The sequence below is a fragment of the Stenella coeruleoalba genome, assembly GCF_951394435.1.
Source record: "Stenella coeruleoalba genome assembly, chromosome: 4".
Classification (NCBI taxonomy): Eukaryota; Metazoa; Chordata; class Mammalia; order Artiodactyla; family Delphinidae; genus Stenella; species Stenella coeruleoalba.
The window spans coordinates 118,962,841-119,251,198 of record NC_137149.1 but is presented as its reverse complement, the minus strand read 5'-3'; the positions used below and the strand labels follow the sequence as shown (position 1 = coordinate 119,251,198).

At 37.8% G+C, this 288,358-nt stretch overlaps 2 protein-coding genes across 15 annotated transcripts; one reads left to right on the top strand and one right to left on the bottom strand.

Moving 5' to 3' along the window:
• Positions 1-60,908: 60,908 nt before the first annotated feature.
• On the bottom strand, positions 60,909-267,728 carry FBXW7 (F-box and WD repeat domain containing 7; the record flags this gene model as incomplete). Of its 14 annotated transcripts, XM_079920973.1 has the most annotated exons (17): positions 60,909-62,796; positions 63,579-63,789; positions 65,989-66,214; positions 68,231-68,412; positions 69,672-69,785; positions 70,731-70,867; positions 72,621-72,744; positions 77,930-78,064; positions 87,597-87,738; positions 90,727-90,809; positions 152,652-153,221; positions 153,870-153,919; positions 180,082-180,180; positions 180,792-180,926; positions 200,908-201,010; positions 208,094-208,133; positions 267,595-267,728. In XM_079920973.1, the coding sequence occupies 11 exons, from the start codon at positions 153,150-153,152 to the stop codon at positions 62,528-62,530; spliced, it is 2,124 nt and encodes a 707-aa protein (XP_079777099.1). In that variant the 3' UTR covers positions 60,909-62,527. The 14 variants fall into 14 exon arrangements, with proteins under 14 accessions (XP_079777099.1, XP_079777103.1, XP_079777100.1 ...); XM_079920977.1 differs by lacking the exons at positions 180,082-180,180; positions 180,792-180,926; positions 200,908-201,010 and adding exons at positions 208,964-209,087; positions 212,525-212,619 and having other exon boundaries at positions 267,595-267,722; XM_079920974.1 differs by lacking the exons at positions 180,082-180,180; positions 180,792-180,926.
• Positions 157,515-159,061, top strand: LOC307185802 (oxysterol-binding protein-related protein 9-like; the record flags this gene model as incomplete). The annotated part of the gene is given in 3 exon segments (XM_079920337.1): positions 157,515-158,466; positions 158,469-158,979; positions 158,982-159,061. Coding segments are annotated over 3 exon segments (1,341 nt in total). The 5' UTR covers positions 157,515-157,716.
• Positions 267,729-288,358: the final 20,630 nt, after the last annotated feature.

Below are 288,358 nucleotides of genomic sequence, written 5' to 3'. Positions count from 1 at the left end.
GGGAGATATAAGAGGAAACCAATAACATCCATGGGTTTCCTAGAAGCAAATTTCAAGTGGAAATGTAAGGACAATAGCCACCAAAGTTTCCTTAGAACTGCAGTGACAGAACAATTTGATACAATTAGCAATGGTAGTAAAGTTGATTGTAAAGAGCTAAGCAAAGTATGTTTGTTTTGATTTTATTTTATTTTGATGTTGATGTATCATTATTTTTTAAAAAGCATTATCAGATTCTACAGTTGAATCAGAATAGATTCAATCTCTAATCCATTTCTTTTCATCTTTCCAGGTTGCCTTAGATGACCAGTTTTTGTCAAGTAAATTGTGTTCTCTATATCTCTCCAACAGTTGTCTAAACCCCATGTTGGAAAGGTGTCCCTAATCTTGTTTTCTCTGCTATCAAAGACTGGTCCTCATTTCTCAAATGCGGATTTTAAGGCAGCCTAAATCCCAGCATTTGTTTGTTCTGAAACATAATACTTGCTGTACTGTATTTATTAGATGTTCTCATTATGCAGGACATTTTAATTACAGCACTATATAGATTACATTAGATATGACTCCTCTTCTTATAGTTAAAAATAGTGAGCATGATACAACTGACTTTATAGATGCTGTATCTGGGCGGATAACATTGAGTGTGTCACTGTAAATGCAATCCAGGAAAGATAAATTCTGCTGCTAATCGTTGGAGCCGGCTGTGTAGCTATTATAGTTTGACTGTTCAAGTTAAAACAGTGACTATGAGTCAGACTGTTCCTCCCTCAGGCTTTAGAAAACTGGTGTCTTTAACCAAGATGGGTTTACACAGGAGCTTGTGCATAACAAGTTTGCTCCAAATGCCTGATCAGGGCCCAGGTTCCAAGACAGGGGACAGGCAAGCAGGAGGATATAAGAAAAAGTAGGGTCCACAGTTCTCCTCTTCATAAACCTCCTCTCCCCAAAAGCTTTTCTGCTATTGACTATATGAGATTCCACAGGTTGGTCTTCATTCCTGGGCAGACGTAATAGATGACCGGCCTTGAGCAATACACAGTTTATGGATATGGAAAACACACGTGCTGCCTACACATGCCGGTTCTTTATAGACAGGCTTTAGGGCAAGTGAGAGATGCCTGGATAATGTACAAACCAGCATTAATAAATATCTGCAGAGAAGACACCCCCTACCTCTTCCTTTTGAGATTAAATTAAAAGCAACCTTTTAAATGCCTACTTTAAAGACCATGACTGTACACTTCCTCTTTTCCCTTTGTTCATCTCTATTAGCAGATGGCCTGAGCTAGTCTTTAATATAAACTTCAGATACAAAACCCCACCTGGAAACAACCAAAGGGACTATTCTTCAAAATAGCATACTTTTTTAGATACAAAAGTAATAAATGTTCATTTTAGAAATCTTGTTAAAAACAGAAAAGTCATCACTCATGATCTTCCCATTGAGAAATTACTCACTGTATATTTTCAGTCTTTTTTTCCTAGGCATGCACAGTTTTTTATAAGATTAGATCATATGTTTGTGTATGTATGTGTACGATCTGCAGGTTTTCACTTAATATATCATATCCACTTTCTCATATTATTAACTATTATCCTGAAATACACTCTTGATAGCTATAGAGTATTGTATCATATGAACATATGATAATTTTCTAGACAAGGCCCCTATTGTTGAACATATAGGTTGTTTTCAAGTCTTCACGATTATAAATTCTTTTCTTAACTTTATTCTTTATTGAAGTAGAGTCGATCTACAATGTTTCAGGTGTAGAGAAAAGTGATTCAGTTATACATATAGATGTGTATATATATATTCTTTTTCAGATATTTTTTCATTATAGGTTATTACAAGATATTGAGTATAGTTCCCTATGCTATAAGTAGGTCCTTGTTATTTACCTATTATATATATATTAGTGTGTATCCCAAAATCCTAATTGATCCCTCCCCACCCCCTTTCCCCTTCGGTACCATAAGATTGTTTTCTATGTCTGTGAGTCTATTTCTGTTTTGTAAATAAGTTCATTTGTATCATTTTTTTAGATTCCTCATATGAGTGATATCATATGGTATTTGTCTTTCTCTGTCTGACTTACTTCACTTACTGTGATAATCTCTAGGTCCATCCATGTTGCTGCAAATGGCATTATTTCATTCTTTTTTATAGCTGAGTAATATTCCATTGTATAAATACACCACATCTTCCTTATCCATTCATCTGTTGGTGGACACTTAGGTTGCTTCCCTATCTTGGCTATTGTAAATAGTGCTGCTATGAACATTGGGGTGCATGTGTCTTTTCAAATTAGAGTTTTTTCTAGATGTATGTCCAGGAGTGGGATTGCAAGATCACATAATAACTCTATTTTTAGTTTTTTAAGGAACCTCCATACTGTTTTCCATAGTGTCTGCACCAATTTACATTCACACGAACAGTGCAGAAGGGTTCCCTTTTCTCCACACCCTCTCCAGCATTTATTATTTGTAGATTTTTTGATGACGACCATTCTGCCTGATGTGAGGTGATACCTCATTGTAGTTTTGATTTGCATTTCTCTAATGATTAGTGATATTGAGCATTTTTCATGTGCCGGTTGGCCATCTGTATGTCTTCTTTGGAGAAATACCTATTTAGGTCTTCTGCGCATTTTTTGATTGAGTTGTTTGTTTGTTTGTTTGTTTTGACATGGAGCTGTTTGTATATTTTGTATATTTGATATGGAGCTGTTTGTATATTTGTTTTGTATGAGCTGTTTGTATATTTTGGAGATTAATCACTTGTCAGTTCCAACGTTTGCAAATATTTTCTACTATTCTGTAGGTTGTCTTTTCATTTTGTTTATGGTTTCCTTTGCTGTGTAATAGTATAAATTCTAAAATCCTGAATATTCTTGTACATAAGAACCATCTTTGCATTCTTGGCTATGTGTATTAATTATTTAATACACTATTAAATAATATGTTTTCCAGCACTGTATTTTATAAAGTTTTGCATCTATGAATAGACTGTTCCTGAAACCTGTGGAATGCATGCAAACAATGTCACTGTGTCCCATGTTTCAAAGAGAATTGTTTTGGGGAAGAGGGTCAGAATGGGTGGCAGCTGATGCTATATAGGAACCGTCCTGGTCCCACAGCTATTTAACACTGTGCTTGCTACAGGTCCTCCAAAGAATGCAAAGCCAAAGTAATTCAATTGGCATTGGAATTAGAGCAACTGTTCTATTATTGTTAGCAAACTCCTGCTATAAATAACCTGACAGTATCCATCTGCATGGGATGCAGAAAAACAAGAAACATGCAAAGAAAAGACCAAAATAGACCTCAAGTCCATCTGGTACACCCTCTCCATGGGGCCCCAAACAGATGGTGCAAATTCCCAAGGTACACCTGCCTAATGGCATTGTCCTATATTGGGGAGGAGGGGGGATTCCTTCCAGCAAATGGCAAGGGAAATGAGCCACTGAGATTTATCCCTGGATTCAACAAATAATTTTTTGTATGCCTGATATGTTCCAGGTATTGTTCTTGACCCTAGGAATACAACAATGAACAACAGAGCCAAGTTCTCTGAACTCATGGTCCAGTGGTGGTTACTATTTTCCAACCTTATTTTGCCAGATTTTCCTCCTCTCTCCCCAGTTCTCCCAGTTGGATGACCCGGGCTGAGTGTCCACTTTCTACTGAGTCTTTTCTCTAGACCAGTTTGCGACAGCTGGTACCGACTCAGTCATTTGCAATGTTTTCAGCTTGATTCCTCATCCACTAGACTTATTGGCCAGTCCTGGAGGTCAGAGGCTATGGCCTGTTCATCTCTGAACCTCTGGCCCATTACAGTGCCCGTCACCTAAGCAGTGCTCAGTAAGTAATGAACTTCAGAAGAGTTTTAGCCTTTCAGAAGAAGATGCTCTCCAGAAATGGGCATCGTCTTCTCCTCCTGCTCTCCTCTCAAGCACTACAAAAGATAATAATCCTCTCCCGAGGAGGTGTGATGGAGGATCCAGTGTGGGTTCAGGTCTACACTGAAGTGTATTTGCTGTACATTAAACTGGGAGGGGCTCTTTCATTATGGGTCTTGCTGGCATTTGTCAACTCTGAGCATAGAGATGGAGAGAGAGAGAGAGAGAGAGAGAGAGAGAGAGAGAGACAGGTAGATATATATAACCAGGCCAGTAGATAGAGATAGATGGATGAGAGAGGAAGTGGGAGCTGGCAGGGAACACCATGTGTCACAGACAGGAAAGACATGAAAGGTGAAGAATAAGACTGATTATAGCCCAAAGCACCAAAGCTCAGAGTGATCCACAGAGAGGCAAGAATCATCCGGACACTCAGGAATTAGCACTTTCCTGTAGACAGTGGCAGGGCTTTAAAGGTTTTTAAATAGCAAGGACTCCTCACTTTTACTGCTTGCAGCCAGAGAGAATAAAGAAAAGAGGACAGTCTGTGAATGCATTCAGCAGAGGGAAACAAAGACACGCACACACATACCCAGGCATTTGAGTCACACGTACTAAAACGTAAAGGGATGACTTCAGGTCATCCATTTCCAAACAAATCCAAGCCCTGGATGTGTGTCAGAATATGTTTCTTGCAGCAAAGTTGCCTCACTTCCTGTGGGAGAAAGAGAACAGAGAGAGCAGACCTGCAATCCTTCCAAAGGCTGGGTGCTGGGGTTCCACAAGGCAAGTTCAGAGAATGATGACTTTGAAAACAGGGGCCCTGGTTCCACCCCTACTTATTCACTGCCTGAGCCCCGCATAGCATTTTCCCACAGTGAAGGGAGGCTACCAGTGGTGGTGAAGCTACTACGTGACTTCCAAAGAGGTAAGCTAATGAGAAATGGAGGGCAGATCCAACAGGCCATGTGCTTGGCCCAGCATCTCAGAGCTTCCTGGCAAGCCATGACTCATGAGAAATCAAGCCGAGTAACTGAGAATGAACTCAAGTCCAAATGTGGTCCTAAATCCAACCCAACCATCAGTGCCAAGAGTGACAAAATCAAGTAGGAAAACTTCCCGCCTGCCAGGGGGGAAAAAAATGGCGAGAGATGTCCAGTTTGTCCTCTTGTAAAGCAGCTTCACGTGGGCTCTCAGCTAGGCTACTTCTGTGGCCCCACCCTCCTTTTATGAAGTCCACATTCGAATATTCTGGGCTGCACGTAGTGGGATTGAGAGTCTGGAGCATGTGGAATTGATTCCGTTCCAAACACCCACCTACTCATTTTTATTCCTAGGAAACTCTCCGGCCAACCACTGGGTCCATGGAAATCTCAAGCCTAAGTGAAAGCCTCCCTTGGGAGGCTGGTTCCCTCTAGTTCCCCCCTTGCTCTCTCTGAGATTAATAGGAGCCATATCCTGCTATTGAGAGGAGGATAAGCCACTCAACAGGTCCAGAGAGGCAGGCACAAAATGCTTATTAAATATGATCCTTCGCCACCATGTTCAGAAGACATCAGAACCATTTCCATCCACCCCTCCACCAACACCGTTTCAATGGCCTTACTGTGGGGAATCACCGTAACTGTCACTCCTGCTATTTCACCTCTGAAGTTAACCAGGCTTTCTGGAGGCTGCCTCACCTCACCTGTCAAAACCATAACTCGGCCAAGCATGGAGCCCACAGGTGCTGTGAAGGACGAGCCCTTCTCGGGTGGGAAAGCGATGGTATCAGACCTAGACCCCTTCTCGGCAAATACTGGGACTTGCTGTCAGGTCTAAATATATCCCTTTGAGAAAATATCTTAGTCCTTTCCTTGGCAAGTAGATATTGGCCTATATTTTTAATCTACAGGGGTGTGTGTAGATCATATTTATGCAGTCGCTTTCTGGCTGCCGGTTAAGCCTGCTGGCAGTGTGACCGTGTGTGCACAAGTGTGAACACAGAATCCGCTGAGTCCCTTGGCCGTTCCCCACGGGTATCTGAGGGAGCTCTCACGTGGGCAGCATGGCTGGGCTGTCTTGGAACATGTGGTCCCAGGATAGGAATCTTTGAGATTGACTTTGTGGGTTTCATTCAGTCTCTGCCAGCAAGGAGCTCACCTATTGATGAAGAATGGGACAAAGTGATACAGTCCCTACCACAGGGTTAAACTAGGATGACTTTTCCGGAGGGAATGATAAACTGTACCCTGTCCTACAAGATTCATGAATGTGATTAAAGATGTACTGATTGAGTGCTAGGTGTATTCATGTACAGCCTCTCATTTATAACTCACATGTCAACCCCAGAGGAGGTACAACTTACTAGTTCCATCTTTGTGGATGGGAGAACTCAAGCTTCGAAAGGCTACATGCCTTTGCTCAAAGTGACCCAGAGAGTAGATGGCATAGTTGAGACTTCAATCCAGCATTCTAGAGCTCCTAATCCCATTCTTATCACTACTGGTCGTTGATTTATGCACGGTCCTAGCCACAGAGTGTTCTGAGAGCTTCAGCTGGTGCAATGGAAGCAAGTTGAGGTCAAGCATGTGGCTAGCACGGGGCAGTGGTTGGAGGAAATGGACTAGGGCAGCTGGTCAGTCCTCTAAGGAAGGAACCGATAGTCCCCTACCATGAGTACAGTTCGAGGACCTACAACACCCAAGGTTGACAGCAGAGCCCAGAGGACTTCTAGACAGTGTGGTTCTCCATGAACAATGGGATCCTGGGTCATCTGCAGGGTGGAGTCTGTTCAAGCCGCACGCAAAGATAGCAGATGTCAGGGCCGGCTCTGGCTGGGGCTCACGCTGGCTCAGCTCCCCAAGGGAAGACGGAGAGAGACGAGGCTCCGTGGAATGAAGCCCTGGGGTCCTGTTTATTCCTCCCCACGTGCACCCAAGCCCACCTGTGACTGGTACCTGGAGTATCAGCAGTACAATACCGGCTCCAGAATTGCTCTTGATGGCTTCCCAGGAGTTCCCCACCTCCCACCCCCACCCCCATGCTCCCTGCATTTTTGTCCTGAATTCCCCACCCCAGCGGCATTCTTGGGTCCCTTGGCCTCAGAACCCACTAGATCCCTCTTCTGCTTCTTAGACCTTAAATTCCCCCACCTGCTTTCTTGCTCTCTGCAACTCCTGACTTCAATCTCCCGTTGTAATCATTTCGAGCTGGAGCCATTTAGAAGCAAAAATGGGAAAGAGAAATTATTTTCCCAGCCTGGTGCAAAGATATCAATATTACTAAAACTGCAGCCAATGGGAATATTTGTGATCCCATGTCCTGTGGGAAATTCACTGCAATTGGAATTGTGGGACTTGGTAATAATGATAAGAGTTCTTCTCGTGGGTTTAAATGTTTGAGAGGATGGGGTTGGATGTTATAACTTACAATGTATGTTCCAATTTCAGGGACACAGTAAAGTGACACGGTGGGTATATTTTTATAGGACGTTAAATCGAAGTTGATTGAATGAGGTTTGAGGTGAGGGAGCATGGTGTCAAACACTGCTTGATTGGTTCAAGAATGAGGTATTTAAACGCTTGATTGCCTAAGGCTTCACATTGTTCTTTTTGACTCTGTATTGAGAACTATAGCTAAGTCAACTGAGCCAGACGTGTCAAAGGGAGATGGGGGCGTCCCCATTCAGAGTGAGGTGGTCTTGATTTACAGACACTCCTGGGCAAGAAGCCTAGAAGAGCCTCTGCAGTCGGCGAGACCCTCCTGGAGACAACCGGAGAACGAGACACAGAATCCTCTCTTCCTGGGAGATGCTGCTCCAGCTACTTCTCTAAGGAGCAATGATCAGGCAAACAGTGCACAGAGGCGGGACAATAGGGGCACTGATACAGTCAGAGGAGCATTTGGAGAGGGGCCTTTTCGGGGAAGGGCCCTGGGAGGGGACATAACTGCTTGCACAGAGCCTTGTGAGCTCTAGCTGCATCTGGTCCAGTCCCAGACTGTCAATATCAGTGCTAAATTCCAGACGAGCATTCATGAACTGGTCTTGTCCCTGTCTGCCCTGAGCTCCCATTGCTTTCTGGGGTGAAAGACCGGAGCCTGGGGACTTGCTGCCTGGGTATTTCTACTGTCTTGGAGAGCCTGCCCCTCCCCGCCCCTCCGACAGAACACATCGGGGGGTTTCTGTGCTGTGCTGTGAGTGAAAGACTACTTGGAGACAAAGGGGAGAGATAACAGGATGCTATACACAGGAAGCTCATAGATTAGTTTTCCAGAACTTTCTTTTATGGTCATTTTCTTCCAGAATAATTTTATAATAATTTTCCCAATAATTCTGTGAGGACTTTACTTGATGTTACATTAAGTCAATACTGTACATTATTCTGAGCAGAAGGGACAACTGTATGTTGTCCAGTTGTCCCTCCAAAAGCAAGGCACCTGGTCACTCCTTTTCAAGTTTTCTTTGATCTTTTGTAAAGTGTGTCATTTTTCTTCATATAGGGCACACACATTTCTCTACAGAGAGATGTTTCCAAGGAATGTTCTGTCTTGTTAATTTTTTAATTCATTCAAGAATATTGTGCAAAGCTCTAGGAATTAAGCAGTAAGCAAGACCCCTCTGTCCTACCCTCAGGATACAGTCTAGTGGAGAAGCTTACAGTCTAGAAGGAAAGAGACACTTAAGCAATAGTTGGTAATTCCAATGAACAAGATAAGTATGGGGTGCCCAGAAAGCACACTACAGGGGGACCTAGCCAGTGTAAGGATCTGGGAAGCCCTTTCTGAGGGCATAACATCTACGATTCTATCTGATTAATAGGTAGGCGGTAGCGGGACAAAACCCCACAGAGAAGGAACGGGCCAAACACTTTTTGCTTGTTTGTCCTTTGTATTTTTCTGACTGCGTATTCCAAGTACACAGGAGTGTTATTGGATATCATTGATTTTTGTATCCTCTTCTTTTACCCAACATTTATACAAAATTATTTTATTAATCCTAACATCTTTTTAGTTAATTTCTTTGGCTTGCCCTGGTAAATAAGCATACTATGTGAAAACCTAATCTTTTAAAGGCTATTTATAACTTTAATTTTTCCACCACTTGGGGCAAGAAGTTTGAAACGTTTGTTTTCTGGTGAGCAATATGGCATTTCCTCCTTTTGTCCTAATGTACAAACTTTACAGGTTACCTACCTACCTGCCGTTCCAGAATATGACGAATAGGCCCATGGTCACCCCACTTCTACCTTTCACGGAAGGAACAATGCGTTCACAGACTAAAAGGGAAAATGCACGGAGTGAAATAAACTGGAAGCCCTCCCCCTCTTCTTTCATCCAAGATGTCATCCAAGCGGGTGCCATCCCTCCTGGGTACCACAGACAGAGCCATTTTACTGTCAAAGCGAGGCTCTTGTAATGTAATACAATAGCAGATTCAAGAAAAACCCAAATGCTTCCTAGTACAATAAGGGCAAGGGCTAATGTTACGGAAAGGACAAGAAGAAAGCTCTTCTAATAGGAGCAATGCAATTGCCTTCACACACGTTAAGATTGGGTAGGCTCCAAGACAAGTTAAACCTTGCCTAGGTGAGGCATGCTTACCTCTTTGATGAACCGCTGAGGAAGCGGACACTGCAGACTGAATTAGCATCAACACACCCTCCATCACTCTCGCTGGTGCTTCTGGAATCTATTGTCTCCCCAGGGTCGGTCAGTGAGACTTGGGAAGGGATGGGGGAGGAAATTCTTGCTCCTGTGAGGAGGCATGGGGTCTCCCAAGGAAGAGGATGAAGATGGAAGACCAAGCGACTTGAAAGAGGGGACCTCATGGGCAAGGGGGTAACAAAGGGAGTGTTGGATGGGAAGGAACATCCATGGTAGATACCGTTTTCCATGATTCAGGTCTGGCTCCCTTACGTTGGGCAAAGGGTGTTGGTTGAGTTGATGAAGTTTCCAACTTCTGGTCCCCCATACTGCTTACTCATCTGAGAACTCTCCTGATGGTTCAGGAGAGAACTTCTTTTATCTCCCTGGTGTTCCTGCCTGTCTGGTCTGGAGGATGAGGAGCTGCAGTGGCTCCAAGATGGCCTGGGCTTCACCTCCATCTCTTCCTAAGGATCATAAAGCAGACTCAACACTGGAATCGGAGATGAGCCCAGATTGCACCGTTTGCTGGCTGGAGACACCTGTTGAGTCAGAAAACAAGGGGCCCTTCCATATTCCAGTTACCTGATTCACGAACACATTAGAAAAAGTAAAAGGCCGACCACAGGAGGCAAGTCTCCAGGCCACCTGGAGGACCCACCAAGGCCAGCCACGCATGTGGTGGGAGCATTCAGCACAAAGTTCCATCATTAGTAGAAGCCTGATTCTCTGGCCCTCTTGGGACTGAATAAGACGCAAACCCATGTCTACCAATGAGCCTTTTCGGGAGAAGATGGCTAACCCCAAATCAGCTCTCTATCCTGCTCACACTCTGTGTATGACAGAAGAGTCTGATATATTATTCATCTCTTTGAATCCCCACAACAGGATTTTTAAGGTAAGTATTTATGATCCTAGTTTTACAGACGAAGAAACAGACTCAAACAGGTTGTGGCAGATACCATCAGTTGCCCACCCAGCAACGTTGCACCTCTCATCTTTCTTCCTAATAGAACCCTGGTTTTACTTAAGTATCCTGTCTTTTCTGCGTGGCAGGCATTTCAGGGGTCCCATCCCCAGCCTGGCTGGGAGGAGGAGGAAACTCTGATTCATGCGAGCCAATCATAATGATCCCCTTTCTCCCCTTTGCCAGTGATTGGTTTAGAAGTGGCATGAGACACACTTCTGGCCAATAGGATGTGAGGCTGTGTCTCCTAGAGAGCTTCCAGGAAATGCTTTCTTGCTGATGAAAGAGGCCCTCTGCTGCTGCTGCACACTGTTGGGTCTGCGTGGGATTCCTGGAAATGAGGCAGCCATCTTGCAATCATAGGGCGAGGTTAGGAGCCCAAGCCAATCCCTGAAGGAGGGCAGAGGAAAATGTTGGAAAGGATCTGGGCTCTTCACTTACATTGATAAGCTGCTGAATTCAACATCCCTGGAGTTACCTCAAATCAGAATTTCTTATTATAGGATCGTAAACATTTTCTTTAATGATTTGGTCATTCTGGAAAGGGATTTTTCTTATTTGCAGCCACAAGCACCCTGACAGATACAGAAGTGAGTGACTGACCTGAGGTCCTACAGCTAAGCCACTGAGCTTAGATACAATTCCGGGTCTGTAGGATTACAAATACCATACACTTTCTACTCTGCCGGGGTGGACAACAAAGTGAAGAGCAATTTCACAGGATTCTCTAGAATCCTTCCCCCACACAAGGATCTCGCTGTTAGTCAGGCATCTGTCAGCTCGTCAGTCCTAAAAAAAGACTCCATGAAAATGATTTTTTAAAAAATACAAAACAAATCTCCTTCTCTCTCTTCCCACAGTGTCTTTTCCTCTCTGAAACATCACAACTGCTTCTTATTCTGCCCATTGTGTCAAGATAACAGGATTTAATTACCAGATTTATACACCACCAGCGTGGCATAAATGCATTGGCCTGAGCTAAAATGAATGCAGTTATTAAAAAAGGAAAAGAGTTGCCGCATCACACAGTGACAGCAGACACAGAGACGACAGTTTTATTTACTTTATCTCCATGCAGGAAGCAGTTAAGCCATTTCAAAGCGATTATTGGGTTTTAATGATCCAGGACATTAAAACACATTTCTCCTGGCGACAGTGACACAGGTAAAGGAGGTGATAAATTCAAGAAATAATGGCCTGGTTTGGACAACCCCTCCCCACTCATTTGCGATGGGCCCCACGGTAGCCGTTCTCCAGGTAGTGTGGACCGCTGGCTGGGGTCCTGGGAGAACGCTGGTAAATCTTCTCGGTAGGACTGGGAGATCTTTCCAGATTAAGATTTAGCAGCGGGCTTCCCTGGTGGCGCAGTGATTGAGAGTCCGCCTGCCGATGCAGGGGACACGGGTTCGTGCCCCGGTCTGGGAGGATCCCACATGTCGCGGAGTGGCTGGGCCCGTGAGCCATGGCCGCTGAGCCTGCGCGTCCGGAGCCTGTGCTCTGCAGCGGGTGACGCCACAGCAGTGAGAGGCCCGCGTACCAAAAAAAAAAAAAAAAGATTTAGCAGCAGCTTTTAAGCTCCACAATGCAAACCACAGCTGGTGCTGAGCCCTGCCTCCAGGTGCCCGAGGGAGAAGGAAAAGAACTGGGAAAGTGGGAGAAAAGGTGAAAGGAAAGAAAGGGAAAAGACCACCAAACGTCATGCCGTAAAATTCTATCCACAGTGCACTCCAGCTGCTTCGCCCATCCAAGGTCAAGGCCAAGTTCCCTGGGCTAAGTCCAAGTTCCAGGAACCAGAGTCTCCTTTGTTTTCCCTGGAGCTGATGGGCACCTAGAGCTCAGGTAGGGAGAGGTTCCCAGACTGACCTGTCAGATTTCCCAGGGCCCTGAGGGAACCATCCCCAGAAAACTCAGCCAAAGCTGCTGCTCTTTGATCTGTCATATACTTTGGACTTTCACAAGAGATTTTTTTTTTTAAAGAGAAGCCACTGCTGTTTTAAAAGTTTGGAAACTGAAGATATAGGCGTACCTCTTTATTTTGCAGAGACTGAGGACCAGAGAGGGGAAGCTGAAGACAGAGAGGGAGCTGGAAGCAGTCCATCGTTCCCAGACTGCTCCTGGAATTCTCCAGACAGAATACGGATGGCACTCGAATGGGCGATTTTCGAACTTCTAACCTCCCCAATCATCAGCCTTGCTGACCAGTAGCTATGCCCTGTCCAGGTAAATAAGACTATGAATATGCGGCCTCCTCTTCCCAGGTGCTGTCTCTTGGATTTTCAAAGAAAAATTCAGCCATTCCTTGGGTCCTCACAATACAGTCAGAATCAACCCATCCTCCTCACATGTCACAAGCTCCTGACGTTTTGGGTAAGAGCCCTACTCTAGAGCTGTTTCCTTGGAGATATGAGGAAAATAACAACTTTGTTCGCCGTTTTCCTAACGATGTCCCCCCACTCCCCAAGCATGGCTGAAGTTTTGCAGAAATTTCTGGACCTTTCTTCTGAGCTTAGTGGGAACACCACATTTGGATGCAGTTCTAATAAGGTCATGGTCATCAGAGGTGATTTTATGACTTAAGTGGGGCCTTGATTCTTCACCCCCGGGGAGAAAAAGCTCACAGACTGCCGAGCCCAGAGTGCTCTCCGGAAGTTGCATTTTTCTGGGAGGCCAGGGCCCCAGCATCGGGGCTGGTGAAAGGGGGCCTGGGGTGGAGCCTGTGTGAGCAGGTTTTATGATGGTAACATGGAAGGAGGAGGAGAAATCTGGGTTGGAGCTTATGAGAGGGGAATCGTTGTGCCCTTGGCTCAGAGGTGCTGAGATGCCTGGTGGGAGGGGGGTGTTGTGTAGCCACCCCTCTAGATAAGGGCGCCCCAGGGTCAACTCAAGACCTCAGATCTATAAGCGAAGCCAAAAGAAATAAAGACCATTGCTCGCTACATACCCAAATCGTGCTTACAACACAGATATGGAGACAGGCAGATTCTAGAAGGATTCACCTCTTGAGCCAGTCACCTCTTACAGAAGAAAAAGAGAAGAAAACCCAGTTGTGAGAAAAATGCCTTTAGAGAAGTAGTCCTGCAGCTGGTAGCAGCCAGTGTCTGGAGCCAGCCTGTCTGCATCACCACCAGGCTCCCCAGCGTAGAAGCCGAGCCATTCGGGGCAAATTCCTTAGCTTTTCTAAGCCTCGCTTCCCACAGCCGTGAAATGGGAATAATAATAGCACTTACCCCTTCGAGCACGTGTATTTAGAGCCCGCAGCATGTTGCCTGGCGCACTGAGCAGTGGCCGCCATCCTCAGCCAACCTCAGGCTGCTCGTCACGCTTCCCAGGAGGACTCTACGGACCCCGTCAGGCGCTGGAGGAGAAAAGCTCAAAGAGGCCTGTGTCAGTGTCTCGGAGTCACCCTGGTGCCCCACCTTGTTCTGGGGCAAGAGCAAGGTGCTCGGTCTAAGCAGCTTGGGTTGAGAAGGCGCAAGAAGGGAGCACATCCTGCAATTTTTCCTGGGCTCTCGGAGAGAAGGGGAGCTGCGGGCTGCAGGACCCCAGACACCAGACTCGAGTCGACTTGCAGGGAGCCGAGGGGCCGCCCAAGGAAGTCCTTTCTCCGGATGAGAGCCGGGCACAGAGCCCAGCTCCTGGAAGAGCTCTGAGCTCCCTTCTAAGGGTCCTTTAACGGGGTTATCGTGTGTGTGCTGGGAACAGCCCTCAGGAGAACAGGAGTGAGCCTCCGTCTCAGGGGACGTTGGTGCCAAAGCCAAATGATGCCGTGCTGGCATGGGATGTCCCGCACTGGGCAAGGCTGGGACCAGGTGACCCACAGCTGGGGTGGGATGTCTGCAGCTCAGCGGCAGGGAGCACAGTCTGTGTACCAGGGAGGCCCAGGGCCAGGGGCTCCACACGCAGTTGCTGGCCTCGTCCCCACCTCACAATGAGGCAGGCACTCTGGGTCACTCTGTTTTACAGAAGAGGACCCTGGGGCGCGAGGGTGGTCAGTCAGTTGCCCAGAGTTGCAAGGTTACTTAGGATACAGAGCCAAGATCCAGATGCAGCACAGTCGGCCTCAGAGCCTGTGAGCTAAACGCTGCTCTGCACAGCCTCACCTTTCCCTGTCTCCGTGCCGCGTGTGGCTGGGCCTCTGGTGACAGAGCGGGCAGGAGCTGGCAGATCTGGGGGGCGGGCGAGGGCTGGGGCGGGCAGGCTGGCAGGCAGTTGCTGAGTCTGGTACTGCGCCGCAGCCGGGGCTGGGGGCCACACGTCCCACATCACCACCAGGGAGGAGAGCCTGCTGGGCCCGGGAGGAATCCGGAAGTTTCTTTAGCATCATTGGCTGGTTTGTTGCTTTGCGGGGCTACTGCTTTCTGCACCGAGTAGACACCTGATCCTCCACACCTGGGCTGCTTCCCCGCTCCCACACACACACACACACACACACACACACACACACACACACACAGATCGGAGTCACTGACAGCAAGTGGGTGAGAAGAAACAGAGAAAACAGAACCAACCAATGAAAACCCTAAGGGCAGCAACAATTAATATTTAAGTTGAAAAGTGCCTGGGAACCCAAAGCGCAGGCTATTCATGTGCAAATCATATGCAAACAGGCTCCACACCTCCACACCAGGGCCCCTGTAATTATTCCGTAAACCTGTCGGGCCAGCTCTAAGGGCAGCTCCCTGTCCTGCCCTGGCTAGAGGAGGGCTCCCATGCCAGGAATGAGTGAGGCTTCTGGATGGCACGCTTGGGTGAGCGTGGTGGCCCTGGGTTTCCTCTGGTCAAAGCCCCTTCTGATTCTGCGGTCTCCCTCCCACCTGCGAGAGTTCCTGACCGTGCATCCCGGCTCCCCTCACCCACCCCAGAAGGCATTCCTGAAGGTCTCCCTAGGCGTCAAATCTTGATGCCTCTGCGACACTGCCCGCCTCCGCCCCTGCTCCCTCCTCTCCGGCACCTGCTCTGGCCCTGTTGATACTAATTCCAGGGTCAGCAGCAGCCCCCCATGAGCCTCCCTTTTATATGGGCTGGGTGGGCCATGGGGCTCCCCTGACGACGCAAGCAGGGCCTTCCTGAACTTTGCATTGTTCTGCCATGGCAGGGAAACCGTTCAGGTCACCCAGCGCCAGCCCCAAACTGGAGAACCAGGAGTCTAGAGCTCACCTGCATGGTTGGGTGACCTGGACCTTCCAGGCCTCAGACCACAGACTTGGAGTGAGGGGCAGGAAGTAGCCGCCTCAGGCCGGTGCTCGTCACTGCCCCCAGCCCCGCAGCCGTGACAAGAGAGGAGAAGCGCCTCAGACAAAGGCCCAGGAGCGGTTCCCAGCCAGCTGGTCCTGCAGCAGAACACTTTAGAGCATGAACTTGCCTCTCTCTCTGCCTGTATCCTTCACTCTGACTCTTCAAGTTCCAGGAGGGCAGGGACCGATCTTATCGATTCTAACCCTCAGCCTCCAGCACGGCAGACCACGACCCGCACAGATGGAGAGAAGAGCCTCGGAAGAGTCCCGCCCACGTGCGGCACCTCATCAGTGGTAACTGCCCTTGAGGATAAATGTTGACATGTCTTGTCCGCCGCTGGGTTCCCAGAGCCTGGAGCAGTGTGTTGGGAGGGAGAGGCCACTCTGGGCCAGCATCACACCATCACCGTGCCTAGAGCCGGATGCGACAGGCTGGTGGTAAGGGAGGAGCCGGCGTGTGTGCCCTGCTGGACAGCCAAGACAAGTTCTTTTTATTTTAATTGAAATATAGTTGATTTACAAAGTCTTGTTAATTTCTGCTGTACAGCAAAGTGATTCAGTTATATATATATATATATATATATATATACACATATATACACACATTCTCTTTTATAATATCCTTGTCAATTATGGTTTATCACAGAGTGTTGAATATAGTTCCCTGTGCTGTAGAGTAGGACCTTGTTGTTTATCCATTCTATATATAATAGTTTGCATCTGCTAATCCCAAACTCCCACTCCCTCCCTCTCCTACCCCACCCCCCTTGGCAACCGTAAGTCTGTTCTCTGTTTGTGAATCTGTTTCTGTTTCATAAAAGTTAATTTGTGTTGTATTTTAGAGTCCACATATAAGTGATGTCATATGGTATTTGTCTTTCTCTTTCTGATTTACCTCAGAAAGTAAGTCAGAAGGACTTAGCATGTCTTTAGTAGTAGGATAGTATGAAAATCTCTAGGTCCATCCATGTTGCTGCAAATGGCATTATTTTGTTCTTTTTTATGGCTGAGTAACATTCCATTATATATATGTACCACATTTTCTTTATCCATTTATCTGTTGATAGACATTTAGGTCATTTCCGTGTCTTGGCTATTGTAAATAGTGCTGCTATGAACATTGGTGTGCATGTATCTTTTCGAATTAGAGTTTTCTCCAGATATAAGCCCAGGAGTGGGTTGCTGGGTCATATGGTAGTTTCATTTTTAGTTTTTTAAGGAACCTCCATACTGTTCTCCAAAGTGGCTGCACCAACTTACATTCCCACCAACAGTGTAGGACTGTCCCTTTTCTCCACACCCTCTCCAGCATTTGTTATTTGTAGACTTTTTCTTCTTCTTTTTTTTTTTTTTTTGCGGTATGCGGGCCTCTCACTGTTGTGGCCTCTCCTGTTGCGGGGCACAGGCTCCGGACGCGTGGGCTCAGCAGCCATGGCTCACGGGCCCAGCCGTTCCGCGGCATGTGGGATCTTCCCGGACCAGGGCACGAACCCACGTCCCCTGCATTGGCAGGCGGAGTCTCAACCACTGCGCCACCAGGGAAGCCCTGTAGACTTTTTAATGATGGCCATTCTGACCACTGTGAGGTGATACCTTATTGTAGTTCTGATTTGCATTTCTCTAATAATTAGCGATGTTGAGCATCTTTTCATGTGCCTGTTGGCCATCTCTATGCCAAGATCGGTTCTGATCCTGCCCCCAAAGGGACTGATGATCCACCTGGTGAAGTACACAAGGACCGGCCTTTCCTGGCCAGTGGTGGTGATAGGGTGACCTCAGGGTGAGGGCAGCAGTATTGTTAATGCACTGAGGGGTAGGTTTCTCTAAGAAAGCCCCCAGAGGAGGGCGAGCAGAGCAGAGATTTAAATGTTGGAGTGAGACTTTAAAATAAAGGAAGAGAGAAGAAAGAACATGCTCAGGGTTTGGAAAGAGCTTGGGCCAAAATACCGACATGGCAGTAGAAAGAGCAAGGGGAGGGGAGTGAGCTGGGGCTCGGGAGTGAGTCCTGGCAGCTCCCCCCATGGCTCCTACGTAATCATTTATTGATTCAGCGACACCCAGGACTAACTGGGTCCCTTGCTCCACTGGACATTTACTGAGCATCTGTGTGCCCAGCACTGTGCTGGCCCCAAAACAAAGCCCTACCTTGGGCAGCTTCTGTACCAATAGAAGAGGTGGTCACCAGACAAAGCCGTGATGGACCACCTGCTTTGAGAGGGAAAAATATAAAACATCTACCGTACCAGACATAAATAATTAGGTAAAAAGTGAGATTAAAGTGCATACCATTTTCAGAAATATTAAATTGCTGGGGGGAGATGTGCATCTGAGATCTGAAGAACTATAATAATATAATTTATAGTAATATAATAATAGTAATATAAAGTAATAGATACAGTAATATAATAATAAAGGGCACTGTATTTTAATTACAACTCACCTGGTTGCAAAGAAGAGAAACTCAGTCATAGTAGTGAAAGGACACAGGACAATTTTATGACATCGAACAGCAGGATACATCCGGAGCTCTGCAGGAACTGTGCCTGGGACTGGGGTGCGGGGACTGGGGTGCCATTGAGAGGGGCAGCAGCCCCCTCCCTACCTTGTTTCTTCTCCGCTCTTTTCTCACTACACCTCTCTTCATGCTCCTCTCTCTGGCTTCCTCTGCTTATCCAGGGTCTCTGTTTAGGCTGGCCATGGCTCCGACTGTGGCCATGACCTTTGGACCCCCTGACAGCTAATTCCCAGGGTATCCATTCCAAATTCCTGGGAAAGACCCTTAGTGGGTTCAGTGCATTTGTTTGGGTGTCAGCTGAACCACTGCAGCGAGGAGACCGCAAATCACAGTTAAACAAGAGCATCTGTTTTCTCTCCTGAGAGTCTGCCACGGCAGCCCTTCTCTGCAAAGTTCTCCGAGATCCAGGCTCCTTGCATTTTGTTATTCCATCATCCTAGGGTGGCGACTTTGCCTAAATGGTCCAAGATTGCTCACCACCACACCCATACCGCAGGAGCCCTGGAATGGCATGAGTCACCTCCACTCCCAGGGCCCGAATTTATCCACATGACTAAGCCTGGCCTCAAAGTTGCCCAGGAAATGCCTCTTTGCTAGGCTGTCAACGCGTGGCAAGCAGCCGTCTCGGGTACACGGTACATGCAGGTGCCTTAGTCATGGTGGCGGGACGGAGGGAGAGCCTAGGAGGGCCGCGTGGTGGAAACAGGGCAGCCTGGGCACTCCCTGCAGCAGAGGCCAGTGAAGAGAGCTGAGACCCAGTGCTCAGCCAGGACAAGTCCACCCCCTGCTGAATCCATACCTGGCCCTACTCTACACATGGTGCAGTTATGCAGCCAGACCTCCCACCTGCTGAAGCACTGAGGATAAACCTTTAGGGAAGGGACCAGGAGAGAGGACAGCCATGGGGCCAGTGGTGTGGGAGAGTCTTTGGAATTTCATCTCAAAGGAAACACTTTATGTGCGCCAAGGTTTGAGAAGGAGAAGAGAAAACAGAAGATAGACAATGGACAGTTTACAGGGGTCAAGTTCAAATAAAAGGACTTCTAGGTGAGTTCCAGTGAACCCTCTTACTCCGTTTCCTCATCGAGATAAAAAGTGCCCTGGAAGGGTGGTAGAGAAGATTATTTGAGGTAATGAATATACAGCACCAGGAGTATTCCTAGCACACAGTAGGCACTCAATGAATGGCCGTTGTTTTAGATTGGAGTGCACAAAGATGGGGCGCCCAGTTCAGGGGATGTGTCCCTCTGTACTTCTTAGTCCAGACCCTTGGGCATTTTTCTTCCCCGCTTCCAGTTCTTGGGGAGGCAGTTCTCCTATTCTAGGGCGCATAGAATTACTCCTGACTCCCAGAGATTCTGATTGTGGTAGGTCTGGGGTGGACCCAGGAATGTGCATGTTCTAGCCAGGAAATTGGGGTCAGGTGGTTGAAGGGCTGAACTTTAAGAAATCCTGCAGAAAAGGAATGTCCATCTCTTAGGCTGACTTTGCTCATCAGCACCATCATAGTCTTATTGTACATGATGGTCCACGTTGCGGTCCTAGGGATACAGCTTCTCTGATTACCTTTTATGTGGGGCTCCTGGGTCCCAGGGGATGGAAAAGGCATTGTGGGAGAGAGGGCGAGGTGATGGGTGGCTTATTTGGTCATAAAACTTCATGTGACGCGTCCACAAGCCCCATAAAGCCCCCCAACACACACCCACAAACTTCCATGAGAAAACTGTCTCCCGTTTGGGCACATCTGCCATCGTCGCAGGGACCAGAATGTGCAGACCAGTCACAGACACTGAAACACTCTTAATAGTGGGGCTGGGTGAAGCCAAGCTCAAGTGTGAAAGGCTTCCTCAGGGAGCTGACAGATCCTTTGAGAGCCCAGGTCATTTCAGACTTGAACCTAAGTCAGCTCGGCTGACACCTCAGCCGTGACCTCTGGTGCCCTGAGTGAGGTGAGGGTCTGGCCACAGATGACCCAACTGCAGCACCCCCCCCCCGAAGTTCTTCCTTCTCATGCCTCAGACACAGAGCAGGCCCTTGGTTCTCTGTATATGATATTCATTGGATTTTTTTCCCTGATTACAGAAGAAATATGAAATCATCATAAAAAGTGTTTTTTGAGAAAATGGCACAAAGACAACAAAAAGCCACCTGTACTCCTATTATCCCAAAATAAACATTAACATTTTAGAGTAACACACTGCTAGTTTTTCCTATGCATATATTTGCATAAAATTGCATACATCGAATTCGGATTTCACCAAATCCTTGCTCTGTAACCTGCTTGTTTCACTTAACAATGTATAATAATTTTCCACATCATCAAATGGTCTTTGACCATCTCATTTTTAATAGTTCATCATATTCTAACATAAGGATGCACAACAATTTCATTTAGACATTTAGCTTAGTTCTATTGTTTTTGTTTTCATTTATTTTATTTTGCTATTATAAATCTGATTGCATGTCAGTTATGGTTTTTCTCAGGACTGATTATGGGAAATTAAATTCTTAGATCAAAGTTTTTTGTTTTGTTTTGTTTTAAGTTTTAGATACACATCACCAAATTGTGAATATTCAAGTAATGCTTACAGAAGGGACCATGAGGACCAGGGATTCACATTAGGCAGTAGGGGACGAAGGAGGCAGTGTCACCCGAGGGCTGTCTCACCCTCGCTTCTGACACCACAAAGGGGACTTTTGTCAAGCTTGGAACGTTAGGTGGACCCCATCCCCCTCAACCCCCCCTCCCCCCCCAGATCCGGAGCCCCTTAACGATCTATAGATGCTTTCTCTTCTGTGATTATACCCAACCCATCTTAGGGATTCTATGCAAATCTTTATCTGGCCTACAGCAATTATTTCTGAAAACCAGACTTTTGACAGAAGTGCCTTTAACTTTTTTAAAAATAGCATTTTTAGTGCATGCTGTTATCATTGTTACTTATTCAAATGTGTTGACGGGGGAGTGGGTGGAAGGTTTGCATTGGCATGGCAACCAGCGACTAACTGAACTCCCTCCACAGCCCATGATGGCTTCCCTGACTTACCAGGGCCAGAGATGGATGTGTTTTCCCTGTGTGTCCTTGGCTCAGGGTAGAGAAAATGTTATCCACCCCTGAGCTAACCTTTTTCTATTTCATTTATATTTTCCGTTTGTGCCGTCTTTGGGGCTGATAGGTTTAGCAAGTTTACTTCCCACCTGGGAAGTAAGCTTTGTTTTCATCTACAGTTACCTCGTTTAGACTGTACAACATGTTCCCAGATTAAAATAGCTAATACCGTGGTACTGTGGTACCAGGCCTTCTGCAAGGTGCTTTATATATGTCATACATATGTCACATATATGCTTCATATATGTCACTTCTTCTAATCCTTAAAGAAACTCTGTGATGTGGATACTATCATTACCACCCTTTCTTAAACAGATGAGGAAACTGAGGTGGAGATCAAAGGGCTTGCTGAAGGGTACAGAGTTCACAAGATGAGGATTTGAACCTGAGCAGTTGGAGTCCCAAGGCTGAGGGTCCATCCCCTCCCTCACCCTGGTATCTTCCCTCTGTTGTGGGGAACTGGGATTGAGTGGACCAGTCCATGGTCAAGCACAAGCTTCTGTTTCATGTTCTAGTCCTTGAACACACTCTTTCTCAGAGTTTCTAGGCTGGAGAGTGTGAGCACATCATTCTGTCTTCATGTAGACGTTCATTCTCTTATTTGCCTGGTTTAACAATCCCTGGAAATTAAACAAGATATCCCTCTCCTTTCTTTTAGTCACACAAATAGTACCCAAACCTCATTGACTCTCAGTTCCTTCAACTATAAAACGTAAAACCTAAAAGCTGTCTCACATGAGGACCAAGAAGATGACATGGGAAGGTCCCAGCACATAGTAGGTGCTCAATAAAGCTTACTTCCTTCCCTCCCTTGTCAGACTTCCAGTGGTAACCTGACTCCATTGCTGAGCTTCTGGTCTACGGGAATCGCTGACATCTCTGTGCTCCTCCTGAAGGCAGGGGGCAGATCTGACATTCTCCTTTGGAGGGCTCTGCCCAGGCCCCATCAGGACCCATGGTGGTGTGGATCCCGACCTGGTTCTCCCATGAGCCATGAGGCCCAAAGTTGCCGGGTGCAGAGCAGGGAGCTCAGGCCTAGGAGAGAAGTGGACGTGGGTTCACACCAGCATGGGGAGCCCTTCAGGGGTTACTGAAAGAGCAACTCTAACTCCTGGGCAATGGCCTGTTAGTCACTTGCTGGCTTCATAGTATCAAAACAAAGAACACTAGTGACCAATGCCTGATGAAACCCTTGGGGAGAACTGTAAAAACACAAAGGAGGAAACGATTGGACAAGAACAGTTCTGAGTAAAGGGAAGTAAGAAGTCTGAATGAACAATGACGTGAACCTGGGCTGGTACTCTGTGCAACTCCGCTGAAACTGTGGGCAACACAAAACAGAAGGATATGTACCAAAATTTGACAGTATCTTCCTCTGGGTGATTCAGCTGTGGGTTGTTTTCTACTTTTGTGTTTGACACAAAATTTTCTCCAATGAACATTTTCTTATTGTGTAATCAGGGAAAAAAATTAACATACTTTTTAAAGATCACAATCATTTTACTGGGATTATAAGGCTAGGAAGATCATTTTTCCACTTGAGCTGGTAGATTAGGTTCTGTCAAGAACACTGGACCATATATTCATTCAGCAGAACCATTGAAAACATGTCAAGCACTGTCCCAGGCCAAGCTCTGGATTCTGTGATAGGAGGGACGTGAACAAGTTGGGAAAGTTTGAGAGAAGGGTCACTGGAGAATTAAAGTTTTATCAGTTAAGATAAGCCAGGTCAGTGCTACTCACACTCCTAGATGAGCCCCATCAGCATAAGCTATTAGAAATGCAAATTCTCGGGCTTCCCTGGTGGTGCAGTGGTTGAGAGTCCGCCTGCCGATGCAGGGGACACGGGTTTGTGCCCCGGTCCGGGAGGATCCCACATGCCACGGAGCGTCTGGGCCTGTGAGCCATGGCCGCTGAGCCTGCACGTCCGGAGCCTGTGATCCGCAAGGGGAGAGGCCACAGCAGTGAGGGGCCCGCGTAACGCAAAAAAAAAAGAAAAAAGAAATGCAAATTCTCAACCCACACCCCCCAAAAGCACTGAATCAGAATCTCTGGGGCAGGGCTCTGAAATCTGTGTTTTAACAAGCTCTCTAGATGGTTCCGGAGCAAGCTACAGAATCGGAGGAGCACTGGGCTAGGATGTGCCGCAGTAACAAATAACCCTCACATCTCAATGGCTCATGGTGACAAAGATTGCTTTCTTGCTCACAAAACTTGTCCACCGTGGGCCGGTTGTGCTCTTCTCCAAGACCCGGGCTGGCGCAGCCGGCACCCTCTGTCTGAACATTGCCAGTCCTCATGGCAGAGGGAGACGAGAACATGGCAAGCAGTGATCTCACTCTTGAAGCTTCAGCTAAGCACTGTCTTTGCTCACACTTCATTGGCCGAAACAAGACGTGACCAAGTCTGCCATCAACGGAGTTGGCATCAATAGGAATTTTTCCCAGGAAAGGGCAAGGAACTTCTTTAAAAGCTTTTTATTTTGAGATAATTGTAGATGCACATGCATTGTAAGAAATAATACAAAAGAGAGCCTGTGCACCCTTCCTGCAGTTTCCCTCCATGGTAACATCCTGCGCGACCATCCGAACCACAACCAGGAAATTGACGTTGAGACCACCCACCAGCCTTATTCAGGTGTCACCAATTTTACATGCTCTCATGTGTGTTTATGTGTGTGTTTACTTCTATGCAATTTTATCACACAGCAGATCTTTTTGAAGATTAAACTCCACCAGGTAGAGTTAGGACAGTTTAACTAGGAAGGTAAGGCAGACATCTCTCTGCTTAATAGGATTCCTATCTGTGAAAAAGTAGTTTATGGAGAATAATGGGACTAACCCAGAGAAAACAAGAGGTTTTTAACCTGTCCTGAGGAGTCTGTAAATGCAGCAGACATCTGTGGATTTGGCCTCCCAGCAGCCGTGCCCCCTTCCGGTGAACTTGTATTTCGCTTTGGGAAACCATCCCTCCCCCGGGGACCACACGTGCAGGTGGTTGAGCCCATCCTGAGCTCTGAGGGCGGGTACCTGGCTCAGCCCTGGCCTTGCCACATGTTCTAGCCCCCTATCTATCCATTGCTGATTCAGGGACGGACACTGTATGGTCAGGCCACTCAAGACAGCTGTTCTCTTGCTGTCCAACCAGTGCATCGTCTGCCCAGCCAGTGCCTGCTTCACCTACACCCCACTCACCTGACTGACCTTCCAATACTTGCCCCAGGCCCCAGCTAGTGATTGTTCTTATCAAAGGGGTAGTGCGGGGCATGCCCCTCTGCTGGTTTCCCTGGTAACTAATGAGCCCACCTGACGTCAGTTCCCCCCGTAACTGGTCACCTCCCCTTCTCCCTGGGAGCAAAGCTTGCCTGCCATGTCCTGCCCGCCGTCCACCACACATGGTAGGGTGTCACACCAGAACCTTGCTCCACACAGGTAAGCTCCAGCTTCCATGAAACCACTGATGTCTCTGTTCCTGACTCCGGGCTCTTTCTTCAGTCTTGAAGCTGGGCAAGCACAGGTACTGTAGGCCTGTGGGGTGTAGCCCAACAGACACATAAACCAAGCTGACTGCTGACCCAGGACTTTTTACTAAATCTATTGATGAGGACCACCAGATAAAGAATGTCTGGCTGGGGATGAAATCAACACTAAAAGACCAAGAAAGGAGACCAGTTCCTGGGGCATTGTATGATTATGACCCCTTGGATCTAGCCATGCCTGAAGCTTCACTACTTGTAGACTCTCCTGCTAAACGAGCTAAAGAAATCTAACTTTTTCTTTACATTGTTGTTTAAACTGGCTTGAATTGGGTTTCCTGACACACGTTCCTAAAGTCTTTGAGTCCTGACTTACCTATTCCCAATGCTAGACATGGTAGCCAAAGGAGGGTGGGGGTAGTTCTCCTCTTCCGGAGGGTTTCAATGAAATAGGTACATGGAGAGGGGCACACACACACATACATACGCGTGTGTGTACATCTGTATTTTCCCCATCTACCTAAGCCCTGTTCAGAAACTACCTAAAAAAGTCAGACCACAAACCCAAGAAAATGGAAGAAACCCTCTTCTCATGCTTTTCTTTCTTGGGTTTCCCCTTACCTGTAAGAGAACTTTCAGATCTGAAAAAAATTGTGTAGAGGGACTCTACATTACTGAATGTTTATGATGGTAAGACTGATTTTACTGGGCAAATTTTGAGTCTAGTAACTGAGAAGGCTCTGAGATGAACGCCATCCTCAGGGTTTTGCGATGTTATTTTGCCTCCCAGGGGTTTCCAAACCAGTCTAAGTGTTCACATGATGATGCAGGTAAAGGCCGCCAGATTGACGCTTTTTCCTTCTTGAAAGAAAGGTGCGTGGGGTCAATAAAATATGCAGATGAAGCCTCAAACTTTGGATCATGTATGATGCAGGTGTTTTAAGTTTCCTTGATGCGGACAAATGCAGCTCTGAGAGTTGCTTTGGGAGTTTTGTCTTGGGTCGTTTGCAGAAGGCGGAAAGTTGGGCAGGAAATCGTCAAGGAGGGGGAAGTATTAGCCACCAGCCCGCGAAGACCTCTTCTCAGAGTTCAGGGAGGCTGTAAAGTGCCAGGACGTGTCAGCACCAGCCAGCCCCAAAATGCAAGATCCTCCCAGAAAGCTACTTGAAAAAGTGTAAAAAGTGAGCCCTAAATTGTGAAGTTACACTTAGTTCTTCCGCTTACTCTGAAGAGCGGCCATTTGGCTGCCGTTGTGTTTCTGAAACTCACTGTAAGGAAGGTTGATGCCGATGGAAACTTAATTGTGGCCTGTTTTGAAGCCTTATCCTTTTGTGGGAAGTTACAGGTGAGCTTTCTGAGTCCTGTGTTCGATGGTCTGTCACTTCAGCAGGGCCTTTCTCCTCAACTGAGCTGTCAGAGCAGAGGCAGCGGTGCGGGGAAGCCTGTGGTCCGAGGACGCCCGCGCCCAGCTCAGCTTTGCCACTTCACAGCTGTGTGAGCGCGGCATGTTGCCTATCCTTTTTGAGCCTTGGCTTTCTTATGTGTGGAATATAATGCTAATACCTATCTCACAGCTTTGTGGTGAGATTACAAGTAGATAATGGATTCATGATCCCTTTGTAAACAAAAAAGCACCATAGACACATGAGATGTTATTTTCCAGACCCCTAAGGTCATGTTTCAGAAGGTGCATAGTAGGTTCTCATGCACACACACACACACAACCATGAAAGCAGCCCTTTGTGGGGAGAATGTGATTCTCTATTATGGAATAAGTTTATTAAAAATATGACGGGTAGGTTTTTATACCTAAGGGCTTACCTATTGAAAATAATCTGAAGGGACCCAATTTTGAAGGAGGGTAAGAATGCAAAATCTCTTGAGTCCCTCCAAATGCTGAAAAGGACAAGAGGAAGTTTTGGAACTGACTCTTGTGTTCCTTGTTGTTGGCTAGCTGTAGCGTAGTTGTGAGTACACAGTTTTTGGAGCCAGAACAACCAGAGCTTGAATCCTTGCCTATATGGTCTTAGGCACGTTTCCTTCTTTATGGCCTCTGAGCTGTTTTCTCATCTGTAACACTGGAATTCAAATACATACCAGGGAGGGTCAGTATGAGGATTAAATGAGATAATGCAGGGGAAGCTTTTAGCCCAGTGTTTGGCCAGAAGTAAATGCCAAGAATGGCTATTATGTGAGGAAATTTGGGATTCCAGGAGAGTTAAAGAAAAGTAGTTTTTTCAAGGCAATGCAGAAAATAGAGACACATAAAATCTATCCAAGGGTTGTCAACAGATTAGGCTCTATCTTTTCAGTAGCTTTCAAGCCACTGATTATTTTCTCTCTCCTTCATTGTCACCTCAACTGTGTGTTGCTCTGATTTCCTATAAACCCTGGACCCCAACAGGGAAACCCTGTGGAAATGAAACACTTAATGATATTCCAACTCTCAGAAAGATTCAGTAAGGGCAGCTCTGCTCTGGGTGATGCTCTGCGTTAAACCGCCCGATGAAGAGTCTATTCCTAGCATTGAGACCGTTAGAGGAGAGGTTTGAACAGAGGGGCAGGCTAGGGAAACTGGATGGATTCCCAGATCCAACCGAGTCAAGTTTTTCCAGTTCTGCTTCATCGTGCTGCTTGAAATAAATTCCCAGAACATAAGATTCTGCCATCATTTTTTTAAAAAAAGTCCCAAAGCCCCATATAAATGTTATTTGATTGATCAGCTTCTTGAAGATAGTCAAAGCTGTTTCCCTTGCCATCAGGAAGGAAATAATCAAGAGCTGATGCTGGTTAAATGGGGAATATTTTAGAAATTCCATAAACAGTATTTTTAGTGTTCAATCATACCTCATCTTAGGATAGGAAAATAGCATCTCACTTGCTTTCTTTCTCACTCCAAGCATGAGCTACAAATCACATTTATATAGTAAAATGACAGATCTCCCCAATGGTTTGAGGGAGGAATGAAGACTGTATCTTATTCAACATTATATGCATAGCCCAACACAGCTGCTGGAATAGATAATAATCTGGATAAGCATATAAATATAAGATTTCTCAAAAGAATAGTTTTGCCTTCAACAAAAATACTAACTAGGGCTTCCCTGATGGTGCAGTGGTTGAGAGTCCACCTGCCAACGCAGGAGACACGGGTTCATGCCCCCGTCCGGGAAGATCCCACATGCTGCGGAGCGGCTGGGCCCGTGAGCCATGGGCGCTGAGCCTGCGCATCCGGAGCCTGTGCTCCACGATGGGAGAGGCCACAACAGTGAGAGGCCCGCGTACCACAAAAAAACAAAACAAAAAAAATACTAACTAGTTAGAAAGAGTTGTACACAGGTAAGCCTGTATAGATGACTAAAGCACTTCCATAAACATTTATTGAAACCCTACTCTGTGCCACAAATGTGCTGTGCTAAGGATACAAAAACAAACATGACTTGGTTCCTGCCTTCGTAAGGTTCAGTCTAATAGGAAAAAAGTCAAGGTTCTTGGTTGCAGACAATATGATCCATTCTAGCTAGTTTAAGCTGAAAGGGGTTAATTAAGGTTTATAAATATCTCACAAAATCATTGGGAAGAAACAAGCTCCAGGCTGGGTTTCCAAGACTCCACCAAAATAGCTTTTGCCAAAAGACAAGCTATCCTTGCCACAGACAAGAACCTCTGAAATGGAAAGCCATCGCCACCACGGCTGGCTCTGTAACCACATCATGTCTGCCATTACCGGAGCCAGCAGAAAGAATGGTCCATGTCCTGCTTCTTTTCCCATGAAAGTTAGATCTGAATCCAAGTCTTGCATGAGTGTATCTGACTGGCAGATCATAAATCAGTATCTGTACTCTAGCGCAAGAGTCTGGGAAACATAAGGCATTCTTTGATGGGAATGTGAGATTTATACCATGGGGAACCAGCAGAATATGGAGAAGCAGTTCAAAAGATTTGAGGTCTCTGTGAATGACAGTTGTTCACTACGATAAAATAAACCACTACAGTATAAGGTGCGAACATGAGACTGACGCATACCCAGAATGCTTCATGATTCCAGAGAAGTTGAAATAACCAAGTATGATGGAGGCAGCATGGAAGTTAATCTGCTGAATTGGGCCTCAACTGAGTAGGACTTAGCCAAGCAAAGAAGTGCAGAAAAAAACCTTTCAGTGACACCCAACATTCCAAAAAATATTCTGATAAATGTGAACCAACTTTATGCTATAAACTGAGGAGCAGCTGAGAGCTGGAGGACACCTCAGTCCAGGATGGCAGGAGAAAGGCTAGGAGCATCTCGCTAGAAGCCCAAGTGTTCCTGACATGGACTTGCCATCATGGTGCTGGGTTTAGGGAGATGCCAAAGATGGTCTTATTGTCTTCCGTCCTGGCTGTGGCGTGGGCACTGACCTGAGGACAGCTAATCCATATGTTGTCTTGTGACCTGCGAGCTGGCCCAGAGCAGCGCGTGTCCCAGGCCGAGACAATGGTGATCAGCTGCTGAAATCTGAGTCTCTCTTTCTAAGGATCCAACTGGGGGAAAAATGAGATAATTCATCAGTGGAGTAATGGAACTGATGCCGAATCCAGGCTCTGTACCCCGACACTGAATTAAATCTAATCTCAGAGACAGAGTTTTGGGTGAAGTAGAAAAGAATAGCTTTATTGCTTTGCCAGGCAAACAGGGCCACGGCAGGCTAATGCCCTCAAAACTGCATGTTCCAACCTGGAGCGGGTAGTGAGGAGTTTTATAGTAATGGTTCAAAGGGACGTGGTCAGCTCGTGGACATTATTCTGACCGGTTGGTGGGGAGGTAAGCAGGAGTCAGCGTCATCAGCCTTCTGGTTCCAACCAGTCTGGGGTCTACGTGCTTGTGGGCAGCATACAGTTAACTTCTCCCACCTGGGGGGGGGTGTCAGTATCTGCAGAACAGCTCAAAAGTATTGTTATGTGTATCCCTTGAGGGGGAACCAGGACCCTGCCCCAAGGCTGCACTGTTGTTTCTTGACTTCTCCTCCCTTGTCTCTGTATCCCCTCCCTTCCCTGATTAGCATCTGTTTGAACCTGCCTTGTTGGAACTCAGGGAAGGTCGTGGAGGCTGAATGAAGCCTATTTCCTGTAATCAAGAAATGAGGGACACAGAAAGGCTTCTGTGCCCAGGAGCCCCACAGGGTACTCCTGCTCAGTTTCAGAACCAGAAGCAGAAAAGATTCATATGCACATCAAAGAGCAGGGGCTAAGAGAGGCCCAGGGAAGACCCGAGATAGCATAAAGAAAATGTACAGAATCTATGAGGTATAGGCCCTCCTGGTCACAGGCTGTGGGAGTTCATGGTAAAGACAGGAATGATAGAAACCAAGGCAGAGTGGGGATGCCAGTAAGGGCAAAGGATCAAGAAACTCCCAAGGAAGCAGCGAGAGAACCCAGTCTGAAGAGCTGTGCTGGATCCTTCCACGTCCTGTGTTGTCTTCCAATCTCTTCAAGCCCTGGCTGTGTGGCTGGGCCTGTGCTCCTGGGAGGTCCTGTCTTTTTAATTCCCACAAGCATCCTTCCTTGGCCATCCTGGGAGGTCACTTTTCGGCATCTCTGTTCCTTGCATCAACGAACACAGTGGAACTGTGGAAGTTGAAAGGTCTGGAACTTGGTCCAACACACGTGAAAGGGTGAAAAGATGTTTGTTCAAATGAAAAAGGAAATCAGAGTTAAATATTAATTGACAACAACTTACATTTAGTTTAAACTATATTGAATTGGTACCTCTATGTTTATTTTGTACCAAAATGCTATATCATGTTTATTGACTTGAGTTGATATGAAAATGTTATTAACAGGAGTCAAATCCTGGGCTGTGATCACACTTTCCCACTCCAATATCCTTTGACCCCCTGGTTTCCTTCCTAGAGGTGAAGTTTGAGCGTATAAGGGAGATGGGGCTGGGGTCACCAGTAAAGCAGAGATCAGAAAGGCATGTTTTATTCTAAAACTGTAAGGGAAACTTTCTTGATATTCACAACAATACAGTTTGTCTTTCTTGCTCTCTGCATGAAATGCCAAACACGTATCTGGTGCTTTTAAATGCACATTGATTGATAATGTTTAAAATTGAAGGGCCTTCAAATAGAAGTTCTTCCTTCTGTGTGAAGTTAGATTGGGGAAGGACAGGGTCCGGGTTACTGTCCTAAACAGCACAGCCTTATCCCATCACTGGCTCTTTTTCCTTGGCAGAGGGCGTGCCTGGATCCTCCGCCACCGCTGAGCTCAGCCTGGCTACATCACCCCTAGTGTTCCCGAGAAGGGAGAGCATGCAGGTCCAGGCGGAAAGGGGAGAGGTGTGCATGGGCAAGGGGAGAGGAGACAGCCCCCTCCCTGGAGGAACCAGAGCCCAAGGGACAGGGGCGAGCAGAGCAAGGGGTGACCCAGGAGGAGTTAGAGAGGATGTGGAGCTGGGCAGGGTCGCTTTTGTATTCATTCATTCATTCATTCAGCAAGAACTAAACAGCATCGTCTCTGTTCTCGAGTTGTTAAAAGCCAGGTGACAGAGGGGAAGAGTCTGGCTTCACAAAATGAACTGAGGATTGTGTGATGTGATGAACCTCCCTCCCCACAGCGGGCTTGCTGTTTTCATGCACGGGCTTCAGCTTCTCTGACAGGAGCAGGTTAGAGAGAGGTGACTGGCAAACAACAACAACAAATAGGTACCAGGGATCCTGGGCAGAATGTCAGTTACCATTAGAATTATTAGCTAACAGCTATCTTTTATTGAGTGCTTACTATGTGCTAGCCACTGTGCCAGTCCTCATAACCACCCTTTGAGGCAGGGATTTTACAGGAGAGGCACCCTGAGCTGCGGGAGGTGAAGCTACAAGTCAGTGGCACACAGCCTGCAAATGCTCGGGCAGGAGCCAACCAGGTCAGGCAGGCTCCCGTGGATCTCCAGGGTCCACAGGCAACCAGAAGCACAGCTGGTTCTGGTCCCCACTTGTCTGGTGGTAACAACTACAATTTGAATGTGCTATTTTCACAGAGCCTGGGATCAAGGGCAGTTGCAATTGGACTGGACGGGAAGGATGGGACAGTTCTCTGAGGTCTCGCCTCCCACCAACAGTCTGTGTGAGATGTTTTGGATGTGCTGGTGTTGAACTAAGTTCAGCGATCAACGCAAAACAGGGGGAATGGGGCTTCCCTGGTGGCACAGTGGTTGAGGGTCCGCCTGCCGATGCAGGGGACGTGGGTTCGTGCCCCGGTCCGGGAGGATCCCACGTGCCGCGGAGTGGCTGGGCCCATGAGCCATGGCCGCTGAGCCTGCACGTCCAGAGCCTGTGATCCACGATGGGAGAGGCCACAGCAGTGAGAGGCCCGCGTACTGCAAAAAAAAAAAAAAAAAAAAAAAAAAAAAAAACAGGGGGAATGAGGTGGAGCCTAAAACAAGGAAGGCTGTTCTAGCTTTGTGGGATTCAGAGGCTGCCTTTCAATAGTTACATTCCTGAAATGAAAGGTCAAAGTGACAGAAAAGGCTGGGGAAATAAGGACGCACCTTACTGAATGGTGCACGGTCAAGTGGCCGAAAATTAAAGGGCTCACTGTTAATCACACAAGGGAGCAACCTGCACTGGTAGCAGAAATAAGCAGGGGGATGACGCCCTTGGAGACGAGGGACACGAGTCTTAGAGAGAGATTTGTACGGATGCAGCTGGTTTTCCCTTTAGTGATGCCCATCTTCACTGAGCCTTTCTTCTTTTCTCCTATATTCTGTTCCATGGGGATACTTTATTGAATGCCCACTGTGAAGAAATAGGCTCATTTAAATAAAATTTAACATTAATGTGATAATCGATCTTTAAACTGAAAACTAAGGGGCCCATTTGTCTTGGTCTTCGTTTCAGCATTCAGATGTTAACTTATTTCTGCACCTTTTCATTCTCCTTCCCTCAAAGTCCTCCACAACCCTCTGTGCTACGATTTCTTATTTGCTGTTCCTGCCTCTGAGGTGTGTTCATCCTTTCTGTGGCAGGCTCCACTGAGGGTGCGGCAAAGTGACTCCAGCTCAGATCTCCTTTCCTGGTGGTCCGAGAGCTTAGATCAGGATTCAGACAGAATGTCGTGGGAGTTGAGCAAAGGGAGCAGGCCTTCCCACTGGGGAGAGTCAGAGAGGGCTTCCTGGAGGGGGAGCTGGTCATGAAGTCATGAAGGGGATTCTCCAGGGCAAGGAAAGAAAATGTAAGGGCGGGAGGAGAGGGATGGAAGAAGAGTGGGGAACTGGGAGGGAGGGAGACGGGAGCAAGAGTCCAGGGAAGGATGAGTTCGTTTTGCAAAGATGAGCCTATTAAAGGAGCCATTTGCTCTGGCCATTGTATTCTGACTATGCACTTGGGCCCCTGGGGACAGAGGGGTCAGCAAGGTCTTTCTACCAAGTCTTCCCCAAGTGGAGCTCCAACGGAATGCTTTTTGCTTTCAGTCACTCCTAGTCACATCCACGTGTGTGTCTTCTAAGCAATGGCTCTCAAAACTTAGCAGACACCAGAATCGCAGACTGCTGAGACAGGACGTCTGATTTTCAGACTCAGTAGGTCTGGGGGAGCCGTGATTTCCACTTCTGGCAAGTTGATGGTGCTAGTCTGGGACCACACTTTGAGAAACACTGCTCTAAAGTCTTCTTAAAGAGCTTAAAGGACCAATAAAGCATCTGAGTAAAAACTACCTTTGTTTTATCAGGATAACAACTTTATTATTCTTTTTTTTAATTCTTTTTTTTTTTTTTAATTTTTTGGCTGCGCTGCACGGCGTGGGGGATCTTAGTTCTCCAACCAGGGGGCTCGAACCTGCACCCCCTGCAGTGGAAGCGTGGAGTCTTAACCACTGGACCACCAGGGAAGTCCCTAACAACTTTATTATTCTTTTTAAAGAAATCTCATCAAATTGGATGAGCCAACTGAAGTTCCAGAAGTCCCCCCTTCCAAAATTCTCTGGCTTCAAATGACCAAGTTGGACCCAGAGCTCATCTACCAAGTAGAGAAAACCTATTGGCAGGAGCCTTTGAGCCACAGGGGTCAGGAGGTGGGGTGCCCTGGGATACAGCAGTTCTCAGCAGCTGCTATAGCTGGGACATCCCCATCCGTCCTCAGGGCATCATCAGTAAACTTGCACTTAAACACCTCCAGCACCCAGGAGGCCAGAACAAGGGGCACCAAAGAAGATACCAGAACCAGTGTTGCATCTGGGCTGCCAGGCTGCACTGGGTCCTGAGTGAGGCCAGTGGAGGCCCCCTAAGCTTGTCTGAAAACCGCCCTGCCTGCTGCCGGCCAAGGGGGGACCCCTCCTCTCGGCTACCCTGCTCTCTGCTCCTGTCAGCACCTCATTCTCCCAGGGATCGCTCAGCCTCGGGGACTACCCAGCTTGGAACTGATTTTCCATTTATGATTGTTAAAGAAAATAAAGAATCTCTTTCACAATAACCTTCTGGAAGCTTAGAAAGCAGGGGACATCTGACAGGTCATATGTGTACAACAGAAAATCTCTGAAATGTATGTTAGGTGGTCATCTCTTTCATGTTTATCACAGAGAATGTTCTCTAAAGAGTCATGTTCTCTCTTTCTCCAATAAGCTCATGAGTCTGCTGCACACATTTTATTCAGAGCAAATGGGTAAAGGATGGGGAGGCGAGGACTCGGGAAGAAATTTCCTTTAGAAAAAATGACACTTTGAAAAGATGATACGTATATGCCAAGGAAAGCCACTAAGTATGTGGATTTTCATATTAGTCGGCGTTATCTCTGGTGGTGGAATTATGTGCGGTTTATATTTATTTATGGCTCTTGTGCTTGTGTGTATTTTGCAGTCAGTTTAAAAAAAAAAAAAAAGCATGTGTTTTTAAAATCAATCTTAGGTCCCAATGCCTTTGGGGTGTGGTGTGTGTAATAGCCCAAACCCACAGGCAAATGGTGATGAGGAAAAAGGTTCAAATAGGAAAAGCGGGGCTGCCGGCCAGGGCAGAGCTGGCCAGGAGAAATGAGTGTCGGTACGTTCCTCAGATGAACGACAAAATGTATACAATTTTACTTCTGAAGTGAGAACTGGCCTCTAGTCCAGGAAAGGCAGGCGCAGAGTGTGAAGTTTGAGGGGGCCAGGTGCAGTAGGCCAGAGACGCCCTCTGACCCACAGGCTGCCCTTTCCTCCTCTGGAAAGGACTGAGTATTTTTTTTCCTTTTCTTTCTCTCTTTCTCTTCTTCTGTCCTCTCCAGATCTCCCTGGAGGAACTGCACCTGATGCTGATACATCCTGTAAAGTCTCCCCTCCTTCGTGTCCTGCCCTTTCCTCTTGGGCTCTTCCGTTGCATGTCCCAGGCCTGGCTCCAGACCCCTGGGAGACGATGCTCTTACCTGACTCACCTTCTCAGCCCACAGGTGCCCCTCACCACGGGCTCCAGGGTAGGGCTCATCTTCCTCTGTGTATTTGTAGTCCGCGTCCTTTGGGGACCTTTCTTAATTCTTGGACTAGAGATAACCTATACAAGTCCATGATGGCCAATTAACAGTAAAATGAAGGCACATTAGAACAATGAGATCCTATCTCCTACTTATCAACTGGCAAAGATTTTTTTAAATTTTATTTTATTGAGGTATAGTTGATTGGCAAAATTTTTTAAATGACCACGTGTGGACTCATGGGCATCCATCCTCTCGTGTGTGTGTATTGGGCATGTAAATTGATGCAATGTTCCTGGAAGGCAATCGGCAATGGTATATAAAGATTTAAGACCACATCGTACCACCTGACCTAGCAATTCCACTTCTGGTAATTAATCAAAAGAAAATAATCAGAGATAGACATGAACAATTATGCACAAGATGTTCATCATAGCATTATTTATAATTATTTTTAAAAGGGACAAATATAGGGGGCTGGTTAATTAAACGGATAACAAATGCATACAATGGAATACTATGCAGCGATCATAAATCATGTTGCAGAAGTATGTTTGATGACATAGGAAATAGTTCGTGGTAAATTGTCAAAATACTGAGGAGTACAGCCAGCCTGCCATGACCACAGCCCTCTCCTGAATAAGTTGTCATCAGCCATCAGCAGCCACATGCGTTTGTGATATGTGACACTTCCTCCCTCCTCCACTACCCTGGCCCAGAGGTCTGTGGTCTAGAAAACTAAGACAAAAATCAGCTTTCTCCTAGTTGGCTTTTTAAAAAAAAAATGTTGGTGAAAGAAAACCCAAACCAAACAGGCCTAGGAACAAAAGATATTTAATCGGCAAATAACACAAGTCAGGGCTGGATTCAGCTGAGAAACCATCAGTGGTTCAACAATGTCACCTGGTTTCTTTCTAGGGAAGTTATTTTCTCTCCCCCCATTTTTCCTTATGAATGGCCTCTGAGGTGATCGTTGATGGGGATAATTGCCATTTTTTAATCTCTGCTGGGAGGTTGCTGAGTCATCCCTTATTTCATTACCCCTTAGATGGAGCAGGACGCGGATGCTTTCTTCTCTGCCCTTTGCGGGAGCTGATGGTGTTGTTAAGCTTATTTTCACTTTATGGCTGCAGTAATTTTGTCTTTACCTCATCTCTTCCAGAGGAGGAGAGAGAAAATCTTTGGTAGCTTTTGTGCAAGTTCTGGGATCAATCCCCTCATTTGCCCCAGTTCTATCACATGACTATCCCTGACCCAATCACTGAGTTCAAGGGGATGGGAAGGGATGCCCCAGTTGGCTGGAGCCAGGTTGCCAGGGGTAAAAGGAAGAATCCATGTGGAAAAGGAGTCCACCAAACACATATTACATAAAGAAAAAATAGTCAAATGAATATGGAAAATGTTAAATAAAGTTACTCAGGTTTCTTCTCAGCCTTTAATAGGCTAATGTGCTCTGTAAACCACCAAGAAAGAGGTAGGAAGAGGGAGTATATAATAGGTAGTGTTTCACACACAGCACATTTGGAAAATGTTAGAGTAGGGTGACCATGCAGCTCAGTCTGCCCAGCGTAGTCTCGGTTTATACCTGTTACTCCAGCTCAATTACAATCAGCCCTCATGTTCACTCTCAAAGGTGTCCCAACTCGAATGACAAATCATATGGTCACCTCCAGTGACCTGGATGGAGGATTCCATGTTGTTTCATGTTGAATTATGAAACACCAGTCAGATCTTCTCTTGGAGGCTTGTGAATTTGTGACTTAGGAAAAGAGAGACATTAGGAAGAAATCCAAACAGAAGAAGAAGCAGAATCAGAAGCAGTAATGGCAGAAACAGAGGGAGGCTGAATCCTGAGTCTGGTGGGTCACAAGAGGAGAAGTAGCATGGGTGTGCTTTTCTAAGAAGGACAAGAGCAGGAGGGTGGGGACATGTGAGGGAGACCAGCACTTCACATGCCCTGACTCCCCTGACAGTTGGGCTCCTGGGATGCCGTCCTGGGCCACTTACTCTCTGGGATGCTTGCACAGCTCTCATCCACAGAGCTTATCTGAGCACATCTGCACAGCCCATGATGGCCTTTCTTGGTGTGGTTCTCAACTCTGGCTACACATCAGAACCACCCTCTACCCCCACCCACAAGGTTTTTGATTTACAAGAAAAAATGCTTCAAATTTCAAAAATTTTGAAATCAGGTTTTGAAAATCTGGTTTGCTCTAGAGGATGAGATTATAGCATGTTTTAATGTATTCCCTTTTGTCGTTGTTGTATTTTCCAAAACTTCTGCAATGAACAAATATTGTTTTTTGTATCAAGAAAATAATAGTTATTAAAAAACAAGGAAGTAGAAATAAACCCTTACATTTATGGTCAGTTGATCATCAGTAAGAGTGGCAAGATAATTCCATAGGGGAAAGAAGAATCCTTTCAATGAAGGATGCTGGGGCAACTGGATATCCACATGCAAAAGAATGAAGTTAGATCCCTACCTCACACCATACACAAAAATGCATTTAACTTAAAATGGATCATAGACCTAAATATAAGACATAAAACTATAAAACTTTTAGTAGAGCACATAAGCATAACAATTCATGACCTTGGGTTAAGCAATGATTTCTTAGATACAACACATACAGCACAAGAGATTAAATAACTAAATAAATAAATAGGACTTCATCAACATTAAAAACTTTTGTGCTTTAAAGGACACCATTAAAAAAGTGAAAAGACAATCCATGGTATTGGAGAAAACATTTGCAAATTGTATGTCTGATAAGGGACTCATATCCAGAATATATAAAGAACTCATCACTCATCAATAAAAAGACAATACAATTTTTAATGGGTAAAGGATTTGAATAGACATTTCTATAAAGAAGATGAACAAATATCTAATAAGCACATGAAAAGGTGCTCAACATCTGGTATGATGGATGTGTAATTAGCTTGACCATGTTCATTATTTTACCATGTATACATAAATTAAAACATCAAATTGTACATGTTACCTATATATAATTTTTATTTGTCAATTATACCATGATAAAGCTGGGGAAAAAAGGTGTTCAACATTCATAGTTACTAAAGAAATGCAAATCAGAATCACAATATGATTCATACCCACTAGGATGGGTAAAATAAAAAAAGACAGACAATAACAAGTGTTGGTGAGGAGAAATTGGGACCGTAATACATTCCTGGTGGGATGAGAAAACAACGAAGCCACTTTAGAAAACAGTTTGGTAGTTTCTCAGAAAGTTAAACATAGACTTACCACATGACCAAGTAATTCCATTCTTAGGTATATACACAAGAGAAATGAAAACATATGTTCACACATAACTTGCAAATGAATGCTCATAGTGACATTATTCACAATAGCCCCAAAGTGGGAACTACCCAAACATCCATCAACTGATGGATGGATACACAAAATATGGTATATCCCCATACGATGAGATAATATTCAGCCATAAAAAAGAATGGAGGGGACTTCCATGGTGGTGCACTGGGTAAGACACCATGCTCCCAATGCAGGGGGTCCTGGTTTGATCCCTGGTCAGGGAACTAGATCCCATATGCATGCCTCAACTAAGAGTTCACATGCCACAACTAAAGCGCCCACGTGCTGCAACTAAAAAGTCGGCGAGCCACAACTAAGGAGCCCACCTGCTGCAACTAAGACCCGGTGCACAAAAAAATAAATAAATAAATAAATAATTAATTTAAAAAAATTTCACATTAATAGGTTATTAATTTACTTTTATTAAATTGACTTTAAACCTCTGTCTAATGTGTGGCTCTACCTTCAACACCACACAAGATTACCAACACCATTTCTCAAATAAACTAAATTTACAGCGTCCTACATTTAGAGGTAAAGGTATACACATTTCCAGTTAGTCTGATAGGGTTTACATGTGTTACTCTGTAAGTAATGACATTTTCTATTGAAATTTTTTTTGAATTTTATTTTATTTATCTTTTATACAGCAGGTTGTTATCAGTTATCTATTTTATACATATTAGTGTATATATGTCAATCCCAATCTCCCAATTCATCATACCACCACCCCCCAGCCCCTGCCGTTTCCCCCCTTAGTATCCATATGTTTGTGCTCTGCATCTGTGTCTCAATTTCTGCCCTGAAAACCAGTTCATCTGTACATTTTTCTAGGTTCCACATATATGCGTTAATATGTGATATTCGTTTTTCTCTTTCTGACTTACTTCACTCTGTATGACAGTCTCTAGATCCATCCACATCTCTACAAATGACCAAATTTCATTCCTTTTTATGTCTGAGTAATATTCCATTGCATATATGTACTACATCTTCTTTATCCATTCATCTGTCGATGGGCATTTAGGTTGCTTCCATGACCTGGCTATTGTAAATAGTGCTGCCATGAACCAATGTACAACTGAATTGTACATTTTAAAACAGTGAACTTTGGATTACATGAATTATATGACAATAAAGCTGTTACTAAGAAACAAACCATCCATCAAAGAAGTTTATATATATGAACATATATATATATATATATATATATATATATATATATGTATATATATATATTCATTCTGTTTCAGATTATTTTCCCATATAGGTCACCACAAAACACTGAGTAGAGTTCCCTGTGCTATACAGTGGGTATGTATAGTAGTGTGTATATGTTATATACTCTTATATATAAGTAGTGTGTATATGTTAATCTCAATCTCCCAGTCCATTTCTTCTCCCCATGTTTCCCCTTTGGTAACCATAAATTTGATTTTGAGATCTGTGAGACTGTTTCTGCTGTGAAAAAAGTTCATTTGAATCATTTTTGTTTTATTAGATTCCACATATAAGTGATATCATATGATATTTATCTTTTTCTGTCTGACTTACTTCACTTAGTATGATAATCTCTAGGTCCATCCATGTTGCTGCAAATGGCATTATTTTTTATGGCTGAATAATATTCCATTGTATATATGTACCATATCTTCTTTATCCATTCCTCTGTCTGTGGGCATTTAGGTTGCTTCCATATCTTGGCTATTGTAAATAGTGCTGCAATGAACATTGGGTGCTCCTAGTTTTTAAAAATAAACTATTTATTTTTTTTAAGTTTTAGATTTACAGAAAAACTGTGAAGATGGTACAGAGAGTTCGCATCTACCCTGCACATCTTAGTAACACCTTAGATTAGTGTGGTACATTTGTCACAATTAATGAGCCAATATTGATACACTACTATTATCTCAAGTCTGTACTTTATTCAGGTTTCCTTACCTGATGTCCTTTTTCCATTCCACGATCCCACACAGGATCCCACAGTTCATTTAGCCATCAACTCTCTTAGGCTCAGTTTCTCAGACTTTCCTTGTTTTTGATGACCTGGACAGTTTTAAAGAGCACTGGTCAGTTGTTTTGTAGACTGTTCCTCCATTGGGATTTGTCCAATGTTTTTCTCATAATTAGACAGTGGTTATAGGATTTTTGAGGCAGATCACAGAGGTGAAGTGCTGTTTTTTATCATATATCAAGGGTACACAATATCGGCATGATTTCTCACAGTTGATGTTGACCTTGATCGCCACCAGGCTGAGGTATTACCTATTGGGTTTCTCCCCTTGCAAAGTACTCCTCTCCCCCTTTCCATACGTACGGTACTCATTGGAAGGTAGTCACTCTGGCAGCTCTCACTAAGGAGGAGGGTTATGCTCCACTCGTGGAGGACAGAGTAGACATTAACACGTGAATTACTTGGAATTCTTTTGCACAGAAGATTTGTCTCTTCTCTCCCATTTATTTATTTATTCGATCATTTTTTAATATCAGTATGGACTTAGAGATATTTATTTTATACTTTCGGTTATAATCTAGTGCTACTTTTTTTTTTCTTTGCTCAAATTGTTCCAACTTTGGCTACTGGGAGCTCTTTCAGTTGGCCTGCTCCCATAATTGATGGTGTTTTGTTTTTCTGAGCCCTTCCTTACTTTCTGGCAGTACAAGATGAGATCCTATTTATTTTTTATTACAAAAAAGTCTCAAACAGAAAAGTGAATAGTATAAAGAAACTTCAGATACTCACCTTTCAGACTTAACAACTGTTAACATTTTTTGTGACATAACTACCCCATCTGTTTTTTTCTTTCTTTTTAATGTAATATTTATTTTTTAAATTAATTTATTTATTTATTTTTGGCTGCATTGTGTCTTCGTTGCTGTGTACAGGCTTTCTCTAGTTGTGGCGAGTGGGGGCTACTCTTTGTTGTGGTGCACGGGCTTCTCCTTGCAGTGGCTTCTCTTGTTGCAGAGCACGGGCTCTAGGCTTGTGAGCTTCAGTAGTTGTGGCTCGCGGGCTCTAGAGTGCAGGCTCAGTAGTTGTGGCGTAAGGGTTTAGTTGCTCCATGGCATGTGGAATCTTCCCAGACCAGGGCTCAAACCTGTGTCCCCTGAATTGGCAGGCGGATTCTTAACCACTGTGCCACCAGGGAAGTCCCCCCATCTGTTTTTCTATTTTTACGTCTAATAGATAAAGATTGAAAAAACATAACCACAAAATCACTATCACACCAAACAAAAGTGAATACTAATGCTGAATATCACCTATTACAAGTCAGTGTTTATTTTTCTCTGTTAAAAAAAAAGCATTTTTACAGTTAGTTTGTTCAAACCAGGTTTACAGTGGATTTAGCTAGTTCTATCTTCATGTATTTAAGATGATCGATAAATCCATCTTCAGTGTTTCTTATAGAGTTAGATCTAGGAGTTTGATTATATTTCCCCCAAAGATGAAAACATTATTAAGGATGCCTTCACCCTGACTCAGACTTTTCATTTCGCTGACACTTATCTCCAGTGGAAGTGAACACCCTCCAGGACCCGGGTTTAGAAGAAGGACGTGAAAGCCCCGGGGAAAGGCTGCAAGGCATCACAGCCAGTGACGCTGTGCAAATGCCAGGGACATGTAGCTGGGCTCGTATTTCATGAGAGTTGTGATTGTTTTTGCTAGTGTTCTGGTTACCAAGTTCCATAGATTTTTACAGACTGCCCCAACTCTATTTTTCCCATAAGACCTATCATTTTTTTAGCGTGCCACTTTGTAGAACTCAGGGTTTTAGCAATGTATATACGACGATAGAGCAGAAATGCCAGCACATCTTTACTGAAAAGCATATAATAGGGAATCAAGACAGTCCTGGGAATCTCAGAACGCTTGGCATCCATGTGACTAAGGTGCCTCCTCTTTCGTTTCCACCTCTGCAGCTCCTAACTGTCCTCTCGAGGGGACTCCTGGGCCAGTGGCTTCCCTCCTGGTCCCCAGGGAGGGGTCCAGGCTGGTGAACTTCCTTGGGTCCTTCTTGGGGCCCCTATCCCTAGCTTCCCTGGCCTCTCCTCGTTCTGCATCGTGTATGCCCATAGATCCCCGCTTCTCCACCAGAGCTGCAGGACTGGTTTCTTTTACAAAATATGATGGATCAGCTGCCTGACGGATACACAGGACAGCAAACTGAGCACCCTCACTGGGGCATTGAAGGGCTTTTCAGAAATGTTAGTTGATGTGATGAGGCCAGGCACTGACAGACCCAGCCCGGGAAGCAGCTTGTGCGTGTTAGGTGCACTCTTCCCAGGCCAAATGGCTGATCTATTGCTGCTTGGGGAATTTTTTTAATGATTCATTTATAGAGCTGGGAGAAAGGACTATTCTTTTCGTCTCCTCTCTCTCTGCTTCATTCCCCCCCCCCCACCCCATCAATGTTTCAATGAGTGGTTCCAAAGTCTTGGTGAAAGGATCTTAAGAGCCACTGAGAAGATGAAATTTAAAATAAACACTTTATAAAACAAACAACAAAAAAAACACTTTATGGTACTCTTAGGAAGACGAGCATTGGGTGGAATCAAACCAACATTAACGGACAGAGCTCCAGAAAAAAACTCCTTTCTGTGATCTGGTCCTGGCATTACACACACTCTCCCACCCCAGCTCCCCTCTGTTACAAAGGCCAGTGTGGCCCCACCCCAGGGCCTCCTTTAGAGCAGGGAGTCAACAGGGACTGGTGTCGGGACCACTTCCTGCCGCTGTGGGAGAGTGTCGCTAGGGAGTGCTCTCCTGTCCTCTGGGCAAGAGAAATTCTGGGGAGGGGTCTCGGGCTCCAGCTGAGGTTGTTGCCAGGACATTGGCCGCCCTACTGCCCCATATTCCATGATGGAGGAATTTCTGGTGTGGTTTGTGTCATGTCCCTCCAGATTCCATCCTGGCCACTGTCCCCACACTCAAGGCTCCAGGAAGTTTCTGAGGTTCTTGACTCAAGCAAGATGAGGAACAGAATTGGAAAGCCTCACTCCTCACTGCCCAGAACTTGGGACCATGAATTTCCTTCCATTCCTAACACCCTGCTCTCTCCTTCTTGGGATCCCTCTTTCTTTTTATTCCTTCCCTGCTTTCCTGAATCTCCACTTCCTCCATTTTTCTGGACATTCTACTCCCTCCCTCAGAAATCATGTCCCCAGGACTTCCCTGGTGGCTCAGTGGCTAAGAATCCATCTGCCAAGGCAGGGGACACAGGTTCGAGCCCTGGTCCGGGAAGATCCCACATGCTACGGAGCAACTAAGCCTGTGCGTCACAACTACCGAGCCTGCGCTCTAGAGCCCGCGAGCCACAAATACTGAGCCCATGTCCTGCAACTACTGAAGCCCACGCACCTGGAGCCCGTGCTCTGCAACAAGAGAAGCCACTGCAATGAGAAGCCTGCGCACCAAAATGAAGAGTAGCCCCTGCTCGCCGCAACTAGAGGGAAAAGCCCGCGCACAGAAACAAAGACCCAACACAGCCAAAAATAAATTAATTAATTTTTAAAAAAGACATTGAGTCTTTAGAAAAGGAAACGTAGAAATCATGTTCCAAGTTTCTTCTTTTGTCTTACACATTTCCCAGATTTCAGAACTTTCTGGAACTGGGCAGAGGGGGGGCCAGCTTTAGTTTCCTAGGTGGAGGCTACTCTTCAATCTCTCCCATCCTCTGTTTGGGTGACTTTAGGCAAATGGCAGGTGTGCACTTCGCTTCTCTTCCCTTATTGGTGAAACACAGGTAAAACCAATCTACTTCTCAGACTCACTATAAAAAGGGGCTCTCGGAGAGGTGTCTATGACGACTGACATTATTCTAGTTTCCAAAGCAGTGTTCCCGTTCCCAGCCCATTCAGTCACAGCAGCATCTTTCCTACCAAGTCAGACCTGGAGGCTGCTGGTCAGGGATGATCTAGATGCAGCACACCTGCTGAGCGAGCCCAAACTCCCCAGCCCGCTCAGGTTCCCCTCTCAGCCCCTGCAGGGAGCCGCCATGTTGCTGTTCCTCTTTCAAGGATGCATTTGGCTGCCGTTGCATCCACGGCTTTCCCTTTCAGTCCAGACCCAGGCGTGTCGTTCCCCGCCCTGCAGACCCAGGGAATTGGGGTCCCAGTCCATGGCCTGCCCACCTGCCCTTGCTGATCTATGATTACCTTCCAGATCCAAGGGAGGGCCTTTCCCGAGCTCTTTCAACTCCCAGTACCTGGGGAGGGATGGTGGGAGGGAGTGTGGAGTGGGGCATGTTCTACAGACTCAAATGTGACTCCCAGGGCTTCCCTGGTGGCGCAGTGGTTGGGAGTCCGCCTGCCGATGCAGGGCACACGGGTTCGTGCCCCAGTCCGGGAGGATCCCACATACCGCGGAGCGGCTGGGCCCGTGAGCCACGGCCACTGAGCCCGCACGTCCGGAGCCTGTGCTCCGCAACGGGAAAAGTGTTTCAGGGTGGGGCGAGGGAGAACTGGGTATTTCATTCCTTACAAAACACCTCATGGAGCCACAGACTTGTTGCTACACTATGTCTGATGAGATTTATTTTCCTCTGGGAGTTCAGTTCCTTTGTCTGTTTCCCTCAAGTTGTGCCTGGAACCTAGGCCTGGTAGGGTAGCCCCCAGGGTGTGTCAGGAGTCCTTGAGAACCACATTACTTCAGGGTGGCCAGGTTTCGGGGGACAGGGAGCAATGCTTTTTTCCCCAAATCGATTTTGCTGAAGGGTGGCATGCCTTCCCATCCTCTGACTCCCAGGAAGCTTCTGTCCTGTGCTGTAGCCATTCAGCGTCCACTTGGTAAAAATAGCTGTTTTATTTATTGACTGGCAAAATACTCTATGTATCAACCCATTCCTGTTTCCTCTAAAGATAAAATGGAGGTAAAACGCAAAAGAAAAATTAAAGCTTTAATGCCGTCTTGCTGGCTTCCGCTTCATTTCATTGTAAATTGAGTGCGATGAAACAGCATCAGCAGCCCGCATAAAAGCAGCTGTATGATTTTCTCTTGTGCAAGGAACTAATTCCGAAGTATAAGATTCTCACCTAAGAGAAGTCAAACGATGGTGGCTGGCTCCAGTACACTCATTATGTCTTCCTTTATACCTTTGGCTTGAACTCTAATTTGCTTACAGTTTAATGAACATCAGTTTCCCGCAGGGAAATCTCTAAGTCCCTGGGAGATTGACTACTTGGGCAGTCAGACGCTCTCACTGCCAACACCAATCTTCAAACCCTCTGCATTCTCAACAGACTTCTAAAGGAGAGTGGCTCTTCAAAGGCCGGCGACTCACTTTTGAGCAGCAACTGTACACTTAAATTAAAAGCCACGATCGGGCAGGAAACGGGCTGTGCTGAAAAAAAAATAATAATAATTGTTACAAACGGCTTTCTTAGTTTAGGTGCTGGCAAGGGCTGCCAGCTGCCGTCATTGCCGGTGCGAAAGCTGCACGTTTTATGGCTGTTTCCCCGACTTTGGCTTTTCCCAGAAAGTCTCCATTACTTTCTTCAGAGGTTTTCTTTTCATCGCTGAGAATTTAGAAAATGAGGAACAGTTGAGGCAGGGGAGGGGATTTGCAACCTGGGCCTTGTGGCCCATTCCCGAGGTCCCGCCTAACACTTTCTTCCTGGGAGGGTGACGCTGAAGCCACTTGGATGGCAGATGATCTGACTTTATATAATTACAACTAATAGCGATCGTTGTGTTTCACTTCACTGATCAGTCTTTAGTATTTGAGATGAAGGGCCCACCATTCAGGTGAATGGTCTGGGATAGGGCCTGAGAGCCTGCATCTCTGAGAAGCTCACCGGTGATGCTGTTGCTGCTGGTCTGAGGACCCCATTTTGAGTCTCTTTACCATGTTTATCAGATTTCATCTTCACGACAACCTATGAGGTAGACACTCTTTTACAGATGAGGTCGCTGAGGTGCAAGATTAAGGAACACACCCCAAGTCACCTGGCTGTAAATGGCAGAGACCGGGTTTGATTTAGTTCAGTCTGGCCCTGCAGCCCGAACTCACAGCTGCTATACATACCTCCTCTCTTTTTTAGTGAAAAGAAAAACAGAAAGTGAATTTGGTACCTTGATCTTCATCCAGAGAATTCTGTGGTGAGCCCTTGTTAAATTAGCCAATAAGTCCTTTCTTCATCATCCACACCGTTGATCAGGGTTTGCATCCATGCAGCCCTGGCTCTGCTGCCCTGAGGACATGGGCCAGTCCAGGGCTCCAGGAAAGGCAGGAAGAGTCAGCCAGACATCAGCTAGCTCTGGTCGTATCTTGGTAATACTTTTGGCAGCCCCCAAAGAAACCAATGATCTTTTTGATTACTTTGGGTCAGATTACTCCAAAGTGATGGCATGCAGAAGAGGTTAACTTTTGCACCTCAATTTAAAGTTTACAAACGACACGATATACCTTCTAGGTGTTGCTTCTCCATTTTGTTGAAATAACCCACTATCCTCTAATACTGCAAACCAGAGTCGGGGCCCAAAGGGAGAAACAATAGCACATGGTAGTTAAGTGTGGAGGCTCTGGAGCCAGATTGCCTGGGTTCAAATCCCGACTTAACTAGCCGCTAGGGTCTTGGCCAGTTTGCATAATCTCTCAATGCCTCCGTTTTCTCACCTGCAGAGGAGAGATGATGGAAATGATAGTATCTACTGTCTGGGAGAAGACGTATTCCTCTACCCTTCTAGCATCTTCTGGCTGGTCTAAGAATTAAATTGACATGAGACAGATGAACAGGAGAAAATCACACCAAAGTTTAATAACATGTGTACATGGGAGAGACCCAGGAAAACCTGAGGCACTCGCCAAAATGGCCGAAGCCCTCGTCTCAAATACCATCTTCAGCTAAAGACAAAAGAGAATGCTGGGGCTACAGGTTTGAGACTTCAAAGGGGGGGAAGGCAATTCACATGGAGATAGAAAAGCAAATATTTGGTAAATAAATGTTGGCTGGGCCCTGCAGAGACTGGGACACAAAGTGGACTCTGATTTCTAGGTCATGCCCAAGTTTTCCCACCATACCTCGGCCATATTCCTAGCAGATCTCTCTGGAGATAGCTCTATTCCGGGAACTGGCCCTCTGTGTAAATTCTTTTAGGCAGTTAGGGGAAAGGTCAGAGTGTCTTCCTCTCTTGGACGTTGATTGTTTTTAACTCGAAATAATCAAGGTCCAAAGAGACATTTTGGGGTGGCAGCTTTGGCTCCCCTGCACTACCTCATAGGCTTATTGTAAAAACTACACAAATTAATTCATGTGAGTTGCCTGTCATGGGCCAATCTCTCAAAAAATGTAAGCTGCCACTATTCATAGGGACCTAGAACAGGCTTGCTAAGATTGTCCCCTGAAAATGTAGGTGACGTTTCTTTTTTCTGTACATATATTGAAGGCCAAGTAGCTAATTTTACTGATTCTTCCCAATAGGGAATAATGAGAAAAGACCTGCACTCTCCAATCTACAACATCTGGAAAGAATGGACAATACAAATAGTCTAAAGCAGAGAGAGGGGAAAAATGTATAGGTGGATGTTAGTACTTCTACGAATTATGTTTCTGTTTACACATCGAGTCTTGAGGCTAAGACCCTGTTAAAAAACAAAATTCAACTGAGTAAATTTTAAAGATCTTGTTGGCTTTTGGATTTATTCAACAATTCATGAATTGGGCAGTACCCCATCTAGCAAATAGAAAGGAGCTCTGAAGAGCTGCAAAAATGAGACTTTTATAGGCAGAAGGAGGTGGGCGAGGAAGTTATTCTAGCAAAGAGTGGATTGTTCCAGGCAGGGTCTCCTTCCTCTGGGGGACAGCCAGGGTCTATCAGTTGAATTACCTCTCTAGGGCTGACCAGGAAATTCCAGACTGACTGGTTAAGATTACTTTGCTGGGAGAGGCTGAAACTGCAATTAGGTTGGCTATTAAGTCTCAGTTTGGTGACGTGGGCTTAGCACAAGTGACTCCATTTAGGGCCTGTTGTCTCTTTTTTTTTTTGGCGGTACGCGGGCCTCTCACTGTTGTGGCCTCTCCCGTTGCGGAGCACAGGCTCCAGACGCGCAGGCTCAGCGGCCGTGGCTCACGGGCCCAGACACTCTGCGGCATGGGGGATCTTCCCACACTGGGGCACGAACCCGTGTCCCCTGCATCGGCAGGCGGACTCTCAACCACTGCGCCACCAGGGAAGCCCTGTTGTCTCTTTTTTTAACAACCCTCTCCTTTGACTACAGTGGTGTGTACAGGTGATACTTACTAAGCTCAGTTCCTGTGCTTTCAATGCAGGACTGAAATGCAAACATACTTGTAAAGTGGAAACACACTTTTATTTCCTAAGGGCCCTGTAATCAAGGCAACAGCTATTACTTGATCGCATAATTAACTTTAGGACAAGAAGTGTAAACAACACAATTCATGAATTTGTTAATTGGTCTTCACTGCTACTGATATTAGGCCAAGTTGATCTGTTGTTCTCCTCTGTTGATTATCTTAAATAGGAAGTTTTCTAATTTGGATTTCTCCAAATTAGGGTAAGCAAGGGAAGAGAGTGAAGTAAGAGCTTTTCAACAATTTGAGTATATTCTGTAGGTAAGTGATTTTTCTTTTTCTTAGAGATGGATACAACTTGAATTGCTGTATGCCAGTCTCCAGCTTAACAGATTTGGACCTCTCTCCAGATTTCTATTCTGTGCACTGATTAGCCAGATTGCCCGTTACTGATGTGGGAAGCCACCCCACCCCCACCCCCCAGGCAGTGGAGACATAAAACAACCAGTAATGCTCATAGGCAGTCATGCTTCCAGGACTCTGAATGTCCGTCTAATTGAGTTCTAATTTATTTTCCCCATTGCAATGACTCCTTAGCTCAGTGGAAATAAACAGAAACACCAGGGTGTGTGTAGGCTCAGGCCCTGCGGATGGGGTGTGTTTGTGTGATCAAGGTAGCGAGGCTTTTGCAAGCAAAGTACCAGAATCCCTCTCCTAGGAGTTTTAAAGAATTGTATTCACCAAAGCAAAGGACTTGGGTTCTGAGAGAAGAGGAAATGTCACAGCATTTCTCTCCTTGGTATTTCTTCTCCAACTAGAACTAGGTGTTCTCAACACCTGTGTGGGAACTTGGGCCAACTTCCAGAAGCAGCAAATCAATTCTGAAGACTCTTTCATTGGAGCCCTGGTCATGAAGCCGAGTTGCTTAATTAAATTAGACCCTGGGCCTCTGATGGCTGCTTTAAATTAAAAACAAAAACAAAAACGAAACCACAACACAGAACCTTCACTGAGGGTAATGATACTAGGCCTGATCTGTTCACACATCCTTAACATTCGAGGATACAACTTATGAAGTCACTGATGACTTCAGAAAATGAAGACACCGCCCACTTCAACCAACAGCTGATTTCAGTTGTCAAGTGATGGTTATACAGTCCTCAAAAAAGACAGGCTTGCTATCGGTCCCTCTAGTTGCCTTGAAACCTACAGGAATCTTGTTGGGTGAGAGTCTAGATCACCAACCAGAAAGCCACAGGGAAATGTACACGAATGACCAGCCTGGCGCTCAGGACCCAGGCGCCACAAGGAAGGTCTGTGGTTGGGGGGCTTTCTGGCCATCTGGGATGTGTTCAAAGGGATCAGGTGGCTGCAGCCGGTCACGTGGTTCTTAGAACTCAGCCTGGAGAGCTGAGCTGACAGCAGCAAGCCCACACCGACCCCCAGCCCCAGTCCCCAAACCCTGTGCACCTCTGAGGCTTCCACTGGTTCTAGAGCCTTTAGACAGAGCAGCCAGGGCAGATGAAGAACTCACGGCACTGCTGCTGTCTGTTTTAGGCAGGCTTGGAAGGTCAGGAGTAACTCACAGGGACAGCACACCTGTCACAGCTCTGCTGTGCTGGGGACCAATACGCACCCAGACTAATTCATGCTGCACACTTCCCGGGTAGGAAAAAGCCTTTTGGCTTGGGAGGAATTGTGCACTCACCCTCAGTGCTCCATTTAGCAGGACCTAATGCAGACACAATGGAAGTCCTTCCAATTCATCGCTTCTGCTCTTCTACTCACCCCTCTCTGGCCTTTTTGAAATTTTGATCTAGAATTTTAAGGGAAAGACAGAGTGTCCAAAAGAGATACTCTGGATTTCACATTACAAAAAGTTTAGTCATTTTCATTTGAGAAGTATTTCCAAGTAGAGAAAAAGCTTAAGATACCTGGTGGGAGAATTTGGAAGTAAAACCCAAAGCTAGTTAAAAAGAGATGATTGAATGGCCATCATCAAAAAGTCTACAAATAATAAATGCTGGAGAGGGCCTGGGGAAAAGGAAACCCTCCTACACTGTTGGTGGGAATGTAAATTGGTGCAACCACTGTGGAGAACAGTATGGAGGTTCCTTAAAAGACTAAAAATAGAGCTACCATATGATCCAGCAACCCAACTCTTGGACATATATCCAGAGTAAACCATAATTCAAAAAAGATACATGCACCCCAATGTTCACTGCAGCACTATTTACAATAGCCAAGACATAGAAACAACCCAAATGTCCATTGACAGATGAATGGACAAAGAAGATGTGGTACATATATACAATGGAATATTATTCAACCATAAAAAAGAATGAAATAATGCCATTTGCAGCAACATGGATGGACCTAGAGATTATCATACTACGTGAAGTCAGACAGAGACAGACAAATATCATATGATATCCCTTATATATGGAATCTAAAAAAATGATACAAATGAACTTATTTACAAAACAGAAACAGACCCACAGACTTTAAAAACAAACTTATGGTTACCAAAGTGTAAAGTGGCGGGGGAGGGATAAATTAGGAGTTTGGGATTGTCATAGACATACTACTATATACAAAATAGATAACTAGCAAGGACCTACTGTATAGCACAGGGAACTCTACTTAATACTCTGTAATAACCTATATGGAAAAAGAATCTGAAAAAGAATATATATATGTATATGTATAACTGAATCACTTTGCTGTACATCTGAATCTAACAAAACATTGTAAATCAACTATACTCCAATATAAAATAAAAATTAAGTTTAAAAAAAAGAGATGATGGCAAACAGGTTGGGGAGGGGATGAGGTCTATATCCTTGGGTCTCCACAAGTGTCTAATCCTCCTGATATAAGATACACGGGGTTATAACTCAGGTTACCCATCTCTTCCTGCTCATATTAGAACCTGAAGTCAAAAGTACTGGATGCTACTAGTTCCAGATCTTAATGTAAGTTAGCTTTCACCCTGAGACTGAGGGGTGGTGGTAAAAATAAAGCTCCCTTTATTAAAAACTCGTGAGCCAGAGACTATGCTGAGCACATCACATGCATCGTGTATTAAGGAGGGGGCTTATCATTGGGCCCATTTTACAGATGAAAAATGGGGACAAAGAGAACCTAGGTCATTTGTGCCCACACGGCTCTCACCCTGTGGAACTCCTCCAGAGGAGCGCCCCCATGCCCCTCTTTTTTGCCATTAGACTAGTAACTCATGGTGACTAGCTTGATCAGTGCCTTGTTAATGGATGCCGGCTGGCATGGGTAAAGAAGTACCTTTGGTTCTGAAATTTGCCCTACTAATTTTTTGGGGGGGCTCTGTTGGTTCTTCGTTGCTGCGCATGGGCTTTTCTTTCTAGTTGGGGCGAGCAGGGGCTACTCTTCACTGCGGTACGTGGGCTTCTCCTTGCGGTGGTTTCTCTTGTTGTGGAACATGGGCTCTAGGATTGCGGGCTCTGTAGTTGTGGCACACGGGCTTAGCTGCTCCACGGCATGTGGGATCCTCCCGGACCAGGGATCGAACCCACGTCACCTGCATTGGCAGGTGGATTCTTAAGCACTGCGCCACCAGGGAAGTCCTGCCCTACTAATTTTTATTTGGCCTTCCTTTAAAATACATATTTTTAGCAAAGGAATGCAAAAAAAGTAAAGCATATCAAAATGCTGCACCCCTCTCCTGTCTCCTCAAGCACAAAGCAAACATTTCTAACTCTTTTAGCTAATTCTACGATGCTATCTCCAATCTTTTCATAATGTGCTCATCCTCTTATTTTTAGCTTTTTTTTCATATTAAACATTAATAACTTCTAATTATGGTAGAGGAGGATTTAACTCTCCCACCATCCCACATCCCTCCCCTCCCTCACATATGTTTTAGCACAGTCTCTAATCAGTATTCACATTTTTATAGCTGCATGAATATGGTTTGCTGCAGGGCTACACAGTGTACCAACTATGCTTAAGTTTTTTCACATACTATTTTGAATTAATAATTGCCTCGGGCTTCCCTGGTGGCACAGTGGTTGAGAGTCCGCCTGCCGATGCAGGGGACATGGGTTCCTGCCCCGGTCCAGGAGGATCCCACATGCCACGGAGCGGCTGGGCCCATGAGCCATGGCCGCTGAGCCTGCGCATCCGGAGCCTGTGCTCCGCAATGGGAGAGGCCACAATAGTGAGACGGCCGCGTACCGCAAAAAAAAAAAAAAAAAAAAAAAAAAAAATTGCCTCATTTTGATGTGTTGCATAGCTTTTAATACATTGAACCTTTTAAAATTTTTCTGAATTTATCATCTGATGTCCTGAATTCTGAGAAATGTTTTTCTCTAAATGCTGTAGATTGTGAGATGAATTATCACTTCCTTTGTATTCTTAGGGCCTTCCTCCTAAGGCCCTCCCTGCTCACACCTCGACTGGTAGTTCTTGAGTCCAAATGCCCGTCTATCACCCTAGAACTCCCTCTCCTGTATTGAAATCCCAAATTTCTGTGTACTATGTTTTCCTCTTCCATGGTTTATTTCATTGTTCTGTTGGACCATATTGTCCACAGCCACTTAAGAAAGAGTTTGTGAGAGGTAGTGTTTGGAGTCCTTTGTCTGGGAATGTTTTTAATTCTCCCTCTCACTTGGTCAATAATTTGGCTGGGTGTACAATTATAAATTAAAAATAATTTGCCTGTAGAATTTCAAAGACTTTCGTCTTCTAGCATCTGATGTTGCTATTGAGAAGTCCAGAATTCCATTTCTCATTTTTTTAATCCTGATTTTTCCCTCCACAAATTTTTAGGGACTTCTTTATAGCCCAGGTGTTCCAAACTTTCATAATAATAAATCATGGTATGGATTTTTTTCATCCATTTATTCAAAGGACACTGAGTGGCCCTTTCAATCTAGAGGTTTTCTGTCCTTCAATTCTGCTAATTTTTCTTATATTAATTTTTGAATAATTTATTCTGTGCTATTTTCTTTTTTGACACTTATTAGTTGTAAGATGTCTCAGACTGATCTTCTAAGTCTTTTATGTTTTCGCTGCTAATTTCCATCTCTTTTTAAAATTTCTGTTTGATTTGCTAAATTTTTATTTTCTATTGAAGGTTTTTCTTTTTGAATTTCTACCACATTTTAGTTTCCACGAGGCCTTTAAAATATTACATCCTGTTCCTGTATTATAAGATAGTATTTTACCTTTCTACTGTTCTTTTTCCAAGTTTATTTCATACGTTTTTGGCTTAGTCTTTCAAATTGGAGGTCTTTCTCAGATGTTTGGTGATTCTTGACTATCTGTTCATATTTAAGAGACAGACACTAAAAATCAGAGAGAAGGCTCTCTGTATTGGTTGGGGTTCTCTGGAAGAGGAGTTTCTCCTTTGGTTGGGAGGGGAGTCAGTTTTCATTGGAGGAACTCTCGCCTCTCCCACCAACACCAGTACATGGAAACTTTTTTCCCTGTTGTTCGCTTCTCTGGGGAAGAATCCTCTGGTATATGCCAGACTGTTGGCCTTCTGGAACAGAGTGGGGGAGAACTGCAGACTGTAACTTAATCTCCATTTTCACTTCTGAACCCACTCCCTGCTGCCTCTACCTAAGCCTGGGTATGCAGTTTGGGTCACACCCCTTCATAGTTCTTGTAAATGGCGGGTGTGTTGGGCCTGGAGAGGGGTGGGTTCAACACAGATGGTCCCCTGGCTGTAAGAAGATGAGAAAGAGAGGTAGGTCCCACTCACCCCTGCTCTTACTTACAATCAGTCCCCAGTTCTGAGCCCTGTGTCTGGCCTCGCCGTCCACATAGAGGGGTCAGCTCACTTCCCATTAGTGCCCCCCTCTTCGTGGGCACTTTAGGTTGTAGTTTCTCTAACCTACTCGTCTAAAGACCACCACTCCATCTGTTTTCCTTCATCCAAAGTTGGTGAAATCTTTGGTCTACTTGGCTCTCCTCTCCTGCTCCCCTTTTGGGATTATGCCTGTTTAATTTCTCTCCTATTATTTAAATAAGTCTTTGGAAAGAAATAGAATTGTCACTTTAAACTGGATTACTTTCTAACAGGGGAGACTGCTCTCTGGCATATCTGTTCCTGGCATATTTTGGAAGGTAGTTGGGGCACGGTGTTCTAGAAGTCTTACAGGTCTGCTGTTCCAGATTTAGCTTGAAATGACGCCCTGAAACGCAGTCACCACTATCTCTGTTGTTAGTGGTGGTGATGATACTAAAGATAACTACCATTCATTGAGTATATAATTAGCCAAGATGGTACCAGGTGCTTTATGAGTTATCTCATGTAACATTCACAACTTTCTCCTCTACAGATGATGACAGAGGTTCAGAAAGATTAAAAAAAAAAAAAGTCTTCCAGAGTCACACAAGTGGCTGAGATGGAATTTGACTACAGCTGTATTCCTTGATAATAATAACAACAACAAAGGCTGCTAACATTTATTGAGGATTCACCATGTATCAATCCTGAGAATGCAAAAGCTTGCTCCTCATTTGCCTAGTTGTTTGGGGGCACAAATGCATCAATCGTGATTTATAAAAAAAAAAAAATTCTCGTATAACTGAAGTGTCCATCTTTTGTAGGAATAGCATATATTTTTCCCGAAATGATCTGGAAGCAAACTTTCTTTTAATAATACACTATTTTACCCATTATTCCTATATTTTCATTGCTATGCCTTTCTTTTCAGGCAACTCACTCTCTTTTGACTCTGCAACTGGAAAAAGTGATTCCAATTTTCCAACAAAAGGGGATTCATTACAGCCAAACCATAGCAGGAATCTACTACCCACTGTTCTTCAGGGCTCCCTCGTTGAAATCCAGGCCCATGCCTGCTTCTGTGGCTTTGTCAGCTCCCAGGTCGGCAGGTTGGGACTGAGACCGTGTCATTTTCTGGTATGATCTACAACATACTACATGTTCCTATATTTGCAAGGCAGTTGTGAATCAATGCATAATAAAGTGGGTAAGAGCTTGGGCTCTGGGGCCACAAGCCCAGGTTTGAATCCCAGTTTCTACAAGTTTTTTTCTTTTTTTCTTCTTAACTGCGTGGCCTTGAGCAAGTGCCTTGACATCTCTGTACCTGTTTCCTCATCTGTAAAATAGGGCTAATAATAATATATCATGGGACAGCTGAGAAGATTAATGAGTAATAAATGATTTTAAAGTACTTGTCACCGTGCTAAGTTATAATAAGTGTATGATAGCAGCTAGCTACCATTATTACTGTTGATATCTACAACCCATTAATGAATACTTACTGCATACCAGGCACATTGCTAAATGCTCAACATACAATGTCTCATGACATGTAATCCCCATGACATGTTACCCCATTTACAGATGAGTGGATTAGAGTTGGGAGAACAGAGGAGGATTTTCCCTGAAACTGATGAAGCTGAGCTTCAGGGCGCCTCCTTTAACAGATCCCTGTGAGAGCTGGGGGTGCTAGGAGGTGCAGCGGGGAGGAGAAGCCAGCCTGCAGTCAGAAGCACTTCTACTAAGCAACTCTAGCAATTGCCTGAAGAGATCTCAGAGAAAGGGATCTGAATTACCAAGGCCTCAGTAAGTTGTCATAATCTTTATCGTTCTAAATGTTCACTTTGGGATCTAATTTTGTAAGTTTTTTCTTTTCTTTAAGAGGGTCCTTAAGCTTATGAGCTTCAGGTCTCCCAAACTCAAATCTGACTCTTAACAGAGGTGCATCTGGTCTTACTTTTAATCTCTACACCGTATTATGTCCTTGCTAGATTGATTTAAGATCATAAAGTCACTTTATAGGAATGGAGAGAATCCTCAAACGGAAAGGCTCATGGTAGCAGGGGACTAGACTGTCTTGCTGCCTGCGTTTAGTAAGGCATAATGGTTTGGTGAAGTATTAATGGGCTTCATTAATATAGGTTTAAAAAGTCTTGCAAGTAACCTTCCTTCCTCTTATTGGGAATAGTGGTTTGATGTCTCTTTTATAATCTATGAATCTCCTAGAAAAGCAGTAAACTGGCAATATATTTCTGTGCTCTATTATGTTTGAACCTTTGATTTGCAAGAGTGATTTCAACATAATTTTCCTTTTGCAGAGCATGACTGCTGAAGCAAAGCAAAACCCAAAGATAAACAGCCTTCGTAAGTTTGGCCACGATAGATTTTCCAAAGCAAAGAATAAAACATCAAAATGTCCGCTCAGTGGTTCCTTGTCCTTAAGAATCCTGGGGAGAATCAGATCATCTGAAATAGAAACTCTGCTATTTTTATACCCAATTGCAAACTGGGAAGTTGCCAGGCTTTCATCTCAGCAATGAGTCTTCCTAGGAACTGGGTCTAGAATTTATTTACACTTTGGGAGGAAGGTGCATTCTGAGTCATTTCAGCTTTTGGTGCTTTTCCTTTTTTTGAAGAACCTTTGAAATTACCTTTTAATATTTCTGATCTCCTCCACCTAGAAAGAGAAGGTGGTAGAGGAACGAAGTTGGCAAGAACCTCCCACCTTTGGGCATCACTAGTATTAATCAAATGGACAATGAGACGTGTTGGCTAGTGAACTATGCCACGCTATGTTTGTTTGCAATTCAAATAGACGCCTGGCACTCCCCAAAATGGGGAGCTGGGTGCAGCCACTTTGGACCAATTTAAAATCCATCTCCTTGGCAGGCAATGCCAAAATAAAAAACCGTGCACCCACTTTTCAAGTTACCATATGGTAATTACCATTTGTTTAATGCAGAACATTGTGTGAAAACACACCCTCTTCACACAGAGGCCATTGATCTATCACAGAAAAGACTTGGGAAGTCTCTTGGCCACCAACAACCTTCCCTTCGTATGGCCCATTCTTTTTTTTCACGGATGATGAGGGGAAAGGCTTAATGGAAATGTTATATAAACAGGTTCCAATATATTCTTGTAGATGCACGTTGTGTACACATGCACACACATAACCTATCTCCAAAACGCAGTGAGTCAGGGAACGTGAAAACAACCTGTGTCAGAAGCATTTATTCAAATTCATTCACCAGCAACACTAAACCACTTTGACTATCGGTAGAATTCCAAATGGCTTTACAAACTAGGAGTTTCTCCTAGAATTGCTGCAAGGGACGACAAGGTTGAATCCTCTGTTGCCGATGAATCTGATAGAGTAGAGGTTACAACACTGACTCGTTTATTGGGGGTGAATGAATAAAAGTTGTATCTGAGGGAAGGAATCAGAATCAATGTGATATGAATCTAATCTACTCGTGCCAAGCAAGCCGCTTGTTTCTGGTTTCTATTAATATGGGATGCTAGGAGTTATAGGAGACAGGATAGAGCTGGGCAGGCTCCGCCAGGTAGTTTCTCTGTCCACCTTGGTGTCTTTGTTTCACAGAGTGCAGTCAGTGCATCCGGGAAAAGTGTGCAGAAAACAAGGCACAGCCTGGGTCTGGGGAAGCTGCCCTCTATCCTGTTTCACTTCAGGGAAGAGAAAGGCACAGAGCTCTTTGTTGTTGGTGGTGTTTTTTTTTTGCGGTACGCGGGCCTCTCACTGTTGTGGCCTCTCCCGTTGTGGAGCACAGGCTCTGGACGTGCAGGCTCAGCGGCCAGGGCTCACAGGCCCAGCCGCTCTGCGGCATGTAGGATCCTCCTGGACCGGGGCACGAACCCGTGTCCCCTGCATCGGCAGGCTGACTCTCAACCACTGCACCACCAGGGAAGCCCTGTTGTTATTTGATTGTAGCCGCCAATCAATTCGGAGAAGTAGAAAGGAGACTTTGTAACAGGCTAGCCCAAAAGGCATAGAGAAAATGGCTTAAAAACAGTTAATACACTTAACTAAATGTCAACTACCTTTTGAAATTAAACAAATAGGTAGGTTGAAACATTTACTTAACTTAACCATTTGGCATGTACTAGCTGTTACAAATTAATGAAATAGCTTTGCTTCTTAAACAGCAAGGAGTTTCCAAGTGGCAAAATTATAAACAATTCCAATTAAGAAAAAAGAGAGAGAGATAGTAAACTCTCTTTGCTCAGTTCAACAGGTATTTACTGAGCTTTTATGGGTTACTCTGTGTCCTAATTTTAGTTTCAGGCAATGTTTGATCTTTGGGAAATTGTAACATCTAAATGTGGGGACTGCCTTTACTCCAGTATAAAGAGTTGAAAATTCACAGTTATATAAGGTGGTGAATTTCTTCATTAAGGAGGCCACAAAGCAGGGGTCCCTTTGTGACCTTTCTTCCTTCAATGACAATACTTTAATTCCTTTAGGATGAGGGTAATATTTTCCCTTTCAGGAACAGATCCACTGTAATAAAGATTATCCATTTATTCATAAATAATACTTAATGAACATATATAAAATCACTCCTAGGTGCTCCTTATCTGTCTTTTACAAGGTTTCTGTAAGACTCAAATGAGAAATCTATGTGACTCTACTTAAAAAATGTAAATTGCTCTATAGAAATACTATTTTTATTTCATACCTGAGTGAGTCACAAATACATTCAATTGCTCCCAAATCTAGCAAGTTACAATTATCTGGGTCTACTTTCTTAAAGTTGTAATAGCAGCTACCACTGAATTGAGCTACAAGTGCCAACAGCGTGCTATGTGCTTTAAAACATTGCGTTTAATCCCTACGATAACCTTAGGAGGTAGGTATTCTCTGCCTCCTAGAAGATGAGGTCAAGTAATCTGATGAAGGTCCCGTAAACAGACAGAACTGGGATTTGGATTCAGGCGTCTCTGTCTGTGAACTCATTCTATTCTGTTCTGCACACTTATTTTTATTGATGATGTTCTTCAATTGTATTAGAGTCAAGCCACACTTACGTTATGAAAAATCAAGCAGTTTCAAGACTACCAAGTAGGATTACAGCTTCTTCTTGATCACCGAGTTGTCCGTGTGAACAGCAGTCATGGCTCTGGGCTTCGCCCCGGTTCTCCCTAAAGCAGGCCGGGCCGCTCACCCGCACTTCATTGCCTAATACGACTTTTGTCTTTAACCATGTGGCTTTCTGTCTTTTCCCTTAACCTGTCACTTCTTTCTGATGTTCTTGTGCCTGTAACGTGCTGTGGACTAAAAAACCAAATAACCAAACGTACTGGAAGGTCTCTAGGGCAGTGGTTCTTAAAGTCGTGTCCATACCCCACCTGGTGAGCTAGTTTAAATGCAGATTCTTGGGTCCCACCCCCAGATGTTCTCATTCAGCAGTTGTGGGAGAGCGAGGCCCAAGAATTGCTGCCTTAGGAGTAAAGAACACATGCTTTGTGACTGTGAGAAATTTATTCTCTAAGTAGCATCAATATTTGTTAACTTTCCAATGTTCACCTTGGGCCTGGATAGTTGAGATTCCTGGAGATACACACATGGCAGAAACCTGCTTCTTGAGAGGTTACCTAATTTGAGTAACTGAACTTCATTTTTTTCCCTTACTTTATAAAATGCTAGATTTATTCAATAAAACAGAGACAAAAGAGCCTGAAATTACCACAAAAATGATCCTCCCCGCCACAAATCTTGCTTTAGTCTGTCAAAATTCTAGGTTTCTTTCTCCTTAAAGGGCATGAGTGTGAATCCTGGTGCTTGGCCAGGTACCTGACTCCTGACAAACACCTAACCCGTGTGAGCCGCAGTCCTGCCCTCATCTTTAAAGTGGAGAGAACGGTGTCTCCATCTCAGGATGGTGGGAGCTTCAGAACGAACGCGTAGAAAGTTCCTGGTAAGTAGTCGACATGTGGTCACGTTTTAAAAATGAACTTCCTACAGGAATTCTAGTTGTAACTACCATAAAAGTCTGGTGGCTCTTTGAGGGACCAGATTTCATACATATATACCCCAATGTAATAGAGATGAGCACAGCACCACATCCTCCTGCACAGTCTAAATAAATGTAATTGGCATCTTGCAGCCCACTGTTCCTACTTTGGCTGTGGACAACAGGCCTGGAAGCATCAATTTCCATGCCGCACTACAGGGGATGCGAAGATTAAAATATCAGAGACAAACCCTAAATACTGATAATGAAGTGTTATTACCTCAGTGGAAGAAACAGGCATACTAACATGAAAAAACACATTTTATTGCACTTAAGTTATAAGAAAATAAAATTTCTAAGTGAATCAAACCATAGACACAATCCCTTTAAAGGTTGTTTTCCTCCATCATGTCAGGTTGTTACATAACTAAAATTAACCAACTTGAATCTGATTGTTTTAAATCAGACTATAAATAAAACAAACAAAAAAAATAAACAGGAGGAGGAAAAAAAGATCACCTAGGATACAGTGTTAAACCACTTTCACAGTTCAGCTTGAGTTGTGGCTCTTGGAGAATGAGGCAAACCATTTGACTTTTTCATTCATTTTGCTTGTTTGCATGTGACGCCTTTACTACAAAAACTGGATAGTTTTTGCTTTGTCAGTTACTCAGAGCAATAAAACTGTAACAGTTGTTTTCCCAAATACTGTAAAACACTAAGACTGACCAGCAACTTTATTTTAATTTTGTGTTTTATATATTTTTAAAATATTTTGTCAGTTTTATTATGTATGTTCATCCATTCACCACAGCCCTCAAAAAGAAAAGTTTCTCCACAGAACAGGCGGCAACAGCTCTGTTCCAAGGAATGTGTTTTAATTTTTGCCCAGATAAAAGAAAATAAGCTTTGCACACACTCTCAATTCTTTACTTGCAGGCAAACTTCACTCTTTATTTTCTGAAACTCGCCCATTCTCAGCCTCTTAGAGGCACAGATGGTTCAAGTTTCAGTGGCAAAAAGTCTTTTTTTTTCCGTAACCAAACTAGAGCAAATTTGGAATTCAGTCTGGGACTAAAACGTCACAGCAGAAAAAAAATAAAAAAAAATAATTTGCTTTTTTTTTTCTTTCTTTCATTTAGCAGCATAAATAAGTTTGGCCACTGGGAGTACAGTACAGGGGTGGGACACAATCCCATATTTGAAGACCTACTTCTAGCACCAGCATCAAGAATTAAATCCATCTCGGGACTCACAGAACCCAGGACAACTTGCCACCTTTGAGCAACACAGGCATTGCAGAGTGTATGTGGAAGCGACAGGAATAGATTAACAGAGGCTAATACTGTGATTGATTGACATTGGCAATGGTTGGCAAAAAAAAAAAAAAAAAAAAAAAGCTTTTCATGATAACTGTACAAAAACAATTCACAGTAATTTTTTTCCTTTTTAGCTTTTCCGCTCCAGAAAAATGACTTTTTGTTGCAGATGCTCTCTGGTGAGAAAGTCCACCGGTACTGTGTGGATGTTACTGCAGCTTCTTTCTAGGTCTCAGTGGTGAAAGAACAGGCTAGCAGAATCTGTAACGACATCTCTGCAGTAACACTGCCCAGCGACCACTGGAGAAGAAAATAAAGAAATAATTGCACCTGGTTTGATTTCGAAAGTCTCGTTTTGCAAAGCTGCCCTCAGTCCAAAGTGAAGCTTTTTCCGGGACGAGCCGGCAGGCGCCTCTCTTGTCAGTTGCGGTTTGTCATCGCTTCCTCTTTTCCTTCTGAGTCTGTAGGTCTTTTCGCTCTGTTGCCCCAAGCCAACATCCTGCACCACTGAGAACAAGGGATTTTTTTTCTTTTTCTTTTCTTTTTTCTTTTTTTCTCTTTTTTTCTTTTGCAGGGGGAAGGGCAGGGAGTATGTCGTCTACACGTTGGGACGATGCCACCTTTCCTGCTCCTCACTTCATGTCCACATCAAAGTCCAGCACCAGCAGCTTGGTTTCCTCCGTCCCGTTGCGACTCCCTACTGCACACACCAGCTTTGTGTTTGAGGCTCTGATCCGCCACACGACTCCCCCGCTCCCCCCACTCTCCAATGTGACTAGGTTGCGAATAAATTCACCCGTTTTCAAGTCCCATAGTTTTACAGTTCCATCATCTGAGCTGGTAATTACAAAGTTCTTGTTGAACTGTAAACAGGTCACAGCACTCTGATGCTTGTTGGGACCTAGGCAAAACCAAAGGAATTTCGTTACTGGTTAGAAATCATGACTAAGGGTCAGCTATACTGTAATTTGTGGAATCTATATTGGAACACACAATAAATGAAATATTTAAACCGCTGCACATTTAGAAACTGTGTTCTGAGTATTTTAGGATCGGCAGGGATGTAAGAAAATCTGGTAGCTATTTGTAACTGAAACGTTAATCTCTGAGGGTTCTGTGTTCCAGGAAGCGTGGTTAGCTACCAGGCATACATTTTGTGTCCTGGTTGCATGAATGAGCACTTCTCTCGGTGGTGATGTAGATAGTACCAGCATCACGTATTCTGCTCATGGACAATCTATTACCCTACCACTCTGAACGAACCAGTCAAAGGCAAAGGCTGAATGGACACTATTCCAAAACTCTGCGGAAGAGACAAAATCAATGAGTAAAAAAGCTGCAGTATAGCCCACCAGATGGCCTCAATGAAAAAAACACTTTCTAAGGGCTATGACTAATAAAAAGAAGTTAATCAAGATATAAGAAGTTAACACTGCTCTGCCTCATTTAGTATTAGCGGCTTTCACATGTTTCTTCCTCTAGTTCAGTGGGCACTGTGAATCCTTCCCATCCTACTTCCACTCCTACTCAAGTCAGAGTGGAAAGGCTCATAAACTTATCCAAAATAAGTTTTCATTTTGTATGAGGTTACTTCCTTCTGTGACACAAAAGCTCCACATTTCTCTTCTGACCAACAATCTCATTTTTAAGGAACGCAACTAAAGGTGGGTAGCCAATATTTACCTTGCAATGTTTGTAAACACTGTCCTGTTTTGATATCCCAGATTTTAACTGTAGAATCTGCATTCCCAGAGACAAGAATGTTGTCTTTGAGTTCCATGCCGCTTGTTAATGACTGGTGTCCTGTTAACGTGTGAATGCAATTCCCTGTCTCCACATCCCAAACTCGGATTGATGTATCAAGAGATCCACTCACCACATGGATGCCATCAAACTACAACAGACACAGTTTATTAGACTAGAAGTGTACACATTCTTGATATTACTTATTGACCTTAATCCTAAAAGGGGACGCGAGTAAAGCATGAGAACAAAATGCCAGGAACAAAATGGGGTACAAGACAAAGTGCATGCAATCAAGCAACTCTACAGGGCATGTTCTCAGAAGCTTCTACCAGAAATGCTAATTTTTTATGGCCAGTGGCTTCAAACTAGATGCAGAAACAATTTTCAAAAAACCACCTAAAATGAACATATTATTTTCAGATCATCTGGCCACACTTACTAGCTACCTATCATGAATGATTCAATATGGATTGCCATTTGAGTTTTACTTCCCAATAGGAAGCTAAAACTGCTGACGTGGTTTATGAATAAAGGGTGTGCTTATCAACACCTATGGCAAGAAAAGGGCTGGAGATAGCTTTCATGATACTTCAAAGTAAGTTCCATTAAAAATTGTATGTAAAATAAAAATTTCATTTACAAGAACCTAATGCTATTTAGGAAATGTGCCAACAGACAATTATATCTGGAATTAGAAGTGGTGGCATTTTGAGAACAAAAGCAAACCATATACAGCATCTCTTCTCCAGCTTCCCAGCTATACCCAAAGTCAACAAATATCTACCAATTCCCAGATCTATAATAATGTTACCACCTCTTTCTTCAATCTAATGGCTTATTTAAATAAGATTATTATATTCATTAAGGTTCGAACATATCACAAAACATACAAACAATTGCAGCCAATTCCCTCTCCTCCAAATTCATAACCTTTCCTAAGTTAACAGACATCTTTATTATATGTCAATATTTCATGACATGGAGAGTATTCCATCAGTTAAGATACAAATACCCCAACGACAGAACTGTGAGCCCTGGGACTACATACTAATTTGCTGATTACTAACGGGCAGTAACTGGTAAACAAGCTATGTAAGTAATAAGAAATACAGCTGACCCTTGAACAACATGGGTTTGAACCGGGAGGGTCCACACCTATACTCGAATTTCTTTTGCTAAATACCTACTACACAATCCCAGGTTGGTTGGATTCTTGGATGTGGAACTGCAAATACTGAGGGCCAACTGTAAAGTTATTCAAGGATTTTCGACTGGAGTTGGGGGTGGGGAGGGGGTGGTTGGTGCCCCTGACTCCTAAGTTGTTCAAGGGTCAACTGTAGTTTTGAATTGAAAATGTTGTCTTTCACGAAACGAAACAAGATCTATTTTCTAAACTTGCTATTAATCTAGTCATTTATGTCAAAATATGGCAATCTATTCTAGGATATCAGGTTCAAATGAAAACAAACCAAAAATCAGTTTAAGTCAAATTTACTTCTTCATGACTACAAACCAGCAGCCCTGTGACGGCAGAGCAGCTTTGTGCGAAGTTCACTTCCACTTTGAATGGGGACGGAATCACAATTACGTGGTCCATCAACTTCCAGCTATCAAGGCAAAGGGGCAGCTTCGGGCCAAATTAATCCTCTAAGGAGTTTATTAAAATCCAGGTTATTCTCCTAGGAGACGATCTACCCATTAATTAACACAGCAAAATTTAAGGCCCCGAAGTCTCAGGTTCCAAGACAAATATTTGTATTTTAGAGGGAATTCAATCACAGAAAAACTGAAAGAAATCATTTAAATAATTTCAAAATTTATGCTTTCTTCATGCCAGTTTTAAAGTACATGTAGGGACTTCCCTGGTGGCACAGTGGTTATGAATCCACCTGCCAGTGCAGGGGACACGGGTTCGAGCCCGGGTCTGGGAAGATCCCACATGCCACGGAGCAACTAAGCCCATGTGCCACAAGTACTGAGCCTGCACTCTAGAGCCCGCAAGCCACAACTACTGAGCCTGCACTCTAGAGCCCGCGAGCCACAACTACTGAAGCCTGCGCCTAGAGCCCATGCTCCGCAACAGGAGAAGCCTGCGCACCGCAACGAAAGAGTAGCCCCCGCTCGCTGCAACTAGAGGAAGCACGCGCACAGCAATGAAGACCCAGTGCAGCCAATAAATAAATAAAGTTTATTTAAAAAATAAATAAAGTATATGTAAACGGCAGAATAATTTGATTCATCTTTTTTTGGACTGTATTGGATCAGCAATCTGACAGTGATTATGAGTAAGGCAACCTTATGACTCAAAAATATAGCATCTCAAGAGCAGGAGAGATAGGTCTCTTACCTGTAACGAGTAGACCCTGTTGGTGTGCCCCTGCAACGTGTGCAGACAGGTCTCTGTCTCTGGGTCCCACACCTTCACCATAAAGTCATACGCTCCACTCACAACCCTTCTGCCATCATATTGAACACAGCGGACCGCTGCTACATGACCCATCAAAACATGTAAACACTGGCCTGTCTCAATATCCCAAACCCTAAGGGTGGCATCTCGAGAACCACTAACAACTCTGTAGGGGGGGAAAACAGAAAAAAGAATGTATTGGAATTTTGATATTGTGAGAAAACATGATACATAAAAAGTCTGTGGTTATTAAAACTTTTTTACCTTTTCTTAAGCAGAAATACCTGTTTTCAAAATAAATACATACTATGTAAAACCTTGATATATAAACATGCAAAAGTTGAGTTACTCTGATTGGGATGGGAAGTTGGAAAGCCTAGAATTCTGCCTGTTTGATTCCTCCACCTATGAGGGACCCAGGAGCACCTTGGGGTCCTGTGGAACAGTTTTAAGACTACTGTACTGTAATTAGAAATGACAAAGAGGAAGGAGAGGAAGACCAAGTCAAAGAAGATAAAGAAGCAGCAGCGGAAGCAGCCAGCTCTAAACACATACAATAAGATCTTGATTTTAGAAATAAAATGTTAGTGTGGGCAATATGTGTAAAATGCTAATGGATGGTAGTATTTTGAAAAACTTAAATTTTCTTCTTTATTCTTTGTCATTTCCCCCTATTTTAATTATGAGCACAAAGTCCCTTCGTGACTAGGGAAAAAATTCAATAAAGGTTTTTCAACAAAACAAATCAGAATCTGGAATTTAAACAGCTAAACATATGTGCTTTACACCATATACTCTGGTTAAATTAACCAGTTTTAAACATGTCCTCAAACAAAGGCTGCTTATGCTTATATTTAAAAATATTCTGTAGGCTACCGGGGCATTAAGACATACAGATTTTTAGAACATACGCATGTAGGGGCAATGGAAATCCCTTGAAACTCTGACCCAACATTATTCTCTTCCGAAGACCAGAGTGATACAAATATGGCAATCACCTTTGGATTACAAAGGAGAGCTGAAAACTCAGATGTCTTTAATGTCATTCCTAAGAGATTAAGAAAGGCCAGAGTTTCCACCTTTGGGACAGTAGATAATGGAAGCATTGAGAGATTTAAGTCAGAATATAATGGAAACTGAAATGCAAGGTCTCTTGATACCAATCCCCCCCAATTTTAATAGTACAGCACACTGTTCAAAGTAGATTCAAATTACAAGTGAGAAGGTACTTTTCTGCACATATTACAAATCTAAAGTGAAATCTGCTAAATGTAATGGTTCTTGATAAAGAAGATGCTATGGACAGAATGAATGAACGGTAAAAACTGGAGTGGATTCACTGTAAGGACCCTTCAGAGAGACCTTTTCTGACAAAGGAGGTAGAAATCACATCTGTTTAACAGGGGTACTGTGAAGACACGCCAATGGAAGATAGAAAGGACTTTAATAGGAGGGCTCTGTAGGAGGAGATAAAAGCAACAGCAAAGATGCTGAGAAGAAAAAGTCAAGCAGTCTGGTTTGGCTTAAACTATTTTGAAAACTGGATTGAGGGTTTCTTCCTTAATTCGGTAGGTAACAGTAGGCTCCCAAAGGGCAGTGGTACTACCGTAATTAGAGGAGGTTCTCTGCAGCTGTGTAAAAGGTGACCAAGTTTGAAAGCTCTGTCAGTAGTTCAGGTGATAGGTAATGAGAGAATAAGTTAAAACCCACAGGCCTCAGCTTTTGCCCAGACACAGGGGATATGATGGAGTGGGGGAAGGGTGGTGGGTAATTAAAAAGACTCAGAGACTTGAAGCCTGAATTACTGAATTTGTCCCACTACTGGAAATATATGCCCCTCCCCATTTTTTTTTGAAGATGATGAGTCATCAAAGATTTAGAACAATCAAGTAAGGTGTTAGTCAAGATCAGAGAACAGAGTTTCAAGGTGGAAGCCAACAACACATTAAATGAGGACGGAAATTTAAAGGCAATACCCTACTGCCCAATCTTAAGGCAATACACTACTGCTTTCCTTAGCAGAGAAATATCTGAAGTTGAATGATGAGTCTAGTTTAGGAGCATATTATCTCTATCTCTCTGTTAGACATAGTAAGTACTGTACAACTGAACTCTATACAAAAGGCCCCAAGTTCACAAGTAACAGAGAAAGAATTCCCAACCCCTACAGGGTTTCCCCTACCTTTTTTCATGGAGATGCATACAACGTACAGTGGAAGTATGCCCATATAAGGTGTGTATACATTCTCCCGTCTCCGCATTCCACACTTTGAGAGTCCGATCTGTAGATCCACTAATAATGATATTGTCTCTCATCTGTGATGACCATACTCCACCTGTGTGTCCCACTAATGTCCTCAGACACTGCAAAAACACTTAAGATGATTACTTTTGGGTAGAAAGAAAAACAATGTAAATAAGATTTTAGCAGTTCATTAAAATCTGAAGTAAAGTTATTTACTCAGTTGGAATGTTTGGCATATTAGAAAATAATTTTTCACATCAATATAACATGATCCCATCACTGTGTATTTCTTTGTTTATTCAGCAGCACTGCATATTACACACACACACACAGTCGGGGAACAAGTATGCAGACAGTAAACCTTTCTCACTAAAGTATGACAACTCTGGCCTGGCCTCTTTGATAAAATAATACTAAAATTGCAACTTGGTTTCTTCCACGGCAATGGATTCAGTGAAAGAATGCCAACAGAGTTGGGTGTGGCTACATTCCACATTTCATCTGAATCTGCCCCAAGGCAGGAGTGAGGGTACTTCTATGGCAAGGTACTTCTAGACAAGTAAAGACAGACACTAAAACCCTGAAATAAATCCAAAACTAATATTACACTACGGAAATACGAAGCAGTTTTAAAAAAACTTTTACATCTGACTTGGAATATTTAGAAGATTCTTGCCCAAGAATCAACATGTTATAAGACATTTTAAAAGACAGATTTCCCCCTCCCCACACACTTTCTTCTATTCTTTTTTACGTGGTCAATTACCTAATTCAAGAAAATATTTTCCATTGGACAGATAAAAATAAGTATTCAGTAGAGAACCATTAAAGTATAGTATTGTATGAAGTGAAACTGACTGCTTGGACTGCTTTGTTTCCTTCAAACTCCTATTTACATAACTAACTAGCCTGCTTAACTTCTATCTTACAGGGTTTGAGATAACTCAAAATTAACATGATTTATTTAACTTTTAAACTCCAGGTAGGTTATCAACAAAGTTTACAAGGAAAAAAATATATCCCTCAGTCATAGTTTTGAAAAAGATTAAAAAGGAAGGAGATATAACTTTTATGGTTAATAAAAGTGGGAAAAACTAACCCCCAAAAAAGAAAGAAAAAAAAGCACATCTGTAAAATCTTAAAATAGCTAAGTCACAAAGATAGACAAACTATTTAAATGAAGAAGAAACTAATGACATCCCTATCATGAGAAACATCATTTTCATGCCAAGAAAAAAGCTGAATTAGAAGCTCTGATATTTGCTATCAAAATAAGCTAGACTCAAAAATGAATCCTTGTTTTCCTTTCACTCGTTGATCCTTGTAAAGGTATGTACCAAATGGTGACTTTACGAAGTGTAGAGAGAAGTACACTTACTTTGCCTGTGACTGCTGACCAAACTTTTAAAGTGTTGTCATCAGAACCGCTAACTATTCGGTTACCACAAAACTGTAAGCATGTGATCACGTGATCATCATGTCCTTTCAGCACCTACAACATAGATGTACAGATCAGAAGTATGTTACTACATTATGTTTTTTAAAATACTAGTGAAAAGAAAAATGAGGCCATAAATAGCAACAGTAATCCATAGTCTATTTCCAGAGTAAAAATTTGTATAAAATATGAAGCATCCTTCCTGGCAGATGAATTAAGTATTAAACATTTTATTGTTTCCATATTCTATTATTTATACTTGAGACATCAACTATTAAAATTTTACTCAGTCAAGACCTCATAAATATGGTTCAAACACAAACGTATTTTATAATCATCTATTTTATCCGCTCAAACCAAAAGAATATGCACTTAAGTTGTGCAATTTTGACACACAAAAGTACCTACTAAGTAGAAAGACAATAATCATCAACTTTTTCAACTTAAACAAAAAAGCCTGTCATAATGTATACGTTTTAATACAAAATGTCTCCCCAAATTGCTTTTTTTCCAGTTGAAGAAAATATAGCTAAGGATTTCAAGTGTTTTTGCCATTCTTTATATAATTGAAATGTTATAAGGCAGAAAATCAGAATTGTGCTTAAATTTATAAAATTAAAACACACAAAAGCCATCAAAAAACCCCCCAAACATGGGTACTCCCCAAAAAATCATGTTTGGTCAGAGAGGGAGCAAATTCTTAGGTAGTACGTATATGACACAAAATTCAACAGGATATTCAGAAATTTTCATTTACATGCAATAGACAGAACAACACGTAAGTCAATTCGTCTTTTATTCAAGTACAGTTAGTTGTCAGACTAGAGATATTAGCACAGAGGAATACTGTCAGTTACATTTTCAGTTATTTTAAAATATATTGTTTTCTTTCTACAGGACATAGGTTGTCAAGTTATACTACTTGTCAGATACGAAAGAGTACACTACGTACTAACACTGATTAATGGTTTCTGTTACATCATGCAAGAGTTCAGTTACCTTAGGGGATTTGAGTTCTCCTCGCCTCCAGTTAGTATCAATTCTGTGCTGCCTGATGTATGCACTCTTCCATGGACTGTGTATGAAACCTGGTTTTATTACTTTTCTTCTCTTGATGTGCAATGGTTCATCAATACCTAAGGTTTAGAAAATTTAGAGTATAATTGCCTTCACCAATAATACAAATTACACATTTTATAATGCATCTCATTTTCTCCTATGCTGAAAACCACTGAAATGCAGAACACTAATTTCTAACACTGTTATTATGAGACACTAATGTAAATTTGCAATCTGTATGGCATGTTGTCTACTGACTATTTCATTTCTCTCAGAATAATTCTATGAAATGTTGGTGAGGATGTGGAGAAATTGGAACCCTTGTGCAATGCTTGTGGGACTATAAAATAATGTTGCTGCTATGGAAAACAGTATGGTGGTTACTCAAAATAAATTAACCATAAAATTACCATATGATCCAGCAATTCCACTTCTGAACATACACCCAAAAGAACTGAAAGCAGGGACTTGAACAGGTATTTGTACATCCATGTTCGTAGCAGCATTATTTATAACAGCCAAGAGGTGGAAGCAACCCAAGTGTCCACTGACGGATAAATGGAGAAAAAAGTGTGGTATATACATACAATGGAATGTTTAGTCTTAAAAAAGGAGGGAATTCTGATACATTTGGATGAACCTTGAAGACATTATGCTAAGTGAAATAAGACAGTCACAAAAAGACAAATACCGTATGATTCCACTTATATGAGGTCCCTAGAGTCGTCAAATTTATAGAGACAGAAAACAAAATGGTGGTTGCCAGTGCTGCAGGGAAGAGGAATAGGGAGTTACTGTTACATGGGTATGGAGTTGCAGCTGGGGAAGATGATAAAGTTCTGGAGATGGATGGTGGTGATGGTTCCACAGCAAAGTCAGCATACTTGATGCCGCTGAACTATATACACTTAAAAATGGTGAAAGTGATAAATTCTATTTTACGTATAAATTATCACAATTTAAAAAAGTCATTAAAATAATGATTCTATGAGAAGGTAAGGCAGGGATAATTAATCCCACTTTATATATATCTGAGAAGAGAAGGTTTCACTGAGTAGTCCAAGCCACAGGCAGGGCAGAGGCAGGATTAGAAACCAAGTATCCTGGATCTTTCTTTACCTCTCAGCTTTACTAAAGAGAACCTATAGCGCATCTGTCTTACACTCTATGATTCTTTCTTAAAAATTTTGCTTGTTGAAGGCAAATAATATTTTTTTCAAAAGTAATATTTTTCTAGATGCCTGCTGGAAAGAAAAAATGTCCTTTCTTAATATGTATGATACCTACTCCATTACTAGGAAAGGGGATTTTTTTTTTTTTAAACAGGTCTCAGAACACAGGCTCCATGGTAGGAAGAAAATGGGACTTTACTACTACATCCCCAGGATTTAAGAATATCTAGCACATAAGAGGTGCTCAAGAAATATTTGTGGAAGAAATGAATAGACTACAAATATTTGAGTATTTAATTGCTAATTTAATTTGGGGGTTCTCTTTAAGTTGTCCTCATCTTGACTTTCTCATTGTTTATTAATTCTACTGGAGACTGGGAAGCAAATGAGATATATTCACTATTAGTTACAGTGCTCACTAAAGGGGTTAGTGGCAAGATTTGGCACATCTGAACGTGTGGAATAACCTGTGGATTTTATATAAGTAGGTGAATGTAAATGAAGACACAGTCTTGATTCTTTGATAGGCTGCCAAAGTTCTCTTTTTTTATTTATCCACCATTTTATTCTATGTGCACATAAAACTTATTATTATTTTTCAGAATCACTTTGCTTTTTCGAACTACAAATATTTTCTCTCTGTGATTTTGAACCTTACCCTCTTCTTTACATTTCTCTCTCCAGAGAAGGTTGTCTTCAGCCAAAATTCTCCAGTAGCGACACGTCTGAGCCGCTTGTAGCAGGTCTTTGGGTTCCAGGAATGAAAGCACATAAAGTGCCAGCTATGAAAAGAAAAAGCATAGTATACCATGTGTCTCTTTTTAACGATAAAAAATAAGTTAATTATTCCCTATGGTATAAAGTACTTATAAATGTAATATAATTTTACATTCTAATTTCTAAAATTATGAAAGGCAGTACCTTCTAATATTCAATTTTAACAAACACATACCAGATTTAAAAACACCCTATTGGTTTTTATGAACTTCACCCCACTAGCTCCTCACCTCTTCAAGGAATACTTATTAAACCTCTCTGCCTCTTCTCTTGCCTTTGCTCTGTGAATCTCATCTCAAGAATTCTACTATTTATTTATATATTTTTTACTTTATTAGTTGTTTAAATTTTGTCTTTTTCTGTCCTCACTACAATATAATTTGACTTAAGAAATGAGATTCCTATATACTCTGTGTGGCGTAATTTCAGAATCCTTCAGATAGTTAGATATAATTAATAGTTCTTTATCGTATCAAACTGTTTATATCACAGTGATGTACTTTTCAAACATTTAATCCTTTACTGTAAATGACAAAAAGGAACAATTATTAAACTGCTTCCTAGACCTATAAAAGTAATTGGGTTCTAATTCCTTTATATTGCTTATGGAGATTTTCTGGATGGGCCAGATAGAGTTGTATATTTGAGCTAAGTCTTTGATATATCACTGATTTAAAAATTTTGTTTCCAATACTTGCAAACCATCAATTTTTCTTCCAGTGTGTAAAGTCAATTCAAATAAATAAAAGAAAAGGAAATAGAAGAAAAAGGAGAACAACAGCTTCCGACTATGCTCGTTCAATTAGCCTCACAAATCACATAAAAATTTAAATTATGATATTAGGACAGAATGATCTAAACAGAGTAGTAAAGTTTACTTTTCACATAAACTAAGTTACAAAGATTAAAACAAACTATCATTTAAAGGACCTAGGGTCATACAGGGAGTAAAAAAGCACAATCTGAATTATTTTTTGATGCTAAACAGGAATTACATGAAATAAATTATGTTTTCCCAATGACTTTGTATCAATATATATACAGAGTTCATCATTAATCACATATTTATTGAGTATATTCTATATAGAAAGTACTTCAACCAGTCAGTATTCAACGTAATACTACTACTGACAAATGACAGTGAAAAACTTTTTGTGGAATAATTATTTTTGGTCTATCAGAGAAGACCATTCAGTATTATATACAGAAACGGAGTCATTTAAAATGAAAAGGCATAACTATATTAAACAATCTATATATGCGTGTGTGTTCACATATACAAATATACACATACATACATAACTCAACAATATATTTTTAAATGGATGCCCCATAAACCAATTAATTTTGAAATTCTCAATCAATCAAAGCCTAGACAAGTTTGCTTAGTGTCAGTCTAACAGCATACTATTAATCTTCTATGTGAAACTGATATTTAACATTGAAATTATCAGGCACAAAGTTATATTTGTGGAAAAGAGATGCTAGTTAATGCCCAAGATATTGAGAATGGTCATATGAAAAAACCTACTCTTATTTTAGCTATCCAGCTGAAGCAGAAATCAGGTAAGTTATAGAAACATTCAATGGATCCTAAATGCTAAGAAACAAATCCAGAGCAGGTTAGATTTATCCTTAAGTCAACAGGTAAAATTTCTGTCATTACTGGTGATTAAGAGATCATCTAGTCCAGTGTCTGCATGCATTAAAAAGAAATGTAAAGAAACACTCAGGTGCTAAAGAAATTTGAAGTGCTAACTCCATAGGTAACTGGTGCCCGTTCCTTTAGAAGAGCAAAGTCCCTAACTCAACCATAAACTTCAACTTATTAAATGTTTGTCCATGCCATCAAAACATCCCTGTATTATAGAAAATACACATAGCATGGGACTTCTCTCATGGTCCAGTGGTTGAGAATCTGCCTTCCAACGCAGAGGACAAGGTTTCAATCCCTGGTTGGGGAACTAAAATCCCACATGCCGTGGGGCAACTAAGCCCACGCTCAGCAGCTACCGAGCCCGTACGCCACTAGAGAGCCCGCAAGCCGCAACTACTGAGCCTGTGCACTCTGGAGCCCGCACATCACAACTAGAGAGAAGCCCATGTGCCACAACTAGAGAAGCCCGCATGCTGCGATGAAGATCCCTCATGCCGCAACTAAGACCTGATGCAGCCAAATAATAAAATTTTTTAAAAAAGAGAAAATATACATAGAAAAATATGAATAAGAAAATCAGAACCAGGAAAAATATAAATAGAAAAGGTTTAAACTAGAGGAAAAGTAGAACACAAATATACTGGCAACAGTATTTTACATGGTTTTTTAATTAGGCTGCCAAGCAAAAAGAAAACAGCAATTAGTTATACCAGTTCCTCAAAGGAAACAAGGTTTTGTCATGTAGGGTTCCTTATAGGGGACAGAGAGTGGGCATTGTCCCAAACTACATCTCTACAATACCACAGAGGGGGTTACAGGTTTCTTGGAGCCAAATTGAATGGTCTAGCTAATGCAGTTTTCTATTAAATTGTATTAAAGGTAAACTCTAGATTAGTAATTCTTCCTAAGGACTACTTCCACACAAGAAAATCTCTTATATTGAAAATTCATTTCAGATAATTATCTTTTCTTTGGCCAAACTTGTCATTTCAATGAGAGTTGCTGTTTTTTGTTTTTCACTATAACTTATATTGGGTTGGCCAAAAAGTTCATTCGGTTAGTGAATACATTGTTCAGTAAAATTCTTGGTGAAAATGAAAAAACGTGTCTTTTACTTTTACTTAAAACTGAACAAACGTTTTGGCCAACCCAATATAAAAGACCACCATATTATATTTAAAAAGTAGCTAATACTTTCCCAGAATTGCTATATTTCGGTGGATTGAAATAGTGAAAGAAAAAGAAAAGAAAAGAATAAAGAAAATGTTGGCCAATCCTATGTTAAGAATTTAGGCTTTGTTCTAGATCATCTACTGTATCACTATGCTTTTCTTGGCATTTACTTACAAAATAAAGATAGTGCTCTTTATCACAAGTCTCGCATGTGAGACTAGTGAGATTTCTGTCAAGGTTTTTGAGATTAGTAAGTAAATGTTGGTAAAGAGCTTTGCGATCTGTTGAAAGGAATTATAAGAAAATTACTATAAGTCCATTTCCTGACATGAAGGTAATACTGTTTTAAATAATGATAGTACTTAGTCTCCAATAAGATGTTAGTTTCCTTCAGGACTTAGATCTATACCATTATTTCTCTACACATAAAATAAAGCATTTTTCAAAAAAGAAAACGTTTTTTCTAGCAGTTAAAACTAGATTCAATATCCTTTGATAAACCATAATGGAAAAGCATATGAAAAAGAATGTATATGTATGTATAACTGAGTCACTTTGCTGTATAGTAGTAATTAACTCAACACTGTAATTCAATATACAATACTATACTTATATACAATACTGTACTTCAATAAAAAACAAATTAAAAAAGATGGGGGGACAGGTGCCATGCTAAGTCAGGCTCACTCATTCTATCTAGCAAAGCTTCTTTCCCCTCAGGCAATCTTCAAAGGAACACTTAATTCAAGAAAATCTTTACTGCCCTGGTTATGGATAATTTGTGCTTAATTTTTAGATTCTTAAGAATACTTTAATATTCTTCTGATTTCAAATCATGTTTTTTTTGTGTTATGAAGCTTCTGTGGAAATCCAAATAAAGAAAAAACGAAACAAAACAAAAACCTCACAATCTTTAGACATAAGAGGATAAATTAGACTGAGAAAAAGTCTATATTTTAACAAAAATACTACCTTCTAAAATATGAAGGATATCAAGGAAAACTATGAAAAATATATCAAAGGAGAATAAATTCAGTTTCAGTCAAATACTTATAAAAGTGCTTCCTATTATTACCACCCTTCTGGAAGCAAAGAGAGAAAGCTTATGCCACTTTCATAAGCGAAATCTATCCAAAGAGTTCAGTTTTAGAATGAGCCATCAAGAATAAAGATTTTTTTTTCTGGGACAATGTCATTTTAAAAATCACTCCAAAGAAGCAACATCTCAGGAAAAAGATATATTTTTCCACTTTGCTTTTTCCTGTAGTTATGCTTAATTTTATCCATTAACTATGATGAAACCATTTTATTAATATCCGTTGTGAAATTAGTATTGGGACTATCTTTAATGCCCTTAGGATATTTAGCATGGGTATCTGAAAAAAAAAATCAACTTCCTTTCTCTTCAAATTTGAAGTTTCAGGACCATTTGCATTTATATTTATATTAACATAAATGGTATTTTATATTGTCTTCTTAGCTGATCTATGTATGATTAGTGGTATATATAAAACTTTTGTGAAAATATAAATCATGGTAACATTGATTATTTAATGTTATCTTATTTCCGTTTGCTGACAAAAATGAAACTATGAAGGCTACAACATCAATAAAAGAACTACATCTAAACTATGCCTCATTTACATAGTCAAGAATGCACATGTGATCATAATCAATCTATGATAAAAAATCAAAGATGTTTTATTTTATATAAAGATATTAAAACAAATGGGCATAAATAATTCTAAAAGAAATACTATAAGAATGTAACTGGTATGGGAAATCTGTGATTGTGTGTGTGTGTGTGTGATGTGGCAGAAAGGGGAATGATTTATAGAAGATGACGTACATGTGAAATTCCATACACTTCAAAATAATTACATAATGTAAGTCACTGAGAACTACTATCCAATAGAATCATGAAACTATTAGTCTTGAAGGGACTTAGGATAAACAAAAAACAAAATAAGAAAAAAAATATTGCTGTTTTAATAAAATCAGAATTTAAAAAAATCTACTACTATAAATGAACATACCAAGACAACTAAAGGTTGGACTTCAAATAACCTAGGAAAAATTCTTGGTAAAGAAACAGTCAAATTAACGAAACTCAATAGCTTAGTCTCACATATGACTTATTCCAGTGATGGAAAGAAGACACTTAGTCTGTAAGTATAATTTAATCTGAAAATTATATTAAGTCACAGCACCTTATCATTTACAGCCCCCTGTAATACTAATTAAGAGTGTTAAACTGACAATACTGAATACCATAATTAGCATGACAATGTCTAAAGATGGTAGCTGTTGATTTTTATTTTCAAATAGCACTAATGAAGAATATAATTGATAATCCTTACCTCTTTAGGGAGCAAGGAAATGAAGTCTCGCTGAAACTGGGGTTCTATCACTTGCATCATATGTTTTACTTGTGTTGGTTCACAACTATCAATAAGTTCATCTAAAGCAAGCAATTTCTCTGGTCCACTCCAGCTCTATCAAAGAGGAATTAGAAATTTTTATCTATTATTTTAATAAATGTCTCAAATTATAAACTCATAAAGGAAAATCCACATCCACACACAACATAAAAAGTGGCTGCTTACAGTAGAAGGCACTGAAGTGACAATCATTTAGTCTCATCAAGTTTATTAGCTACCTTTATTGTGTAAAAGTTTTTTTTAGGCTTGATAGACAGAAAAATATTTTTGCATTGTATTATTATAATTGTTATATGTTCGTCCATCCACCACCAAGATACTGGTTGAAAAACCAAAATTTTATTCAGAAACATCGGTTTGGGCCACTAAGTAAATGAATTTTGACAGATGATTTTCCTTTCTTCCCTTTCTTTCTAGTGCGCACCATAAAACTTGATGGTTTTAGTAAGGCACTCATCTGAGACTGGCAGCATCAACTAGAGAAAAATTAATAACTGGATAGACTGCACATCTGACAAGTGTCTTCTACAAATTAAAAGGGCTTTGATTTGCTATGTGAAAATAATTTCAAATAAAAAACAGCAAACAAGGGCTTCCCTGGTGGCGCAGTGGTTGAGAGTCCGCCTGCCGATGCAGGGGACACAGGTTCGTGCCCCGGGCCGGGAAGATCCCACATGCCGCGGAGCGGCTAGGCCCGTGAGCCATGGCCGCTGAGCCTGCACGTCCGGAGCCTGTGCTCCACAACGGGAGAGGCCCCAACAGTGAGAGGTCCGTGTACCGCAAAAAAAAAAAAAAAAAAAAAGAAAGAAAGAAAACAACAGAAAATGGTAGTTGACTTAATAGTAAAATTAGAATATGAACAAAGGCTAAAAGAGGGTAAGAAATAAAGTATATGCTATGGAAAAACAAAAACAATTATACCTCAAAAATATGAGCTCCTTTAAACCATACTAAGGGGGTTGTTTCCCCAGTGTGGAACACCTGCACAGAAATGCCATGATTCTTAAAAGGAGAAACTAAAAAGTCACATGAATCATTTAAAATGTTAGGACCTCCCCTCACAAAAATCAAGTAAAACATTTAAATAACCTTGAAACACTCAGGTGAAAAAACATCCTTGAGCAAGCTGATATAGTACCTTTGTGAATTATTATGTCCACTTTGGAAGTGGGAGAAGAGAGAACAATAGGTGAGGTTTGGAGCTAGAAAGATCTGGATTTTGACATTCCCTTTCTTGCTCAAACTAGGAACCTGGATTTTGTAACATGTGAAATAGATAATAGTTGAAAACTGAGATACTGAGGATACTGGAAGCCGTATTCAGAATATCACTACTTTTTAAAGTATTTCTTAAAATATTTATCAGAATCTACAATGAAATCTCATCTCTTCTTTCCTATCATAAAGTGTAGACTACACTAATACTAGCAAACATTTCAGTAGTGTTTCCACAGTACTACTATATATGTATATCTCACTTAATCATCAATAAAAACCCTGGAGAATATCCTCATTTTACCATCAAATATGAGGAAACAGAGGCTCTAATAAGCTGTGTCCTTTCTTTTTACTTTGACACATACATATACCCAGAACATTCTCCTTGAGTACTCACTGTGTATCCTTTTTGGTTAGGGTGAGGATTTATACATAGAAGTTAAAAATACTCATATACAAGTATATGCACACACACGACCAATTAAAAGCAGTTAATTTGAAGTTTATTTCACTCCATTTCCCTCACATAGCTTAAAATCCTGGTTCAAAACTTAATACCTCTTTGACAAAACTCTTGCTGATCAATCGCCACTCATCCCTGACAGTACCAATACTATAAACTCTAAGTTACTGATTTATATTCCTCACAGAATTTGAGGTGGGTTTTTATAATATGCTGTTCCTCTCCATCTACATTATAAGAATTCATGGACACTAGTATAAAAACATGCCCATTTTGGGTGATGGATAACTATGCTGACTTGATTAAAATGCAGCTTTAATTAAGACACTTGATAGAATAATTTTAATGTAAACTTTTAAATCTCCTTTGCATATATGAACGCCAGCTTTACAGATATTTTTGGAAATATTTGGAAATATTTATGGTTAAATAAAGGTATGTGATCTTCTATGGTAAAAAGATAGTGAAACATCTTTTAACATATTACTATTTATATTACTAATTATAATTTATATTCTATATAATTTAATATATTACTATTCTATATAAATTACAACTATTATGAATATTTCTAATTAAAGGTTAATATACTATACAAGTTTCATGTTTTGTTTTTTTTTCAGTTAACATATTATTACAGTGTTTAAAAAAGGAAGGAATAGAAAAACAGTATCAATACATGGTATATAACTGCTAACAGATGAAAAAATATCCTTTCCAGGATTTTAGGGGCTGGAGTACAGAACGAAAAAAGCCAGAACAGAAGATAAACAATTCAGACCTTAGGTAAATGTTAGAAACTGTGTCAGAAACTTCTATATATTTAAGGCAAAGTCCATGATGAAAATTATGCCCATAGAGCAAAATGCTTCTAAGACTTTAAACAATAGTTTTATTCTGTTTTAAGATAATATTTAATAAGTTAAATAAAATTTAAATTATATTTCAATTTGAATTATACATATATTCAGCAGATGTTACTTTGTGACATTTTACTGAAAAGTATACAACTGACAAAGATTAGTAACAAGCTGTAATCTACAAAGTAAATGAGACTGTTTTCACCGACCATACATATTTGACAGTCCAATTACTTTAAGTCACATCTCTTAGATGGTTCCAGCAAAGGTCTGGACCATGTAGTCCCTAGTTTTTCTCTCTCCAGCCTCGATTTCTTTCCTGAACTCCAGAGCTGTTTATAAAATTGCTTATTCAACATGTATTCTTGGGTATGTAATAGAAACTATATCCATGACCTATCTCTTCAAATATGCATGTCCACAATCTTCCCTGTTTCAGTAAGATGTAACTCTTATTATATTAGTTTGTTCAGGCCCAAAGCTCTGGAGTCATCCCCAACTCTCTTACTTTCACCATCAGATAGTTCTGATCCATCAGTGAATTCTAAGACCTTAAAATTCAAAATATACCCAGAATCTGACTATTACTACATTGGTCTAAGCTACTATTGTCTCTTACCTGGGTTATTCCTATAACCTCTTACCCAGTCTCCCAGCTTCCCACCTTTGCCCTCCTAGTTCTGTTCTCCACAAAGCAGTCAGAGTGACCGTGCTAAAAGTCACTCACTCACTCTTCTGCTTGAAGCCCTCCAGTGGCTTCCCACTTCACTCCAAGCAAAAACCAAAGTTTTCAGGTTGGCCTACAAGGTTCTAATTTCCTATTCCTTTCCCTCGCTTACTCTACTTTAGCCATAGATACTCCTTCTGTGCCTCAAACACACCCAGCATGCTCTGCTTCAGAGCCTTTTCACTTGCTGATCCCTGGACTATTCTTTCCCTAGACACCCACGTGCTTTACTTCCCTACCTCCTTCTCTGAGACCTTCTCTGTACAATTTTCTAAAACTGCAAACCAGTTTGAAATCCCCCAACCCCCTCCCTTTCCTGACTAGAGTTAAGTTCTCCAAAAAAGGGTTTTTGTCTGTTTTGTTAATTACTGTATCCCAGATCCAAATTAGGGCCTAGCACCTGACAGATACTCAGTAAATATTTGTTGAATAAATGAATGAATCCCCAAAGAGTCAGGAAATACTGCACCAATGCTATCTTAAAACTCTTTCTTGGGCTTCCCTGGTGGTGCAGTGGTTGAGAGTCCGCCTGCCGATGCAGGGGACACAGGTTCATGCCCCGGTCTGGGAAGATCCCACATGCCGCAGAGTGGCTGGGCCCGTGAGCCATGGCCGCTGAGCCTACGCGTCCGGAGCCTGTGCTCCGCAATGGGAGAGGCCACAACAGTGAGAGGCCCGCATACCGCAAAAACAAAAAAAACAAGAAAACCAAAAAAAAAACCCCTCTTTCTTGAGAAAGTTTCTAATCTATGTACCTGATGGTATCACTGGGACTTGCTTGCTTAGTCTGGTTCCGAGACTGGTTCCCAGTTTTGATACATACACGATTTAACAGCAAGGGAAGGATGTATTAACTTGAAAACCTTGCAGTTAATGACAATATTAAAATAAAAGAATATTTTATTATTATCGGTGTGGATTGTTGAACCCACACCAATCTTTAATGAGGACTGGAGGAAAGAATACCGAATTGGGGATCAGGAAACACAACTTTTGGAGAAGATAACTGCCACTAATCAGGTTACAATTTACCTCTGCAGGCTTTAGTTTCTTTATCTGAAAAAGTGCTGTAAATTCTGATAATTATTTTATTTCTGCTCTGAAAAGTAGTTCTTCTGGAAAAGAAAAAAAGCACTTTCCTTTGGTCTTTCATGGTAAAGTTACTGGGAACACATTGAAAGGGATAGGAAAAACATTCCAAAATCAGAAAGAATCAAGATAAACAAAATTTAATTTGTGGACAAAATTGCAAATGCAAACTTGAAAATTCCCCATGGAAGCGGTATTTGATTTCAGGTAATCAGAGAATACCTGAAGGTAGTAGAGAAGAGTAGAAGGAGCACTGAGCCGTAATCAGGGGCCAAGGTTTCACCAGTAAACTCACTGTGGAACTGCAGGGAAGCCCCTTAATGAGTCTGCGTCTCAGAGACCCCACCTGTATAATGAGGGGCTTGGCCATACCAGGGGTTCCCAAGTGCTGTCTGAGTGGTGCAAGAATCATGGAGTCCCCCAGCCCACCATCAAAGAGTCTGATTCAGTGGTCACGGTGGGGCTGAGGGCAGTTTATGCTTTAAATAGCCAACTCATCCCGTACGGATGTGGATGATTCACAAACCAGCAGTGGTTATTAGTCTGGATGATCCTTGGTGGTATCTCATTCAGATATATATATTTTTATGACTTTAGGCAGTCTAGCACCTGCATTTCATGTGGTAAAGAACTCACTTCTCTAGTACCTCCAGAAGATGGTTACTTAGTCTGTTTGAACAGTTCCAGGAGTGGAGACTTACTAGCTCCCATTCTACTCTGGGTCAGTTCAAATTGTTAAGTTCAACTTACACCAAAATCTGACTCAAAGAATATGATTCAGGTTTTGTTTGCTGAAGAAACCAAGAATCAGTCTGATTCTACTTTTATACAAAAGTCTTTAAAACGTTAGACAGAAACAACATTTCTCCCTTAGTCTTCTCTGGCTAAATACATGACTTTCTTTAACTCTTCATCACCCAACAGGACTTCTTGATCATACTGTTTCAAATACAATGGCAAAGTATTACTGAATTCATTTTCTTTTGGTACCTTGCTGTTTTAACATGTCGTTGGCTAGCAAATAAAAGAGATCCAAATAAGTTAGAAAACATGTACAATTTCTAAGTGTTACCATAAAACTTGATTAAGTCCTTCAAAGGAATAGTTTTTACTCCACTTTTAATTTCAAAACACAGAAGTATTTTCTACTTTATCATTCAAAAAAATATTATGGAGTATAACAGGCATTTTCAAAGTACATTCATAATTTTAATACAATACAAATATGCTTTGATTAAAATAATGCTAATAATGTTAATCTGATGACATTTGCATGAAGCTAGTGTTAATAGCTTCTTTTAACACCTGAGAAAACTGAGGTTCACAAAGGCTATTTCTTAACCAAGAGAGGAAACTAACATTTATTGAGTTTCCACTGTATTTCCAAGAAAGCTTTAAGCACATTTACATGTTTTCTCCCTTTCGACAACTTTTTAGTGTTATATCTATTTTACAGAGGGTAAGAACACAGGCAAAAGTAGTTACATAATATCAATGAAATTACCCAATTAAGAGGGAAAGCCAGAATTTGTACTAAGAGCTTTTTCTTCTAAGTCAAAGTGCTTCTCATTATATCAGGATACCTCTGAATATCAATTTCAACATCAGAGAATGTCAATGTTATTGGTGCCTTTACCTAGTCTACTATTTGCAAGTGAAAAACTATATATTTACACTCAAATGACATAAACAAAATAAAAAAGTGACCAATCCTCTTCCCCCAAATTAACAATCTGAAAGCATCAACCTGGGGCTGCCAAAAAAAGCAGAATCAAGGGCAACTGAAAATTCAAACAGTACAAAATTTGTTTTTTTTTTTTTTTAGTTTTGTTTTTAATTGGTACTTCTATTTTAGAGTGGCATTCTGTTTCAGTTTCCCTTTTCCTAAAATGGTGTATCATTTGTTCTCATTCAATTTATAAATTGAGTACAGAGTACTTTGTCAGAATAGATGGAGCTGGACCGAAACAATGCTGTACCACCATCTTAGGAGGAATAGCAGAACAGTAAGGGGACAAGCTCTCCCATTTTGCTTGTTATGCCACAGAAAAGTCATCATTAAATGCCCGCATAGCACATCTGTAGAAATCATGCCAGTTTAATTGTCCCTCAAGTATACCACGTAGGTCAACTCATGACTCCCCCACTTTACTATGAAATTATCTCTCTCTACAAGTTAAGCATTAAAGCATTGTAAGCCTTTAGGCAAAGGATTCATTTCTAGTTAGTTTGGCACCAGCCCTGAAAATTAAGGGCAGTGTACCACAATGGGGTCTTGGGTGTGTCAAGGCAGAAATGGTACTCAAAGGATTAAGGTCTTGATCTACCCGTCTAGCTGACCTTCTGTTGCTAGTAAACTTCTTTGCTACAGAATATGTATGTGAAAAAAAAAATATAGTACTACACCTGCAGGGATAATTCTATGTTATTCCTATTAACTGAGAACAAGTTTTCTACTTCTCCTATGAAAAGTGATCAAATGGGCCTTTTTATAGGACAAAAGCTAGCCTAATATAGTTTATTGAATATCATTAATTCTAAAAAAACAAGTTTTTAAAATTACAATGAACATTTCTAAATTTGGGATGCATCTAATAATCTATGGTATCTCTGATTTGATGACATACAGTATGTGGTAACACGAGGACGTTTCATTAAGAAAAGCATGAGTGAGCTAATAAACAAGCCAACATTGTACAAAGGACTCCCTAAAACACCCTCACTGCAAAATAGAGCACAAATGCCCCCTACTATATATCAGTATTTGAGATAGTTCTCTTAAAACTATATTTTATATATCAGTATTTGAGATAGTTCTCTTAAAACTGGTAAAAAAAAAAACCCTAAATGGCTAGCAAAGAATATTCTGGGCCTCTGAAACATTGAAAAAAAATAGGTCCATACCACGTACAAAATAAATCTCAGTCTAGACTACCTTCTGATAAGAAATAAAGCTTTGCATATAAAATAAACATTTTGGAGGCTGTCTACAATGATGATAAAACTATTACTAATAGTGTAATTTTCCATCATGTTGGTACTTTCCTATAAAAATGATATGAAATCAGCCTCTGCATACTCTCAAGTGCTGTGCTGCTCACACTACATGTGCGTGTAAGCATGACAATCCACACCCATATTCCTGTCTCCTTGGCTTAATCAGAGATGATGCAAGTCTTTAAAGCATTTTTTTTAGGCTTTGTAAGTGTCTGAGTGCTATTTTCACCTCTAATTGGTGGGATACATCTCTTTTTAAAAGGATGTGACAGGGGCTTCCCTGGTGGTGCAGTGGTTGAGAGTCCGCCTGCCGATGCAGGGGACACGGGTTCGTGCCCCGGTCCGGGAAGATCCCACATGCCGCGGAGCGGCTGGGCCCGTTAGCCACGGCCGCTGAGCCTGCGCGTCTGGAGCCTGTGCTCCGCAACAGGAAAGGCCACAACAGTGAGAGGCCCGCGTACAGCAAAAAAAAAAAAAAAAAAAAAGAAAGGATGTGACAAATAATTTACAATTCTGAGGGCATGTGTAGGAAAAAATTAAAATAAAATTTAAAAATCATGAACCTAAGATAAAAGAACTCAGATGAGGGGAGGGAATGATCCTTAAGAAAAGGTAAGTTTAATTAACAAATGACTGTGAAAATAAAACACAAAATCTTTGTAACTGTAGTGGTTCATAACATTATTGTAACAGTGAAGTATAACTTTTATGCCTCGAAGCCATAGATTCTCAACCTCAGCAATTGATATTTTGGGCTGGATAACTTTGTGTTGGGGGAGGCTGTTCCTTACACTGGCTCCACCCATCAGATGCCAGCAGTGTCCTACCCCCGACCCAGGCAGTTGTAAGAACTAAAAATGTTTCAACCAAGGGAAAATTTGCCCCCTGTCGAGACGTGCTGCTCTAACCTTTCAGTTATCAACCGAAAAAAGAAGTTATCCTAATTTCTCTGAAATCACCTGAAGGGTAGAAAACAATTTTAAAAATCCATTTTAAATAAACATTGCTTCAAGTGAGTTTTCCAGCTCCAGAAGAAAAAAACTGGGACATTTACTTAGTTATTGCCCAGGTATTTAAAATATTGGGATTTATATAAATGGACACCATAAAATATGAAATATCATATAAAATCTATGCAATATCTTCTATTTCAACCATTATTCCCCTATGCATTCATAAAATACCATCAATAAAGTAGCCAGAGGTAAGGAAATATATTCATTTTACATTAGTACAGTGGCTAGTATCAGAGATACCTTCACTTTACATACTTTATATTATTCACTATTTACAAGGAATAATTAACCAAGTGTTTAATTGATGCCAACTACTTTGCTAAATACTTGACTTCTATGTGTTATCTCACTAGAAGAAAAGATAAATCAATTAATATCACTATCATGAGCTATAAAATTCATAAGATTCAAGGTTTGGTTGTAGCTGAACTTCCCGGTAAAATTCCCAAAACTTTAAATGCTAGTAAAATATAGTAATCAGAATTTTGAGCACAGTAAGCCACACACAAGCATGGCACTGATGGAAAGAAGCTGCATCAACTCTTGGAGGCTACAAGGGTAACAGTGATGGATAAGTTACCACTAGTGACTAATAGGCAGAGTTCTTAGAATGCTTAACTTCCAAACAGTGCAGTTTAGAAAACAAGTACATTCAGTAATACCAGAAACCCAAACATAAAGGAGAAAAAGAAAGGTCTTATTATCTAAAAAGCAATAAACAATGCAAATGCACACTTACACAAAACAAGCACTGGACTCTCTTGATTAATATACCTAAAAATTAAAGTGAGTTCCCTTATTTTTAATAACATTTTTAATTGAGATATACTTCACAAACATAAAATTCACCATTTAAGTGTACACTTCAATAGTTCCCAGCACACCCATCTTGCTGTGCAACCATCACCACTATCCAATTCCAGAAAACTTCCATCACCCCCAAAAGAAGCCCCATACCTATCGGCAGTTAGTCCCAACCTGCCCTCCTAACATCACCTCAATCACTAATCTCCTTTCTGTCTCTATGGATTTTCCTGTTCTGGATATTTCATATAATCATACATTATGTGGCCTTTTGTGTCTGGCTTCTTTTACTTAGCATAAGGTTTTCAAGGTTCATCCATGGTGTAGCATGTTCCTTTTCATGGCTGAATAATCCCTTATTTTTTGCAGCAAATAAGTGAAGCATTTCAAGTACTGTGTTTAGACATGTCACCTGAAACATTTTCAGCCACTCCTGGAGGCCTGTAGGTGGTTGGACAGATGTAATTCGGCGTCGTTGTTGCCCTTGGCCATTGGCTGCTCTCAGGTCTCCAAAAGTTGTCGGTGTTGCTGAACATGGTACGAGGCCAGCGGTACTACAAGAAAATACAAGAGTGGAGACAAAGACAGATATTTATTAAGAATAATGGGCTCTAGTTTAATAAGAATGGGATGACACGGCATATTTCAAACATCAATCAAACTATTATTTTTATTTGCTTGTTCCCAGAGAGCAAGGATGCACAAAACCTTTTCTGCTATTGTAGAGTAAGCTTCCTCCCTCCTACATAACCACCTGTTTTTATCCCGGCACAGCTAATTGCAACCAAATGACAGAATCTCTATGGCAAAACTGTAAGTTGTTGGTAACATACAAATAATGTTAAAATATTTGCTTAGAAGATTCAGGTTCCACTTGCCTATGTCTGGTCTTCAGCATCATAATTAAACAAAAGTTTAAATTTCTTTCACAAAAAGGGGTGTGAGATTATTAATGCTTTAAAAAAAATCATATGTAGCAGTAGTCTGTTCAATGTTTTAGACATTTCACTAGTCACATTATTCCTTAAGTTTGCCCCAGATGCCTTCTAAGTTATTTATAATATTTGTCTATTCCTCTCTAATTTCTATTGCTATGATTAAGCTTAGTCTAAATAATATTTAACAGGAATAAGCCTTGATTAGAAATGTGTTTACTCAAACAGGTAGGTAGGTAGAACTTATTTTATTATATGCAAAATTAAATACTGTAAAATGAGATCATTTTGGCTAAATACTTTTAGCCAATAATTTAAATTTTGAGACAGTTAAAAAAAAAAAAACACCACAAACCTGAAATTCAATTAATTCTGCCACTAGTAAAATAAGAGATGATCTATCTCTAAAATTGTTCAACTCTCCTAAAAATGCCTAATAGCAGAAAAAGTAGTTAGAACTATGTTATTAGTATATTAAACTTTGCTTTCTAATTTCAATGCCTAATTAAATTAGTTAAACTCGAGGTAAGTACTGAACATCTCTATCTTAGAGACACGTGGAAAAAAAGGAGCAGAAAGATTCAGGTAACAAAACCGTGTTTGTAAAATAATCTTCATTTCATTGAGCTATGACAGTAAAGTGTTTTAAATCCAAAGAACGTATAAATTATATCCTAACAGTTAACTATCAAGCTCTGAAAAATTACTAATGAAACAACTCCAATTCTTTTTTATCCAGCATATCTCATTATTTGCTTAAAAATGCATCTCAGTCACCAGATAATACAGAAAAATCTTCATATCTACCACCTTTAAATCTTTTAGCATTATACATCTAAGATGGTCTCTAACATTCAACAACTAAATCTATTTTTCTTTTATCAAATTTCAAAGGTAAGCTCTATTTTCTTCTCTGAAATGAAATAGGATGTGATTATAACTTAAATTTTCTAACAAAAATGATGAAAAATCATAGTTTCATCTTATTATTAGAAAATCTTTCAACAAAATTAAAGAACATCAAAAATACACTGATCAAGTCTCCAAAAAGACACGGCAATCAATATGCTGTCTGGTTTGCTTTAGTAAGACTGTGTGTTAAAAGGCTAAAAATAAAACTTTCACCTTTGCAGGTACTTTCTCAATAAAAAAGTCGGCAACTGAAGAAAAATTTTACTAAAATGTGTTCTGTGGTAAAAATTCAGCAGTCATTTATAAACTGCCTTAAAAACAACTGAACCATTTAACACTTTTGCCCTGGCATTAGCCATATTAATTGAAGACCAAAATTATATGGTTAACTGAAATCTATACATTAAAAAAAACAGCACATTTTAAACATTAAACTCAACTTTCTCATCCAAGAAACAGTTTATCAAGATTAGAAGAAAAAAAACAAAAATGAAGTGAATAGTTTCACTTGTCTATCACTCCACACCCTCTGGCGGAAGTGCCAAAACACAGTGAAATTTTCAAAAGGCAAAGCCTACATAAGAGGGAGGAAGGGAACAATTAACATGGGATCATCACACAAAAAGCATTTCCTGAGTAACCAAGAAATAGCTTTATTTTTCTCTTTTGTATCATTTTTGTATATAAAACTACTCTAATTATTATGATTTCTAAGTTTCACCAAAGAGCATCTGAAAGAAATATTTCCCACAAATGAATGAAGTAAAAGTATAAACTGGTTCCCTGGAAAAAAGAGATGCAATCTGTAACAATGTTCAATCACATAAACTTATGTCTGAGCAATGTTAATTTTATTGTATCTTAAAGAGTAAAAATAAATCTAAATCAAAATATTGAGGGGAAAAAAAAGAAATGTCACCATAATGAAGTTCTTATGGTTTCTATAACTTTCAATCAGTTATTTGAAGAAGTGACAATTATGCAAAAAAGACCCCCCATAAAACCCTTAAGATGCTTTTGTCATTTAAATTTTAAAATACCACATTCCAAATGACATCCAAAGCCATTTTTAATTAGCTGGGTAATAGATATTGTGCTTAAGTTAGCCTAATTAGCGTGAGAGTGGGAAAAGTTTTATACTGATGCAAAATCCAAAAATGATGGAATGGTGCAGGAAACAAGAGTACAGTTGTATTTAGTTGTTATGGAAACTATTCTACTGGTGTGGAAATGTATGTGTTAAAAACATAAGACTTACGAAGCAAATAAAGGGAGTTTCTAACATAGTAATCTCATGAAATAAGATTCAGTTAGTAATTGTGTGGTCTATTTCACTGCTAACAAATGTATCTTCAGTTATGCATATATAACTATCCACCCTAGAACAGCTGTTGCTATAGTAACAAGATACATTTGCTCATATCCATATTTTACGATTTACTTTTTAGAATTCCTTAAAAATTATGATTTAAAAATTTTGTAGATAAGAGAACTTCTGCTTGTGTCTTACTTCAATGTATTAGTAATATAAAGCCACAGTGGCAGTCATTCTTCTCCTTATTTAAAATGTATGTTTCTCAACTTTCAGTGATCTCAAAATGTGTTAAAACAGTCAACAGCATTAGTGACAGAATCATCAACTCTTTAAAGAAACATGAGAATCATGAGAGAATGAATTATTATACTTAATATTACCTTGTATATTCTGAGACTTTGCATGGTTTCTTTCCCAAAGAAAAAGAGCGGACCTCAGAACCATGGTCCAACTTTCTTTTCATCTATAAGGTAAAACAAATGAGATATGTTGAAAAAAAATCACCTGTCCAACTATCAAATCTTAATGTTAGCATCAGTAATACTGAAAAAATTCTTCAGTTTTCAAATGCCCTCAATGTTAATTAGGCATAGTTAATTAATATAGAAAATAAATGTTTCATACTTTCTTCTATTAGTTCTACTTTGTTTTACTCTTTACAAGACTGGAAAGGTGAATTTTCCCCCCTAATATTTGTCCAGAAGAACAGTGTATGGTGATTTAAAAATTGATATCCATCGTATATATTCCTTGAGAGTACTATATCTTTCACATTTTCTAGTTTAAGAACCAACACAGAGGAACATGTCATGTTAACCCACACAGAAAAGAACCATATTTAATATACTGTTCTTAGTGATTTACATTTTCCTTTAAAAACGTATTTTAAGAAAGATAAACAACAAATTCAAAATTTCAAAATCAGAATGGAAGTAATAGTCACTGAATTTAAAACACATTATTATAAAAGGGTAAGGAGAATAATGTAAATAAAATGCTCTTGAAAAGTAATTATGATAAGGCATAAAGCAATGAATATGGGCAATGAAGACAGTACAAATAAGTAAGTCCATAATAAGAGGGAAATCTGGAGATGGTATAATAACGGTAGGAAAAAAGCCATCAATTGATATTTTACACAGAATACATAGCTCTACTGACAGATACTCACTCAGGACAAAATATTCTAACTTGAAAACCAACAAGAAAAACAGAAAGATTTAAAAAGAATGAGTTATGCATCTTTGTAAGGTATACCCGACATCTGTAGTTTTAAAGTATTTTATTATGCTATATAGGTATGTAATATTGTAAATATATTCAGAATTATATTTTGTCGTCATCAATATTGAAATATATATATTTTTATATTTTACTATTGGTTAACTGAGGTCATCTTACTATAGATATGTTATAAAACTATAAAATAAGATCTGAGAAGATTCAACTTTCTCTATTTCAGCAACCCCTCTAAGATTTGTGTCTGCTAATTAATTACTGTATCATTGAAAATGATGGAAGCGGGGGAATCCCAGAGTGATAGAAAGTTACCCTCATTTTTGTAATAAGGTGAAAACCCTTGCTTTGCAGCAGCCTTATTTTCTTACCTATTCCTCACATGGGAACGTCATAACACAGCATGCCACACTGTAAATACCAGAGAGAAGCAACAAGACTAAAAGCTTTTTGAACCACACTCTGGGTAATAAAGACTGTTTTTATCATCATGAAGAAAGTATTCTAAAACACAGGGATAATCTTACAACGTTAGAGGCAAGAGGTGAGCATACGACAAGCTCATCCACAATTTATACCTTAGTTCATGAAATACCGACAGAAACGGAATTGGTCTTATTTCAACCCTTCAGAAGTTTCTGTGCTTATAACATTGTTTTAAAGTGATTCCTCTCAAAACCCATTATTTTCTTTCTCCAAATAATTTTAATAAAAGGCAAAAATAAATACTTTAATACATAGGTAGCCACATGCTTGCATATATATAAATTATAGACACACATGTACACATACACACAAATGTATCCATCAGGAAGGTCAGTCAGTACAGATTACCTTAAAAATCTATTTTTTTATAACTTCCACAAACCCTCATTTTCAAAGTTGTTATGATAAACTTTGATATTCACTGTAATTAAGTTTGTAATACTGGCTTTCAGAACTTCCCTGGATATCTTGTAAATACATTGGTGCAAATGCCATTTGCCACTAAAGCAAACTTTATTTCCATCTTAGAAATCCCTTCAATGAATAAAAATGCCTGAAATTCATATCAAGGGAACTGCTGTGAAAGGATTTTTAAATTTAGAATATTTTATAAAATAAAGCACTTTCTGTATGACTATATGTCTTTTAAATATTATATTGTTTACTGAAAATACCGACTTTAGAACCAAAAATCAATCCTGCAATTTTGAAAGGGTACCGAAAGTAAATATAACCTCTTTAAATATAAATCCCCAATATTCTAGCAATTCTAGACTTTAAGAGAGGTAACTAAAGAAAAAAGAAAAACCTATATATAAGGTATAGAAAAATTACAGGCAAAAGGTTCACTAAAAGCTAACTAAGGATAGAGTATTTCCAGGTCAGCATTTAACGGAGCCACATTTCTAAAGTCTGAATATATTTTTAGAGGAAAATTCTCACATTAAAATGTACATTTTATTTTAAATGTAAAGCTTTTTCCAGTTTATGTTGTCTTTCCATTATTTGCTTACATTCATGATATAAAACAGAATATCAGACATCCAGCCACCCACCAAAATTAGAGGATACTGCAGCCATCTCTGATGATACAGATTTTCCTTCCCAGGCAGGCACACACACACAATCATACAACACAGGAAGAAAACAGCTTACTTACTTTGTAAAAAATCATTTTTAGTGTGCCGTAGAAACCCATATTTTCTGGATTTTTCCCCTTCAGTGATTCTGTGCCCCCGTGTGTCCGGCTGCTTGGCAGTCTCTGACAATATAAACCTTTTTCAGGTAGGTATGTCACAGATTCTAATGTGGACATGCTCAGGCACGTCAGAAAAGGAAGATTAGGGAGCAGAACCGGCAACAAAACTCCACAGTAGAGGCAAATGCAGCTCAGTATCAAACCGCTTCTTGGGACACACATACATACATGCAGCTTGACTGAGGAGAACTCAAGGGAATAATGAGAGAGAACCGAGAAGATTATTGGAGGAGACTATGCCCTGTCAAAGCCTGGACTGAACAGATTCCTCCCTCAGCAGCAGAGGGATCAGATTACATCTTCCCTTGAACACAGAATGGTGCAGTCCAGGATTCAGCAATGCAGACTGCACATCAATTACATGGTGATCCGCTCCAGGGAACCCGTAAGCACACAGCGCGCTGAACAGAGGGAGGAGGTGGGCAACGAAGGAGACCGCCCCCATACCACAGCCCCCTCTCTCCCCTTTCAAACTTTCAGGAGGTTATTTTTGTATTTTGTAAAACCTGCATTTTTGAAGAGTTTTAAATGGCAAGCATCGTTTCCGCAAATAAGTCCTTTCAGAAACATTTTGAAAATGGAATATATTTTCATATGGTCCTCCCAACGGAAGCAAAGCAGTCTATTTTCACTAACTGCTACCCTATTACAGTCAGTCCTGGATTAGGTTTTTCAAGTAGCTTGGACAGTCCAAAATGGGCAATTCCAAAGGGAGGAATTAGATATTCTTTGGGGCAATTTACAAAAAGGTAAACCAGTTTAGAGCATACGACATTTGCAGAAATTATGTAATAAGTTATACTTCAATCTGTATATTTCTTATATTAAGATTTAATGTAAATATTCCCTTTGCTTTCCCATTCCATTCATTTAAAACATAGTCTTCAAGAAAATTACCACACACTGCCAATCCTTACTAATCATGAGAATATCTTTTTATGATTAACAAACTAAGTATATAAAGTCTGGCTGAAAGGTTCTGTTTCTCCCAAGAGAGCAAAAACTGTGCTCATTGGAGAGTCTTATAATTATTTGTTCATTTACTGTTGAGTAAACAGGAGGCACTGGATTTCTACCTCTAAACTTACTTTCACAATGTGTACTGCTTATCATTAAAAAGTTATTTTATAGAATAATAAAGGTACTAAAGTTTGCCTGAAGGCAACCTTTTTCTTAGAATGACTACTACGCAAATCTAGATATTTCATCACTCAACTTGCTACAAAACCAGCTTCAGAGGCAATTATAAGATTCCTTGGACTAGAAAGGCCCATTATTAAGGGCCTAGTTAATTAACTCCTACCCTCCCCATTAATGTTCTTTATTACAAGCAAACTGTGTGCCTATAGTTACTTAAGTACTTAAAAAGTTTCTTCAGGAAAAAAGAAATACTATTTTGACTTACTACATTTTAATACTCTCTGCTATGGTAATAAATGGCTTTTGTTAGAAAAATGATTCTAAATACTGCATAAAGTAGTATAATTTTAAAAATAAATGTTTACCTTTTTAATTAAGACATTAAGTCAGTATAACCTCTTTTACTTTATATTTTTTTAAACATCTTTATTGGAGTATAATTACTTTACAATGGTGTGTTAGTTTCTGCTTTATAACAAAGTGAATCAGCTATACATATACATATATCCCCATATCTCCTCCCTCTTGCGTCTCCCTCCTGTCTTTTACTTTAAAACATAAATAAGATAATCTAAAATTTTATGAAAATGTACATCTTGGGTCTTCTCCTGGAAGTTATAGTCTACATATTATCTTTAAAAAAAAAAAAATCCCCTTCCTGGCTCTTAAACTAATTCTTACCCTCAGAAACAATATGTACATGTACCCAGCAAAAGTTAGTTTTCTAAATAAACAATTAGCTTACTTCAAAGGAAAGTTCCTTTTAAAAAGAAATCTCTTACTCTTAGGAAAAAAAATCCCAAATGTTAGGAACAGACCCATAAACCCTTTTATTAGAGCTTCAGAGCATGCAGGATTTTAAAAAAAAAAAAAAAAAAAAAAAAAAGGATACCCCCTCCCGCCATTCTGGGCTGTCTGAAGAAACTAATTGTAAAATGAACACCTGAAATTCCCTCTAAAGCTTGTCGGAGGACAAAGAGACTACCTACCAGTCACATACTGGTATATACCTTGACTTCAATTGAAATCATGTCCTACCTCTAGTTGAACTAACCTTTTCAAATTAAGTCTACTCAGTTGAGGACACCGACCAACTTTAATAAACCAGGAATGCCGTCTCAAAATCTAGGATAATTGAAGAAGAAAATATCTTAACTTTGTACATTCAACGGAATGCTCTTCTGGTCATATGGCTCCTATGTATGGCTATGAAGTTACAGGAAAACCTGATTCCCACAAATGTATGTTTATATGTAGGTATGTGTATTCATATCTTATTTTTAAACAGGTGAAATATTTATCTGGCTCAAAAATCAAAATGATATGCAAAAAGTAAACACTGAGAAGACTCTCCAACACCCCCACCCACCCATCTACCATGGTTCCCACTTGGAAATGATTTTCATTAGTTTGTTTATCCTTTAAGTGAGAATGTGTATGCTTATAAATACTCACAAAGACTTAATTTTTCCAAATATTTAAACAATTCTCCCTAATATCTTGTTTATAATGTTAATTTGAATTGCGAAGAAAGAATTTAAGCAAAGCTAGTCAACCAAGTCTCTAAGTAGATTCCAAATTAACAGAATAAAAATGAATGATTTTCAATATTCTCTAAAGTACTAGGAATGAAAATTGTGATCTATTATATTATTTTCATCATAATCTATATATGAACAAAGCAAATGAAATCATTCTCAAATTCCTGTTTCTGGGAGTCTTGGCTAAAATACAAACATTTAAAACTTTATTCAGAGATTTAAGGTTTTTACTAATATGACTGAAAAAGGCTTTGTGTGTGAATCTTTATCTATCTTATCCCTGTGGTAGACAGAAACATTGTAAAACTGAGGTCAGTCCATAATCTGTTAAATAAGTTTACCAAAAAAAGTATTTTATGCTTTATGCTAGAATGTTAGCTACTAAGTTCACTGAAAAAGCTAGTTAATCATTATAGCTAAGAAAATACTTGTGTTTCTCATCCACATTTTTAGAATTAATATCTCAGTGTATTCAATATCATTTTCACTACAATAAACTAAATCTTCATGTAATATCAGCTAAGCAATGAATTTCCCATTCTATAAAGAATTATTTCTTGTGCTGACGGACGTGCTATAAACCTTGCTGAAAATCTATTAGTAAGGGAGTGACTAACAATGAAGTCCTTAGATCATAGCCTATCTGCTAATTCAGACTCAGTGCTCATTTCATCACAACTCCATTGAGCTAGGTGTATGAGCAATGCACGAGGGCAGTAGCTTGAAAACTGAAAAACAGCACAAAGATATGAAGATGTACTGCCCCAGAGTGTAAGCCTCTGGGAAACAGTAGCAGTAGAACGATTAACTTGTGAGCTAGTATAAGAGAAACGGCTCTTTCTAAGCAATTGGTGGGGATGACTACGTTTTCAGAAGAGCAAGCTGTGGTTATGGGCAGATACAAAAAACAATCTACATGTAAATAGTGAGAAAAATACAAACAGTAAAACAGTCTTCATGTATCATGTGTCTTCAGAGAAGTATGCATCTTATACATGGTGTCGACAGAGGAAGGAGTCGTTAATAGAGTACTTTTCCTCACCTTGACTCTCAGAGTTCATTATTTCCATTTTAAATATATTCTTCCATTGCACTTATCATACCTCATTGTAATTTTTATACATCCCTCTCCCCTACCACTCAAAGGTTCACAGCTTTCTAAGACATAGCAGAAAAATGATATGTAACAAATAATTAATAGTTTTGAATCACTGACCATACAAGCAAGTAGTAGCAACCATGGCATCATTTTTCTAAAGCATAAATATATAACTAGTACTAAATTATACTTAGTGCTAAAAGTCCAACTGTTGTATTATAATTAGTTGATGATACTATAAATACTATTGGTTCTTTGCATTACTTTGCCAACATTTAAAATTTTATTTCCATTTTATAATAGTAGGATAATGTGTTTATATTTGTACATCAGTGATTTTCTTCATTACTATTATGACAACATTCTTTACTCTGATGTTACACTAAGAAAACCACCTAGCACAGTTAGCCGTCTTGCCCTGAGCACAGAATTTAGATTAGAGACAGTTTGGGATTTCAACATCAAAGAAAGGAATGGCAAGCATGTTGAGGTTGAAACAAACTTGAAATCTCACTAACCCACAATCATCAGGTTTCTGGGGTGCTAGTTCTTATTAAAAGGTTCACAACTGAAATTGGCAAGTTAATAAACCTGTTCTATCACAGGTATTATCTATTAAAATAGGATGTATGCCCAGCACCTACATTTTCCCTAATACAAGTAGGTGGCAGTATTGATCAATAAGCTATTTTCACATTTATTCATTCATTAAGCATTTATTTACACCAACTATGTGTCAGGCACAGGATAGTACATAATTTAAAAAACTTTTTCTTCCTCCATTGAATTTATGCTCAATTTAAGACAGAGAATAGGGTGATACATATACACATCTGATTCTTAGAACTCACACTGAAATTAGTTCAAAAAATTTTTTGAGAATATGTAAAACGAAACAAGGTAAGCCAGATTTAGTTTGAAATTACCATCCAAGGAAACAAATATTAAAATACTACTGCATTAGAAAATATCCCAAACACTAAATATTGTAATATATAACAACTTTGTTTAAAATACACTTGTTGGGAAGTGAGGGGGATGCTTCTAATAATATACAAAATCCTAACCTCAGTAAATCAAAATGCAAATCAAACTATCACAGCTTAGACTGGTTTAAAAAAATTTTAAGATATCTATGATTGTAGGAGTGGTACTTAAAATTTTTTTTCTTATTCCTCATGTTTAAAATATTTATAACTTTCTTTATAAAAATGCAGCCCCTGAAGATTTGACACAAATTACAATATTGATTCAAGATAAAGGTTTTTTTCATCCCTTAATTTGGGCCAAATTACTGATCTGATAAACACGCACAAATATATGTATCTACCAATAAATAAATATAGACACATACAGAATTTCACACAATAATGCAAGTTAAGAGTTCTATTTATCACAGGCACACAAGAAAATAATGAAGATGGGAGCTCTGTCTGTTTGCTCTTCTAAAATTTATATTGTTATAGAGCTGTCAGAGACTTACTACACATACCAAAACATTACTTACAATACTTCTTTGTAGACAAGCAACATCTGCAATAATTTGACAAAGTTGGTAAGTCACTCTGGAGTTTATCCTGAATTATCTAGAAGGCAATTAATCTTTAAATCTCATGCTTAGAATCCAAAATAAACTACCAGTAAGCATCTTGAATTCATACCTAGGAGTTTCCTCTCAAATTTTTATTATAAATTTTTTGTAGTAATCCCTTCAGTAAAGTAAGAAAAATACCATGGGAAACTATTTTTTGAAAGGTTAAGTTCAAGAAAAATAAAACAGCAAATATGACCCAGGAATGAATTTAATTAACATGGAGAAAGAATGAAATCAATTTTCCTTCCATGTATTGCTTAGAACCACATTTGCTCTTCTTTCTTTATCCAACTGGATATTTACTGCTGCTGTTCGTAATGTTCAAATATATTTACCTGGCTTGAGAAAAATTTCCTATAGATGTGGTATATCAACCTTGTATTTTAATATTAAAATAACCTTTCATTTTAAGCACTGCTTAAAATTCTGAAATTAATTTCTTATACCAGCTACTAGTCATGACTAAAAAGCTTTGAGAAAAGAGATAAAGGCTAAGAAGTAAAAAAGTTATATCCACTGAATCAACAAAAAAACCACTAATAGCAGGAAGCCATTGAGTGTAGAACTAGAAGGGATCTTGGAAATCACCTAATCTAATTCTCCTTCATTTGTGGAATGAACCTAAGTTTTGGAATCGGAGAAATCTGAGTTTAAACAACAGTTACGCCATTACTAGAGTGTTAACCTCGGTAGGAGTTATTTGACCATGATGAGTTCCAGTTTTCTCTTAAATGTGGTGGTAATACCATTTACCTTACCAACCTAGGCCACAGAGTCATTGTGAAAACACAGAGGTGCCCCTATAAAATAATAACTATTATTTACAGGTGAGAAAGGTAAGGTAGAGAATTTTCTTGCTCAGGGTCATACAGTTATTTTAGAGGCGTAGGCTCAGGTCCCAGGTTCACTACTTTTAACTGATTTGCATTAGCTCTGTGAGGGCTCAAGTCCAGCTAAAAAAATCAGACATTACTAAAGAAGGAAAAAAGTGTTATATTTTGCAAATATATATTGCGATATATGCATATTAATTGCAAATATCAATGAAATATGCAAACCACAACTAAATCTTTATTTATTCAGTTCATGGAATGAATATCTAGGTCTATGTAACTATGCTTCTGCTACACTTGGGAATCTGAGGCAAAGACATGGTAATTGGGGAAAAGGTAACAGAAACTGAGAGAAAGAGTTAGCTTAAATGAAATCAATCAATTAAGAAAAAATCACCCACTATCTGCAAAATGATACTGAAGTCAAATAAAAACATTGCAATAACCCTCCACCCCTAAGATACTTAAAATCCAACTGGCAAGACAAGAGACTAATAGAGAACAATATTTGACTGGATATCAAGTGCCAAATTGGGTAGTGTAAGAAGTCAGAAAATGGAGAAATCATTTAACTAGTCTGAGATTTCATAAAACATACGATCTTGCTTCTAAATTTAAAAGACGTAAGTTTGGTAGATGTTGAGGAGATAGAAGGAAATTGTCATCTGTGGACCTAAGATATATGTGGAAATGCCACAATCATTAACTTGAAGGATTGACAATATAAGACTTCTAGCAGTCACTAGTTTTATAAGGCTCATTAGGGAATAACCTTTTTAATATTATTATCTCCTAATTCAAACACTTAATACTACAGTTAAAATAGCCTTTAACTTACTAGTAATGGTTTCTTCAAAAGTACTTCCTGCCATGACTCATTCTTCCATTTTAGGGCTAATATGTGTCTTTCTGTACAAGAAGAACTTTACTGTGTGGGTGTGAAGACTGTAGACCTTTTATTTTAGTTACAAACACTGACTATGAAGGGGTCCTTCTGTTTCCAAAGGTACTCATACAGAAATCATATATAAAGGCAGGTTGTACTCTTGAATATAGGCGGGGATGGTACAGATATAAGAGAGTTCTTAAATAAACATTCAAATGTCATATTCACCAAAAAACTTTATGAAAAGACAATAAAAAATGTAACTCAGGGCCAAGGTGGATACCTGACTCATTCTCACCAACATGTGGCCAAAAGGACTTCTACTATTCAAAAACACAGCTTGCTTGGAAAATGAAATACTTTGTCTTGTTCCACTCCCAGCCCTTTCTTCCCATGCCTTGCCCCTCCAGCCTCCAGACTCAAAGCCTCCTGCTAAGGAATAGATTTCAGTATAGAGCATTCTGAAGGCACAGAAACTGTTCACCATATACAAAACTAGGAGAAAGGTTACTGTAAAGCAGGAGTTGTGAGATTCAAACACATGATAAAAAGTAAGGTCCTTTCGAAAATATATACACGTATATTTAAGTGTGTGTGTGTGTGTGTGTGCACGCACACATGTGTATGGATGGGGAAAAGCCTACATAAATATATAAAAATGTGCACAGTGGTCATCTAAATTGCTTAATAAGAGATTTTCCTTCTTTTTCTTTTAACTTGTCAATAAACCAGTATTCCTTATTATGTGCTAACAACTGTTCCAGGCACTGGGTATAAGGTAGCAAACAATGCAGATGAGCTCCCTAGTCTCATACAGTTTGTATTCTGGAGTGGGGTAAAACACACAATAAATAAACTAATAAATGAAAAAGATAATTTCATATAATGCTAAGCTCTAAGAGAGAAATAAAACAGGGTAGGTACTATGAAAGAAGTAAGTAGTTAACAGAGGGTAGTAGAGAACTGTAGCTAATTTTGAAAGGTATTACCCAGGAAACAACTTTTAAGTCAAAATGGAGTAGAGTCTAGACTCAGCAAGAATAAGGCCAATCTGGCTAGGTAAAGTGACTGGTACAAGATGAAGATGGAGAGGTAACCAAGGGCCAGATCATGTAGGATCTTGGCCACGGTCAAGAGTTAGGATTTAAGGAATTCTAGTGCAATGTGAAGCCATTAGAGGATTCCGAGGATTTCGAGAATACACAATTTCTGTGTATATGTTTTAATATTATTTTTTATATTTAAAAAATGTATATAAAATTGAAGACCACTCACAAAGTAATTAATTCTCACTTGCTGAAATTAGACATATAGAGAAAATGCATAAAAATCTTTTCAACTCTTTCATGTTCAATTACTCTTCCATTTCCCTTATCACTTGTCACCTCATACTAATTCTCAAACTTAGCACCTATTCCAAGATTCTTAAACTTGGAAAAGGAAGAGAATTGGAATAGTAGGTAATACTTAATTATTCTGTACCATGAACCAAGCACCATTCTAAAGCCTTTATATCTAGTAACTCCATTCTATAAGAATGAAAGGGTATCTACCATATCATCTCTATTTCCTTGCTCTTCCACTTTCTATGCCCTGATTTTATCTTTAAATTTGATAATTTACTCTTTTTGAGAAAGAGAGAGATACTGCGCTCAGATCTCTGTAGATTGTTAATGCATCTGCCAGCCTTACTTTAGCAAATGTCTACAATGGTGAAAGACATGGTCACCCTTAGTTATTGGAGGTGAAATGATTTTACCCATGGTACACTTTTAAAACTGCTTCTCTGTAATCATAAAGGAATTCAGAACATAATCACTGAATCTTAAGGTTGGAAAAAGCCTTCAACTAAAGTTTAGTACAGCCTCCGTTACACTCTTACGTATACTTTCACTAGCATGTTGTCATCCAGGACCTGGTTAACCTAAAATACTAAGTTATTCTCAACTCTGTGGTCTTCTATTAGTTGGCTTACTGATTTTGATAATTATGTTCAATTATAAATATTTGACTAGCAGACACATAAAGTCCAGATTCAAACTTACTGCACTTTTTAAAACATAACATCTCTTTCCAAATATCTTAAAAAATTTCCAGAAGAATTCAAAATGAGAAGGGATAGCTTAAACCATTCTCTTCAAACTCCAGTCAAGAATCAAGGTCTGTGAACCTGAACTTATTTCCCTTACTTAAAAACATTTATTAAGTACCTATTCCACATTGGTGCTAGGTCAGTAAGAAACATAAATCACACTGGGTTCTTCCTCTAGAAAGTGTACATCATAGTGATCTTTAATCAATCCTTTACTTATTTTAGAGTCGCTTGCCTGCTCTTTAAGTATTCAAGTGTTTGATGTAGCTGTCAAGTGAGTAGGGAAGAACCTAGTAATCATGCCCCCACTACATATAAAAAGGAGGATTCTAAATATTCATTTGAGAAACATCAATTTACATTTTAAAGCAATTACTGTACCTATAATTTAACAAACTGCATTCTTTACTTTGAAACTATCAAGAATTATATGACTAGCATAACACTTACATGATCTCCTACCTTTTCAGGAGATTCCAAAAGACTGTGAAGATTCAGTAAATAAAATCTGAGTACAAAGAAATATTGCTGGAAATAGTCATGAGTAGGGTTTGACATAATTTTGTCTGTCATGGAGACATTTTCAAAATAACTATTAATTTGAAAAAGTATCTGATCTACAGTAGTCTTTTATTTGCAATGAATTGTAAGATTGCAAATGACTAGGAGTACTTTGATATCTTGGCAAGACTATTGTAATAGAAATATTTTATTTATAAGTTCATTTTCTTTATTAAAAAGTTCTTTAAAATTTAGCACATAACTTAAAAAATATTTACCTATAAATACTTGAGGCCTCCAAATGTTTACAAATTAACTTTGAAAGTCTGTCACACTTGATACATGACTCTAAACAGTTCTTTCTGTAGGATGGATATCAGGCTTTCCCCACCAGTTGCATGAAAGCATGGTATGTAGTGATGGCATGCTGACTATTAAACAAATTTGCATACAACTTAATTAAGAACTGCTTTATGCACACAGCTGGTCTGCTGGAAACTGTTACATGGTGGTATGAGACCACTTCAAAAAACTAAATCTAAATTTTATTTTTATTGAGTCAATGCATGTTCAAACTTTTACAACATGAAAAAAAAAATTCTATGAGGAACAGCTTAAATCTACCAAAGAATATAAAGTTAAAGCTAGCAAAAAGATGTTGAAGTTTAGGATATTCTTAAAATTGTAATATTTTCTTAGCTCTTAGGATAAAGACAGACACACACACACAGAAACACACACACCCCTCTCCATTTTAAGCCTTTCCTTTAGAGTTATTCTATCAGGAGACAAAACAGCAAATTAAGAACTTAGAATTTTTTCCAGAGATGTTGAATGAGGTGATATTAATCATCATGATCATAATGTAAAAAACCAAGACTAAAATTAGATGGTATCTTCTAAGATATTTTTACTCAACTAGCTTTTACTGAACAATTATAATAAACAGATTTTGTTAGGCCAAGGTGTAATTTACTCCCCACCAATTCATTTATTTCAAAGACCTTAACTTTGTGAAGTTCACTCTGTGTGTTTATATATACGTAGCAAAGGAAAAGGAAATTACTGTGAGAAAAATTTATGGTGAGCTTCTAACCCCACATTTCATTTCAATATTATCAGTCTCATCCAAATGAATCCTGAGTCATATAATGGTTCTCTATTTTCTGAACAATGAAACAAGAGGTGGAAAAAAACTAAACAGTGACTCAAACATTTTATTTTTATAGATCTAGACCTACCACATTCTAGAAATATTTAGCCAAGGTTACTGAAAGCCAGACTCCAAGCAAAAAAGAATGCAAAATTGAGCAAGATGTAGTCTCTATTCTGGAAGAACTCCCCAATTCAGAGGGAAGGACAGACAAATCAATAAAAAAATGACAAAGCAATATAACTGATAAATAAAATTGCTCAGTTTATACGACAATACACAGACCTAGAAAGAGGAAGAAATAAATGTTGTCACACATGGCAATATTTTAAACCAAAAGAATAAAGGAAAAATAAACACTAGATGTCATTCTGACTTGAGTGCTCCTTCAGTGCTCACTATCAAAGATACTATAAACTATTCAGCTTTGAATAATCAACTCTTAAAAAAAATGATCTCTTAAGAAAATGAAATATACAGGGAAGAGAACTTACTATATGCCAGGCACTCTTCTAGGTGCTTTACTTATATTAACTCACTGAAACTGTTAACAACCCTAAGAAGTAGGTACTACTATTAACCCATTTTACAAATAAGGAACAGGCACAGTGAGTTTAAGTAACTTTCCCAAGGTCACACAACTATAGAGTTGGTAACAGCAATTTAACCACAGGGAGATCTTGGTCTCCAGTTTATAGAAAATGAAATAGGGTTTTCTACATATATAGCAAGAAGTATTGGTAGTTAAGAAATCTTTGGGATGCTTCCTGGGCTATTTCAGTATGCAAATGTGTGATGTACGGATGAAATTTATGTTAGACTCACAGTAGACACAGAGAAAGAAAAGACAAACTAGGCAGCTAATTATGTACTCTGATACACTTTATTTGTGGGAATTTACTAAGAGCAACTTGACAAAGAGTTAACGCACTACTGCCAATGCTTACTTGGTGAAGAACTGCTCCAAGATGATGGCATCTTGGACAGGTACTGAGGCTAAGCAGCCATCAGTAGGCAGAGTGGAAGAAAGTCTGATGGAAGGTGCTCACAACAACACATGGGTTTTGCCTTCTTTTCCCAAATACTCTAAGAACTTCTATCTCCTACCCTTATTTCTTTATATTCCATGCTTTATTTCCCCAAAACGTGAAATAATGAAAAAGAGCTGAGAACAGAATACAACGAAAGTGTCTTCACTGGAAGGTCCTTTCAAAGAGGCTACTGGGTCTCTCACCATTACCAAAATGATCTGAACGCTATAGCAGATAGGCAAAAGTTATTGTATACATTTTAACACTTACTGAAGGAACTGCTTCAAGTGATCTTTATTGGTTACTCTAACCCAAATACACTTAACAGGGAATTATGACTTCTACTTGATTTTTAATTTAGCTTAATTTAGCAGACAGCCTAAAAATACTTATTAACTAAGTAATGTGTATGTGTGTGTGCATATACATACACACACACACACACAGCATTTTTCCATCTGAGTACATACAGAACATACTCTTCAATATGTGATTATCACTTTGGCCATGTTTCTTAATTTCATCACATATGACCTTTTTCTAAGAGCCAATCCATCTTTAAGAAATGTCAATTTGATCCATGTGTGGTTATCACTTTCTAGCAGTAAACACCATTGTTGATACATGCATATCTCTATGAGTCTATCCTACAATTTGTTTCAACTATCTCTAATTACCTTTATTCTAAGTAGGATACACAATTACAACAAATTTAGATTTATATGGTTATTTTAATCTCCCACAGACACTCATTCACTCAACATTTACTTGGTTGCCTATTATACACAAGCTAAATTAAGTATGGTCTCAGCTTCATGACTGGAGTTCACAGTGTAGTAGGGGAGAAAGCATAAACAATTAAAACAGAGCAAAGCTGAAACTAGTATACGCTACACAGCGTTAGAAAAATGCATAACGTTAAGGTTTTGACCTAGTTTGGGGGTTCAGAGAATGCTTCTCTTCTCTAAAGGAACGACTAAGCTGTGCTGTGGCGGGGGAGGGGCACCCATTGGGCTGCAGTGCACAGAATAAAGGTATTATGGCAGGTGCAAGATGAGGCTAGAGAAGTAGAGAAGGGACAGCTTATGCAAGACCTCATAAAGGATTTTGGTCTTTACCATAAGAATAATGAAAAGTAAAGTCAGTCAAGGGAAGGGCATGACCCAGATATACCTCTTGCAATATCATTCTGAATGTAATGTTAAGAACAGAATGAGGAGTACAAATAGAGACAGATGCGGAGAACAGACGTATGGCTGACGTATGGCTATCAAGGGGGAAGGGGGGTGGGATGAATTGGGAAATTGGATTGACATATATACACTTATGTATAAAATAGCTAACTAATGAGAACCTGCAGTATAGCTCAGGGAACTCTACTCAATGCTCTGTGGTGACCTAAATGGGAAGGAAATCCAAAAAAGAGGGGATATATGTATATGTATAGCTGATTCACTTTGCGTACAGTAGAAACTAACAGCATTGTAAAGCAACTATACTCCAGTAAAAATTAAAAAGAAGAAAATAAAAAAGAGCAGAATGGGGAAGTAAGTGAGAGTTGATGTGGAGAGACTGAGGAGGAAGCTATTCCATTAGACCATGCAAGAGATAATGTTGGCCTGGACTAGCTAGGTGCATTACAGACGGACAGAAGTGAAGAGTTAGGAGATATTTAGGACATAAAACTCATAGGATTTGGTGACAGATTGGTCATGGGAAATAAAGGAGAAGGAGTTAGTTATTAACAAGAACACCAAAGTTTCTTACTTATACAACTGGATGGAAGATGACAGAGGACACTAAACAAGGTCGGTGTTTGTTTTCTAGAGTAGGGAGGATCACAAGTTCCATTTTTAGTCTTATTTGGTTTGAGGTGTCTTTGAGACATCCAGGTCTCAACTCATATCATGCTCCAACTGGCTCTGGAGCTCAAAAAAAGGTCTAGATTGAAGATAAAAACATGGGAATTAACCGTGTATAGGCCACCTCCTCCTCATTTTAAAGCTGTGAATCACAGTGCTTGAACCCAACACGCTGTCACAATGTGTGCACACTAATTATTTGTCTCTCTTCACCATTAGACTGTAAGTTCCATAAAAGCAGTGACCACATCTATTTTGATTCCTGTTGTATCTCAGCTCCTCACACAGTTCTTGCACATATCAGGGTATCAATAAATAATATTTATATGAGATAATTAAGAATGTGAGATACACTCTAATCTACAATGACAGAAGTACAGAAATAATAACTGAAAAATATTAATAGGTAAACAATACATTTCACGTATTTATTATTTATTTACTATTGCACTATACATATTATTACTTATAATATTTTATATGTTTTCCCCCTCAGGGAAAAGTAATAAAATTTTCTACATATTTATCAGTTACACAAGTCAAGTATAAATTAAATTGGAAGAAAATATACAGTTTGATATGCAATGAAAATGCAACTATCTTTGTTGTTAAAAGCCACCCTGGTTTGGGACTTCCTGTACCTTTAAAAATGCCCAACAGAATATAAACTTTTACTGATAAAGGCAGTATGCAGTTTTAACAACACTTAACGTACACCATTGCCTACAGATCTCACTTACAAAGTATTCTATTGATTCATAGGTATTAACCTAACAGATAGCATTTTTGTGCTTCAATTTTACTGACAGGAAATCTACAGCATGTAAGTTTTTGAGAGTTACCAAAAGCATTATAACTAAGAAAAACCTTTGGCAATATATATCTTAATCCCTATGAACAGAATAACAGGCTGAGTTCCATTTCCATTAAAATTAAATTGAAAACTGCATTTTTACATATAATTGCCTAGCTTTATTTTGCTTCACCTGCTTTTTATCACCATCTCCCATTGAGATAGGATATATCAAGAAACACTACATTTAATGAAAAGGGTCAAAAGAACTAAGATCCCACTGAAATATCTTAAAAAATATATTGATAGATATTTCAACTACTACTTTATTCATTTTGGTTTTGTGAATATGGAACATATGCAAGTAATAATTTTAACAATAGATACATTTGGGGCATACCATTCACTTTTTTTTTTTTTTTTTTTTTTTTTGCGGTATGCGAGCCTCTCACTGTTGTGGCCTCTCCCATTGCGGAGCACAGGCTCCGGACGCGCAGGCTCAGCAGCCATGGCTCACGGGCCTAGCCGCTCCACGGCATGTGGGATCGTCCCAGACCGGGGTACAAACCCGTGTCCCCTGCATCAGCAGGCGGACTCTCAACCACTGAGCCACCTGGGAAGCCCCACTTCTAATTTTGCATGCAGATAGAACATACCTCATTTTAATCTTCAACGAAGTCAATACTACACATATGGATTTCCAAATCCTCTTTGGTTTTCATCTTCTGATAAATACTCTCATATATCAAAACTGAGGAATGTTATTACACTGCTCAAAGAATGTATACATGTATACATTTCAAAGCATGTATACAAAACACTTTTGTATATAAACATACTCTGGAATGTTAAGTAAATATATTTGAAGACTACAAAATATAGTGCAAGATGATGAGAAACACTAGCTAACAGTGCTTTTTAAATTATATTAAAGAAAAACAAAATATACTAAAATAAAAAAGGAAAACTGATAAAAAAAATTTTGGAAGAGATTGTGGTTGGGCCATTTATTACTTATTTGCATTAGAGTTAATTAATATTCTAAAAAGGTCTACAAAAAGCTGAACAACCTCTCAAGCTCTGAATTCATGGCACTGACCTTAGACTTTCTCAGAATGATTTTTAATGCACTCTGTCATTAGTAAAACCTGTTCAAACACATGCCCCATCTGCCAGCACCCCATCTGCAAGAGAGCTTCTTATTCTTGTAGACAGTACAACTTCTGCTTGCTTCCTTCTCTACATACCAGCTGTATGGTAATGAGTGTGAGCAGCTGAAAATCCTGCATGATAACAAAGCTAATACGAAAACAGCAGAACAACGACTTCCCCTCAATGAAGCGGTTGTCCCATGAACACAGCAGATAAGCTGTTAAACGGGGGTTGGGGGTGGTGATGAGAATTTTATTTGTTTGTATGTGGGGGATGTGTGCTTGTGCCTGTGCACGCACGTGTGTGTTAAACATGGGTCTTCCACATAATTAAAAAATAAAAAGAACCAAGAGTAGTACAGGGTACCCAAGAAGGATCTAAATTTCTGAGTACTTTTGTTAAGACTTGTGAATCAATTCTTTAAATGTTTTAAGTCTCAACTCCTATATGGTAATAATATACCAGGTGCCATTTGGACAAGCTAGTTTTCAAAGATGTTAACAAGGTACGTTCCATTTCTTAATTAACTCATTTTGGGGCTTAATTTAGGGAAAGAAATGGCGTCAAAATTTAAGAATCATAATGAAAACTATTTCCTAGACATTTTAGCTGCTAACATAATATGTGAATCAACAAACTATGTTTTTAATTCTTATATAGCAATTTAATTTCTAAAAATTTAATGGTATTTGAAGCCAACACATTTATTCTGAACAGAGAAACTCCAAACAAAATACTAAGTGGCACATGTTACTTTCTTAATTCAGGAAGACATATTGGGGTTAATTTTTATATACATGAGAGTCACACTGAATGACTCTATATAATGCAAGAAGATCCAAATCACATTAATTTTTTATGTGCAGTATCTTTCCATTTAGAGATTAACAGTCAATCAGGAAACTTTAAGAAAAATGACTATCAAAATTGGTGTTATGCATTTTCTCTCACAATCTGAAGAAAGTAAAAATGAAAAAATATTCAAAATACTAACCGTAAGTGAAAGAAATAAGTACTATTATATGAGGAGAATTAATTATATTTTTACCAACACATCTAAATAAGTCTTATGTGGACTTCATAACAGTTACTAAGTTCTTATTATATAACCATACTTTCTCTATGTTATTTCATTTTACCCATAAAACTATCCTGTGAAGTAGGTAGTACTATTATTGCCATCCTACAGAGGTGGCTTAGTAAGTGATGGAGCTAAAAACTTAACCTCAGGTCTAACTGACTCTATCTCTATGTTCTTAAGCAGTCTGCCATCCTGACATAAACTCCACAAGGGCAAAGATGTGGGTCTGTTTCATTCACTACTGTACTCCAAATGTCTAAAGTAGTCCTTGGTTCATAGAAGTTGTTGAATAGATTGAATAAATAGATGGAATGGACAGAAGAGATAACTGATCAGTTGTTTTTTTATTAAGTGTACATCACTTTAAGTGGAAAAAAAAGGCAATCATAAATTTTGTAAAAACCCTTAATCATTTTGATACTAGAAGAATTATTTACCAATTAAAGAATCTTAAAATAAGACTGTTTAGGAATCTCTTGTCAGGTTGAAAAATTAAGACTAAATTTTTAAAATTCTCATGATTAAACATTCATTTTGAAAGGTTGGTACAGAATGAATAAAAGCAAAATTGCACTGATTTTAGCATTTCCATGAATCCACTTGTCCTCGTTTTTATTGTCTAACTGTAAGAATGCATTTTCCCTGTTAACTAGCTTAACGTATTCCTTGACTTCAAATATAAATCAGGGCCATGAGCTTCTATAATATAAAAGCTTTTGTACTATATATATATATATATATATATATGAACCTGAATTGAAAGAATAGTTCCAACTTAATAAAACAGCACCAATCATCCCTTAAAAAGTAACACATAAGTTGTATTTCCTCAAAGAACACTTACAGATTTAAAAAACCCACAAATTCAGATGAGATTTACAAAAACAGTACTATACTGCCCCTACATGTTCAAACTAGTAGTAACAATGACATTTCAAAATCTAAAGTGATAATGTAGAGATTTCTGTGGATTACTGAAAAGCTCTTTAAGCTCAAATTGTTCCCAAGTGAATGATATGAAATCACCCACACATAAAAAGGTAGTTAAAAATAGGAGTAACCCATAAGTTTCAATTTTCACTTTCAATACTAGCAAGGAGAAGAAACTTAAGATAAGAGAATTTCATCCAACATTATATTTTTTTCTCTCAAAACAGATTTCCCCAACCTTACATGAAGATATCATAAAATAACCATAAACAAATAGCTAGTCACCTATGTGCTTCTGGGATCAATGTTTATATATTAATGTTTGAGAAATACTAACCATTGAATCGTTTCCCCCAGACCTAAATAAATTTCTATAAAGCTCATAAATGTATACATAAACACATATATACATAGGTACTACCAAAACCACAACAGAAACTTTTATTAATCTAATACCAGATTTACTTTTAAAAAATCTACTGTAATTATTTTACCTTTTACAACATTATAGGAATAAAGCACTATATATGCAAATAAAGAGATGTGCTGCATCAATAGGTCTTTGTAAAAGGAAATAAGAATGTCATTGCTTTTATCACAAATGGTAGTCCTTTCTGGTATTATTTCTATAGTAAAACTTACATCACATTTTAAAAATCCTACATTATATCTATCATTATTTGCATCTACCGCAATTAATCTACCATTAGTTAACTGATTTATATGTGAGACACATTAATTTATGCAACTTTCCACAACAAGTCAGGGATAGGGCCAAGAACTCTAATTCTGACCCAGGTACGATCCAGAAAGAAATCACTATGGTGGACCTGATAGGATATTAAAGACTAAAGTTTTCTGGCAAGAACATGAAAAATTAAATAATATGGAATCATATTTAATCTTTCAGAGCCTCAAAATAATATACTGGATACTACCTAACAGTATTTGAAAACTTGTAGGTTTTACTATCAATACATTTCACTTAAGTTACCAAAATAATCCTATCAAGTCAGGTAGAGTGTCTGCATATGCAGGCATGTGTATGGAGGTATCTTTATATACATATGGAGAAACTATAAACTACAAATGATCACCAGTTGACTTGGAAATGAAAAGTGTACAACTGAATAAAGGAGTCTGATGAAACACTGTATACTGGAGCAGATCAAACATGCTCTCCATGCCTAGGTGGAATTCTCAGGGTCACCAAAATGTTAAATTATAAAAAGGTAGGATTTTTGTTTGTTTGTTTTGTTCAATAATGTATCTAGAACTGTGCCTGGCAATTAGTAGATGCTTATTTGTTGAATGGATTAATTAATCCATGTTCCTCTGATTGATATCATGAGGATATCATGGAACGGTGACAATAAGTCTCTCAGAGACAGGAAAGCATCAGTGGCCTCCTTAAGGGAAGGTCTCTGCCTTATTCACCTTTGTTACATTAGCATCACAAGCAGGGAGTATGTATATGCCTAATACATACTAGCAGAATTAAAATTAATTTAGAGGTGTTAATATTCCACGGAAATACTGAGAAAAATTTAAAAAGTTGTTGCGGTTCTCATTCCTCATTTAAAGTATCTATCTGATAGCATGAGTTGCCTTTAATCACAGAAGATAAATAATATAAAAGCTCTGAACTATTATCATACTATATTGAGCTGCCTATAACTAGGTTAATAAAATTTAGGTATTCATTTATGTAATGTATGTTTTAAAGCAGTTAAATATGAATGTACTTAAGAAACTGAAGATAAGGCTTAGGTTACTTCGACATTTCAAAGTGTATTCCATTTCTAAATGTGGATGATACCTGTAAAACTCAAAGGTCTGCAGTTAGCTCCACAATTCTGGAGAAAGCTGTGTTCCTGACTTCAAAACCGTTGGAGTTTAGAAGGGTAATATGGTACATATACAGCGTATGGCACAACACTTCCAGTACATCACGTACAAACATTTCTGCAGCAAAATATACAAATATTCAGATAAACAATAAAAGTGACTGTCTTAGTTAGTTAGGGTTAGGTTTGGCCAACTTGTTAAAACACTTCTTAGTTTTCAGGGCTTACTGGACTCCTGATTTGCAGACAAGGGACCGTGGATTTATTTCATACTTGTTTACCCAGCCAGAAGCTTTGTAACAAGTTTATTTTTAGCATATTTTTCATCTGTCTCCCATACTCCAAGTCTTAATATTTAGTTTCTGTAAAATATAACCTACAAATTTAAATAGCCTTGCCCTGTGATGTTAAAATTACTATACTATTTGTACAGATTAACTATCAACAAAAGGGCTAACAATTCAGGGCAGTTATTTCTATGCTGTAGTTGTAGATTTACAAATCATGTTAGCGTTTGTATCTGATAACTGAGGCACAACCTAATACTATGACATCACCTGATGACAAAAACATCTAGAAAGCAATGTTAACAGTAATTAGATATTGAGGTCTTCATAAATTGTGAAAACAAAGTATAAATTACGTATTTAAAAATCCAGGATTACATGGCAAAAGTTAACCTTGAAATATTTGGAAACTAAGGATCCATTCACTCAACAAACCCTTACCCAGGTCAGTACACCACACTGTTCATGATGCTGGAGCCAGACACCTAGGTTAGAATCTTAGCTCCATCATTTACTAGCTCCAGGGCAAGTTAGTTAAACTTCCTATACCTCTGATTCTACATCTATAAAATATGGATAATATAATGCAATCTACTTCATGAGGTTATTTTAAGGATTAAATGAGTTCATATGTGGAAAATACTTAGAATAGTGTTTCCTCTGCATCCCAAGTTAGACTGCATCCCAAGTTAGATAAAACTGCTACCCTGTTTTATCATCATCAAAACATTAGCATTAACAGTTACTTTTCTGTTTCCCTAAATTAGATCTAAGCTCCACGAGAGCATGGCCTTTGTCCATCTACTTTACTGTTATATCTACAGGTTCTAGAAAAGTTCCCAACTCTGTTCTAAGTCCTTAATACATATTTTGGGGCTGTTACTACTATTAATAAACTTCATATCCAGATATAAGTGAATAATTTTGCAGCAGTATAATTAACGTGAAAAAAACAAGATGTAAGACCAAGCAATAATACAAGTTCCTTCTGTCCATAACTTCTCTGATCATCTGCTTAGCAAACATCCTTCACATTTTCATTTAAAGTTACTATGAAGCCTTTCCTGAGCCATTTGAATTGAGACTTGGGTGGCCCTCTCATGCTCCCACAGTACTTTGTATATGGGTCCATTTAAAGCAATTATCCTTTGGTCTAAGGGTTTGTTTGTGGTTTTACCACTACCTATTAAATGCTTAACGGATTGTAATTTTCATTTTTGTATGTCCAGAGGCAGAGAGGAAGAATCATCACCTTTTTATTTACAGCCACCGCCTTGCACAGTACAGAAAATAAGACCAGAAGAAAATTTACAATTTATATTGTTTACTCATGTTTATGCATGATGTATGAAACATTCTTAAGAAGAAACTGATAGGATCAAAAATAGAATGACCTGGTATGTGGTAACTAGTTAATTCCTTTATTGATAAAATAAGTAGTGACAATAAAAGATATCAGATGGGGCTTCCCTGGTGGCGCAGTGGTTGAGAGTCCGCCTGCCGATGCAGGAGGACAAGGGTTCGTGCCCCGGTCCGAGAAGATCTCACATGCCACGGAGTGGCTGGGCTCGTGAGCCATGGCCGCTGGGCCTGCACGTCAGGAGCCTGTGCTCCACAATGGGAGCGGCCACAACAGTGAGAGGCCCGCATACCACACACACACAAAAAAAGATATCAGATGATCTGAAAATGCCAATTTTCCCCCAAGTTCCAATGGAATATATCTGTGGAAAAAAACTTTAGGAAGCCACATTTTAGTTTACTCAAAAAAAAAAATCAGATAAAACTATTAAAATCTCCCTCCAAATCTGCTCATAGCACCACCCTGTTCTTCCTTCTCTCCAAAGCATTGTAATAATTTTTATTTTAGCATTTTCTGACTTGTCTGGCTACTGCAGACTCTCAAAAGTGCCATCTAAACAAGTACACCCTATGTTTGTTTCTCCTTCGTTTTCGGAACTGCTAAGTAGTAATTACTTTTAAAATTAAGTGTCAAACTGTATCTGAATTTAGTTATATTTAGAAAATGAAATATTCAAAATCACAGCTGCACAGTCATTTAAAAACATTTAGTAAACAAAAACATGCCATATTCTAACAGTACAAAAACTCCTTAAAGAATTTTCCAAACTTAACGAAAGTTTCAACAAATTGGTCATACAAATATTTACACTAACTTTCTCTTGCACATCACTGGGAGCATGAAAAGATATTAGAGATAATTTCTGTTTTTGTTTTTTGCAGTACGTGGGCCTCTCACTGTTGTGGCCTCTCCCGTTGTGGAGCACAGGCTCCAGACACGCAGGCTCAGCGGCCATGGCTCACGGGCCCAGCCGCTCCGTGGCATGTGGGATCTTCCCGGACCGGGGCACGAACCCGGGCACGAACCCATGTCCCCTGCATCGGCAGGCGGACTCTCAACCACTGCGCCACCAGGGAAGCCCTAGAGATAATTTCTGAAGTCTAATAAGAGTTCATAGCCTCAACTGAGGAAACAAGATAACTAAATGAAGCTGTCAAATAACACCACTGAGCAGTACATATATGTCTAAGCACCAAAGGTAATTGCAACAACTACAATACGTTCCACTAATGGATAAGGACAACGGTAGATGCAACCAGTGCCAGGAGGAAGGTTCCAACCAGAGAGACAAGCTAGACTGTGAGGTCATGGAAAGGATCTGGAGAAAGAGGCACAAATGTAACTGGCAGATACTGAATAGATTAGTATGGGGGAAGGGAACATGACACTGGCTTTTTAAAGGTTTCATATTTCTATATGTTAAGGAAATATCCATCTATTTCCTCTTGGTTAAGAGTTCCATGAAACAAACGTTGAGTTTCATGAAATGTCTTTCAGGCATCGAGGCATTTTAGAATGGGAGACTTGCTACAACTATTTTAAATGAGAATTAATCATAGCTAGACTAGAATTAAAAAATAAAAATAAAAGGTGAACCTGGATTGGGGCAAAAGGCAAAGCTATGTCAGAAATGTAAGACTAAGTTGCAAGTGCTTTAAGAAATAGGCAAGTATTTCTGGCAGCTGCTTTTGCTAGCATGAAAAGTACTCCTGTAGTAAAGATTATTAATAGCAATATACTTTGGGAGAAACTGTCATTTAAACTGTACAAACAACACACTAAAACTCAGAAATGTAAAAGTATAAACTAAGATGACAAAAACTGAGATAACCATAAGACACAGTAAAAATGTGTTAAATCAATGATAAATTATAAAACCATACACATGGACCATCTGTTTAGACAAAAACAGAGATAATAGTTTTAAAACTATGGGAAGAGTAGAAGAAAATTATAGTCGAAAATAATATTGGTGACAGGTTTATGGCAAACATTATTTTCCAGAAAGCATTATTTTTAAAAATCACCATGAACAACAAATAATTTCTTGATCTATTTATATATTTTCCTAATGATGTTGTAAGTATAAACACATATCATTATTTTCTCAAAATGAAAAAAAAATTCCTTCAATAGAAAACCTAGAATAAACATAGAAATATAATGATATAGTATCAACTAAGTAAAATCCATAAAACTTTGCCATGGTAGGAATAAATTTGCTTAAGATATGATTTCTTTCTCTTGTTAAACAACATTAGAAGTCCCTAGTGCTGTTTTTTATTTGGTACAATCTTTCTGGAAAACAATTTAGCAGTATTTATTAAGAATCTAAAAGAATTCACACTCCTTGACCCAGTAATTCCACTTCTGGAAAAATGTATATAGAGATGTTAAAGATTTATGTATAAAAAAGTTCAGAGCAGGTCACTGACCAAATCAACAGCAGTTAGAAAATGATGACACATTCATTTGGCAGATTATACACTTTTGAATAACTACAGCCATGAGGAAGTACTAGCAATATATGAAAAATGGATTAAAGTATCGATTTTGTTTAAAGAGTTATTTACTTAAAATTTTTACTGTGGTTATTTCTGAGCAGTGGAATTACTGATAATTTAGGAAAATGTAAAGAAACATTTCTTCTGCATTTTACATACTGAGCATGTCTAATTTTTATAAACAGAAGTAAAAGATATTAACTACTGGAAGAAAATAAAAATTCTCTATATCATAATTCAACTCAGGGAATTTAGGGGATTATCAAATTATTAAATTCAGGAAGGTAATAACTCACAAATTTGCTTTACCAACAGAACTTATGATGGATTATAAAATCTTCCTACAAGTGACAATTTTATTGTAGAATAAATAATTAGAGAGGTTGTTTTTTGAAACAAAGACAATACAACTGTTTGATAAAACTGGCAGACCTTTGCTGAAAAGTCTATTAAAGGAGCTTAATAGACTATAATTATATATACCTTGAACTAACTGAAGATTATACACACAGAAACAGCAGAATAGATTATGCCTGAATGAGATTAAAATTTTGAATATAGGTTTTTTTTAATTAGTATCATCAATAGTTCAACAATAAAGAAAAAACTTGAATCCAAGACAGTATTGAAGCTAAGAGAGGTATAATGCTGTTTTTAATTTTTGTCATCATAGTCAAAAGTACTAAATGAACAAACTGATGCACTGCAGTTTGAGGATGGTTAATCTGTCAGACACCCTGTTCTGAGTTGTTTCCTACGAAACACAGACCCTGAGGTATGACAACGATTCTCTCCTTAACCAAACTCTAGTCAGGCTCCTGAGCTCTTTTTCAACTAGGACCTGTCCTTCGGCATGTTCTCAGGAACCAAATTTTAGCAAGAATCCTGCTAAATCAGTCTAACCAGAATTCCCCACCCTTGATGTCAATCACCTGTGGTACCTGGTCACCCTCTCCATATCTGTTGGGTTCGCCATCCTCCACCATCCCCCAGGGGATTTCTGACCACTTTGGTTAAGTTCATTTAACCAGAGCACCCCCCACCCTTTACCCCTGATGCTTCCTCTTAGAAATTAGCTACCCACTGAATTCCATGCTGCTCCTTGGCTATAAATTCTCACTTTTCTTTGTTCTATTAACAGTTGAGCCCAATCTATCTCCCCTACTGCAAACTCCTCTTGTAGTAGTCCCTATACATATCATGACAGTCCCCCTGAATAAAATCTGTCTTACGATTTTAACAAGGTTCATGAATGATTTTTTCTTTAACAGGTATCATCCCTCAGCTTACAGAAAGACTACAAACATGCATACTGTTTGAATATTTCTAGTTTTTTATCACTATAATCATTGCATCATCTGTGGGATAACTTTACAAATGAAACATCTTGAAAGAGATTACACAAAAAATCCTAAATTTATAAATGTAACATGCTACCAAGTTATTTGTAGTTCAATTATTTGAATCTTTGAATTTTCTCAAAGAAACAATGTCAACAATGATAGGCTCCCAGGTTTACCCACCAAAATATGAATATAATAGTAGTTGAAAAAAGTTAAGTTCATAAGAAAAGGTCACAAAACACAGTAGAAAGAGAATGGCTACTACCTGCAGCATTAGAGTCCTGAAGTTAAATACCAGCTTTACTATTTACCAAGAAAACTGGGGAGAGGTAACTTGTTTGAGCCTCAGCTTTCTAGTCTACTGAATGGAGATAATACCTAACTTACCGTACTTAACAAACGTTTAAATCATTTAAGAATTATTTAAAATATAAAAAATAGCTGGACAATGCCTAGAATATATAGTAGGTCCTTTTAAAATAAGAGCAATTATTAATAGCATTATTATGCTACTACTGTACATCGAGAAGGAAAATTAAAAAGCAGTATGTTGGGCTTCCCCAGCGGTGCAGTGGTTGAGAGTCCGCCCGCCGATGCAGGGGACACGGGTTCGTGCCCCGGTCCAGGAGGATCCCACATGCTGCGGAGCAGCTGGGCCTGTGAGCCACAGCCACTGAACCTGCATGTCCGGAGCCTGTGCTCCGCAACGGGAGAGGCCCACATACCGCAAAAAAAAAAAAAAACAAATAAAAACAAAAAAAGAGCAGTATGTTAAAATTCTAGTGATTATACACATAAAATTTTTTCTCTATATAGCTACAAAAGAATTAGAAGAGAGAATGAGGGTTTTTAAAGAAAATGAAACGTCATGGCTCTAACAATCTCTTTCTAAAAATTTACTGTTAGCTGAAACTTATATTCAAGCACAAGAAGATTTACTATAGTATTACTGTAATCATAAAAATCTGTATTTCACGGTCTCGTAAATAAAGTTTTACTAAAACACAATCATGCTCATTCAACTACTCCTTTAAGTATTGCCTACATCTGCTTTCATGCTACAATGGCAGAGCTGAATAGTTCTAACAGTGACTATCTGGTCCACGAAGTATAAAATAGCTGCTGGCCCTTTGCAGAAAAAGTTTGTGGACCCCTGACTTAAGCTAACCCTCAAAGATAAAAATACACAGGAGTGATATTAACTCAAATATTTTCTCAAATGACTCAAATATTCTATTTCAATTTTATTTCCTTTTTCACTTTAAAGAAAGATTATTTTAAATATGGTACTTTAAACAGAACTGGATATGGAATATAACCAGTACAAAATTGTTTTCAACTATCAGAAATCTAGTCATACATTTCATTGTTGCCTGAGCTCTTGGGTTTCAGGTGAACAAGTCCTTGTACCACGTTGCTCCCACCTCGCCTCCCTGCTGCTCCCACCAGCAGCTCTACCCCATTTTCTTAGCTCTGTTGCTGATGCTTATGCTACACAATCGGTTCAAACCCAAGAATATAAAGGCACTCTAAAAACATTTTCCTTCTATAAACCAACACAGTCAACCAGATATCTTTAAAAGCCCTATATACATAACCAATTGCATGTCTTTTGGAAATTTCTACCAAAATAGTAACATTGAAGAATAACTTTATGAGAATATTGTCAATGCTTGAAAGTCTCCAAACAAAAACGAGTTAATAAATGAAATATAAACATTTTAATGACTTTTCTTTCAATATACTATTATTAATTGTAAGATATTATTTCTCTTATCACTAGAAAGAAAAGAATGCTGCCAGCTAAGCTATGAAATTCCATCCAGACGTATACTAATTTTACATATGTTTAAAATGTAGAAAAATAATGTATCTTAGGATTTAGGAAATACAGTATTACCATAACTAGGTATTCCAATTTCAAAGAAAAACAATTTTCCAGTGATTTTATAGACTAAGTAAGTTTTTCCTGTAAATATTCTCTTCCTTTAAAGGACGATCAGTTCTTTTAGAATAAAAAGTTATATACTCAAGTAATATTCTCAAATATTCCTGATGCTAAGAATTACCTGTAGGACTTATATGAACTATGAGGACCTAAATACTAAAAACACTTTGATTGACGGTAACTGGTTAATAGCTAGATTGCTATTTCTTTACTGTCGTTAGTATTAAGTCCAAAGTATCTCTGATGAGGAGCTAGAATAATTTACATAATAATAAATTAGACTATCATTACTAATAGTACTTAATAATGAGGTAAATAAATTTCCTGAAAACATTTCGAGAGCTATAAATTGAAGCTGTAGTTATGATAACTATTTTAAAGAATTTTTCACAATTTTCAAAATTATTTTACTGTGCAAACATTAAATGGATCAACACCTATGATGGATGGAGGCGCAATAACATGTTTTTCAACTTTTAATAGGCCAAGACTACATACAGTCTTGTAAGAGTTCACTATACATTAGCTCACTACTTGGAAGGATAAAAAAGGCCTACAAAATAGAGAAGTCTGTACACTTGTTGTCAGTGTATAACAATCTGATTGAAAGAGGCTAAACATACCTAATGGAAAAGATATACTGGATGTTAGATACACAATGTGATTAATTACATATCACACCAAAAGTCTTTTTAAAATCTTTGATAAGAAATATATTAAAGGGCTTCCCTGGTGGCGCAGTGGTTGAGAGTCCACCTGCCGATGCAGGGGACATGGGTTCGTGCCCCGGTCCGGGAAGATCCCACATGCCACGGAGCGGCTGGGCCCGTGAGCCACGGCCGCTGAGCCTGCGCGTCCGGAGCCTGTGCTCCGCAATGGGAGAGGCCACAACAGTGAGAGGCCCGTGTACGGAAAAAAAAAAAAAAAAAAAAAAAAAAAAAAATATATATATATATATATATATATATATAAAAGTATCTATCATTAACATTACCAAGGGAAAGTTAGTAAGTTAAAACAACAAAGAACATGTGAATCAATTTAAAGCTACCTAAATTAACCAGTTGCAAAAAGGAGGGGAGAAGTTATAATTACAAGATCCCTCTAATATTTCTAGTAGTCAGAGTCAATGAGTTATACAATAATAAATTATTGGCAGGCAGTCTAAAACTGAATGTGTTAATTTTGTTATCTATCTTCCCCCAAACTAGAACTATGTTATAGTTTGAATTTTATTTTTTGAATTTAGTCCTCTTCTATAATTACAAATGCCAGGCTATAATTTATCATAACAGTAACCTAGAAAAGTCAAACTGAATAGTGACCCTAGGAAACCTGCAAGGAAAGCCCTTAAGTTCTCTATTAATTTTTCTTAGAGAACCTGCTCCTGAGCCTTTTAAGTTTCATGCACTTGTAAAGAAGATACAGATAGAAAACATACAGTGTGACATAATGAATAATCTGCTATAAACTGTACTTAAGTTTATTAGAAATGTTCAACAAGAACAAAATTATCTTTTTAAGATCTTAACCCCTTAATTTTAAAAACTCACACTTCTTCTCCTTAATTTGAAAGTTTACTTGTATTGGTATTTTTTTACAGAAGTATTAAAATAATAAATTAGTTTATTAATGACCTTAAAGCTACTAGAGGCCTCTGTGTAAATGTTTAAATCAGAGCAGTGACCTCATTCAGAAGTTATAAAAGTGACAGAAGACAAAACAAAAGACACACTTTCTGAAAATATAGTTAAGAAGAAAGTAAGTGGGTGACAGAGATATTTATATTCTATTTTCAATGTTTAAACTGTATTACATTTAAAACTTACTCAAAATGTTTTTCAACATGGCTACCATTTATTGGAGTAGAAGTAGAAACAATTCAAAAAGAACTAAGGTAATTAGAAAACATATTTTTACAAAGGCTATTTAAGTCCAAGCAAATAGAAGATTCTGTTCACTAAAGAGGAAAAATATTTTTCCGGTGTTGGTAAGTTAACCTACTTGTTTAATAGAATGTTTCCCTTTTAGTAAAAAAAAAAAAAAAAAAAAAGCGGGGTGTGGGGGGAGCTGGTAAAAGGAACTAAAACACTAATAGCACTGATATATAAAAACACTCAATGACTCTCCAACAGGTATTTTTTGGTTTAATGTGTTCGGGCTACTAAACATATTTTAGATCTAAAAATATATCACTCTAGTTAATAATTCAAAATGGTAATACCAAGTAACACAGAAAATACAACAAAACTGTTAATACTAACAGGGTCAAAATCTGGCGAGGAGGAGAATATAATCCCAAAAAACATCCAACAGATCATAACCTGATTATAGATTAGCACAAGTTCTACAAAATATTACTTCAGAATTGTCTATATATAAACTGTATCGTAACTGCCACACAATAGCATGCTATTTTTATTTCATATAACAGCAAAAAGTAACGTCTCTATTATGTTAGGTCTGAATTTAAGAAATAGTGATTTAAAAACAATCTAGCTTAAATTGGCAGATAAACTCTTTAAGAGAGCTAAATGCTTTAATTATCATGTATATGGACCATACCACCAGCTTTTTACTTTTCCCACAAAATAAAAACGACAAATTTGGGGTGTTAGTATTTGCCGACATATTTCAAAACATACTTTTTAAATTTACCAAGTTTAAGTAAGTTTAAAGAATTCTAATACCATAAAAATAAATGAGAGACACAAACCGGTGAATTAGGTAACCTTGCCCTCGAGGCTCTCTATCACACTATTAAAACTATCACTTACAGAAGTTTTCACTGGCTACATAATGCACTGATAGTTTTAGTTATAAATACCAATTGAAATTTGAACCATTTCTTCACCAAAAGAGGCAGAAGTAGTTCATTTAAATAAATATTCCTATTTTTCAAATGTGTGAGACTTACCCGTCTTCGACAAAAGGGGAGGCCTTGGGCAATGATGCTAATGCTAAATATCTTCATCATGGTTTGATGTGGTAGAGGCTCTTTTGCACTTTTAAGATCAACAGGAACCAAGCCATGGTTTAGAGTAGCTTTTCCCGGTTTTGACATTTTAAAACTCCTCTTGGCTGATGAATACTCTCTACATGTAATACAGGCACATTACTAGAAACTCTAACCACCGAATTAAAATATAACTTTCTAATTTAAAAAAAAGGCTGAGAACCCAAGGCCTGCTGCTTTTGTCTTTCAACCTTCTCCTACCAAATGTCCTGACCTGTCTGAGGCTTGGTGAAGTGCAAGCTATCCTAGAATAGCCAGGAGTTATAAACTACTGAAGTGAAAGCTCCTGCTCCTGCCAGTCAAACAGCTGGTGCACCTCCCATACAAAGTCAGTAATGCGAAGACAACCGAAGCAGGGCTGTGCTACAGGGTCCCTTTGGAAACTTCTCCAGTGACTAACCTAGGTATTCCCTAGAAAGTGAAAGTAAACTTGTCTTTACAAAAATCCAAAAGATAAACATTGTATTTTCTCTTAAATATTTATTAAGTCTTCCTTACCCAAATATCAGCATTAATATTTTAGGAGTGTTTCGAATCGTGCTTCAAATTTAAGGACAGCATTTATGCACGCTCAAAAAAGACAAACATATATTTGTTCTATCTTAGATATATTCAGAATGAGCATTATATCTTCAAGTGTTTGTCTTAAGCATGCTCTCTTTTCCTCTTCCATATGTACCAGTCTTTATCTCAAACTAAGACATTAAATCAACTGAAGCTCTCAATAGCTATTAATATGCACTGCAGGTTAATTTTACCAGGAGACATTTTAGTTGTTTGCAAATTTCAGTTCAATCTCTATAATTCTGAAACACTTAGGGATTCCACTTGAAAGTATAACAGTAATTTGACTGATTAAATATATTTAGAAACCCAGGTATTTATAAATGTAACCTGTGTTGGGAAGTAATTAAAGTAAAATGAATAATAACTAACCAGTTCATCACAAATCCTTAGGGCTCCATTTCTTTAACATACCATAGTCAGATACATCTTCCTAAAACATGGAGACGGAATGTGGTGTACAATACACTCCTCAAGAACTTCCAATGGTTCCCCAAAGCCTAAGATAAAGTTTGGAGATGAAGACTCTCCTCAAAGTGGCCCCAAACTCACTTTTTCGGAATTATCTCAAATATTTCCCTAAATTAACTACTTATGCCATGCTAATTAATCTTTATGCTACATTTCATTTCCAAGCCCAGGAACTAGAACATTATGATGATTTAAAAAAAGCCTAGTGTGAGAATTGATAGTAGTTTTAATAGATAGATAATAGAAGTGAACTATCCATTCACAGTGCTCAGCTAATGTTTGTTCTCTCCTTCCATTCTGTTTTTTTCTTCCAACAGCCCGTCATCTCACGTATCTCTCCTTCCACCTGCTTTTATGGATTTTTATAAGTGGGAATTTAGAATGTGATATGGAGAGAGTTAAAAAGGAGAATGTCAGAAATGGGTGGTCTCTTCTTTGACTTCGGTGAGATCTGTCTTACTAAATACACAAAGTGGGTTGCTGGGAAGTCAATTCACACACAAGAAATACCCCCTAGTCCTACCATGATGCTACTTTCTTAAAGTACACCTTTCTCTGATATCACAATTTAAAATGTAGTTGAAAATGCAAAATCATTAAGCAGAGAAGAAATTTTTAGTGACACGAAAGTAAAAAACTGAATTCCTCCAAAGTAGATATGTAAACGATCAATAAGTAAATGTAAAGATGCTCAATTTCACTAATAATTAGGGAAATGCAAATCAAAACCAGAACCACACTGTACACCCATTATTACGGCTATTATTTAAACACAGACACACACAAATATGTGTTGGCAACGATGTGGAGAAACTGGAACCCTTGTGTACTGTTGGTAAGAACGTAAAATGGACAGAGCTACTGTGGAAAATATGGAAAGTCCTCAAAATATTACTATGTGATCCAGCAATTCCACTTTTGGATATACACCCCCAAAGAATTGAAAGCAGGGCTCACACAGATATTTGTACAACCATGTTCATAGCAGCATTATTCACAACAGCCTAGAGGTGGAGACAACCTAAGTAACCAATAATGGATGAATGGGTAAAAAAATGTGGTACATACACATACAACGGAATATTATTCAGCCTAAAAAGGGAGAAGATTCTGACACAACATGGATGAACCTTGAAGATATAATGCTAAGTGAAATAAGTCAGTCAAAAAAGGATATATATTGTATGATTCCACTTATCTGAGGTCCCTAGAGTAGTTAAATTTATAGATAGAAAGTAGAATGGTGGTTGCCAGGGGCTCGGGGGAGAAATGAATGAGGTGTTAGTGTTTAATGGGTACCGAATTTTTGCTGGAAAAGATAAAAACTTCTGGACATGGACAGTGGTAACGGCTGCACAACACTGTGAATGTACTTAATGCTACTGAATTGTACACTTAAACATGGTTAAAATGGTAAATTTTATGTTATGGGTATTTAATCACAATACAAAAATTGTTTTAGTAAAAAAGTAAATGACTAAGAATACAACCATAACCACTGAAAAAACCCAACAGAGATCTAGGGATAGGAGAGAGGGTACTGGAAATCTGTTAAGTTGATATGGTACAACAAGGTGAGACTGATACCTGAGATAAGGATGTCTACGGCCCCACTAGACTACTTACTACCTTGCAGAATGAATGTCTCTAGCCTCATTCTAATCTCAGCATCTCCTCTGGTGCTCACTTTATTCCTTAACACAAGTCTAATTTTTTTTTTTTTTTTTGTATAACATAACCTTCAGTCATATTGTGTCTGTTTCTCCTTATTAGAAAAATCTCTTTGTTGAGGCAGCTCCCGTGGAATGCCCCCTCTCCAAGTTACTATCAGGGTCACTTTGTTAGTATTACATATAGTTTCAGGTAGACATTCTTTATTCTCAAAAAAATTCTGTCTCAGTGATATCTTTGAATCAGATAGTTAATTAACCCCCAAAATTCATTTCTTGATACCACACAGAAGATGTAATTTAAACTATGTGTTATTTCAATCCAGAAAAATTAGAAGAGTACTTCATTCCACAAATTTAACATATTCTGCAGAGAAAAATGAATCAAACAGATCAACTCCAATTTTGACTTTCACTTAATAAAGATCACCATACTGAAAATTAGTTTTCACTTTTATATTGAAATTTATAATCACATGTATTTACATGTAGGTAGTTTGAAGATAAGGATGATATGAACCTCTCTAATCTTCTTGGAGTCTGATCCTAAAGCAAGGGAGGGGGAGGAGATTGGAATTGAAAAGAATTTGGATTAGGAAAATTAAAATACACATAAAATACTTATGAAAGGGCAGAAATTACCATGAAGTAAAACTAGTTTTTCATTTTTAAGAAATTATTTATGGTAAAAATAGGAGTGAAAATTAAAGCAGTCTTGTATATTAAATGTTGTGTTTTACACTAGATACCAAGTTTTGGTAAATACAAAGTGGTGACATTCTAATTCAACTCATTTTTTAAATTGGTAAGTAGCTGCCCTCAACTGGATAGTACAGAGCACTGCAACTCAAGCAAACGCTAAATCAAATTATGTGTCTTTAACAATATACTTTTGTGAAAGAGACATTATTAGTGATTGAGCAAAGTGAGTACTAATTTCCAAACTACCGAGTTCCATCTTTTTTCTGAGGATTCAAGTTAATAGTACTTCTAAAGCAATGCTCTAAATCAGCATGGAAACATTCAAACTACAAAATCTTCAAATACAGAAGAAAACCCTAGTCAGTGAGGGAAGCTGAAGACAATGGGTAGGAGAACCTCAATTGCTAATATTTTAAAATGCAGCTAGTTCCACACGTTCAAGAAAAAATAAAGTCTTGGTTTCAATGATCCTTTTAAAAGCATTTAAGATAGTCTTAATTATTAACGCCCCCCCACCCAAACTGAGACTTTTCAAAATAGACAAGCTCTTTTTAAGATGATATCAATAAATATTATGGGAGTATAATACAGTAGGTAGGAATATATATGCTGGAGTCAAACGGCCATAGTTCAAAGCCTGGTTCTACCACTTATTAGTGGTATGTCCTTAAATCAATGCCTCGGTCCCTCAATTTCATCTATATAGAACCTACCTCATAGGACAGTTATGAGGATTACAACGGTTAATATAAGTGAAACACAAAGAACAATGCTTCACATTTAGTAAGTGCTCAATACTGTTAGCTGCCATTACTACTACTACTAGGATAAAAAAAAACCACGTAGAGCTTTGCAGATTACATTTCAATCTTAAAAATCACTAAGAAAGCAAGCAAAGATGCAAAATCCACCTATAATAACTTTGGAGTACAATATTTTGAAACACAATCATCTACAAGTTTTAGAAAGACTTCCTAAATTCTGTCACGATTTTTATCTAAAAGTTAAGCTGTAGCATCTTAGTAGTTGTGCCTTGGCATTTTAAGACTTCAGGTATCACTATCCAACCAAGAAGAACTCAACAATGGGGAACTTGTGATAAACAGAAGATCTCTATACAAGATATTTTGCCTGTTTATCACTCTCTGATTTTTCTTTCTTCTAGAAGTTTGTAGGGCTTCCCTGGTGGCGCAGTGGTTGAGAGTCTGCCTGCCGATGCAGGCGACACGGGTTCGTGCCCCGGCCCGGGAAGATCCCACATGCCGCGGAGCGGCTGGGCCCGTGAGCCATGGCCGCTGAGCCTGCGCGTCCGGAGCCTGTATTCCGCAATGGGAGAGGCCACAACAGTGAGAGGCCCGCGAACCGCCAAATAAATAAATAAATAAAAGTTTGTATTAGTCAAAGATGATTATATATAAATGTTGCATGTAACAAAATATCACCAATACAGTATTTCTAAAATGTATTACAGTTCCATACACTCCAATTCTCTTACAACAATGACAAAAAGATTTATAGTAGTTTATTCTGGATTTCTACCATTTCTTACATTCATTATTATACAGAAGGCCAGGATTTAACTGCTCCAGATCAAAGGCCACATCATATAAGCAGCATAAAGATTTTCTGTTTTTCATAAACTATTTTTGAATCAGCTAAAACAAATCGCTTGGAAGATACAAGTTTACCTACAAGTATTTATGATTTTAACCAAAAGTTTTCAGTCTCACATCAAAAAATTTTGACAGGGAGACTATCAGCATACACCATTTAAATTCAGTATTATTTATTACTTCTGTGAATTTAAGCAACAAGTGACTTACTCTTCTGTAGAAACAAAAGAATTCCAGATTCTAAAAATTAACACCACTCCTAAAGTGAAATAAATCAGAATCAATATCCTTTTGAGATGAAAATACGGTATTATAAAGAGCATACTCATTTATTCTGGGATATAGAGTGAAACAGATTATTCTCTGTATCTAAGTCATTGTTTTTAGTCTTTCCTAACACCTTAGATACCAGAGCGTTAAAAGTTATCTCCCTAGTCTAAGCAATTCATGTACAAAGATAGAACAATTTAAAAACAGAGAAAAATGATGATGAATCAAGAAATTAAGTTCTTTGCTTAATGATGAACAGTCAAGCTTGTATTAGAAACAACTGCAAAAAACCAAAAAACAATTGCAAAAAAAAAAATCCAAATAACATATTGTACTTTAATTGTAGAAACTAAAAACACAATTAAATTTACTATGAAGGAAAAATTTAAATATATGGCAGTCCTCTTTAAGTTTTATTATTCATAAAAGGCATAAGTCAAACGAACAGAAATGTTTTATAAAAATTAAAATCACATTCAAAACATTTCCTTAAAAAATTTTGAAACATTTAAATGCTCAAAGTGTTCCTAAGAAAGATTACAACATCTAATTATAATGCATTTAAGATATTATATTCATGTAAACATTTAATGAGTCATAACTTATTACTGTACTTCCTTGCTAATTTTCTTTATCCAGGGACTTAGTGTAGCCCCTGAGTACATGTAGCCCCTAAGGACGTAAGAGAAATTAGCTTGGATTCTAAAGCAGCACATACAGTTTATATAAGTGTTATAAAAATGTGACCTGGTAATTAGACATTTGCAAAATAAAAGCATTACATATATACATATATGTGTAGCATTTTCAAAATAAGAATGTTACAATATCAGGTTTTATATAGTATTGGAACTGCTTTGATTTGTATAATCAAGGTCTGATTGCTGGACATTTAGGTTATTTCCAAATTCTGCTGGAAAATTCCAGTTAATTTTTTTAAATTGGCTGAAAATAAAGTTACAAGGTAAAGACTATAAAAAAAACCCAAAAAAGTCCTGAAAAATTAAATATGACGACACCATTGCATAGTGCACTAGAAATTGCATGACTCAAAAAACACCAACTATTTACTGACTTATTTACAACTAAATTCATTTACAATCAAATTACTCTTAATTATTGCCTCAATCAACTTTCATCCAAATTACCTGAAATTAATACTCCAGGTAAACTTACCAGTATACAAAAAATATAGGGTGAACTTTAAGTTCTACTTTCAGCTCTACCACTAACCAGTGACCTTAGGTAAGTCTCTTAAGCTGTCTCAGATTTCAGATTTCTAGAATGAGGAATGAGGAGGTTGGACAAAATGATTAAGAATGAAGTCCCTTACAGCTTTAAGAATATATATACTGCAGTTCTAATAGCAACGAGTATAGCACCTTCTTGTAATGTGTTGGACTGTCAATTTGGTGAGCCTTCCTTTATTGTAGTTTAGTAAGTAGTTACAGTTTTACAAAATATATCCAAATAAAATTCACTGCTTCAATTCATTTCTGTGTATAGCTTCTAAAAACAGGCATCTATCCTTGTGTTGTGAATATATATTAATGTTGCATAACAATAAGAAAACATTTTCAATGGAAAAAAGTTACAGGCATAAATGATTTTTTAAAACATGATTTTAAAAGATGAAATTCAAGATAAGGATCTTAGAATTTTTCTGATTCCATATTATTCCATAATATTTTTAACGTATTTCTCCTTTCCTATTTACCATGGTGGCATGAACAGTGACATTCAGAGTATATCTGATTTTTTTTAATGAGTAAACTTTGGATTTTATTCCCATATTTTGTCTGAACACTTTAGTTGTTAATATCAAAATGATACTTTTCCTCACTCTTTCATTAAACATTTAAAGAAATATTTGTGATAAAACAAAAATCCAATTATTGGATTGAATTTTTTAAGTATTTCAGAAATGCCCAGTATGAAGTCCTCAACGACCATAACATAACTTGCCTCAAGATTAAGTTTAACTCTTACAGTCTGTGCTGGGTTACCCCAGCTGTTAAATCGGTCTTATACAGCTGCTCTCCAAGAATTTAGCAGATGATTATTATAGTTACACCTTTAAGTCAACAATGACAAAAATGACATAGTAATTACAGGTATTTCAATCATGCAAAAGCCTCATGTGATGACAGAGTGATTTAAAAGCAACTTAATTTTCTACAATTCTCAAAATAAAATTTAAGTGCAACAAAGAGGACAAAAACTTCTTTAATATCAGTTTTTTAAGGTTTATGATTTGTTACTTTTATGAACAAGTTTAAGCATAAAAGTTTCATTAACCTTTCAGTTAAACTAAATACAATTTATCAATCATTTATCTCTCTTGTAAAAATTCTGAAAAGTGTTATAGGCCAGGGAGTAATAAGTAGGGACATAATACTATTAATTCCTTTAAAGCACAGTAAGTAATGTAGGTGGTTTCTTTCTGCACTTAAAAAAAATTAAACTAAGCTATAACGCAGGAAGTTCACCAAATTGATGGCTTAACACACTGTAGGAATGTATCCTATGAAAAATAAATGGACATGTAAGATACTTGACAGTGTTAACAATTTAAGAAAGTAAAACAGTAAGGAGGCGCGGAGATAATTATATCCCCTACGCTGTTGAGTTTTTGATGCAATTATAAGTAAAAATCAATTATGAGTGAGGTGAACATAGTTCCACAACTTCAATTGTATAATTTTCAATAACATGCTATTAAAGCATATGAGTCTTAACAATATTCACTGAATAATTTCTTCATTATAAATATTCATTTGTCAATATTCACTTCAGCATCAAATTTAAGTATAGAGTTACTTTAAGCATAGAAAATACTTTAATATAGAATTAAGCTATAGAAAATATATATTTAGGGTCTCATTCTTGGATGGGCTGACAGTTGACACCACTGGCCTTTTTACATTGTCAAAATTATATATTCAGGGACTTCCCTGGTGCTCCAGTGGTTAAGAATCCACCTTCCAATGCAGGGGACGTGGGTTCGATGCCTGGTTGGGGAACTAAGATCCCACATGTTGCAGGGCAACTAAGCCTGCGTGCTCTAGAGCTCATGTGCCACAACTAGTGAGCCTGTGTGCCGCAACTACTGAGCCTGAACACCATGACTGGAGAGCCCATGCACCACAACTAGAGAGCCCATGCACCGCAACTAAAGAGACTGCGCACCACAACTAGAGAGGCTGCATGCCACAACTACTGAGCCCATGTGCTCTGGAGCCCACACACAACTAGAGAGAAGCCCATGCGCTGCAATGAAGAGCCTGCATGCCACAACAAAAGATCCCACGTGCTTCAGCTAACACCCAATGCAGACAACTAATTAAAAAATTACATATTCAACAAAATACATCGTCTGATAAACATCGACTGAAGTTTAAATTAAACTGACAGTCCAAGTTTTCATTCTTTCCAATAAATAAAACACTGTTTATCAAGAAACATTAGAAACAAAGAAAAAACAAAACTCAATCCCTATAATTCTTGATTATGCCTGAAACAGAAAGATCTTGGGATAGAAGGAGGAAGTCTATGGATAGTAGGAGACTATCAGAGATCAACAGGAGATATAAAGGAAGTTTGCAGCTACAGGGCTTAGAAAAAATACATATTATTTCAGATTGGTACAATGATATGAGGGAAGGATAAAAGACTGACAGAGTTCCTAGTAGATCATGCTTTCTTTCACTTAAATATCATGACAAGACTGTGAGGTATCATTAGTCTACATTTTAAGGAATTACATAAGATACATATATTACATATGAAATCTGTTTTAATGAGCCTGATTTTTATGAAGTACAAATGAAAAACAAAAACTTCTAAAAGCAAAGATATTATGACCTTCTATAGTACACTGTGTGTCTCAAAGATGGTCACAGCAATATCCCACATCTTCGCATGCTCTTCTTACAATGTACTGCAACACTCCTTCCACTGAGAGGTGAGTCTGTTTCAACCAAGACAGAATGCGATTTCCTAGGCTAAGTCATACAAAAGAGATTCCATTTCCATCTTGCTTGTTGGAATACTCACATGGTAGCTCTGTTGTAAGTAGTCTGATTGCCCTGAGGTCACCATGCCATGAAGAAGCCCAAACTAACCCGGGTAAAAAGACCATAACTGGGTAAGTCCTGAGACTATATGAAGAGGAGATTTTTGGCTAGATCCCAGCTAGCTGTTCTAGCCCCCTGGTATTCCACCTCCAGCCACCATCTGACTGCAACCCCAAATCAACAATGCTCAAGTGAGCCCTTCCTAAATTCATAACCTACAAGAACAATGAGAAATAATAAAATAATTGTTGCTTGTTATAATCATAAATCTTTGGGGTGACAGGTGGCAATAGATAACTGAAACATCTTCCAAAATAAGAAGCTCCAAGAACACTGGTTTACTGTTGTAATATGACAGTCATCCTAGTAGAGTTTTAACTTCAAAATTTAACAAGAATGGGAAAGATAACAGGTGAGCTAGAATGAAAATTTAAACGAGTAGGTATTTGGAGGTTGGTAAAAGCTTTGGTGACAAATTCCCACCTTGATAATACCCATTAGAAATGTGGTGTTTAGCAAATCTCTATTTTAATAATAAACTTGACAAACGGTTACATATTACTTCGACTTGGATCTTCATCCAAACTAGTTTGACATGTGACAAATGAAAAAATCAACTTACTTTTGCATTTCCGACAGTAATGCTTTTGTCGTCATTCTAAGCAAACTCAAATGACTAGAGGAGCACTCAGGTAAAATAAAGGAGAAAAACAGGTCAGGTTTAAGGCCTGGAAAGGCCATTTAAAAGGTGCCGTTGATTGTTGTCATGTAAGCACGGGAACCCAGTAAGGACAGACAGTCCACATTTGCAAAAGAAGGTGAAGAATCAATATTTTTATGTGAACTCTCCAGATTTTTAAGTGTTCGCAACATATTTAAATTCGTTAAAAAAAAAAAACACTATATAAGACACTAGTTTGCAATCTCTGCTCTGTTCTTCTCTGGAGTAAAGAAGCATAAAAATATAATAAAGATTAAATATAAGATTACTGATATCTAAATGACATAGAATAATGATTCTAAATGTTTTAATCTTCTTTTCTATACCTGTTGACAGAGTGAAATAAGAAACAAATCAGAAAACTGAAAATTTAAGTGATAAACATTACAGATGCACCTCAGCATATTTAATGTTTTCACTCATTAGACCATAAGACAGATGGCAGTATATCGGTAAAGTACAAACAATTCATTCTTAACAATTAAATTTATAATGTTGACGTATAAAACCAACACCTATAGCTAAGCAAATGAATGACTCTTGGCACTTAGCTCCCAAATTCACCAGTATTTTCTTCGTACTTCCATTTCTCATTTGCATCTGATTTCAATAACCAGAAATTGTCATTTAAGACCAACCAGAAACACAGAAAAAAAGCATTTTTCACTTTGAAAGTAAAGTATCTTCTAAAAGCAATAGCTACTCTAAAGCACAGAAGCTACTTTTTAATACTACCATCAGCAAAGACCACTGAACAGAAGAACATGGTACATTTCAACAAAATAAATCCTTTTCTGGACGCCCCCCCCCCCAGTCTTATACATTATTTTTAGCCCTGGTGATCTATGAAAATAATCATCATTCTTCTATTTACATTTCATATAATTAGAGGTTAAGGTTTATATGCAAGGTGCTACTCTGACAATAATTCTTAGTATTAGGAGCAATTGAGTTAATATTGAACATCAGATACATCCAGTAGCTTATACCAACATTTTACAAAATGTGTTCCCTAAAATATATCCTAAGTAGAGATCATTTTAACTTGACTGAAACTATTCTTCCATTTGTAAAGATGGCTTTTATTTGTTTACAATACTCTCTTAATTATGAAAATGTAGGTATTTCCTATAGTATCAAGCTGTAATTCTAGAATTTCTACAGAAGTACCAAAGAGAATTTTCCCTTGCATATATCCCAGCTCCCCAGCTATTCAGTTCAAGAACTAACATTATAGAATAGAACTAGTCCTCATGTGAGGAATCAAAGCCCCAAGACTACCAAATGTACTTTTAGGTTTTCTTTCAAATTCCTTCTAGGTTCAACATTAACAATCAATTAGGAAAACAAACACCCATCAGAGAGCTAAAGTGCTTCACAGTTAGTACTAAATACAAAATACTAAATTTACAGTACCAAACAGCTGAACACTACTCTAAAAGTCAAAATAATTCAGGCAAAAATTAGTGGAATAGTTTCAACCCACCTAAGAGAGTTGATCTTTGAAACCAAAAACATTTTGCATAGCACTATCTAGCCTGGACTAGTTCGTTAAGCTAGTTTTAGCATAGTCTTTTAACACTACAATAAATCTTACAAAATATAATACTTAACACTTGTTAAGGACTTAACTATCTGCCAATTACTTTCTAAGTACTTTACAAACATTATCTCATTGAATCCTCTCAATAATACTGTGTTATTATGATACTACTGTCATCCTTAAAATAACTATATAACAGCAGTTAACAGTTTGCCCAAGGTCAAAGTGCCATGAAGTGACAGACTGTGAAAACACAGTCTGACTTCAGAGATCACGATCTCTACTTACCAGTATTTATAAGCATTGATGCATTTGTTATAGATGTTATGCTTATTGAGGGCACTGTTTACTGAATCACTCATGAAGTTCCATGTGAGAAATTCCTTTTATATAATGTTAGGAAAAGGGGTGCGTGTGTGTGTGTGTGTGTGTGTGTGTGTGTGTGTGTGTGTGACTGACATGTTTTCTCGTGAGAGGACTCAGCACTTTCTCCTCTTAATTTTATCACAAGGAAGCAGAGAGACTAACAGTCCAATGTTCTGCAAACTTTAGTCTACATTAGAATCACGTGGGAGCCTGTTAAAAATACATATCCCACCCTTAGAGATTTGGTTAAGTAGTTCTGCAGTGTAAGCCTGCAACTTGCACTTTTAGTAAGCATTCCAGATATTTCTGATGGGTCACACTTTAAAGAATACTGGTCCTTATGAGTGGCCAACCTGTAACCTATGAACAGCTTACTCCAACTCATCATAATTCATTCCTTACTTCTTCTCATGGCCTTGTCTTCATAGTCTACTCCACTATTTTCCCTGGCTCTGATTTTCATGTACACTTGATTATTTTATTATATGTGTTTCTCCTATATATAGGTCACCTCAAATTCCTTGTGAAAGTTAGGATACATATTTCTTTCAAACGAGGCTAATTCATTTGGCAGTTCAATACCTAAAACCAGTATATTAAATTCATAAAGCAAAAAGTCCGTAGGTCCCTGCTAAAACACTTAATGGGCTCTGCATATGGTGCTCTCCCACTCCAACCAACTCAATGCCCTTAATGGATCTGCACTAGATGCAAACTATTTTAATTCTGCAATGAGTGATGAACAGCACTCTTCTTCCACAAATAACGTCTAGTAGAAACGGGTGGTCTATAGGTCAAGCCAGCCCACAGAAATGTATTTAAAAAATATGGATGCCAACATACAAAAAATTGAGAAATTATCATTGAAAAATCTGGAATTCCAGTGACTTTTGAAAAATTGGAAAATATGGTAATATCAGTATCCCAATTTTCAGTCATCCCCTTTACCTAGAGATGCTTTGGCTCCCCAGGTCTTATATTTAGTCTATTTCATTCGTTTAAATTACCTTTCTGGCCCCTATGCCTTGGGTTTGTGTCTCCTATAAATTGTGATGGGGGAAATGAGATTAAGAAGATTTTCTGGAAGAAAATCATTTCAGCATAGTCCAGGAATCACTGCTGGAAACTAGTTACAAGACAGGTGAATGGTATTCTAGAAACATTTCTAGTACTCATACTAACCAGATTTTCCCAAACCTTTGTGAAATACCCCATACCCTCAAGCCTGCACTTGCCCCTCCCCCATTAACCTTTGGAAACATGACACCCTTATGGTGGTTGTATGCATTTACAGTAGTACTGTGCCCCACGCCTTCCTCTCCCCACTCCCATAAAAGCTAGGATCAGGGCTTCCCTGGTGGCGCAGTGGTTGAGAGTCCGCCTGCCGATGCAGGGGACACGGGTTCGTGCCCTGGGCCGGGAAGATCCCACGTGCAGCTGAGCGGCTGGGCCCGTGAGCCATGGCCGCTGAGCCTGCACGTCCAGAGCCTGTGCTCCGCAACGGGAGAAGCCACAACAGTGAGAGGCCCGCGTACCGCAAAAAAAAAAAATCCAGAAACATGTTACAGAGGCAGGATTTTAATGTCTTCAATCCATCAAGAGCATCTAATACCTCTCCTTCTCTAGCAAGGAGAAGTTCAGGTGTTTTTCACCATATCCAGATACTGATCTGGTTTTTTTCCCCACGTTTTACACTACTGACCATTTAACATTCACCAAATAAATTATTCTATTAGTAGCAAATTTCATTATCTGAGCAAAAAGATCAGAATTCTAGCTCAGTGTTTAATCACTTAGGCTAATGTTAGCTGTAAAAATATAGCAATAAATGCGGTTTTCAGAAAATGGTAATGATTCCAAAAAAAGCAAACATATACAAAATATAACTTTATCAGTTAGAGAATACTGTTTATCATAGCAGTGACTAAGTTGAAAAGAAGTTCATCAATATTCAAAAGGACTAACTCCTCAGTGTAATTTAGAATTAAAGATCGAAGTTTTGTCACTTCATTATATTGATAGTAACTAATCTGAGGAAATAATTTAAGACATTAAAATTAACAAATACAAGGAAGAGAAACTCAAAAGATAAGGTTCTTTGAAGTCTTCAACTATTATTGCACGTTCTCTCTGTCACATGATCAGGCCCTCCTCTAGGTATAAACAATGTGTTTCTGCTGAGTTCATTCTAATCTTCCTTCACAAAGAGGGAAGTATAAATAGTAGCTGAAGAGAAAACGCCCTTATTTTCCCTCCAAAACATAATATAGAAATTAATAACGAGCAGTTTTCTTTAAAGTACGTCTGAGGGGGAAATAAAAATTTAACCAAGGCTATACTTAAGATGTTGAATTTCTTTTTCAGAAGCTATCAAAGATAAATAGTAATCCAGAGATCAAACGTGGCTCAAAGTCAGTGTTTTTGGATCCTGCACAAATGTGCCCTGCGGTTCGTAAGAGCCTGAGCAATCTTACTGGCTCAGTCATGACTCTTCCTTCACTCATTCACACCACCTGTTTGGGAATTGTAGATTATATTTCTCATTTCTTCACCCCAAGCAACTAAAAGAAATTGAGGAAGAAGAATCATCTGCTCAAATATTCTTTAGTTCAGGATGATCTGGCTCTATGCTGCAATATTACGTTCTATGTTAACAAAAGAGGAAATCAAAACAAGAAAGATAGCATCTTGGACTGGACGGATCATTCTTTTCTCACATCCATGATGAGGATGCCCAGAGCAACTAACAAGACTTTTGTTTTTAATGCACTTATGTGCATATACTTGAGAAATTTTCAAAAAGCATACACATATTCCCAAAGCACAGTAAGTCTGGGCACATATGTACTGTCATCCCAAGGCTCACTTTTTGTTCACTTTTTGTTGGCATTGTTGTTTTAAAATAGCAAAATGAATATATGCTAGCTGCTGGTTAAAAAAAAAAGACACCACTAGGTATCTCACATATTATATGACAGGGCACATAACTACTCCAAATATTAACTTCTAATTCTGAGCAAGGAATAGTGTACTAGAACACAAAGTATAAGAGAAAAAAGCACTTACTAACTATATTTAAACATGTTAAAAGCAACAATAAGGTACCATACGGCCCTCTAGTGTTCAATGAAGAAACAGATGAATTCTTAACTCTTATATATGACATTTCATAGTAAAAAATAATACTTTCTCTGATTTACTAAGTATGTTAATAAACATGTTCATTTGTGACTTCTACAAAAACCCAAATAGTTTGTATCTTCTGTGGCTTTACTTCTATGTGCTTTCTTTTGAACTACCACCCATGTTTGGAGTATCCAAAAGATTCTGAAAGAATTCTTAAATGTTTTCCATAAAAACATTTCCATAAAAAGATTTTCCATAAAAAAAAACCCAATTCTAAACAGAGAAGAAACAACATTTCTCAATTAAAACTAAACAGTATTAAATTTAAGGAAATTTTCAACGAAGAAACAAAAATAATAGTGTCATGACTACAAATTAGGTAGGTATTTAGAACACAACTAATCCATGTTCTCTAATCGTATTTTCCTTTCTCTGTATTCTACTTCTATAATTCATCCAACTTCGTTTTTATCTTTATCATAATTTATAGATGACATTCATTACAGCAACCAAAGCAATGAAATACATGAAAACTGTATTCCCCAGAAGAGAGGTCAAAGATGGGATTGAGATTTTAGGACAAGAGTCAAGAGTAAAAAAGTAGACTCAGAGGAGATTAAGATTGTAAGCACTGGTGAAAAATGGATTATTATTTTTTATTACATAAAATTGATTATTACTGTCTAAATAAAGTTGGTGAAACACTAATTTCAAAATGGACCTAAGTTTATTACATGTTTTAAAAATATATATTTATTGTTTATATATTGGAGTTTTGTACGGGGAAGGTGGCGACTGGTATATGAGCAAGATCTAAATTATACTCCAGCTCTGTCATTCACTTCCTATAACTTTAAGCAAATAATATTTCCGAGTTAAAACTTCAGAAACCACAGAAAGATCTGAAGTTCTTGTACTTGGTATCGAGATCAATCCTCCAAATGTCAAGGTAGTAAGTTGACTACAGCCTGGAAACTCTACAAATGACCCCTCAAAGTACGACTTAGCCATCAGTAAATCACTAGAAAAAGACAGGATACAAACAAAGAAAATTTAAACAAATTTGCCCAATATTAACCCATATAGATATGTGGAATATATTCAAATAGTCACCTAGAAAGGTTTTATAATTACTTCTAAAAATTCTGCCACTATTCAAAAAAGTTACAACTCCTCATTTTCATTTCTTTACAGCCTCCCAACACTAATTCCTATCCTATAGGTCTCAGCCTAGCTTTCATTTCCTCACTGAAGATATCACTGATTTAATTATTTGAATGTGGATGCATATGTGTTGAGAACTACAAAAGTGGGAGGAACAATGAAAATGCTGGAAGACAGAATTTTAATACAAAATAATCTTAGTAAACAAGAACTTGGGGACTTCCCTTGTGTCACAGTGGTTAGGAATCTGCCTGCTAATGCAGGGGACACGGGTTTGAGCCCTGGTCAGGGAAGATCCCACATGCCGTGGAGCAACTAAGCCCGTGCGCCACAACTACTGAGCCTGCACCCTAGAGCCTGCGAGCCACAACTACTGAAGCCCACGCACCTGTAGCCCATGCTCCACACAAGCCATGAGAAACCCATGCACCACAATGAAGAGCAGCCTCCGTTCGCCACAACTAAAGAAAGCCCAAGCGTAGCAACAAAGACCCAACACAGCCAAAAATAAATAAATTTATTTTTAAAAAAAACAAACAAACAAGAACTTGGTAAAGGAGCCAAAATATGAACTCAGTGAGGATGGAGGCATGATGGCAAATAACGATAGAAAATCTAATAGGAACAAGTTTAAAGTCTTGTACTTAGGTTCAAAAACCTATAAACATTCACATTAAGTGGAACAGGATTAAACTAGACTGTGTTTATAAAAATACGTAAGATTTTGTTTTCTGAAAACTGAATTCAATTTTTAAGCATTTTCTACATGCAAAGTACAAAGTCCTGTAAGACACAGCAGAATCTTAGAGAATCTACAATCTGATGAATTAATGATCTAGAGCATCAACAATCTAAATATATATAAATTTAAAAAAAAGAAGCTGACTACAACTATCACAATATAAGTTAAAAACAAAGACCTAATGGAGATACAGAATTTTGCTCGGAGTTCTGTGAAATATTTGTAAGGGAGGTAAGATTTGAAATGGATCTTAAAAAGAAGGACAGAAATTTGAAAGAGGCTACAGAGGGAAGAAGACATTTAAAAGAGAAGGAAAAAGCTTAAGCAAAGGTATCAAAGTAGTCTGAATTCCTCTGTTCTCAGAAATGTCAAATAAACTGCTGCTGCTGAGGTAGACAGTAGGGCAGAAACAAGCTGAAGGAAATAAGATCAGAAGCAAGGCAAGGGTGTCTTCTCTCACTACTGTTTTTTGACATCATACTGGGAGTTCGAGCAAATGCAATAAGACAAGAAAAGGAAATAAGGAACATGCAGATTAGGAAGGAAGAAATAAAACTGTCTGTATTCACATATGACATGATCATCTATGAAGAAAATCAGAAAGGATCAACAACAAGAAAAAAATTACTGGAACTAATAAGTGATCATAGCAAGGAATCACCTTCCTATATACCAGCAATAAACAAGTAAACTTGAAATTAAAAATGCATTACCCTTTACATTAGCACCCCCCAAAATGAAATAGTCATAAATCTAACAAAACATGTCCAAGGTCTCTATGAGGAAAACTATAACTCTGATGAAAGATACCAAAGAACTAACTAAATGGAGACATAGTCCATGATCTTAGATAGGAAGACTCATTATCAAGATGTCAGTTTTTCACAACCTGATGTATAGATTCAATGTAATCCCAATCAAAATCCCAGCAAGTTACTTTGTGGATATTGATAAGCTGATTCTAAAGTTTATACAGAGAGGCAAAAGACCCAGAATAGCCAATTCAATATTGAAAGAAAGCAACAAAGTCAGAGGCAGAGGACTGACTAATCAAGACAGTGTGGTACTGGAAGAAGAATAGACAAATCAATCAAAGGGACAAAATGTCCTCATTTTCCTTTCCAAACTTGTTTTCTTGATAATGCACAAGCATTTCTCCACAGTAAGTAGGTCTTAAAACTTGTAGTAATTAGCTTATCATCATTTAGGTTCACCTCTTATCATGTTGGAAGGAATCCTTCACTGATCACAAGAGCAAAGATGCATGTCTCAACTGGGGAAGAAGAAACCCAGTAAGCAAATGAATAAGCAAAAATATGCAAGGGCAACACTGGATAATCCCTGCCTTGCTTATGATCATGTCACCAATGGAGATAATAAGGATGATAAAAATGACACATATGTTTCCACAACTTTTTAACACTTGCAAAGCATTTCACATTCATCATGTCATTTCAACTCCACACAACACTTTGCAATAAGGTCAGGTATCCTATTCCTGTTTAATGATGAAGAAACTGAGGCTCAAGGAGGTTAATGGATGAGAGAGAGCAGGTAAGCCTTCTTACCTCCTATTCTTTTCAGAACACAAGTCTGTCTAATATTACCTGCCTAACCTATACACCAGGGTTGTGATTCAACAGAGGAAAGCTATCCAACAATGACTTACACAGGTCATGCTGGGGAAAGATGTTGTGGATACAAAAAAAAAGTAACAAAAGAAAGAGCCCAGAAACAGACCTACATTACATTATAAATATAATCAACTGACTGATCTTTGACAAAGGAGCAAAGGCAATACAATGGGACAAAGATAGCCTATTCAACAAATGGTACTGGAACAACTGGACATGCACATGCAAAAACTAACTAAAAATAGATCATAGACCTAAATGTAAAACACAAAACTATAAAACTCCTAGAAAATAACATAGAAGAAAACCTAGATGACATTAGATATGATGAAGACTTTCTAAATACAACACTAAAGGTACAATCTATGAAAGAAATAATTGATAACTGGACTTCATTAAAAACTGCTCTGTGAAAAACGATGTCAAGAGAATGAGAAGACAAGCCACTGATTAGGAGAAAATACTTGTAAGAGACAATATGATAGAGGCCTGTTATCCAAAATATATAAAGAAGTCTTAAAACTAAACAATAAGAAAACAAACAACCTGATTAAAAAACAGGCAAAAGATCTGTACAGACACCTCACCAAAGAAGATATACAAATGGCAAGTAAACATATGAAAAGATGGTGAATATCCTATGTCATTAGGGAATTTCAAATTAAAACAACAATGAAATACTACTACATGCTTATTAGAGTGGCTAAAATCCAAAACACTGACAACATCAAATGCTGGCAACAGGAACTCTCATTCATTGCTGGTGGGAATGCTGAACGGTACAGCCACTCTGGAAGAGTTTGCCAATTTCTTACAAAATTAAACATACTCTTACCATACTATCCAGCAATCATGCTCATTGGTATTTACCCAAAAGAGATGAAAACTTCTGCCTACACAAAAACCTTCACATGGATGTTAGAAGCAGCAGAAATGAGAAACAGTATATACACTGACCCTAGCTATGCAAAATATGTATCTGTGTGGTTAAGGACTGGCAAGTAATACATAAAAATTTATTCACTAATTATTTAGTGACAAATTATTAGGTATATGGGTGCCTTACACATGATAAGTACTCTAGGCAAGATAAGAAATCAAAAGGCTTGACTAGGAGGGAGATAGGAAAACAAATTTAATATAATACGAAATGAGTCATAATAAATATAGCATGGGAGTAGAGATTAAGATAGGGAAACTCTTGGGGCAGGGGGGATAAAAACAGATACTAGCTGGCTTTATGGGTTATTTTACTGTTCCCCTCCTCCCAAAATTACTGTTTCATTGAATTTTCAAATTTTAACAAAAGTGCAACTTGGACCCAGAATTAGATCTAGGCTCAAATTCCTAGCTCCACTACTTACCACATGACTGACCACTGACAAATTACTTAACTTCTCTTCACTTGTTTCTCACCTCTAATATGGAGATAAAACTCAGAACCAACATAACAGGACTGTTGAGATTAAATGAGGTTATATATGGAGAGTATTTAGCAGTGTCCTAGCACATAGTAAATAGTGTTCAGTAAGTGGTTTATTAGTAGTAGTAGCATTTTTATCAGTGCAGCTTGCCATTGCACTGATGAGGTTCAGAGTAAGAACAGGGAATAGTCTGGCTCTACTACACCTGAGCAGCACCTCCATTGACTACAGCATACAACACTTCAAGATCAATTTGTGCAGAGAAGGGCAACCAGGATGGTGATCCTAGAAAACATGTTGAAGGCATTAAGTCTGGTGAGAAGATTATGGATGAATATGACAGCAGTCTTCTCCTATAAGAAAGGCTGTTACTGCTCTACATGGAAGAGAAAGGACCAAAGAAAGGTAATAGATGTCCACATAAAGAACTGTCTAAAAATACAATGCTACTTCACACTGTAGTATTCCCTAGTGACGACTTCATTTTCAAGCCCAAGTCTCTTGATAAAGCTACTGGGCACAGGTCTGGACTTGGTGATCTCAAAGGTCTCCTTCGGATTCTATCTCAGGAGACTTAAAACTAGGATGGAAAACCTAAGCAGTTTAAATATATTAATCAGTTTGAAGAAATGAAGCGTTGGGACCAGGGGACAGGAAGAAAAGCACTGGTGACTTCCTGGTAAAGCACTGCAGAATTATATTTAAAAAGATGGATTCTGAAATTGCTCACAGGATGTTTAAATGAAAGATATTCATGTTTCAGGGACAGCCAAAAGTGCTGCCAAGGCTACTCTAAGTAACTCTGAAGAAACCATATATTAAATAAATGTCTTGAAAACAAAGAAAGATACCACCATGCTAACTACTCCTCCTCTAATAATGTGGTAAGGTGACCTTAGAGAATTGCCGGGATGGCACCTGAGTCCTAGAGAGGTGAAGAATTGGTTATTCAAAGAACTCTTAAAGATTTCATTGCTTTTTTCCCACTATATTCAGCTGCATTTTCATGAAGAGATCATTATATAATGCCCTTACTTGTGAAAGATGTCTTTTTATCCAGTCTTCCACTGGAGCATTATACATTATGAAAGTTACCTAAAAAGACTAAGTAAGTAGAATAAAAACTGGTTTCTAATAGATATAGTTTTTTCCCCTAATAAATAACAGTAATATATGCCTGTTATAACAAGCTTGGGAAATTCTGAAAAGTATATAAGAAAAAAGAGAAATAACTCAACCACATTCAGAGATAATTTCTAACATTTGGTTTAATTCTTTCTGATCTTTTCCCATGCATATATATATAGATTATTGTATGTTTATTTCATAGTTAGGATCATATTATATACATAGTTTTGAGTTCTATATATTTAGTAAATGTTATATTTTTAAGGTTTTCCTGTTATTAAATTTCCTGTAAAAATATGACTTTTAATGACTGTATAAGTTACCCGCAATTGATTTCTGCATCTTAGCAACACAGTTCTTAAACTAGGGTTTTAACTTCTCCTCCGGGGAGTCAACTGCTAATTGTTATTATAATATTCCTCAATGTAACTATCTTTATAATGAATATCTGAGTTTTAAACTAAACTTAAATGGCATGCTTATTTATAATTTATAGTCTAGCTTGGGTACATCTTAAGAGGTGAAATGAGAATTGCTCACATTGCAATCTGTGAAACTTCAATTCTCAACCTGAATCAGCACTAGAAACAAATACATCAAATTTCTACTGTTCAAAAAATAAAAGAATTAAATGTCAACTCAAGATAAAACTTACCGCAAGAGTCACAAGGTAACACCAAATGAACTGTAACATAGAGAACCAACAACGGGTTCAAGGAATTGAATTTTCTAATTCTAGGAAGGTGTAAAGACACAGATGGAATTTGGCCTGGAATTTGAAGGATCTGGCTAGAGTTTATTAAAAGCAAGGGGAGAAATGGAGATGAAATCAGGTAGAAAAAAATTGGTAAGATTGTGAAACACTTCAAGTGTCCACCTATGGATTTGGCTTCATCAGGGGGAAATGGAGCACCAGATACTTAAAATTGAGGTTACTGATCCACACAGAACAAAAATTCATTTTTAAAAATTCATCCAATAATTCATACTGGCAACACATTGTCAAGGACATGGCGTTATAGCCTGGTGCAAACAGAAACATTAAGCAAAGATGCTCTTAAGATTTTTAAACATGACCCTTCAATTTTTATCTTACAAGTGCCTGGGGGTAAGAAAAAGGAAGATCAAGTGTTCATATGTGTTAAACTCTTCAGCAAACCCACAGACTCAGACGATAAGAAAAAGTCAAACCATTTTTTCACCAAATGAACAGAAGACTAGGATATTAAGAGACTAGAAAATCTAAAGAGGAAAATTAAAAACTGGTAGGAAGAAATACATACAGTAGTAGTTTTAGCTTTCAGTGGACCGCTCAGGTGACAATGCCCAAGAGACAGGTAGAAATGCAGGACTGAGGCCTGGGTGAATGATGGGCCCTTGAGACTTAATTTTGGAGTTACCTACCAAAGTAAAAACAGAACCCCTTTATCCTTTTCATACCCTCTTCTTTATCACCAACAAAAACAACATGAATAAACATCAGTTCATTTTTATTATATACATATGAAATAATCTGCCTCAGAAACATTTTGAGTATAACTATCTTTGGTATTTGTGGATACTTCAGAGAAGGTTATCATCTGCATAAAGTACAAATCAATGGAACACTATTAAAAAATTTTTAAATTCTCCATTCTGTGGGAAGATTTGTTTTGGTCTATAATTAAAATCCATAATTAATTAATTATTTGCAGTGAACAGGATAACAGATTTAAACATGACCAACATGAGAGCTATTATGGTTTAAAATAATGTTAATAAGTATTTTTAAAACTGCACTAACAGGAATTAATTAGAAATTGACCATAAACTAAAGTTCATTTGGGCATCCAGTTGTAAAATTCACAAAGCATTTAAAGTATACAGATGTTTTAAAGAAGAAAATTTAGAGAAACTGACAAATTCTAATAGAAGGAAATGATGCCTACCTATCAACCAGGACGATCTGTGAAAAGCATCCCCGTGGAAATTTGTTCTATTCTTATTTTTATCAGAAATCAGCCCACTTATTATAATATGTTCCCACTCCTCCTGAGCATCCTTTTAAAAGTATTTATCTATTTCTCTATTAATAACTTTTTCCACTAGAGGGTGATATGATGACTGAACACTAAAGGTCATAAAAAGTACATAGACTGATATCTTCTGTGGGGAATGAAGTGTGTTCTGTGAGATTAGGGATGAAGGATAAGAGACAGACAAAATGAGGTCACAGGCTTACATCTGCAAACTACTTGCACGTCCCAGGCACTACACTACTTGCTTTACATAAATTATTTTACTCAATCCTTATAAAAACCCTGTGAAGTAGGTATTATAGTCTTATTTTACAGATAAGGAAACAGTTCAATGAGATTACATATTTATGGCCATATAATGAGCGGCAAAATCAGAATTCAAGTTCAAGCCTGAAAAGCTCTTTTCACTCTACTAAGTTAGGGGAAACCCATCTCCTCCAGTGTGTCCCCTTCCCTCCGCTTCCACCCTCTCCACATGTTTAAAATTGGGTTAAACTGGGCTGAGTGAATGTTTCCAGTCTGTTCTCCTTCACAAATGCAGGAGGCATGGCTATTTGTTGGGCTATGTTTCCTAGTGGATGTTATTCAAGATGACTGATCTCTGGACCTCTCTCCACCTAACAGAATTTAAACTTTGGTTCTTTGTCTTACAAGAACAAGACAAGGCCAGGGACTTCATGACATGGCCATCGCTCTCTAGAACTCTACCTAAATAAAGTAGAATTTAGAACGCTACTTGATTTCAGTTGTTACCCACATTGTCCTACAAAGTTTGCCAGTAGGTCTGGCTCAAGGGAGCAGCTGAAAAATGCTGGACTAGAAACAAAACTGTAGTTTTGATCCCCTGACTGGTTAGTGATCCTTGTCCCTAGCTCCTCTATTGTTTTGAATCTAGAGACAAGAAAGTCTCAGGCCTCTTATACACTAACATACTGCTTCTTTGAATATATACATATTTTTACTAAACACTTATTTCTTATTTGAGGGAAAAAGGATTTTAAAAAAACTGCTTAGGGACTTCCCTGGCAGTCCAGTGGTTAAGACTCTGCGCTTCCACTGCAGGGGGTGTGGGTTTGATCCCTGGTTGGGGAACTAAGATCCCACGTGCCGTGCGGCACAGCTAAAAAAAAAAAAAAAGGCTTAGTTACCAGGAGAAATCTAACAATCAGGATGGCAAAAAAGATATATTAACTTGAGATAAGGAATGAAGTTATGTGAGAACAAATAAAACGCACTATGATAGACATGGAAGAAGCAGAAATCGGTGCTCAAACATGGTTCTCTTCATGAGAAGATCAGGAGGATACAAGATCTGGCCTGATGGTAATCTCATTTGCTTTTCATTTTAGTAGAAAATGAGTTGATACTCTACATTAAACATGGAAAAGAAGTCTTTAGTATGGGCTGGGCATCTCTTCAGGAAACAAGATTTAAAAAAAAAAATTATATATATATATAAAAGACTGTTGACACAGGGAGTTAAAACTGAAGAGATGGGCATTTCTATTCGGGGAAGCAAGTTGAATTTCAAATTTGCAGGCAGACTAACCAAACTTACAGAAATAGCTGGCACACAACCACTAATTAAGAAGCACATTTGATGGAATCCAGAGAGAATTGATATCTGTTATCCAGTCGCAAATTTCATTGTCACGTCTTCCTGTTATAACTTTAGCCTTGAGCCCTCATAACTTCAGTACAGTACTTGTTAAATATCACAAAGAAAAGCATTTAACTAAGCAATCTGTACTTTCTAAAGGATAGCTCTGTTGATTTCAAATGTGATATGGTATTAGAAAACCACCATACTCCAAAGCCTAGAACCTAGAGACTTAAAATTCTGCTGAAGATCTTGTTTAGTAATGTTTGCCAAACTCTACCATAGGGGGCAGCATAGCGCATGGAAAGAAAGGGTTTTTCTGAAATTAGGCAGATCTGTCTTAAAATCTCTTGCCACTTACAGTGAAATTTTGGGGTGTTGGCCTCTCTGCAAGCTCTGCTTACTTAAGTTTGTTTGCAAGTTCAAACAAACTTAAGTATGGACTTAATAAGCACCAATTCTTGACTGCCACTGTCCTTGACTCTTAACATTAAGAAAGTCTGGAATTTCTAATTTATATTATTGCCATAGACTCCCATTAGAATAAATCTTTGGTGACTAGAGGGAAAAAAGATTGTCCTAAGAGTTTTGATAGTTTCCAATATGCTTTCAAAGAAAAGCCCAATACAATGAAGGACCAAAAATGGTTTTTCTCATTAATATCATATTTGCATATATAGCATGTTCAGGAATGCCAAATAAGTTTAGTGGTCCAAAGGGTATGTTTAAGAAACTGCCCAAAAACAAACAAACAAACAAACAAAAACATTTGAAAGGTATGCTGGGTAAGACTGTAGAAGGCTAATCCCATGTTAACATTAAAAAATGGGATTTTAAAAATACTTATTATACCTCTACTCTTCTCAAAAGTTATTATACCTCTACTCTTCTCAAAAGTTATATATATAAGAGGATTTAAAAGAAATTGTGGCTTAGGGTTTAGAAGTGTCTTATGTTTATAATGATCAAGAGTTTAAAGTGTCTTATGTTTATAATAATCAATAATTTGGAGCTGCTCCAAAATAAAGTAATTTTGAAACAGTGAGAGCTTTCCCCCTGTTTACTGTAGTTAAAAGATTTATACACATGGGTGACTGACATTTTCTTTCGAAGTAACACAGTACTAGGTGATTTTTTTAAATGTTGTTGAAAAAATAAAATGTTGTTGGGAGTGATCCTGAAGAAGCGTTTCAAGAACAAACAAAAAGGAAAACGAGCCAATCTCAGATTGACATCCTACTTATTAGAAGGGCATCTCTGCCTTGGCAATCAAATAGTTTTATATTCTTCTTGCCATACTTATTAAGGCAAATGACCTCAAGATAAACAGCATATCAAAAGTGCATTTTACACACACACACACACACACACACACACACACTCACATAAACACATGAACACATCTAGCTCTGTTGCTGTTAGTACTCAGTCCACTCCTACGGCCTTGTATGTATAACACAATAATTGTGTTCACAACTCAAGAGTCACTAGGGGAAACAGACTTAAATTCAGTATGTTTGTTTTTAAGGAGGTAGCTAATCTGTATAAGACATATCTAAAAGTTCTGTTTATGGTTTCATCTTGAAGGGAAGGGAAATATAAAGCATCTGTCAAATCTGTATACTGGAAATTTTCCTACTGAACACTATGATGACTTCTCCTTTAGGTAAATGATACATTTCATCTAGCTGGCTTTCTAGTTTTTAATTTAAAATGCAGCAGAATTCATTGATAGCTTTGCATTGTTCTGAAAGGCTTAGTTTTGATTAAACTTCTTTCTTAAATAAGATAATGTAATTAAATACTAAATCCCTATTCCTCCATCTGAATCCTCAGAAAAAAACAGGAGAGATATAAATTTCCTCTTTTGAGATAGTAACCTTGAGGGAGAGAAATCAAGAGATCAGGTATATAAGCTGGGCAAATTGCACTATAAAAGGTTTGAGCTTTGCCATTGGTTGTGTTAGAGCCATCTGGCTGAGTTCCAAAGCACCACTTCAACACCTTGAGACAGGGATGGTAAAAGGGATGAAAACCACCACTTGAAGCCACTTCCTTCTTAGATCAAACCAATTAAATAAAATCTAAACTTGCAGACAGGCTAGGGAAATTAGGGATAAACATGTTTTAGAAAGAGTTTAAGGTTCACAAGCCGAAGCAAAACTGATACAGCAATTCAACTATTAAACCGAGTGTCTAAGCTATTTTATTGCAGGTCAAGTTAAAGAGGATGATGTTAAATCTGTTTGTGTGTTGTTTATGGGCTAAATAAATGATTCACTGTAAAATTTACAAGTAAGCGAATAAGAGGATAAACTACCTCAGCCATTATTTATTTTAATGTCTGTAAAATAAGTAAGATATTATTTCAGTTAAAATGCTCCTTTCCAAAGAATTGTTTAACTCACAGTCTACTCTACATGGATATTCATGATTTTTACCTAATTTCTAAATGATAAAGAAACAGAAAGCATGCAAAGATAAAGATCTATGAGCGAAGAAGCCTGAAGGGAAAAAAAGGATAGAAGTTATGCTACATACCTCATTCATTCTGAATATAATTCTTTTTACGTTCTCTCCTCTTTATATAGACCACTGCTTAGCAACACTGCCTAAAATATTGATTAAGATAAATTCTAACTCCAGCAAAATGCACATGATGTCCTTATTGAATTTCCTGTAATTTCAATAGCACCAAAATACAGAGAAAATAAATTTCAATGCAGAAGAGAAGTCAGCACTTAGATGACTGAGGAGCTAGTGAACAAGACCAAGGTATGTAAAGAAAAGTCTCATTTCCAGCTTTGGGTTGTGTGTGTGTGTGTGTGTGTGTGTGTGTGTGTGTGTGTGTGTGTTCATATTCTTTACAACTTAATTTTTTTTTATTATGGAAAACTTTAAACATACTTGGAAAACTACATAGAATACCCACGAACCCCCATGTCCCTATAACCCGGCTTCAACAATTAGCAACTAACTCATGGCCAATCTATACCCTCCTTCCTATTCTCCCCTTTGGTATTATTTTGAAGCAAAGCCCAGACACTATATCATTTCATTTTGACTGTAATTTGATGGGGGAAAGGGAATACAATAGAAAGACTGGGTAGTGAGCAATGCTTCCTCTTTCTCTCCACAATCCCTGCCCCTTGTTATGACCGCAATTTTAAGTGATAATTCCAGGAATGTTTTGAGGAAAGAAGCCCACATGCCACCCCACAGAATTAGCACTGGCAATTCCATATTTACTCAAACACTTCCCGCTTCCACCTCAGACAGCAGCTCCCTGCCTATCCAGCAAGGACAATTCTGGGAAGCAATGACGGTGTGTGATAGTGACAGTGTATCCAGTCCTTAACTCTGGCACAGCCTCCAAGGACTGTATAAAATGGAATTGTCTCTCAGCACTAGATTAGTCACCAAGTCCCTGAACTGATAGGATTCCTCTAGTTTAGACAAGAGTCTAACTGTCCACCTTTTAAAACATGGCTATGGCTAGTTTCCATGGGCTACCACCAGCTAAATGAGATAAGGAGGCAGATCCAACAGAGCTGTCTCCCAGGAACAAAGGGAAAGGAAAACTGCAAGCAAGGGAAGTCGTGGCAGTAACTTGAGCGAAAATTGGGAATCTAAGTGCATCTTCATATCACCTCCTATTTCTCACAGTCAAATACCAACCAAAATGGTGTGGTTATCCTATACTTAATATTCAAATTGCCTGGAGAAGCAAATGGAGTGTTCCACTAAAATGGAATCAGGAAAAAAAAAAAAAAATCCCTCTGGGGTTCCTAAATGCTTTAACTTTAATAAAATAACTAGAAGAAAACAAGCAGTGAAGACAGCACCATACATTCTTGTTGTTTTATAAAGTAGGGAAAATGTTTCATAATCTTAAATACGTCGGCGTCTAGCATTTTAACTTTTAAAAATACCTACTCAGATTTCCCCAACAACCAAATACTAATATTCAGACTATAATTTTACCTTGTTTACATAACAAAGAGAAAACTATTTACAAAGGATATATCTTATTCATCATAATAAGAAAACTAATTGTGAGGTAGCTTCCAGTAACTACTGCCTTGGAGTAACACCTGTGAATACACAGCCCACCAGCCCAGCTGCACTTGGTAAATAAGAAAAGAGTCTTCACTACTTGATCTACACAAACCACGTTTCACTCCAACCCTCTCCACTACATGCAACCTACTAACCCCTGTCCCAGGGACAAAACTGATAATGAAATTTGATATTAATGATTTTTCATAGTAATAGGATCAAATACCCTCTCTCCATGAGTAATAACATTGTCCCATTATCAGTATTTCTATTTCTAATACTTTCTAATACCTTCTGTAAAACAAAAATTAGTTCATTTTATTACTACACATCTGAAGATTAATTTTGCAATACTACAAAGACTGTGAGGAAAGTTTCGTTACAATTAATACGGATATGTAAAATTCCTCAGGTGAAGAGCAGACTAAATGTACTTACTTTTGTTGTCTTTGTATAGAACGGGGAGGAGAGTTGGTGAATAGGCAGGTCCACGATACTACTAGAGTTTGTGACACTGTTACTATGTGTATGTTCATCTTCCCTGCTGCTGTCATCAGACTGATCAAAATCATCACTCTCCTGGTCCATTTCCTCTTCCTCTTCATCCTCCTCATCTTGTTCACCAGCATGTTCCTCGTCTTCCTCTTGTTCCTCTTGGTTTCCCGAGGAGTCCTCATCTACTGAAATAAACCGGTTATTGTTTTCTTCCAATTGTCCTTGCTGGGAATCACTTTGGTCTCCAGGTCTAGGTTCTGCTCCAACGACTTCACCATTCCTTGCAGTGTGCTCCTCCTCTTGTTGTCTTAGCTGCTGCTGCTGTTCCTCCTCCACCACGCGATTCATCTGCTCCTCATCTGCCTGGCTTGAGGAAGGGTTACCTCTCAGAGAGCCTCCAGTTCGTCGTCTTTTGCTGCCCACAGAGAGCAGTTCCTGATTCATTTCCAAAAGCCAGCTTGCTACTTCTTGGACCTTGGCTAGACTATCAGAAGATGCAAAGGTTTTCACATTCTGTAGAGAAAAATGGGGGGAGGGAAAAAAGGTTTGTACAATCTACATTATCTTCTACTTTTATGTTATATGTCTATATTCCAAATTTCATTAAAGACTGTAAAAAGTATTTGATGCCATGGAGACATTAAGATGTTCTTTTGGAGTCAGTATAGAAAGTTTAAATTATAAAAGTATGAGACTTTATAAAGACATACACAAAAATCATATAGTAAACAGCTTTATTTTAATCTCCTTTTAAAAATAATTTTAGAACAAAGGTTTATAGTTTAGTTGCTTTGACCAATAAAACATAATCTAACCAATAAAACATTTTTAAATTTTAGATCAGTAGCTCATAAACTATACCCTTTGTCAAACTTCCACAAAATGTTAAGAAGTGTATCACAAAAAAACCTATTCAATGCTCAGTTAAGTTCAGGAAATGCTGAGATAAACCAAGATTAAAAGGCTTTTTTTTTTAACTTTAGGAATTTCCCAAACTTTTCGGATCACAGAACCTTGCCTTTAGACACAGTTTTCTGACAGTTACCAAATATAATCACTATGATTTTCATTTTTCATAATGAATATAAATCAACTAGACATCAAATAAATAAAAAATTTTATTTCAAAAAAAGAAAAGAAAAACCATTCGTAAGTTCATACCCTCTGACCCAGTCACTCCACTTCTGGCAATCTATCCTAAGGAAGTAATCCTAAAACAGAAAAAAAAAATGATGCAGAGGATGCTCACTGCAGCTTTATCCACAAAAACAAAAAACAAAAATAAATGTAAATTAAAATAATCAAAACCCAAATGTTCAAGACATATGAACCCATGAGATGGGATATATTTAGTACAATCCCTAAACATAATGTTCATAAAAAAAATTGTGAAAACATGGACGTTTTCACAAAATGATGGACATTATATGATCATAGAATGATTTTTAAACTGCACAAGACTAGATTGAAGAAATATTTCAAAATATAAACTGCATTTAGGCAGTGGTATGATAGGTGTTTTAATTCATTTTTTTACCGTATTTCTCAAATTTTATGCATCAAGCATGTTTACTTTTATGTTTTTAACCGTGGCTCTAAAATTTGATCTGATATAGAATCTTTTCATAACGTTCCTTTTTAAATTTCATCCTTTGCAGATACCTATATGGACATGCTTGAGGTTACAGAAAATAATGCCAACACATTACACAAGTTTATATAAAATTCCTTTTAAAAATACCTTTAAGGTTTATGAGATAAGGAAATACAATATCCATTTTCTATCATGCCCTAAGAGTTACTACATTATATCACAATGATCTTTAAATAAAACAGCCTTATCCACCTCTCCAACCCTTGCCCCTAGATGGTCACTCCCCCAAAGGTCCACAGTTCTCATGGCAAACTTTAAGATGGGGTCAAGAAAGTCCAAAAGATAGTTTTTAAATAACAGTATTTTATTTTCTCTTCTATAATCAACAATTTCTAAGAAATAAGCTACAGTGTGGGGGGGGGGGGAATTCTTAAATTCTACTTACTCTAGAAGTATAAATGTAGAAAGAGAAGAGTTCTAAAGATGGACCCCTGAGACCCTCCAACATTCTAAAAGAAGAGAAGTAGCCAGCAAAGGTGACTAAGTAGGAAAACCAAGAACCAGAGTTACCCGTAAAGCCAAGTTAAGAAAGCATATCCAGCAGGAGAAAGTAAATGATGACAACTACCGCCAAGAGATCAAGTAGGATGGAGACAGAGAACTGACCACTGGATTCAGTAACATGGAAGTCACTAGTAATAGGAGGAGTTTTCGTTAGTTGAAGTCTGATAAAAGTAGATTTAAGAGACTGGGAAAAGAGAATAGAGATGGTGGGTATGGAAGAGTTTGCAGTTTGATGCAAAAGGGAACAAAAGAAAGGGAGTAGTAATTGGTAGGGAAAACGGGGTCAAGAGAAGATTCTTGATTAAGACTAGCGAACTAGCAGCATATCTGTACACTGACAAGAATGATCCAGCACAAAACAAAAAAGTCAATAATGTAATCAAGAGAGAGAAGAAATAGTGAAGTGATATCCTTAAGTAATTAAAAAGGGGGTGATGAGAAAGCATTCAAACGTTAGAAAAGGGGATAGTTAGAAAAGGGGATACTACATTTACGGTCATAGATGGAAAAGCAGTATAGTATTATATAAATACTTTACTTCTTTTTAGCATATTTCTCAATGTGCGAACAGTTGGAAGCAGGTAGATTTTTATAGTGGTCAGAGTCTTTGGAAGTTCCCTGCTCATTCCTTCAATTATTTTTTCCTTTTCTTTGTAAAATAGGAAGAAGTAAGGTTATCAGCTGAGAGTGATGTTACAAATTTGAAGAGAAAGACATGAAATAGCCCTCTAGAGAAAGAGGAAGGGAACCTTCTTTCACGCAAGAGATTTTGATGATCAAATGTAATCAATAAACTATGATGTAATATATATTAAATGCGGCTTTTAAAAGTCAAGTAGTTCTAATAGATAACCAACAAGAACCTACTGTAGAGCACAGAGAACTCTGCCAAATATTCTGTAAAAACCTAAATGGGAAAAGAATTTGAAAAAGAATAGATACATGTATAACTGAATCACTCTGCTGTACACCTGAAACTAACACAACATTGTTCATCAACTATACTCCAGTGTAAAATAAAAATTAAAAATAAAATGTTATTATGCTTTTGAAGAAAAAAAATAAAAGTAAAAGTCAAGTGGTTCTTATTTACAACTCAGGCAAGCACAATACAAACTTTATCTTTGAGGTAGCAGGTAGGGTTCCTTAGAAAAAGGAATATATATATCCATTGTTTTCAGAAGATAAACTACAGAAAATAAAGGTCATCAAAATCTTGCTGGCTAGTATATGTCAAAGACAAACTATGAAAATATCACAGGAAATCAGGTTAAAAATAACATACTGAAACACAGTGACCTACACAAATGAAAAAATACACACACACACACACACACACACACACACACACTACCCCTGTGTATATAAAAGTAAATCTGCTATACACAGGATTTCTTCAAGGCTAGAATCAAAATCTTGCTTTAGTAACTGTATCTAAAGTCTAGCTCTCGTAACACTAATGAGAACGTTTTTCACTTGGATGTTTATTCACAGAATGGCATGAAATCAGGGACACTGCCTGGGATAATGCAGGCCCCAAGAAAATTGCCCTTTGTGTACCCAACCTAACAGGCATATTTTTACAAGACTGAAACAGGTTAAATGACATACTAAGAGCAACTTACAAAGTAAAAAAATGAGAGAACCAAGATCATAAAACAAAGCATAAAGAATGTGCATAAAGGGAGGAGACTGTTGGTAAGCAGCCAGCCTATCAACAAATAGAAAGTTTATAACCGGCATTTCAAAAACAGTACCTGGTCACTGAAGAACACTTCTGTTACCAATTATGAATAATAAAAATACAAATCACTGTCATTGTATAACTTTAGTGTAATATTGAGGGGAACAGAGAAGAAATGTCTTAAGCCAATAAACTGACTCATATTTACAGTGTAGCACGTAAACAGCTTTCAAAATAATACAGACTCTTAAAGATAGACCTGGTCAATAATGGAAAATCCAAGTAGAAGAATCAGATTTAAAGCACAGCCAATAAAAAATATTCAATGACACAACTGAAAGTCAAATTACAGGAATTCCAGAATATTTGAAGAGGCTGAAAATATCTAACTGATAGACTTACATAAAAATTGGACTTCTCTGACTCATTCTGGGAGTGGAAAATAGTAATAAATATATAAAAACTAAGAGGAAATTTTCATTTTCTGTTGGTATTAATTTAAAAAACAGTATTTTTAGAAAATGTGTTCTTCCTAGTAATAATCTATTAAATAAGCTAATGACTTAATTAAAATAATATTTATCCAATAATTAATAGGAAATCAGAATCAACTATTAAACACTTTTAAGGGGGAAAAAAACATTCAAAAATTAGTTTACACAGGGGGCGAAGGGCTGTACCGGGGGACCGGCTGAACCGGACCGGACCGACTGCGCAGCAGCCCGGTGATCCGGCAGACGGTGGAAAAGAGTGGGTGCTCGGAAGCGGCCCTAGGCTCTCTCCCCTGGAGGCACAGAAGGCAGGGGCCTTGGCGAATGGCTTTCTTGATGGCTACTTGCTAATTAGACCCGGAGGGCCTGGGAGAGGGAGGGGCCGGCTCCCACTCCTGAGTCCCCAGGGACCCTGCTTCTTGCCGGGGCCGCGGGCACGAATATCGGGCACGAATATGGATATCGTTCTCTCCCTGCCTCCTTCCCGCCGCCCCCTGGGGGTTTGATTCAGGATTTGTTCCTAGTGTCCAGAACTTTGATAAGAAACTTACAGAGGCTGATGCTTACCTACAAATCTTGATAGAACAGTTAAAGCTTTTTGATGACAAACTTCAAAACTGCAAAGATGATGAACAGAGAAAGAAAACTGCAACTCTCAAAGAGACAACAAATAGCATGGTAGAATCAATCAAACACTGCATTGTGTTGCTGCAGATCGCTAGAAGTACTATTAATCCTGTAGATGCAATATATCAACCTAGTCCCTTGGAACGTGTGATCAACACAATGCCTTCCCAGACTGTCTTACCTCCAGAACCTGCTCAGTTGTGTAAGTCAGAGCAGCATCCATCTTCTCTACCAGTTGCACCCGTATTAGCTACCTTGGGACATCATCAGACTCCAACACCAAATAGTACAGGCAGTGGGCACTCACCACCTAGAAGCAGTCTAACTTCTCCAAGCCATGTCAACTTGTCTCCAAACACAGTCCCAGAGTTCTCTTATTCTAGATGTGAAGATGAATTCTATGATGTGGATGAATTCCATCAGAGTGGCTCATCCCCACAGCACTTAATAGATTCCTCTGGATCTGCCTCAGTCTTGACACACAGCAGCTTAGGGAATAGTCTAAAGTGCCCAGATACCACGGAATCACTTAATTCTTCCATGTCCAATGGGACAAGTGATGCTGAACTTTTCGATTCACATGATGAGAGAGATGATGAAGGGGAGGCAGGGTCAGTGGAAGAGCACAAGAGTGTTATCCTGCATCTGTTGTCACAGGTTAGGCTTGGAATGGATCTTACTAAGGTAGTTCTTCCAACATTTATTCTTGAAAGAAGATCTCTTTTAGAAATGTATGCAGACTTTTTTGCACATCCGGACCTGTTTGTGAGTATTAGTGACCAGAAGGATGCCACAGACCGAATGGTTCAGGCTGTAAAATAGTACCTTATGATGAACATTACATTCTCACATTCCGCAATGGTCGTGGAAGGTCTCTCCACACAGTGCCCTGCGTGGAACTAGGCGGAGAATGCAATATTAATTGTTCCAAAACTGGCTATAGTACCAATATCGCCTTCCACACTAAACCTTTCTATGGGGGCAAGAAGCACAGAATTACTGCTGAGATTTTTTCTCCAAATGACACGAAATCTTTCTGCTCAATTGATGGGGAATGGAATGGTATAATGTATGCAAAATACTCAACAGGGGAAAATGTAGTTTTTATAGATACCAAGAAGTTGCCTATAATCAAGAAGAAAGTGAGGAAGTTGGAAGATCAGAATGAGTGTGAAACCCACTGCCTTTGGAAGGATGTCACTTTCAACTTAAAAATCAGAGACACTGATGCAGCAACTGAAGCCAAGCACAGACTTGAAGAAAGACAAAGAGCAGAAGCCCGAGAAAGGAAACAAAAGGAAATTCAACGGGAGACAGGTCATTTCATGAAGATGGAGAATGCTGGGTTTATGATGAACCATTACTGAAACGTCTCGGTGCTGCCAAGCATTAGGTTGGGAAATGCAAAGTTCACTCCTGGTGACCAGGGCAGAGGCATAATGAAGTAACAATCTTCCTTTAGGAGAACCTATTCACTCCCTTCTTATTGCAGTGGTTCCTATCTCAGGGATACTGGACTTTCTGAGGCAGATGAACAAGTAAAGCGAGAAAAGCTTCCCTTTTCCTGTTCTGTGGCAGTTACAATGTTGACTTCGGTCTTGAGAAAAACTTCAGGTTTTGAAAACAAGATGTCTGCTCCTTTTCCAAATCTCACGTTATAAATCCCAGTCTCAAACTCTGCATTCTAGTATTGCTGTTGAGATATACAACATCTATTTCCTAGGTCGTATAATCTTAGGTTTTATATATATATATATATATATATATATATATATATATATATATGTATGAAATAGGTGATGTCAGATTTTTCATAAATATGCCATCTACTGTAAATATTGGTTCCTCTGAGTCGTTTTAGAAAATTTAGGGCAAACTATTAAAATCACGTGTTAGGAAATTTCATGGTCTCACCTACAATAACTTTTATTTTGGAATTGAACTATTATTAAATTGTATCTAACTCTGGACTACAGTTTAATTATACTCAGTGCTTCTTAAGGCTTCATAAAGCAATTTTTCCAAAAAAAAAAAACAATTAGTTTATAAAGTCCCACAAAAAAAAACTAAGCACCCATAATCTAAAACTTCTGCCATACAGGAAATATTAATAAATGAGGTATTAATAAAAGCACATTTTTGCTTTTTATAATTCTAATTTTAAACTGTTTTTAGAGAAAACTTTTTGTATGATTTAGGACACTGTATCATATGAAACACAAACATCAACAAACAGAATCCTATATCCTAAAAAAAAAAATTATGTAAAATTTAAGGATGTTCTTTTATTTCTTCTTACCAGTATATAATGTCAGATATATCATATACATAACTTACATTTTTATCAATAATCAGTGAGACTGAAGTTGAAGTCAGTAAAACAAAATGTGACAGCTAATGTATTTTGACATTAAATTGTATGATTTCCTTGATGAGAATGGAAATGATTTAAGGTCAGGAATAATACTGACAAAAGAAAATGAAACTGAACAAATTGAAAATGTTCCTCACTTCACAGACAAAGCAATTGGGCTCAAAGAGAGTACGTATTTCTCAAGATTAGCTAGCTTAGAGCAAAGCAGGGACCAGAAATTGACATTCAACGGAGTTTTCTTTCATGTGCCTCAGTCTACATAACTACATATGATAAAGTCTTAAAAGAATATTATTCTCTAACACTGATATTGCCTTCTTCTCCAAAACCAGAATCCTACAATGCTCAAAAATTATTACTCTAAAATAAATACTCACTGAGCACTCAATATGCCTCAGGCACATATTAATTTTGTAGAAGATAATGTTTAGAAATGTTTCTTTACAAGTTAATCAGTGACTTTTAACCTGAACCCATAGCAAAATTAAATTTTACATTACAACTCTTTATGCATGTATTTAAACAAATCTAAAACGATGGTTTCAGTGAGAGGGAATGATGAAATGTTTATACCTAAAGTCTCTATAAATCACTACCCTTAATTAAACATAGTTCGTTTTCATTATTTTTTTTAATTTACGTATTTATTTTTGGCTGCATTGGGTCTTCGTTGCCGTGTACGGGCTTTCTCTAGTTGCAGCGAGTGGGGGTCACTCTTCCTTGCGGTGCACAGGCTTCTCATTGCGGTGGCTTCTCTTGTTGCGGAGCACGTGCTCTAGGCGCACGGGCTTCAATAGTTGCGGCATGCAGGCTCAGTAGTTGTGGCTCACGGGCTCTAGAGTGTAGGCTCAGTAGTTGTGGTGCACAGGCTTAGTTGCTCCACGGCATGTGCGATCTTCCCAGACCAGGGCTCGAACCCGTGTCCCCCGCACTGGCAAGCAGATTCTTAACCACTGCGCCACCAGGGAAGTCCCAGTCGACTCTCATTATTCACAGTAATTGTGTTCTATAAAGTTGCCACAAATACCAAACGAGTGTTCCTAAGGGAAATACACGGTTGAGTTCCTGCAAGCCGCTAGTCACGTTTTTGCCAACTGATCAATACATAATCTTTTTATATGTGTATTTCTATTTAAAGACATGTTATTTAATATATAGTTGATTAACATTGAACTCATGGTCAACAGTACTATAAATTCATGCCTGAAAGAAGCTTATCTAACATGTATGTTTTCCATCACAACACTAGGCAGTACCTCAAAACTGCTTGGGAATCATTTTGAACAGCAAAACCACAAACAATAAACACAAAAAGCTTTTAGTGAAAAATGTTTCAGTAAACAGACGATGAAAAGGACACTTGTGTAGAATATGAGAGCTGAAACAAGAAAGCAGAGTGTCACCTGGTTCAGACGGGAAAGTCCATGTCAGGTGACTCAAATTTTTTGCCACCCTGTGCATGTGAACATCCACAAATGACTGTGAAAGTACCACAAGTACTGATTTTTGGTGTTACAAATGAATTTTAGTGAGTAGGCAAATCCCATATTAAATAAAGCTGGACTTTGTATAAAGTAATGGCTGGAGAAAGAAAAGGGAAAAGGGGCACCACTTTTCCTTAGGTAAGTGGGGAGAACAGGCTTCTCCTGGCAGTGTGAAAGTCCAGAGAGGCCCAAACCTAAGGGTACCTAAAGGAAGAGACACCTACAGGCATCTCCATTCCAGGATGAAGGAGAAGTATTATAAGTATTATAATAAATTGCTCTTCAAAAAAATTCAATAATAAGGTTATTGAGATAAAAGAGAACTACTATGTGACTTTCCCCAAGTCCTAGAAAATACAGGGTAACTTTTAGTCATTATACCTGGTTACATTCGCAGCACTTCAGACCTAATTTCAGTGCCTTTTTTTGTTTAAGTTTCTCACAAACTTTTTAAATAGTTTCTTATGAACGTCGCTTCTCAAAAGACCTTTGATTATCCAAAATCATTTGAACAGCTTATTTTAGGTTGCCTAAAGGAGTTAAAGAGGGCATAGTATACATGTTAAAGTGAGCTCTGAAAGCCTATCTCAGAGTGAACCAGAATTGTGAGCCTCCAAAGATTACCAGGCAAAGATTAACCTTGAAATCATAGTAGACACTAATACTGGTTACACTAATGTACACGGGGTGACAAGCAAATTGTCAAAGCCTTCAAAGACTGTGCAATACTAACATTTTCAGAAGCCACTAGGCTTGGTCTACAAAGTCAGTTAAGAAGCTTTAAGATATAGATGGTAGGAAAATCAACCAAATTGTACTGATCATCGAGAAGGATAACTCAAAGCTGGGAATCACCTTCTATAAGCAGGTTAGGATTTTCAATGAATCCTAAAAGAACCTCACTAATCACCAGGATTCCTCTTCTGGACGCACCACTTAATAGTACTGCATATTATGAACTCTCTATATGACAAATTAATAATTTAGTATTAATCCCTATGTTCAAACTGATTAAAGGTAAGTATCTGGAACACATACTAAGTATCACTTACTTAGTATCACTTACTTAGATACTTAGTATCTGCTACTCAAAATCCACCAAGAGCTTCCCATCTCACTCACAATAAAGGTCATTTTTTTTTAAATGGTTGTATTTTAGGCCCTGTATAATCGACACACATCCCACCACTCTGAGCTCATATTCCACTCTTCTCTCTTTTTCACCTTGCTCCACTCTTTCTGTCCTTGTTCTTTCTGGAAGAGGAAAATACGCTGCTACCTCAGAGCCTTTGCACTGGATACACCTTCTATCTGAATGCTCTCCCTCATATATCTACATGGTTCTTCCCATTATTTCCTTCAGGACTCTTTTCAAACATCCTCTAAGAAATGCACTTTCCCTAATAATCTTATTTAAAATAATCACTCCCTTGCATCACATTATTCCCCTTTGCCCTGCTTTATTCTGCTCCAAGCACTGTATAAAAGCACTGCAATACTGTCTGTTTATATAGAGTGCCTACCTATCTATCTATCTATCCATGCATCCATCCATCCATCCATTCATTTCTTCATGTATTATCCGCCTCTTCCCACTAGAATTTAAGCTCCATAAGGAAAGAGACTTACCTTTTTCACCACTATCTTCAGCACCTACAAAAATGCTTGGCTCAGTCGGTCCTCAAAACATTTAGTGAGTAAATAATTATTACATCTTTTTAAAGCCAGTCGTGTGCTGAGAATTCTTTCCTCATCAAAGAAGAGCTACAAGCCAGGTCACAAAAAAGTACCAGATATTTTGAACACATTTTTTTAAGTTGTAGTCTGTACTGAACAAGTCACTTGTAGTACTCTTGAAACTCAGAGGGTATAAATCTAATATGTTAACATTTATTTATAAATTATCTTCCTCTAAGTCATAAAGATATTTTCCCTTTATCAAATTTCTTGTTATTTTCAGCACATGTTATAAAAAATGTGTGACTAAAAAGATGAATACTTCAAAAGCACATAATTTGTGGAGTAATTCTAGTTTCACATCTCCCATACTGCAGCTAACTGGGAAATCATTTATGCAGCTTAAGGTGAAAATCTTCCAGAGGCTGCAAAATTAGCTGAACAGATCCTTAGTACTGTAGATTAATAAAATCAACACAAAATGAACAATACGGGGCACATCATACAAGTATTCATACAACCAGCAATTATTCATTTGAAGTTTTATGGTTCTGAACTGAATATTTTAAATCCACATGCCTCATCAATCATGTATATCTTTACTAGAAAGGATGAAAAACACTATTTTTCAGTCCATATGTCAATACCTACTTTTTATGTTATTTAACTTACGTATACATATGTGTATGTAAGTTAAATAACATACCTATTTCTGGCCAAATTTAATTCCTCACTCCCGTTCACCTCCACTCCCTCTGCAATCTGGGTTTACTCCATTATAACTAAATTTTAAACTGGTTGCTAAATCCCACTGGATCTTTTACCATTTTTGTAAAAAATGTAAACTTTTGACATTACTAAACAAGCACTCCCCTCTTTACAATTCTCACATCCCTTAGTTTCCCTTGATATAATCCTTTTCTTAGTATTGTCCACCAGGCAGCACTATTGCTCTCCACTGACAGCTCCTTCCTTCTCTGCAGTTTCTTTGCAACCTGGGATTTTAACTACCACATAGAAGCTAATGACAACCAATTCTATTCTCTCTAGCCAAACTCCTCCACTGAGCCTATTAGTTTTATCAAGATATCCCACAGTTGCCCCAAATTCGTTATTTTAAAACGCAAATTCCTGTACACACACACACCCCCGAGTTTCTTCTTAGGTCCTCCTCCTATTTTCTCTACCTCGGTGAATGGAAGCATATTCTAGTCAGTTGCAGATTTAAGAAACCCAAATGGTTCTTCCTCTTCTACCTCCTTCTACTATCCCCTCCCCTCAACAATTCAGTCCTAAAGCCATTAAGTGGAGCCAGGCAAGTTAGGTGTACGTGTGGGAGGTGGTGGCAGTCCAGCAGAGGGGTCAGTCCAAGCAGTGGGAGGAGGGCTTCCCAGTATGTGGGGGAAGGTGGGAGGAAACAGCCTGACTATGAGCAAGGTGAGGAGTGATCCATACAGCAGAGAGACCCAGCAGGGCAAAGGCAGAGCAGAATGAGAAGTTCTACTTGGGTGGGCGTGTCGAACGTCAGCAGGGTAAGAAAGGCATCCACATGACAGGATGGCGTCAGAGCCCAAATGGGATATCGTGGGTGTGGTGGCCACAGTGGTGCCCTGCTCAGATATCCCTTCAACAGAACCTGCTATGAGGAGCAGAGCTGCCTGACAGCCCCCAGCTACCTCACCTTGGAATCCACAGTAACATTCACACCTGGCCATGCTTCCTCTAGACTTCTCCCAGCAGAAGCCTGAGCATGGTGGGAATGCTCCAATAGCCAACTCTGGATGGGGCTCCCTGCACATCAAATCTTGTCTTGACATCTGTTTCTCTGGGGACCTGAACTGACACAGAAGGTATTCACGTACCGGTGTCAAAAACACTCGGGATGAAATAAAACTGTTCTGGAAGACACTACAAAATGGTTAACTTCATTAAACAAAGGTCATTTCACTCCAGAGTATTTAAAGAACATCTCCTACTACATAAAGAAATCCAGTGGCTTAGCAGAGGAAAAATTCTCAACAGGGTATTTGAGCTGAAAGGGGTCCTTTTAAGACAACAGAGGAAGAGATTTTGTTGAATACTTTGAAGATGAAGAACGGCTGCAGATCTCACACTTGCTCTTCAGTCTCTAATGTTTTTGACTTCAAGGGACAAAATTCTTGGATTTAAAAGGAAAATACGCTTTTAGAAAACATCGTGTTACAAAAAAGAAATCCTAAAATGTTTCCACTGCTGCTCGGGCCCAAGTGAAGAAGTCATCAGCAAGTCTCAAGTCTTACTGGAAACCACCTAGTGAAGCTGAAGAACAAACTGAAACGATTTTCCTTCCCTTTCAAAAACAAGTGTTATCAATGAGCAGGTACTCTTTTTCTGAATCTTCTGATTGTGAGAATTTGACTTGAGAAAAAAGGAAGAAGCTGCAGTCTAATACATTCAAGATGAGTTTTATTGATCTGCCCAGACAAGTTTTGGATTTCTGCAAAGAAAAGAATATCCTGCTATCATAGGAAACAATGAACATTATGCTACAGTTTCCAACTTTTCACACATTTGAGCAATCTTTTACTTATTCAATGAACATCAAGAGTAAGCTAAAAAAATGGTCTCATTTCAGCTGAAAGAAAAATTTGTATGTGCTTGCTCATCCCATGTTTGACCCTGAATGGTATTTCTAAAGCAAAGAACAAGCACACAAGATAAATACAATTTTTACATTAAAAAGGTAAATTCACTGTAAGGAGGTAAATATAATTTTTAAGATTCAAAAACAACACTTTTATGTGTATATGAGCCTATAAAAGAAGTAATTTTCTAACTGCTTGGTCTATATTTGAGCCTGATCATGTCACTGAATAAGGAAATGTTTTTTCAGTCTTGTATAAAATTGTGTCTAGGCAATATTTTTATTCATATTGCTTTGGCTTATGATTTCAGTTGCTCTACTATTCGACACTGTCAATAAATTTTCATGCTGTAAATAACATTAATTAAAATTAATTTATAACCTTTATTTAAATTAAATCTGCTAAGCCTACATTAAGAAAAATTGAGTCCCATTTTGGTTTAAGTTAGTTACATGAAATTTATTATGTTTCTTATGAGTTTGCAAAATTTATGAAATGATAAAAGAGATTTTCTTTCTTTTCTTTTTTTTTTTTTTTTTTTGGCCGAGCCACGTGGCTTGTGGGATCTTAGTTCCCCGACCAGGGACTGAACCTGGGCTCTTGGCAGTGAAAGCACACAGTCCTAACCACTGGACCACCAGGGAATTCCCTAAAAGAGATTTATTTCAAGGAAAGTAAGTTAAGCTTAATTACCAGGGGGTTGTATTTTCCCCCAAGAAAAGGTGGCTAAAATGTTTAGTCTTAAATATTGGGGCGGAGAGGGGGACTGCTCTTGCACGTACCATATCTCATTTGGATCTCAAATAGTAAGAATTTGTGGTAAGGCCTATGTGGTCAAGGTTAAGAAGGTAAAGTTAAAAAAAGAAAAAACTGGAGTTTCCTCTATCTGCTCCATTAACTTGTATTGGAGCTGACATCCTTTGTGGGAAGGGGGAACCACACGAAAAGAAGAGGCTAATAAATTTGCCAGTATAAACATGTCCACAGAGAAAAAAAAGCATTCTGTACTCAAAAGAGCACTGACAATTATCAATGAATCATTATATCTACAACTTCTGATCAAGCGAATATACCATGAGCTGTAGATAAAATAATTTTTACGTAGGTTTCTCAAGATCAGAAAATTATTTTAAGTGTTTTCCCAGTGTAAGAGTGAGAAAGGCTGAAAGTGAAAATCAGTAATGGGACAAACTGAAATTATGTTTACTTAATAGGAAGCAGTGGGAGTAACACAGCATCCCTTCTGTTGTGATATTCCTGTCAATGATGCCTAACCTAATGAGGAAACAAGAGGAAACACAAATTAAGGGTCCCAGTTCAAAATGACTGGCCTGTAATCTTCAAAAGTGTTAAAGGAATGAAAATAAAAGATCAAGGGACTGTTCTGGATACATGATAATAAATGCAACTCATGATTTTGAATGGAATCTTGTCCTTATACGAGATATTATTTGAACAACAATGGGGTCTGAGGAATAAACAATCTAATATACCAGTGCCAATGTCCTGATTTTAATGGTTATACTGTGATTATGCAGAAGAATGTCCTTGTTTATAAGAAATGCATACTCAAGTGTTTGGGAGTGATGGTGCATCATTTTGGCAACTTATCAAATGGTTCTGGGGCAAAATAAGTTCTTAGCACTGTACTTGGAACTTTTCTGAAATAAGGGGGTAAAAGGAGAAATCTGGATGTCATTCTGGTTCCTATCATTTGTTACAAACTACCCTTGCCTATCCCCACACTTCTGTCACCCACTCACATCATAAGTTCTCCTAAGTCCACTACAACCAGTCCCACTTTTCTAGTACTGTTTAATAAGCGCATGCCATCTGCCTCTTGCCCAAACTACTTGAATAACATCCCTAGTAATCTCCCTATCTTTTGTCTCCTGCCCCTCTCATCTACCCTCTATACTGCTGCCAGAACAGGAAATGTCAACAACTCAGTGGCAGCTTTTAAACTTTTTACATGTTGAACCCTTTGCTCAAATGAGAGCAAAATATTAAAAAGGTGAAGAGAGAGCTTGTGAGAGCAGGGGAGAAGAGAGAATTAGCAACCCTCGAGTGACTCTGCAAAACTTCTGAAAACTACCATTCTGTAGGATAAATCTAAAATCCTAAGCACAGTACTTAAGACATACCCAATCTGGTCTCACCTCTATCCATCTTCAATACACACTGCTTTGCCTTTATATTCAATCACTTTTCTCATAGACTGTAAACAAAAAAGCTTAGTGATTATAGATTTTTAAAACAAAAATGTAAGTGTCCATCTTAAGTTGTTACCAGATATTTCTATTTCTTTGTGGTAGTTCAAGAAGTCTACTGAACTGAAGTCTACTGAAAAAAACCTTATGACTGAGCAAACAACCTTCCTAGAAGTCTTTTAGGTAGAGTGGTGCTGTCATCATGGCTTGGAGCAAGAGGGGTGTCGAGTTTGGATATGAAAGCTGAAACCTGGGTAAGTAAGGTAAATAATCACAGAATTCAGTCATGTAGTAATTCAGTCATTCACCATTCAAACATTAAATAGGTCAAAAAATTGGGTGAAAGACAAACAGTTGACTAAAAGAAGATATAAAGGGTTGATAAACACATGAAAAGGTGCTCAATAACATCAGCCATCAAGGAGATGCAAATTAAAACCACAATGCAGAAGATCTTCTCATCCACAAGAATTACTAAAATTAAAAGAGACCAAGCACCACCATATGTTGCTGAAAATAGGAAACAACTGAAACTCTCATATTTGGCTACTGGACTATAAAATGGTACCACCACTGTAGAAAACCACTTGGCAGTTTCTTACAAACACACACTTATGCGGTGAGCTAGCATATACACTCCTAGGTACCTACCCAAGAGAAATGTCCATAAAAAAGGCTGGTACAAGAAGGTTTATAGCAGCTTTATTCAGAATAGCCAAAACTGGAAACAACTCAAATATTCATCAACAGAAGAATGGATTAATTGAATTGTATTCATGTGATGGAATAGTACACAGAAATAAAAAAGAATGCACTTCTGATACATGCAACAACATGGATGGCAAAAACAGTACACTGAATGAAAGAAGTCAGACACAAAAAAGCAACATTATGTGATTCTGTTTATATGATGTTTGCAAATACACAGAACTAATCTACAGTGAGAGTAATCAGAACAGTAGTTGCCTAAGTGTGGACTGAATGGAATGGAGCATGAGAGAAATTTGGTGCGGGTGGGGGTGACAGAAATACTCTGTATATTGATTGAGGTGTTGGTTATGGTTACATAAGTGCATACATTGGTCAAAACTCATCTGTACCTTCACTTTACATAAAAGCACCTCAATGAAAAATGTGTAATTAACTGAAGACAATGCAAAAACTTCTCTGCCTTCCTTGACTCTCCCATCGTGCTGAAGACTGTTACATGCTGAAGAAGGCTTAGGTCTTCTTTGCTCTGGGCCCATAGATGAAGAGTCAGCAACACATGGTTCACTGTGAAACATTCTGTAGCAAGCAGACAGAATTTGGAATGAAGAATACAATAGGGACACATAAGCAACCGTACTTAGAAGAAGCAACATCTGAAGCCACTACCTAAAGAGCCAGTGATCACAGGACCAAAGAAAGCCAGAATCTGCTTAATTTCAGAAATAACTCAGCATCTTTAAGGAAAGCCTCAATACCATCACAATGAGCAACTACTGACTTGAACAAATCCTGGAACTCTGGCCTCTACTCTGCCTCACTATCATTTTACAAGGTTTTGCACTTCAGAAAAAGCACACCACTGTAATATAGAAAATGTATTGTCTATAGAAAACCAGTGAGTCTGTTTTTTAAATAGGGTTCCTATCTTGGTGAGCATAATTTTAGCTTGGCAACTATAGAAAAACAACAAGCGGAAAAAAATGTCGTCTTATTATTTGCTTTTTAAATCTAGGAATCCTATTCTCATTTGCTATTGCTTGATCCCCCCCATGCCTGGATCCCTAGGAAGTGTCAGTCAGTATGTGTGCAATTAGAACTCAGGTAACTCCTGCCTAGATTTCTTTTCTTGCTCTCTGAGGCAAAACAATGACCTCATTTAGATGAATATGCCAGAAAATCACTATTCACATGTAGACTCTCAGAAACAACCACTCCATCTTCCTCTTCAAATTCTTGGCAGGAAGGTTGAGTGGACATATTGGGGGAAGATAGTGCGTGACTGCACTGCACACAACGTGCCTTCAGAAAATGTGTATTTGAACTGAAAAAGAGAAAAGATTTAAACTCTAACATGCGCCAGGCACTGGGGATACAATGCTGACCAAAGACATAAACCCTGCATCCAAAAAGTAGAGTGCAATCGCTATAAAGATATTATTTTTTAAAAATTATGAGACAAACATCTACCCTAGTTAGACCTTTGTAAGATATATGGACAAAAAAACTTCTAAAAGTTATATAATTATAGTAGAAACCAGGTAAAATAAACTTCATTCTAGCCCAGTTTCATCAGTGCCCACCAATGTCTACAGTAACTGAAAAAGAAAAAAAAAAAAGGTAAAAACCATCACCACCACTAAGAAAATAACATGTAAAATACTAATTCTAATAGCAAGAAACAATTATAATCCACTCAAAACTATTCTTTCTTTTTAGTAAAGACTACGAGCTATTATTTTTTAAATAGTAAGAAATATGATCTTCTGACAAAGACGTTTTCTATTTATGTAGAAATAAAGCAACACTGTCATAATGATTAAATCAGTAAACTAGATCCCTTATGTAATGATCTGTTATTTTTCAGACAAGAAATTTTAAAAATTTTTCAGGTTATAGAACAGTATTTCTGGACAAACCTAACAAGGCAGTAGTTGTACAACACTCTCAAACTTCCAAACACCCTCAATTTCAGTACAAACAATGCTGTGTTGTACACTCAATCTAAAACTAAGAGGAAGCATTGTGGGTTGGTCACAACTTGAATTCCTTATCACAATGAGGACGGCCTAAGGATTTTACCACTAAACTCAGCCATTCAAATAACTGGAAAGACAATAACGGTGGTCGCTGCTCTCCAAAACTACTGATTTTCAGATTTGTTGGAAGGAATATTTCTTAGAACTTCCAAGTTTCTGGATAGGATTCCTTCATTCTGAAGTTACTCCTCTCCCCTAGACAAAAGTAGAAGGTTAAGTCAAAAGAATAATAATAATAATAATTAATTGAAAGCCATAAAATAGGCCTTTGTTTTTCTACTGCAGCAATTCGATTCCTCCGGATATAGAAACCAAAATATTAGTAGGGAATCTTATAGGTTAAGAAGACTGTTTTTATATTCAAATTAGTAAAGATACTTCCAATGCATTAATGTAATCAACAAACATTTACAGAGTGTCCACTAGGGACCAACACGATGCTAGGTACAGCACATTCATTTAATCTACAACCCTGAGATCATTACTTCCATTTTACAAAACAGGAAACAGCCTCGGATTAAGGTCACTTGCCCAAAGATTTACAGTTAGTAAGATTTAGTAACATGTTTGAAACTCAGATATGTCTGAGCCATGGTTTATGTTCATTCCATTAGACCAACCTGTCTTCCAACATGGCATAATAAAAATCTGAAGCACCAAGAAAAACAATGGGCACAGGTGACAGTAACATGACACCACTACAACTATCTCTTTCATATAAAAGCCCCTTAAGATAGGGCCCACTCTGCTTTCTCAGACCCCTAAACATCACCTTTCTCCCAATCAGAGTCAGGGACAGTGGGCTGGGGATCCATTTGGTCAAAGCCAAATTGATAGGGAAACAGCTGCATAAAATTGAGGTTATAAATCCCAGTGGTCAAGAGCCCATGTTCAGTAGTAGATGACAATACAGATTCTAGTTCTACCACTACCTAGCTATGTAAACTTGGATATATCACTCAACACCTTTAAATCTCAGTTACCTCATCTGCAAAAGGAAATTTAAAATGGCACCTCTATATCACAAGATTATTGTGAGGATTAGAGAGATAATACATGTAAAATGTTTAAAGATGTGTCTGACACATAGTGAGTACTTAATATGTTATTAGCTATTAAACAACCTTCTGTTACCAATTTTAAAAACACTTTAAAATAGGTTACCTCAGGGACTTTCCTGGTGGGCGCAGTGGTTAAGACTCCGCGCTCCCAATGCAGGGGGCCCAGTTTCAATCCCTGGTCAGGGAACTAGATCCCACATGCATGCCACAACAAAGATCTCACAGGCCACAACTAAGGAGCCCACGTGCTGCAACTAAGACCCAGCACAACCAAATAAATAAATAAAAATTTAAAAATATATATTTAAAATAGGTTACCTCATCATGAGTTAAATATGACACAGAAGAAAGGAGATTAGCAGTCATTAAAGACATCTAATTCAAACCTTAACTCAATTTGGGTACTACTTACAAGGTCAGAGTAACTACCTTCCAAACCCAAATATACCAAATATTCACGGAGAGTGTGTGGAGAAAAGAGAACTACTGTACACTACTGGTGGGAATGCAAACTTGTATAGCCACTATGGAAAACAGTATAGATGTTCCTCAAAAGGTTAGAAATAGAAGTACCATATGATCCAGCAACCACTTCTGGGTATATATCCAAAGGAAATGGAAACAGGATACTGAAGAGATATCTGCACTCCCATGATCACTGCAGCATTATTCACCATAGCTAAGATATGGAATCAACCTATCTTTCCCCTTTTCTTTCCCCCTGGTAACCACTAGTGTGTTCTCTACATCTGTGAGTCTGTTTCTGTTTTGTTATATTCATTCGTTTTATTTTTTAGATTCCACATATAATTGATAACATACAGTATTTGTGTTTCTCTGTCTTATTTCACTAAGCATAATACCCTCTAGGCCCATCTGTGATGTTGCAAATGGCAGAATTTCATTCCTTTTTATGGCTGAGTAATATTCCATTGTGTATATGTATATACACCTTCTTTATCCACTCATCTGTTTATAGACACTTAGGTTGCTTCCATATCTTGGCAGTTGCAAATAATGCTGCTATGAACATTGGGGTGCGTGTACCTGTTCGAATTAGTGTTTTTGTTTTTTTCGTATATATACCCAGGAGTGGAATTGCTGGGTCATATGGTAGTTCCACTTTTAGTTTTTTGAGGAACCTCCATATTATTTCCATAGTGGCTGCACCAGTTTACATTCCCACCAACAGTGTACTAGGGTTCCCTTTTCTATATGTCCTTGACAACGTTTCATTATTCACAGACTTTTGATGATGGCCATTCTGACATATGAGAGCTGATATTTCATTGTGGTTTTGATTTGCATTTCTGGTGATTAACGATGTTGAGCATTTTTTATGTGTCTGTTAGCCATCTGTATGTCTTCTTTGGAAAAATGTCTATTCAGATCTTCTGCCCATTTTCTAATCAGATTTTTTTTATATTCATGGATATACATTCTTATAACTACCACACAGCTCAATACTTAGAAGTTTGCCAACTATCCCAGAAGTGCCTCCAAGTGCCCTGACTCAATCATAGCCCCTTCCCTTCCTTTAAGTAACTCCTTTCCTCTAAGTTGCTCTTGCAGAAATCACTTCCTTTTATTTATGATTCTCTCACTGAAGTATGTCTCCCTAGATACTGTTTTTCAATCTTGACCATTAAAAAAAAAAACGGTTGATGTTTCTTTTAAGTCTATTTCAATCTACAGATTTATTTTCTATACCTTTCTTAAAATTTATCTGTTTGATCTGTTTTTCATAGTCTGGATTTGACTAATTGCATACACGTGATACAGTTCAACACATTTATCCGTCCTTTGTATTTCCTCATTCAAACTGGCAGCTGGATCCAGAGGCTTTATTAGGCTTGGTTTGGTCCCTCTGTCACAGCGTGGTGAGTTATTTCATTAGGAGTCACCTAGCGTCTGGTGTCCTTCCTTTCATGATGTTAGCAGCTGTTGATATTCGGTGTCTCCATCCATTAATTTATTGGAGGCTGCAAAATGTTAGTATTATAACTAACATAGTTATAATAATTGAATCACATAGTGATTCAATATTTTTATACATTATACTCCATTTAAAGTTGTTATAAAATAATGGTTACATTTCTCTATGCTATACAATGTATCATTGTTATTTATTTTATACATAGTAGTAGGGATAGGAGATTAAGAGATACAAACTACTATTAAAACATAATCATACAGACACTCTTTTGAGGTGTATGTGCTACTTCTCTTTCCTACCATTTTAAACAAAGTTTAATCAAGAAATTACAATGAATTACCAAGTATGTGATAGGAAATGAAGCAGATACATGACACATAAAAACCAACAATCTTGCCCTAAGATAGCCTGAAACCTAGCTGGAGATACAAGTAAGTACTACTTTGTATTACCAATAACTTGGTTTTCTGTTATGCTCTGGATATGTAATAGAAGTTCCAAGGAGGAAGAAATCTTACGTGGCCAGAAACATGACACAGCTCTGCACATGAAAGACACTAGATAAATACTAAAGGCAGAACAAATGAACAAAAAGAATTGGTGAAGTTGTACATATACAGAGAATTAAGTAGGGTCCTCAACAACTAGCAACACAAAATTTGCTCCTCACCGAAAAAGAGCCCTAAAATCTGAATACACACCTGAAATATTTCATAGATTCTAAAAGGCACATTTTTTTCATATCTCAGCTTCTCTGAAATTGATGGCATGCCATAGTTTAAATAAGCAGCATTTTTCCTTTTCTAATAGTTAAAATAATTGTGTACCTCAAGCTTCATAGATTTGATCAAATATATCAATTGATTCTAATATTGTATGTTAACATGATTTCAAAATTAATCACTTACTACATGCAAATTTGGATATGTAATTATAATTTTTATTATGAGTAACAGTTCAAAAATTTAATGAAAGCCAGACATGGTGCAATGTCAAATCCTATGAGTTCTGATTCTTAAAATTTCAAAACATAAAAGAACATAATAACAACCACTACAAACTCATATAACACATCCTCCATAAAACCTACAGCATGCGTATCCTCTAACATTACTGCAAATGGTATTGTGAGGTAAATAACTGCAGATAATGTACACAAATCTCAGTTACAGAAATATAGGAAGATATTCCTTCTTTTTTATACTAAAAGGTAGCAAGCTTGGGAAAAGAAAATAATCTTTGTTGCTGTATTTTTATCTATAAATAGAAGAATAAAATAATGACCATATTAAAGAATAGAAATTTTACTGAGAAACAAATAGAAAGGGGTTAATTTCATATTAACCAAATTAATTTCATATTCATTTATAAATTACTCCAAAGGAAAACTTGTATGATCAACATAATGCATTAGTATAAAATAAGTAAACTGGTATATTTTATTTTGACTGGGGGAAGATGCCATGTTTTTTAAAAAAGTAAACAATGAATTTGCCAATGCCTGTCTATTATTGTGTAACTAGGGAAACAGTTTACAGTCTACTGGAAAAGTGCAAACAGGCATGAATAAAACTGCTGACACAACCTTAAGTACAGCATCCTTCACTTCAAAGCAGTACTAGTCTAATTAGAACAGGAACTTACATAAAGTAAAGAGCTTCCCTACCAATCTTTTACCATTATCAGCATCAATATCTGAATAGAAAAGAATATGAATTAGTGAGACACTAATCAACTAAGGGAAGAATAAACCTTAAATCAGTAGGAGAATCTCATGTATGCACCCAAATGTATGTATATGTGTACATACAGGAATTAGGATAGGATAGGAATTAAGATAGCAATTATAGTAGTCAGTGAATCTGACTTTTGCTACCTGCCCCTTTGCTTGCCGAGGGGTAACCTTGGGCAAGTCACTTAATCTTTGCAGTCTCCAATGTCAGCATTAGAAAAGGAAGTAACATTTGTTATCTGCTATATGCCAATCACTGTGCTAGATGTTTTATGTACATTCTGTCTTAATCTTCAAAAGAATCCTACCAGATAATTAGTATTATCCTCACACAACCAAAACTCAGTCACCTAAATTTGATTCATTCCGACAAATCAGCCTAACTCCAAAGCCCCTTTCCTTTACTACATGGTAATATATAAATATAAACATGAATGTGCACAAATATAGTTCAATACATGAATGATGACAAAGCAATGGGACAACTAGAGGCTACTATTTTTCTACAAAACACGTTTCTGTAGTGAGAATTACTTCATTCATTCATCATTAAGGGATGAGGTCAGAATAATGTAAAAGTCACATTGGCCCAGAAAAAATATTCTCCAGCATAGTAATGTTTTAAAGCCATCAGGGACAAGCTTCCTCACAGAGAGAGCCTTAGCAATATATGATGACCTTAAGGAAAAAAAAACTAAAAATTTTGTAGAAGAGGCCAAGCAGAGGCTGGTTAATGGTCAAGAACTGCTAGGATTTCCACAATGTTAAATTATCTGGCCAAGCTGTGAGTACAGATAAATAATCCATGAAAATACCTTTCCCATGTTTCCTTTTTCTTAAGAAAAGGGGGGTTGGGGGTAGGGAGGACTACTAAAGGAGGCTACATCCTGGATCAGAATATTGAATTTGGACAATTTATCTTAAACAGAATTGAATGCCCTCATGGACCTACATTTCAAAGGAGAAGACTAACTGATGTTGGGTACAAATGTTTAGCTATATTAATATTTTTATTAGAACCGTTATCAGTAAGGCAACTTGTTTTGCCTTATTATAAAGGTCAAATCTAAGACCTAGTATGTAAAGAAGACATGAAAAACCTAGGCATGTAAAGAAGAAATATTTTAAATTATCTATAATCTCATCATCCAGAGATAATCACTTTATAAATTTGTTGTATTTGCTTCCAGTCTCCCTCACTACAATGTGCAACTAATACATATTTTCAAAATTGATGTCATGGTAGGTTAAACTCCATGAAAATGTCGATATTAAACCACTAGGCCTACAAAAATGGCAATTTCATACGGTTCAACCTAACACCATACATGCACTACATGTGTATGGACATATAAAATTTGATATGCATGTGAATCACCTGAGTGGACTGTTTAAAAATGAAAATCCCTGGACCCAATTCTAGTGATTCTGTCAGTGGGTTCTGATGTGTATTTGTGCATTCAACTACCATCCTGAATGATACAGATATAAGTGATCTCTGAACCGCACTTTGAGAAACATTACTGCAAACATAGTACAAATGCTTTAAATGAATGATTATTGCAACAATGAGAAGTATATTCCAAAAAGCTGAGTAAGAAGGGAATATATCACTTTCTTCTCATTCAAGACACAAAAATTAAGTAATCATATAATGTCTTCAGACAAAAACTTGGCTTCATCTCTGCAGTCACTGCTTAATTGAAAGTGCAAATACTTTAAAAGTATATTAAAGTACAGTATTTTACCACAATTAAAAAATATATTTTTTTAAGTATAAGTTTTAATATTGGCTCTGCTATTTCCTAGCTGTGTGATTTAACGTAAGTTATGTAACCTCTCAGAGCCTCAGTTTCCTCATTTTTAAAAATGACAGTAAGAACACCTATCTCATAAATGGCATAATTAATGTAGAAGTGCTTAGGATAGCATCTGGTCCAAGTTAAGGGTCCAATAAATCTTTGTTATAATTATTATGACACGATCATCATGGTGAATGCACCTAATTCAATCAAGCCACAAATGACTTTGCCCAGGCAAAAAAGAGGACTGTGTTCAGCTTATCTGATAGGCCCTATATGGAAAAAGCAGTAGCAACATAAAGGCTGCCTTTAAAAAAAAATGCTGACTAAAAAATATGCCAGGTGTGGAAACAAACTCTTTAACAACATTATCTTTGTTAGAGAGCATAGGAAAAAATGGCAGCTCCAGAATTTAATCCCAAACTTGTTCTTTTATTTATTATCTAGAATAATTATCCTATTTAGAGAATACTGGATATCAACAAGACAAGTGTTCTTAAGCAAAAACATGTGCCTCTCTGCCCTCCAGCCCCAAAACAGGAAAAATGAAAGGAGACATTTCAATATCACCTAGAACCTGGTTCTTTAAGAAATTTCATCCTTCCTCCTAACTTTAACATGCTTCCAGGTCAAGTATTACCATACCTCACAGTGGTAAGAGTCAACTCATTTCTTTTTAATGCACATTTTAGAAGCATGCTTAAGGAACCCTGAAAATGTTCATATACAAATTGATCAAGGTCATCAAGTACAACATATTAGTGGCAGAGTGTGATTAAATCCAGGTCTTTTAATGCTTGATTTAGAGCTCTTAAGAAAAAGCAGTTCCACTAGGGCTAGGACTTCACAGAGTGTTGAATTACAGGTCACAATATCTCCTATCTTTTATAACCAATTTTTTAAAAAAGTAGTCAACACTTCTGATATTCACTTCCTTTCCTCCTATTTGCCCGCCCCACTGCAAAAAAGCTTTCACCAATCCAGTGAAACTTACTAGTAATTTATTGGTAATCCACCACTTAACATTTCAATATATATGAAATTTCAACACATCCTTGACCAAATCTCTTATGGTATTAACATCCTTATGTTCATGTTATCAGTGTTCATAGAGGGTTTTTTTGGGGGGTGGGGGTGGGGGTGGGCGGGGGGTTAATAAACTTGTTACCAATTGAATAATAAAAGATTTCAAATACTAGTGTTTAAATTATATTAGTCTTCCATAATTAAAGTTTTAAGTATCTGAATTTAGGATAAAGTATAGAATGATATTGGAAATGTTTGCATCTTTCAAGAAACACAAAGGCCTCAAATACTACGGGCAAGTATTTAAGTACATCACAAAGAGAAGCTGTCCTCACTTGGAGGTTTGACTATCATATACAATGGCAATTTTATGCCCAATTGCTTCTATAGCAAATTATTAACATTAATTAATGTAAATGTTTTAGATGTGGTTGAAAGAAATAGCACCTCTATTGTGGCAAGAAAATAAATATGATTTAAGAATGTAAATTAGGGAAGGACAGAGAATTCAGTATTTTTATGTATCAGGCTGTGTACAAAACACTTCACATGTTAGATAGTTAGAGAGGTAAAGGAGTTGGTGAGGAATGTAAAGAGGGGAGATAATTTTCTTTCCTAATGCAAAGCCCTAAGCAGAACTTCAAAGTGGGCAAAATCTTGGGCACCTGAGTCTGATGGTCCTTTACATAACACTAGTTCTATTCTGTTTTAAGCTTTGGTCTTATACTTCTATATTTATAATCAACTATTTGTTTAAAATGCATAAAGGAAAGATGAAAGCAAAGATTATTAAAATATAATCACTGAAAATTCATAATCTTGGATATTAAATTTTTAATATCCAATTTTTAAATTTTTAAATTGCTATACCCTTAAACACTACTCTAAAATAGCTACTATGTTTTCATCAACATTCCTTAGAATTGGTTCAACTCAGAGTTCCTAAATGTTGTTATATCTATGAGACCACTAAGAAAGCAAAAGACCAAAGAAGGATACAAAACAACTCTTAATACAACTCCTCACTAGTACAAGAATTTACCATAATCCCATTATCATAATTATAGCTAGATGAAATTGATGAAATTTACAAATGTGAGAAATATTCTGTTTCATTTAGATGACATAGGACAGTTAACATAAATTGTTATATTTTAGAGATGTGCTCTCATGTTCAACACCAAAGTATGTTGATACACATGTTGATGCTAAACTAGGAGCAGGGAGCAGAGATTATATTCAAGACTACTAGTACCAATGAACTTTTTACGAACTGATGGATGAAATAACACATAATCTCTAAAATTTCATGGGGGCATTCAATTACCTGTAAAATTACTGAGGTTACCCATAACTTACAGCAAAGAAAACAAAAAAGAGAAACTTACTATTCTAATTTTAAAAATACATGCTGCTGCTTTAAGTGGCCAGCAGCCTCACAGCAACTCGGGGCTGCAATCACAACATCCATTAGAGTCCTCCACAGCTCAGAGCAGGCAAGCAAGTGGTTGTCAGTGCAGCTAGTAAATCACCTGATCCTATTACAAAATCAATTACTGCAGTGCATTTCCATTGCTACACAATCTGATGATGACAAAATGATACTGGATAGCTACTGCAAGGTCAAGAAAACTGCTCAGAACATCTTTAATTGATCTTTTATTTTTAATCATTTGGTCTTAGTTATAATGCATCCATTTTAATTGTATATTTTTATTTGAAATAAATCTATGTAGTTACCTTTGGTTGCCTGGGACACTCGATGGATAATCTCTGCAACTGGTCTGATGTATGGCTACCAGGGAACAGGTCGGAGCAGCAGGTCGAACGGCTCAACCTCTTCATTAAAGAAGAAATAACGCTGCAGCCACAGCCACACATTGACTTGCTCATTTAACTTAAAAAATCAGAGAATTTAACTTAAAAAATCAGAACTGGTAATGTCCCATGTATACTCAAAATTGGCTAACTGCCTCATTCTGCAGCTCTCTGGCTGAAAGAAACACTGTTAAAAAAGAATAAAACAACAGCTTCCACAGAAGATACCAGCCACAAACTCATTGCCAAGAAAAACTCGATATTAAAAGCAGAAGTCTCCCGGCTACTCTTTAGAAAGAAGGTAGGGTGCTTTAATATTTTAAACTGTTTTATATTAAAGCCCAAGTACTGAATAAAGGAGCAAACTCAAGATAATGTACCCCCAAATTATACTAACCACTCTTTCTGTCCTCCATCAGTTTAGATCTGCTTGCCTACTCCTCCGGCTCAGCCTATCCAACCTGTTCCCTCTGTAAATGCACACTGTCTCAACAACCAACAGGAATGAGCCCCACCCCTCCCTGTCCCCATACACTCTGTTCAAGAACCGCTCAATATCTGGAAAAGAACTGCTGCTGCATTGCTTTGAGAAACAACAGGGAGCAAATTACTGGACGGATTCTTTAACTTACCAATCAGAACTGCTGACCCGTTATGACTCTACGATTCAAGAAGCCAGCCAAACTCTCACAGTAAGAATAATCAACTGATTTTACTTCTTTATTACAGATTAATTTATAGGATTGTTTTCAATCTTGTTATTCAATCTAAAATACAAAAACATAGGCATAACTATTTTTTTAAACAAAATTTAGACAGTAGCTAGTAAAAATCTTTGAGTATTGCTGGAAGAGGGCAGGACGGTGGTTGATAGGCAAAGTAAAAACTTCCTTCTGAATACTGTACTTAAACTTGAGAAATATGGAGCAATACAATTCTATAGCAAAACCAGTGGTGTTGATAATGACAGAATAACTAAGAAAGAGAATCCAAGGAGACCCCTGCTATCATAAATGTAAGAAGAGTTTAAAATGAGAAGGAAAGGGCATGTGACTACATAGATAGGTATTGACAGTAAGTGAAAAGCCACCAAAAACCTGGTTGTTTTGATACTGAATCTTCTCCTACCTGGTTACCTGCATCTCATTAAAAAGATTCAAAAACCACAAACCACCCTGAAAACATAAACAACAGTATTAATTATGTTAGCCATACTCTAGTATCTTTTGCCAATAATGTATAAAGATATATATATGTATGTATACCATGTAATTATAATCCACAGGACAAGAGAGGGTCACAGTAATACAAATACTTTATAGTCTTCCCAAATAATCAGACTTCAAACAACTGTAACTTAATGAACATTCACAGATCCACGATTATCAGTCTGTTAACAGCACCATTTTTGAGGAAGATAGTCTAAAAACTAAAAAGAAATACCTTGTATTAAAATGTGTATTTTAAAAACTTCCTGTTTTCTGTGGCATTGAAAGGTTATTTGTGTATATCTCATGTTCAATTTCTTCTTTGGTTTAAATCTAAAAAGAACCAGTATTGCCTCTTCCTTCACCTTGCGCTGCCCTTTTGATATTCATGTTAAACTTAAATCAATTTCCAGAATATCTAAAAACAGGCATGCACTTCACATTGCATTTTTAAAAATCCGCTTGTAGATAAAGGCTACGGAAACAAACAAGCAAAATAATGCAGTAACCTTTTACTCGCCTGCTGGAGGTACTGTCTGCTGCATAGAATTTTAAATCCTCATCTGCAGAGGCAATTGAGCTGGTATTGCCAAGTACTCTGCTTTTCCTGTGCTGCTGCTACCCAGCTATTCATCGAAAGAGCAAATTACCATGGAAAATGTGAAGTACTGTAAGTTTAAGTTTCTTACATGATTTAACAAAAGAACTTCTAAAATCTAGCTATAGCTTGCTCCATCACATTTTCAGAGGCTTGTCAGACACGTTGGAGAAAAAGATCTTATTGCTGCTAATGCACTCCTCCTAGCAAATGTGCGAGATTGGGAAGCTTAGAGAGGTAATGAAAAAATTAGTACATCATCCGAACGTAAGGACAATGTACTGAGCATTAAAACCTCATGCAATTTATATTGTCAACAAATATATAGCATGCCCATAATAATATGAGGTTTTTATTAGCTTTATAATTAACACAGCCTTTAAATAAATCATTGTGTCTAATATTACAGACAAGCATCAATAACAATCCTCACCAAATGCTGTTAGTGAAAGTAAGTTATTTTACTAGCTACTCAGCATCAATGTTGTTTCTAAACAAAATCATGAAATAAAAGATGCAAAAGTATAGATTACTACTTGTGAAATAACTTGATGTGTAGTGCTTCGTTTCCCTCATTCCCCATCAATACCCTCTGGATCTTACACTAGTTATAACTAAAATCGAATGTAAGCAATAAGTGCTATTTTCTTTACTTATTATTTTTCCTTCTGTGTCAGCTAATTTAATGTACTATTGATTTTTAGGTTGCATACAGATGGAGGCAGAAGGCAAGTCAACAAAGAAACAGCTTTAAAAACTCTCAGAAAATGAAACATAACATATTTAGGGGAAAAAAACAGTTAACAGTTATCTTTGTATGGCTAGAGTTATATTCACCAAGAGGTGGAAACAACACTAATATTTGCTCACTAATGACATTAAGCATCATGATTATTTTTTAATAAATTAACTGCATTTTAAAGTTGTGCTTTGCCCCTTAATTACAAGTAACTCTGAATACCAAAAACTTGCTTTAAAAATTTTAACCATCTATTACTATTGAATAAATTTCTACTTCTCTAAGAAATAAGGTGACCAGTTCTATTACATGGTAGTCTAAAACATGTGAAATCTACAAACACAGCCCTGCAGGTCAGGGCATCCTTCCTCAATGCCCAAATGTATTGATATATACATAAGTAAGCACAAGCTAACTTCAATAGTTCCCCTAAAGTAGAGCATATGGAACAGAAACACTCAATTGACACTATTATATATTTAAAACTTGTCTTTCATTTTAAAGACTTTAAGATATTGCCACATACAGTTTCCCAGAGAAATTATTCCAGCAGTTCTCAAAATATGGACTTGGGTGTGGTCTCTGAGACCCTGACATAAAGTCTATGAGATCAAAATTATTTTCATAATACTAAGATGTTAGTTGTGTTTTTCACTCTCAATCTCTCATGAGTATACAATGAAGTTTTCCTCAGACAACATGGTTTGTTATATCTTAACAGACTGAATGCAGAAGCAGATAAGAGAATCCAACTATCTTTCATTAAGCCAGACTTTAAATACATTTGTAGAAACGTAAGACAATGTCATCTTTCTTATTGACTTTTTTTGTTTGGGGAAAATAAGGCTAATTCCCCCAAAATATATTAATTGCGTTAACATGTAATTACCAGTTATTTTTCAGTGAATTTAAAAGAATGAATACAGTACTTTTTAAACTTCTCAGTTTTACTTTCTAATAGGTTAAATATTGAGAAATATAACTCAAATAAATCAAACGTCTTTGGGGTCCTAAATAATTTCTAAGAGTATAATAGGGTCCTGAAACACAAAAAAGTTGACACTGACTAAAAATTTTTGCTCACATTTTTCCTTCAGTCAAGGCTTACAGTTTGGGTTTATAAAAATGACTTCAGCAATTTTAAAAGCAGTGATTCTAAAAACATTCGTTTTAGAATATCAAATATAAAAAGTTTCTGAATTTTCACTGATGTCATTTTAATACTCAACTTGGTCACCTTAATTATTGAGTACAATTATTATCAGCTGTGTCTCACAGTAATGCTAAAAACTAAAATCTATTTTTTAAAAGTAGTAGATAACTGATAATTATGTTCATAAGTGAGATATTAAAATCTAGCTTGTAAACACATATACAGTGAAAAAGAGAGCAAAGCAGTTGTTAGAAAAAGGAGAAATGTGAGATTACATATATTCTAACATAAAAATAAACCATAAGAACAGTTTCTAAAATTCATCTTATCTGTACAAAATTACTAGTTTTAAATCATTTTTTTTCCCCCTAAGAAGAAATACATAGCCTTCAAATAAAAGAGTCAGCCCTCCATATAGGCAGATGTGGAACCCACGGATACGGAGAGCCAACTGCACTACACCATTTACATGAGAGACTTGAGCATCTGCGAACTTTGGTGTCTGGGGGGGGTCCTGGAAACAACCTCCCGCAGACACCAAGGGATGGCTGTACACCTCAAGATGTGATAAACAGATGACTGGGGGGAGAAGAAACGATAAAGACTATATGAAAGACAACTAGAGAAATTACAGTAAGACAACAATTACTTTATAGCAACTCCTATTGCTGAGAATATGTTGAATATTTGATATATTATGACTTTATAGTCTAACACGGGATAGACGGCTTATCACCTTAAATTTTAATGTACTAGGCCACGTTTTCCCCTGTAAGTTCCACATGGTTAATTTTCAAAGGGGTTCTCCTTAGTTGTCTTTGGCCAAACCCCATGTCCTCAGTATTCAAGAGCTTTAGTTCCCATTCGTTCATTCATTCAACTATTTACTAAGCACCAACCATGTGCTACGCAGGGATACGTAATGAAGAAGTTGCAATGCACAAAACAGATAAAAATCCCTCCTACCTTCATTAAACTTATATTCCAGGAGAAGACACACAACAACAAAACAGATATTTACTATAGGAGATGGTGATAAATCATAAGGAGAAAAAAAAAGAAGAAGAACGAAATGGCCGGGAAAAGCCTCATTTTCCTTATTAGAAATATAAATAATACTTTTAAAGATTTAGGAATATGATTCAAGATATTATCGATATTTCTATATTTGTCTTTTGTTTTTGTTTTTAAGGTATTTTTAAAGTAAATCCCAGATATCATGTCACTCCCTTCCCCCACCCACACACATATCTTTAATTTTGCCATTGCCTTATATAATAACAAAATCACTATTATCACACTTATCAAATTAAGCTTCCAAGGTATTAACTAATACCAGTCAATACTCAAATTTCTAAGACTGCCTCAAGAATGTCTATTTTAGATAATGTGATCTAAACAGAATCCAAAAAGAACTACTCTTGGTATGTGATTCTTATTTCTCACATCTCTTTCATCTGAGAGCAACTCCCCTGCCCCTCTTTTTCATGCCACTGACTTGCAGAAACCACTTTAGTTTTCTTATATCCTGAAACTGTCTATATGCTTCTTCACTATGTCATTTACCCTGTACCCCAATCTTTCCTATTTCCCACAAATAATTTTTGATAATGACTATTCCAAATTCCAAATTTAACAGAAATACTAGAGATTTGAGGTGGCAGACACAGGAGTCCTTCTAACTCCAGAGAATCAAACAGCAATTTAAGGCTATTGGTAATTTTCAAACACTTGCTAAAATTAATTTGAAACATTTAACGTGGTGCAATAGCTCTGAAAAGACAGAAGAGGGAACTATAATATTTAGGAATTCCACATTTAAATAGCACTAACTTTAGTTTCAAATTTAAACACTGAGTTTCAACGTGGCAATGGTTGAAAATATAGTAATGATTACTACTTTATATATCCTCCCTCCAAAAACAAAACAAACAAAAACCCTAGAATACAGAAGAAAAAGATTTGCAAGAACAGGGTAAAGACTGAATGCACAGATATTTATAAGTTGTATCATACTAATAAATAATAACCATTAACAAAAGCTATCATTTAAAATTATTTTACCAAACAATACATTTCTACTTTCTAAATATTTATCTTCAATGAGCATATATACATTAAAACCAAGGTATGTGTTTTATAATAGCCATTTTAGTTCAAAATGGTAAGTTAAAATTATGTTTTGAAAAATAGTTTTCTTGAAATCAGGAAAATCCAGAAATTAAGGGTTTTACAGCAAGTTGTTTTTGCATATCCATTTATTCAAAGGGAAACTGCAAAAAGACCAGTAATAATGACATCTCAAGAATAAGCATAGTCTACTACTACTACTACTAAGATGTTTGCTCTGAAAAATCCTGACATTTTGTTAAAATGTAAATTTAATTTATATAAAAATATAAATCTGTCACTTTAATTAAAACTGAAGTACTTTATGCAAGTACATAAAAGAAGAGCAAAATTTATACAAACATGACTGCTACTCTACCAAGGCAAGACAGAAGAGAGATAGCTAGGTTACTATAGGACAAAAGTCAGGCAAGCTTTCTGTTACTATCTAACAAGGATCCCCTTTACTCCAGTTTCCAATAACATGTGCACTTCCTTCCGAGCCCCTACCAGCAGTACCATTAATGTTCATGTTTCCACCAAATTCTGTTTATGACATTTTGGCATTTCTTTAAGAAGCTATAGGCTTTCTTTACTTTCTTCTGAGTCCTCATCTTCAGGATCTTTACCATCCATGTTTCTACCAACAGTACATTCAAGGCAATCTACGCGTTTCCTACCATATTCCTCAAAATTCTACTCATTACCCAATCTCAAAGTCGCTTCTATATGTGCAGGTATTGGTTACAGCAGCTCCGCCCACTTCTGTACTAGCTTCCTAGGGCTGCTGTAACACATTACCACAAGGCTGCTGGCATATCACGACATGAATTTATTCTCTTCCAGTTCTTGAGGTCAGAAGCCCAAAATCAGTTTCAGTGGGCTAAAAATCCAGGTGTTGGGGCTTCCCTGGTGGCGCAGTGGTTGAGAGTCCGCCTGCCGATGCAGGGAACACGGGTTCGTGCTCCATTGTGGGAAGATCCCATATGCCGCGGAGCGGCTGGACCCGTGAGCCATGGCCGCTAAGCCTGCGCGTCCGGAGCCTGTGCTCCGCAACGGGAGAGGCCACGACAGTGAGAAGCTCGCGTACCGCAAAAAAAAAAAAAAAAAAAAAAAAAATCAAGGTGTTGGCAGGCCAGTGTTCTTTCTAAAGGCTCTAAAAGAGAATCTGTTTCCTTGCCTTTTCTAACTTTTAGAAAGCTGCCTCATTCCTTAGCTCCAGGCCCTTTCCTAAATCTTCAGAGTGTACCACTCTAACCTCTTACCTTCAGTCTCCCATCTCTTTCTTCTGCCCTGACCTTCTTACCTCCCTCTTTTAAGGAGTCTGTGATTATACTGGGCCCACCAGGGTAATTCAGGATAAACTCCCCATCTCAAGATCCTTAACTTAATCACATATGAAAAGTTCCTTTAGCCACATAAGATAGTATAGTCACAGATTTTGGAAATTAGGACATGGACATTTTTGGGGCTGGGGATACTAGTCAACCTCCCACAATATACCAAAAAAGCATGAAATATAAAAGAAAAAGATATAAACTCAGCTTCATCAAAATGAAAAACTTCTAAACTTCAAAAGACATTGGTTAAAAAAAATGAAATGCAAGCCACAAACAGGGAAAAACCTCAAACAGTTACACAAAGGACTAGTTTCTTATAAAGGTAAACATATACCTACTATATGATTCCACTATTGCACTCAGAGGAAAAAGGAAAGCACATGTCCACATGAAAAAATCCATGCAAATGTTTGTAGCCGATTTGCAATAGCCAAAAACTGTTAACAACCCAACACAGCAACAGGTAAATGGAAAACAAATTGTGACGTATCAAAATCAAATCAAAATTTTAGTATTCCATAATAAAAAGGGACAAAGTATTGATAGTCCATCCAACAATATGGATAAATCTCCAATTTATTAACCTGGGGGAAGGAAGCCAGAGAAAAGAGGAGACGTATTATATGATTCTACTTATATAACATTCAAGAAAATACAAACTAACCTGTAATGACAGAAAGGAAAATCAGTGTTTGCCGGGAAAGTGGGGGAGGGGAGGGAGGAATTACAGAGTTATAAGGAGGATTTTGGGGATGACGTATATATTCATCTTGAATGTGGTGATGGCTTCATGAGTACATACATGTGTCAAAAGTCATCAAATTATGCATTAATTACATCTAAATAAAACTAAACTTTTTAAATTTAAAAATTAGAACATGGAAATGAAGCAGAGAAATTAAAATCTGAAACCTATTTTTTTGGTAGAATCTTAATAAACAGTCTGCAAAGTAAAGAATACCAAAGACAACTTGAAAGATTAAAGATGTTACACTGACACTGTAATACAATTTAAAATACATTCAATATATGTATTTGGTCTTTGGCCCCAGGTCCCGGCAAAAGCCCGTGACTTTCCTGAGTGATAAAAGTGTCTTTTGTTATTCATTCTCGGATAACAACTAGGTGTCCTACAATTCAATTCAATTCTGATACTAACCAGAGTTAGTGTCAGAATGCACAAATTAAAGGTACAATCCTTCCATTCTGACACTACCTCTGTCAAAGCCCCTTTCAACCACTCCTGAGTTTATGCTAATTAGGTGACTAAAAGTGGTATTACAGAGCTTCAGGATGGGGGTTGGTCACCAGAAAAACTTTCAGCCCCACCTCTCAATCTCCAGGGACAGGAGAGGGGCTGGAGATTAAATTCGATCACACAAAATCAATGGTTTAATCAATTACCCCTACATAATAAGACCTTGATAAAAACACTAAACATTGTGGCTTAAGGGATCTCCCTTGTTGGTGGATGCATTGATATGGTAGGAGGTGGCATTCACAGAAAGCGTCAGGAGAGGACATGCAAGCTCTATATGGCCCCTACCCTCACCCCAGACCTTGCCTATTCCTCTCTTCCATTTGGCTGAGTTGTATCCTTTAAAATAAAAGTATAATCATAAGTACAGAGTTTTCAGCGAGTTCTGTGAATCATTCTAGGGAATCATCCAATCTTTCTAGTTGTACAAACCTCTGAATTTGTAAACAGGTCAGACAGAAGAGCAGGTAGCTTGGGGAACACACTTGTGACTGGCATCTCAAGTAAAGGCAGTTTTGTTGGAAACCTTGCCCTTTAACTTGTGGGATTTAACATTAACGATAGATAGTTTCCAAACTGAATTAAACTGAATTGTAGGACACCTGAGAATTGGAGCTGGAATACAGATATTAACTGTGGAATTTAGGAAAGATTTCTGGTTAGAAGGTAAAGGAAAACGGTAGTGGTACTCAGTTTCCACTGGACTTCTCCACCACTCTTATCCTCCCCAACACCATAAAAAGGAGAAAGTTCAGGAGACTTTTGTAAGTTGATGTTTAAAATAAACTTTCTAAGCAGATTGACACAGTGGTCAAAAATAAACTTTACTAGTTTCTGAGGCACATTTATTTTCACCTTCAGAGAGAGTGCCTAATAAATTTCTGACTTTTTTAATATTTTTAACTCTCAGAGATAAAAGATATGTATCAACTTACTCAACTGAAAAGAATGATCCAGGTGTGCATGATCCATCATAACACTGAGACATTATTAGGAAATCAACACATCTGGGCTCCAGGTCAGACAAACCTCAGTAGGCAATACTATCTTAGACAAATCACCATCTCATAAACAGCCATTTGCTCATTTTAAAATGACAGCATAATAATCTCATGTTGGATTGCTACCCTAGTCCCATCTCTGTGTAAACCAGCTCTGTTAAGAGTCAACTGACTTCTAACTGGAAAGCACTGCTTACAGTATGGGTATGAAAAGAAACAAGTCCAAAAATCAAACAGAGAAAGAGGGAGGGAGAGAGAGACAGACAGAGAGAGACAGAGAGAGGAAGGTGGGAGCTTGTGATTGGAAAACCACCCCAGTTATGTTTGGTTTGCTGTGTCACTTCTATGGGTCACTGGAAAGTCTTAGCATGTGATGAGAGATTGATAAGCAATTCAATCTTTTCCACTTTGTAGCACAGCTGAAAGCAAAACCAATAACAGCCCTAACATAGCTAGACAACCACAATTAAAATGTTCCCCAACTGGCATGATCAACTTATGGAAATTAGGATCTAGTTACTCCTCTGCATATTCACTGCAAGGTGCAGTGAAACAGCCCCAAATGACAGGTGAGAAGTGGTGGTCCAGTGGTAAAGAATCCACCTTCCAACGCAGGGGACATGGGTTCGATTCCTGGTCGGGAACTAAGATCCCACATGCCTCGGGGCAACTAAACCTGTGTGCCACAACTACTGAACTCACATGCCTCAACTAGAGAGCCCACACTTTCTGGAACTCGTGTGCCACAACTACAGAGCCCACGTGCCCTGGAGAGTATGCACCACAACTAGAAGAGAGAAAAGAACGTGCATGCCACAACTAGAGAGAAGCCTGCACGCCACTAAGAAAGTGGTATTCTCCGCTAAGTTACTAGCCAAAATAGTACAGCAAGTTCAGACTACAACATAACTTTACTACCTAAAATAACATCCCATCTATCATTAATGCCATGAGAAAAATAGTCAAGCCAGAAAGATGACTTCAGGATCATCATATTTTCAAAACTATCAGCAGATCCACTATTTTCAATCAAGCTTTGGGGCATATCTCTTTGAGGCAAATAAGTCGCTACAATACTATAGCCAAGTTAACTACAAGAGTAGCCAAAACATGCAAAGAGCAAACCCGATAGTCATTCCTAAGATTCTTTTTATAGACAGCAGTTAATTCAGTTAACCCTGGTGATAAATGGGGAATCATATCATAGGCAGACTGACCTTACATTAATACAGCAGTGATTCCAAACCATGGGGGAAGTGTGGTTTGAAAAAGCACAATCAATACTACAATAAAAACACCAATTTTCTTTGTACTACAAAGTACAGAAAGTAATACTTTATAAATCCCTAATACTAACACCTTCCAACTGTGGATAATAATAGGTAAGGATGGGGGAGGGCAAACCTTCTGCCATAACTATAAAATGGAGTGTAACAATGGTTTTAATAGGTATTAAGGGAGGGGGAAAGGAGGGAATGCGGAAAGAAAAATGCCCTAGGGCACTGACTTGCCTATTTGGAAAAGTCAGGGATGAGTTAAACTGTAAACTCTCTGCAATGGCATCCCTGTACAATAACCGAGATTCAAATGGGACCCTAAGTTATCCAAAAATGAACTATGGTCATGATATACTACTTTTTAAAAAAGCAAAGTGTACGACATATTATTAAAATAGTCATATCAAAAACATTAAAATTTTTCTTTTTACTATCCAGAACAAATTCTGTGGAATTTACATTTTATCATAAAGTTTCTAATTATATTGGAGCTAAAATTGCTAATTTCCATAACAAATAGATTCGGAGAAGTCAGAAATCCTCAAAAGCAAGATCTGGGGATGTAATACACATAAATATACATTACTATATAAATAAATATGTACTATACCTATTCTGAATTAAAGAAGTAACAATACCAAACAAACAGAAAATGTTTACTTTATGCTATTCATAAGATAGTGATATTCAACCATTTCCTCCCAAACAAAATCTTAAATGGAACTATAATATTTGAAAGATATTAACAATACCTGCAAACAAAATCTTAAATGGAACTATATTTGAAAGATATTAACAATATTATTAGTGTAAAGTTATGTTAAGTTATATTTACTTACATAAAGAGAATTAATAAAACAATGTGGCTGTCTAATAAATGTAAAAATATGTAGTCATGAGTTTTTATCAGTTTCAGCAATTTATTTCTGTATTGTATGGGTTAGACTATATTAAGAAAATCCTGATACATAAAGATAAGTACCTGAATAAGTAATTTCTAAAATATACATTGGAACATTTCAATCCAAAGCTAAATCACTAACAGTTTCCAACAACTGTTAACTTATTATAAATGTATAAAACTAAACACCCCAAATTTAAAATGAGTACTAATATTATCTGTAATACAATATGCTCGAAATATTTACAGATTCATTAACTGCACAATGACTATATACATTATTGACAAAGCACAAAAAGAACACAGGAGCTGTATATGCATCTGAGTCTCAGCCACATTTAGCTGAGCCCACACCCTCCAGTCCCCTCACCTATGCAGTAGAGTCATCATTCTTAAACTTTACATACAGAATATATCCAGTTGGAAAACTTCCTTAAAAAACACTGGTGAGTTTAAAACTTTCTTTTAAATGACACTGAGAGATGGAAAAGAACTCCTAATATCCAGGAACCTGCCTAGTACCATCTGCCAGCCTTGATATTCTTCTGTTGAACATAAAACAATTTCAAAGAACATTTGCATTAGACATGGTCACTCTGATCAGGATGAACCGTGACTACAAGACCACTCAGTAATCACATCTGGACACAGGCAAAATATGAACACTCTCCAAGCCACAAAATACCAAACATCCCCCTCTTGCAAAAGGTATGAGTGAATGCTGCTTCTTTAACAATTACAGCTCTAGTCTCACTTTATTCTGCTGTCCCTATAGATAAGATTTGTTGGGGTACGAAATCATAGAACTGTTCCTGCTTTTTGACAGTACCTAATCCAGAGTGGACTTCTGCTACCTTGGACCATTCCCAAAATCACTCAACCAAAGCCCAAATCCTTTAAGTCCTGACACCCTCTTACTGGGACCCCATGGTCTCCCATAGTGTGTGTGCTCCCTTGCTGCAATGAGTAGTACACCCAACTTGTCCAACTGCAGGTATGCTTCTGGTGCTCTTTGCTGGAGGGCATTGACAATACATTTAGAAGAAAGCAGCAAATGCTTTTAAAAAGCTGCTCTGACAGCACAAGTTAATATACTAGTGGTGTCTAACACTTTAAAATTTGATATACCACAACTGTTTTAAATTTGTGTTTAATTTAAATTTGTGTTTTTAAATACCATAAACACTAAAACTCAGTGTAATAACTGATTCAAGCAAGAATCATCAATAGACAATAAAACTGTTGGATGAAAACTTGGTAGGAAACATATCCACATGGCCTCAAAGTATCACCCTCAGGTTACTTATAAACGATAAGGGAGAAGTAGCTTTATAATAAAGAAATCTGGCCATCACCACCTTGAGAAAATAATCAAACTTATCATGAACAATAATGAACCAAACTGGCATGTGTGATACACTGAAAAGCATACACTATCACCTATGTTTTAGTTTTGCCAAAATGTTTTAACCTGAATCCAATCATAAGGAAATACTCAGAAAAATTTGAAAATGTAAAAATGCCTACAAGGCAACTAGCTGGGACTCTTTAAAAAGTCAGTGTCATAAAATATAAAATAAAGGCAAGAGACTGTTTCAGATTAAGAGAGACTAAAAAAACCATTATAACCAAATACGAGTGATCCTGGATTAGATCCTAGATTGGGCAGGCAGCAGATGGGGGTGGGGATTATAAAAATCTTTAGAAAGCAATTAGGAAAATTTGAAAATGGACAGTATTATTAGATTTTATCAAATCAAGGCTAATTTTCATGGGTACAATAATGATACTGTTGCTATACATTTTCAAAAATCTTATTTTTATATCAAACATGCTTAGTATTTAGCAGTTAAATGTCAGAACGTACAAAACCTTTTTTTTTCCAGCTTTGAGATATAATTGACATATAGCACTGTATAAGTTTAAGGTATACAGCAAAATGATTTGACTTACATACATCATGAAATGATCACCACAGTAAGTTTAGTGAGCATCCATCATCTCCTATAGATGCAGAATTAAAGAAACAGGAAAAAAAATTTTCTTTGTGATGAGAACTCTTAGGATTTACTCTCTTAACAATTTTCATATATAACACACAGTGGTGTTAATTACATTTATCATGTACATTATACCCCTAGTACTTGTCTTATAACTGGAAGCTTATACCTTTTCACTGCCTTCATCCAATTACCCTCCCCACATACCCCACCTCTGGTAACTACACATTTGTTCTCCTTTTCTATGTATGTATGTTTGTTTGTTTGTTTTTGAAGTATAACTGACCTCAAGCACTATGTTCGTTCCTGTTAACATAGTGAATCAGTTTTTCTATACATTTCAGGATGATCACCATGTTAAGTATAGTTACAATATGTCACTGTACAAAGATTTTACATAGTTAATGACCATATTCCCCACAATGTTCATTTCTTACCCATGACTCATTTATTTTGCAAATGGAAGTTTGTAGTTCTTAATTGCCTTCACCTAGTTCTTTCCTCCAACCCCCTCCTCCCTTCTGGCAACCACCTGCTTGCTCAAAACTTACTTTCTAAATGTGTAATCAAAAGAAGATTATATGTATATATGTAAATGCAGATATGGGTATGAATAGAAATAGAGATACAGACTGGAAAAAATGTGGCAAAATATTAACAAAATGTTAACAACTGGTTGAGTCTAAGTGAAGAGTATACAGGTGTTCACTGTATTATTTTCTCACCTGTAGGTTTGAAATTTTTTAAAAAGGAGAAAATAAATAAACATTAGACGTTTTTAATCTAAAAAACTTTAGTCTATAGAATCTGTAAAATATTTGCTTCCACAGAGTAGTTTGGAAACCAGTAATATATCAATATTTTCCATTTCTATATTGAAACAATATAGAAATACCACGTACGATATAAAACACCATTTAAAAAAATTTTTTTAACTGGCAAAAAACTGGGACAATGTTTTTGAAAGAGACAGAAAATCCAAAGGATTAAAATGATAACCAGATTATATTTTTTAAAGACAATTTTAATAGAAAAAATGGGAATATATAAGTAGACAATTCACAGTAGAAAGAATTACCAAAAACTTACAAAAAGGTGTTTAGCCTCACCAATAATTAAGAAAATGCAAACCAAAACAAAGAGAATATATTTTTCAGTTAAAAGATTATCAAAAACAACATCAAGTATTAATGGGGAGGTAGTGAAATGGATATACCCATCCACTGACGAGAGTAACACGTGAAGGACAATTTCACAGTATCTATTACATTTTTTTAATGTTTATTATACAGCAATTATACTTTTTGTTAGCTACCCTAATATTCAAGTAAACATAACAAAGTTGCTTGTTGCAGCCTTGCTTATGATACCAAGAACTTAAAAATTACGTTAATCTAGCAATAAGAGAATGGCTAAACATTAAACTATAGTACAACCTTCATATGGAATCCTAAGAAGAAGTCAGAATAAGTCAGGTATTAGGTCCTAACACCTAAGTATTAATGTGGTAGTGACAACAAATTTTCTAACCAAAATTCATTCTCGCCTTCCATAGTAACGGCAATGTAGCAGGGCACTCTGCCTTACAATTACACCTAAATTCTCATCAAAGGAAAATGAATTTTAGAAACTATGTGTGCCGTTCTGCATTGGGCATTTTAAGAGAGTGGGTATGCAGATTATTTCTCCTTCCTAATGCAGTTGGAACATGAAAATAAAGCACAAGGATGAAGGACCTAAAAGATGAAAGCAAACTGGGTCCCCAAATGAGCACTTGAAAAAGTTTCATTGCCAGTTTGAAAATGTGAAAAATTCTACAATGGTAAGCTTATTATAACTAGAATTAAAATCTAAATTCCTTAAATTTTTGTCCAGGCCATATATAATTGCTTTAAGTATATAATTTGCTTTCCTTTTCAATCTCATCTCCAACCACTGGGCTCCAACCTCATTGCCTCCTCGTAATAAGCATACCAGACATTCCCACAACAGTGCCCCTACTTGAATTGCTCTTTCCGCCAAACCCTCATAAGGTTCTCTCCATGCCTTTAATCAGATCTTTGTTCAAGTGCCACCTCTTCAGAAAGACAGTCTCTCTAAACCATCCCCCGCCAAGCCCATCAGACTGCACTTGCATCTGTGTGTGCTCTATCCCTTTAATAGGGGCACATCTAAGTTTTAAGGGGCCTGAAGCTTCTAAAAATTGGAGGATTTAAAAGAAAGAATACAAAATTACAAATACAAAATTAGAAATGAAAGTGAATACATATTTGAAATGTGAAAAAATAACAAAATACTAATTTTTAAAAGACTGACAAATACCATAAATAAATCCAGAAAAATAACACGTTAATTAAATGTCTGACACAATTCTGTTATGCCATAATTCCTTCATTTTTTGGTTGAGTAATCTTTGCTTGGCTTTTCATGTGACAAAATTTTATACTGTTTCTTATACAGAGATTAGGAGGATAATTTAGTCTTTCCTCTAGCATAGTTTATCATAATTTATTTTTTATTATTCAAAGTTTACAAACTTCAAATTTCACAACCTGTTATTGGGAATGTCGTGTAAATTTTTGAGAGAGTTGACAAATATGAGGAACTCCTATCACGCTCCTTTCATATATAAACTTGAGATTTCAATTCAAGTTTTCTTGTGCAGTAACTAATCTTACATACCCTAAATTTAAGACATTCATTGATGATAAGACAATCATCAATGTCATTCTTGGTGGGTTATGAGTTTTATGCTATGTTCACTGATCAGAGATTCTGGTTTCAAACAAGTAAGTTATTTAAATATTTTTCCAATATTTTCATAAGATTCATTTTCATTAATTGGACTATCAAAAAACCAAGAGCCTATTACTTCTGTTTATATTTTTTCCTCTTAAATGAATTACTGTTTTTGCATGATCAAAACATTTTTATGTCACAATTCACTTTGCAATGTCAGAATAACTTCTAATTACTTGTGGCACATCTTTAACCATTTTTGTTTCATATTCCATTAATTTAATCTAAATTTTATCTTAATTCTTAAATAAATGTAAATATGACAAAAGAATACACCTTCAACATACTTCCAAATCAGAAGTCTATTATTTCATACTTGCTTTACTAAAGTGTTCCAATAGGCAGATGAAATCACATATTTTAATTTTATTAAATATGCTATTTCAACTAAAATAGGAAAAATATTTGGTGAATATACAATATACACATTACATTATGTATTATTTTCTATACAGGAGTACAGACATTTTGAATGAGTAGGATGAAAACCTAATCTTACAGTTTTAGATATGTATCTGTAAACATTTCCATAGACTTGATTCTGACTTTGTAAATTTCAAACCTAGTTTCTCCTTTGCTGCTACTAGTAGTGTACTCATACTTCTAGTAACGACCATCGCAGGACACTTTCATAATGTATATGCGCTCTAGCCTTATACATTCCTGTCTCAATGGCTAGAGCCACTGGACATTAAGAACACATCCCTACAATTATACATGGTCATGACTGATCTCCATATAAATATATACCACTACACCCAAATTAAATGAAATATATCCCCAGCTCAGATTACTTTAGCCAAAACCAAACAAATTGTCTGCTACTTATACCTACAGAAATCTTTAAATTTGTGTTAAAAGATCTTTTCAGACATTTGCCAGGCAATAACTACATAACTGAATGAGAGAAAGAAGTGCTAATATTAAAAGAATTACCCACTGTTACCAGAGTTTTGTCCCAGGAATTCAAATCTTATGTAACATTAGGAGAAGAAAAAAAAATTACTAACAAATTTCAGAAAGTGCAACAGAAAATAAAAAATGGATCTCTAATAAAGTACAAAGAATATAATCAAAGTATTACGAAATTCACAGTGAGAAAGGTAAGTGAGAGAAGCAGGATTAGAACGTGCCTCACATTAAAATTTAGGTTCAAATCACACTAGTTAGTTCAAAACACTATGCAATTTCAAAATAGGCAATAACAGGAATTTTTTTAACTTATTAAACTGCCATATGCCAAATAACCAGCTGGGTATTTTTCACATTTGCCTACTCTGTATACTGTGAGTTAGGTTAAAACTATTATAGATCAAAAGTTCACATTACAGTTTAGGAAAGAAATTTGTTTTTATTATATATAAGGTTGTGCTGGGGTAGCAGTAAATGTACAGGAGGAAGAATGGCATTCACCAGACCTTAAATCAAACAAAATCAAGTTTTCCCTGGCAAGACTATACTACAACATAGGACCACACAGATATATACACAAAAAGCTATTATAAGAATCCTACAGTACAAAACTACAATGAACTAAAGTCCTCTTTAGCATCCAAGCAAAAACATTAAAACAGGGAGGAAAAAGCAGTTCAAAACCTAGGTGACACATGGGTGAACGGAAGACAATTTATACATTTACATTTTTTTAAACATCTTTATTGGAGTATAACTGCTTTACAATGGTGTGTTAGTTTCTGCTGTATAACAAAGTGAATCAGCTATACATATACATATATCCCCATATCTCCTCCCTCTTGCGTCTCCCTTCTACCCTCCCTATCCAACCCCTCTAGGGGGTCACAAAGCACCGAGCTGATCTCCCTGTTCTATGTGGCTGCTTCCCACTAGCTATCTATTTTACATTTGGTAGTATATATAAGTCCATTTACATATTTTTAAATCACTAAATACTTAAGATGTAGCTCTCTTCATTACTGTAACTAACCCAAGGAAACTAAATGAGGAATAAAACTACTATTTGAAAAGAGAGAAAAAAATCCAATCCAGTAACCAGATTTCATAACAGAAAAATGGATTAACCAGGTAAGCACCAATTACTAAAACAGCTGACTTACCCATAAAAAAATAAAACCAGGAAGAATAAAAAATCCATAAATCCAAAACCTTCCTTCAAAACATACTCTTGACCAAGATGATTTCACTGGTGAATTCTACCAAACAGTTAAGGAAAACATATGCCAGATTTACACAAACTATATATTTGGCATATAAACATATGCCAGTAGTATACAAAAATAGAGGAAAAGAGGACACTTTCCAGTTTTGCCAAAATTTTCAGCAAATCAAATCCAGTGATACATAAAAACAGTAATACAGTCTAACAAAGTAAAGTTTATCTAGGAATGCAGGGTTGAGTGAACATGAAAAATAATTAATGTAATTCAACCACATTAATAGTTCAAGAGAAAATCTATATGATTGTGGCAATAGATGCAGAAGTCAGTGATAAAATCAAATACCATTAATGATTAAAAACAGACAAACAAAACCATTCAGCAAAGAACTTTTTCAACCAGATAGAGTACCTATGAAAGTCCTATGGTTAACAACATACTTAATAATGAAATATCGAATATACTCTCCCTAAGTTTGGGAGCATGGCAAGAATGTCTATTCTCCTTACTTATATTCAACATTATATTGTAGAAATTCCAAACAAAAAGGTAAGAAAAAGAAAAGCAAAAAGATCAAAAAGGAAGTAAAACTGTCTCTGTTCACATGATTGTTTATGTAGAAAATCCTAAGGAATCTGCCCCACAAAGGTACTACAGATAGGAAATAACAAGCACTGATGAGGATGTGGAGAAACTATAACCCTTGTAAATCGCTGATGGTAATGTAAAATGGTGAAGCCACAATGGAAATCAGTTTAGCAGCTTCACAAAAAGCTAAACATAGAACTACCATATGACCCAGCAATTCCACTCCTAGATATACACCCAAGAGAACTGAAAAGAGGACTCAGGTACTTGTACACCAAATTTCATTGCAGCATTATTCACAACAGCCAAAAAGTGAAAACAACCCAAGTGTCCATCAATAGATGAACAGATAAACAAAATGTGGAATACTGCAATGGAACATCATTCAGCCATAAAAAGGAAGGAAATTCTGATGCATGCTCCAACACAGATGTACTTTGAAAACATTATGCCAAGTGAAATAAGCCAGACACAAAAGAACAAATACTGGATGACAGTACACTTGTATGAAATATCTAAAATAGGCAAATTCATACAGACAGAAAGTAAATTAGATACTACTGGGGCCTGGGAGAGGGGGAAATGAGAAATTATTGCTTAATGTGTACAGAGTTCAGTTTTTTTTACCACCTTAAGAAAAAAAAACTACCATACATTACTGAGAGAAATGAGAAAACAATCTAAATAAATGAAAGATATACCATGTTCATAAGTTAGAAGACTAAACATTGTTGGGAATTCCTGGGGGCTCAGTGGTTAGGGCTGAGTGCTTTCACTGCCAAGGGCTCAGGTTCAATCCCTGGTCAGAGAACTAAGATCCCACAAGTCGCACAGTGCGGCCAAAAAAAAAAAGACTAAATATTGCTTAGTATGTCAATTTGTCATAATAGGTCTTATTATGACATGTTATATTAAATACTGTGTAATATGTCAATTCTTAAAATCTTGATCAGATACTTCACCAAAGATATTCAAATAGTCAATAACACATGAAAAGATGCTCAACATTAACATCAGAGAAATACAAGAACACAACACCCCCAACTTTGTGCTGTTGTTCTCATATATACATTACAAACCCAAAAATACAGTATTATAAGTTTTGCTTTAATCAGTAATTTTTTTTTAATAATAAAAGTATACAGTGGAGGGTTTCCCTGGTGGCGCAGTGGTTGAGAGTCCGCCTGCTGATGCAGGGGACACGGGTTCGTGCCCCGGTCCGGGAGGATCCCACGTGCCGCGTAGCGGCTGGGCCCGTGGGTCATGGCCGCTGGGCCTGCGCGTCCAGAGCCTGTTGCTCCGCAACGGGAGAGGCTGCGCCGGTGAGAGGCCCGCGTACCGCAAAATATATATATATATATATATATATATATACACACACACACACACACACACACACACAGTGGACCCTTAAACAACACAGATTTGAACTGTTCAGGTCCCCTTATACATCGATTTTTTTCACTAAATATGTACTACACAATCCATGGTTGGTTGAATCCTCAGATGCAGAACCCAGATACAGAGAGTCAACTGTAAAGTTATATTCAGATTATCAACAGTGTGGAGGGTCGGTGCTCCTAATGCCATAATGTTCAAGGGTCAACTGTATATAGTTTTTTATAATTACCCAATTACTCACTATTTTTGATGTTGGTTTCCTCCTGTAAATAACACTTGAAATCTGGTGCCATTTCCCTTCAGACTGATGAACTTCCTTTAGAATTGCTTGTAATGGTGGTGGGCTGGCAAAAAATTCCATCAGTTTTTGTTTACTTTTCAGTGGTTCACTTGCTTCTAGGATTTCCCTCAATAAATTTCCAGCTACTTGGCTAGATTTAACTTCTGTCCTGTACTACTGGAAATACAGGAGGTTGGGATGCACTCAAAAGCAAGAAAACCACAAATGTACAACTCTTACACATTGTATTTTCAGGCTTTAAAGGATAACTTCTCAGCTGACTTCTGTCTCCTTTTGGTCATTTTCTGCTGCTTTTAAATAGTTTTTCTTTCAATATTTTATCCGGATTTTATCACTGTTATCTGAGGGATCATTCAATACTTTACCGGCATCCCTGCATCACTAACAGATGTCAAAATTCTATTAATCTTCAGGGACAAACTTCTCACATCCTTGATTTTCATTCCTCCCACCAAATTAGGACTTCATCTCATCACGTAACAATTTAAAGTATTCCCACCTTCCTGTTTTCTCTACCTTAACTCACACAGTACACTGACAATAATTTCTTGTCCATCATACTGCTTTTATCATTAGAATGTTTTCTGTGAAAACCAGAAAACATGTGATAAGGAATCAGATGTTAATTTTCAACTCCACCACTACCTGTGAAATTATAAGCAAATCACAACCTCTGTGATCCTTATTTTTACCATCTGCAAATGGGAATATCATCTGCCTCATTAGTTAAGCTTAGGACCAAAATACGGTAACTAATATTAACCAGCACAGACAAGAGGTGGTCAAAGATGGTATAAGCCTTGCAATATGAGAATAGGTGAATGGTTAAAATTGTTATCTAAAACAAAAAGAACAGACTAAACAGACCGGGAGACTAAGATGAGTCATTCAGTGATTCAACAAGTGTTTACTGAGTTCCATGCATATATCGAGGCAATATTTTCAGCTTGAGAAATATTAATTTAATTTTGTGGTGCTTAAGACCTAATGACTCAAGTAAAACACGTAATAAAGGAAAATGTGGCATCTGTGAGTCATCACAAATTTGTGATAATTTACATAATAAAAGCAGAGACCACCTCCTAAAAATGATATATAATGAGGAGGAGCAAAGCTTCAACCCAGTTTATACATAAGGGGTATGTAAAGGAAAAAAGCAATAACAAAGAAAGCAAGCATTTAGTTGGAGAGTTAGTAGAAAAACCATTAAAGTATTACAGAAGACAAGGGAGAACTGAATGTTAAGGAGAAGCAAAATACCAAATGCTGAAAAAGGTAGGACAGGATGAGAAAAGAAAAGACACAGATTAGCAATTGGAACTCAGTCTTATTTGGGGGATGATACAGAACATTCTATCATCAACCTAACCAATGTCTATCTGGGTAGGTAAGAAAAGTGGTTTACTTTCATTTGAGGAAGCAGAACACTAGTAGAAACAATAGTCAAACTGCAGAAGGTAGTTGAATAAAAGTTGAGAAATTGGACACCTGGAGTCAACAACTATAAATCAAACAAGCTCAGTGATAACGGGAAAGATAGGAAAATAGTAGAAGTAAGATATTTTTCAAGATTTAGTGTGATAAGGCAGAGAACCCGGCATGGAGCATAAAAGGAAGAATAACAAGGTTCCAGTGAAGGAAAGGAGGAATAAGACTGAGAATATAGATGTTAGCTTTTGAAAGAAATGAAAACATTTTATTCCTTGAGTAAACTTAGACTGGGGAAAGAAAGAGTATAAAATATGAAATGAAGAAAGAATAAGCGAAATAGGGACAGGACTGGTCATTTGAGGAGAGTGGAAAGGTTCCAAATAACTAATAATGTGGAATGAAATAGAAGATGAAAAAGAGATAAAGATGACCAAGAAGCACTGAGGCTATACTGGGGCAGGGCCGGGGGGATGTGAATTTATACTAGGAACCTCTCAAGACAGTAAACTGATATCACTCTAGCAAAATAAAGCAGTCCACGAACAGGGGATAAAACAGAAGAAATGAACGGTTGTAACTCTTTAGATTAATACAGTGGTCCCCAACCTTTTTGGCACCAGGACCAGTTTTGTGGAAAACAATTTTTCCATGGGGATGCGGAGGGTGATTCAGGCGGTAACGTGAGCAATGGGGAACCACAGATGAAGCTTCGCTCACTTGTCCACCGCTCACCTCCTGCTGTGCAGTCTGGTTCCTAACTGGCCTTGGACCAGTACTGGCTCCCGGCCCGGGGACTGGGGACCCCTGGATTAATAGACTGAGAAATTTCTGAAGAAAGATCAAGAGAATGGAAATCTTAGATATTAATAAGAATAAAATTAAGATGGCTACTAGACTGAATGTGAGTTAATCTGGATTAAGTTTTCATTTAAAAAGTAAGTTCTGCAAACATATGAACACCAAGGGGGGAAAGCTGTGGGGGGGTGGGGATGGTGGTGTGATGAATTGGGCGATTGGGATTGACATGTATACACTAATGTGTATAAAATTGAGGACTAATAAGAACCTACTGTATAAAAAAAGTAAATAAAATTAAATTAAAAAAATTTTTTTAAAAGTAAGTTCTGAAGGAAAAAGCTTTTAGGAAAACTTCTCTGCATGATGTGGTTACTACAGTAACTGTATTGGGAGAAAAAAAAAGTCATACTACTTGTGCGATAGCTTTCAGACATTTGTGCAAAAAACAGTGTGACATTTAGAATAATTCAAGTCTAGCTGAGCTTTCCTGAGATTAGAAAGTAGTGAAAGAGGGACTTCCCTGGTGGCGCAGTGGCTAAGAATCCGCCTCCCAATGCAGGGGACACAGGTTCAAGCCCTGGTCCAGGAAGATCCCACATACCATGGAGCAACTAATCCCGTGTGCCACAACTACTGAGCCCACACTCTAGAGCCCGCGAGCCACAACTACTGAAGCCCGCATGCCTAGAGCCACAAGAGAAGCCACCACAATGAAAAGCCCACCTGCCGCAACGAAGAGTAGCCACCGCTCGCCGCAACTACAGAAAGAAAGCCCACGCACAGCAATGAAGACCCAACGCAGCCAAAAATAAATAAATTTAATTAATTAATTAAAAAAAAAAAAGAAAGGGCTTCCCTGGTGGCACAGTGGTTGGGGGTCTGCCTGCCGATGCAGGGGATGCGGGTTTGTGCCCCGGTCCGGGAGGATCCCACATGCCGCAGAGCGGCTGCGCCCGTGAGCCATGGTCGCTGGGCCTGTGCGGCCAGAGCCTGTGCTCCACAACGGGAGAGGCCACAACAGTGAGAGGCCCGCGTACCGCAAAAAAAAAAAAAAAAAAAGCAAGTAGTGAAAGACCCCTCTGATGAAGAATAGTTTAATTGTTCTATCCATACAACCCTGACCAATATCTCCAAGGTATTATGGATCAGCGGAATGGCAAACTCTAGTATATGTGCTGAGAAGCTGCCCCCTGTAGTATAAGGCAGGCCTTACTGACTTTAGTGACAAATTAGTGGTTTAACTAAAGGGTAATCCTTCCTACCCTTGTAAGAAAAAGAGGTCTCTACTAATATTAAAACCTCATTTCAAATATAAATACTCAAAGAGAATTAATATATATTCAGTTATTATGTTAGTAAATAAGCATTTAGAACAAGAGAAGGGAAGGGGGAAAGAATAGTGCACAAAAGCCATTTCACCTTAATTCAGCCATAAATAGATCATCAAAATCGTCTTAATCACCATATCTGACATATAACCATAGGAGGAGGTAACTCTCTCAGCTAAATCTTTTCCTTATTTTTATCACAATTAATACCACCACAATTAATACCACCATGAATGAGATGTCAGTTTTTATTTCCTTTTCCACTGCAAAATGTCCACAGATAGTATAACACACATCAATGTAAAGAACAATATCACTCATCCAATGGGCACTTAAGGACTGTTCATCAATGGACACTATGATTTCAAATCAACTAACAAGAAGAATATCAATGATCTTAGCTCTATAAAATTTCATTAAAATAGACTTTGGTTAACCTGAAGTTAACACAGAATACTATTAGATAATATGAAAGATACAAAAGTAAATTCCCCAAATAAAAATATATTTGTTATACTGTATTACAACCTCTTGCCCTTACACAGAAAGCCAATCTACTAAGAGTAGTGACACTTCATTGTCACATGCCATTTTTCTAAAAAACTGAATTAGACATTACAGGCCAATACATCCTGAAATATGCCTCCAGTTGATTTAAAAACCACATAATGTAAAAAATAAGAAACTAAAATGGTCCCATAAAAATTAAAAAGGCACATACTTAATAAAGCAGAAGAAAAATATACGTATTCCATATGTAGGTTTACAAAAACATCAAAATATCACGGCTACAAATAACCTGCACAAGATTAAAATCAATAAGATTCTCAAAATCTATTTTTTCCTCACAGGAAAGCTAAAAAGAACCCTGATAATACTCTTAGCCTAAAAAGCGATGGTTTATTAAGGTATGAAATCAAATATGCAATAAACACCACATAAACTAAATACTTAGTTCTTCTCCAATCTAAAAAACTAACTATGAATTCATGAGACCAATATCAATAAACATATCACACACAGCTAACGTTTTCATGGCAACACATGGAATCAAAACATAATGTTTTGCTTAAAACAATTAGCTGAGGAATTGAAGCACAAATACAAGGATAATTGCTTCCTTTGGGCTTTGGCTGTCAAACACAGGAAATGTCAATGCTTTACAGCCCTGTGATAATTAAAACCTTGTCACAGACCTAGACTATCAATGAATATTTATTTAAAGATAATTTTGCAATATGACACCAAAAGCATAAGCAACAAAAGAAAAAAAGAGATAAATCAGACTTCATCAAAATTAAAAACTTTTGTGCTTCAAAGGACACCAGAAAGAAAGTGAAAAGACAATCCACAGAATGGGGGAAAGTATTTGCAAATCATATTATCTCATAAGGGGCTAGTTTCCAGAATATATAAAGAACGTGTATAGTTTAACAATAAAAAGACAACCTAATTAAAAAATGGGCAAAGGATGTGAAGAGACATTTCTCCAAAGGACATATGTAAATGGTCAATAAGCACATGAAATAATGCTCATCATTAGTCATTACGGAAATGAAAATCAAAACCACAATGAAATACCATTTCACATCTAAATCAAAACCACAATGAAATACCACTTCACATCTATCTGGATGGCTAAAATACAAAAAAGATTGACAGTGTAACAATCAATGTCTGCAAGAGTGTGGAGAAATTGGAACCCTCATACACTGGGGTGAGATTGTAACACAGTGCATCCATTTTGACAGTTCCTCAGAGTTACACACAGTTACTATACTAACCTGCAACTCTGCCCCTTATAAGTATACACCCAAAGGAAATGAAAACATAAGTGCACACAAAAACTTATGCAAGAATGTTCACTGCAGAAGCATTCCTAATAGCCTAAACGTAGATACAACCCACCAACTGATGAATGGATAAACAAAATGTGGTATACAATGGAATCTTTTTTAGCCATAAAAATAAATGATACACGTTACCACATGGGTGAACCTTGAAAATATTATGCTAAGTGAAAGATGCCAGACACAAAATGACAAATATTGTATGACTGCATTTATAAGAAATGTCCAGAATACACAATTCATAGAAAAAGTATATTACTGGTTGCCTAGGGGGTGGGGGGCAGGGGAGATGTCTAAAACTAGATAGCAGTAATGAATACACAACTCTGAATATGGTTCACTCAAACTAACTCAAATATTTGCATCAATGGGGGAAAAGACGGCAGTAAATTGCTTTTTCCACTTAATACATCACCAGAAATCAGTTACCACATTTTAAAGTAGTAAAATTTTGTTTAAGAGATTTTTGTAACATCATTTGCTCCTAAAAATGTTATATTTATTATAAATATACAGTAAATAGAGTGGTATAATTTGTTGAATACTTACATTAACTATGATTATTACAGAATTTTAGAAATATCATTCAGTTGAATATTTATTGTTTCAAACACATAAAAAGTATAATAAAAGAAATTAATGATTAAATATTTCTTCATGTATCTAGGAAATTTCCTTTAGCTAATCAAGTAAATGTATTCATCCTTAAAAAAATTTTATTACTATATTAAAATAATCAAAATCTACATATGCCACTTGATACTTTCCCCTCACTGTTGAAGTATATCCAAAAATTTTTAAATCTATCATGAGTAACCAACCAAAGCATTGTTACACCTATATAATCACCACAGCACAAAACTCTAAAATCCTATATAGTGAAGTGAAACACATTCTGAGATTAATTCTCCCACTTTCACTCAAAAATTTTAAAAAGTAGGGCTTCCCTGGTGGCGCAGTGGTTGAGAGTCTGCCTGCCGATGCAGGGAACGCGGGTTTGTGCCCTGGTCCGGGAAGATCCCACATGCCGAGGAGCGGCTAGGCCCGTGAGCCATGGCCGCTGAGCCTGCGCGTCCAGAGCCTGTGCTCCGCAACGGGAGAGGCCACAACAGTGAGAGGCCCGCGTACCGCAAAAAAAAAAAAAAAAAAAAAAGTAAAAACAGTAAAAGCACTATCTAGTGAAATCAAAAGTTTATGAAATTCTTAATTACAGGCCCTTATCAAATTTTCATATTATAATGTTATTACAAAGAAACTGGAGTGGCCCAAATAGGAAACAGCATAAGGTCTGATCGGAGTCTTCACATTGGCTTATTGTGATGAACTGGACCTAATGTAAGGAGTAGAGCAAGGGATGGCTGAAGAATCTTGATATCTGTACTCGTATCAACAGCTAATCAAAAACTGTTACAAAAATCTCAAGTGAGGAAAATCCTGTTTCATTCACAAAGTATTAGCATTTCTGCCCATGAAGGCTACTATTTTCTTTGAACTCTTTTAATACTTAGCCTGCATGCTAGAAGAATTTTCTTGATGCAATGTGTAGAAAGAATCAGAAGAGGATCAGAATATAAAGAGAAGAAATTCCAATACTGGGTAAAAATTAAAAGAAATATAAATTATAATTTACACAGGCTATTATTATAAATGCCATTAATGTAATATACATGTAAACTTAAGTAACATGCAAAGTATTTAACATGGAGAATATGTACTTACCAAATATTTGATAGCCTTTTAAAAATCTCGTTGAGACTCCCTAAATAATAAAAAAATAAATATATCAGGAATAATTTTTCAACTTCGGAGTTACCTCTAATCTGTAAAGTATATGCAGGAATCCCATTTTCATGACAGCAATTTGTTTTTTCACACTACTTTAAAACCCAAAGCACGTGCTGAACTTTGACAAATGATTAACAAAATTTTTCCTAACCTTATAAACAACTGAAAGTTTAAATGTAATATATGGAAAAGTTAATGAATTATCAGATATTGGCAGTTACTAGACTACAAAAAGAGTGAGCTCTATAACAAATCAGATAACAGCATACTAACAATGTCTTAGAAAAGCATCCATATGTTAAATTATTCCTAACCATCAACATACAATGCCAAGCTCTACATTCTAGTATCTAGTTACCACCTTTTAAGTAGCAGCTAGACAATGTAACTGTAGCATCTACAGAGTTAAAGTAGAGCCAATGAAATAGAAAGATATTTTAAAATATTTATTAATATATATTTTCTATTTATTTATTTTATTTATTATATTCTATTTTATTAAAAAATTAACATAAGTATTTTTAAATCCACCTTATGTTGATACTAAAAAAAATTAAGATTTTACCCACAATAAAAAGAAGTGCATAAACTTACAAATTAATTTTACTACTTACAAAAGTTAGCTGTGAATAATTTTATAATAAACATAGTATATGTCCTTTCAGTCAAGTCTCAGGTCAAAATAATCTTCAAAATGAAGTTCAAAAATTCAAGAAAAAAGCACTAAATATTATAGTGCTCTTAGTGTTTGTCAGGCACATTGCCAAAGATTTGAAAAAACTTACGCACACTTTTTTTAATCACCTTATTTACTCTCCATTTTATAGATTACAAAACCAAACCTTATAGAGATTCATTCATCTGCTTAAATATAGTAGCTGCCATTGACTGCACAATCCAATGTCTTTAAGGCATCACACTATGACTCCTCAAAAACAAAACAAATAAGACAGAACATGACATAGTATATAGTAAAACTGATTGCCTCTTTTAGAGTCAGACAAAAAAAAAGTTTTTAAATTCCTTTTAAAGAATCAACAAAATAAAAATCATCTATTTTAACTAGCAATAAGTTATCATACAGAAATTATAATGCCATATATAAAAATAAAATAAAAACATTTTCTTATGAGTAAGCCATACCAGTATATTTTCTATCACTACTACTATTAAAATCAAAATCAGTCAAATGAATCACATCCATCCACAGGCCATGGAACAGGAGGGAAGAAGAAAGTATGACCTGAACAATAAAGTTTAAAACAATAAAGCTGTGAGATGACAGGTGAATACTGTCATTACTTTGAGGTAGGCAAAGATTTCTTAAACAAGACACAAAGATAAACACAGCAAATTGGACTTCATTAAAAAGTTGTGTTCTTAAAATGAAAAAGCTACAGGGTAGGAGAAGATCTTCTCAATGCACATGTCCAAAGGACTCATGTATGAAATATTAAAAAACAAAAAAACAACTTTAAATCACCAAGAAAAAGACAACCCAGTTTTTAAGATAAGCTAAAGACCAAAAAAAAAACTTCATAAAAGATAATTTCAAAAACCAATAAGCATATTGAAAAGGTACTCAACATCACTAATCCTCAGGAAAACACAGATAAACAACACAATAAGATACTACTACACACCAAAATGGCTAGTTTTTAATCGAAAAATCAGAGAATACCAAATGTAAGTGAGCATGTGCAGCAAATGGCATTCTCATGCACTGCAGGTAGAAATGGAAATTCGTATAACCAGTATGGAAAACTATTTGGAAATATCTACTAAAGGTGAAAATACACATACCCAATGACTAAGTAATACAACTCCTGTGTATACAATCAATAGAAATGTATATGTTTGTGCACAGAAAGATATGTACAAAGGAGCCCAAAACTCACGACCCAAATGTCCGTCAGCAGTAGGAAGGAGAAATAAACTGTAGTTTATACAGTGGATTCCTACACCTCAGTGAAAATGAGAAAACTAGTGCCATACACAAAATTAAGATACATCTCACAAACACAATGCTATATGAAGCAGCTGGCGGGGAGGGGAGGAGAAGCCTATATATTATTCTATTGAATTCAAAAACAAACCAAACTAATCTCTGATCACAAAGTCAGAACAGTAGTTAACTTCGGGTGAATGGGTTATTTAACTGGGGCAGAACAGAGGGAGGCTTCAGAGGAGTGGATACCTTGATCTAGGTATGGTTACAAAGGTGTGTTCACTTTGTAAAAGTTCATCAGTATAGAAAAGTTCACCTAAACTTTTCTGTATATAAACTATACTTCAATTATTTTAAAAGTTTCTTTTTTTTTTTACTTTTTTTACTTTTTATTACTTTTTGGCCACGCCTTGCAGCATGTGGGATCTTAGTTCCCCAACTAGGGATTGAACCCACACCCCCTGCATTGGAAGCACAGAGTCTTAACCACTGGACCGCCAGGGACGTCCCTAAAAGTTTATTTAAAAAAAAATAAAATAGATGAAAAATCACTTCTCAGTTAAATAACTCCAGGTCATTGTACTAATGATCTGTAACTCACTCATTTGAAAATCTGGATCTCCTAACAATGTATTTCAATTTATTTCTATAGACTGCATAAAGGTAAAGTAAATATGTCTGGTTATTTTGTATTAATAAGTTTTAAGAATAGTTTCAATGTAAATATAAATTTTACCAAGAAGGGATTCCTTATGATTTTCTATTAATAGCAGAGAAAGTTTTGCATGAAGTCTTGCCAATGCCTGTTCTACATAGGCTCAAGTTAGGTTCACAAATGTATAACTTCACACATATTAAAAGTATTAATAGCTAACTTAGAAGTTGATTTTAAAAGCAATTGTATGGCCAAGACAGGCATTCATAAAAACCTTAAGGCACACCACTTGGCCCTGTTTCTCAGAAAAAATTTAAGACTATTAAAAACCAGTAACCGTTTGAAGAAAAGTCTTCCAAATAAATATTCTTACATATCTAAAACTTTTTACGTTGATACTTACAATGGTATACCTTCTTTATTAAAAATATAAACAGTTTCATCTGTATATCCTTTTATTTTTCCATTATATTTACCTAATAACTATTTTTTTAACCTAACTTCTCTCTAAATTAAATGATACCATTATTTGATCAGATTTGAAAACTTGTATCATTGATGGAAATCTGTCTTATTTGCATAAGACAGATTTGTCTTGAGCTGGGGGTGGGGTCTGTCATATAAGTCTCTTAAGACAATGTTCAGAGGAACAGAATGGCATAGGCCCCAACAGGTTAGTTCCCTGAACAATTCCCAGAGTCTGAGTATCCTTTGGACAAACATTAGACGACTCAGCAAAACCTTACAATAACTTTCCTCAGTCTTGGATTGCCTTACCTACGAGTCTGGCCTGGTAGAGATCTCTCCAAACCTCCAACCAGCCAGGATTTATCAGGTTTCTACTTGAAAGTAGCCAACCATTCAGTTGTGGTTCTAAGACATAAGGTGCAAAAGCAACACTTGCACAAAACTGACTTTTTTCATCAGTCAACCCACCCCCAAGCCAGACACCCACTTCTAATTCAGGTACTTATCTTTCTAAATTGTATATTTTCACTAAGAACAACTTAAGACTTACAGGTTCCCACTTTGGGCAACTTTTGAAATGAACAACAGTGTTCATTTGAGAGGCACTTTAGAAAATACAGGCAAAAAAACTCTCCCTCAAGAGAAGTTTGGCTTATCTACCTAAAAGAGAAAGATCAACTTACTAAATGTAAGGAGACCTCCCCAGAGGTCACACATCTCACTAAAATAAGACAGACAAACACTAAGAGAAGGACCATGATCACGATTTAGGACCTATTTTGAAGCAGAGAGCCAATAGATCCATCCCAAATCTAAAGAACCTACAGGGCTAGACAAAGGTTTGTTAGGAAAATTATCTAACTTCATGATTTCTAGTAATACACTAAAAATCCCAGAGAGGACAATAAGGATGTAAGCACAGCAGTCTTCCCCTAAAACAAAAGATGCATAGTGAATTCAGTGACTACACACTGTTCAGTCAGCAATAAATCTAATACAGATTGCTCATTAATGATAACTATGTAAAAACTGGTATTTGAAAAGCTAGCATCTTTGAATAATGCTAATGATATATTTTCTTAGGATTCTGTTATTTTTTGTTGCTGTTTTCTATTTTAATTTTAGAGGTGGAAAAGTTAGAGCCAGACTGGTGAAAAATATCTAAAAAGCAAGGTCTCAGCTAGTCAAGAGTTTTAAGTTGTTACATAGATATCAGATCTTGAATTATAAATTAAGTAATTGTCCCATTCCAGTTAAGGAGCAGCATGCTGAAATCCTAGCATCTCTCACTCACCTATAAGGACAACATACAGGCTGAGAGAGAACAGAAGCCGGTTGAAGAGTCAGTGAGCTCAGTCCCCTTTCATCTGTTCTGCTGTTCTCCTTGCTCTGTAGAGTACACAGAGTAATGTTTCCTTTTTCCTTTTCCCAAAGAAGGAAAGGAAAGGGGGAAAATTTAGACCAGTCATTAATTTTCTGTCATTAATTTAGCATAGATTCGTTGTATATTAGAGCAACTGAGTATAATATGGAATAAGTTTGACTAGATCAAATTTTAGGATATACTTGAAGTTCTTAAATTTTTTTTCTATTTTACCTAAAATCTTTCTAATATATCGGAATCAGAATCTTGCTGCAGCAAATTGATATCACTGTTTACCAGCTATCTGACAGTATCTATCAGCATCACCATTTAGCATTTTATTTTATCATCTTTGAACTGATAGGCTTGATTTGGCTCATTCCAAAAACTATAGGTTAAAACCAGACTTACCTTTAGTTAAAACAAAGGCAAATAAAATTTAAAAACATAAATGCGATGTTTCACAAGAAATCAGTTGCCTATTATCAATTACATTTTTAGTTTTAAAGGAGAGGAAAATTACTACTAAATCACATGGTATTTTGGGGCACTGAAGGAATTTTTCTTTCTCTGAAGAGCATTGTACAATTATATTTTTATGAAAAATAAAATATCTTCACCGAAAAAAAAAAAAAGCATTAGCAATCACTTCTCAAACTGCCCATCACCCATTCAATTTACCCTAATTACAATATTTCACAAATCAACACAATCCAAATCGACAGTTTATCCCTACCTTATAGAGAACTAAATCCTATTTTATCCTTCACATATCTTCAAAAAACTCCACACTATCATAATTTTTTGTAAAAGATGTAAAATTTTACTTTAAAAATCTCATGCTGCATTTCTATTTCTTGAACAAAGAAGACACAGCACTCAGCATTTATCCTCTCAAGCTTCTTGCCTGATTGCTACAAAACTGCAAAGGAATGCTTCCACAATGCCTCCAACAGTTTGAAAGGAATCCCTCAATGTTCTGATGACAGTCTCATAGAAACTACCAACAAATTTAAAAAGAAACACATGATACTTTTAAAATATCTTACTTGCCCCAGTTATTAAAACATTACAAAACATAAGTTTCAGTACAATTTACCTGCATTTTTATAATCCTTTTCACTACACAGTTACACCTTTATAAAATTATGCTCTCATCGCTTTTCTTCAACATTTCCACAAACCTTAAAAGTATTTCTAAATTCCTCACAGTTCTTGTCAATTGCCAATTTTTTACAACATACTTCTCATTAAGCCTGGGTCTTATATCTTTCACTACCACCTTCATACTCCTTAAGTCAATACAAGTCTCAACTGATCACTTTATTGCAGTGACATATAACCACTGTGAGAATGTCCTCCTTTTGCAGTTCAATTGCACAGTAGCAATTACAGAATAAATATGGCAAAAAACACCTTTTTTGGTAATTACTTAGCTATACATATGGGGGAGCAAGCAAACAAAAATACTGTCAACACTGTAAAAGCTCCACAAAAAGGAAAAATCAACCGTAGTACAATTTAGTTGTGGCACACTATTCATATAAAATAAATCCACTCACAATGGTAATTTGTTTAATTATTAAATGCTCAGATGCAAATTTACCTCAGGACACAAGATTTTTGCAAAGAAAAGTATAAAGCCCAACTAAATGGACAGAAAAAAAGAAAATGCAGATTCTAGTTAACAAAATTAAACATAGTAATGACAATAAAAATACCAAAAAAGACTGAAAGCACTATCTAAGGGCTAAGATTAAAATTCTAAAGATCTACAGACAGGAAGACAAACTTCTGCTGATGATACACCTCAAGACAAGAAAGCCTTTAGGTATTATACTACCAACCCAGAAACAGGCCTTGTCCTGATAAGCAGATGCTGGCAAACTGATTTCCTAGGAAGGTATCCTAGGCACAAAGAAGGTATCCAGAGGCAGCTGAAGAGTTAGGGGTAAATACCTTAGGACAATACTTCTCACATTTCAGTTTAGCAAAAAACCACCAAAGGTAAAAGTAAAAAACATATAACGATCTTATCCCCCCTACTCTTCAGCTCCATCTAACCTGTGACAATGAAAAGTACAGTCTGAAACAGCCTACATGAAAGCCAAATTGTTTGGAATGCTTGACTCACATTAAAAATTAACACACATTTTGCATTCAACTTTGTATTATTTGTGAATTCATTCTATTATATAAATAACCTTCTAATTACTTAACAGTTAAATTGCCTAATGTTCCCTTTTGCCAACTCTTCAAGTAAAACTGATGCTCTAACAAATAGTATTTATCTTATGGGTACATGACTCTCCCTTCACACAGGCTAGACCATACTAGACCACACCACCAAATGCTAGGGAATTATACATAAAAAGCAGACCTTAGAAAATCGAGAACAAGACAATATAAACAAAATACACATTAATATATTCCCTGATAGACAAATACTTTATGGTTAAACAAATATTTAAAGTTCCTATTTAAATCAGGTATAAAAGTAAGACCTCATAAATTTCTTTAAAAACAAGAATCTAACAGTAAAGGTGAGAAGTAAAATCAAATGATACTAGTTCATAAGATATATTTTTCCTTTAACGTTAAGTTCATAATGACAGAAAATATAAGTTCATAATAACTGAATAGAAACAAGCATATATAGAGATATGTATGTGTGTGTGTGTGTGTGTGTGTGTGTGTGTATTTCTAATACTTTTAACAAAATTTGGCAAAATAATAATTTTTAAATCAGGAACTAACTAAAAGTAGTATTTGGTTTTCCTTTAAATATGACCACAGTGGACATTTATAGTTACTAAATAATTACGTAGTTTTCATACATAATTGAAAGGATTGTAACAATGATCTTTTTAACCTATCATTTATCTTTAATGGTCATTTTACAAAAGTTTTGAATTGTCTTCTATTTTATCTTTAATAATAATCTTTACAAATGAGGAAAATCTGGAAACATACATTTTCTCAAGCACCAAAACCTGTTTTAACAAATTTTATCTAGCACTAAGAAAAGAAATAATATACACCAATGTACATAACCTTGGCATAATAATAAGCTTATGTATTTAAGAAAATATACAGCAGATTCCAAACTTTCCAATGGGGTAACTAATAAGATGACTTGAAACTTTTCTAAGCATAAATATTTGGGAATAAGCCACGGAAAGTAAAACTTGGCTGCACAGCTCTGTACTCAAAAAGTTCTCAGTCTCTAGTCCCATGCGTCCTATCTCCAATTACTTCCATATGGAAAATATTCAGTTAACATTCAGGTCATGCATACCTCTTTTAAAAAGGCATTACAGTAAGCAAAATATCACAGCAAACAACCCAAATTACTTAATCAAGTTTCCAAGTGTAAATGAATTATTTTACAAAAGAGAAATTTGTATATGCACTCCAAGTTTATCATTTTCTGCTCCTTTTATTCTTTTCCTTAGAGTAGAATGATATCTACTCATTACATTATCAATATTAGGATATATTATATTATTGGTGGAAACTCCCCAGCCCCACAGCAGCCCATAACATGACTTCAGAGCAAAGTTAGAATGAATATCCCTTTTCTATAAACAAGGATACAGATATAAACATAATCTCAATATAGATACCTTCCATCATGCAGTATCATTAAGACCCAACCAAAAAGGTTCATTTTTATTTAATCTATTTACTAAAACACAGCCATGTGGTATCTAAAAATGATCTGCTTTACAATATGCAATACAACTACATTTTGTTTTGTACATAAAAAACTGTCATATGTCACTTAGACATATTATTGAAATATTAAATAAACTTGTGGCAATAAATATTAGATGCCAAGTAACTATCAAGGAAGTAGATATGAATTACAATATTTTTTCAGGAAAGGATAGCAGATTATGCAGGTGGTTTCTATTTTTTTTGTCTATTTTGCAAATTCTGGTTAATGTGTTTCTTTACCTATTTAAAATATATGTAACAAACAACATAACCAAGCAATTCTACATTTTATAATTATCAAGGATCATTATGTCTTTTTTAAAATCTTTGTAATAGTATCAGTTTTATTTATGACTCCACATTTAGCATATAGGAAACAACCTTAGATATAGTAGGCACTCAATATTTATTGAATACAATTATTTAACTTTTCTAAGCTTCAGTTTCATCAAAGTAAAACAGGCATAGTAATACCTACATGTTACAACGGCTTAAGAACAAATCAGATAATAAGTACACACAATAGGTGCTAGAATGTTAGCCTGAACCCTTGTTTCAGTAAATACAAATAATTATTGCTATCAGTGAATAGAAAATATTGAATAGAAAATATTGAGAAAAGTGAATAGAAAATATTGAGAAAATAGAAAATAGAAAATATTGAGAAAAGGCATCTGAGACAAGGGTAGATCAGATCACTGGCTACTAAAGAACAGAAAAGGAGGACGTAAAGTACGCAGGATCAAAGATGGCAGTCCCAGGAAGGCAACAGTTCTGGGAGACAGTAAAATAATTTGGATTGGGTACCCCTTAGACGCCTGGTGGTGAAGGGAAAAGAAGGAAGCAAAGGGTAGAAATTAAGTACTCTGAAAGAACAAAAAAGAATTTCAAAAACTGTACAATATACCTACCCCTTCCCCCTCACAGACCAAAACAACAAAAAACAAAAAACTTGTAGATTAAAGAAATTATACTGCACCATACCAACAAAAATGCGATTTCGTGAACTGAAAACCTTATAAACTAAGCAAATCCCTCACCCCATCTACATACAAGTTGTAATGCTGAGCCATGAAATGAACAGAAATAGCAGACAACACTAATTTTAAAAGCTACTGTAAGAACACAGACATTCCAAGTCCAAACACTCCAGCTAATGAAAATTCTCACCAAAGGAAAAAAAATCCACAAACAGAAAACTGTAAAATAATATTCCAAAATGAATCTGTAACAGACTTTTACATATTTTTTAAAAATCTTGAACCAAAAATCAAAAACAGAAATGGTCAAAACACAAGATATGAAACAAGAACTGAGCATGCTCAGGAAGGGGGGGGGATTGAGAAAAAGACAAATCACTTTTAAAATATGTAATAAAGGGACTTCCCTGGTGGTCCAGTGGTTAAGACTCCATGCTTTCAAATGCAGGGGGTGTGGGTTTGATTCCTGGTCGGGGAACTAAGATCTCACCCACATGTTGCACTAAGATCCCACACTCTGGCAGGGCCAAAAAAAAAGTAATGAAAAGGAAGGTTGGGGCTTCCCTGGTGGCGCAGTGGTTGAGAGTCCGCCTGCTGAAGCAGGGGACACGGGTTCGTGCCTCGGTCCTGGAAGATCCCACATGCCGCAGAGCGGCTGGGCCCGAGGCTGCTAATCCTGCGCGTCTGGAGCCTGTGCTCCGCAACGGGAGAGGCCACTACAGTGAGAGGCCCGCGTACCGCAAAAAAAAAAAAAAAAAAAAGTAAGGTTGGATTCAAGTAAAAATATAAAGGAAAATAAGGAACAAGAAAATGTCAGCCAAGAGAATAAAACTATAGAAGAAAAAAATGATTGGAGAAAAACATTATTAACATATATCTTTAAAGAAGTTATATGTATAACTGAAAACTCTGAAGAATAAAAAGCAAAATAAAGGAATAAATATTTAAAACTATAATTTATAGAGTATTTCCAAAACAAATATGTATTTGTATGTTGTGGCGGGCAGGAGGAAGTACAAGATACATTAATTCTGGCAACAACCTACTATACACTTGGAGAAACCCAGAATAATAAACTCCAAAATATAGCCTAGTAAAACTTCAAAAGGAAGTAAGGAAAAAAATCTTTGGGTCCTCCAGACAAAAAACACTAAGCCTCTTACACAGGACTGAAGGTAAGGCTGGCATCAGATTTCTGAAGAGCAACAGTCAAAGTGAGGTAACAGTGTAGCATCTTTTTCTAGAAACCCAAGGAATGAAAGTGTAAACTAAGGATTTTATATCCAGTCATGTATCCTTATTACTACAAAGTCTATTACAGAAATAAACATGCAAGAACTCTGGGACTATACTATTCATAGCCCATTCTGAGCAATCTACAAAAGAATGAGATTCATCCCATTAAAAAAAGACAGCAAAAACTTTGGCAAAAACTTTACTAAACAGTGGGATAAACATTGACTATATTTAATTTTAGATATATTACTAAAACAAAGATATGGACAAAGACAGAAGAATAGTACTCAAATATTATATTCTCTGACAAATTATCATGCAATTTTTTTAATGTGAAGAAAACAAGTAAAAAACAGAAGAATCAGCTCATTGGAGTTGAATAGGTAATAAGTGAATGTCAGAGGATATTCATTTAATGCAAACAAAGCAATTATCAGCAGTCTAAGCCTTTGCCTAAAGGGACCCTAATGATATTATAAAAGGTATTACTATAAAGTTAGCCATTAAAACAAAAACATCAACCTTCCTAAATAAGAAAATAATCTTCAAAAAGAGTAGAAAAACAGCCCATAGAGAAGAAAAAAAGTAAGTACATCATAAAACAGCAGTAAGTGCAATGCATCAATTAGAAGAAACACTGTCATATCAAGATATATAAATAGGCTTAACTCTCCTATTAAAAGGAAAAAGTTTCAAACTGCTTATTTGAAGAGAAAACAGTATTTACAAAAACAACAAAAAAGAAAACATATTTAGGATTAAACATAAATGTGTAAAACCTCTAAAAGGAAAACTTTAGAACACTTCTGAAAGATACAAACCAAAGTAAACAAATGAAAAAACATCCCCTATTCTTTTGGAAAGTATGACTTAGCCTCATAAAGATACTGATTTCCCCAAGTTAATGAATAACATTATTCAAATAAAAACACCAACAACTGTTTTCCTAGAGCTCAATAAGCTGATGTTCAACTTCACTCATAGAGAATATGTATATATAGCACATTCTTGTTTATATAAAATAAGAATATGAATAAAGATACAAACAGAAATGCATGAACACATAATATGCCTATTTTTATAAAAGGACACATAAGGATAAACAAGAAACTAATGAAATTGGTAACCTACAGAGAGTGAAAATAGAAAACAGGGAAGAAGAAGGGAGTAAGACTTTTGAGAATGCCTTTTTACATAGTTTTGACTTTTAGCCATTTTACTGTTTTACTAGTCTCAAATTTTTTAAAAAATTAAATCAATAATGGGGGCGCTAAAACTGAACAGAAGCAAAAACAAATGAACCTAGTGTTTATCAAACTGGTGGCATAAAAATATATCACTAATTAAAATAATTTATGAGCATAGTATTCTGATGCTACCTTCATTGGGATATATTACATGAACAAAATGCACAGAAATCTTCAACTTTCTTTACTTACTGGGTTTATTGTTGGCAGTAGTATTGGTGTGGTAATTCCAATATTACATCATGTATATTTATAGGTCAGAGAAAATTAATATATGTATATTGATGCTACTGTTAACCAATATCCTCACTGTGGGAGAAGAGAGATCCAAATATGAAACAGGAGAAGAGAAGGACCCTGGGGTACTCGACTGGAATCACAAATATTAGTAGTTTTTTTAAGTATAACTCCTTGTTCTCTGTCCAATGAAAAGAACCCCTAGAAGCAATGACGACCAGTAATACAGAACACATTCAGAGCTCATGAGGTAGCTTTTAAGTACCCAACAAGAGGAACGGGGATTCCTGGAGAAATAGCTGTTTCCAGGTCTAGGGGCAGTGAAAGCATAAGATAATAAGAATGGAACATTTTGTTGTGCCAGAAAGTAAAGAAGTGATCTAAAATAATGGTACATATCAAAGAGACATAAAAACCAGACTGAATGAGTTCCTACTGCTGAATTTTAACATTTTGAGCCTTCAAAAGAAATGTAACAATAATGGATCTTAGCCCACTGAATAAAAAAAGAATCCATGAAACTCTGCCAGCTAATAAATGTGGGAAGAATAATAAACTAGAAAATCATCATTTTTCAAGCATCAATATAATCAACGGTTCAGGCAAAAATCAACAAAGGATACTAAAATCATTAGGTCAAAGGTTATTGAGAAACAATATTAACTCAGCCTGAAGGCATAGATTAATTACCAAAGGGAAAAATACCTTTGTAATACCTTTACAACAGAGACATTTGGCAGCACCAGCTAAACCAAATAATCTAGCTTAACATCACAAATAATGGAACAAACATAATAATACAAAGGGTAAAATAAGCAAACTTTAAGTACATACATATATCAACATGTATAAATCTCGAACACTGAGTGAAAAAAAGCATGTTACAAATGTATGTAAACAATATGATACTACTTAATTTACATTTTAAAACCAAATCAATACTATTTATCTTTTTATATAAATGTGTGCATAAAAGTATAAAAAACTTAAAAGATACCTTGAGATTAGTAATTACCTCTTGGAAGCAAAAGAATGAGATTAGAAATCTTCAGCCATATTTTAATTTATTTTAAAAGTTCTGAAACAATTATAGCAAAATATTAATATCTGTTAATTTGGTCAGTATGGATACATGAGCACTTTATATTCGTCCCTGTAATTTTTATACTTTTAAATATTCCATCATTTAGAAATTTAAAATTTTAAATGAATTGCTGCTATACAAAAACCTTAATTCTGTTATACACCTATATAATACTTAGTTCTGTAATTCCTGGTATTTAAAACTACTGATTTGAAGAACTTTAATTTAGAAGCAGGCCCCCAGTGTCTCCTTCTGCTTTAATCTCTGATGTAAATTAACAGAAGCAAATCAGCCCTTTCAAAATGATTCTAAAAAGCAAAATGCATTTCATTTACCTAAATAAAAAACAACTTGGAAGGTACACCATCTGAGTGGCATTACACCATCTCTAAAGTTTGATACTTCCTGTATCTCATATTGCTCTTAATATGTATCACCATTTGGAGAACTGAAAGTTTATCCATTCTAATAATTCAGGTTTTTTTCAATCATTTTGACCTAATTTTACATAACCATCCTATTAAAGTTATAACTTTAAATACCAATTAATAAGTCTATAAAAAATCTACTACTGTTGTAAAAATGGTGCACAAAAAGATTCTGAAAACTCAAATTTTAAGTGATTTGATCATAAGTTAGTTCTTCATCACATTCCTTATAATGCTTTAATCTATTTGTAAAAACTTTCTATTTTCTGCTTAAGAGAAGGTCAACGGCTTTCACTTCACTACTCCAACATAATCATGAATTGAAATAAGAACTCTTAGCTCTTTGGACCGACAAAGCTACCAGTATGCCTAAGCCAATAAAGCGATTCCTTCATTAATGCTGCTAATAAAGCAACCTTTTGTTAGTCTATGAAACATCAGAAACCTCAGAGACTCTAACTTTGCAATTTTTCCCTGTTTTTGCCATACGAACTTGAAAGTTCTCTTACATGCCATTTGCTTTAACAACTAAAACATGATCATTCTAGAAATCTGACCTTCCACTCCAGGTAATTTAATAACATATTAGTTCCAACTTCAGAAAGCTGTTCCTAGATGAAACTACTTATATTTTATTTAATTACTCTCTTCTGTTTTCCCATGGAGCCAAGTTGTGTAGAAATCTGTGCCATCTTCTCATAAACAACTAAAGGAACAACACCTATAACAGTCTCAAAATGAAGAACAAAAATGTTCATTTACCCAATCAGCATTAATCAATCAACTACAGTAAGCAAGGCATGGAAGATACTGCAAAGATTAATACACAATCCTTGCCCTCGAGCAATTCATTTTAAGGAGCAAGACAGGCATCTAAAAAAATTACTATAAGGTAGCTTATAATAGTATTAACTACTAAATATAATAGCATGAAGGATATCATTAACTGAGCTTAAACAAGATAAGTCTTTAATGAGGAGATTCTTGAAGCTAAATAAAGGAAAGTATACCTTAGGCTTAGTGAATAACATATACAAAAACAGATACATGAAACACCACAATAAACTCAGACATTTTTAATTAATTTAGCAAGGCTAGAATGTATCATATGTGTAGGGAGTTAGTAGGAAATGTCTGTCAGTCCTTGAAAGGCCATGTTTTTATTGCTCTAGAATTTGGACTTTATTCTATGCAATGGGTAGTCATTAAAAGATTATAAGATATATAAGACTATAAGATATATGGTGTTCAGGTTTGTTGTCTTAGAAAGTTTACTCCTGAGATATGTGAACCCCCAAAAGCTTCTATTTTCAGTAACTTCAGAATACATAATGCTTTGGGGCATGCAGGGTACCCCAGGAATACATGAATGCTAGATTTTCAAATATGATTCATGCTCAGTATAATTATATATCTATTATGTACTGCTAATTTAACATTAGCATTTTCTAAACTAATTGCTAATCAAAGAGAACTATCAATGAATAAATAAAATACTGGTTCTAATAATAATCAGGCATTTTAAACCCCTTCAAAGTATTAGAAAAACATCAGTTTTCATATATTGTAAAGTCATATTATTGGTCAATTTTATGAGTTTCAGTTAAAGTCAACAGATTGCATTTAGAATCTATAAATTAAGTCACAAAATTCAGTTCACTGTAATCCTTAGTGCAAACATCCAAGGTACTGTCTGCCTAGCACCCTTGCCTTCCTCCAAGCACCATCTCTTTTCCCTAACTCCCCACCTTTCACACACATCCCAACAGCTACCTTGGGAACTCAGTGTTCTTACATGACCCTGGACTACAGTGAATTAGTCCAACTTGACCAAGCCATACCAGTGAGTCTATTAATGCTTGGGGCTCAAAAATTAATCAGATCCTCTTTAGCGGCTGATGTGCTAAGATAAAAAATTCAGACTGGCTCTTTCTGCAGGTTTCCCACAATGTGGAAAAGCCAGTCTACACTGAAAAACATGAAGGAAAAAAGTTTATTTAATATACGATTCTGTTTATATTGTGTATGTTTGAAATTCTCCACATAAAAAGTTTTTTTTACCTGAAAGTTCTGAAGACACATAAACAGTACCTATGTTCTCACCACTAGCTTAATAAATAAAACCTTACCAATATAAATCTCTTCCCTGTGAACCACACCCTGATTCCATGTCCCATCTCCCACCAACCACTATCCTGAATCACTCTTCACTTTTAAACATTCTCCAAATATCAGTCTAAATGTCACTTCCTTAGGGGAAGGTCTTTCCTGACTCAAAACACTCACTAGGTTGTGTCCCTATTATGTGCTTTCATGGCTTTTATCACAGCTGTGATTAATTTGTTTCAGTACTTCATAACAATCTCTCCAGTAGACTTACTGCTTCCATGAATTCAAGGAAGTCTCTGTTCAATTCTTAGCTGACTACTAAGCTAACTGAGCAAAGACTTCAGTGGCTTCACAACAAAGAACTCAGACTTTACAAAACTAGTTGAGAAAGATCACTTAAAAAAAAAAAAAGTAACAACAAAAGCAAGTCTTGAGAGGGAGAAGAAACTGATTTCCAGAGTTGCCACACTATATAATTTAAAGTGTCCAGTTTCCAACAAAAAATTACAACACATGCAAAGAAACTTCAAAGTATGGCTCATGCACAGAGAAAAAAAAGCAGTCAAAAGAAACTATCCCTGTGGAAGCCCTGACACTGGACTTACTAGACAAAGACTTTCAATCAGCTATTTTCAACATGTTCAACGAACTAAAGGAAAGCATGCCAAAAGAACTAAAGGTCAGATAATAGTATCTCAACAAATGAAGAATATCGATAAGGAGAAAGACATTTTTTAAAGAACCAAATAAAAATTCTGGAATTAAAAAGTACAACAGCTAAAATGAAAAACTCACTGGAGGGGTTCAACAGCAGAATTCAGCAGGTAGAAGAAATAATCAGCAAATCTGAAGACAAGTCAATTGAAATTAACCTGTCTGAGGAACAGAAAACAAAAAAGAATGAAGAAACAGGAATTGATTCTCAGAGAACCTCTGGGACACGATCAAGCTTACCAACATATACAAAATGGAAATTCCAGAAGGAAAGGAGAAAAGGAGGCAATAAGAATATTACAAGAAATAGCAGCCAAAAACTTCCAAAATTTGATTTAAAAAGCTAATCTAATGTATAAGAGATCCTGAATAAGATCAACAACAAATTTATCATCAGAAACCAAGGAGGTCAGAATGCCAAAAGAAAGACTGTCAACCAAGAATATCCAGCAAAATTATCTTTCAAAAATGAAAGAGAGATTAAGAAATTCCTAGATAAACAAAAACAGTGAATTCATCACTAGCAGACCTGCCTTACAAGAAGTACTAAAAGAAATCATTCAGGTTGAAATGAAAAGTAATGGTTCTCTTCATTTCTTCATGTGAATGAAAGTTGTGTCTTTTCATGTCAACCTGAAGTGACAGAACAGATATCTACAGAACATGTCACCCCAAAGCAGCAGAATATACATTCTTCCAAGAATTCTACGTATGTTAGGCCAAAAACAGGTCTCAAAAATTTCAGAGAATGAACTCATAAAAAGTATCTTCTCCAATCACAAGAGAATGAAAAGAAAAATCAATGGCTACAATAACATGCTACAATATGGATGAACCTTGAAATCATTATGCCAAATGAAATAAGCCAGTCACAAAAGGACAAATATATGGTTCCACTTATATGTGGAACCTTGAATAGTCAAATTCATAGAGACAGAGAGGAGAATAAAGGGTATCAGGGACTATGGGGAGGGGAAGATGGAGAACTTTATTTAATGGGAAGAGAGCTTTTTTAGTGAGTTTCTGTTTGAGACAATGAAAAAGTTCTAGAAATGGATAGTGATGACAGCTGCATAACACTGTGAATTTACTTAATGCCACTGAATTGTATACTTAAAGATGGTGAAAATGGTTTCTATTTTATGTGTATTTTACCACAGTAAAAAAAAAAAAAAAAAAAAGGAAAAGGTTTTATTAGGTTCCCTAGAACCCAAAAAGTAGTAAGTATCTAACATTTACTAAGTATCAGTCACTGTACATACCACCTCATATGATCCCCACGACAATGCTTCCAGGTACTATTAATATCTGTTTTAATGATAAGGAAACTGAAGCACAAAGCAGTTAAGTCATTTAGTCAATGTCACACAGTTAGGAAATAATGGAACCGGGACTCAAACCCTGGCGGTCTGAGTCTTCCAGAGACAGCAAAAGTTTATAAAACAAAAAACAATCATACCAGAAATTTAACTACTGTGTTAAACTGCCTAAGTATTCCTTGTAAATATAAAATGGCAAAAATCAAAATACAATCCTTCCCCTTCAATACTTTTAATGTCTATTTGCATTAATGATAATGTTTAATGGTACAATTATAAGCAAAGCATTTTTATTAATCTCTATTATTTATTAGTTCATACTGTCATTTGGCAGTAAGTCATATCAAAGTTTAAAATATATAGTATCAGTATAAAAAATAAGAAAACAACAAGCCCTTAAAGATCATTATCCCTGATAAACACCAAAACTAATAACCAAAGGAGGAAGCACATTAGAGAAGAGAAAAAGAAAAGGTATTTAGAAATAATCTTTGTAAACAGGAAAGGGGTCTTTCACTCACATGGCTTCCAAGACAACATAATAAAGCTCACGGGGCTTCCCTGGTGGCGCAGTGGTTAGGAACTGGCCTGCCAACGCAGGGGACACGGGTTCGAGCCCTGGTCTGGGAGGATCTCACATGCCGTGGAGCAACTAAGCCCATGTGCCACAACTGCTGAGCCTGAACTCTGGAGCCTGCGAGCCACAACTACTGAGCCCACGTGCCATAACTACTGAAGCCCATGTGCCCACAGCCCGTGCTCCGCAACAAGAGAAGCCACCGCAATGAGGAGCCCACGCGCTGCAACCAAGAGTAGACCCTGCTCGCTGCAACTAGAGAAAACCCGTGCAGCAACAAAGACCCAATGCAGCCAAAAATAAATAAATAAAATAAATAAACTTATAAAAATAAATAATAATAAAGCTCAGGAGCATTTGGGAACCAAGTGGCAGTCCTTTTGGACATGGTTTCAATCTAAGGACACAGTATTATTGCTCCTTTTTTATCTGATGCCAATAAAATCAGAAAGAATTACTACCTATCAATCATTCTCTCACATTCATAACTTTTTATAACACATGACCCATCAATCTAAGTATGCAATAATAGAACAGCTCTCCAATTTTTAAGATATCTTCATTGAAATAAAGAAAAAAAACTACACCAACACAGTCATTTAATAAATTTATTATGCTACGCACTAAGACGGCAAAAATAAATATACTCTGCCCTCAGAAAACTTAGTCTACTGGAGAGATTAATAATATGGAGTACTCAAATAAATCACAACTGTGATAAAAGCCATGAAAGCACATAACAGGGGCACTTAACCTAGTGAGTGTTTTGAATCAGGAAAGACCTTCCCCCAAGGAAGTGACATTTAGAGTGAGATTTGGAAATGTTTAAGAGAGAAGAGGGATTCAGGATAGTGGTTGGTGGGAGATGGGACATGGAATCAGGGTGTGGTTCACAGGTAAGAGAATTATACTGGTAAGGTTTTATTTATTAAGATGGTGGTGAGAACATGGGGCTGTTTGTGTCTTTGTAACTTTCAGATTAAAAAAAAACTTTTTATGTGGAAAATTTCAAACATACACAAAATAAACAGAATAGCATAATAAATTCCTATATACTCATTACCCAACTTCAGCAACCATCAACATCCTGCCATTCTTGTTTCATCTATACCCTCCACATCCTGCCACCAACTTGACTGCTGTTTTTATATTTTTAGGTAAAATTTACATATATTGAAATATACACTTCTTAACTATACAACTTAACTATACAACCATACAACTCTTGACAAGCAGATAAACTCGGGTAACCCACATCTCTATTAGATACTAAACGTGTTCATCACTTCAGGAACCTCCCGTCTGCCTCTTCCCAGTGGAGCGCCAGCACTCCCCACAACCAAAAGAACTGAACCACGTTCAATTCTTTTGAACAATTTTGAGTTCAATTTTTTTCTTTAACCACAGATTAGCTTTGCCTGTTCTAGATTCTAATATAAATAGAGTCATGCCATATTGTGCCCAGCATCTTCCACTGTGTTTGTGACATTCATCCACCTTATTTGCATGCATGTTCCTTTCTATTACTGACTAGCATTCCAAGGTATGAATATACCAAAACCTTTTAATCCATTATCCTGTTGATGATATTTGGGTTTTTCCAGTTATTAACTATAATGAATAAATCTACTACAAAAATTCTTGAAAAAGGCTTTTTGTGGACGTATGTTTTCATTTCTCTTGGGAAAACACCCAGGAGCAGAATTGCTGGATTCAAAAGTAGATGTATGCTTAAACTGATAAATGGCAAATGGTTTTCCGAAGTGGCTCTCCCATTTTACACCCATGCCAGCAACTTATGAGAGTTCTGGGTATCTAACCGGAAAATTTGTTGTTACAGTCTTTTTTAATTTAGCCCTTCTAGTTGGTTTTAAGTGGCCACCTCATGGTTTCAACTTGCATTTCCTTAATGACTAATGTTTATATTATAACTTTGATATATTTTAAAAATTGGGAATTTTTTAAATGAAGGTGAGGAGTGTACTGACATAGAAAATAACAAGAGCAAACGCTCTGGAGTAAAAGATATATCACATTTGGATAAAGAGGCCAGCAATGGCTATAGCAAGGAACAGACTAGTTAAATCACATGGAAATTATCATGAGTTCAGATTCAGACTTTTTGTTTGAGGTGCCTCTGGGATAGCTAAGTAGAGTTATAAAATAGGTCTGGAACTTAGATAAGGAAGGGCTAAAGCAACAAACACGTAAATCACTTCATTAGTGAAAATCAAAATGGTGAGACTGCCTGGGGAGAAAGAACAAAAAAGCAAGAGAAACCAGCCAGGACCAAACCTCATGAAATTACAATTTTTAATAACCAAGCAGAAGAGAAGCTTATTTTAAAAAAAGGTGTAAGAGTAATAGACCCAAAAGGTTTGAAGGAGTTGTCAACAATGCCAAAAGCTTCCAGGAGGTTGTTCTAACCTGAATTGTGTTCCTTAAAATCCAAATATAGAAGCTCTAACTTCCAGTACCTCAGAACATAACTGCATTTGGGAACAGGCCTTTAAAGAGGTGATTCTGTCATCACCTAGGTCTTAATCCAATCTGTGACTTGTCCTTATAAGAGGAAATGCAGAGACACCAAGGAAAAACCATGTGAGAAAGACACAGCAAGAAGGTGGCCATTTACAAGCCAATGAGAGATGTCTTAGAGGAAGCCAAACTTCTAGACACCTTGACTTTGGACTTCTAGCCTCCAGAATTGGGAGAAAATAAATTTTTGTTGCTTAAGCCACCCAGTCTGTGGTATTTCGTTGTGGCAACCCTAGCAAACTAACACAAGGGTCAAGTAAGAGCCAGTCTAAAAATATCCACTTAATTTATTAACACAGAGGTCACTGGTATCATTAGCAAATACTATTTGGTGGAGTAAATAAATTGAAGAGGTGAGTCAAAGGTGAGAAATGGAAACAAACTTAAGCAATGATTTCAAGCATCTGGCTAGGAAAGAGAACAAAAAGATCAGTAATGTTAGTACCTATGAAGACATATAGTTTTGGTTATTTAAATATTGAGAACTGGGTATGTTTAAACACTGATGAGAAGAATCCAGTGTAAGGAAAGAAACTGAATATACAAAAGAAGGAGGAGATAATTAACAGTGTAAGGTACCCAAGAGGGAGGGAAGGAAACGGAGAGAGCCTTAGACAAAAAGCAGTGTTGCCTGTATTTTAACATAAAAGAAGAAGAAAAAATAGTAAAGATAGTGGGCAACTACGGGTACTTCTATTTCACTGTAAAGTAATAGGAAAAGCATTCTGGAGGAGGAGAAGGGCCATAGTAGAGGAAGTGTGAGGAGAGTGGAAGACTGAAACAGTTACAGTGATGACGAGACCAGCTGACAAGAGTAATGCAACAGATTTCCAAGAAGTAGTACGGCCTACTTATGGTTGAAGATCACAAATTATTTTAATTAATTTTTATTGAAGCATAGTTGAAAACAGAATATTATATAACAGGTATACAACAGTGATTCACAATTTTTAAGGTTATACTCCATTTATAGTTATTATAAAATATTGAATATATTCCCGGTGTAGCTTATTTTACACATAATAAAACACATCCTTGTAGCTTATTTATTTTATACATAATAGCTTGTATCTCCTAATCCTCTACCCCATCTTGCCCCTCCCTGCTTTTCTCTCCCCACTGGGAACCACTAGTTTATTCTCCATATCTGTGAATGCACTTTTTTTTTGTTGTATTCACTAGTTTATTTTTTAGATTCCACATATAAGTGATATCATACAGTATTTGTCTTCCTCTGTCTGGCCTAGCATAATACCCTCCCCAAGTCCATCCACGATGTTGCAAATGGCAAAATTTTCATTCTTTTCTATGGCTGAGTAATATTCCATTGTGTGTGTGTGTGTGTGTGTGTGTGCGTGTGTGTGTATACACACACACATACACCACATCTTCTTTATCCATTCATCTGTTGATGGACACTTAGGTTGCTTCCATATCTTGGCAACTGTAAATAATGCTGCGATGAACACTGGGGTGCATGTATCTTTTCGAATTAGTGTTTTCATTTTTTTTCAGATATATACCCAGGAGTGAAATTGCTGGGTCATATGGTAGTTCTATGTCTAGTTTTTTGAGATACCTCCATACTGCTTTCCACAGTAGCTGCACCAATTTACATTCTCACAGTGCATGAGGGTTCCCTTTTCTCCACATCCTCACCAACATTTGTTATTTGTGCTCTTTTTGATGACAGTCATTCTGACAGGTGTGAGATGATATCTCATTGTGGTTTAAATTATCATGAATTTATAATGAAAGAACTACGTCCTTTCAGATGATTTTGACTGCAGTATTCATGTGCTTTACAAAGGGAGGAAGCAGATAATTCTGAATTGGGATTTTGCCAAAGAACTGGGAGAAATACATGCAAGTAAAAGAAATTTAGGATATGAACAAGAAGTAGACAACAGACTCTTAGTTAACAAGAGATATGAAAAATGGAAAAGTATGATGATTGGAAAAATGAGAGGCCAAAAGACGAAGTATAAATGAACTGGTAGAACAGTTATAATGGCTAATCAACAGTTATATAGCTAATCAAACAACCCTAAGGGATACAAAGTGCTTATTAATGATTTACTAGATGTAACAGTTATTAATATAATAATTCCCATGAGATTGAGGAATAGGGTAGACTGGAGGAGAAAGTCACTGGATTTGGTGAGGTCAGGGAAATGAGACTCAGAATGTTGGTGCATCATTCATACAGATGCTGAAATCATCCAGAATCACTGTAGGACCTGGAACGTACAAGGAGATAGGAGCAATGAGCCATTGTCTTAGAGAAATAAGCAGAATCTACCAGGAAGGCAGTAGGTGGCAGCTAAAAGGAGGCTAAGAACAATAATTGACACTGTTTTAAAGCTTTATATGTATTAATTTACTTAATTCCTTCAATAACCTATAAGGAAAAAATGATACTACTACTACTACTACAACAGATGAAGAAACAAACTCAGAGAAGTTTTAAGAGATTTAACAAAGGTTGTTCTCTTAAATCACTATGCAATATGATACTGCAATACATCAAAAACCAAGGTGACAGCAGTACAGACCACAAAGAATCCCCAGAGTGAAATTTCAATTACAGAAATGTATAAAGCATAGGCTATCCTTTAGTCCCAACAATATATCAGATTAGATCACATGAAAAGCCTTCCCACAAAAACTTCATCCAGAAAGGATAAATCAAAATCATTCACTTAAATAAATCTTTTAGCTACCATGAAAGGAAAATCTTTAAGTGCCGGTAATACAGGAAAAACTAACAAGATTACAAATTGGCAGTGCTTCTGCCTTAGGATGGGTTACTAGTCTTAACCTATATATTTGCCCTTTAATTCATATGCAGGGATTGCAGATGAGAATTTTGGCCCTTGGTGAGAGACTTTAGAACTCAGATCCCCCTTCCTCTTCTGTACATTAACACTCATATAGACCCAGAGAGGGCTGCAATTTTAGTAAGGGACCCTGAACATCTCAATAAGACAAGTAAAATAAAGAGGCTTAAGCCTAGAGAGCAACAAAAACATCACTATTCCCTGATTATATGGTTAACTACATAGGGCACCCAAGAGAATCTATCATTAGAATTAAGAGTTCAGCAAGGTTGCTGAATACAAAACCAATACACAAATAGCAATTTGTTTCCCACATTAATTGGTTACTGGTGGTTACTAGTATGTAACCACCATTTACAAAACGTACTTTTATAAAAATGTATCATTCACAACAAAAATCATAAAAAACCTAAGAATAAGTCTAATAGAACACTTTCATGAAAACAAGACAACTGTATTGAAAAATATTAGAGAATACCTAAATAGAGATGTATACCACAGTCATCCAATAAGGTGACAATTATCCCGACTGTAAACCAGTAAATTCAAAGAAATTCCAATCACAACCCCAAACAGGGTTTGGGGTTTGTTTTTTTTGGATTTTCTTTGAGGTGGGGTGAAATTTGACAAACTGACCTAAAATTCATTAAGAGAGAGAAGATACTTTATCAGACATCAAGACATATCAAAACGGCTGTAATTAACACAGTATGATAGTGACATGAAAGTAGACAAATCAAATACTTTTAAACAAAGTTAAAAACAATCCAGACTAGAAAGATATTTGCAATGCGTATTACCAAAAACATTAATATCCAGATTATAAAAAGAATTGCCACAAATCAATAAAAGCCAACGCCTAAGAGGAAAGAAAAAAAAAATTGCAAAAGACACTGAGAAAAGATTCACAGACTAGGAGACCAAAATGCAAAGACATTCTACTCTACTAAAAATCAAAGTAATGAAATGAAAACTATGAAATTCCATTTCTTATCTTTCAGAGAGGCAAAAATTAGGAGCTAGATAAAATAAAATGTCGTTAAGATGTGGAAAAACATGCTGGTGGCTACAAAGTAGTACCTCCACTTTGGACTGGACTTGGCTTTACCTGGTAAGATAAAGTGGCACCTATACCCTGTGATTAAGCAATTCTACTGCTGGGTGTCTAGTCTAGATAAATTTACACAGTGACTAGGTATCTATGTACAAGTCTATTCATTACAATACTATTTGCCAAAAGGTAGAACCTAGTTATCTCTCAGTATAAAACTGGGTTTCATTCAACATGGAATACCAAACAGCAGTTAAAAAGAATGAACTAAACCTACATGTGAAAGAACAGGGGAATGGTGCACCAGGACTTCAGGATAATGGGTACCTCTGAAGGAGGGAAGAAAGGATGAGGAGGGGAGAATTTTAAAAGAAGAGAAAAAGCAAATGAAAAAAGTTAACATGTGCTTGATCTTGAGGCGAGGCACAAGTATTTGTTATATTACTTCCTGTACGTTTTTGTATGTTTGAGTTATTTCATTTTAAGAGATTTAAAACAGTAAGCTCATTGATTATGAACAGCAATTCCAGAGGGTACAATGCAAGTAACTAGAAAGTAAGAGAGAAATACATGGAAGGCTTCTGTCAAGGCAAAAACTTACAAAACATTTTGAAGATGGTAATTTAAAAGATATGGCCACCTAGTGATGAAAACAGGGACGAGAGGCAAGTCTCAGACTTCCTGAGGAAGATGAAATTGGGCCTCATGGCCAGACAATTTTGTCTCACTAGGACCAAGATAGAGTCTAATCAGTTTATCATCTCAGCTCACTTGACCTGGCATCATTGTGATTCTCAAGCAACTCTAATCACCACATGTTATAAAAGTGACCGTGCTGGACCTTGAATCCAACAGGTGCTAGGCATTCTGCTAGATAATGCAAGGGACAGAAAGAGGTATACTACCAGTTCTCAGGAAGCTTATCCCTTAGTGTGAGAGCTAAGATGCATACAGAAAGAAAAAAACTAGCACTTAACGCCTAAACAAGTGCCACTGGAATTCAGAGGAAGGAAAGAATCCATCAGGCTGCTGCGATGTAAAAGAAAGGTTTCACCACAGCAGTGGAACTCATGCTGAGCGGTGAAGGACAGGAAGCAATTCACAAGGTACAAAAATTGGCATTCTAGGTAGAAAAAAAAATGGTACACCTCCAGGGAGGAAAAATAGAGTGCAAGTGCTTGGTAATTTTTGGATCTTAGTTAGAAAAATAAAATACTTTGACAATAAACAAAGTCTTTACAATCAGTAGATCAATCAGGGTTTCTACCTACAAACAACAGAACCTATCTCCCGTAGTTTCACCAGAAAAGGAATTCATTAAAACACATTAGATGATACACAGAATTCCCTGCAAAGAAGCAAAGAATCCGCTTGGGGGTATAACAGCCAGAAAAATACCTAAGTATCCTCACCAATTAATTATTCCCACTCTTTGAGCCCTTGGTGCCATGAAAGTAGAGCCTCAGACTGTAAGGCTCACCAGAACGTCTGGCCACACTAAAAGCTCAACGTCTCAGCACCCAACATCCACGTTAAGAAGCAATCCAAGCACGAGCTGCTACCCTGCAATTCTCTCTTCTGAATTCATGTATTCCACAGATGCATCTGATCAACAGAATCTAGGTCATGTGCCCATGTCCTAGCTGCAAGGGATGTTAGGAAACTGAGTTCTGCCTTCTGTAGCACTCCTAACATACCAATTTATCCAACAGTGGGAGGTTATTTGAAATAAGACCAAATACAGACCAAGTCTTGGCTAATGAACAACATGCACATTTATTCCAAACTTCAAGCGCCAAACAAGATTCTCAAGCCTGACAGATTATAACCAAGCCTTGTACAAACAAAACTCTCTGTTCCTCAAAGGGCGATGAGAACCAGTCTCATCAGTTATTGTGCACAGCTCCAATATCAGAACCTCTGGGTCGTGTCCCCCGCCCTCCTGGTTTCTTCTATAACCTATGGACAAAACTGCAACGGAGGTGGGAATGGAAAAACAAATGAAAATATTTTTTAAATGCATAAACACTGAGAGAAGGAAAACTTAATAGGTTCTAGAGACCTGACCTGGGTCTAGGAACCGTGTGAAGAACTACAACTCACTCTTCAGACCTTCCCTTGTGAAACCTAAAACTTTTGGTTATACAGATATAGTAGGACCTTAATGGTCCGCCCATCTACTTTAGATCTAGAGATCCCATGATCATTTAGCCACAGCCAAAAAGAAGCATTCAGGTCGCTGCATCTCTCATCATCATGCGGGTCATGCTACCTTATGGAAATGATGCCCACCTTGCCTGTGAAATTTAGAGGCACCCTAGACTCCCACCATCTGAAATCAGAAAGACAATTTCAATGGAATTAAATTAAATTAAATGCAGGTAGGTCTCCTACCTACAGACAATAGCAATTATTGCTATTTGTCCTCAACGTATTCCACATTACCTTGGTGAGTAAAGTGTCTTCTGGACCTCTTAGTGGATAATAGTGGAGACAGAATAAAAGAGGTGGGTGAATGGGCACAATGAAAAATCCACTCCATCAGTCCTCTGACCCTTAATCTTTTGACTTCTTCCTCTACATTATACCATGAGTTCATAGGCATTCAAGTTCATTAGTATAGGCCAATGTTGAGATCAGTCAAAGAAACAAACAATTACCTCTCTTAGCTGCCTGAGCTGGAATAATGAATTGAGAATCTCTGGTAATTGCACCATGCCAATACTCTGAGCCAAATGTAAAAGCATGTTTCCCTCTCATCATCAGAACCCACGTCTACACATACTCCTGAAATTTTTTCTGATACGTTAGCAAAAAATTTTAAGTTGATATATAATCCCTTCTTCTCATTTTGACTATCCAAACGTACAGCATGCTAAAATCTGACTCCAGTTACAGATCTGGAAACAATGAGAATTATGGGAAGGGCTATGAGGAAACTGGCTTCCCCCTGAACGGTAACTTTCATAAGCAAGATTGTTACAAGTCTTCAAAGAAGACAGGGAAAGATGACTTCTGACAGCAAGAGAGACTTTATGGTGTTTAGAGACTTGACTTGCCTTGTGTTCATAATTCCCTAAATAAAGAAAATGTATTCAAAAGATTATTAGCAGCCATAAATATGGCATATGTCCAATAAAAAGAGGAGCATATATTTTACATTGCTGCTCCATCTCCCCAAATTTTATTAAAATTCAACAAAATAAGATTTTTCTATTTTATTTTGTTATGTATTTACTATTTATTGTTACAACTTCTACATACTAAGATGAGGCAGCATTATGGTACTCAAATTCAAGAGCAACTGAATTTATGCCTCTAGAGGGCAGCATTTCTCATAGGATAGACAGGTTTGACAAATAAAAGAGTTCCATTGTCCAAGAAGTTTAAGAAACACAGGATAAACAAGCTTTAGCAAGTTTCTTTCTTGTAAGATGTCCCAGAGTCTTTAATATATCACTGTGCATTGTGAATCTTCAATAGGCCATTATTATGGTATATAGTATTTCTTCAAACTTAATCACAGAAAGCATTCTTCAAGGACCATCGCTAGTGACTACTTCTACAGAACAAATTTTGGAAACAATCTAGTGGACAAATTCTATTAAGACAAGTTTCATTTCCCTTTTTATTCACAGACTTGCTCCTCTGATTTTTAAAACAGGTCTTTAGACATCCCCCTGTATTCACAGATCATAACTGAGAATGAATAAACATTGTCATTCCTTTATTTTGGGAAAATCAGAAACTTTGGAGAACTTACTGCTTGTTCAGAAGACAACAGCAAAAAAATAAAAAAAGAAAAGAAAAAGAAAAAAGAACAAAAAAGAAAGAAAGAAAAGAACGAAAAGAACAAAAAGAAAGAAAGAAAGATAGAAAGAAAAGAAAGGAAAGAAAAGAAAAAAGGTTGGTGCTATAACTAGTTGAGATATGGCTCCTCCTAATTTAAGAACCACAAAGGAGTTGAGGGATACTTAATAAAACATTTTCATATTTAACCAAACTCAGAATATTAAATACTTAAGCTCCATTAACAATCTTTCCACAGTCCATGTCAACTGAAATTAAATTTCATAATTTAAAGATCTGTTGTGAACCTGATGAGACCCCTATAGATCTCTACAGATAAAATGTTAATTTTTTGTGAGAGAGCACTTAAAAAAAATAACTCCCCTAATTTTGTTGTTGCTTGGTCTTTCACCGAAGTGATGAAATAGTTTTCAGAATATAGACATGTTCCCACTCTCCAAGTACTCCTACAGAACACTTGGAGGATAAAAGGCGGGCGGGCCATGACTTCATATATAATACACGTGTCCAAGTATTTTATTACTAAATATCCTTTAACTCATAAACAATGTTTGAAATGTTTTTAATTTTTCATGACTATGAGGCATGCCACAAAGAAAATGCAAATACAGGCATGTCTCAGAGATACTGCAGGCTTGGTTCCAGACCACCGCAGTAAAGTGAACATCACGATAAAGTGAGTCTCACGAATTTACGGGGTTCCCAGTACAAAGTCATGTTTACACTATACTATAGTCTATTAAGAGTGCAACAGCGGGCTTCCCTGGTGGTGCAGTGGTTAAGAATCTGCCTGCCAATGCAGGGGACACGGGTTCGAGCCCTGGTCTGGGAAGATCCCACATGCCGCGGAACAGCTAAGCCCGTGAGCCACAACTACTGAGCCTGCGCGTCTGGAGCCTGTGCTCCACAACAGGAGAGGCCGTGACAGTGAGAGGCCTGCGCACCGCGATGAAGAGTGGCCCCCACTCACCGCAACTGGAGAAAGCCCTCGCACAGAAGCAAAGACCCAACACAGCCAAAAATAAATAAATAAATAAATTTTAAAAAAAAAAGAGTGCAACAGCATTATGTCTAAAACAACAATGTACATACCGTAATCAAAAAATACTTTATTGCTGGACTTCCGTGGTGGCACAGTGGTTAAGAATCCGCCTGCCAGTGCAGGGGACACAGGTTCGAGCCCTGGTCCAGGAAGATCCCACATGCTGTGGAGCAACTAAGCCCATGCGCCACAACTACTGAGCCTGTGCTCTAGAGCCTGCAAGCCACAACTACTGAGCCTGCACTCTAGAGACTGCGAGCCACAACTACTGAGCCCACGTGCCACAACCACTGAAGCCCGCCTGCCCATAGCCTATGCTCTGCAACAAGAGAAGCCACTGCAATGAGAAGCCCGCACACCTCAGCGAAGCGTAGCCCCTGCTCACCACCAACTAGAGAAAGCCCATGCTCAGCAACAAAGACCCAATGCAGCCAAAAATAAATAAATGCATAAATAAATTTTTTAAAAAATACTTCATTGCTAAAAAATGCTAACCATCATCTGAGCCTACAGTGAGTTGTAATCTTGTTGCTGGTGGAAGCACTTGCCTCCGTGTTGGTGGCTGCTGACTGAATCAGGACGGTAGCTGCTGAAGGCTGGAGCGGCTATGGCCATTTCTTAAAGCAGTGAAGTTTGCCACATCGACTGACTCTTCCTTTCACAAATGATTTCTCTGTAGCATGTGGTGCTGTTTAATAGCACTTTACCCACAGTAGAACTTCTTTCAAAACTGGAGTCAGTCCTCTCAAATCCTACTGCTGCTTTATCAACTAAGTTTATGTAATATTCTAAATCCTTTGTTGTTATTTCAACAATCTTCACAGCAGGAGTAGATTCCATCTCAAGAAATCACTTTCTTTGCTCATCCATAAGGAGCAAACTCTTCGTTCAAGTTTTATCATGAGATGGCAGCAATTCAGTCACATCTTCAGGCTCCACTTCAAATTCTAGTTCTCTCGCTATTTCTGTAGCAAGAGAAATCTGTAGCTCCTTCCTCCACTGAAGGCTTGAACCCCCTTAAAAAAGTCATCCATGAAGGTTAGAATCAACTTCTTTCAAACTCCTGTTAATGCTGATATTTTGACCTCTTCCCATGAATCACAAATGTTCTTAATGGCATTTAAAATTGTGAATCATTTCCAGAAGGTTTTCACTTTACTTTGCCCAGATTCACCTGAGGAATCACTATCTATGACAGCTTTAGCCTTACAAAATGCATTTCTTAAATAATAAGACTTGAAAGTTGTAATTACTCCTTGGTCCATGGGCTGCGGAATGGATGTTGTTGGCAGGCACAGAAACATTAATCTTGTTGTACGTTTCTATCAGAGCTCTTGGGTGACCAGGTGCATTGTCAATGAGCAATAATATTTTGAAAGGAATCTTTTTTTCTGAGCAGCAGGTCTCAACAGTGGATTTAAAATATTCAGTAAACCATGTAGTAAACAAATGTGCTGTCATCTAGGTTTTGTTGTTCCATCTACAGAACACAGTAGAGCAGACTGAACATTCTTAAGGGCCTGATGATTTTCAGAATAGTAAGTAAGTATTGGTTTCAACTGAAACTCACCAGCTACATTAGGCCCTAATAAGAGAGTCAGCCTGACTCTCTTGAAGCTTTCTGAAGCCAGACATTGACTTCTCCTCTCTAGCTATGAAAGTCCTAGATGGCATCTTCCAATATGTCTGTTTCATCAACACTGAAAATGTGTTGTTTAGTGTAGTCACCATCATTAATCATCTTAGCTAGATCTTGAGGATAACTTGCTGCAGCTCCTACATCAGCACTTGCTGCTTCACCTTGCACTTTTATGGAGACAGCTTCTTTCCTTAAACCTCATGAACCAACCTCTGCTACCTTCAAACTTTTCTTCTGCAGCTTTCTCACCTCTCTCAGCTTTCAGGGAATTGAAGAGAGTTAGGGCCTTGCTCTGAATTAGGCTTTGGCTTAAGAGAATATTGTGGCTGGTTTGATGTTCTATCCAGACCACTAAAATTTTCTCCATATCAGCAATAAGGTTGTTTTGCTTTCTTATCATTTGTGTATTCACTGGAGTAGCACTTTTAATTTCCTTCAAACACTTTTCCTTTGCTCACAACTTGGCGCACTGGCACAAGAGGCCTAGTTTTCAGCCAACCTCAGCTTCAGCATGTCTTCCTTACTATGCTTAATTGTTTCCAGTTTTCAATTTAAAGTGAGAGACATGCAACTCTTCCTTTCACTTAAACACTGGGGCCATTGTAGGGTTATTAATTGGCCTGATTTCAATATTGTTGTGTCCCAGGGAACAGGGAGGCCTGAGAAGAGGGAGAGAGACGGGGGAATGACCAGTTGCTGGAACAGTCAGAACACACTGCGTTTATCAATTAAGTTTGCCATCTTACATGGGTGTGGTTTGTGGTGCCCCAAAACAATGACAATAGTAACATCAAAGATCACTGATCACAGATAACCATTACAAATATAATAATAATGAAAAAGTTTGAAATACTGCAAGAATTGCCAAAATGTGACACATAGACATGAAGTGAGCAAAAGCTGTTGGAAAAATGGCACCAACAGACTTGATTCACACAGGGTTGCCACAAACCTTCAATTTGTTAAAAAAAAAAAAACACAATATCTGCGAAGCTCACTAAAGCAAAGTGCAAAACAAAAACAAGGTATTCCTGTAGTTCTAAGCAACTCTTTCCAGGGTTCTTGATTCTTAAGTCCTCTTGGTACTGCTCCTGTAACATTAGCATTATCAAAAAAAGACTATAATGCTTGGTCTCAAGTCACCAAAATATTTTAAGCCCAACTCTCAAGGTTTTCATTTCCAGACCTGGAAGTATACAGTATATAACCAACTATCAAAGTTTAATTTCCAATACAATAGCCATTGGCTGCATGTGACTAGTGAACACTTGAAATGTTGACTACCATTACCGAGGAATTGAATTTTTATTTAATTATAATTAATTTTATCTAAATTTAAAAGCTGAAGTCATGTAAAATGTCTTCCTATTAAAGAAAACTGTATTGTTGTGATCTCGGCGGCATCAATTAACTATTCAACTGAAATGACTTTTTTTCTACATACCAATGTAATGATAGTGTAAAGCATTTACTTAATTTTTTTTTTGCAAAGAACACAAGTTGCAGTGATGCCTATGTATATCATAACTGATAACCAAATGGAGATACTTTTTAATTTTTACTTTAATTTTTAAATTTTAATATATTTTGAATATAATTGTTTCCTTTAACTTTAAAAAAACAAATGGACAAAAGGGTGGTGGGGGTAAACAAAAATTTTAAATTAAAACAAAGGCATTCTACCCCTGCACAATGAAGGAGAGACACAGAAGTTAGTACTATCACTAGAACAGTGAAGTGAGACTGGAAGAAGATAATCCACAAATTCTAATAGGGATAATAATCACAATTAGCTGTGGTACAGCAAAATTAAAAAGCTGTTTCTTATGTAGAAAATTTTTCAAATAAAAAAGTGGACAATATTAAGAGACATTTTCAGCAAGTATGCAATAAATTTTTATAATAAGTTTCCTAAGTCAAAAGAGAAGCAACAGGGACTTTCCTGGTGGTGCAGTGATTAAGAATCCACCTGCCAGTGCCAGGGACACAGGTTCAAGCCCTGGTCCGGGAAGATCCCACATGCCACAGAGCAACTAAGCCCGTGCGCCACTACTACTAAGCCTGCACTCTACAGCCCGCGAGCCACAACTAACGAGCCCACATGCCACAACTACCGAAGCCCGGGCGCCTAGAACCCGTGCTCTGCAACAAGAGAAGCCACCGCAATGAGAAGCCGGCACACCGCAACGAAGAGTAGCCCCTGCTCACCACCAACCAGAGAAAGCCCGTGCTCAGCAACAAAGACCCAATGCAGCCAAAAATAAATAAATAAATTTATATTAAAAAAAGAGAAGCAACAAAATTAGTCACCTGATATAGAATTAAATGTCCCACAAACATTTTTAAAAGATTTTTAAGGGATCTGGGTTTATGACTCTGGTCATCTATAAAATGGCAAAGGAAGGAAGGGAGGGAGGAAGACAGACAGAGAGAGAGAGAGAGAGAGAGAGGGAGGGAAGGGGAAGAGGAAAGGAGACAGGGAGGGAAGGAGGGAGGAAGGAAACCATATTTAAATGGAAAGATAGTAAAGATATTTCAATTATAGACATTTTGTTAGAACATTATGAGGAATACTAAAAAGGTTACTTTACAAAAAGTGGAAGGTCTTCATTTAAGCCACCAAACAATTGTCCATCATATGGAAGACCTTTCTAACAGTATAAAAAAATCAATAGATTTGAGAAATTATTTTTCTTTTAGCTTTAGATAGCCATGTGATATGAGAGCCACTGCCAAATTAAAACTTTAGACACATTTTGTTTGAAAGGACTTTGAAATTTAAAAAGAAATGTCGATATGTAGCTTTAAAAAATCAAAATTGTGGCACAGACCTCTTCTCATCTTTTACATCTATCAAAGAATTTCAGCTATATATTAAAAAATTAGTTTCTATCTCAACAGACAGTTCCAGTCACGTTAGCTCAAACATCCACGCTTATTGGAATTTTAAAAGAAGAAACTGATGTTTATCTTATTGTTTTGTTCCATTGTATGATATACATTGAAAATATCTGTGCTCAGCTTTCTAAAACTATGAAAAGTGTAATGGATTAACTTGTTAAAATTGAGAAGTATGTACATGCAAATAATACGAATCCTAGCCAGTTTACAAAGCTGTTGAAAAACCAGAAGATTTAATAATTTAATAATCTTGTACTCTTTGCTCAGTGGTTGAGTAGTGGAAGAACTTCACAAAGATTTACTGTATTACTGTACTGACTCTGATTCAAGTAAGGATTGCTTTTCAATATGCAATAATCAAAAACAAAAATGGCAGTATTCTTTGTCACTGGTATCTCACTATATGTAAACAAGCTTAATCTGAAGTATCAAAGAAAGAAAAAGTTTATTTATGACCTAGCTACAAGGTATGGAAACTTTTGTGTTGAAACTGAAAGCTTTCACAATACAAATCAATAATAAAGATTGATTAATACACTTTTCCCTAACATGAATCCATATACACAATATTTTAATTACAATGGACAGTTTTATGAAAACTGGCTGAGAAAAATGACAAGAAAACAGTTGAACACTATGATACTGACTGAATTTCGTGTTGCTTTTCAACGTATGCAATATCCTTAAGGAATCTGAGATTAATAATACTGAGTTGACACGAGTCAGTGAATTTGCTTAATTTGAGTAGCACAGTTTTGAAACTGTTAAGCTTTTGCTTCAAAGTCTAATGAAGTCTATTAAAAAAATATGAAACAGTTTTATCAATTTGGATGCAAATACAAGCAAAATTTATTTTTTGGCACTTAATTCAGATATTGAAAAGCATAAGTTTATTTGGAACAACTTAGGTACGTGAATCTACTTTTTCAACCATAAATTTTTATGAAGTCAGAAAGATGACATATTTCTGATAAAAATTTGGTGATCAAATTGAGATATAAAACATCTACCAGGCTTCAAAGAATTGGTCCAAAAAAGAAATGTAAAATATCTCAATATTTTTATATTGTTTATATGTTAGAATGATAGTATTTTGGATATGTCAGATTAACTAAAATATATTAAAATAAATCTAATCTTCTTTTAAACTTTTTAAAATGAGGCTACTAGAAAATTTTAAATTACTTATGTGGCTCAAATTATATTTCTAACACACAGTGCTATTCTAGGCAAGATTAACTAAAAATGAATGTAATTATGTTCTTGCAAGAAGAGCACATTCTTTAGAACATCACTATCAACTACTAAAAATTCACCCTGGGGCTTCCCTGGTGGCGCAGTGGTTGAGAGTCCGCCTGCCGATGCAGGGGACACGGGTTCGTGCCCCGGTCCGGGAAGATCCCACGTGCCGCAGAGTGGCTGGGCCCGTGAGCCGTGGCCGCTGAGCCTGCGCGTCCGGAACCTGTGCTCCGCAACGGGAGAGGCCACAACAGTGAGAGGCCCGCGTACCGCAAAAAAAAAAAAAAAAAAAAAAAAAATTCACCCTGGAAGTTCACATTACAATAGCCCATCCCACTATATGCACAACACACAGTGAACAAGTCTCAGTATCAGACTATAAATGTGCCTAAGAAAGATTCAGTTGTTTGCAAATGGATACGTAAAAAACATAGAGAAAGAGGCAAACTTCAGTGTTATAACAGCTCAGTCTTTTATAAAACTAAAACAGGGGAGAACCGTTCTCTATGAAACTAGTTGCAGAATATAATGGAAGCAAATTACAAAAAGATAAGGAGAGTAATAAAATTAGGTGCTTATTAAGGTAAAGACACAAACTATACAACAGCAAAAAAGAAAAAAAAAGTAATACTATAACAGCTAAACATTCCAATTTTGCTGCAACAGGAGTAAGCATCTCATGTCCTGAACTAAAGACATCACAAGGTTGGACTCACACAAAAAACAGAATGACAAAGCAAAAGTATAGTACTTTTTAAGTTAGTGAACTGAATTGCAAGTTGTTAGAGAACAGAAACAAGTCTTGCCCATCCTCATGCTTCCCACAGAAGCTCAGGAGAGTACCTATCACATGATACTAAATTTATTTATTTAGAATTTACTAAGTGTAGTATTTTTAATGTTTAAGGTTACTCATAATTTTAGTTTTATTAAGAACAAAAAGTTAAAACAGCAAAGTGCCAAGAGTTTTTTTTAAGTAAATAAAATGGCATGAGAAATTTATAATCAAAATACCATAGTACATAAGGACAGAAAATATACACAAATGGAACAGAATTGAGAGTCCAGACTTTAAACCATATATCTATGGCCAAGTGATTTTCAATAAGGGTGCCAAGTCCACTCAACGGAGAAAGAATGGTCTCTTCAACGAATTTTTTCCACATGTAAAAGAATGAAGTTGATCCCTGCCTCACATTATACGCAAAAATTAACTCAAATGGATCAAAAATCTAAATGTAAAAGCTAAAACCAAAAAACTGTCACACAAAAACACAGGGTAAACCTACATGATCTTGGATTGCCACAATCATGGCAATGGATTCTTAGATATGACAGCAGTATATGCAACAAAAGAAAAAAATAGATATATTGGACTTCATCAAATTTAAAACTTTCATACATCAAGATATCAAGAAAATTAAAAGATAACCTACCAAATGGGTGAAAGTATTTGTAAGCCATATATCTGATAAGAGTTTAATAATATCCAGAATATATAAAGAATTCCCATAGCACAACAAAAAGGCAAAAAAAAAATTTTAAAATGGGCAAAATACTTGAACAGACATTTCTTCAAAGGAGAAATATAAATGGCCAAATAAGCATATGAAAAAATGCTTAACATCATTAGTCATTAGGGAAATGAGAATCAAAATCACAATGAGACACCACTTCACACCTACTAGGATAACTATAATTATTTTTAATAAATTTTGTAAAGAAAAAAATAGTAAGTACTGGCAAGGACGTGGAGAAACTGTACATTGTTGGTGGGAATGTATAACAGTGCAGCCACTGTGGGAAATACTTTGGCAGTTTCTCAAAAAGACAAACACAAAATTACCGTTATGACCTGAAATTCCATTTCTAGGTATATACCCAAGAGCTGAAAAAAGGGGCTCTAACACCAAGGTTCTTTGCAGACTTATTCACAATAGCCAAAAGGTGAAAATAACCCAAGTATACATGAACAAATGAATGGATAATCAAAATATGATATATACATACAATAGACTACCATTCAACTATAAAAAGAAATGAAATTATGATGTATATGCTACAACATGGATGGACCCTGAAAACATTATGTTATGTGAAATAAGTCAGACACAAAGGAAAAATATGGCATGAATCTTCACTTATGTGAAATATCTAGAATGGACAAATTCATAGAGACAGAAAGTAAATTTGAGGTTACCAGGTTCGGGGGCCGGGGTTGGGTAGAAGAGAATAGAGAGTTAATCTTCAAAATATCTCACTACCCCTACAAGCTAGGTAAAACAGATAATGTAACACAGCAGATGGATAAACTGGCACTCTATTCTCTACCTCCACCAACAATCCAAAACAATTTATAGGAAATGTATACTGCAATGTTTCTCCCGCATCAGGATCACCTGGAGGGCTGGTTAACACAGACTGCTTCCTCTGGGTGGATCCTAAGAAGTTTACATTTCTAACCAGTTCTGACATGAAGTTGACACTACTAATGGTAGGGGACCATCTTTGAGAACCACTGGTAAGGACAATGTACAAATAAATTCAAGGTAAAATCAAGATAAATTAATGGACAGTATGAATGAATTCTGTGGTGCCAAAACAACACAGTCTAAGAACATGAGGTTCTAATCTCATCCCGCCCTTAGTTAAAAGCGCAAATATCTAGGAGCTGATGGCTTGTAAATAATGCTTTACAATTTTCCTTTTCCGACTTTTAGAGACTGCAAATTTAAAGTTATAGTCTGGAACAGGGATCTAATGTATATTGTATATTAAGAGCAAACGTGTTTCAGAAGTTAAATGAGCAGAAAAGCCTGAAATCTTTTGTAGATATTGTACAGCTTAACTAAAAATGTACTCTGGATAGATGGCCAACCCACCTTTTGTAAATGAACCAAGAACTTAAGTCAAAGTCAAGATTTTTCTTAAGGAAAAAAAATTGAGACCACTATACTAAATAAATACATAAAGGATACAAACATTTCTATGCCATAAGCATTAGAAGGAAGCTCTTAGAAAAGTTTTTAAAACTGTTATTATCAAATACCCAATAAAACCAAATAAAATTTTCAACCACGTTTCCATGAAATAACATATTTGGCACAATGTAACTTATAAAGAAATCCTCCAGTTCTGATTAGTGCAAAATGTAAAAGGAATGATGGAAATAGAAAATCACCATTTGGCAAACACCTTAGTAATAATCATTTCAGGTATGAATCATCAATGAAAGTAAAAAGTAGAGAGGTATGATGAAAAATAAGATAATTATCTGACCACAAAGTATCTTCTTACAGAATACCTATTAATTACAAAGGAAAAACACAACTATGGGGGACAACTGTATCACCTTAACCAATGAACAAAATTAACATCACTGGTAATTGTATAAATCAGTATCATGTGCCTCCTACTAAGCTTAAAAATGTCACTTCTATAGTACTCTCAACCAAAACGTTCAACATTATTTGAATCATGGAGGAAATCACATAAATCCAAATTGTGGGACATTCTACAAAATTACTGGCTAGTACTCTTCACAGTGTAATAGTTATGAAAGACAAAGATTTTGGAATTGTTTCAGATTAAAGAAAACTAAGCAGAGACATGAATACTAAAATGCAACTGCATTAGATCCTGGACAGAGAAAGGACATTAGTGAGACAACTGGTGAAATCTGAATAAAGCTTGGAGATTAGATAACGGTATTATATCAACGTTAGTTCCCTGATTTTCATAACTGCACTGTCACTGTGTAAGATGTTAACACTTGGGGAACCTGGATGAAGGCTGTATGAGAATTCGTGGCAATATTTTTGCCATTCTTTTCCTCAGTTTGAAAAAAAAAATGTAAAACCACCTAAAAAACAAAGCTAATAAATCAGAATACAGTCTTGTTTTTATATCATACCAAATTATTGATGTATCTGTGAAGAAACTATTACTGTTGACCCAGTCTTTTATGGGGATAATAAACAAAATGACATGTTCTAGGGTAGATACTGAGATTAAATAACTTAAACTACCACTGCTTCTTGCTAAAAGAATGCGATAAAGAAAAGCCAATAAAAATCAGAAATAATCTTATATAATTCCTGCCAAAAGTTTTTACTATAGTAGTTTTCAACTGGGAGCAGTACTATCTCCTTAATAACTGTTGAAGTTGCTTTTTGAATCTGTAATTATACACAATTGCAGCACAGTGACATCACAATGGAGGAGGAGACCAGAAAAGCATGGGACTATCTCACCAATGGATTGTCTTATCCAAAATACTAACAGCACCCCTATTGACACATACTCTCTACAGGATGGTGAAGAATGTGATAGTGGGCAACAATGAAGAGTGCATTTGTTACAGCTGTTAAATGTCAGCCTGAGACGCCCAGATTTGCAGAACCTCCTGCTCAGGAAGGTTAAAGTGCCGTCATAAAGTCACACACCCATTTAGACAATTAGTTGTGATTTAAACTGAGGTCTCCTGTGCTCCTTAAAGTATGGGGGCGTTGGGGGGGGGGGGGCGCAAAATATAAAGCAGAAGACTTTTCTCAATACGGCCATTAAGAAACATTCTCAACACTCGTGAATGAGTAGCATATACACAAAGATGTTCACTGCAGCATTTTTTTATATTTATTTAAAAAACTGGGAACAACTTAAGTGTCCAGTAGTTAAATTATAACATATCTCACCATTTCACTGGAAGAGTCAGAATAAGTTTAACAGCGCTCTTGTTAACAAACATTAAGTTACATTAAGTTTTCTGAATTTCTATCAGAACTAACAAAGAATTTTCACCCCTAATGGACTCACCTTTCAAATAAAGTAGTGTGAGTATATCTGTAGTACTAAATTCCTGGAAGTATAACTCCTGAGTCAAAGGGCATACACACTGCATTTCTTTTCCACAGATATTGTCAAACTGCTCTCCAAAAAGGTTGCATAAATTTACACTCCCAACAACGGGGGAAGGAGCCTGAAAGAGTACTATAGATCCCTCCAGCCACAGGTCAAGCCTAATAAGGGACAAGAGCAGAATTAGACATTTTGTAACTGAAAAAAATACTGGGAAAGCTATGAGCTTGACCCAAGATGATGTTAAGGGGCAACTGAAGAAACTTCAAAAGATAGTGACTGGGAAAAAAAAATGAAACTTTCATCACTATACTCACTGAGTTCAGTCTTTTTAGTAAAAAGGCTAACCTCACAAAGTCTTTTTATATTATCTTTTGTTTTAATTTTTAATTATTTTTATGTAAAAAGTAAAGCAATGAACAGTTGATTTTTGTTATTGCCAAATGATAAGAAAGTTGTTGCAACATAATTTACCAAATCAGCCAACTTTTCCCTCACCAATTTGAAATGCTGCTTGTGATAAATACCTATGTATATTGGGATCTCTTTTTTAAGTACTTTTCTCAAATTCATCCTAGAGTGTTTCATTTACTATCATTTCAGGATACTTCTTAATATCAGAAATAGTTCTTCTGAAAACTGAAAAGCACACCTATGGGCTTCAGAATGCAAAGCTTCTTAAAGGACTGATCCCAAAAATAAAGTCTGGAATTTGATTATTTTTCTCCAAAAAGAAGTTGGCATGACTTATCTCCCCTTTTGTTCATCAAATGCAACATGGATATAACAGAAAGGCCAGGAGCTTAGTTAAAATCAGGCACACCTAGATTAGCATCCTGACCCTGCACTGGTTGCATGACCAGGGGCAATTATTTAAAATTTCTGATCCTCCATTTTTTCATTTGTAAACAAAGTCCAAAAGTCCATTCATAGTGTCCTTTTTCGCACTGATATTCCCTTATCTCTTTTTCTAAGTATAGGTAATCAAAATTCAAGTGGATACACTTTTTAAGCCAGTAATTTGAAGAAATTATTCTACAGGGGAAAAAAATGAGAAAGTTCTCAATGTACTATTATGAAAAGATTTCTAGGATACACTGTGAAATTTTTTTTTTAAGTCTGTATACTATGATCTTTTTTCTGTAAAATAGGAGAGAATACCACTATACATCTGTGCTTGTATCTCTGCGTGTGTACGCATGCACGCATGCACATAAAGACATTCTATAATTTTTAAATAGGTGTAAAAATATTTTACTTTTACTATTTCAGATGTGTCAAAAGCAGAAAAAGACTGACTCTATCTAGATAAGTTAAAAAAAAAAAAAAACTGAGGCCCCAGAAAAAATAAACTGCTAATAGTGTTAACTAGAAAATGAATGATTTTGAGTTCATGTATCAGAGGCTGAGTCAAATGAGGTTGACTGACATTATATTTCTATTGGACAATGTTGTGTTAAATGGCAGCTAAATGAGCTTTTTCAGAGCTTCATGAGTCCTCCTTCAATTCCCTTTGTCTTATACGCAGGAAGTAAGACTTTTCCCAGAGTGTTTCTTATACTGGAAAGCACTGCACACACCAGGCAACATGAAACAAGTAATAATCCTAAGAAGTGACTAGGAGGGAAATCTCCTACGTTTCCTAAAATTCAAATTGTACTATGAATCTTAACAAGAAAAACTGAGATGAGTACATTTTGAGATTCTCTTGGGGGTTAGGACTATCTTAAGTAACAAGGGAAAAGCTTCAGGCAATAACAAAGTGTAATATTTTAGGAGCTTAGAACTTCCAGCTGAAAACTGCTTCTGTTTATGGCCCTTTCAAAGACAGTAAGTAGAAAAGTGGACCAGGAAGCCATGCAAGCACAAGTATGGTTTAGTAGAGCCAACCCTGATTATGCTGGAAAAAAATACCTAGGCAAAGAAGAAGTCAAGAACATCCCAGAATTGAGTTCAGAAAGGTTCGAAGAGAACCATTTTACCCCCACAATGAAGGAATAAACCTAGGACCTAACAAAGAAACGATTTCTTTAAGAATGAGGGGCATCTGAAGAAAACACAAAAATTAAGAACACTGTCTTAATTTTTTTCTCACCGCTTAAAATACCAGAAAATGCTAACTAATCTACACTAACAAAAAAACAGATCAGTGACTGCCTGGGGCTGACTCTTCTCAGGCTGATGGAAATGTCTTGATTGTGGTAATGGTTTCATGTATACACTTGTCAAAACTCATCAACTGAAACTCTTTAAATGGTTGTAGTTTACTGTACATATTATACCTCAATAAAGCTGAATGAAAAGAAATAGGAAACAAACAAAAAAAAGCAATCACCATTTGCCCTGTGGCAGTCACAATGTAGCTGCCATTCCCTGTGCATATGGGAATTTGGTCATGGCAGTTTATATCACCATAATTTTTACTGAATTCTGTGTACTTTTGGTACACACATGTCGAGTCTACTTCCCAATTTTAAATGTCCCCTAAAAGACTACACTATGATTCAGCATTGAAACAAAAAATTATGCTTGCAAAAAAGCACAGAAAAGCAGCAATGGGGAATAAGTTTGACATTCGTGAAGCAAGTATTTGTGCTTAGAAGAATGACCACAATCCCGCTTTTTTTTTTTAAAGAAGACAACATCCAAGTACTAATAATGTACTGTATCATACTTTAAGCCAGCATTTTCTTCCTTAGTGATAAATAAAATAACAATTTGTCTTAAAATTGATCATGTGGTAGATAGTATTCTAAGATGGCCTCCAAGATTCTAACACCTTGGTGTACACATCTTCTCAAAGTTATTCAACCAAATATTAATCTAAATGCTGTTGTGAAGGGATTTTACAGATGTAGTTAAAATCTCTAATCAGTTGACTTTAAATTACTGAGATTATTGTAGTAGGCCTGACCTAGAGATCAGTTCTTAAAAGAATGCAGAGTGTCTCCTATTGTCCTTAAAGTAGCAAACCACCATGCTGTGAACTGCCCATAGGGAAGACTACACGGCAAGAACTCAAAGTGGCCTCTAGAAGCCTCTAGGGGACTGAGTGGTCCATGACAGAGAGCCAGCAAGAAAACAGGGATGCCATTCCTACAAACGCAAAGAATTGAATTCTGCGAACCACCACTGAGCCTAGAAGAGAACCATGAGCCTCAGATAAGATCACAGCTCTGGATGACACCTTGATTTCACTCTGGTAAGACCCTGAGGACAGGACCCAGCTAAACCACGGCTAGACTCCTGACCAACAGAAAGTGTGAGATAAACTGCTAAAGTTGTGGTAATCTGCAATGCAGCAATGGAAAACTAACACAGATGCCTTCTTAGATTTGAGGAAATATGGTTTATATTATTTCTCTTAAACGCTGCTAATCTGCCCTATCATCAGAACAATTTCTTATACTTCACATTATTATTAGTGTTATTATTCAATTTCACAAATCAGTAGGATGAAGTGATACCACTCTCAAAACTTTACAGGCAAAAAAAAAACAACTTTATAACATCTAAGAATTTATTTCCTCCATCAACTGGGCACACAAATTTAGTATATTTGCTTCTGTCTTTCTAAACCAGTGACATACCAAAAATAAATAAGTAAATATCTCAGTCCTTATCACTTTCTAAAGGAATGAAAGTAAAGATGAATGTGTGATAAGAAAAGCTAATTAGATCTAGCAAGGCCATATAATTTGGGACAACCAGTTTCTAAGACCTCAGGGAACTTAGGTATTTAAAAAAAAAAAAAAAGACTAAGAGAAACCTGAATAAAGTCTGGAATCTAATTACTAGAAGAAAAATATACATACAAAAATGGATAATAACACTTGCTCTGCCAACCTTATGTAGTATACAATTAAATGCCACTGAAAACAGCCTGCACTTCTATAGATCTTATTGTGTGCCAGGCACTGTTCTCTAAATAATATATAAGAAATAAATGTATAGACGATAAATATAGTACAGAATAGTGATTACGATCCCAGGCTGCAGAACCAGACTGCCTGGATACAATCCCAGGTCCACTACTAACTAAAGGTGAGATCTTGAGCATGTTTAACTTCTCTGGGCCAAATTTTCAACTAAAAAATAGGGACATTAACAATACTTACCTGACAGGGTTATAGTGAAGACTGAATGAGTTAATATATACAAAGGACATAGAAGAATGCCTGGCACATATTAAGCACTCAAATGATGACATCAATATTATTTTTATAATAATATCATATTAACAGTTACCTCTAACAAAGGCAAACTGTGTATTTGCTGAGGAACCTGCCGGACTGTCCCCCTGGGTGGCTTTTAGTTTTATTTAATTGTATGAATCTGCCAGGGCACAGTTAAAAATTATTACTGTATTTTTTAACCTTAATGATATGTTTACGGGTTTGAGTATTATGTCTGTTCCTATGTTAAATACTAATTGAAACTTATATGGAAACATTAAAAACTGACATTCTAGGGCTTTGCTATGCAAAATATAGTTTTGAGGGCCACCAAATCAGCATCACCTAGATGCTTGTTAGAAATGCACAATCCCAAAAGACACAGTGCATTTGGCCAATATAGTTTATGTTTCTTTTCCATGGGAGGGATAACATTGCAGGCTTTTTTCTTCTTCTCTTAATGCTCATTACTTCCTTTTCTGTGCCTTTAAGGCTCCTGGATGCTATTCAGTCTTTTCACAGCAGGTGAAACACTATTTTTCAGGATATTTTAAGGAGAAAATAACATTATTTAGGCCATAGAAGCCTTTCAAAAATATTATTTTATGCAAATAAAATACTAGAATGCAATATTCAAATTCAAATAAATATTGGTTTACAGCTAATGTTGTTGCTTTATAACCAAAAAATGGCACAAGCCACCAAGAAGTGGGATTAGGTCACAACTGTAACATGAAAAACTGATGCCTACGACTGGGTACTGCTAATTAAGGTTACAAATTCAAGGTCTTAATCTTTATATGCAAGTACTTGAACTTTTGAAATAACTGATTTGATATCACCTCATTAGTATAATACAGTGGTTCTCAAAGTTTGGTCCCTCGATCAACAGTATCACTTGTGAAACTGTAAGAATTATTACATTTTGGGGTCTCACCCCAGACCTACTGAATCAAATACTAGGTTTGTGGACCAGCAATTTATAGTTTAGCAAGGTTTCCAGGTGATCCTGATGCATGCTAAAGTTCGGGAACTACTAGAATAGTGGTTCTGGTATAGTAAGTTTATACTAAGTTTTCCATCACTAGATTGAATGCAATTCCACCTGATCGAGTTTGAAAATGTATGAATGCTGGAAACAGGACACTAAAATACTGAAACCCAACCTTTACACCTGGAGACAAGTGCACCTATGACCAAGCCCGTGAATTACAAAGAAATTATGTTATTTACTGCTGATGTAGTTCAAAGTTAATGCACATTTACTTGATTGTCTACTATGTATGGTTGCAGGATTATTTATAAACTTTGTATAACCTTAAACTTATTACAAAACTACATTTTTTTATAAGTATGCAAGCTTGTAAGGTGAAAATAAAACTTGTTTGCCTGGAAGAAAAAAAGAAAGGCAACCTGTGGTAGATAATGTGACAGCACTAACAAGCCTAAGACTTAGAATCCTAAAATCTTGACGTGATTATCTGATTCCCTGTACCCCAACCCTAAATTCTTATTTACCAGAGCTCAATTTCATTCAGGCATCTTTAGTCTTTAATATAACATCATTCAGCACACTGCTCTTAGTGTTTGCATGTAACTTTTGATAAAATCTTACAAAAGCACTGAATTATAATTCTGAAAGGAGCAAAGTTCAAATGCATATAACTATGATTACAAATACAGTATTAAAACACAACCAAGAGGAAAGAGAAAATCTTTCAAGAAACTTTTTTAAGACCAATATCCAGGTTTAGCTCTTTTTAAGGTAACAAAATAAAATTTAAAACTATTTAAATCTCCTAATGAATAAAAATAATAGTGCACAGACGTCAAAACTATGTTCTCACTTTATTTATTAAATGTACAACACCTATAAGTAAACTAGCTGTGTAAAAAATAGTCCAGTACAAAGTATGGGAAGGAAGGAAGAAGTAATTTTTTTTAATGACAAACACCGTCTGAGCAAACGTACTCCACAGATATCCACTGACTTAAATAATTTATATCTTAGAGACTAGCAAGTGTCAATTATCAAATTTTCTGCTACACCTTCCAAGCATAACAAATCATAGGTTTTCAAGTCCTAAATAATATAATTCTGAGGCTTATCCCCTAAACAAAAATCTCTTTCAAAAGACTTAACTCTAACTACAAAACACATTTTACATATAGAAAAAAAATTATTTATAAAAATCACTTTGCTTCATGATCTTTTAGATTTTACCTAGAAAGTTTTCTTCTACTGCTAAAGATGTATCTGGGACACCTGTCCTGATGTTGATACCAAGAGCAAGACTAAATTTAATAAAAAATGCAGGTTAGTGTAAGTTAGTTAAATCACACGTTTAAATTTCATAATTATTTTGTATAAGGACATAAACTTGGGAATTGCTTCTCCATGAGTCTGTTAATCTTCTTCGTTCTAATATCTGTACAGGATGAAATCCTATTATTTTCCCCTCCTACCTCAGTACTACCACTTTCAATACAAAACTCCTCCACTGAAACTTAGGAGGCAGCAGCACAGTCATTAAAACATAGACCACAGAGTCAATGGATCTGGATTTGAATCTCAGGTCTGCGCGTTCAAATTCCTAGCTATATGTTCTTAGAAAATTCTGTGAATCTGTTTCTTCTGCCATAAAACAGGCTTATTAGTATGTATTTCATAGGCACTGCTGTGAAGAATAAATTTAAAAAGCATGTAAAATTCCTTAGCACAGTGCCTGACATATATCAAACATTCAATAAGTGATAACTATGATAATCAAAACAATGACTGTCAACAGAAAAAGAAAGACAAATACCACATGATATCACTTATATGTGGAATCTAAAACAGGACACAAATGAACTTATCTACAAAAGAGAAACAGACTCACAGACATAGAGAACAGACTTGTGGTTGTCAAGGGGCGGTGTGGGAGGGGGTGGAGGAGGGATAGATTGGGAGTTTGGGATTAGCAGATGTAAACTATTGTATATAGAATGGATAAGCAACAAGGCCCTACTGTACAGCACAGGGAACTATATTCAATATCCTGGGCTAAACCATAATGGAAAAGAATATGAAAAAGAATGCATATATATGTATAAATGAATCACTCTGCTATACAGTAGAAATTAACACACATTGTAAAACAACTATACTTCAACAAAATAAATTTAAAAAACCATGACTTGTCAAATTATTAATTGATTTTATCAAATTATCAAACCTATATTCTTATCCTCTAGATTCACAACCCTCTCCTAGCTAATGCTTTATAAATAGCTGGGGGCAGCTCTGAGGTAAAAAGCAGTCATTATCAAGAAAAAGAGACCTAGTAGGCAACTTCCTCACCCTCCTTTTCTCCCATGCTTCACTAGCCTCAGTCATTATCCATACTTGAGAGTAAATACATACTCACTCAGTTTGGGCCCAAATGTAAAGGAGATCAAAAGCCTTATTTAACACTTGTACTTAATGACAGCTCATCTATAATGTAAGACTGATACCACACGTTCATCTTTTCAACAAGCTCAACACTAGAATGGACACACAGGTGAAAAAGAAATCAACCAAAAACATCTTTCAGGAAGTACCTGCTGGATCAAGTCTCATTAAGCGAGTCAAGGAAAGAAAGGTCGACTTAATGCATCACATGCACCAAGTATCTAGGCTGTTTTACTTCTAGGATACACTTTGTAGAAATGAAGAAAAAAGGTCACATGAAATATCTATCAACTTTTGCAACTGGCCTCTAATTCATTCAATAAATATTCACTGAACACTAAGCACTCACTTGGAAACAAAGGTGACAAGAATAATATCCTTTTCTTGTAGAGCCTATTAAAAAATCTTTCCAGTTTGTTTTTCTCTCTTCCATTCATTAACTTAATATATGCCTACTATGTGGCAGCAAATGTTAGGCATTTGGCAGAAGGAGATATTTACTGAAAAGATGAATAAGATAGAACCCCTGTTCTCAAAAACTTGACAGACCAGTAAAAGAGAAAAATACAAGTAACTATGTTAAGTGCTGTAAAAGTCACATAGATACTGTGGGTAACCAGAAGAAAGAACAACTAACTCTACTCACATTAACCAGGACAGGCTTCCTAGAGGAGATGATATTTAAGTACAGTCTTAAGAGATAAATGTTTCACAGATGAAAGGGAAATAATACTCCAGGCAGAGGAAATAGCAAGGTACAGAGACATACGTAAAAGCATATACATACACACACACACAAATATGCATATGTTGCATGCAAATGGATATACAGTCAGTTTTTAGATACAAGTGAAGGATGTCAGTATTTATACAGAATCTAACTGGCAAAGTACCTTATACTACAAAGATAAGCAAATGAGAAACAGCTTAACGATAAAGCAAAGTTTCCTAATCTTGGCACCATTGATCTTTTGAACCAGATAATCCCTCTTCGCGGGGTGCTGTCCTGTGTACAATGATTATACCTGGCCTCTCCCCACAAAATACTAGTAGCACCCTCACACATACCTCTCCCCCAGCTGTGACCATCTAAAACATCTCTGGATATTGCCAAATGTTCCCTGAGGCTACTGCTATATGCCAGGCAATGTTCTGTGCTTCTCATTTATTCTCATTTAATCTAACAACATAGTATCCATGAGGTAGTTATTATTTTCCCCATCTTACAAATAAAGAAACTGAGGCCAAGAGTTAAACAACCTGCTAAAAGTCACACAACCAGCCCGAACTGAACCCACACAACAGGGATTCAATCCCTACTCTAAGCACGGTTCTGTTGTCTCTTATTCATGCCTCAGCTTTTTTCATCAGATACTTGGAAAGTTAATATTTTGAATCTTATCTGGAAGTAAAAACTAAAATTATCCACACAAGTGGAAATTAAATTAAAAGACTCCCAACCTCAATTCAGGATAAATTAACAAGTATTTTTTTAAGCACTGACTGTATGCATGCCCCGTACAAATTTTGGGAACTAGAGTGGTTCAAAGAAAAGAAAACTATGTTTATTAAGGATTTGGTATTATCTTTTCCATACATTCTCTCTCTGAAATCTCACAACATCCCTGTGAGGTAGGTATTATCTTTTTTTCAAGAGAAGAAGCTAAGGCTCAGAATAGAAAAGTAGTCCCTGACCTAATAAGGCTTACAATTTAATTGAAGATAAAAGAACAGTATTTTTTTAAAAAGACAGAATAAGCAAGTTAAATATCTCCGTTAACAACACATAGAAGGTGAGAAGTTAAAAAAGAGCAGAAGGAAAGTATATAGTTAGATTAGTCAGGGAATACTTCTGAAAAGAGGTTTCTATTATCCCCTTTTGGAAATGAAATGGATGAGCAAAACATGATAAGCTGGGGAGGAGCAACACTTCTGTAAACAATGTGAAACAGAAGTATGAGGACTGAAAGGAAAGATTTGTGATAGCCAACTTAAACAGTAAGCCAAGGAAATGATGGAGTAATAAGTCTGTCTTAAAATTAAGATCGCCCAGTAGCTGGAGACAATGACACTAGTTGTGTGCTTTTAGGGTGTTCCTGCCACAAACACTCTCAAGCACAGCAACAGGAATGAATGCAAAAGACCTAAAGGTGAAGACTGGTAGGGTTGGTTAATGGAGGCTTAGACATATGAGTCAAACACTAAATTTCATAAGAAGAGTGATGGGTCATCTACTTTGCTTTAGGTATTTTGTCTCCTTCAGCCAAAATGTAAGTTTCAAGAGGGCAGGGATTATAATGTTCTGTTCACTTAGATCAATGCCTGGCACAGTAAGTGTTCAGTAAATATCTGCTGCTGAATAAAGGCACTATTCAAAATAGTGACATATTCAGAAACAAAGGTTACAAAGACCTTCAGCAACCACAAAAAAATAACAATAATATTGTAATATTTATTATTTTTGCAACAACTAACATTTATTAAGCACTAACTCTGAGCCAGACACTGTGATCCATTGTCTCAATCCCCTTAACTACCTTTTTAGAGAGGTAGGTACTATTATTATCATCCCAGTTTTACAGGTTCACACACAGAATAAACAACTTGACCAAGGTCACAAAGCAGCACAGCTGGAACCTGGGTCTATCAACTCCAAGGCTTGCCTCTCAACTACTATGTCACATACATAGAATTACAAGTATCCTTCTAAGGCAAAGCTAGGGAAATGTAGCCAATGAGGAAAGACAATAAACCAGAACCAAAAAGAAATTCCAATGTAGTCAAAAACCATATGTCCGACCCCTCTCCTAGCAGGTACTGTGGATTTTTTCCCACCCTAGAATACACTGATTATCCCATACAGATTAAAACTTCAATGGTTTAAAGAATCCAGATGTTGAAAAACTAGGAGCTAGAGTCAATCATCTAATCAACATTTCAAAGGGTGGTAGATAACGAGTGGTAACACCCCGTGTCCACAACCCAAAGAAATAACAGGGTGTGACCTCTGACTAAGGCTGACCTCAAAATTTCCTGACCCATTCTCCCCGAATCTGCCACTTCCCTCCCTCCTTCGCTCTGCGTCTCTCCCCTCCTCTATACATCCCATCTCTCCTCTCCTACTAAAAGGCCTTTACAAAAACTTGGAAATTTTGTGTTTCCTACTCTCAATTTCTAATCTAGCTAAAACTTTTATATTTCTCTAAGGAAAAAAAGTCTACCTGTGTAATACTCAGGTAGAAAAAAGGTTCCCTACTCGTTAGAGCAGCATTCCAAAAGTTATGTTAGTCAATGAAGAGACAACCAATCATGCAAAAGAAAGCTGATGACCAGCATATTTATTTATATAACCTGGTATTATAGACATAATAAATAAACAGGAAGAAATTAAACTCACTAGAGATTATGCTCTTCTCCCATCTATCCAGTAACCTATTCATAATTATAATTCTTTCTGAAAATCTCTAAAATGGAAAGAAGCTAACTCCAGAATTATAACTCCAATCACTACCAACAGAGAGAAATATTTAAAATACTGACTTTGTTTAAAAACTAGAATATTCATTAAATTAACTACTTAACCAGAGATCCACTAATATATAAGTCAATCTGATTTCTGCATTTACACCAAAATCTAAAGCAAATCTGCCTTAAAAGAAAAGTTAAAGAATGAGAACAAGAGTTGGCAAGACAAACAGTGCTAAGGAACATAGCTCAATCTTTTCTTTCTGCCTTTGGATTTTTTTCATACACTTATCTTAAATATACAGTTCTATTAAACAAACAAACTATGAAGGCGTAGACGAATTGTTCTCAAAGTAGAAATACTTTCCAAATACAAAAAACTATCAAGAAGCATTTATTTCTTGAATTGGCCAATAGAACACTGATTATGCCAAGTTTGAAGGAAAAGTTATTTCTGAAAACTGATCCTGTATTTAATAAATATTAAGCATGAAAAGGGAATAGCCAACCCTCCCTCCCTCACTCTCATCATTTTAGGAAAAGGAGAAAACTAAAAATTTAGTTAAAACAAAATCCTTCAATAAAATCCTTCAAATAAAATTCCTTCAATCTTAATTTGAGATGTAACGATACAAATAAAACTTATTAAACTTCACGGGTTTTTTTTAAGTTTTTTATTCCCAGTGTTAAAGAGATGAATAGTTTAAAGACTGGATAATCCAATTACATCCTGATATTTCTAAATGGACAATTTAAACCACAGTCATTTTCAGAGATAATAAATTATTCAAAAAAGAGTCCTTTCTGATCTAAGCACTATTGAAGTCTTTAGGGATGAATTCAAATTCCAGTTATGTTCAAATCAGTCTTTCTTTTCTATAAACAATAAGCACAGCAGTTCTGCCATTTCTTTACTTTTTAAGATTTTTTTAAAATAAAAACATTAATGAATGATACACTGTTTCAGAGGCTTTTGGAAACACGGCAGAATTACTTCAGTATTATTTGTCAAACTCAATGGCTGAATTTAAGTGTTCGGCAATATAAAGCCTGACTTTAGCCTTCCGTCTATGCCACAGTTTAAAAGATCTTTAACTTAATAAGTTAACAGTGATGGGTCACCTTACTATATGCCAGGCACTGGAAGAGCTTTGCATATGTTTTACATTATCTCATTTAATCCTAACAACAACCCTGTGTAAGACATGTCCCCATCAACAGGTGATAAAGTCAACAGTAAAAGGATAAGTAGCTTGTCCCGTGCCACAAAGCCAAGAAAGGTACTGCCTGACTAATGAGTCTTCTGCCTCCAGAGTATCAATGTATTTTATGAGGAAAATGAGAAATGAATTAGCAACTGTTGCTGGCTCCATGTATGCATATTTTCAACCATTAGATAGTTATAAATTACCCACCATTATTAGTGGGACAAGTCCTTCTCAGACCTAGAGGATGTCATGCAAAGGTCTATTACTACCCCTTACACTACCCTGAAAAGCATGCCATCCTAAAAGTCTCATTAAGTTATATACATTCTTCCAAAAACAAACAAGCAATCTGTCTTGACACTTCACATTTGGCCTAACATATATTGATGGGTTCAGTATCTTCTCCTATGGTGATCCTCTCAGAGGAAAGGCTAAGTGATATTAAAAATATTTTGTACCACTATCTTTTAATATTTCCTAAATTCCACAGCAGTCATGAAGGAGCATCTAGCATGATACATGTACACACAGACACACAAACAGCACACGCTATCTCCTGCCTAAAGCCACCCAGATTTCCAGTAGCTAACCTTCAGCTGGAAAAAAAGGGCTGAGGTGAAACAGCAGAGCAACAGAAACTGCACAATATCAGACTGATCTACTAGCTATCCCTTAGATGAGGGGAAAGAGCAAAAAATAAGATACCAAACAATAACGTCTCTTGCCCATTTTTTTTATTATTTTCCAACTACCTGTATTGCAGGATAATACAACACAAACATAATACTTTCTTAGTTTTAGAGAAATCAATTGTTACTCAAAATTTTTTAAGGGAACATTTTAGAAAAAACTGTATACATTGGTTTGTCACTCAATATCCAGATCAAGTACAGATGTTTCCTCAAATATTTCACAATTCTGAAGGTAGAACAGGAGGGAATTTTAAATATACATGTGTGTAAAAGTATAATTATTAGAAAATATATATCCTATAGTGTTCAGGAAATTTCATGTAGATTTAGGAAACAGACTCCAAACACAGTGTGAAAGGGATCATGAGACAGTATCAATGAGGTATCATAAAAAAGTAGCAAAAATCTAAAACTAAACTAAGGCATAAGACAGACTGGTTTGACACTCAGTGGGGAAAAGTCTCAAAGTAGAAATGTTTAACAGCAAGAGTTCATTATTTGAAAACAACTTTACTCATCTGTAATGACAATTCAGCTACATTAAAATAAATAAATAAATGAAACCTAATACACCACTCTTTTCCCTGGTCCACTGGAAATGTCACCAACACAGAATATTACTATTTGGATAGAAGGCAGGAGATAGCAGATGGACACCTTGTGTCTTTTAAATTGCCACTCATCCTTAAGCTTGAAATAAAAGCAAGATTTTTTAAAAAAGCAAGGAAAGAATCCTCTCCTAATGAATAAAAAAGCAACTTTAGGGCTTCCCTGGTGGCGCAGGGGTTGAGAGTCCACCTGCCAATGCAGGGGACACGGGTTCGTGTCCCGGTCCAGGAAGACGCCGCGGAGCGGCTGGGCCCGTGAGCCATGGCCGCCGAGCCTGCGCGTCTAGAGCCTGTGCTCCGCAACGGGAGAGGCCACAACAGTGAGAGGCCCGCGTACCGCCAAAAAAAAAAAAGCAACTTTACAGTGACCTTCTTTCTAAAAGGTATACTAAAATTGTCAGGTCATGTAAAACTGTCAGACCTCTTTTTTAAAGGAAGAGGAATTGAAGTATCAATTATATATGTAGAAACATTATATAAAGTAAAAGCAGGTTTGAAACTAAAAAGTGGTCACTACTGCAAGAATAACCCCTTCCCCTGCCATAAACAGGGGACTCCTGAGATAAATAAGATTTATGAAACCAGGGTAAAAATATACCACCGTCCAATGCTGACATATGAAACAGATGTTTTGATATTAGCTGTGATGTAAAATTGCACAAAGTGAATTATCCTTTCTAAACAACACATCTGAGATTTATTTTTTGGGTGAATCTATTAACCCATGCTACATTTACCCTTAAGAACACAGCAAAACTTTTTAAAGTACAGAGTTAAATGATTTAAGTGATCTGGTAAGATATAATACTTGAAATTAACAAAACAAAAATTGTGGAGCTAATAATTCTACACAATGAACTTGGTCACTGCAAAAGATAAAAGCTTTAAGAAACAGAAGTACCAAACCTTAATGTTCTTATAGTTTGACAAATATTTTCATCTGATTCAAACAAACCATCAATACTTCTAATTTTACATCTAAAGTAAATGCTTTACAACTTATTTTCAGAACCTTTCAAAATTATACTCACAAGTTTCTTCAAAGATACTTCTGGCCATGATACACGGTCAGTATATCACTATATGGTATCTTATATGGTATGGTATCTTTGAATAAGAAATACAAGTAGTCCTACCTACTTTTTAGCTTCATCACCTTATAGATGGCATTGCCCCTGCTCCTCAGTCCATAGTTTTCATCACTGTGGAGGCAAAAGTACCTTGAACAGTAGACTCTGTGCTTTATGCAGAATCATTTTAAGACTGCCTCCAAGGAACACATCTCATTTAGAAAACAGAGACCAGCTAAAAGAGCCAGTCCCAGCTTTGTAGTGGAATGAAGCTCATACTGCATGTTGGTTGACTTGGCAGTCAGTGTTCTATACCAGGGGTCCATAAACAACGAGCCAAACCCAGCCTACCTCCTGTTTTTATGTATAAGGTTTTATTAGAACACATTCACATTCATTCACTTACATACTGTCTGTGGCGTTCAAGAGCACTTCAAGAGCAGAACTGCATTGTTGCGACACAGACCATATGGTCCACAAAATCTAAACTATTTACTATTCAATAACTGGCCTTTCACCAAAAAAAAGTATGCCAACCCCTCCTCTACACAATGAGATGCCGGAGGCAACACAAGACTTCTCCAAAAACCATCTCCAAGTACACGAATTGGGCTGCTGCTAGCCTAGGTGTGGGCTTTGGGACCATCCGGTGATAAAACACACAAACACACACCCTCAAGCCTCTTTAATCATCCCATATCAGTCCCAAAGTTGCCAAGGCAGAGCACATGAGGTGATCACTCCCTACTACCAGGGTCCCACCTTCCCCACTTGCCTTCACTAGTAAATCATGTTAACCCCAAAAGGCTGCCCTTTAAAGTTCATCGAAACATGATTTCGCCTGCATAAAAACTGTTGTGGAAAATAGTGGGTGAGGAGAGAAGGCACTCATATGGCATATATTCCAGATCCTAGAACCACCATAGATCTAGCTCCCTGTCTAAATAGCTGTGGCCCAGAAGGTCCTGCCATTTGAATTATCACTCTTAAGAAGAGGCCAAACAGGCTACTAAGACGGTGAATTGGAACTAAGGAACACAAAAAAGTGTGGATATACATATTCCCTACCTCACAATTCTTAATCCTTGTTAGTGTCAACACTAAATGCAAGTTTCACCACAAAAATTTTAAATTTTAATTTTTAAAAAAATCAGTCTTCCAATGTCCATAAATGCTTCGAAGACGTCTGAATTTTTTTAAGTGCCAAATTGGTTTTTGTTTGTTTTTTAATAAAAAGATTTTTTTTTAAGGCATTTTCAGCACTGCTGTGCCAACACAGGGATATCCCCTCCATTGTATGGGACACAAAGACACACACCAACTGCGAGCAGGGGAAGCAGCGTTCTTTGCCAGCTATTTTTAGCCCCACTTCGTCATGTTAGAGACCAAACTTAGGATAATAATGAAAGGCAAACTTTAAAAACATGAATTTGATGAAACAGATCTGTCCTTTTATGTATAAGTTCCTTAACACTGAAATCTTATATATTCTTCTGAACAATCTCAAGGGACCTATATACCTTACAAAAAGCTTGTTAGTATTTCAAAAATAATCATCTGCCCTAAGACTGAACTGGTGCCCATGTTTAAAGGTTGTTCCTCCTTTTTCAATTTCAACCCTTATTCACTTTTAAAACAGGAGAGTCTCATCCATTCTCCTCTTCCTGTATCTTTGCTAACTTTAACACATTCCCCTCCCCCCAAATACCCATTTTTCAGCTCTCTACTCTCCATCAGCACTATAGAGAAACCTTAGTACTTTTATAATGACTCCCAATTCTACATTTTCAGCATATCACTCATTATTTTACTGTCTTAAGATTGCATTGGTATCCAACTTTAACCCTAAAATTTAATGTCCAAAGTCCACTGCCTCATTTCTGAATTACTTTTTATAAGAAACCACTAGCACCATACCAACATACTGGAAGCACCTTCTTTTTCACCCCTCCATCTGTACAGCTCTTCAATGACTGTAGTGTAAAAATGTTAGTTCTCTAGAAAAACAAAACCTTAATCCAGGTATAATGTCTCTTGGCTTAAAATACGATTTCTTCTCAGTGGTCTAAAACTACCCTCTCAGAAACATTGTTCTCAGTTCATTCTTTGGGCTGTAAACATGTATCCACACAAACACAAATTGGCCCTAAGCCTATTCAACAATCTCCCTCTGTATTCCCATAAGCTAACTTCCTAATTACATTTGTCCCTCACCCCCTCCAATTCCAAAAGTCTTAAACACTTTATCTCCACCTGTTCTTTTCTTCCTAAAAAACACTTTCTCCTGGCTCAGACACTCCAATAAGTTCTGTATAGTCCAACATCAACATTTCTCTAGTGAAAAATGTACAAATACATGTACATCTATAAGGTATCAAACAGTTGCTGACACACAGTCATCGTAGATAAAAACTGGTCCATTCCTCCTTTTATATAATTTTGTGCAATCTGCATTTCACTGCCTCTGCCACCCATAAGCAAAAGCATCTCAAAGGCAGGGACCCACAAATGCTCTGTTGTTTCTTTGCTACCCAAATATACATTAAACATTACCATGATTTTTAACCAATCTATAGTCAAAACAATACAAGTCAAAGTTGTAAGCAACTCTGATGGAGTATAATCTACGTTCAAACTAGTTTGTTGGTCTGTCCACTTTTCCTCCCCCAAAAAACAGCCTATGCAAGACTAGATTTCTCTTCCTCCTATGTTTGTGAAGTATGGGATACATGACTTCCTCAAGGTCACAAAATAACAGATCTAGAGACATTTGTTTTTTTTGTTTTGTTTTGTTTTTGCGGTACGCGGGCCTCTCACTGTCGTGGCCTCTCCCGTTGCGGAGCACAGGCTCACGGACGCGCAGGCTCAGCGGCCATGGCTCACGGGCCCAGCCGCTCGGCGGCATGTGGGATCTTCCCAGACCGAGGCACGAACCCATGTCCCCCTGCATTGGCAGGCGGACTCTCAACCACTGCGCCACCAGGGCAGCCCGCGAAATTTGTTTTTGATTCCACGTCTAACACTACATCCACTACTCAATATATATATATATTTTTTTGCGGTACGTGGGCCTCTCACTGCTGTGGCCTGTCCCGCTGCGGAGCACACGCAGGCTCAGCGGCCATGGCTCACGGGCCCAGCCTCTCCGCAGCAGGTGAGATCTTCCCGGACCGGGGCACGAACACGTGTCCCCTGCATCGGCAGGCGGACTCTCAACCACTGCGCCACCAGGGAAGCCCCACTACTCAATATTTTGATGCCAGTACTTATTTAAAGTAGAATTAAAGGTTCCTAACAAAAGCATAACAAGGAAAAGGCATATAAAGAAAAACAAAACAGCTGGTGAAGTTCCAGAGGAGGGCAAAGTGATCAAAAGGATGGAAGAAATTATTTTAAGACAAAAAGTCAGGAAAGATGATAGTAAAGAGGAACAATCAAAATCTACAAACCAGGAAAAGATGAACTCCAGCTTGTTCTAGCAATTCTCAAAATACGAACTTGGGATGTGTCTTGAAACTTTATAAAGAGACAGGTTTGGGATAAATAAATGAACTGTTACATAATTCAGGGGCTAGTAAACTTGCAGAATTCATCTCTTCAAAAGAGAAAAAGTACAGGATGAAAAGTGTTTGAGAAAGTTTTAAATAAGTTTAATCAAGATCCTGAATGGAAAAGTTAGCATGGATAATCCCAGGCTTCACTCCCACAAAGTTTCTCTCAGCAGTGGCTTCAGAGAGTGTAAGCTCACACAATTGTCTGGAGGGGCCATAATTCTTAGTACTGCCTATGTTCTGTTATATAAAATTCCACCCTATGCTTAACCCTAAGGTCTGTATAAACATATGAAATGTCAATTACTTTCCTGCACCTTAATTTGGCACTCTGAGGGGATACCTAAATTACAAATCAAAGATTTTACAGACTTCACCTTTAAAATAAAGGAAGAGGAAAAACATCATTCTTCAAAGAATTAAACATCAGAAGTTTCTCCTCATTTGATACAGAAGCATGAGATAACTCAAATAAGCAAAGCTTCAAGTCATTCCAACAAACAAAAAACTGCTAGCAATTAGGACATATGCTACTGAAAAAAAAAAAAAAAGCATTTGGGTAAGGAAAAAATTTAACACCTTTTATAAACTGGTTAAAGTACTAAATGCTCTCCCCCAAATCAGTTGTGATCAAAAGACCTCAGAATTTCCTGAGTAACTGAAATGTTACAGTGTCTTCCTGATACGCAGGAACTGCACCCAGGAAATGAGAAGGTAAAAAAAATTCCTGTACCACTAGGTACTGAAATGAAATCTCTCAAGGAAGACTGGCAAAAAAGAAAGCAATTTTACTTTCAGGGGTTCAAAGAGTCAGGGGTTCCCACTTGGGAACCAAATAAGAGTTGCCCAGAGACAAAAACTACCGCGCTGTTTCCCACCGGGTGTACCAGGAAAATGTGTATTACAGAGATGTCCCTTGTGCGCACACAGGCTCTGGCTTCCTCAATTTCCTTTTGCCAATTACTGGCCAGAAAGATACCAAGTGTCCACCCTGGAGAAAGACAGAACTCCTCGAAGAGAAACCTGTGGGCTTGCGTATCACACGTACAGAGCGCTAAAAGGTTACAAAACACTGGACTGCCGGATGCCTCTCCCCGCAGTGAGGACTAAGGTACCCCTCTCGTCTATACACTCCCAACACTCCTGGAAAACACCGGCAAAACTCCGGAGGACGCCCCAGCATCCTCCCCCTTTCTATCCCTCCATTCCCTTTCCCAGGGCCACTCACACTTTAGAGAAGAGCCGGGCGCTGAGAGCGTGGGGTGCTTCCCTTCCTTCTTGGGACTCAGGCGGCAGCTGCGGCAGGCTCCGGAGCGTTAGTGAGGAAGAAGCGGGGCTGGGATCGCTAAGCCGGCGGCCACCCGGGACTCTTCCGCGCCGCCGGAGCAGACGAGGCGGCGGCCCCGCTTACCTCCTCTTTTCCTCTTCCTGGGTCTCTTCAGGCTGGGTCTTCTGCCCGTCCCGGGCCACTTCTCCCCAGACAGTCACGTTTGGGAGGCTCCGAATTTTGTTTTTGAAAAGTTTCTTCTGGGCGGAGGCTGCGGCCGGCCCCCCGGGTCCCCCCCGGCCCCGCCGCCCTCGGGGCTGGGGCAGGGGAGGGGGCTCTAAGAACTCCTCCCGGAGTCCTGCCGAGGAGCCGGGGGGCCGGCGACTGGCCGAGAAAGAAGACCCCCGAGGGGGCGGAGGGGAGGGGGCAGGGAAGGAAAGGACGGCGGCGCCGGTCCTGCTGTCCCCGCCGCCCCGGCCTCCGCTTCACATCGGGGTCCCCGCCCCCCCGGTCGGGGGGTGGTTGCCGGGCTTGGGGTCCCGGCTCATACACTCCAGGGCAAGATGCTACGGCCCCGGGCGGGTGGCCGAGGCGGCGGCGAGGTGGGGGACCCGGCCGGCTCCGCTCGGCGCCGCCCCCGCTCCCGGCTCCAGCATGTGTCGCTGCGGCTGGGACCCCCTCCCTCCACCTTGGGGGTCCCTCGCCCCGCGCCCCGGAACGGACAGAAGCTCCGGCCCCTCCTCAGCGTCCTCTCACCGCGGAGCAGCCGACTAGTCCCGACCCGAGGTAGCCGCCTCCCTGCCCCCCAGCCGCCGGCTCCGGCTCGGGCTCGGGCTCCGGCGTGTGCAGCCGCCGCTGCCGGCCGGGAAGGCGAGGGGGGGAGAAGAGGGGTGGCCGCGGCTCCCTCTGGCCCAGGTTAAGGCGGAGGTCTCGGCGGCGGCCAGTGCAAGGGCGCTGGGTCTCTCGGATGCTCCCTCGCTCTCACGCTCTCGGCGGCGGCGGCGGTAGCGCCCCGAGCTCAGCTCGCTGTCTCCCTCGCTCAGTGCGGGGCTCTCGCCTCACTCCAGAGAGAGGGGCGGGAGGAAAACGGCGCGGACCGATGACGCAAGTCACCTAGCAACCGCTCTCTTCCCCCCTCCCTTTTCTCTCCGCTCGGAGGCTTCCTCCGCGGGCCTTTTTTCCCCTTTCCAACCACCCCGCCCTGGGCGCCTCTGGCGCGCACGATGACGCTCCAAGGGAAGAGGAAGTCGGGCTCGGCGAGCGGGTGGGTGCGCCTCGGGCCGCGGGACTCGCCGCCGCTGCCGCCGCCTCTACGGCCGCGTCAGAACTCAGGAGAGGAAGGGGAGGAGCCGCGTGGAGCCTAAGCTGCCGCCTAAGCTTACCCCTGACCCGAGGGCAGTGGAGAGAGCTTGCTCCGTAGCGGTTTCCTTCAGAGCAGGTGGTGACTGCTCCTTGGGGAGCAAGGAGGAGGCCCAGGCCGCGCGGCCATGCTCGGGCGCGCATCACCCGAAGGTGAGGCATTTGGCCCCAACGGGCCTTCGAAAAGCCCAGCTGAGCGAGAAGTTATCTTACAGCTTGATCCGCTGCACCTGCTCGAGGGAGCGAGCGCCCCACCCTTCCCGCCGTGTGGGGCGAGACCCAGCGCCCGGTAACGCGTGGTCGGGCCGAGCAAATGTTTGATGAATGAATGAATGAATGCCTCCCTCCCTCCCTCGCGGAGCTCAGAGGAGTTTTACGGAAGTGCAAGCGCTTTGTAAACTGCGTAGCATTGTAAAGATGAGAGTTGTAACACATCCCTCTCCCCCCCCGTCCCCCTCCCCGCAAGGAAATAGGGGTGCGGCTTGAGTGAGGAGTCACACAACTTGAGTCTTTAGTGAAAAAGGAGGCGAATTGCTGGGACGAGGGAAGGGAGCCATCCTCCCGGAGAGTGTGGAAGGATTTTTGACTTTTTCAGGAGGAGAATTTAGCAGTGCCTCCCTTTCAGGAATCATTCTTGCTTGTGGTTTGGAGCTTTGGAGAGCTGGTATTGGTTGTTAATCAGTGTCCATTACCGTCATCAAGAAATTTTGGCCTGTGTTTCAGGTCTGACTCAAAGGCTGTTTCCTTTGTAAAATATCATTACCATTTAGGCAGGTCTTCCTACGGGTGTTATCCTGGAAAGTAAATCAAAGTAAAAAACTCATGAGGTTGAAAGGGTGGTTCTCTAGGACAAGAAATTTTAAGATAAAAGGATTTCAGAATCCTCAGAAATCTGTCTTGAACCTGTCCTGGTGAATAGTGTGAGAACGGGATAAAAGCAGCAGTGATGAAAGGAAGCAGATTCCACAGTTGGGTCTCCGGACTCTGGCGCTCCTTGCCTCGTCTGGAAGCAGCAGTAGTGGCTGTTACAGGTCTTTCCACCTCAGGGGGTGAGGCGCAAGTGTTTATAGGCAGATCTGGGGAGCTTAGAGTTCCTGACACTCCTGCCACCACCATATGCAAATAGGCCAAGGAAACTTGTAACTGGGTAAAATCCAAGGGCTCATTTTTATTAAAATGCTGCAGTAAAAGTGATGGGAGGAGGGAGATGGATATTGCCAAAGCAAGAAGAGACTCACAAAGTAGCGTCTGCACAGCTGACCTTCATCCAAAGTTCTAAGAACCAGGTTAACTCTCCTACTTTTCAGCTACCCTGGATTTGACTCTCTTCTAGTGACCAGTCCTTGCCAGGTCCTTCCAAATAAGACTCACAGGAAATCAAACCAGCAAGTGATGGCCCCACATGGCTACAAAGTAAATCTTTTTGGATTTTGCTCCTCTTCCTAATTTTTTGATGAAAATGGCAAGAATAAAATATACAGAATGAGGGGATTTTGTAAAGCCAAGCACCTCTGAGAGCTTTGGATGAAAAGAATGCAAACATCAGAGCTCTGCAACCCAGCAGAGGACACCTCCAGAAAAGTGTGTAACCACATGGAGCTTTTCAGCAGCCTGATCTGTTTTCGTTGTCAGTGGCTCCACCAGAGGACTTTGGTGCTGAGAGGCAGAATGGCACTCAGCCACCTACTGATGAAGTTACAGCTGCACTAGCTTAATAGGCAAGATCCACCCACTTCACCCAGTATGGTAACTGGAGGAAACAGCTGGAACTGGTGACGGCAGAGAAGGAAGTTCAAACATTTCCAACTTGGTCTGCATCTCTTTAGTTCTTTTACTTCTTATTAATCCAGAGGAGAAAACAGCTGGTTCATTCGCAATTCCAAAAAAAATCCGAAGTTTTAGGTAACAGCGTTCTTTGCCTGGTACATCAGTTTTTGTGATAAAGATCTGCATACTATGTTAAAATATAACAATGGGATATTTGTATAAGGCTCTTCTCTGCTACACTTGAAAGTGAGCTCGTCTGAGAAACTATTTTATCAGTTTTATTATACCACATCAGTAGCTTTTGCTGTCAAAGATTTCATAAGCTAAATTTTCTAGCAAAATTTCTTTCTAGAAATTCCATCTACAATATTCAGTTACTTTTAGCGGTTTTATTGTGACATATGCATTAAAATGCATAAATCAGTTATTCAGTTGTAATGAGTAATTGTAAAAGAAACCTCCATGTAACCAACCAGGTCAAGAACTGGAACACTGCCAGCACCCCAGAAGTCCCCCAGTGACCTTCCTGAACACAACTCTTTCCCTCCCTTTTAGAGGTAACCATTATTCTAACTTTTGTGATAACCATTTCCTTGCTTTTCTCTATTGTTTTATCTCAAGTATGCATGCATCCCTAAACAGTATATTGTTTGGTTTTGCCCTTTCTTGGAACAAAATAATATGTAACCTGTTGTGCTTACGGCTTCGCTCAACATCGTGTTTAATCCATATGTTGTTCCTATAACTGTAATTTATTCATTTTAATTGTTGCATATTACAGTGTTCTATTGTAGCAATATGCCGTCATTTATTAGGCATTCTATTGTTGATGGATATCTAGGTTGTTCCAGTTTGGAACTGTTACAAATGCTGCTGTAAATATTCCTCATGTATGTATTCCATCACGTCTATGTGAGTTTCTGTATGGTGTATACCTGGGAGGGGTTATGTGTATTATAAATGTGAACGAATCATGCCGCACTGTTTTCTAAAGTGTTACACTCACGCCCACTGTGTATGAGCCTCATGGCTCCACACCCTCAACCACATTTGGTATAGTCAGTCCTTTTCAGCTTTGCCAGCTTGGTGGGGGTGTATACTTATCATTGTGGTTTTAACTTGCACTTCCCTGATTGCTGATGCTATTGAGGACGTTTTCATAGATCAACTAGCCATTTGTATTTCTTATTTTGTGAAATGTGTTATCGTTTTCATGCCTAATCACCGAGATACCCGATTTTCCAATATCCTTTTATAGTCCACTTTTGAATGATATAGTTCAGGTAGGGTAATACTACCAAATGAGTTACATTTGGGACAAGTTCTTTCCAAAATAAGGATAATTATAGTTTACCTAATTATCTCTTATGAATTTGATGATAAACTTCTTAAAAGTAGGACTATAAGGCTATATATATAGAGATATATATAGATATATATATATATATTTTTTTTTTTTTTTTTTTTTTTTTTTGCGGTACGCAGGCCTCTCACTGTTGTGGCCTCTCCCGTTGCGGAGCACAGGCTCCAGACGCGCAGGCTCAGCGGCCATGGCTCACGGGCCCAGCCGCTCCGCGGCCTGTGGGATCTTCCTGGACCGGGGCACGAACCCGTGTCCCCTGCATCGGCAGGCAGACTCTCAACCACTGCGCCACCAGGGAAGCCCTATAAGGCTATATTTTTTACATTCCAAAATAATGCCATGCTTTCGGCTACTAAATTGTTGCTGGAATCCATCATGGTGGTTTCCGGTTTTGTTGTGACTTAGTTTCCCTCAAGTATGTAAAGCCAGATGTTTATTCTCTTGAATCTGTGTGACTAAAGTCTATTCTTTGTTGCTTTGTATTTTATAGGCAACTGTGTAACAAATTGTTTCACCAGCACAAATTTTTTTTCGTTTCCAATGTTCATTCATTTTATAAAAATCACAATGGCTTTTTCTTTCCTCCTAAAGTTCCTGCTAAAATACATACTTTGTTTGTTTTTTCATTTTACTCATTAATATCAAATACATACTATCCATGTCACTCCCTGGCAAATTTTCCCAGCATATTCTACTTGACTGTTTTATCATTTTCTTTTCTGTCAGTTCTTTGTTTAGAGTCAGTGATATTATAAGGCTGGAGGAAGACCCAGAGAAATTAAATGACTTACCCAGGGTCAGAAGAGCAAGTAAAAAGGAAGCCTGGACTCGGCCCCAAGTCTTCAAAATAGAGTATGCTCGCTATTATATCACAGTGGCCCTCAGGCTCGCTATTATATCACAGTGGTCCTCAGGCTCCTGGAGCAGTAAGGTAAATTAATTCTCCTGGTCTATAGAGTATTTTTCACTTCCACATGGCAAACCTCTTATTCTACCGTTGGATAAGGTTACTTTATTTTAAGCCTAACAGCTTTAGGATCAGATTAAGATTGGTCTAAATAAAAATAAAAGAATAGGGGCTTCCCTGGTGGCGCAGTGGTTGAGAGTCCGCCTGCCGATGCAGGGGACACGGGTTCGTGCGCCGGTCTGGGAGGATCCCACATGCCACGGAGCGGCTGGGCCCGTGAGCCATGACCGCTGAGCATGCGCGTCCGGAGCCTGTGCTCCGCAACGGGAGAGGCCACAACAGTGAGAGGCCCGCGTACCGAAAAAAAATTAAAAATAAAATAAAAGAATAAAATTTTTATAGATTAATATAAATAATAGTGATAAAAAGGGGTTACATGGAAACCTGCTTTTTAAAAAGCAGATTTCTCCACTCTTGCCTTCATCCCTTGTAGCCAGTCTGTCACTAGGCCCCATCGCCTCTCCAGAGAATTACCATACTTCCTCAACATCTGAAAAAACAAAAAAAAGTGGTTGGTAGTGTCAAAATGATGCAGCAAACGCCCTCGGATTTGGTGATCAGCTCCCTAATAATATCATAATGCTGTTAAAAATGTTGGAATATATCAGAACTTGAAAGACATTTTTAAATACAGGAACAAATCAATCTAGAAAACTTATCAACTGTTTGATAAGATTGTCCCTGTGTGGCCTTTATCATCATCTAGGTTTGCATAAAGGTTGATTCTAAAAATGAATGATAGATGACTACTAGTTTTAATGGAAAATAAATTTAAATGATTTTGAAATAATTTTGTTATGTTTGATAATTTACCTTTAAAGTTTCAGAAGAATCCTTCATTTGATTTTGTCATTAATAGTCACTATTTTTATCCAGTAAAATCTGACTGTTATTTTTAAAATAAAGTATCGAGTGAAAGCAGCCTTAAAGAAAATAACTTCATAAAAATATTAAGGTAGGCTTACACATAACTTAGCTCTGAAAAGCACAGGTTTCTAAATGTTTTGGCTTGAAATTCAAAACTGAGTTATTGAATTAACGGTAGGGAGTTGCCAAAGGTACCAGATGCATAAATATTATTTGTATATTTTTTGTCTTCCAAAAAGCAGTGGTACGTAGAAAACACAAAAGGGTTGGAATATCTATTCTAAGCATAGAACTTTCACATTTACTTCACCATTCAATGAACAAATTTACTTACCACCTACTATTTCCTAGCACTTGACTAAGTGCTGGACGTATAATGGTGAAAACAATGGTGTCCTGGCTTCATGGAGTTCACGGTCCGGTGCCAATATGTCCTAGGCTTTATACTTGACCCCAGCCAGTTCCATCTAAAACTATTTGAGCTATATTATCATCTGATGATATATTTTATGAATAATTGGGTGACTGCTTTGTTCTCTTGATAAGCAAATAAATGATCACAGGCTAGAAACCTTCAGTCGTATTGTCATTTTTCAGATTTTCATTATGACAATTTTTAAACATACAGAAACATTGAAAGAACAATATGATTTCTGTTCATACACCTTCCACCTAGATTTAGTCATTGTTAACATTTTGCTATATTTGCTTTATGTATGTTCTCTGAAACACTTGAAACTAAATTGCAGGCATCATGATGCTTCATCCTTTTTCTTAGGTGATGCTTCAGCAGGTATCACCTAAGGAAAAGGATATACCTAACCCCAACCTTTAGTCAGATCTAAGAAAATTAACAAAAATCTATATCTAAATTTAGTTCACATTTAAATTTTCCTGATTGTCCCCAACAATATTTTTTTCTAGCTTTAATGGGATATAATTGACCAATAACATTGTATAAGTTTAAGGTGTACAACGTGATGATTTGAGATGCCCACGTATTGTGAAATGGATTACCACAATAAGGTTAGTTAACAAATCCATTACCTCACATAGTTACCTTTGTGTGTTTGTTGTGGGGTGGGGGGTGGAGGACATTTAAGATCTACTCTCTTAGCAAATTTCTAGCATAAAATACCAACATTATTTTTGATAGCTTGTGTCCTCCCCCCCAACCTGATCCAATCAAGGTTCACACATTGCATTCTTCAATCATATTTAAATGTAAATATTTTTAGGGAAACTAAAAACTGGGCTCTCCAATACTATTTGGAAGTAATTGCTTTACATTATATCATTTCCTTTTTAAAATGTTATATTTTTAAGTCTACTAAGAACGTTATATATTTTCAGTAAAGGGTGATCTCCTTTCCTTCAGTGGCTTTTTCACTCACCTTTGACTCCGTGTGGCTTCAGTGGTTGGGGGAGGTGCTAAGCATTCCTCTGTTTTCCGAAAGCAACCTGTACGTTTCTCAGACGCTGCTTCCTTCTTCCTTTGCCCAACCAAGTCTTCCCTGGAAGGCTCTGATATTCCAGCCAAAACCCTTATTCCCTCTTTCTCCTCTCCTTGAATTTGTCCTAAATGTCTAGGAGCCCTTTCAAGAGCATCTAACTCACAGTTCCTTATGTTCTCATTCTCTACCTGTCTTTCAGGCTACCACAACCTCTGCTTAACTCGACCAGCATCTGCATCTGATTTTCGTTACCAAAACCCTTTCACTAGGAGTCCTGTGCACCAGAACCCACCACCACTGCAGCCTGCCACCACAGTATGTACTTAGCTGATTCCAAAGGAAGGAAAAGACACACTTGACAAGAACCTAGAATGTGCAGTTATTTAATCTTCACAAAACCTTGCAAAGTAGGTGCAAGATGCCCATGTTCCTTTTTCCTCTTCCCTGGCCACAAAGGAAGACTGTGTTTCCCAGCCTCCCTTGCAGTTAGGCTGGAGTCCAGTGATTAGTCTGTCCAGCAGAATGTGGGCAGGAGTAATGTGTGTCATGCCCAGGCTTGATCCCTAAAGTTTCCCATGAGATAATCAGCTCCTCTGTCTACAGGCTTAGAAGCAAAGGATGTGCAGATATTGGATCACATGCTAGAAGGAGTCCAGATTCCTTAGTTGCTGCTTGGAGAAGTGCTATCTGACTTAAATCAAACAGTGAACAGAGCAAAACATATAAAGTTATGTTAAGTTGCTGAGTTTAATAACAAGTCTGCATTTAAAACATAAAGAATGTTAGTATTCTAATCTAGTGAGGTTAAGTGATATAAATAAGCTTTTGTGACCTGACGAGAAAATGCAACCCCCTTTTGTTATATTTTTATAGAAATATGAGTTCTGAGTTCCAATTCAAGCTATAAAAGGACACTTAGGGAAAAGAAAACAACAATCCTAGGTACTGACTCTTCTGTGAAAGAATCACAGGGTGTAACATCAGCACCCTCCAGATATTTGTTGAAGGCTTCCTTGTCAACCAATAGGCTTCCAATTCAAGGATAATATATCCTTAGGTTCTCCAGCCTGTCGTTGCAGGATTGACATTTCTTTCAATAACCAAACAAAATGTTATGACCTACCATCTTATATGTTATGAAAAGTTCAGAGCCAGCTCTCTCCACTATGGCTGATGTCCTCAAATTATTTCAGTGCCTTGCCCCTCACTGGACACGAGTGTTTCATTTCATCAACATAAGACTGTTCTGTGTAGCAGACTTTTAGGTTGAGAGGTAACAAATGGTTATTATAGTATAAGAACCAACTTACAGCACAGGAAACAATTTCAAAATTGATGTCAGATATAACTTTTCCTAAAACTGTTGGTCAGTTGCAACCTTAGGGAATTTCTCACTGATTATGTCTTTCCTTAGGTCTCTTCCAGTCACCCTGGATTTGCTACTCTAACCCCACATCCCCCTCACATCTCTCCAGAACAGTCTCTTTAAATACAAGATTCCTTTTACTTTATTACAAGCAATTCAACTGTCTTGGATCTCCACCTTTGATTAAAAAAGCCCATCAAACTCGTTAATAATTTATACAGATGCAAATAACAGAAAACCCAACTGGCATAAACATGTAGAGAGTTTGCTGTTTCTCTTAATAAAAAATCCACTGGTAGGGAGTTCAAGATTGACACAGCAGCTCAGTAATGCCATCAAGTACCCAGGCTGCTTTTCTTTCCTTGCCGTCCTCATTGCCATCAATGTCATGTTGACTTTTATCATCAAGCCTGTTGTTTAATGAGTCACAAACAGGCTGCTGTTCCTCAGGAGCTACAGCCAAATTGCAGACTGGAAGGAGGGAGAACGGGTGTTGCCTGTATGAGGGAAAGCCGATTCTTCTCCCAACATTTCCAGCACACTTCCGTTTAGGTCTAATTGATAGAGTGGTACCTTGGGGCACACCTAGATCTAAAGAAGGCTGAGTAGTATTTTAGCTGGGCATTGTTGCCCAACAAGAGGTTGGATTTCTATAACTAAGGAAAGCGAGAAGAATAGACAAGGAGTAGGAAATTAGGAGTGTCTGACACACTTTGTCTTAGTCTGCTCTGACTGCTATAAAAAATTACCATAGACTAGGTGGCTTATAAGTAACAGAAATTTATTCCCCGCAATTCTGGAGGCTGGAAGTCTGAGAGCAGGGTGCCAGCATGCTGGGGAGAGGGCCTTCTTCCAGGTTGCAGACTGCTGACTTCTTGCATCCTCACATGATGGAGAGCAGAGGGCAGCAACCTCTCTCCTAACACTTAAAAGGGCACTGATCCCATTCATGAGGCTCCTCCTTCATGAACTCATCTAATCCTACTCACCTCCCAAAGGCCTCACCTCTTGGTACCATCACAATGAGGGAAGGAGAGGAGGGTGGCAGGGCAGAATAGGATTTCAACATACGAACATTCAGTCCATAGCTCCCTTAAAGATGTTTTTCATAAAAAGACCATCTACCCCAGAGATGAAATGCCAAGGTCTAAACCCCAGAAACAGCTACCGTGGTTTTTGTTTTAAATGGCAATTTCCCCAATGCTTGGCATACAAACATCAGTAATATGTAGAATTTTCTTTTTGGCTTCTTGTAGTTTAAAAATTCCAGCAACATACTTTCAGGAGCATTTTTAATAAATGAATTTGTGACTTCCATGTGGCTCATTTTTAATCTGTTACATCATCATTGCAAAACACTGCTTATTAGTGGCATTTTAAGCTCTTGTTTTAGACCCATGTGTAAGAATGATTAAGTATTCATTTCCCTTTTAAAACCAAACATAAGCATTACTTTTATTTAGTTTAAAACAATCTGAAACTTACAAAAAATTACAAGTACAGTAGGAAGAACTTTTTTATCTTGAACTGCCATTTGGGAGTAAGTTGCCAACCTGATGCCCCACCATCCCCAAATACTTAAGGGAGTGCAATCAGTTATTCTCCCACATAATCACAATATAACCATCAAAATAAACACGGATCATTTATATTAAACAATCCTAAGACCTTCATTAAATTTCATCAATCATCCCAGTAATATCTTTTATAGCAAAAAAAGGATACATGGGCTTCCCTGGTGGCGCAGTGGTTGAGAGTCCACCTGCCGATGCAGGGGACACGGGTTCGTGCCCCGGTCTGGGAAGATCCCACATGCCGCGGAGCGGCTGGGCCCGTGAGCCATGGCCGCTGAGCCTGCGCGTCCGGAGCCTGTGCTCCGCAACGGGAGAGGCCACAACCGTGAGAGGCCCGCGTACCGCAAAAAAAAAAAAGGCTACACTTCAGAATATGTATTGCATTTAATTGTCACATCTCTTTAGTGTCCTTTAGTCAAAAATGTTTCCTCACTCTTTGTTTGACGTTCATGACCTTGATACTTTTGAAGACTCAGTTATTTTGTGGAATATCCCTCAATTTGGGTGTGTTTGTGTTTGGCAGGAATATCACCAAATTGATGCTGTGTTCAGGTGACACTCAGTTTTGATTTGTCCTATTACTGGTGATGTTCACTTTAATCGCTTGATTAAAATGGTGTCTACCAGGCTTCTCCACAAGGAGGTAACTCCGAAATGAAGTTACTATTTTTTCCATTTGGAATTATCAAGTATTAATTTTGCGAAGAGTTACTTTAGATCTAAATAAATATCCTATTCCTTATCACGCCTTTATTTTATTCACATCAGTATCAGCTCCTGGTTTCCTATTTTGTTCGTTGGGTTATAATTTGTTACTATTATTATTTATTTTGATGCTCACATTGTCCCGTATTTGAGAACCCCTTCAAATTGGCTTCTTTGTCATTTTGCCCCATCCTTCTGTGAGTATTTTCTTTTTTTTCTGACACAACAAAATGTTCCCGGCTCATGTTGTCTTTTCCCTGCCCCAGTATTGCAAGTGGCCATTTCTCCAAGGAATAGGGTTACCAGATAAAATAGAGGTTAATCAGTTAAATTTGAAAGTCAGATAAATAATTAATAAATATTTAGTGTAGGTATGTCCCATGCAATAATTTCTGGTTTGCTAAATATTTGCTGTGTTTTTATGTACTAAATCTGGCACCCTACCAAGGAGCCCTGGTTCCCTTACGTAGCAAATGGTATTTAGAAACCACAATCTGGATAGGGCTGCTTGTTGCAATTTGAGTTCCCAGCTTTTAGGCTCTCTTGATGTTCGGAGCTAGGGAACATGTATACACACACACGCAGACATTTACATCTATAGTTATATATCAACATTGATGCCATAAAGATACAGATACGTTGCAGTCCGTGATTTCACACTGATAACTTCTAATTCCAATGCTGAAGGTGTATTCTGGTTTTCTCCCTTTCCGTGTTTATGACTTCATTCTATGAGGGTGAGAACCCTGGCTCTCATTACCATTAGTAATTTTTACTTATTTGATCAATCTCTTGATATATGACCAAACTCCCATCACTGTCCCTGCCCCCTCCCCCATGAGGATGCCCTGCATGTGCTCAGATCCCATGCTGGGACATCCCCGCAGGTGGACACCCTCTCACTCACCTCACCACAGGCCGCCCCATAGTGTGGGTGACCTCTTTGTTTGGCCGGAACCCGTCCCACCCCGACTCTGCCCCTGCACGGATTCTCACCTCTCTCCCTGCACAGGCTTTGTCACCACGCACTGGGGCAGCCTCCGTGGGACTCCACACCAGCCCTTTGTCCTGTGTGTACACCCTCCTCACCTTGCTCTGAGCACAGACGTCTTCAGGTATAAGTGAGGCTTAAGTAAGAAATTTCTTGTTATTCTTCTTATTCGTGACACTCATAACTCATAACACAAGGTTTTCAAAGTAAAAGAGGCTTTGACAAAGGCAACTGAAAAAATAGGGATATTTTTATTCATTTGCATTGAGCTGATACTAACCATTACTTATTGACGAATAGTAAAAACCCAAGAGAAGTCAAAATTAGAAATGTAGGCTTCTGTTTAAAAGCCTGTGTTAGTCTCTACTCTCAAAAACCCCTAAAAGAGCAGTTAAGGAATAAAAAGGCATAAAAAGTACAAAGAGCACAGGAGATGAAATGACAGCAGAGAGGAGATGTCAGGAAATTCTAGAAGATAGAAAGATAGACAATGAACAACTAACTTAGAGAAAATGAAGTTAAAACCTAAGTTCCTGCAGAGCGTCCAGCAATAGCTGGCCAATCTCTGATGTGAAACCCTAGAAAATGTCAAAAATGGAAGTCACTAGTCACCTTTGAAGGATGGGAGCAGGGTAAAGTGGAAAAAAGCTTTTTCTTAAATGTGAATGGACAGCCAAAGATCACCAGACATTTGAGGAAAGTCTAATATGAAAGCAAAAAATAAAATTAACCTGGAGAAAACTAGGACAATGCAGAAGAAGAACAATTATCAAAGGTCGTGATAAAACTTTGAGATGAAAGGCGAAGGATAGTGATTATGTGTGTGTCTCTGTGTGTGTGTGGAGATAATTAAGACTCATCTTTAATAACGAACCTCATAGGTGATGTCTTGGTTTGAAAAATCATCACATATTCTGTATCAGCATGTTATTTAGACACGTATACCAAGCGTAGAAACACCTAAAGTGCTCAAAGGGGTTGCCTTTGAGGAAGCCACGTTAGATGAGGGAAAGGCAGGTGAATCTTGTTATTTTCAGAAACCCATATATTAACTTTGATAAAAATAAGAATTTGATTTAAAAATTGTTTGTATAGATTGAAGCATCTGTAATGTCAGAATCTGATACCTAGATTCAATTCAGTGAGCAATTCTACACTTTTACTGCTTACGTTAAGTCTGTACAGGTCTTAACCCCTGAAACTCAGTTTATACATTTATAACTTGGGGATAGTAATATTGCCCTACTCTATTGATTTGCTAGAGCTGCCATAACAAACTTCCACAGACCAAGTGGCTTAAACAACAGAAATGTATTTCTCACAGTTTTGGAGACTGGAAGTCCAAGATCAAGGTGTCGCAGGGTTGGTTTCTCTTGGGGTCTCTCTCTCTTTGGCCTTCTCCCTGTGTCCTCACATGGCCTTCCCCTGTGGGAGCTCATCTGTAGGGTCTCTTACCCTTATTTTTTTAAGATTTATGTATTTATTTATTTATTGGGCTGCATTGGGTCTTCGTTGCTGTGCACAGGCTTTCTCTAATTGTGGCGAACGGGGGCTACTCTTCGTTGTGGTGCACCTGCTTCTCATTGCAGTGGCTTCTCTTGTTACACACACGGGCTCTGGGTACACGGGCTTCTGTAGTTGTATCACGCAGGCTCAGTAGTTTTGGCTCATGGGCTCTAGAGCGCAGGCTTAGTAGTTGTGGCGCACAGGCTTTGTTGCCCTGTGACATGTAGAATCTTCCTGGACCAGGGATTGAACCCCATGTCCCTTGCATTGGCAGGCAGATTCTTAACCACTGCGCCACCAGGGAAGTCCCCTCTTACTCTTCTTCTACGGACAATAGTCATATTGGATTAGGGCCATGCCCTAATGGCCTCTTTTGAACTTAATCACCTCTTTAAAGACCTTATCTCCAAATACAGTTACATTCTGAAAGTACTGGAGATTGGGATTTCAGTATATAAATTCGGGGGGAACACAATTAAGCCCATTATACCTACCTGCTACATTCATTCATTTGCTAAGATTTATTGGGGCTCCTTTCATGTTCCAACCTGTGCTAGGAACTTAGGATTAAAAAGGAGGGTCAAATGAGATAATGGTATTTTGAAACTAACTTTAAGTTTGTTTTTTAAATAAGACATAGCCCACCCAACATAAAGCTGTGCTTTCAGGAAATAAGTAAGGTGAATGCAGTCAAATTCAAGTGAGGAACATGGACAATTCCTAAAAGGGAAAAAAATGGGAAGCATGGACAAACTTTTTGAATAGCAGTTGCTGTATCTTAAGCACCTGATATGTGCCAGGTGCTGACTATAAGATTTATGTGAATTATCTCGTTTAATCCTTACCACTACTCTGCTGGATAGTTATTATCAAAATCATTTTGCTGATGAGAAACCCATCTCCAAGAGACTCAGTAACTTCCCTAAAGTTGTGTAGCCAGTAAGTGGCTTGAATTTGGCTCTATCTGGTGCCAAAGCCCAATACCTGCATTCCTTTCACTACTCTCTACTGTGTCACAACCAGCCAGAAACTGTGGTTAGGCTTTATTTCTTTAAATTATTTTTGTTAGATATTGATGCATTCAAGACTTCCCTGGTGGTCCAGTGGTAAAGAATCCGCCTTCCAAAGCAGGGGACGTGGGTTTGATCCCTGGTCGGGGAACTAACATCCTACATGCCGCGGGGCAGCTAAGCCCGTGCACCACAACTACTGAGCTCCTGCACCTCGACTAGAGAGCCTGCGTGCCGCAAACTACAGAGCCCACGTGCCCTGGAGCCTGCACATCACAACTAGAGAAGAGAAAAACCCACACGCAACAACTAGAGAGAAGCCCACGCACCACAACCAAAGAGCCCATGTGCCACAACAAAGAGCCCACGCACCACAATGAAAAGATCCCACATGCCACAACTAAGACCTGACGCAGCCAAAAATAAATAAATAAATAATAAATTTTAAAAAAAAATATTGAATACATTCAAAAAGTATAACTTATGTGTATAAATAGTGACAGTAAAGTGATTGCCTGTGTGCTCGGCATCTGGCTTGAGAGAATGAATATTCCCAAGACCTTAGAAGTCTTGTTATAACCTCCCCAACCCTTCTCTCTTCCCCCTTCCTCCCAGAAGCGTTCTTCTAGTTTTGTGTTTACTAACCTCTCATCACACACACACACACACACACACACACACACACACACACACACTTACGTTTTCATTTTGTGTGTTTTCAAAATCTAAATAACTCCCATGTTCTTCTGGGATTCACTTTCCCCCATCAACGTTACGCCCCTAAGATTTATTCAGGTTGATATATGTGATCATAATTACATCCTTGTTGCCTCTGATGGTATAGTGCTGCCAGCCTGGCCCCTAGAATCCTGTTATTCCCATTGATTCTGGGGCAACAAGCTTAATGTAGAGGACAAACAATTCTGAGGTTCTCAGAATGTACTAGCACATTCCATATTTTAGTGAAGGGAGTGCCCTCTGAACACCCCCACCCCCACCCCGCCCAGGGAACATTGTTAGCAGGTAGGTTATCTGGTATTAGGTAATAAATGCATTCTTAAATCTAGTCTGTTGGAATATTTTTACCCCTTCCTCAGCTTTCTTCTACAAAATGCAAGCACCTCCATCTCATCATTGTTTTCAAGTTTCGAAGAGCTATTCCTGCAATGTACCAGGGACAGTTCTAGGCATCCTACCAAGACAGTAAGTCTTGAGCCACTGAATAATGCACCCATATTAATAAACTCTCTTTTATCCAGCCTCACAGTCTGTCCCGCATGATTCCACCACCTTTAATATCCATTTCCAGGCAAATTCTCCCAGTTCCTGGTGGTACATAACACTGCCAGGTTCTGCAGTGCTTTCAGTGAATAATCTCTTTCTCCACATAGTGGTATTTCTCTGCTGGGATCATAGTAAGACTTCTAATTATTGGTCTAGGAGCAATAAAGAGAGGGAAGGAAAGATCTTACAGACAAGCATCATCTTGCAAGGCATCTGCCCTAGGTAAGACCTTTGTACAATCTCCAGTCAGTTGGAGACTAGTTTCCTCTAGCAAGAGGTAGGGCTCCAGAGAATTCTGGCTCAGATTATTCAGTGGAATCTAGAGAGTTAAATCCTCAATCCCATCTACCCAAATGGGCTCTTCTCCTTCCCTTTCTGTTTCCTGACTTTAGCATAAGAACACTTCTGGGCTGTGAACTCACCCTCCTTTTTTAGCTCTACTGTATTTAAGATCATATTTGAGGTCTTATTTTTCAGCTCAGTCTACCCTCTGTCTACAGGAAATGAGACCTGCTTTAAAAGATGAGATGGAAGACTTCTGGCTTTCTTTCAACCCAAATTCTAAATTAACGTTTACCTGACCTGATCCTGTTATTTTCTTCTTTCATGGCTCTCTAGCAGTTGACAACAACAAACCAATTCCAAAATTCTAATAATTGTCGCTGCTCCCCATTCTGTTCTTGAGCTACTCTATAGGTCAGAACATTGTCTTACCCCTGCACACCAGCCCCATTCACCACAGGTAAGACTCTTAGTGGTAGTGATGCTACAGTAGCCAGACATTATCGTGGCCTCACTTACCAACAGTAGCAGGGTCTTAGTTGCCATCTGACCAGCAAGTGATCCAATTCTAGAATCCTATTCTGAGGGTCTCCTTCCTTGCATCACTTCTAGGACCTACTGACTTAGGCTGTGTTCCTCCAAAACTTAAGGATTTGAGTGTGAGTGATATGTTTGAAGAGTAAAATGTGATACCAGGAAGCAGTGGTAGAGGAGTGGAGACATGAGGCGCAGAGGAAAAGAAACAATCCAGAGCACTTTTGAGCAGGGTTCTACCAATGACAACTGGAGCTCAGCCCACAGGGATCCTCTGGGAAACATGGACCACACATCAAAGATGTTCCACTCAAGGGGGCAGGGAAACAGGATGTTTGTCCTTCCACTCCTGTTGACCATTGGCTGAGAGCTGTTCCTCGAGCATGAACCTGTCACACAAACAGATAGAGAGAAGCCCTCAGGCCACGGACAGAGGGTCACAAGTGCTGCCAGTAAGATTGGCTTGAACTGGATCATTCCAGAGTGCTTAGGGAATGGGAATGTGGGCCGGGCGCTGATGGCTGTCAGCTATACCTTCCTTGACTTCCTATCTAAAATAACACACACCCCATCATTACCCTTCCCTCATCCATTGCTTTCTTTTTCTTTACAGTAGTATTTCTATTATGGCATTCTGTTGTGTTTATATTTATTTACTCATAGTCACACACACACACACACACACACACACACACACACACACACACACACTACAGTACAGGCCAGGGACTTCATCTGATTTATTCACTATGTGCCCCATGCCTAGAACAGTGCCTAAAACATGGCATGGACACAATAAGTATTTCTGAATGAGTGAGTGAATGAAAAAACGGTACTATTTGCAACATGGCTTGAAAACACTTAGCTTCTGTGATTAGGAAGTTAGGAAGGAGGAGGTTAGGGTTTCAGAAGAGGGGCTCATTGAAGGATGAGCATGATTTGTCAAGGGAAACAAACACGAGAAATTTGTTCTGCTCAAAAACTTTTCAGTCTCAGTTGATTAAGAAGAAAGCCAGCTAATTCACTGAGGAAGAATAATGGCAATTTTTAATTAATGCTTTAAAAAACCTAATAAAATAATCAGTCCATGCAAGGATTATCCATGAACGCAGATGAGATATTCACTTGTTGCTAATGCGTAGTCCATAGATCACTTGCTAATTGCAAACGAAAAAATAGACCTACATGGGGGAGAGGTCTAGCAATCACCACCTTAAGCAAATGATCAAATTGAGTATCACACAGTGGAACAATCTATTTACCTCCTCATGTTACGTAATAAGAAGTACACAGCATGACCTATGAAATATTCTTACCCCAAATAAATCAAGCTTTTAGACTTACCTTCCAAAGCATTGAGGTATAAGTTAAACACCACCACAAGGAGATAATCAAAGAAGTCTTTTTTTGTCTGGCTTCTTTCACTTACCATAATTTTCTTTATTCAGCTTTATTTTTTGGAGCAGTTTTAGGTTCACAGCATAATTCAAAGGAAGATACAGAGATTTCCCATATCCCCCCTGCCCTCACACATGCACAGCCTCCCCCAGAATCAACATCTCCCACCAGAGTAGTACACATTTTACAACTGATGGATCTACATTGACACGTCATAGTCACCTAGGGTCCATAGACTACATTAGGGTTCACTGTTGGTGTCATATATTCTATAGGTTTGGACAAATGTATAATGACATGCATGCCCTATTATAATATACAGAATCATTTCACTGCCCTAAGAATCTTCCGTGCTCCACCTATTCATCCCTCTCTCCCTGCTAAATGCTAGTAACCACCAATCTTTTTACTGTCGCCGTAGTTTTGTCTTTTCTGGAATAGTTGGAATCATACAGTAGGTAGCCTTTTCAGACTGGCTTCTTTCACTTCGTAATAAGCATTTAAGGTTCTTCCATGTGTTTTCATGGCTTGATAGATCATTTCTTTTTAGCACTGAGTTATATCCCATTGTTTGGATTACTGCAGTGTATTTATCCTTTTACCTACTGAAGGACATCTTGGTTGATTTCAGATTTTGGCACTTATGAATAAAGCTGCTGTAGATATCTGTGTGCAGGTTTTTGTGTGAACATAAATTTTCAACTCCTTTGGGTAAATACCAAGGAACACAATTGCTGGATTGTATGGTAAAGTAACCACCAAACTGTCTTCCACAGTAGCTGTACCATTTTGCTTTCCCACCAGCAATGAATGAGAGTTCCTGTTGCTCCACATCCTTGCCAGCATATGGTGTTGTCAGTGTTCCAGATTTTTGGCATTCTAATAGGTGTGTAGTGGTATCTCATTGTTGTTTCAATTTGCAGTTCCCTGATGACATATGATGTGGAGCATCTTTTCATATGCTTATTTGCCATTTGTATATCTCTCTTGGTGAGGTGTCTATTAAGGTCTTTGGACCATTTTTTAGCCTGGTTGTTTGTTTTCTTATTGTTGAAATTTGTGAGTCCTTTTATATTTTGGATGAGTCCTTTATCAGATGTGTCTTTTGCAAATATCTTCTTACAGTCTGTGGCTTGTCTTTTCATTCTCTCGACTTTGTCTTTCATAAAACAGAAGTTTTTAATTTTTTTTTTTTTTTTTTTGCGGTACGCGGGCCTCTCACTGTTGTGGCCTCTCCCGTTGTGGAGCACAGGCTCCGGACGCACAGGCTCAGCGGCCATGGCTCACGGTCCCAGCCGCTCCACGGCATGTGGGATCTTCCTGGACCGGACCGGGGCACAAACCCGCATCCCCTGCATCGGCAGGCAGACTTTCAACCACTGCGCCACCAGGGAAGCCCAGCAGTTTTTAATTCTGATGAAGTATAGTTTATTAATTATTTCTTTCATTGATCATGCCCAAGGTTATGTAGGTTTTCTGCTGCATAATTATTTTGAGGATTTTTTCCCTTCTTTTTCATTGCTGAGTTCCATTGTTGTGGGTATACCACAATTTGTTTATCTATTTACTGGTTGATGGATATTTGAGTTGTTTTCAGTTTTGGCTATTACAAATAAAGCTACTATGAACATTTATGAACAAGTTTCTCATCCATTCTATCAGGTGTGTGGTAGTATCTCATTGTGATTTTAATTTGCATTTTAATTTTTATAAAGTCCAATTTATTGATTTTTTCTTTTATAGTTTATGCTTTTTATGTTGTATTTAAGAAATCTTTGCCAAACTCAAGATCACTGTGATATACTTCTCTGTTTTCTTCCAGAAATTTTATAATTTTAGCCTTTACATTTAGGTCTATGATCAAATTTAAGTTAATTTTTATATATGATGTGAGGTGAAGGTCAAGATTCAATGTTGCTCTTGGTTAAGATGTATGCTTATTTCAAATCAGGTGTGGGGTGATAAGATTAAATATATAGAGAAATATCTATATCTCTCTGTGAGAGATTTAGAAGTAGGAAAAAGACTTGGTGATTTTTTATAGCTTAGATTTTCCAGGAAAAATCTCAATTTTTAATTTTATGTCCTTCTCCCCTTCCCAGTTTTTATTATTAAAAAAGTTCAAACATACAGAGAAGTTGAAAAGAACCTTTATAAACACCCCTGTACCCACAACGTAGATTCAACTGTTGTTAAAGTGTTTCCATATAGCTTTATTTATCTTTCTGAACCATTTGAACGTAAATTGCAGAAACCATGACACTTTACACTTAAATGCAATGTTAAGATATTCCCCTA